The 267,584-nt window shown below is 49.8% G+C and overlaps 7 protein-coding genes across 24 annotated transcripts; 1 reads left to right on the top strand and 6 right to left on the bottom strand.

The window, feature by feature from the left end:
- Positions 1 to 33,752: 33,752 nt before the first annotated feature.
- ECM1 (extracellular matrix protein 1) lies at positions 33,753 to 50,859 on the bottom strand. The gene is made up of 7 exons (XM_073322583.1): positions 50,713 to 50,859; positions 42,177 to 42,260; positions 41,112 to 41,455; positions 39,941 to 40,354; positions 39,028 to 39,248; positions 36,695 to 36,782; positions 33,753 to 35,115 (listed from the first exon to the last, which is right to left on the bottom strand). The coding sequence occupies exons 1-7, from the start codon at positions 50,771 to 50,773 to the stop codon at positions 34,930 to 34,932; spliced, it is 1,398 nt and encodes a 465-aa protein (XP_073178684.1). The 5' UTR covers positions 50,774 to 50,859; the 3' UTR covers positions 33,753 to 34,929.
- Positions 50,860 to 63,772: 12,913 nt separating this feature from the next.
- TARS2 (threonyl-tRNA synthetase 2, mitochondrial) lies at positions 63,773 to 92,828 on the bottom strand. Of its 2 annotated transcripts, XM_073323260.1 has the most exons (20): positions 92,715 to 92,818; positions 92,381 to 92,491; positions 91,504 to 91,618; positions 90,212 to 90,398; positions 89,224 to 89,347; positions 85,265 to 85,386; positions 83,056 to 83,173; positions 81,747 to 81,811; positions 80,501 to 80,579; positions 79,754 to 79,900; positions 79,194 to 79,292; positions 76,941 to 77,107; positions 76,061 to 76,223; positions 75,761 to 75,898; positions 74,721 to 74,798; positions 73,514 to 73,614; positions 70,390 to 70,494; positions 69,790 to 69,862; positions 69,600 to 69,714; positions 63,773 to 64,478 (listed from the first exon to the last, which is right to left on the bottom strand). In XM_073323260.1, the coding sequence occupies exons 2-20, from the start codon at positions 92,387 to 92,389 to the stop codon at positions 64,330 to 64,332; spliced, it is 2,154 nt and encodes a 717-aa protein (XP_073179361.1). In that variant the 5' UTR covers positions 92,390 to 92,491; positions 92,715 to 92,818; the 3' UTR covers positions 63,773 to 64,329. The 2 variants fall into 2 exon arrangements, with proteins under 2 accessions (XP_073179361.1, XP_073179362.1); XM_073323261.1 differs by lacking the exons at positions 63,773 to 64,478; positions 69,600 to 69,714; positions 69,790 to 69,862; ... (1 more) ...; positions 73,514 to 73,614; positions 74,721 to 74,798 and adding an exon at positions 74,838 to 75,168 and having other exon boundaries at positions 92,715 to 92,828.
- A 12,047-nt stretch (positions 92,829 to 104,875) lies between these two features.
- On the bottom strand, positions 104,876 to 154,309 carry RPRD2 (regulation of nuclear pre-mRNA domain containing 2). Of its 3 annotated transcripts, XM_073323257.1 has the most exons (11): positions 153,623 to 154,308; positions 136,127 to 136,256; positions 120,543 to 120,643; positions 118,987 to 119,064; positions 117,540 to 117,592; positions 116,484 to 116,610; positions 114,666 to 114,841; positions 113,669 to 113,954; positions 112,993 to 113,253; positions 112,178 to 112,381; positions 104,876 to 111,236 (listed from the first exon to the last, which is right to left on the bottom strand). In XM_073323257.1, exons 1-11 carry the CDS (start codon positions 153,822 to 153,824, stop codon positions 108,514 to 108,516), a joined length of 4,341 nt encoding a protein of 1,446 aa, XP_073179358.1. In that variant the 5' UTR covers positions 153,825 to 154,308; the 3' UTR covers positions 104,876 to 108,513. The 3 variants fall into 3 exon arrangements, with proteins under 3 accessions (XP_073179358.1, XP_073179359.1, XP_073179360.1); XM_073323258.1 differs by lacking the exon at positions 112,178 to 112,381 and having other exon boundaries at positions 153,623 to 154,309; XM_073323259.1 differs by lacking the exon at positions 104,876 to 111,236 and having other exon boundaries at positions 112,235 to 112,419; positions 153,623 to 154,306.
- Positions 154,310 to 155,533: 1,224 nt separating this feature from the next.
- Positions 155,534 to 183,854, bottom strand: PRPF3 (pre-mRNA processing factor 3). 5 transcript variants are annotated; one of them, XM_073323406.1, is made up of 18 exons: positions 183,718 to 183,854; positions 183,016 to 183,193; positions 181,485 to 181,613; positions 179,348 to 179,530; positions 178,193 to 178,323; positions 173,929 to 174,075; positions 172,630 to 172,713; positions 172,281 to 172,501; positions 170,891 to 171,197; positions 169,554 to 169,720; positions 168,860 to 168,942; positions 167,720 to 167,863; positions 166,737 to 166,836; positions 165,454 to 165,567; positions 164,587 to 164,705; positions 163,783 to 163,866; positions 161,810 to 161,871; positions 155,534 to 158,701 (listed from the first exon to the last, which is right to left on the bottom strand). In XM_073323406.1, exons 4-18 carry the CDS (start codon positions 179,490 to 179,492, stop codon positions 158,555 to 158,557), a joined length of 2,055 nt encoding a protein of 684 aa, XP_073179507.1. In that variant the 5' UTR covers positions 179,493 to 179,530; positions 181,485 to 181,613; positions 183,016 to 183,193; positions 183,718 to 183,854; the 3' UTR covers positions 155,534 to 158,554. The 5 variants fall into 5 exon arrangements, with proteins under 5 accessions (XP_073179507.1, XP_073179509.1, XP_073179506.1 ...); XM_073323408.1 differs by having other exon boundaries at positions 181,485 to 181,596; XM_073323405.1 differs by lacking the exon at positions 183,016 to 183,193.
- A 2,748-nt stretch (positions 183,855 to 186,602) lies between these two features.
- MRPS21 (mitochondrial ribosomal protein S21) lies at positions 186,603 to 204,045 on the bottom strand. Of its 3 annotated transcripts, none has more exons than XM_073323011.1 (3): positions 204,025 to 204,045; positions 198,026 to 198,229; positions 186,603 to 187,039 (listed from the first exon to the last, which is right to left on the bottom strand). In XM_073323011.1, exons 2-3 carry the CDS (start codon positions 198,106 to 198,108, stop codon positions 186,859 to 186,861), a joined length of 264 nt encoding a protein of 87 aa, XP_073179112.1. In that variant the 5' UTR covers positions 198,109 to 198,229; positions 204,025 to 204,045; the 3' UTR covers positions 186,603 to 186,858. The 3 variants fall into 3 exon arrangements, with proteins under 3 accessions (XP_073179112.1, XP_073179110.1, XP_073179111.1); XM_073323009.1 differs by lacking the exon at positions 204,025 to 204,045 and adding an exon at positions 199,094 to 199,167; XM_073323010.1 differs by lacking the exon at positions 204,025 to 204,045 and adding an exon at positions 198,903 to 199,067.
- Positions 204,046 to 212,210: 8,165 nt separating this feature from the next.
- Positions 212,211 to 231,839, bottom strand: CIART (circadian associated repressor of transcription). 6 transcript variants are annotated; one of them, XM_073322660.1, is made up of 7 exons: positions 231,694 to 231,839; positions 225,898 to 226,074; positions 217,029 to 217,586; positions 216,113 to 216,188; positions 214,478 to 214,556; positions 213,509 to 213,632; positions 212,211 to 212,988 (listed from the first exon to the last, which is right to left on the bottom strand). In XM_073322660.1, the coding sequence occupies exons 3-7, from the start codon at positions 217,572 to 217,574 to the stop codon at positions 212,377 to 212,379; spliced, it is 1,437 nt and encodes a 478-aa protein (XP_073178761.1). In that variant the 5' UTR covers positions 217,575 to 217,586; positions 225,898 to 226,074; positions 231,694 to 231,839; the 3' UTR covers positions 212,211 to 212,376. The 6 variants fall into 6 exon arrangements, with proteins under 6 accessions (XP_073178761.1, XP_073178765.1, XP_073178763.1 ...); XM_073322664.1 differs by lacking the exon at positions 225,898 to 226,074; XM_073322662.1 differs by lacking the exon at positions 231,694 to 231,839 and having other exon boundaries at positions 225,898 to 226,479.
- Positions 231,840 to 242,035: 10,196 nt separating this feature from the next.
- On the top strand, positions 242,036 to 263,432 carry CA14 (carbonic anhydrase 14). 4 transcript variants are annotated; one of them, XR_012156112.1, is made up of 12 exons: positions 242,036 to 242,240; positions 247,597 to 247,617; positions 250,846 to 251,025; positions 251,990 to 252,132; positions 253,450 to 253,545; positions 256,855 to 256,921; positions 258,924 to 259,081; positions 259,477 to 259,603; positions 260,253 to 260,273; positions 260,792 to 260,876; positions 261,565 to 261,777; positions 263,315 to 263,432. XR_012156112.1 is itself a non-coding variant. In XM_073323204.1 (11 exons), exons 1-11 carry the CDS (start codon positions 242,183 to 242,185, stop codon positions 263,376 to 263,378), a joined length of 1,020 nt encoding a protein of 339 aa, XP_073179305.1. In that variant the 5' UTR covers positions 242,036 to 242,182; the 3' UTR covers positions 263,379 to 263,432. The 4 variants fall into 4 exon arrangements, 3 of the variants coding, with proteins under 3 accessions (XP_073179305.1, XP_073179304.1, XP_073179306.1); XM_073323204.1 differs by lacking the exon at positions 261,565 to 261,777; XM_073323203.1 differs by having other exon boundaries at positions 261,565 to 263,432.
- The last annotated feature ends 4,152 nt before the right edge of the window (positions 263,433 to 267,584 follow it).

Here is a 267,584-nt window from a genome sequence, read left to right as displayed (position 1 = left end):
CCTATTTTTGCCCAAGCTGGCACAGCGACTCAGCAGCAGCGATCGGAAGGGAACCCAGGTGTCCTGACTCTCAGGCCCCAGCACTAAGCGCTACAGGACCAGGACGCGCCAAGCTGCGTGGTTAGGGAGGCTGCCTGGCCTAGTGGATAGAGCACTGGACTGGGAGACCTGGGTTCTGTCCCTGGCTCTGTCGCTGGACTGCAGGGTGAGCGTGGGCAAGTCCCTCCCCCTCCTTGGTGCCTCAGTTTCCCCACCTCTAAGGCCAAGCTAATGGCACTGGCCCGCTTTGGAAGGCGCCTGGTGCTCTGTGGCTGAAAAGCGCCAGACAGGAGCTGGCCATTGTCAGTGTCAGAAAAGTGGCCATGGAGACCTGGAGTATGTGCCCAGCTCTGCTACAGCCCCTTCTTTGCGACCCTGGATTATTGACTCTCTCCGGGTTTCAGCTCCCCAGCTGCCAACCGGGGCTACAAGAGCCTTTGTCTGTCTTTGGTGCAGCGGCCCTGGGGAGACTCGGCCTGCCACCATCACACAAATAAACCTTACCACTCAAAAGCCCATTGGAGGCGACAAAATGGCCACAGGCAGGCGCCGCGGATCCCTGGGAGCCTCTTGCTAGAGCCCTTCATCCTCCATCACCCTCACTCCCTTTCCACCGATCTCCACAGCCCTAACATCAGACTGAGCAGGGCCCATGCAGTTCTGGGAAGTACCCAGCTCTCTTCTGGGTGCTGTAAAGCAACAACAGTATCTTGGGAAACCCTTGCTCAAATTAGCCCAAATGTGATGCACTGACCCTTGCCAGTGCCCCCACGAGGCACCCCTAAATTCAAGGCAATCCGAGCAACCGTGTGGATTTTAGAGCACTTAGACGAGTTGCTCTTTAAACAGAAAGCTGGTCTTACCCTGGCAGCACATGGCTAGGATAATTGGAGCGATAATAACTAGATCCCCAACTTGGGAGTGGCACAGGGAAATCCTGCTCTGGAGGGAAGGACCATAAACCCTGCCTCGAAATTGCGTTTTATGTCTCAAGCCAAGCCAGAGCCAGCCCCCAAACCCAGCCCTGGGGAGTGCCACCTGTGAGTCACACACACAGGTCCAGCTGCACCTGGCAGGCTCCCCTCCAAACACCAGCCCAGCCCATCCTGTGGGGCTTACAAGGTCATAACCCGAGTTACGAGGGCTGCAGCTCACAACCGAGAGGCTGGACCATGTGTATTTGCCAAGCAGAATTCCCCAGCTAGGGCTGAGCTAGAGTGTAAACCTGGACACTTGGCTGCTTTTGACTGAGTATGTGGAAGTGGATCAGCCTCGCAAAGGGACAAAATCCCTCAGCAGATCTGGGCTTCAGGACACAAACCAACCTCGAACAGGTGGGGGCTTGGAAAACCCTTCCTCTGCAGCAAGGGTCCGGCCTAATTATTATTAGCCGCCCTCTGGTGCTGGGCGCTGCACATCTGCATCGTGAGAGTGAGTGCCTAACCCGCAGTCTGAACAGGCCGGACAAAGGCGGGGGGAAGGAAGAGGATTAGCTCCATTCTACAGCTGAGGAACTGAGGTCCAGAGCGATTAAGGCCCAGATCCTCGGAGCTATTTAAGTCACCCAATGCCTCTTGATTTCACTGGGATGCCTTTGAAGATCTGGGCCTAAACGACTTGCCCAAGGTCATATCGGAAATCAGGGGCAGATCTGGGAGGAGAGCCCAGATCTCTGACTATGGCCCAGCTCAGTGTCTTAACAACCCACCCTGCTTTAGGGGCATCCTGCATCTCCCGCTAAAGTGCATCAGCTCCAGGACACGGCCAAGGACGGGATTCTGATTTTAGCGGGGCTGCCCCTGGCCCCCGGCCTGGCAATCCTCACAGATTACCTGCGTGTGAACAGGCTAGGGAAACAGCTTTCTCTGCTCCTGCTTCCTGTCCCAACTGCCACGTGGAAATCCGGGTTTGAGCCACAAGAGCAGAGAGAGAACGTGAAGCCAAAGGTGTCCAGATTGCAGATTGTCAGGGTTTGGCCTCCTGCTCAGATCTGCTCTAGGAATGACTTGAGGGCAGTTCTCTGGCCTGTGTCATACAAGGGGTTGGACTAGATGGTCTCCAGGGTCCCTTCTGGCCTTGGGATGGATGAATCATGCACCGCTGGCAAAGGCTCATTTTGACTCTTCTTCTGAGCAGACCCCAAGGAGGGAGAGTGGTGAGTCCCACCCCTCCAGCTCACCTTACATGCCCCTGGCTGTCTTTTTTGTGGGTGTGCTGCTCCTTCCCCTGGCCCCACACTTACCGGAGGCCTGAATCCGGCCCTCCTGCTGTGGGAGCCAGCAGGTATCAGCGGTCAGGAGCGCTCAAAGCACAGCTACAGGATTGGGCCCCACTGGCTTCAAGTTGCTCCTTAGCTGGGGGTGAACACAGAACTCAGGCTGCTTTCAAATTGCCAACCAGCAGAAATGTAGGTGCCATGGGGAGTTAGGCACCAGAGGGGGTGCACTGCTGCTTTGACAAGGTCAGTGGTGCCGAGGGGTGCCAGAAGCCCCGTATTATCAGGGAGAGCCTTTCTAGAAATAAAATACTGCCTGCCCCATACTAAAGCAGCCCAGAATGCCTTTGATCTCTGCAGCTCTTACCACTCTCCTTTGGCCGCTGAGCTCCTGGGGACAGGAGGGGCTAGGGCATGGCTGAACATGGACGCACACTACCCGGGACACGGCTGAATGGCACAGGAGGCATCAGCATTTGGGCCTCGTGCGTGTGCCCAGTGCTGGTGCCTGCAGTGGGATATGTGTGGGCAGAGCAGGCTCTCTGGGCTGCTCACCTGGGGAGGCAAAGGGGATCCTGGTGCTAAGAAAACTGCCCTGTAGTTCTCAAATATAATGCTGGCAGCCCGGGTAAGCATCCCTCTCTAGTACTCGAAATCCCATTCATGGTCTAGCCCTTCGTCTCTTGGGCCCAGATCCTCAGAGGTATTTAGGGGCCCAGCCGGAGGTCCTGGCCTCAGTTTCCCCATCCGTACAATGTGGGGAATGGCACTGCCCTGCCTCCTTTAAGTCCATTGAGGTCTATGAGGAGCTCAGCTACTCGGGTGACGGGAACCAGCTCAGGCCCAGAGCTAGACAGACGGAGTGTGTCAGGGAGCAGCTGGCCAAGAGCGGGTAAGAGCCAGCCAGACGTGGTGACAATTATGTCTGACAAGGCTTCAAATACCACAGGGAGACGGAGTCTCCCTCGCTCTCCCCAGTACGACTCGGTCTTTTGCCAGGCGGGTCACTGGCTGCCCTGTGGTTACGGATTTGGACGCCGCTGCTCTTGCTCTCCAGGGGGCTGGATCACGCCCAGGCCCCGAATAAGCCCTGTCAGGACTTACAGCCCCAGAACCCAGTGAACGCAACGCGTTCCGGCAGGTTCCTAGCGCAGGCGTTCTCCTCCGCGCTTGGGGCTTTCTCCGGTTGCAGCCTGGGAGGGCGTCCGAGACGCATGCCAGGAGGGTCTGATCCAAAACCCGTCGGGCTTCCATTGACTTCAGCGGTCAATGACTCCCTGCCAGCAGGAGGAGAAGGGGACAGGAGGAGGCTAAAAGCAGGCTGAATTTGGAAATATTTCCTCGCGGGCAGCTCTGTGCAGGGATGCGGTAAAGGTCGCATTGCTCCAGCCGCTTACAACGAGACCAGACAGTACTTTGCAGGGAACAAGCTTGCACTGGGCAGGGTCTGGCCTAGATGCAGTTGAGCAGGACCTGATCCCAGGATCCTAACCGAATACTACAAATAAACGGAACACACACATTTTATATACAGTGATACGCAGAGAACCCAGGTGTCCTGACTCCCAGGTCACCCTGATCTACCACCAGACTCCACTTCCTTTCAGTGCCAGGAATAGAACCCAGGAGTCCGGACTCCCACAGGCCCTATCCCCTCCGCTTCTTCTAACCCATTCCACTTCCTCTCAGCAACGGGACTAGAACCCAGGAATCCTGATTCCCGTGCCACCCCCTTGCTCTAACCACCAGACCATGCTGCCAGAGTTAACAATAGAAAAAAAACCCCGCATTTGGGGTCGAAAAGCCCTTCAGCCCTGGCACTACCGGGGTGCGGCTGGAGGCAGAATTGTTGTATTTCAGAGACGTGATCTGCATCCTCTGCAAGGAGGGAAATCCAAGCCCTCCGGCCCTGCAGCAAGTCTGCACACGTTCAGGGCGCTGCCTGAGACCAAAAGGGTCGATCTCCCAGCGGGGAGGGGAAGGAGCCTGGCCTCCTGTATCATACAGGCCACAGGTCTTCCCCCAAATGGCTCCTGTTTGAATGCGCTTCGTCTTGCAGGCCCAGCAAAACATTTCGTTTTGATTTTGGCCTTTTAAACTTTTTTTAAAAAATGTTTATTTAGATTTTAAAAAAACTCCCTGGCTTTAGTTTCTAAGCAAAAAATCACAACTTTTTGTCCGGGCGATGGTGAAACTGGAAGCTTTGACGTTACTGAAATGCTGCAGGGTTTTTCTTTATAAACAAACTTTGATTAAAACTGACACTCCCCCCCCCCCCCCAAAAAAAGTCTTGATTTTGATAAAAACGGCAGTTTCGGCTAAAAATAGGTTTCCAAGAAAAATTTCCCACCCCCTCTGCTGGAGACATTTAGCCTGGTCTTACCACTTCAACACAGTTCTACCAATGCCAATTTACTTAGTACAGGCAAGACCTGATGCAGCAGCTGGGAATCACCTCTGCTTTTAACGGGATGCTTCCCAGGGAAAACTCTTGTACTAGAAAACATATCATTACCTGAATAACTTATAAAACCTCAACACAGGATCAGGGCCACTCAGAATCATGCCCCTTGGGTCACATTTTATGGCATCGTGGCTGGTGTACAATGATTGCAATTCTTGTGAAATTTTTCTGAAAGCCCCAGCTCCCGGATTCCCGTGATTTTGGGAGAACATTGACTTTCCTTTGAAAAAGAAAAAGCAAGTTTCTAAGTCCTTGTGATTCTGGAAAAAAGCTTAAAAATGTGAACCCTAAACCCGGAAAGGAAATAAGAGAGCCTAAAACATGTATTTTTTTTAATCCCATGATTTTAAGTCAGTCTCGTGATTTTTGACTCCTGATTTTCAAAAGCTCAGGGCTGGCACCATTGCACCAGGGCCACGAGAGTGCATTCACGGCCAGGGCGTCCCCCCACTTGGCACTGCTGTCAATGACCTTCTCTTCGCAGGGCAGTGGCGAATGGGGTCCCTACAACACGGTTGTGTCTTTTTGCTCTTGTACACAATGATGAGGATAATGTGACGGAACCCCACGGCACGACAAGGGCCCTGTTTGCTGACTACACGTTGCGTGCCAAGCCTCGCTCCGCACGCACGCTGCTGCTCTGCCTGGTGCCTGGCACCTTTGGAGACATAAAACGTGGTGAGTGCTGTCAAGGGGTTCACAAGCTATTTAAAAGGATACCACCCTCTTCCAAGGCACTGCAACCATCGGGCTGGCAGTGTAAATAACCGCACAAGGTGCAGGGCACTGGGAAACCAGGCCCTTTGTCTCTCTCTCTCTCCTCTTCTCATAGCACCTAGTGCCACTTTCTTCTGCATCCCCCACTCCTGCTGGCACAAGAGCCTTCTCCTCTGAATGGCTGCTGCCTGTCTGTATCTTTCCCCAGCTCCGGCATCTCTGCATCTCTTTCCCAACCCCAGCTGTAACCCTCTCCCCCTGGCAGGGCCTCCTAATTTCTCCCCGTTTCTCCCTATAACCGAGTGGTTTTTTACTCCCAGGAAGCATTTGGGGAGGAGAATAAAGCCCTTGTGCCCGGGCTGTGCATGGGACTCCTCTCCCAAGCACTGTTTTAGAGAGGAGAGTAGACGGGTGAGGTCTGGGGCGGCCCTCTGATCTCTCCTCCCAGAGGCAGCATGGGCTAAGGGATGGGGAGTCTCTCGCACCAGTGGGTCCCCTAGCCCCAGGTAATTGCATGTCAAGTCAAAGCCACAAATCGTCCAGCAAATTCCCTTGCCAAAAATAGAACAGAGCAATTAAAAGCATTTGAAAAAGCTGGCTCAGGCTGCTCCCAGCCCCCTCCCTGCCCGCTGGGAGTCAGGGTCTCCGAAGGTTCGCTCCCCTTCTGTCTGTGCTGCCCCCTCTCCCCCTGGTTCTTGGCTCCGGGCCTGCAGTCTGGGGTTCCCCCTGGCCCCGGGGCTGCTACGGCTGTGGGCTGCAGGCAGCTGCTTGACCTGCCCAGACAGAGCCCCGGGCGTGAGCCCTCCACCCACTAGGGTGCGGCCGAGGGCTAAAAGGTGGGATACAGGCCAGTGGGGTGGGAGAGGTGCCCCTAGGCCAGGGACCCAGCGACTCCAGGAAGAAGAGCTCGTGGAGCCTTCGCCTTGTGACTCAGGGGTTGGGTCAGCGTCTGGTGTTCGTCAGTAGTTTGCATCTGTCTGGGCTCAGACTGCGGTGACCGTCTGGCACGACGTGGTTGGTGCTCGGTGCACAGGCGTTTGCATCTCCAGTGCTGCCACCCTTTTGGGATGGTCCCGGCAGGAAAGCCAAGGTGAATTCTCCTCTGCTGGGGCCCTGTCTGCCTCCATTGTGGATTTAAGTGGCCTTTGACAGCCGCATACACAGACCTAAAGGCAGCCTTCGATTTGGTCGTGAGAGCTGGCTGGGACTGGTTCAAGCTTTAGCTAATGACTCAGGGGCCCGGGTGCGTTGGGGAACTGACAAGTTTCATGCTCGATCCGGGGTGATGCAGGGATGTGTCCTGGCCGCAGCCCAGGTCCGTTGTGCAATGGATTGGCTCCTTGGACGACTCCTTGCAAATACCGAGATAACCGCTGGTTCGACCTCTTTTACCAGCCTGGATTATGCAGACGCTGGTGTCCTCTTTGCTCAGGACACAGGTGATCTCAAAGACGCTGCAGAGAGCTTCCAGCACAAGGCAGCTGACTTGGGGCTAAAGGTTTCTGGACGAAACCAAAAAAAACCCCAGCCCGTCGGTGCAAAAAGCATGATGCAGATATCCGTGCTTCCGGCCACACCACGGCAGCAGGGGATGTCCTCATCTCTCCAGGCAGGAAACTGTCCTCCAACGGGGCTGTCTGCCAAACATCCTAAGGGGAGTTTGTTTAGCAGCCTCAGCCACAGACCACCTGCCTAGGGTGTAGAGCCAAAAGAAGTTACCACTAGATACATGAGTAGGGCTTTGTCAAGCCTGCGTGTTTCAGAGCTGCTTCCATGGGTCTGCAACCTGGACCCTGCTTCAGCAAGACATCGGGAGGCTGGGGGCATTTCACATCCGCTGCCAGAGGTGACACTGAGCACGAGACGGGTTGATGATGTCAGGAATAGGGACGTACCACTGAGAACTGGCCTCAAAAGGCCGGAACTCATCACTGGCTGCTGTTGGCCGGATCTTTTGGGTCACGTTGCCCACCTCGGCTGCAGAGAGCTCACACGTCAAGCCGGACTTGAGGTCAGGAGGGGACGCTGCCTGGTCATGGACTGGCGGCGGTCCCGCGGTCAGCTGAGATTAACCTGACTGCAGCAGATTAGCAATAACCCTGTGGTGCTTTCAGACGCCTGGAATAAAGCCGGGCAGTGGGGTCATGATCACGCGGTGTAGCGGACCCTGGTGTTATAGCATATTGTGCTGGTGGCATATTGTGGTGCCCTGGGAGGACAGCTTGCCCTGCCCCTGCCTGGGGCTCTTCCTCTGTGGGCAGCGAGGCCTCCCTCCATCCCAAGTCCTGGGGCCCTGGGCCAGAAGTCCTGGGGGAGGGCTGTTCCCACCGGGATTCCCCAGTTTCACAGAGTTCTTTTAAGGAACACAAAGGATTTGGACACAAAGCAGGGTCTGCCACCCGTCTACCCTGGGCTGCTCTTAGCATGTCCTCTCTGTCATTAAGAAGTCCCATATGCTTTCCCATTCTGCGTACTGTCCGAGCCTGTCCCCCCAGCTGGCCCATTGCATAGATGTCATGGCAGCCGGTCCGGCTTCGTTCTTAACACCCCGTCCCGCTGTTGCCATCTGCTTTGCTAGAGCACTGTAGAGCTGCTCTCTGAGAAGGGCGCTAAATGGGATTCCAGGGGTTGCTTGGTCCTCTCTGGATTTGGGACTGGATCATGGCCGGTAGGGAGGAAGAAGAGAGTGAATATTTCATCCCTGATTTATGGATCCCTGCTTTGTCCCCCTCCACAGGTCAGGATGGACCCAGACACCCCTGAGCAGCCCTCTCCTCAGACTGGAGAGAGTGCTCAGCATCTGAAAGTCAAGCTGGCTTTGGGTAATCACACTAGCCAACTCTTTTCCCTTCCTGGGTTCCACGGCGTGTTACGGAGTGTGGGGAAGGGTCCCGTTACTGATGGGAAAACAAGCCCAGCACAATTTGGTGCTTTGGTCTAATGGGAACCTGCTGGTTGAGCCAGAGCCAGATGGAGACCTGAACGGTGGTGGTGGAACCCAAAGCCACAGGTCTGAATCCAGCCCAGGTGTAGGGCAAGTCTCTCCAGTTCTCACCTGATAGCTGATGGGCAGTGGTTTGACCAGGCTTGGTCCAAAGACTAGCTTCCACCAACTGGCAGGCTCAGCACAGACCAGGCCATGCAGCGAGAACGCCCAGGCCACCCACCTCGGCTTGAGGTTTGCTGCAACCAGATGTGACGGCAGGCATGCAAACCTGACCGCTGTTGGGGGGGGGCGGGGGGGAATCCCTCCTTAAGCTGATGCGTTAGCGGGACCCTTTCTCGAATGTGTTTGCTGTAGTCGACCTCACTCTTAGTGAGGAGCATTTGTATTTAGGGCTGGCACCTGTCCAGGTTTTCCCAGCATCGTCCCTTTTGTGAGGGAGTTGTCCTGGATGAAATGGGTCAGGTGTCCTGGTTTGTTGGTGCCTATTTGCATTAACGGTAGCACGAACAGAGATCGGGGCCCTGTTGTGCCAGGACAATTCCCGCTTTGAAAGGCTTGCAATCTAAACAGACAAAGACTGGGAGTGGAAACTGAGGTACGCGGAAGGGAAGTGACTTGGCACAGCTGGGAATAGAACCGAGGGCGCCTGATTCCCAGCGTGTTGTTCTAACCACTAAACAACTCTGCCTCTCTAGAGACTGTCCTGCTGCCCCCGAGTCGTTGGGTCCGACATGCAGCGAGAGGGCACCCCAGGGGTCCAGGGGACATGTGGAGAGGATGGAGGTAGCGCGCTTCTGATAAGCCAGACACTAGCCTCTCCGCAGCGTATAAATAACACTCCCTCAGCGAAGATGTGAGCACGATGGGGCTAAAATTAGCACTTTTCTGGCAGGGCTGGTTTCCTGCGCCCATCCAGAGGAAACAGAAAGCGAGTGAGTCACAGAGACCTGAGGGAAAAAAGGGGATTTTTTATTATTTGACAAAGTTTGAGCTTATCGCACTTTGATCTGGGGCCAGAGAATGTAGGATAAAAAAAGACAGAGACTCTTCAAAGGGCAGCTGGATTGTGCTACCCTGGTGGCCTCCCTGAGACCCCGAATATCAATCTCGCACTGAAGGGGCCGTTTCTCTGGGGAAGAGAAAACCCCAAGACCTCAGCCGAGTCCCCCAGCTACGGCTTGTCCTGGCGGTCCAGATCTATTCTTAACTAATCTGGCATCTGTAATGCGCCAACCCCCACAGAACCCAGCCCCCAGGGCTTGGTGCTCTAGGGACCCCGGGGACGTGGGACGAGGTCTCAGAGCATGTCCCTCCTGGGGCTTTTGCCGCACGGGAGGCCCAGGCAAAAATGCCTTGGCAGCTAGTGAGTGAGGGGCCTGACTGGCTCAGGAGACCAAGAGCAGGCCGCTTGGTTTGAATCCAGCACTGCTGGCTGTCAGCCGAGGCCAGGCCATTCAGAAATGACTCTGGGTGTCTCTGTATTATGGGTCCCTACAGGGGCCTGGCTCTCCGAGGGTGGTGGCTCCGCCCTTTCCAAAACTCAGGCCCTTTTAAAGGCATCTCAGATGAAGTCACTGCCCCCCCCTCCATCACCAATCCCCCCTTTTGACAATCTAAATGACAATATCCCCACCTGCAGGCTCCCCGGGACCTGGGGCTTGAGTGGCCATTCCCCAGTGGGAAGGTATCTACCTGGGGGCGAGGAGCTGGATTCACCATCGTTATTATCTAATACTATTTATTTGTATTGTAGCAGCACCCTAGTGTGCTAGGCGCTGTACATTTTATTGCTAGTAGGTGTATTACGGTAGCACCTGGGCACCTCAGTAATGAGAACCCCAATGTGTTAGGTGCTGTATATTTTTGTGGCTATTAGGTTTATTATGGTAGCACCTGGGCACCACAATCAGAGACCAGGACCCCAGTGTGTTAGGTGCTGTATATTTTTATGGCTATTAGGTGTATTATGGTAGCACCTGGGATCCAAAATCACAGACCAGGACTCCAGTGTGCTAAGGCGCTGGACTCCTGAGGAGAGAGACCAAGGGCTGAATGATCCAGGCCGACTGATCCACCTCCCTCATCCCATGGCAGGTGCACTGGGCGCGGGCCAGCGGGTGGGCAGCTGGCCCCGCCTGCCCTGTAGCTATTCCCTGGCTCACCAAAGGATCCAGGTTCCGGGGCTGACGACCCAGCACCTTTCACCAGCGCTAAATTCTCTGGAGCGTTTTAAAGAGGCCTCTGGGTTTCCTGCCTTTAAGGAAGCACCCCCCACTTTCCTCCTCCTCCCCCCACAGTCGAATAGTTGGGGTTAGCAGAGCAGGATCCTGGCAGCCAACTCCGGTCATTGAATTAGTGGTGGGATTAGGGGTAGGCCACAGAGTAACAGGGCGGCTGACCAACCTGCCCGCTGGCACTCGCATGCCTTTGCCAGCTCTGCGGCCAGGCTCCGGGGGTTGCACGTAATCAGTAGCACATGGAGAAGGGCTTGGGATTGCTGTGTTGAGTAAAACCCTCGAGCCACTGTGGTCTGGGCATGCAGGGAGCTGAGGTTAGCGGCTGCCTGGGGCTTATTTTTTTTCCTTTTTTCTCTTTTGGACTATTTCTCCCTGTGGCTCAGAGGGGAGAAAAGGCAGAAACATCCCAGCAATGGGAATTCTGTCTCTTGGGCTGATTAGCTAGTAGTAGCATCCCCAGCAACCCTCAGAAACCATCGAGGCCCCGGGGGGCTGGCTGCTGCAGAAACACAGCCCCTGTCTCTGTGAACTTGCCATCTAAAGAGACCAGGAAACTGAGGCACAGAGCAGGGAAGGAGTAGAACCAGTGGCAGATTAACCCCTGGGTCAAGGGGACCTGTGCCCAGGGGCCCTGGCCAATTGTGGGGCGATGGGAAAAAGGGGAGCCCCGACCCGCTCCGCCTGCCTGGCGCTCCTGCCGGGGAGCAGGGTTGGAGCGCTGGGTGGGCAGGGGAAGCACCTGACCCCACTCCTGGGCAGGAGCGCCGGGGAGGGGACGGGGGGGACTGCAGGCGGAAGAGGTGGGGAGGGGCCCCACTTGCTCTGGCCCAGCACCCCACAAAACTGTAATCTGCCTCTGAACCCAGGTCTTTTGACTCCCAGGCTAGCACTCCACCCACTAGGCCACGGCGCAGCAGCGGGAGCCACCTTGATTTGCACCCAGCCTGGTTGGTCAGCTGGTCTCTTCTATCTCCAGCGGCTTCCTGACCCTTCATCCCCCGAGGGAGGTCATACTGCTGCGGCACTGCATCCAGCACGGGCGGCTTGCGGGGGCGCGGACGGCCTGTGTTTGTGCAGGGCTGGGAACAGTGCGCCCTTGTGTGCCCACGGCAGCTTCATTCAGCAAGTGGCTTCCAGCCCCCGAAAGGGGCTCGGCCAAAATACACAGCCCGTGGGCTGGGGCCGGCGTTGGAGGTACGGTCCTGTGGACGTAGGGCTGGGCTGGACCGAGAAAAGTGGAGAGAAGGTTTCTGCTTCTCCTGCCCTCCCCTTCCACGCCAGGCTCCCAGGCAGGCACCAGGCGATGTGCTGGTGATGAATCCTTCCCCCCGGCCATGTGCACTGCAAGCTCTCCCTGTGGTCCACCGGTGGAGGAGACAGCTCTGTGCAAATTAGCCACCCACTGTCCCCTGAGCTAGCATGGGTTTGTCTCATAGACTTTAAGGTCAGAAGGGACCATCACGATCATCTAGTCTGACCGCTGCACACGGCAGGCCGCAGAGCCTCCCCCACCCACTCCTGTAACAGACCCCTGGCCTCCGGCTGAGTCACTGAAGTCCTCAAATCATGGCTTAAAGACTTCAAGTGACAGAGAATCCACTATTTATTCTAGTTTAAACCTGCACGTGACCTGTGCCCCACGCTGCAGAGGAAGGTGAAACCCCCCCAAGGTCTCTGCCAATCTGACCCAGGGGGAAATTCCTTCCCAACCCCACATCTGGCGATCAGTTAGACCCTGAGCATGTGGGCAAGCCCCAGCAGCCAGACACCTGGGAACGAATTCTCTGTAGCCGTGCCCAGCTAGTGTCCCCTCTCCAGCCGTTGGAGATCATTGCTGCTAGCAGTCGCAGATCAGCTACATGCCGTTGTAGGCCATCTCCTCAGACTATCCCCTCCGTAATCGCCCCCCAGCTCAGCGCGTCAGAAGCACCAGAGATGATCTTCGGGCCTCCGAATCCATTCAGCTATTAAACAGCCTTGTCGGGCGAGTTCATTGGGGGGGGCAGGGGGGGAAATCTGGAAACGTTTTGGTTTCGTTCAGTTTCCGAACACAGGGAAAAACGGTCGAAATGGCGGAATTTCCCACAAAATGGGAAAGCTGGTTCCAGCCCAACCCTATGCTGTGTCGGCCTCTGCCACCTGGGCTGGGCCTGGGCATCAGGCTTGTCATGGCACTGCGTGAGCGCAGGCAGGGGGGCAGCCAGGGCCTGATGCTAATCGCTAATAATTGGGGCGGGTTTATGCCAGGAAGGGCCCCCAGGAGTTTGCTGCAGGAGGCGTTTTCCTGACGCTGCTTTACTAACCTTCTGCTCACAAAGGCACCTTTGGCAAGTTGCAGCAGATCCAGTGAATTCCCTGCCCGGCCCCTTGACATTTCCACGGGAACGCAAATAGAGGGGAAGCCACGGCTGGAGAGACTCGGCGTTGGCTTGTTTCCTCCTCTCACAGCTGCCCTGCTGGATTTTAAAATTCATCACCTGAGATCAGGAGGAATGGGAACCCAGGAGTCCATATTCCACCTCCTCCCCGGCTCTAACCACTACACCCCACTCCCCCTCCCAGAGCTGTGACTCGAACCGAGTACCTGGGCCCCAGTCCCCTGCTCTAACCCGCTAGAAACTCTGCCTCTTAGAAACTGCTGACAGTTGCACGGGGCTGGATTCAGTGGAGTCACACTGGATTGGGGCCAGGCGTCACCAGCGGCGGGATCTTACCCACAGCCTGGGACATGCTTGGGGATGTAAGAGGCGTCCCAGAGGCAGCAGTGAGGCCTGGATGACCCCCCTGCCCCCGTCCCTCAGGGTTCTGCGTTCCAGTCCGAGTGGGCGGTGCTGATCTGGCGCCCCAGCACCAGACAACAGGGTCCCCTTATCGCGGGGAGACGTCCTTCCCGGCAGCTGTCGCTGGGTCAGCTCAAGGCTCAAATTAGCCCCCGGGAGATCGGAGCCCCTCTTTCCATCCGGCTCCTATCGGGCCTGGCGGCTTGTCCGTGTGATGTCTGAGGGCTCTGTCAGCGCCTGCAGGCTCTGGGCCTGATGTCCACCAGCTGCCTCTCCAGCTCGGGCATTGAGGGCTTGGGCACCCACCGGCTGCAACACAACTGAAGGGAACGGCTCAGAAGGCTAAACGTCAGGTTTGAAATACACTGGGCCTGATTCTCAGTCCCATGCTGGCCACTCCAGCCAGGCAAAGAGCCCAGAAAGTCGGGGGAACCAGCCCCTAGAATCCACCCCTCTGAACAGGGCCCCCCTTGCCTGGTGTGGAGCTGGCGAAAGGACCCTGCGCCCCGCCCCGGCATAGGAGGCAGACCAGGAGTGTGGCTGGAGTAGCACACACTGTGCTATGCATATTCTGTGCTCCCCAAGCCTTCATAGGGGGCAGCAGGGAGCAGAGTGTAAGCTAGAGCAGCCCCAAGACTCCCCCATACCTCCCCATAGACATACGCTGCTGCTCGCCTTCCTAGGCACTGCAATTCATTGACAGGCCCTGCTACCGAGCTTGCCAGTGAGGGGACCAATGTGAATCCATGGTAGGGGGGTGGTTTGAGCCGTGGATCCCCCGGGAAAGGAGCTGAGACCTTCCAAACTCATGTCACACAGGCCAACAAGAGCTAGAGAGGGCTCTGAGTCTGCACCAAATCTCTGAGCGCTGAGCCCTCTGGGGCGAGGCAGGCATCAAACTCCAGCTGGGATCTGCATCTGAAACTTATCCGCTGGGCCTGTTTCTCCAACAGACCAGAGGCAAACATCTTTGGGTCCTTCGAAGTTGAGCTCTGGATGCAGTGGTTTTCCTCTAGCCGCTCTCAGCTAGTGTCACTCAATATCCGCAGTAGTGTCGGTCCGAATGAATGGGATTGGAAAGTTCCCACCCCGCCTCCAGAAAATGACAAGTTTCCTCCAAAACGTATTTTTTTGGCAGGGAAATGCCCATTCTAATGAAACATGTTGATTTTCCCACCTCCAGAAATGGAGGAAAAGAAAATTCTCATTTCATTTCATCTTTCCACTTTGTGCTTCCACTTGCGTCACAGCGTCGACTTCAAACGACGGGTTTCTTTTGTGTTTGGAGTGAGAATGTCGCTTTGTTCCTCTTTTGTAAACTGACATTTAAGTGGAGTCACACCGGGAAAGTCGCTTCAGTTCTCGGTGCGTCAATTGTCCCCTCTGTAAAATGGGGATCGTGCTACTGTATGGGATCTGCGGAGAAGAAGCACTAGATAAGAGCTAGGGATCACACGTAGTAAAATAAAGCGTGGCAGAATTTGGTTTTTATTGTTTTATTATTTTCCACGGATAATCTTGATGTTTATTTTAAGCATTTTTTATCAGTTTAAATGTTCCCAGGTGCGGGATATTGTGGAGAGGTCAGACAATAATTATTTCATGTAGATATTGAGATTAAAGCTTTAGCAGCCAGCTGTTTTAGCAGAGCTGTGCTACATGTATTCTGTGCTCCCCACGCCCCATAGGGGGCAGCAGGGAACAGAGTGTAAATTAGAGCAGCCCCAAGGCTCCCCCACACCTGTGCTTTATGGTGCATTCATTACAACATGCGTTATACACATTAAGGCCAGACTCTAACGAGTTCTCAAACAGTATCTTTTTTTCTTACTTTGCCTATCTATAAATGTCAGTTATTAACAATGGATATAGTTTTTGTTGGTATATGGTGAATTTGATGTTAACTGATAAAAATCTCATCCTTCCAAGCCTGTTATAAATCAGACCCAAGCGAAAATTGCTCTTTCATTTCAAAATGTCAATTTGAAACAAATAATTTTTCATTTCAAATCCGTTTGACACTTCCTCCAGGAAAACGGCCATTTTTTTAGTCCAACACAATTTGGAGATTGTCTGTTTGGAAGCACTCGTGGGGAAAAAATGTCAAATTTTCCAACCAGCTCGAATTAGAACTATCGTTGCAGAATCTAGAGGCCCCAGCTGAGATCAGAGTCCCATTGCGCTGAGGGATGCTCAGACAGAGCAAGGACGTCCATACTGGAGTTGAAGGGGTAATTTCTAACTCAAGGAGACATACCCACACTAGCTCTGATTGAGCTGGTATGCTAAAAATAGAAGGGTAGCTGCAGCAATGCAAATGGCAGGAGGGGTAGCCGAGGATTAGCCCTGCTGAGACATGATGTATGTACTCAGGGCGGCTAGCCATGCGTGCTGTCAGCGTTGCACTCTATTTGTAGCATGCTAGTTCAAACAGAGTTAGTGGCAGATATGTCTCCTGGAGCTGGGAACGACACCTTCTAGCTTCAGCGTAGACATACCCTGAGAGACCGTCCCTGCTCCCCAAGAGCTTGCAATTAAAACTTGTTGGAAAATTGGATTTTGCATTCCATGGAAAATTTCGAGATTCAGAAAAAAAAGAAAAAAAAAACCCCAACAACCCAAAAACCCATTGTCGTCCATTGGGACAAAATGGCGAATTACTTTGTGAAATGAAATTCAGACAAGTTTGTTGGTGTGGGTCACTCGTTTCCATTTTGACCCTCTCTCTCTCGCTGTAAAAAATAAAGACACTTTCCAAACCAAAAAAGTTTCCAGGTCAAAAAATCAAAACCTTTTCCTGCCCAAATGTCAAAATGGGACATTTCAAGATTTTCTAAATGGTGTTCCCCGCCCTCAATTTTTTTTCTAAAGGAAATGTAGCCGAAATCTCTACAACTTCCCAACAACAATCCCTTTCCTCGAAACAGCATTCTCCAAAGGAAAACCATGTTGGCAAATCTTCGACACTCTGCTCGACTCACCACCTGATAGAGAACCCAGACAGGATGATCGCCCCCTTTCAGGATGGAAGAAATAAAGCCCAGAAAGCAGGAGTGATTTGCACAAGGTCACGCACTGAGCTGGTAGCAGGAACTGAACCCCCCCCTCTCCTGAGTGCCAGCCCAGTGCCTTATCCACAAGCCCATACTGTGATATAGCCCAGGGCTGAGGGCCTCGATATTTCATCTGTAACAATCCCATGAGCCTCCAGGTGCCTCCAAGCTTCTCCTGGCTATTGTATCATGGGCACTGAGCCAGACAGGTCTGGAGAAGGGATTGAGGGCAAGTGGCGTCAGGTGACTTGCCACCAGCCGTTCACTGCTGAGTCCCAGTGGCCCGGCCAAATGTTGACCATCCCAAGTCACCTGGCAGTGGGAAGGCCGGGGTCACTGGGGGGACACAACACAGGAAACCTCACCTCTGGCCCCTCGCTTATCTCAGCTTGTCTGATTCCATTGCAGCTTCAAATTTAGCTGGACACCGGGGCGCCTGGGGCTGACCAAGCCGGGTGGGGCTGGGCATTGCTGTGTCTGTCCCAGACCCCACCGGAGCCGCATCTCTGTGGCCTTTTTCAAATGTCTTCAATAAACACTAACAAAGATCCTGCCCTGGAGTCACCTCCCCGCGTGTTTCCAGAATTAGCACTGAGCGCCAGATGTAGCGATTAACAGTCAGGAAACAAGCCAGTCCCAAGGTGCATGGGCAGGGGTGGGGAGAGAACCCAGGAGTCCTGGCAGCCAGCCACATGCATCACTCTCCATTAGAGCTGCGGATATGTGCCGATGACATGCCCCTCCCTGAGCCGGGAATAGGACCCCGGAGTCCTGGCAGCCAGCACCTTCTTCTCAAACCACTAGACAACCTCTCTTCCCAGAGATGCGAATACAACCCAGGTGTCCTGACCCCAGCCCACTTGCGCTGACGATTAGACCGCACCCTTCTCCCAGAGCTGAGACTAGACCCCAGGACTCCGGGCTCCCGGCACGCCCGCTCTAGTTCCTCTGACGCCGCACGCATCGAGCTGGTGATCGCCAGCCAGCCTCATCCACAGGACAGACAGCGCGGAAGCGGCACCCTTTGCCGGCCCTTCTGCCCGGTGAAGCAAGGGGGCAATGCCGGAGGCTCAGAGAGAACAAGGAACGGCAAGGCCCTAGAGCAGGCTTGGCATAGCCCCCCCAACATAGGCAGCACCCAGGACGGGAACGGACATGGCCGTGATTAGGTGCCAGAACAACCCGTCATTAATCAGGGTGCTGAAGTCACCCCTCCGGATTGGGGGTCTCTCCAGACTCACTTCTCCTTCCTCCCCAGCCCGGCCCCCCTCGCCCCAGAACCTCTCCCCACCTTTAGCATACCCAGGCCCCTGGGTGGAGGAAATCCAGCCAGCCAAGCGGAGCAGGCTCACTGTGACTTCCCCGGCAAAGCTGGTGACTCTGTAATCATCATCTCGTGATCTGATCGCAGGCCAGTGACTCAGCCCCCGGCACGGACAGCCGCGGTCCTGGTGCTGGGAGGGAACGGAGGCGGGGGCGGGGGGTTGTCTCGTTAGGATCTGGAACCCTGGGGCAGCCGCCGCACAGGCCAGGATGCCAGGCACAGTGCCGGGAAGGGGACGCAGGGCAGCGAGGGTGGATCAGAACCTCAGCCGGTTAGAGAGTCGGGCTCGGATCAGGACCTCCCTGCAGCACAGCCTCCTCCGGCACGGCCGACTTTTCCCAGTCCCAGCACCAGCGCTGGAACCCCCCCGAGCATCCTTGCTCCCCAGGCCTTCCCCTGGGGTCTCCCACCCGAACGCCAATCAGGCCTTGCTCGGCAGAGCTCCCAGCTGGAGCTGGGAGGGCTGCAGGCCAAGAGCAGGCGCTGACCGAGTGGAGGACGAGGCAGAGAAGGGGGCGCTCTGCCAACAGCAACACAAAGAGCGGCGCCCCTCGGGCCTGGGTGGCCAGGGGTCAGACCTAGAGCGCCTTAGCTAATGCAGCAGCAGCCACGGGCCAGGTCGTGTCATAGGAAAGCTATGGGAAGCCAGCCGCCAAGCCCAGAGCGATGGCCGAGGGAGGAGGCTGGGCTGGCCAGCTGAGGGGTGCCAAGGGTGGGACGGAGCGGGGAGGGGGGGTTTGGAACGAGAGCCTCACTCCAGGTTCGGGACCTTTGTGGGTGGAGCAGCAGCCCGGGGATTGTCCCAGGGCTCTAATCACATGCGGGCGGGGGGGCTTTGGGGAGGGGGGGTTGCCAGGATTAGTGTGGGGGCAGGGAATCAGGAAGCCTGGAAAGGTCAGAGGCTCCTTGAGGGAGTTGCTTATGATTATTGAGATTATAGCACTGGCGAGAGGTCCTAACGCAGCCCCAGATCCCATTGGGCCAGCTGCGCACTCCAACCGACCCAGGGACCCCCCTCAGTGTGCCAGGTGGTGCACAGACCCCAGCCCCCCAGACCCTCTCCCCACTGTGCCAGGTGCTACACAGACCCCGGACTACCCCAGCCCTCCTCCCCCACATACACTGTGCCGGGAGCTGCACAGACCCCAGACCACCCCAGCTCCCCCCGCCCCACTGTGCCAGGCGCTGCAGAGACCCTGATCCAGCCCCACGTGCTGAGACTTCACGTACACATCGTGAGAGACAGGCCTGCCCCCAAGAATTCACAATCTAACTGGACAAAGGATCGTCACCCTCACTTTACAGATGGGGAACGGAGGCCCAGAGGGACCGTGTGACTCGCCCAAGGTCACATGGGGAGTCTGTGTCCAAGCCAGGAATGGAAGCCAGGCCCCACTCAAGCACCTTAACCTTAACCCTGCCCCTGCAGGGGCGGGACTGGAGTCACTACTCTCAGCTAGGCTCAGCTGTGTCCTAGTCCCCCCTCCAGGGGTCAGGATCTGGCAAACCAGCTAGACTAGAGACCGAGGGGAAATGCAGAGCGGGGGGGGCGGGCGAAGAAACACCTGACAGGTCCAACGAGGACCCCAACCTGCCCGAGCAACCTCTTGGGTCAGCAACACCGAGCGGCAAGTGACCCTGGAACACACAGCACAGGAAATGCGTTGACCTCTTAGCACCAGAGCGTGTTTGGGCTGTTCCATTACAGCACTGACCCTGTGTGTCTGTGTACATTGGGACTCCTGAGTTCTGTTCCCGGGGCTGGGGCCAGGACTCCTATGCTCTGTTACCGACCTGGCGGGAGTATGGCAGGGGTGGAGCAGAGCCCGGGGCGGTGGGAAGAATCTAGTGGCCAAAGCAGGTGCCAAGAATTCAGGCCTCTGGGGTTGTGTTCTCAGGTCTGGGCGGGAGCTGGGTTGCGTTCCTAGCTCTGGGCGGGAGCATTGCCAGCAGGAGATAGGAATCCCGGCTTCTATTCTCAGCTCTGCCACTGACCCATTGTCTAACTTCAGGCAAGTCACACTGTGCCTCAGTTTCCCTCTCTGTATGAGGAGGAGGATGGCGCTGTCCTGCAGGTGTGTGAAGAGCTTTGAGATTCTCAGATGAAAGGTGCCAGCACAGGCCAGGCTACGTGGGCTCGGGTGACTTGGACTGGAATTTACCTGAACGCATCTCCCTACGATGGATGAACTAAGCAGCCCACACCCCAGCCAATAAATCACGGGGGCTTTGCAGCCTCCCTCCCCGTCCATTTCTAATTGGAATCACTCAGTGTCCAGTTTCCCTCCTGGTGGCGGGGCCTGGGATCCGTTGTCTCTTGGCCCTGCCCTGCTGCTTCCGGACTGTCCAGGCAAAGCATTGGCAAGGAGACCTATCCGAGACCAACATGCTCTGAATCCCACATCTCGGTTACAGAGCCCCGAGATCTCAGTGCCGGGACCTTCTCAGGGGCCAACCTCCTGGGATGTAGAGACAGTGGGGGAACTCCAAGCAAACATCACCCCCCCTAGATCAAGGGGACAGTCAGCTTGGCACTGCTTATTTCAGAGACAGGGAGGGCTAGTGGTTAGAGCAGCAGGGAATTGGGATCCCTGGGAGGGGAGTTTGTATAGTGGCTAGAGCAGAGGACGGGGAGTCAGGACAGCTGACAGCTTGGGGAGAGGGGGGGTAAGTGATTAGAGCTGTGGGCTGGGAGTTGGGGCTCCTGGGTCTATCCTCAACTCTGACCCGGTCCAACTGGCCAATGAACACAGGACAAAACCACCCATTAACCTCACAGACCACGCCAGGAGCCAGTTTTAATCCTCTCACCTGGACATGGGATCCTCCTTTGCTTCCTGGCCTAGGGAATTATCCTGGAGCCGTTCCGCAGCCTGCACAATGCAGGAGCTCAGACTGAATGGCCTCAGTGGTCCCCATCACGGCAGCGGGCTGATCAGGGACACGCGACGGTGACTTATTGCGAGAACCTGTCACCCAAGCCAGATCCTGCAGCCTCCCAGCTCCGTGGCATTCAGGCTCTGAAAGAGGCCTGGGGTCCACTCCCAGGCCACAAGGACAAAGCCTTTTGCTGGTGTCTGTCCCTGTGGAAAACCCTCATGTTTCACAGGCAGCTCTGCTCTAGGAGCTTGAACGGTGCAGAGGGTGGGGGGGGGGGCAGGGCAGGACTCCTGGGTTCTGTCCCCAGCTCTGCTACTGACTCCCCGTGTGACCTCGGGCAAGTCGCTCTCGCCGCTCTGTGCCTCAGTTTACCCCAGCTGCAAAACAGCCATCTAAGGAAGGCGAAAAAACCAGGCTAAGTCCGATTGCTGTGCAAACTCCCCCCACCCCCTCACACACACCCTTCATGGATCCTCAGAGGGGCAGGGCAGCAGAGACTCAGGAGGGAGCAGACCCCATCCTGGGTGGCTTCCCAGAACTGGCTGAGGCGAAGGGGGTCAGGACCCGGGAAGAAAACTAGCAATGGGTCGGGGAGCAGCTGTTCCCAGGTGGGACCTAGCACAGGCTGGAGGAGGGACGAGGCAATAGAGGGGCGTTAGGGTCTGGCCACAGAGACACAGGGAACAAGAGCTGCTGCTTCGTTCCTATACAACCAACCCCAAACCCACCCCGCTCCTGGCTCTGCCTTCGATAAGGCCGGTGCAGGAAGCCCAGGGGGGGAGAACTCTGAAATCTACCAGGCAGATGTGCTGCTTTTCTCCCCATGATGGCGCAATCGCTGGGACATGGTCTCCTCGCAACAGGAGAAGAGCAACTAGCTCTTCGCTAGTGCCAGAGCGAAGGGAACAGGTGTGGAAAACACCAGCCACTTCGCTCTGGTCTCAAGGCTCCTTCAGTCAAAGCAGCTAAGGATGAACAAGCAAACGAGAGACTCATCTCAGGGCCACGTGTCCAGCAGGGGTGGTAACCTCATACCTGGCCCGTGGGAGCCTGGGGCTCTATTCCTGGCTCTGTCGATGAGCTTGGGTAAGTCACGTCCCCTCTAGGCACCTGAGTTTCACACCCAACCTTTGTCCATGTAGGTTGCAAACTCTTTGGCGCAAGGGCTGTTTAACACTCTGTGTTGGTACACCCCCGAGCACAATGGGGGCCCGGGTCTCAGCTGGGGCCTCTTCTTGCTTCTGGAAAGTCAGCAAGACCGAGGCCGTGGGGCAGGCAATCTAAACAGGAGCTTGCAATCTAAACAGACAAGAGTGACACAGGGTGGGACGGGAAACTGAGGCACAGAGCGGCAATGCGATTTGCCCTCTGTCACCCAGCACAGGCAAGGACAGAACCCAGGCTGGCTGGCAGTGATTTACCCACTAGACCACGCTGTTTCCGTATGCTAGGGGCGGGGCTGGCCTAAATTTGCTCCAGCCCATTTCCCTTCTCCGGGGGCCATCCAAACAGCACCTTCCTGTGAATTGACGCTGTTCTGCGTGGCGCAAAGAGCGGATGGGTTTGGAATTCCAGGTGCCCCCGGGATGGGGAGCGGGAGAATGGGAGGAGCGTCTCTGAATGCGATGCCCAAGGACGTGCCGCCCACGGAGTCCTGTCAGGGGCACGTGATATTATCCCCTTCAGAGAGCTTTTGAGTTCCCTCCGCTGATGCTGGTGAGGCTAACGGGGCCGGTGCCAAGGGGTTAGTTTGCTCCACAGACTCGCTGATGCGAACACGCTGATGGAAGAGGGCAGCTCAGACAGCGAGTTGTCAGCAGAGACTGCTCCCCTGCCAGGTGCCGATGGGGAACGGTGGGAACAGGCGGCTCCCAGGGCATTGGCACTGAGATGGGCAGCCTGGGCCTGATCTCAGAGAACCAGGAGGTGCCTCACTGCAGGGGCTGAGCAGCCTTTGCTCCCATGGAGGGCAGGCCAGGCTGAAAAAGCAGTTGCAGCACGATGCCCTGTATGAACCGAGTTTGCTGGGGCTCAGTCTGGTTCCTACCAGGCAAGCAACCGCAATCCTCTTTGCACGTGGCAGCCTCAACCAAGAGGCCCAGGATGGAAGTGTCCTACCCCCGCACCCCCCAGCCACTGGAACATTTTGCCAGGGGAGAGGGGGGAAGCTTGCTCTGCCATCACCCCTGCGGTACTGGCTCTGTAGATAAACAAAGGACATTGGTCTCCAGGGCTATTCCACCAGCCTGAAACTCCCTACTCACGCAAACTACATGCACCAGCCAATGGCAGGTTGGAAGGGCACCTGGGGGCTAGTAGACTGAGCCTGGGGCTGATAAGCAGGAGACGGAAGTCACAACCTTGGACAAATTCTTTTCCAGCTCTGTGCCTCAGTTTCCCCATCTGTTAAAACAAGGCTAATTAGTGTTTCTATGGCAGTAGCTCCCAGAGGTCCATGTCAGGGCCCCAGTGGGCCAGGTGCTGTACAAACATGTACAGTCAGGCCCAAGCCTAATGAGTTACAAGCTAAGAAGACCAGGGGCATCTGAGAGGTGGGAGCAGAGAGATACAAATCCTGGCCTGTGTTATATAGGCCATCAGGCCAGGGGATCCCAGCAGTCCTGGATACATCATCCCACCTCCAGAGCTGTGTGAAGTGGGGCAGGATTTTTCATCCCTATCCTGCACTAGCAATTAAGACCCATCTTTTCTGGGGTGGAGGAGAGGAAGAGTTTGCAGGATTATTGGGAGCTAATCCCGGGCTCAGTGAGTGAGATTAGCAGATGAGTTTACTGGGCAGATGGGGAAAGGCTCCAGGAACACAGCGATCGCACAGCTCTCCCGGACTTCCCCTGGGAGGCGTCGCAAAAACGAGGCAGCGGCAAATTCCACAGCAGGCTAATGACAATCTTCCTGTCCCTGTATTGGTCCCCCACGCTGAATACGCATCCCAGCACCCAGTGAGCTCAGCAAACCAGGACTCCAAAGTCCTGGGTTCAAGTCCCCATTCTACCACGGGCTCTGGGCTAGAATCTGGGCCTACATTCAAGGCACCGGACCAGCTTTCTTCCAGCTGAGACTCCAGGGCCAACCAGGTGAGACAGTGCGAATTCACAAGCAGAGCTGGAGCACTGAATTCAGGGGCCCTAACGCCCCGTGCCAATGAGCTCTCATTGCATGCAATAGGATGTGGGGGGGAGGAACAGCTTGTTTTTCTGTGGGGGGGTTTCCCCAGTGCCAGAAATGTTCATTTGGCCCTAATGTTAATTAGTCCAGTGCTCTAACCGCTGCACAGCGCTTCCTCATCTCTGGAGGAAGCAAGCAGGCCAGGCAGCATTCCCCAACATCTGCACCAGGACGGATGTGGAAATACCCCACAATGCACCTGAGCAGCAGGACCAGAGGGCATCAAGGGAGGCCGGGAGGATGTATTGCAGACATCCTTCCCCGCCACTCACACACACTCCTGCTGGGGATCCCTGGATCTAGGGGCTGCCTGTATCCCAGCCAGTCTCAGTGGATCAGAGGGATCTGTTCCCACAGCAGTAGCAATTCTCCCTTGGCAACAACGCTTGATGGGGGGGTTTTCAAGGGAACGAGATGCAGAAGGGATGAAGGCAGGAAAGGAGGATGAGGGAGGGAAGAAATGAGAGTAGAAGAGCCAGACAAAGGGGAGTGAGGGAAAAGGGGGGCTGTATACGCCATCATCTGCTGAGCGGGATCTTGGAGATGTCTTGCTGACAGCCAGCCTGACTCTGCTCCATGTCACCCCCCCCATGGGACAGGGGGGTCTCCGTTCCATAGAGTCGCTCTCCAGAGCGTTTGTACAGACCGGCTCCTTCATCCAGGGAGGGAGAGTGGGGTGGGCGCCCGGCCCTGACTGCCTTCACAGCCCACAGCAAAGTGACCGCAAGTGTCTCCCACACATCCCAGCACTGCCTTCCCCCGCTTCCAGCCCCGCTTTGTTCATTTGCCACACTCCCGTAACTGTACACCCCAGAGCTTAGCCAGCTCCCGGCCCTGGCAAGCAAGAGTTCCTGGCTCCAGGTGCCTCTGCTCCTTGCCATGTGAAAATACTTAAGCAAGTGAGCTGTGGCCGAGACAGCCTGGCGATTCTTGCGGGGAGCAGGGTGCTGTCATGGCTCCGGCTCCCAGCAGCACCCCCACACACTGTGACTCCACTCACCCCCAAAGGGGCTATGCCAGGGATTATTCTAGTCTTGAGAAGGATGGCAGGACTTTGGGGGGCGGGAGCACCCCATGATATAAGAGGCCTTGTCTGCATTCAAGGGCCAGTTTCTGGTGTAAAGAAACTGGAACCACTTGGAATCCCCTTCCCGCTGCATTCAACGTTCTTTATACCTTCTTGCTGTGCAGTGTTCCTGTGCGCTGTTAAACAGCTGCTGCCCTCACCCCAGAGGTGGCTGCATCCCAGTGTTGTAGACGGGATTCCTAGGTGTTGTCAGTAAACAGCTGCTGCATTTCCATGGTAGGTGAGCAATCCCTATGCAGCGTTGCCACGTGCTGTTCAACAGGTGACATGCCCCACCCCAGAGATGGCTGCATTTCAGTGCGGGTGAAGCACTCAGAGATGCTGTTAACAGTGAAGGCACGAATAAAGCATTTGGGCCCTGCTCATAGGGATGGGGGAGGGAGTCCCGTCCTGCTCAGCATTCAACTGCATCGTCATCGCATCAGCCAGCGCGCTCCCACTCGCAGCGTGAGACCATCCGTCCCCAGCGCACAGACAGGGCACGCTCCCCGTGGAGGGTTGCACGGCCTCAGGTGTGCATGAGTGGCGGGCTCCCAGGGCACACGAGCTGCAGGGTGTTTTGCCCTCCTGGGGCACACAGCTCGCACTTTCCCCGAGCAAGCCTGCATGCTCGTGGGGCCCAAAGGCTTCGCACTCATCGTGCACGCAGCTCGTGGGCCGGCACCGTGGGATTTCGCATGCGCCAGCCACGCGCCCGGGCTGCACAAAACCGCACGCTCACCAATGCACGCCAATCGCACCCTCGCTGCGGCCGGTGGCACAATCAGTGGTGCCCGGGGCTGCACGCTCATGGAGCGTACTGCTGGCATACCCACTGCGCTCGCAGGTCTCACACTCGCTGCGGGAGCCGGCACGCTAGTGCTGCACGAGGACTACTGCACAATCACTCTGCGTCACGATGCCCGTGTGTTTCTCAGCCTGGCTACCCCGGGCCACAGAGAGTCCCCTTGTTCTCCTTGCCCAAGGCCAACGCCCACCTGGCGCCTTTGACCTGCGCAAGGGAACGCCAGCCCTCGATGCCCTGGAAAGACTCCAGGGATCATGTCCAGGCTTCAAGTGCTGCTTTCCTTCCTGTGAGCTATAAATAAGGAGCTTACACCTCTGCCATGGTTCCCAGCAGCACGGCCGGTGCCAACAGGGTGGGGAAGGTGGCCAGCCAGCACCGGGCGAGTGGCAGGGGATCCCAGCCAGGTGTAAACATCCCTGCCTCCTGGAGCCCTCCTAGCTGCCTCCTCCACCCCACGGGGTGCTCTCAGGGCCCCGCCTGCTAAGCTTAACCCCTTAATGGCCAGGCCCCCACTCCGTCTCCTGCTGCTGCATTGCACAGAACCCCAATAGCACCTGGCACCCCCTCCCATAGGGTGCAACAGGCAGCATCAGGCAGCCCTGAAGGATGTGTGGGGCCCCTGTGCTCGTGCATCCTTGTGTACCTATGGCTAGGCACAGGCATGTGTGAGTGTGTGCCCCTTTGCACACATGGGTGCTTGTGCATACGCACGTCTGCAGCCGCCATGCGGTCAGCTCGGGGTCCATTCTGGGGTCCATTCAGCCACCAGCCTGTAGCAGCTGCTTCCGCCAAGCCAGGACCCTGTGAACGACAAGAACACGGGGCCGGCCATGAAGTGAACCAGCGGCTGAGCTCGCATGCACTCCCATCCATCCCCACTAGCCTCGGCGCAGCACCCTGAGTGAGGTTATTTCTTCCTCCATGTTTCTGGGCTGAGCTTCCCGCCCAGAGAGACCTCCGCGGAGCCAGGGCTAATCGGTTGCAGGCGCCCGACCCCGGCCAGGAGTGCAGTGTGGATCAAGCCTAGAAAACGCTTTGCTTTGGGGAAGCTCCAAGAAGCACAAATGTCACGTCCTTCCTGGCGGAATCGCTCCTAAACCCAGACGCTTCCCGGATCAGAGCCATCTGCCAAGGGGGGCCCTGGCTGTGGCTGTATTTCCAGGGACCCCCCCACAAGGGCTAGCAAAAAAAACAGGCACCTAAGGGGCAGGGTTAAGCTAAATTCAACGGGGCCATTTTTAACCTTTAAACTGTTTGGGGCACAGACTATCTAAAGCCAGCCGTGGTGCCCATCACCATGGTATCTGAACCACTCGCTGCTGTGTGGGCAGCATCAAGCATATTGGCAGCACTGCAGAACCGATAACAATCATTTGTAGCCGATTGTTTGGTGCAAATATTGGCCAATTCAACGTCGGTTTTATGTCAGCGTTTGGCCGACTCTAACTGGAAACTCAGCATGATTCTGCTGAAGACAGATGCAAACCTGGCCCAGGGTGTGAGCTACAGGGTGAGATTCTTCCCTGAGTAACACCAAGGCAAATCTGGAGTCACTCTAGTGATGACAATGGAGTGACTCTGGATTTATACTGGTGTAATAGGTTAGGATCAGACCTCAGATCCAGCAACACTGGTAAGGTGACTCCAGATTTACACTCGTGTAGTTCAGGATCCAGTTCTAACAGCAGCTGCAGTCAATGGAGTGATGTGACATTTACACCCGTGCAGGTGAGATCTGGATTTGCCCCTAACTCCACTGCAGCGAGTGGAGTGACTCCAAAGCTACACCAGGGTCACACCGGTCAAAACCAGGACCTAACTCAATTGCAGTCAGTGGGTTGACTCCAGATTTACACGGGCGTCCCGGAGATCAGGATCTGCCCCTTGCACCGGATTCACCCCCACCTCACTCAGGGCTGGCCCCATAAATCCTAACAGCGATTGTGACCACCTGAGACTCTCAGCTTTCCAAGCCCCAGAACTGATCGCGCTCCCGCTTCCAAATACGTGAGACCCGCACACATCAGCTCGCTGGCTGGGCGTGAAAGCGCCACGGCCGCAGGCAGCTCAGGTAGCCCGTGACCCCAGCCTGTCCCGGCTCCTGGCTCTCCAACTTCATTAACGTCAGCCTTAAACAAACAGGAGGAAGGCAGGAGATGCGTGCGCCCCAGAGCCCAGGAGAGCTTCACGGAGATTTCTGCAGGTCGCAGCTGGATCACAGGAGTTTGGGAATGGCAATTATTCATCGGCAGGCTCCGGGCTGTGTGGCATGCCAAAGCCAGTGTCTAATTATCCCCTTTCAGCGTGTGCAGCGCTCCACAGCTCAGGTGCAGCGGCATGCCGAGAACAAGCTCGCCAGCTCCTTTGGGCCCAGACACCACGGCAGCAATGGTCACTAGCCGGGGAGAAACCAAAAAGGACTCTTAATCCATCAGAGGCTGGAGAGAGAATCTGGCTCATCCTGCTCTAGTCACAGAAGGGAGGGAAACTGAGGCACAGAGCAAGGCTGTGGAGGTGGGAAAATAGAACCTGGGAGTCCTGGCACCCAATCCCCTGCTGTAACCACTGGGAAACGCTCCCTCCCAGAGCTGGGACTAGAACCCAGGAGTCCTGGCTCCCAGTCCCCTGGGTGGGAGCCACTGGAGAGACAGGCAGGGCCCTCTTGGAGGGGTGGTTAAAGCACAGCAGAAACCCTCTGCCTAATGCCTGTGGGTTCTTTCCGCTTCGGGGCTGGCCACGCCCAGGTGCTGAGCTCTCTTCTGCCAGCCTATCCGCGCCCAGAGAGCCCCAGAGAACGTCTGCCACCACTCCAAAGCAGCCCCTTTGCTCCGAGGCTAGGGTTACGCCCCGCAAGCCAGGGAGCATGGGCAGGTCGGGGGGGGGGGGAGTGTCCAGGGGGGCTGGCAGCGCTTGCTCCAGCCAATCCTGCCAACCGCTTCTCAGACAAGTGTTGAGTGAGCCCAGACGTGGGGGAGAGGTGCCAGGGAGCAGCTCTGTCCGAGGGTGAACTACAGACAGCTGCGAAACGGGGCTGCCCACGCAGATGGTGCTGGATGGAGACGCATGATGCCTGGGTCCTATTCCTGGCTTTCCCACTGACCCTGTGCCCAAGATTCCCCGCCTACCTCGGGCGTTTTGGTTTCCAAGTCCAAAAAAATCAAATCAGTTCAGGACAAATGAGAGCCAGGTTTTTCTTAATTTTCTGCCAATCAAAAGGTAAAAGAACATTGTTTCGGGTCAGGAGGGGAAACTGAGGCACAGAGCGGGGGAAGTGACTCAGCTGAGGTCCTGGAGCAGAGCCAGGAACAGAACCAGGGCTCCTGCCTCACAGGCCCAGGCCTGATCCACCAGATCATAGCTGCTTGCCTGGCTCCCCCTACACACAGCCCACATGCCCTCCACACCCTCCTGCCACTGTTCATCAGCTACTCACCCCCTTGCTGCTTCAGCCAGTCGCTGAGCGATCCCACCAGCCACTTGCCCCTCCTTTACATGGCCCGGCGTGGAACCAGCGATCTGGGGCTGGGAGGGCATCAGGAACCTGAGCGCCCTATAGGACTTACCAATGGCACCCCTCACTGCTTCCCCTGGCACAGGGCTGGCTTTGCTGCTGGAATCAGGGCCCAAGCCCTGGGGGGGACAGGTCTGGGGGGATGGAGAATGGAGCTGCTGGAAATGATCCCCCTTGGGAAAGCAGCTGTCAAATCAGTCCTGTCCCTTTAAATCTATTTCCCACGGCCAGGCCCCCCCAGAAGAGCCCCCAGGTGGGACCCAGCAGCAGCACCACTGGGGAGGAGCCTGAAACCCAGCAGTGCTAGGGGCTGTGATGAACCGGGATGGCCCGTGCACCAGGGGGTCTCACAGTCCAATGGGCCTGTCCACGTGACTCGCTGTCCTGGCAGACGAGGCTTGGCCACCTCGGGAAATAACCTGCACCAAATTAACGTCTGCAAGGGTCTGCAGCCAACTCTTGGGCTCCCCTTCCCGACAGTACAGAAGAGGTGCCCAACTGGACCCCTCGTTTGCCTGGCTGCTGCCTGATTGGATGAATCGCTGGCCCAGCTGGCCTGGCCAATGCCATACCAGAACATCTAGTCTTGTACATGACCAGCCAATAGGCCAACTAGTCCTTTACTCGCTACACCCAGCCCTCGAGTCCACCACTTGCCATCCAGGGCCATCTACTAGCCCATCCGTGCCCAGCCAACCATGCGTCACGCCCCCCGGCTCCTATAAAGACAACCGTAAGTGTTGCCCCTCGTCGCCTGGCCAGGACGCCCGCCGTTTCCACCAGGGCCATGAAGGGCTGGTGGAGGCAGGTGAGATGCTGACAGACACAAAGTTTAACATCTCTGCCCTCAGGGGGCCCGGGTCTGTTTCCACGGTGGAGCAGCAGCAGGTCCCCTAGCAGAGGGTTGGGGATTTTCCCATCATGCACCAGGGTGCTAGGACTACCCCAGGCTAACAGGCAGGCTGGAGCGAACCCCCCAGGACACCAGAGGTGAATCTTTTGAACAGGCTGGAGGCGAGGCCAGGCTGTGGAAGACGCCCTGCTGTGGCTCTGTCTGGGGTTTTACCCTGTGCTCAGCACTACGGTCTCTTCGTCCCCTTGAGCTCATAGCTCCCCTTGGGAGGCAGGTGTTATCAGGGCCGTGGGGAAACTGAGGTACGGGGCAGGGTTAAGGAACTTGAGCACAGTCACGCTAGCAAAGCTAGAAATAGAACCCACGCGTCCTGATTGCCCTGTCCCAAAGGCTGGCCCACACCTCCTGTTACCCCTGGCTGCGTAATCGCTGCCAGCTGAACCTGCCCACTGAGCACTGGATGTATTAGCCCAGGCCAAACCCCACCGCTGTAGCCAAGCATGACCCCTGAATGGATCTGTGGCACAGGGCGCTGCTTCCCCAGTATGTCCTGCCCCCTCGGCCAGCATCCTGCCCCTCGGCCAGGCCAGGATTGGATCATCTCCTGCAGTCCTTTCTCCGGGGCTTGGGCCCACGTCCCTGGCATGTGATTGCCACAGGGCCAGAGCGGCTGCTGAGTGCCCTTGGTGAAGGTGACACACAGCGGAGAAATCCCAGTACTGCCCCTCTCTTATCTGGTGCTGGTAAATACCAGGCTCCATCCCTCACTGATCTCTCAGCAAGTGGCTCCCTCCAATCCACCAGGGCCCGTGGGGAGCGCTGGGGGTAGTGAATAGTGGCAGGTGACTCAAACAGGGGCTCCCAGTCTCCCGCTTGGGGGTGCGGGGGGAGCTGCAGTCCAGAGCTGGGCAAACAAGCACCCCCCCCAGCATGAAGCGGAGCCGGCTTAGACCCAGCTTGGGTGGCAGGGCCCAAGTAACATTTCTGCTGGGAATTCACTCCACAGAACCTGCTGCCCAGCCGAGCCGCCAGCCCCAGGCCGCTGCTCCCTGGAGCTGGGCCAGCCAGGCCTCGCCCTGCTCCATCCGCGTGACCCACCCTGACCTGGGAGCAGCCAGACACCCCCTGCCCACAGCCCGCTGGGCTCCTCCACAAGGCCAGTAGCACCCAGGAGGCAGAGAGCTCTCAGGCTGAGCATGCGGCCCCCCCATGCCCCCCCAGCTCTGCCCGTTCCTGCCCCACCTGCCCTTGGCAGAGGAGTGACCGGGGCTGTGGGGCTGGAGCAGCCCGCGGAGGAGAAAACCTGGCACCCACTTTGTTCAAAGCAAACAGTCCCCGGCCCCCGGGCCGCACATGGGAGGTGGCAGAGGGGAGAGGCCAGCCAGCAGGCGGGCAGGCAGCCCAAGCAAACAGGCAGCCGCTGAGCCCTGGGTTTCCAATAACACGCATGGGCCTCCTCCCGAAGGCAGGGGTCACAGGGGAAAAGCAAAACCACCGGGCGCTCAAGGCCCTGTCCGTCGGGGAGGGACCAGACGCTCCCGAACAATGACCTCGGAGGGGGCCTGCAGAGCTCCCCACCTCCGCAGCGGGGGTCAGCGGCAGAAGAGACGCAGCTGTGTGTATGTCACACACACAGAGCTCATCTGGGGACTGGCAGCCCCCGCGTCTGGAGTGAGCAAAGCTCTCTCTGAACTGGGAGTGAACCCTGCTCAGCCACGCACACAACGCCAGCCAATCCCCAACCTCTGTGTGGGGCAGAGGTCCCCGCAGCTGGACTGTTGCTTCTTTGCATCTGGGGCGCTATGGGGAAGGACCGGTAGCACCAGGGGCACGTAGCAAGGAAGGGGGGGGGGGATCTAGTCCAGAAAAGGCTGGATCTAGAAAAGGAGAGCCCCGCACGGGATTCAGAATAAGGGTGCATGCGTACAGCCAGGGATCCAGAAACGGGCCGCGAGATCCAGGACGAGAGGTGCAGGGTTTCCAGAAAGGGAGTGCAGCCACGGTGCGGGAATCCAGAAAAGGACTGAGGGAATCTGGACAAGAGATTCATTCACCTCGGGGGGAGTCCAGAAAAGGGGAGCGTGCACGTGTCCACATGGACGCGTGTGCACAGGGGATCCAGACAAGGGCGCAGGGACGCACATCAGGAATCCAGCCAAAGAACCTGTGTGTGGGGAGATGGGCCTTTGTGAAAGTCCATGTCTCAGTTTCCCCATCTGTAATATGGGAATTATGATTAAAGTGGGTGGAATATTTGCAGACAGGACTTTTGGCTGACGGAAAATGTCATTGACAATATTAACCCCCGACCCTGCCCCTTTCCTTCCCCAGATCCCTAGTGTCTTATCTTCCACAGCCCTGGGGAGCAGGACAGAGGTTTGAACATCAAGCCAGGCGGGGGACCCTGGTGCCGCAGGCCCAGGGCAGAAGCGTGGGAGAGAATCCAGTCCTGAGCGAGGGGGGATGGAAGGACAGAGCTTGCCCCCGGCCCAGCTGGACCCAGGCGTCTCTCCACGATCTGTGCAAGGCGGGCTCAGCTGAGCAGCTGGTGTCTCGCAGGACGGCTCCGAGGTGGAGCTGGGCAGCTGGCTGGGCGAGCTCTGCAACGTGGAGCAGGGAACAGGGCAAGTGCTGAGCATGCCCCACACCAGGACACCACCCGGGAGTTCTCTTCTGCCCAGCTGCCCCGGGGTCCGTCCGCAGGGCAGCCTGGCTGCACATCACCCAGCTCCGCCAACCAGCCACACTCCAGCCCTTCAGTGTGCACATATCGGCCCCATGCACTGGGGAGCCAGGTCAAAGCAGATGCAGAGCCTCCCCTTTTGCCTCTGGCCTGTGTATAGCTTGTCCTCCAACGCTACCCCACAATTCCCTGCACCAGGGCATCCCACATGGTGCTCGAGGCAGCGCTGTCCAGTGGGTGGAGCACTAATCGGGGGCTCTAATCGCAGCTCTGCCACTGGGTGACCTGGGCAAGTCCCGTCCCTGCTCTCTCTTCCCTCCCACCCTTGGTCTGTTTAGACTGTCTCTGAGTCCGGGCAACACCCAGCACACCTGGGCCCTGCTCTCAACGGGCACCACCCTAATACAATCATCATCTCTCTATCCCTGCCCATAGTTACACCCTGCCCATCCCCAGCTCCGGCCACCCGCATCAGCTGGCAGCAGGAATTCCGGGGCTCGCGCTAAGGAAGACCACATCAAAGTCAGGGACAATGACACCCACAGCTGGGATGATGCAGAGAAACAGACCCAATCCCTCAAACTGAATGGGCACACACAGGACCCCACCATCCCAGCAGGGTGGAGAAAGGGGGCGCCTGGGGGCGCGATGTTTGCAAAGAGCCAAACATGGCGTCACGTTCCTTTAGAAGCCGAGCCCCATGGGCAGCCAACGCAGGATTAGAATGTGGGACCGCCCCACTCCGAGCCCCAGGTATCACCCACGTGGCTGGTTGCAGGCCCACAGCAGGGTGGGGGTGTCTCTCGTGTAGCAGATTCACCTATAAGGCCCCTGCCCCATTGTGCAAAACTACCTAGGAAAATTTCAAGGAGCAGACAGCTCAGGCAGGTCCAGGTGCGAGCCTTGCCCCTGCCATCAAGTACACGACAGGGGCTAGAGAAGAGCAGGAATCCCAAGGGTGGCTGGGAACAGACGGGAGAGAGTCCAGGTTGTTCATCAAAAAGGTTTATTAGGAATCTCCCTAGAGCCTTTGGCAGAGAAGAGCTGATACAGTCTCCGGGCTAAGGTACAAACACAGATTGCAAGTGCAAGGGGACACAACAGAGCCACCAGAAGCAGGAGATCAGGATCCCGCTGCCTTGCGTACCCCCAAAGCCAGCTCGGGCGCTAGCGGAGAATGCTGAACAGGGCCCCCCACTGCACAGAGTGGGGGGGTGAAGGGATCCCCCCAGTGCTGCAAATTGGATAAAGGGCAAAGGGACTCTCCCAGCTACGCTGGCCCTGGGGCAGAGGCCACAGGGCCAGCTGCCCACAGGAGAAGCAGGTCAGGTGTTTAGTCCCCTCTGTCGCTCCCCAACTCCCTGCTTCTCGCCCAGCTTGGTTTGCACAAAACCCCAACCCCAGGCTCTTCCAGGAGACCGACCGGCTGGTTCATGCTGAATCCACATAAACTGAAGCTCCCCTTGGGCGCCCTGCTTGGAATCAGCTCCCAGGACCCCAGAGCGCAGATTCCAGCCAGGGCTGGAGCCTGCTGCTTTGTATCATGCACCGAGAGAGCCGCCAGCCAGCCGCCCGGATGGCTGCATCTCGCCGCCCAAAAGCTCCAAGCCGGCCAGTAGGGGGCACTGGCTGTTAGGTGCAGCCAAACCCACCCACTCAGCTCCCATCTCAAACCCTCCTTGCTCTCCCGTTTCCATGAAGGAATCAACCCACGTTAAGTGCCTTTTGCATACGTGTTGCAGAAGAGAGGGCCACAGGTTGCAGCCGGGTGGAGGCGTGGCGGGGGGGTCAGGCAGGATACAGGGCTGGGGGGATGGGACGCAAGAACCTGGGCTCATCTGTTGCTGCCACCCCCAGGGATGGGGATTGGAGCACGGACAAGGAAGCTTCGGGCTGGCTGCCTCGAGATCAGAGAAACACAGCTGGAGCCAGGGCCCGGGGGATCGGCGTTAAAACGCAATCCAGAAGGGAGCCAAGCTCTGGCGGAATCCCTCCAGCATCTCGTCACCGAGACTGGGGCTCACATTCTTAGAGAGCGAAGGCCAGGACAGCAACGTCCAGCTGCCACCTAGCTCGGAATTGGAAACAGCTGGGGGGAGCATGGGGGAGAAGGGGGCTCAATGATACACGAGAGCGCGAGGGAGACAGTTCTGATTCTCTCTCCTTTTACGCCGCCGGACTCGGCTCACTGGGGACCTGCCCCGGGACCATGCTGGCCAGGAAGATGCTGTCCAGGTAGTTGGCATTGAAGCAGTAGGTTCTGTCCTCCTCCTCCTCCTGGGAGCAGCATTGATCCTTGTCCTTCCAGGAGTCCTTCTGGGTGGTGCACAGGGCGGCGATGGAACGGGCTTTCTGGGGAGAGCAGCGTGCAGAGGTGGTTAGAGCCGAGGCCTGGGACATGCGGCGAGTCAGTCACCCAAGGGCACGAGGGGTCAGGACTCCTGGGTTCTACTTCCAATGGCACCAGTGTCTCACTGCATGACCTTGAACAAGCCATCTCTCTTCTCTGTGCCTCAGTTTCCTGCCTCTGTACTATGGGGATAAACTCCGCCCACCCTCCCGTTATGGGCATGTCCTGAGCTCTGAAACACCAATCTCCCTGCACCCCCACACAAAGGGAGCATTCGCAGCACGTTACACCCCTTTCCCCACCCCACCCCGTCCCAAAATAACCCAAGCAGTGGTTCATCTTTGCACAGTAAAGCCCCCAGCTATTTAGTGCACAGGGCGGCTCCCCTCCAACCTCCCCCTTTCCCCAGCCAGCCAGAGCCCATTTTCAAACCCCTGTGACAGAGGAAACCAAAGCTCTGATCCCAGAAACTTGGGGGCCCGAGCGCTGTGCAGAAATGGGGGAGGCCTGGGTTTCACAGCCAGATGTTATGATCAGAAGAGAAGGTGCGGCTCCTGCCAAGCCCAGGCGAGTCCAAGGGAAAGTGGTACCACCCTGCTACGACCTTAACACCTGGATCTAGCGCGCGGGGGGGGGGGGCGGGGGGCCCGGCCAGGGGCACTGGCAGGAGGTACAGGCCACCGGGTTACATGAGGTCACCCAGATCTCCAGCTTCTCCTGCTTCACTGCAGCGATTCATGCACTGCCCCTGGGCTGCCAGATCTCTTGCGGGGGCCGGGGGAAGAAGGTGCTTTTTAAGCCAACCTGAACCAAACCAATGCCGGTCCAGACCCGGCTGCCCTCACTCCAGTGTAGGGGCAGAGTTTGGTTTAGCAGCAATGACATTGGCAGCCCTCGGGGTAACGAGCCACTGAGACAGGAGGGTTTCCCACCCAGAGCACAAACCACGCAAAGCCTTGGGGTCCGTCTACACCTAAACCGCTACAGCGGCGGCTCTGGATGCCGAGAGGCTGTAACTAACCCAGCTCCCGGAGAGGTGGTCGACCCGGCACCATCTGCACCAGGTTGAGGTCAGCCCAGCTCCGGCTGTCGTTGGGGTGGGTTTTCACACCCCACGAAGACGCCAACATGAGCAGCCCTCAGCTGGTCTGAGCTGTCCTTGACCTCGGTGGAGCTCTGACTTGCGACGAGACACGTCTCCCATTACGAACCCTGCTTCTAGCTGAGGTCCTTGCCTGGCTTCCAGCACCCAGGTATCTGAGCACCTCTGGGTATTTACCCTGCCAGTCCCGTCGGGAGGCAGGACCTCACCACTACCCGTACTGTAGAGATGAGGCTCAGAGAGTAAAGTGACATGCCCAAGGTCACGCAGGGAGTCTGGCAATGCAGGAATTGAACCCCGGGTCTTGGGAGTCACAGAGAAGCTGCACTGCCCACTGCACCATCCTCCTTCCTCTCTCCGCCCAGGGCAGCCATGCCAGAAGGCCTGGGATACATGGTTCCTCAGCCTTTTAATCACCACGTTGTGTGCCTACAGCAGGGTCTATTTGATACCCACAGCCCCCCCTCCCTTGCACTCACCTCTTTCTCTGCACACTGGGTCCTCTCCTCACCCTTTAGGCTGCAGCAAGGCTCTGTCATGTTCTGAATCAAGTCTGGGATTGGTTTCCTAGTAACAGGAAGAGAGTGGTTTTTACCCATGGCTGGAGCTCAAGGCTTGGGCTAATCAGCAGCCTGTTTGGCTAGTACTGGAATATACCCAGCATCATGCTTTAGAGGGCGCTGTGCTGCCAGGGGTGCCCCCTTTTGGTGGAGACATGAAACTAAGACCCTGATCTTTCGCAGTCACGGAGAATCCAGCTGGGATGCTGACCCCAGCACCGCATTTAAATTCTAACTCGCTGAATTATGTCCTGCCTCCCTAAATTCTCCAGGTGGAGTCAATCGGATGCTGCATTCTTATGCACTTCCTGTTGTAAACCGCAGCATCACGTTGCTGTGCGCTGTTAAACAGCTGCCGCCGTCCTCCCCAGAGGTCGCTGCATTTGGGCGGCGGGTGCGTGAACCCAGCATACACAGCCTGTAAAGCGCCTGGTTTGATTTCAGTGACGCTCCACAAGCTTCAATTTTAACCCTTCTGAAGATCTGGCCTGGAAAGTTTAAGTGATTTGCCTAAGGTCGCAGAGGGACGCCTGGGCAGAGACCAGAATAGATTCTCCATCACACTGCACTTGTCATGTACACCCCTGCCAAGCGAATGCAAAGTCGTTGTAACATGCTACCAAACCAGATCAGCATTTTACACTGGTGTAAATGCAACGGAGAGTCATGTCCCAGGTCTCTCGGCTCCCTGGCCTGGGCCTTGCTCACCAAATCACTGCTGTTCCATAGAGCCACCTGGCTTGGACAGGAAGTGGGATCTTCCTGGCCTGTTTCCTCATCAGAACGTTCAGTTGAGTCAATGGGGTCAAATTCCCACCTGGTGTAAATGGGCAGCGCTGACCTACATCAGCTGGAGGTCTGGCCCGTTCCTTGGACACGGGGCAAAGACCCTGCACCAGTGATAATCAGGTTCCTCCAGACGGGGCCAGGACAGACCCTGGGCTCTGTCCCTGCAGACAGCACTCCAGGCAAAACCCCACTGTCAGCAACTCCCCTCGCACGAGGAAAATCCCACCGTGAGGCTCGCACCAAAGCCTTGAGCATGCGGTGGGGAGCGTAGGGTGAGAGGTGCTGGATGGGAATCTACTCTGGCTAAATAGTGAATGCCTGGCCCGCTCGCCTGGAGCGAAGTTGGATTGAAAACGAGCCACCTGTAATTAGAGCAAACTGTGGCTGGAAAAAGAAAAGGAGGACTTGTGGCACCTTAGAGACTAACCAATTTATTTGAGCATGAGCTTTCGTGAGCTACAGCTCACTTCATCAGATGCATGCCGTAGAAACTGCAGCAGACTTTATATATACACAGAGAATATGAAACAATACCTCCTCCCACCCCACTGTCCTGCTGGTAATAGCTTATCTAAAGTGATCATCAGGTGGGCCATTTCCAGCACAAATCCAGGTTTTCTCACCCTCCACCCCCCCCCCCCCCAAATTCACTCTCCTGCTGGTGATAGCCCATCCAAAGTGACAACTCTTTACACAATGTGCATGATAATAAAGTTGGGCCATTTCCTGCACAAATCCAGGTTCTCTCACCCCCTCACCCCCCTCCCAAAAACCACACACACAAACTCACTCTCCTGCTGGTAATAGCTCATCCAAAGTGACCACTCTCCCTACAATGTGCATAATTAAGGTGGCCCATGGGGGCCCCCCTGCACTCCCACTGGCGATTTGCACCTCTCATCATAGCCAGAAGGTGGCGCTGCAGCCTCGCCAATCCAACTGTTAACCCAGGGATTAACCCTCTGCTTTCCCACCACCTGGATTAACTCTCCTGCCCAAGAGCCGGGACATGGGCAGGGCAGCTTGGATGATCTAATTCTCTCCGGGTTTGCCTCCTTCCCGGGCCCCTTTATCTTTCTATAGGCCACTGCCCTGCCGTGCTCGGGCATTACAGGTGGCAACAGTCACAGCAAGCCTACCTGACGGGTCTAGTGGGTTGAGCAGGGGGCTGGGAGCCAGGACTCCTGGGTTCTATTCCCAGTGCTAGGAGGGAGTGGGGTCTAGTGGGTCGAGCAGGGGACTGGGAGTCAGGACTCCTGGGTTCTGTTCCTGGCTCTCGGAAGGGAGTGTGGGGATTAGGAGTTCAGGACAACTCCTGGGTTCTCTGCTCTGCTGCTGGTTCCGTTTGTGAGCTTGGGCAAGTCTCTTGTTTTTCAGTGTCCCCCTTTTCCAGTGTGGGAAGCTAATTCCCCGGGAGGCTCAGTCAATGTCTGCGGGTCCCTGGCCGAGCAGGTCAGACTCACTGTTTGGTGAAGAGCTTCATTTCCCCGCACAGCATGTCCAGGAGCTCTGGGGTCACCTCTCCCAGGCTGACAGCCTGGATCTCCTTGTCGTAGGCCGGGTTTGGGGCCTGGCTGGAGAAACAGCTAAACCTGGCCTTGCCTTCAGTCTGTTTGCAGCACTCGTGGGGTGTGGTCTTCATGGACAGCTCCTGCTTGCAGAACAGAGCCAGGGCCTTCTCCCACTAGAGAGAGGAAGAGAAGCCATGTACAGAGGGAATGGGGCCACAATTCTGCTAGTACCAGAGGATGGGCTAAGGCTGCAGCGTGGGACACAGGACGCCTGGGTTCTAGTCCCAGCTCTGCCGCTGCCCTGATGGGTCAGTTTGGGCAAGTCACTTTGCCAGCCGGGGCTCGGATAATAACCCTGCCTATGTCTAGCCATAGGCTGAACTCTTTGGGGCAGGGACTGTCTCCATGGCTGGGCAGCACCGTGGGGCCCTGCGCTCAAGTCGGGGCCCTCCAGGTGCGACTGAAAGCTCCCGAATATTCCCGGTGCCTGGAAAGCTCCGGGGATCCCGTTTGTTTAGCGCCTGATCTGTACCCAGCACAGAGAGACAGCTGGGGAGGGGACACAGCCAGCCTGCCCCCCCCAGTCCTTCCTGCTGCTGCCAGAACAGAAATGAGCCAGGCAGAGCCCCCTCTGGCCGAGCCCTGGGCTTTACATGGAAATAGGGCCCGGGGGGAGGGACAGAACATAATGTAACAAACCCCATTGCCCCCCCGGGACAGAACACAGACCGACAGTGCCAGGGAGGCTGGGCCTGGGAAAACTCCCCCCGCCCCCCCCGGCCAATGGCCCCTTGGGATTGGCTCCTCCTGCCCCACTCCCTTGGGCTTGTCCCCCGCAGCCCCGTGCCGAGCCCCGCCGCCTCACCGCAAGGTGAGCACAGTTGACGTTCTCATTCTTGCAGCACTTCCTGAAGTCGCTCTCCATGCGGGTGGTGGTGCGGGCCTGGCGCTGGAGCCAGCTGTAGCCCGTGGTGGGGACGGCGCCGGGCACGTGGACGGGCCGGAACTTGCGCAGCCTGCAGATGTTCCTGATGTTGCTGGAGGTGGGCTCGCCGGGCGGGAAGGAGACCTCAGGCAGCCTGGGCCCCAGCCCAGCGCCGGGCTGGGCGGGCAGGCTCGGGGGGGGCGCGGCCCTGGCGTCGGTAGGCACGTAGCTGGGGTTCGGGGCCTCGCTGGCGAAGCACAGCTCCCGGTCGGCGCCCGCCCGCTTGCAGCAATGGTAGTGCTTGGTCTTCACGGCGAACTCGTGGTCGCAGAACTGCTCCAGGGCTTCCTTCCACTGTGGGAGAGAGGGAGGGAGGGAGTCAGTGGGACATCCCGGCGGGGGCCCAGAGCCCCTCCCATCCACCCCAGAAACAGTCCCGGCTCGGGGCAACCGCACTTGGCCCTCCAGCTGGCCAGCTTACCCTCCATCAGCAGCGGGCGGCTGCTGGGCTGAGTTTGCCGGGCCTCTGTTCGACTCACAGCCAACACAATCGGCCCCTGGCCGGCAGCCGCAGCCCAGAGGGCGAGGGCTGAATGGAACCTGGAGACGGCGCTCCCCTGGCATAGCGAGAGGGGTCCCCCGCCAGGGAATGCCGCAGTGCCCGTGCTGTGCCCGCCCTGGGGACCCAGGCCCGGCTCTCCAGGCCCTATCGCCAGCCCCGTGAGTAGCTGTAGGTCTCCCAGTTGGGGAGACCCATCCACTCGGGATGGCTGGGACCATTTTCTGAGCCATCCCGAAGCCTCTCCCCTGACAGCATCCTTCCTTGAGAGAGGGGCAGCGCGGCCTCGTGATTAGGGCATCAGGCCGGGACTTAGGAGAGCTGGGTTTAGTTGCTGACTCCGCCACTGACTCCGGCCATGTCACTCCCACCCCTGTGCCTCAGTTTCCCCTCCTGCCCTTTGTCTCTTTGGCCTGCGGGGCAGGGACCGTTTCTCCCAGGTGTATGGACGTACTGCCCCCCCCCCCACCTCCCCGTAGCTCAGCCGGGTGCTGCTGTAACACAGCGGCTCCGCGGGGCAGCTCGAGCCAAGAGCCTAGTGCAGGGACTCACCGCGCTCTCCATGCAGCTCAGACGCTCAGGCCGAGGGCAGCACCGCTCCCGGCTGGCCTCCAGGAGGTTGAGGGCATCACCTTGGCGCTTGAGGTGGGAGAACCCTGTCTGGGGCAGGTTCGTGGGCCCGTACGATGCCTTCTTCCTCCCCTCCAGGCAGATGTTGTCAATGTTGCTGGCACTGGGGCGGCCCGGTGGGAAGTCGTCCAGGTTGTGACCCCAGGGCTGGACCTGGCAGGAGGGGCCGTCGCCGCAGGTGGTGACATCAGGGCCTTCGGCTTTAGCATGCAGCACGTCCGCCCCAGCCCAAGGCGCTCCACGGACCAGGAAGGGGGCAATGGGCCCTAGGGCAGAGGGAGAGCAAGTTCACAAGCCTGCAATCAGGGCAAGGCCCCACCCGGTCCCCCCAGGGGTCTCGTCAGCCTGTCCCATTCCCGGTTCACGTTGGGAGGAAGCAAACACGAGGCTGCAGCTTTGCTCTCCCCAGCTAAACTAGGACGGGAGACCACCCTCCAGGAAGCGGTCGTCTGAGGCCACCCTGGGCTCCTGGCCAAATCCGTCAGCCTCCCTAAATCCCTGGCCGACAGCTGCTGAGCTCCACCCCAGAGGGGTGCACATCAGTGGGGGTGGCCGGGAGCTCAGGTGCGCTCTGTGGTGGGAGGTTGGTATGGCTCTGGCCCAGTCACATTGGGATGCTGCTCCCGGCTCAGGCCCCAAAGAAGCGTGCGCTCATCGCAGGCCTGGCTGGTGCTAGACGGAGCCAGGACTGGACCTAAACTGGATCCACTGCCCCTAATGAAGCAGGGGAGCGAGCCCACGGAGCAGGGAAGTGTGGCCAGATTCCAGCCCCTTTGGACAGAGCCAGGGCCCCAGGTTATCGGGATGCGGGGGGGAGCATTTGGCATGGCCTGGATGCTCTTCCCCCACTATCTCTCTCACCCGCAGGTTTGCACAGTGCTTGCTCCTTCCCCCTGGGATTCCTCAGCCAAGGCCGGTGTCACCCAGTGGAACCCGCCCCACAGGGCGGGAGGAGTTGGAAGGGCCAGCACCCTCCTCCTGACTCACTTTGCTCCAAGTCCAACAGCTCCGGGATCACTTCGCTCTGGTCCAGGTCCTCGGCTGTTGCGAAGGGCACCTCCTCTTGGCCATCTGGGAGAGGAACAACAAAGGATGCGGTGAGCAGCTGGACCCAGCGCCACCATGCTAGCCCCGAGCGGCCAAGGAGATCAGGTGTCTGGCTCAGAAACCACAAGATCTAACGGGGCGGGGGGTTCCCTTTCTTGGCAGTCTGGGGCCAGAGCCCTCAGGGGTCCTGCTCTGCAACTTTTCTTTGTGCCTCAAAAGCTAGAAGCTGAGTAAGAGTCACCCCTTGCTCTTATACAGCCTTTTCCTCAGTAGGGCCCAGAGCGCTTCACAGCCTTTACTGTATTTATCCTCACAATGGCCCCGCAAAGCAGGGCAGGGCTGTCACCCCCATTGTACAGCTGGGGAAACTGAGGTGCAGAGGCTAAGGTCACACAAGGGGTCTGTGGCAGAGTAAGGAACTGACCCGGGGTTTCCCACGTTCTAGCGAGTGCCCTGGGCCATACAAAAACACTAACTGAAATCCCCTGACTCCAGGAGCTCGGGCTTTGAGAAAATCTCCAGCTCTCGGAAGATGCCAGCCCTGCGACACTGAGGTCCCCTCATCAGCATTTTGCACCGAGGCCAGGAGGTGCCAGCCAAGTTGATTGTCCCTTTTGGCTGTAAAGCTTGACCACTGGGGTCATGTTTTCCTGCCTCTCTCCCAACCACCAGGGTTAGAAACTTTCTTATTAAAAAAAAAAAAAAAAAAGCAGAGACTCTCCCATAATCCCAGGACTCCAGGAATTGGGGCTTTATGGAAAACACCAACGATGGTGACATTTGCAATGAAACTGCCAGAACTGGCAACTAGGGTGACCAGACGTCCCCATATTAATGGGACCGTCCCCAATCATATTAGGGGCTTTATCTCAGATACACAACTATACACCCCCGCTGCCCAGAAACAAAGTGTCCCAATTTTTCACACTTGCTATCTGGTCACCCTACGGACAGGACCCGGGAGACCTCAGAGTGAGTGATGGTGTGACGCCAGCCTTCCCCCAACCCCAGCTCTGGGCCCATCCCCACTTAAATGCTGTTAATCCCCATTCCTGGAAAAGCGGCTGGTAATCAGCATAGTCAGACAGAGGATGAGGAGATAACCCAGCTATGGGAAACCTTAACCAGGTCTGCATTAGTCACAGGTTAATCCACCCGCTCACCCTGAGCAGCGAGCACAGGCTAGGATAGCAGGGGGCTGCGGGTAGGGACTGAGGACCAGCGGCAGGGCGGTGTGTGGGGAGCCCAGGGCGGGGACAGCAGGGGGCTGCGGGTCGGGATTGAGGGGCACCGGCAGAGCTGGGGGATAGGGGGAGCCCAGGGCAGGGACAGCAGGGGGCTGGGGGTCGGGATTGAGGGGCACCGGCAGAGCTGGGGGATGGGAGGAGCCCAGGGCTGGGCTAGCTGGGGCTGCAGGTCGGGATTGAGGGGCACCAGCAGGGGAAGGAGAAGCAAAGGGCAGGACTGCGCCGAGCGTACAGTCAGAAGTGACCATCCAGGCATCCCACCTGACTTCCCGTGTAACACAGGGCAGCACATTTCACCCTGCAACCCCTCGCCTGCGCCAGCGACTCCAGCTCAACTAAACATTTCCATCCCCAGGAGAGTAACCTGCCGTGCGCCGCAGGTGGAGAACAGGAGAGCCCGAGGGCACGCCAATGGCCCAGGCAGCACCCGAAAAACAGCAAAGTCAGCAGAAAATTCAATTTGGAAATGCTGTTGCAGTGCCTCATGGGATTTGCGGTCTGGGCGCTGAATGCCCTCTTCCTCCTCCGTGGGCCAGGTCCCCAGCCAGACTACCCCTTCCGTGGCCGGGGGTGGGGGACGACACGGGACTCCCAGGATGCATCATGGGTGGCTCAGTGTGGCTGCACTGTGGTGCATCCTGGGAGATGTAGTCCAGCTGGGAGTAGGCGATGGATGCACCAAAACTACAACTCCCATGAGGCACCAGGGCACCATTTTCAAATCAAAATTTTTGCAGCTTTGCACCAAAAAGTCGAGATTTTCTGTGGGGGAACAAGCCCATTTTCCAGCCAGCTCTAAGAGTCCACGAAAGCCAACAGCAAAACTCCTATCGACTGCAAAAGGAGCAGGGTCTGGCCCTAAATCCATGAGAGAATCCCTCCTGTGCAGCAGTTTTCAGTCCCCTGAAGCCTCAGCTACTAACCTCTGACAGAGGGAACTGGTTCTGATCCTGGGAGGCAAACCCCTTTGTTCCTCTACAGAGGCCTCCCTCACTCAACCGCTCACATATTTTCACTCAATTAATAACAGAGCAGAACTATAGCTAGTGGGAGCCAAAAGGCTGCTGGCCGCGTTGCCCAATGGGTAAATGGCCTAACAACCTAGAGAGCTGGGCTCTAGATTCCCGGCCCTGTCACGCACCTGCTGCGTGGGTGCATCAAACTGTAGGAACCCAGGGCTGGAAGAGACCTTGCGAAAGCGTCAAGTCCAACCCACTGCATTGAGGCAGGACTGAGATTTTAGTCAAGTCATGTGCTTGCTCTGTTCTGCCCCTCACCAGTCATTTACTTAGATTATAACTTATCACTCTGGGTCTGTGCAGCGCCCCGAGGGCCCTAATCTCTCTTGGGGCCTATAGGTGCTACTGTAATAACGGATCCAAGCATGCCCGTCTCTGCAAACAAACTGGTCCAACCTGCTTTGCCTTACTATCCCCGCCCTCCCCCTGGGGATCGCATGATGCTCTGCACTTAGACAGCGATTATCTCCCATTCCCTGAGCAAATATTACCTAACCCACCAGAAACAGTGAGTATCTTCCCGGTACATGGGTGGGGGAAACTGAAAGCTGGCACCTCACTAGAGCTGACTGGGGCTTTGGATGGATTCCTCCATGGCCATGCCCCTTCCCTAAGGGTGAAGTATCCTGCATGCACCCTGACTCCTGAGTCATCCCATTGAGCTCAGTGATGTAAGGAACCCGGTGAGATTCCTTGCATGAGTAAAGTTAAGCGTGGGCATAAGGGTTTGTACAATGACCTCCGTGTCAGCCGTGACTAGGGACTGAACCAGGCCCTGCCAGAGAGCTGCATGTTTTTAAATCCAAGATGGTGCAGAGATCAGAAAGCAATGAGAGCGTGTCAATATAGCAAACAGATACACTGATCCAAATCTAGACTTGCCTTTCTGCCAGATGCTTTAGTCAAATGCAAGTAACTGGGATCAATACAGGGGTAACTGGATGAAATTCTCTGGTGGGTGTTATCCAGGAGGTCATACTAGATGATCACAATGGTACCTTCTGGCCTTGGAATCTAGGAATTTTCTGAATTTAGGTCCAGTCTTGCAGGCTACACTGACACAAAACACTCACAGTCCAAGGGCACAGGACCAGAGCCTGAGATAACAGATACAAGAAAATCAGCAAGGCTGGCAGTTTTCAACCTTTTTTCATTTGCGGACCCCTAAAAAATGTCAAATGCAGGAGCAGCCCCCTTTGGAAAAGTTCAACATGGTCTGCAGGCCGCCAGGGGTCCTCGAAGGACAGACTGAAAACCACTGAACTAGGCAAAAAGAAAAGGAGGACTTGTGGCACCTGAGACTAACAAATTTATTTGAGCATAAGCTTTCATGAGCTACAGTTCACTTCATCGGAAAGTACCCGATGAAGTGGGCTGTAGCTCACAAAAGCTCATGCTCAAATAAATTTGTTAGTCTCTAAGGTGCCACAAGTCCTCCTGTTCTTTTTGCGAATACAGACGAACACGGCTGCTACTCTGAAACCTGAACTAGGCAAAAGACCCTGCCAGGATTTTTCCAAAAGCAAAAATGCCAAAAGGCCTGTTGTGTAAGAAATCATTACTGAATACAAAGCTTTGGGGTGTGTCATCGTTAGGGCCCCAAAGCCAAACCACAATTAACAAGATGGAATCTCCTATTGACACAAGAAGATATGGCAACCACTAATGGCAGATAAACATTTTAGAGACCGTCTGAACCGGAGACTGTGAACAGAGCTGAGCTATGCTGCGTGGAGGGGGGAGATTGACATGGGGGAGTCGGGGATATTCACAGCAGGTAGTGATGGGAAAAGCTTTGTGGTGAGAGCACTGGATGGGGACTCAGGAGACCTGGATTCTTGGCTCTGCCACCAGCTGTCCATGTGGCCGTGAGCGAGTCATGTGATTGCTGTATGCCTCAGTTTCTCCTTATTAGGAAGGAAGTGTGGCATAGCGGATAGAGCATTGGGCTAGGATTCAAGAGACCTACAATCTATCCTGGCTCTGCTACTGACCTACTGGGTGACCCTGGGCAAGCCACTTCCCCTCCCCGTGCCTCAGTTTCTACCCTGTAAGCTGGGGTGATGACACTGACCTCCTTTGTAAAGCACTTTGAGATCTGCTGATGAGAAATGTCATGTAAGAGCAAAGCATTAATATTATCACCTGTAAAATCGACAGAATAACCCTGGCTTTCTCCCACCCTTTGTCTAGGTAGACTGTGAGCCCAGCAGGGCAGGGACTGTCTCTGTGTGTGTCTGTGAAGCACCCGACACAAGGGGCCCTGAGCTCAGCTACTGTAACCTTGTTAGCGTAGTGACACATGCAGGATTGATTCTCTGTTCTAGTCTCCGGGGCTCAGTCCCATCCATTCTAAAATGACCCAAGCACTGGGGCTCCCGCAGCCGGAGACCTCTCTACTCGGAAGGGTCTCCTGCTACTCAGACTGAATTTTATCCTATTGCTTCCATTTCTTACCCACACACATGCTGAGATGCCCCCCAGATGCCCTCCGGCCAAGGCCCTCATGCAGGTAACCCGTCCCTTTGGAACCGCTCATGACCACGAGGTATGAGACTTTCCTGGGGGGAGGGGAGGGGGGAGGAATTAAACCCCACTTGCTGATTCCAAAGTAATGATTCTACCGAGGTGAACAGATGCCACAATGATGGGCACCAGACAAGAACCTAGAGAAATGGGTATGTATAGTGTACAGCTGCCTAAAGTATGCCTGGAAGCTATGGACTTAGTTACTAGTTGGTTTGGGGCAGAACACGGGCGACATGGGAACCACCATGCCAGTTCAGACCCATGGTGCATCCAGCCCTGGATCATGTCCCTGGCAGCGGCCAATAACAGCTACCACAATGCATAGGCCCAGCTGTGCCATGCTGCATACACAGAGCAGGGGGCTGCCTTCCTGACCCCAGCAGTGATCATTTTATACCCCGAAGCACAAGATTTTTTTTTTAGTTACCCATAGTTTAGCACTTCGGGATCTGTTGGGATTGACAGGGCACTCAACTATGGACTAGCAATTACCTCTCTTCTAACTGTTACTGTAGCCAGAGTCAGGACTCCTTGGTTCTATTCCCAGGTCTGTCACTGACTCGCTGCGTGACCCTGGGAGAGTCACTTCCCTACTCCGTGCCTCAGTTTCCCCATCTGTAACATGGGGGACAATGATCCTGACTTATTTATTTGTAGCACCTAAGCACGCCAGTCATGGACCCGGGCTTCATTATTATGTTAGGAGCTGTACACAGAACCACCTGGGGAACATTCAGTGCATGTTTCATAAGGCCCTGTCTCTTCCTGGGTACCTGTACAGCACCTAACGCATTGGGGCCTCCACACACCAATGATAGGAGAGCTAGCCAGGTTCCTTTGCCTTTGCCATGCCCTGCCTTTGGCTGTTGCTGGGCCGCCTTGATTTCCCTGTGCTCAGTTTGTCCAGCTGGGGGTTATTTGCACTTAGACTTTCGGGAGACTGCAACAAGCCAGCCCAGCCAGGAGAAATTTATTTAAGAAATTCCTGAGGTGGGATCAGGAAGCACGGGAAGGTTGTGGAGCTGCTACCTGAGATAAGGAGCGGAGAGATACTTAGCAGGTGATAATGCAAACCGCAGAATGAGAGGGGGGAACCCAGGCCCTGGGCTGGGGCGTTCAGGTCACAATTTCAATGACATGGGGGCCAGCCACGTGGGACTGTCCTTCAGTCAGGAGAGGGAGGGAGGGTGGGCTCAAGTCTTGGACTTAGGAAACCAGCATTCCATTCCCTGCTCTTACACAGACTCCCTGTCTGACCCTGGGCAAGTCACTTAGTTGCTCTGTGCCTCAGTTTCCCCACCTGTTCAATGGGGATAATAGCCCAGTGCTACCCCACAGGGGCACATGAGGATAAATCCATTAAAGACTGTGTTGTGCTCAGTGATGGGGCCAGATAAGTATCTAAGAGAGAGAGACCAGCGTGGCAAAAACAGGACTAGACGCCAAAGGCATGGAGTGGAATTTACAATAGCCCCTGAATGAGTTATGTGCCTAACTCCCCTTGACTATCAAAGGGAGTAGGGCACCAAAGCAGGGTACTTTCACAAATCTTACTAGGCTCCCACCTGCATCTTTAGGCACTTAAATAACTTTGTCAATCTCCAAGCGAGCCAAAGCACCTCAATAAACTGCTGTGTTTGCACAGGAGCTCGGCCAAACAGGGTCACAACAGGAGCAGCCAGGAAGCTGGCTGGCACGACCCGTCCCTGCCGGGGCGTTAAGCTTGTCAGCACCGGGGACTCTGGGTCACCAGCATAGCCCTTTTACCCCCCCTAAATGTCTCCTCGGGACACTTGCCTGTGAACCTCGGGTGAACCTGGCTCTTTTTCCTAGCTGCGTGCCAAGGGCTCGGCAGATCTCTTCAAACCCGCCAAAGGACAGGTTGGAAAAACCACTAAACTCTTATTTAGCCCGAGCAAACAGAGAACCCTTCTGCTTCTTACTCCGGGAGGGGATGCTGGCGGCGCGGCCCTTCCTGATCCCAGCCGGGGGGGTTCCTTGGAGACGTACCCGCGCCAGCTCTGATCCAACTGGTCTGCTAACCACAGAGCGTTGCCGTGGTGCCGGGGGGCTCGTGCCCCACGCGCCACCCCCTCTGAGACGCCTGGCACCTGCTGCCGCGGACATGCCCTCTTGTTAGCGTGGCGGCTCGCGGGTCTCCGGCTCAGCGCATTGCCTTAGCCTCTCCCACCCGCTCTGGGACCTGGACCCCTGCTCAGGAGCCCGCCGACCCTGCTCCAGATTCAAAACCTGCCCAGCTCCGGATACGGATTCCCAGGCCACTGGGATCACCAGAGAGCTGATAAAGCTTTGCTAGAAGATAGGAGTTGGTTAGCAGCAATGCGGGGCAGAATTTCCCTGGGCTTAACTTTTCAGGAGCAGCTCCTGGCGTCTGACTGGAGCTGCCAAAAAGTGGGGAGCGGCCGTGCAGCGTGCGTCTCAGAAAACCTGACCCATGGGGGGCGGGGAGGGTTGTCTCGTTTTGGGGGCCCCCAAATCTTGTCACTTTTGTTGCCCCCTCTGCCTCCAGACTTGCTAAAAGGGCATCCCAGGCCGAGGGGGCGTCTGCTGACCCCTCCGCACATCCTGGTCTGGTTGGAGACAAGGCTGTCCGTCTGGTGTTGCTAGGAACATGGAAAGGGGACCAGCCTCACCAGGACCCCCATGCTCCTGCCTGGCGTGGGGCTCCCGGCCTCCCCGTGGGCCCGCAGGGTTGGCTGCCCTGGAATAACAAGCACAAGATTCCTCTGCCTTGCTCTGCACCTGAGTTTCCAGGAAGGGGACCGAGAGGCTGGTGACTAACCACAGAGCAAGTGTCCCAGCAGGGCAAACTTCCCGTCCTACATGTGCCTGGCTCTGTCCTGGAGGGACCCCGTCGCCATGGAGCAGGGGGACGCTCATCCTCCAGGGCCCAGTCAGAGCTGGCATTTCTGCTGAGGGTTGGTTTAAACTGTCTCAGGAACTGGGCTGAGACCCACCAAATGGCAACAGACATTCAATCCCTACCAGCCTGGGCTGGATTCAAACAGGAGACCTCAGCGTAGAGCCTCCCCCGCAGCCAGGCATTCGCCCCCCCATCAGACTATTATCTCTAAAGGCACGGCCGGGACTGGCTGTTCCCTAGTTTTCTGCGCTACAGTCCCTTTCGGGAAGAGTCTGTCCTAGCCAAACGCAGGCAAAAGATTGGTAACTGGGAGACACCCCCCTTCCCCGAGTCAGCAGCTCGGGAACTAAACAAGTGGACAGGAAATTGGAAGCATATGGCGTGGCTGTTAGGAACTGGGGAGTGCGGGGGATCTCTCCCTAAAGCAGAGGCGGTTACCTTAGAGATCCCACATGCCTCCTTTGCAATATGGTTATTATATCTGCCACCTTGAGCCCCATTGTGCCCAGGCCTGAGAGCTCACAGTCTGTCTAAAGAAGACAGAAAGGCTGGCAGAGGGAAACAGGGGCTCTGTGATTTACCTGAGACGAGGACCAGAATCCATGTCTCCCCACTGCCGTGCTCTAGCCCCCCAACCATGCTTGGAGAACAACTCCAGAGCGGTGTGATCTGGTTCTTCACCCAGCCAGCACCATGATCCCCACAAGAAACAAATGGAGCCGGGCAGGGTGTGAATAAAACGGCACCGAGCCGTTCCCACGTGAACCCAGGGCAAGTCTCCTGCTCCCAGCACTCACCTTGCGGAGCCGCTCTGGCCAGGCACAGCAAAGGGACGAGCAGGAACATGGGAGGCCTCATCGCGAAGAGCCTGCAAGATCAAGGTGGCTCGGGACACGTCCCTCTCAGCGCTGGTGATTTTTGTGCCTGAGGTTTCCCCGTGGAGCCTTTAATATACTGTCAGGCCAAGAGAGTTGAGTGAAGCTGAGTCATGGGCTTGACGTCAGCAGCCACGCCCTGCAGTGTACACAGCTTCCTAAATCACTAAGAAAATATCCCAAAACAGAATGAGTTTTCCGCCCGAGATAATCTTACAAGGCAACAAGCAGCCAATCTTCCCATATGGAAAGAGCAGAAGCCTAAATGACTGACGCGCTTCATCTCCCATCTCTGCGTGTGTCATGCTTAGCTCATATGTGATCCCCACTATCAAACGTGTTCCAGCACACCGGCATGCAAACTCCATGGGTGTTTGTACCACACAGCCTTGCATAACTTAGCTTGGAAGGAGTTGGGGGTTTTTTGTTTGTTTTTTACGGTAAATGTCGGTAAAGATCGATTTTGCCGCACACAGACACACCCACGTTTCCATGGATAACGATCGATAGGCAACATAAGAAAACTGCGGTTTGCGAATGTACCTGTCAAAGCTCAGCGGTTTCCATTTTTGCATTAGGCTCCTTACAAAGGGGCCAGCGGATGAACGGTAGAGACAGGTACGATGGGTGGATTTAAGGGTATTGACTTGAACCGTTTTGCCGGGGGCTGCTGGCAAGCTCTGTGAACAGTTTATAAAGCTTCCACTTTTTGAAGCGCAACACCGACTGTCGCCCCCATAAATGTCCTGCAACTGTGAAAATTTAAAGTGATCAAAACCTAAAAGAAAAGGGTTAAAAATGAATCTTGAGAGTAGCTGTTGAAATTATTAAAAAAAAACACATTTGAATTCTGCCAAGCCTCATGATCCTCATTCCTGAGACAGCGTCACCCTTTCTGTGCATTACGATACCACCTGCCAGCCCCAGTGATGGCCCCAGGACCCCATGGTGCGAGGTGCTGGACAGACACAGAACAAAACGACAGTCCCATGACCCCAAAGAGTTTACAATCTTCAACTGAGGCCTCTTCATAGAGTGCATGGCCATTAGATCATCTGGTCTGACTCCTGCACAGCAGAAGCCAGAGAGCTCCCCCAACCCACCCTGTACTGAGCCCAGTCACTCATGTTTTATCCAAACATCCCTTCCACAAAGGCACCCAAGGGTGGATTGGAATTTATAGGAAGAGGCAGGGCCTTAGGAAAGAGGAGTTAAATGAGCCCCTTGGGTTTCTGCGTTTGTTCAGTGCCTGGCACAGTAGTGGGTCCTGGGCCATGACCAAGGCTCTGACGGGGCTACCACAAGACAAATAAAGACCATCATTCCCCATTATACTGGTGGGGAAACTGAGGCACAGAGCAGTGGCAGAGCTGGGAACAGAGCCCAGGACTCCTGAATCTCAGTCCAGTGCTCTAGTCCCAAGACTTTTCCAATCACTAACTGTCTGGGACACCTGGTGGGTGGGGGGCCTTTGCTCCGCCCCCCCATTTGAGAGGGCCCCCAAACCAAGTGGAGTTGTGACCTGGTAATCTCTGTCATGGAGGGGCAGCCGAGCCAAACCTAAGTGTGGCTGTGACCCTCCCCGTGCCAGGTCATAACAGCCAGAGCAGGGAGCCAGGCCCAGTTCCCCAGGACAAGAGCTGCTGCTGCAGGGTGAGTGTGGAGCAGGTTTGCCCTGCAACCCCCCCCCCCCCCGGCCTCCCTTCTTCTCTGTCTGCCTCCAGCTTCTCCGGTATCCTCTCTAAGTGCACAGCACGGGAATGCACGGCAGCAATCGGGTACTACAGTGCCTAGTGGATTTACAAAGTGCCCAACTCCCTTTTGATAGTCTAAGGGAGTTAGGCACCCAACTGAGGGGTGTTTGCAAATTCTGTGAGGTGTCTAAATACTTTAGTCCTCCTTTTGCCGTGATGACCGCTCTCTCTCTCAGATACTTATCTGGCCCCACTCACTGCAGTGTCAGAGCACTCAGTCTTTAATGGATTTAGCCTCACCACCCCCCGTGGGGCAGGGCTATTATCCCCATGGTTCGGGTGAGGAAACTGAGGCACGGAGCATCTAAAGGACTTGCTCAGGGTCACACATGGAGACTGTGGCAAAGCAGGGAATGACCTTCAGAGACCAGGGTTCCAAGGCTAGCACCCTAACCACTGCCCTCCCATCCCCATGCACCGGGTGCTGCGGTCCCAGCACCCTGACCAAAGTCAGTGGGAGCTAGCGGTGCTCAGCACCTCAGACAATCTGGCCCCTTTAACAGGTCTCAAACTAGCCTCTAATGTCATGGAAATCACGACCTGACTGCTCCAGGTCAGGGGCCAGATTCCCTCCTCTTCGTCTGCGGTTTGCATTATCACCTGCTAAATATCTCTGTATGCCTTATCTCAGGCAGCAGCCCCACAACCTTCCTGTGCTTCCTGCTCCCACCTCAGGAATTTCATAAATAAATTGATTCCGGCTGGACTGGCTCCTCGCAGTCTCCCGAAAGTCTAAATGCAAATAACCCCCAGCTGGATGAAGTGAGCGCAGAGAAATCAAGGCGGCCCAGCAATAGACAAAGGCTCCAGCATTGCTGGCCTGCAGGGCATGGCGAAGGGAAAGGAATCCGGCTGCCCCTCCCATGATTCACGTTGGGAGGCCCCAATGTGCCAGGAGCTGTACATCCACCCACGAAGAGACAGGGCCTTACGAAACACACACTGAACGGTCCCCGGGTCGTTCTGTGTCTGTAACAGTGGCTAGCACAATAATAGAGCTCTGGTCCATGACTGCAGCTGTTACACACAACGATCATCACCCTCCATGTTACAGGTGAGGAAGCTGAGGCACAGAACAGTGAAGAGACTCTTTCACAGTCACTCAGTAAGTTGGTGGCTGAGCCAGGAATAGAACCCAAGTCCCCAGTCCAAGCTCTAACCCCAAGCCTTTTCCCACCACTAACTCCTCAAAATATCCCAGACTCCTCTCTGTCAATTGCTTCTTCACACCAAGTACAGCTCAGCCTCGTTTATAATGGTTTCCCTGTTTAACAGTTGGGGGAAATTGAGACACAGAGCAGCTTGGTGACAGCAAGTAGGTGGCGGATCCAGAAGTTCAGACTTACGCTCTGTATTGCATTTTAAGGAAACCCCTGGAGTTGCCCCAGGTTCAAACCTCACCCCGCACCTATGCCCGGCTGAAGTTAGTCACAGCAGCTCTCTCACCTGAATCATGGCAGCATGATACAGTGGGCCCATTACCAGAATAGGAGCCAGGCATGCCCAGTTCTTCCTCTGCCTCCCTGCATGGGATCCAGGTGCCAGTCACTTCCCCAACTCCAGGCCTCAGTTTCCCCAGTTGCAAACCAGCGATGGTGAGGCTGACTCGCCAAACTAGACAGTTACTGTTGGGATTGTTTGCAATGCATGCAATTAAACTGATTGGCCAGCATTAATAGAATGATCATCCCTAGTTCTTACCTCAGGCTTTTCACCAGTAGATCTCAGAGCAGTTTACTCCTGTTTGCAATCAAACATAACCGGATTCTCCTTTACACTACTCTGGCAGTGCAAAGGGATCTGAAAGTGGGTATCACAGTCACACTTACTTTAATAATAATATCTAACTCTTACAACATCAGATCTCAAAGCACATTACAAAGGAGGTCAGTATCATTAGCCCCTGTGCACAGATGCGTAAACTGAGGCACACAGCAAGGAAGGGACTTGCCCAAGGTCACCGAGCAGGCCTTTGCCAGAGCTGAGAATAAAAACCAAATTGCTCTATCCTTTGGGCCGTGCTCCTGCTATAGGGATCTTTGAGATCCTTGGATGAAGGATGCTACAGGATTATTAACAGCATGTGGCGAGCGCTACAGAAAGGCCACTGTAATGCTATCCTCAGTGGTGGATAGCTCCTGTCTTTCCAAAGCAAACCTACAGCTGCCTGACAAAATGAAGTGCTCAGATGATGTGTGCTTGGTTCGAAGGTTTGTTCAGGCACGTCGGACCTGTCTGGGAGGAGAGCGAAATCTCACAGCTTGGAACTCAGCCAAGCACAGAGCAGCCACCGCAGGTTGGATTCTCGGTGCCTATCTCCTGCTGGAGTCGCGGATACCTGGGTAAAGAGGGCACAAAACGCGACCACAGGCAGAGGTGCTGGGATTTCACCCCCCACCCCTGTTCTCCGCACAGGCTGGTGGGAACGTTTGATGCGCACGCGGCACAGATGTGAATGACGCCTCCGGGAGCAGGGCAGCTGGAGTATCAGGACCTGGCAGAAGCAGCCGAAGTCTCTGGCTAGAAGATGACATAGGGGCTGATCCTGACAAACCTGAGAGCCCAGAGCGATCTTGCCTGCCTGCCCTAGCTTGTGGGACTGGGCCCGGAAAATCACGAGTGCAAGAGAGAGAAAACAAGAGACGAGGGGTGGCCCAGTGGTTACGGCACAGTTGGGACACAGAAGACTCTGCCACTCACCTGCTGGGTGACCTTAGACAAGTCACTTCCCCTCCTCCCACTTTGTCCGCCTGGCCTAATTAGATTGTGCCGGGTGCTGCACAGACAAGCCCTCACAATGGAGCCCTGAACTTAGCAAGCGCCTCTAGGTGCTCCTAAGAGCTTGTCTACACTTGACAGTTAATTCAGATTAAGGGAGGGTGTGAAATTAAAGCACAGTCATCAATCTGGATTAACCCACTGAGTGACCAAGCGCTAAAGCAGACAATCATAAAATGATGACCAATCACAACGAAATGCTTGCCTGGAAGGACCAAATGTTTCCAGTCATCACTATTCAGCTGCTTATTATCGGAGCCGATAAACCATACAGGATGTTTCCCTGTTACCATCACTGTGCACAGGGTAGAAAACCCAGACTCTGACATCAGTTACACCGGTGTAAATCCAGAGTCACTTGTGCCCCTGCACGCCGTGGCACACCCTTGGGCTGGGGGTTTACTCTGGCCCAGTGGAACCTGACTGATTTCAAAGGTTTTAAAATCTGAAGGGAGGAGTAAGGACACCCTCTGGGCTGGTCACTAACGTGCCCATGGGGGTTTATGCCGCCACATGTGATTTATTAGGTGTATTAGCATCGTGCCTCACAGCCGTGGTAGTTTGCCAATGGGAGGCCAATGGCCTAGAGGGCACAGACCATCCTCGCCCACCCCGGCACTGCAACCTTAACCCTGGCCCTGGGGGGTGGGGCAAGGCTGGCGAGTGACCCCACCCAGCACTCCCCTGGCAGCTCCCTGCTCCGGGAGTTGTGACCTGATGCCAGGGTCATGGCACCTCTCAGCTTTGGCCACTCCTCCACCACGACAGAGGGGGCAGCCGGGTCAAACCTGAGTGAACGGCCTCGAGGCCCGATGCACAGGGACGCGGCACCACCTGGCCCCGTGCACCAGGTTGCAACGTCTGGAGCAGGGAGCCAGGCCCAGCCCCGCTGGGTAGGTACCACCGCTGGCGGGAGAGCGTGGGGTTGGCTCACTCTGCAGCCCCATGCAAAAAGGTGCCGAACATACACCTATAGGCCACGAAGGGGGGCCCCACTGCCCCTCTACTCCCCTATTAGCTCCACCACTGCCTTGCATCTCAGACATGGGCCACACACGAGGCACTGTACAACCAGAACCAAAAGCCAGACAGCCCCTGCCCCACAGAGCAACACCCTGGCTCTGGCTTCCTCTCGCAAAGATCGGCTTGGAGTAGGTGGGGTTCTGTGGCTACACTTGGAGAAGGCTTCGCGGCTCCCGGGAGAGCAGCCCTATTCCATATGGCCCAGCCTTTCGCGCGGCTCAAACAGGGCCAGCCCCACTCATAGACTTTAAGGTCAGAAGGGACCATTATATTGTCTAGTCAGACCTCCTGCACAGCGCAGGCCACCGAATCTCACCCACCCACTCCTGTAACAAACCCCTGACCTATGTCTGAGCTACTGAAGTCCTCAACTCGTGGCTTAAAGACTTCAAGGTGCAGAGAATCCTCCAGCAAGTGACCCGTGCCCCACGCTGCAGAGGAAGGCGAAAACCCCCCAGGGCCTCTGCCAATCTACCCGGTGGAAAATTCCTGCCCGACCCCAAATATGGCAATCAGCTAAACCCTGCGCATGTGGGCAAGACTCACCAGCCAGACACCCAGGAAAGAATTCTCTGTAGTAACTCAGATCCCACCCCATCTAACATCTCATCACAGGCCATTGGGCATATTTACTGCTAATAGTCAAAGATCAATTAATTACCAAAATTAGGCTATCCCATCATACCACCCCCTCCATAAATTTATCAAGCTTAGTCTTGAAGCCAGGCCACTCCCCTCCTTAGATGAGCCAAACCTGAGCGGCGCAGCAACCCCAAGAGTGAATGCCACTCAGATTGGGGGCCCTTTCACACAGGGGGCTGAGGGCAAACTGCCTCCCCCAGGCAGCCCTGAATGCAGGAAATGTTGAGTGTCAACCAGAAGAGATTTTGGGGATCAAAGCAGGCCAGTCCTGCGGCCCCTGGAACCACTTGGAGGAATGCCCATAGCAGGACTTAACAGCTAGAGCCATTGGGCCTGGCTCTCAGGGCCCAGTTCTCCATCAGCCTGCACCTTGTGCAATCGGTACACCTGTGCAAAGCGCTCTCTTCCCCCCCCCCCCCCCCACTGGTGCGGGGGGATAGCAAGGTGCATGGCCCTCATGAGTCACCCATTATTTCTCCAACGGGGAGGGAAGTGGTTGACGACCATGGGAAAGTACCAGCTGGGTTTTATAATCCCATTTAACCTTCAGCCGTGAGCCAAACCGCCCCCTCAGCCTTCAAGGAGGCTACTACAGTAAAGGACAGCCCGCAGCTGGAAAAGCAGGGGGGGCGTCTCGGCTGAGTGCAGGGGGAAGGGCACAGGCTGCATTTCCAGCTCCGCCACTGGATTGGGGACCAATCACTTCCTCTTCTTTGTACCTCAGTTCCCCCCCCTCACCCCAATTCTGGAGAGTGGGATATCCAACCACTCCTACCAAGCATTCCTGACCCAAGCAGGGCCCTGTAAAGAGGGTCGGGTGTTTTCAGAGGAGGTGGAGATGGGAAATGATTGGGGCAGAGCAGCAGAGAGATTTGGCTCAGACCCAGGTAGCTCAGGGGAAAAGTTATTTTCCAAATGCTCTAGAATTACAATGCAACTGCCGGGAAGGAGATGGCAGGGCTGCGGTGCCGCTCTGCCAGCTCTCCCAGCTCATGCCTTCAGGGCAAACCGTCCAGCTGGGAAACAGTGGGAATGGAGGTTTCGCCCAGCCAGCAGCCTTGGCTCCAGAAATGTTTTCCCCTCTTTCATTCCTGCAGACAGAGTCAGCCCAGCCTGGATATGCAGCAATTGCCAGAGAGGCGACCCCAGGCGAGGAAACCCGGTTCAGTTAGGGGCTGGATAGTTCCAGGGATTAGGAATAAGGGCCGGGGGCTTCCAAGCCGGGCAAGCCCAGTTACCCCTGCTGAAACTAGTTGCTCTGGGAGGACGGGAGTGGTGAAGGCACGGGGCTGGAACCCAGGAGAGCTGGCCTCAGTTCCCAGCTCTGCCCCTGACTCACCGGAGCCAGTCACTTCCTCTCTCTGGGGCTTCCTGTCCCCGCTGTACCCCAGTGACAACACTTACCTCCAGCTGGCTGCATTTGTCAGAGGCCCCGTTGGGGTGTCCATCCGTCAATGACCCCCATGGCTCTAAGCAATATAGTGTGTGGGGGGGTGCGGGGAAGTGGTCCACTAGCCTTTTTGCTGTTCCCAGCCAGGCAGGGGCCTGGTGGGCACTAAGGGGGTGCGGAGACACCCTGCTTGGAAGTGGGCTGAGGCAAAGATACCATGGGGTGGGGGTGGGGAACAGGCAGTGCCGTTACAACAAATTTTTGGCACTTGCTGCCACGTACCCAGTGACCGTGCACAGCCGGGATCAGCTTCTCCCAGGGCAGCAGAAGCGAGCAAACGCTCAGGTCCTTAAAGGAGACAAGCTTAAACGCCATATCCTCCAAAGGAGATGCAGGTCAGCTCCGGGTTCTCCATGTTTACCCTCAACTAAACCGGCTGGCACAAACCAAGAGTGATGGACTGTGCCAATCACGGACAGCAGAATAGAGTCCGGTCTGGGTAAAGCAGTTTGCAAACAGGACAGCAAAGTGGCACGGGGATTCAGTGGTCTACGGGGGAAATGGGGGCGGGCACCAGTCCAGTGTGTGGCATCCACCCCTGCTGTCTGTACAGCCACCTCCTTTCTCCACCAGCTGGGCAGTGCTGTGACTTTGGCTGGGCACTAGGCGCCGGGTGTTCCAAGCTCACTGCCCCAGCTCTGTGCCCATCTGTAAGATGGGGTGGGGGGAAATAACAGATTCATCTCACCAGATGGGCAAAGCGGGCATGTCCACACTCTGCGCTGTACCCACTCCACGGAGAGAGGCTTGCCCAGGGAACACTTTTCACCAGGGCTAAGCACTGGGATGGCATGAGCAGCACCCCTACAGCTGAGAGAGCAAGTGCAAGAGGCTGGCGGTGGGCAAGGCTTGCGTGATGACTCCGCCATACACTCCCGGGCCAGTCTCGAATGGCTTTAACACACAACCCCCCTACCTGCCCCGGACCCGGACCTGGTCGCCACCCTCCCTCCACGGGCCTCCTGCCAGAATGCGTGCAGGAGAGACTGCTCCACTGGCCTCTCGGCTCCCTGCCAGGAAGAAGCAGAGTGTGTCATGAGCAACAGCAAACAATGGGAGACGTGTGGGGCTCGAAACAGGATAGTGAGAACGTCTCAGGTGTACCCCGCACTTTTCCACCCTACAGAGCAGGGCCCAATTCAACTGTCGCTGCAAGCCAGCCCAACTCCACCGCCTTCCTTCAAAGCATCGGCAGCGATTCCCATCTTTCCATCCTCCACGGAAATGCGGCCAGCTCCGGGGAGGGACGGACAACTGTTTTTCAGCCCATTGCAGTGCTACAAGGTGGCACAGGCAGTAAAGTGAGGGGGGAGAAAGGATGGGCCAGTTCTTAGAGCACTAGCCTAAAATGTGGGAGACCCATGTTTAATTCTCTGTTCTGGAACCAATTCCTTCTCCCTGTGTGTCTTTGGACAAGTCGCTTAGTCTCTCTGTGCCTCAGTTTCCCACCTTCCCTACAAGGATAACCGCCCTGCCCTGCCTGCCAGGGGGGTTGTGAGGATAAACACATCAGTGATGGGAGCCACATGCGTGGGCACTAGAAGGCGGGTGTTCCAAGCTCCCTGCCCCAGGCCACCTTGCTCAGTTTAAGTGGCAGCATAGAATTTGGCCTGACTCTCACTGAGACTAAGGCCCCTGAACACTGCCAGAGTGGTATAAATGAAAACCAGGCCTAGAAACTAGTTGCTGACCACTCCAGGTTATTAAAAATCCCCTGGCACTCTTCATAAATCGCCCAATTCAAATGCCGCTCCTGACACTCGGCCTCCCTCCATTTTCAATCTGGGTCCTTCGCTGTCAAAGCGGGGCGCAACGTTGCTGCGTGCCGTTAGACAGCTACCCTGTTCCGCCCTAGAGGTGGTTGCATCTCAGTTTTGGAAAGCGTCCTGGCACGTCCCGGATCACAAGCTCACCAGCACCACCGTTCGTGCTACCTGTCAAGTTTCCGAGCGGTATCGAGGTGCCAACCGCAGCACGTCAGTGTCTTGTGAAAGACAATTCACCTTGAGAAACTCTGTCAAGATGCACTCCATGCAGGGGAAAGATAAGCTCAAGTTGCTCGGAGGGCTTTCAATAGAGGTTTTGATTGAGTCAGGGCAGGCCTGGCAAGTGACTCAGAAACTTATCCGATGTTCGAAGCTTTACAAAGAAGCAATTGTACACCCCCATCTAGAACATGGCACCTCAGGAGGTAGGGATAGGTTTACAGGAAACTGGCAGCAACAATGGCCAGTGTGTTGTGAAGGAGACTCACTGAGGATTTTAGCTCTGGATTTTGAAAGAGATTGAATGGGTTTTTTGTGTCCCCCCCCCCCTTTTTTTCTTTTTTTTAAATCCAGTGTGTTGAAATATCTGTCAGGCCCTGTCGCAACAAACACATGCGGGGGGCCAACGCTACACTGCAGCCAGATGCCCTAGCTTGGTCTTTTAAAAAACAAAACCGCAGCTTCGCACTCTACAAGCAGGGTGGCCTGGTGGGGAGCATGGCCTTGCGGTGGGGAGCCTGGGACAAGAGGGGTTTCTCCAAGGCCAGGAGGGACCGTTGTGATTGTCTAGTCTGACCTCCTGCAGAACCCAGGCCAGAGACCTGCCCTAATTCCTGTTTGAACTAAGGCAGATCCTTTTCCAATCTCCATCGAGGCGCTGATGGAGAATCCACCACAACCCTTGGGAACTGGTTCCCAAGGTTAATTACCCTCATTTCCAGCCTGAACGTGCCTAGGATGCAGTTCCCCGTTCTGCCACGACCGCAGGCGTCCCTCTGGGCGCTTCACTTGCCCAATGGGGATAACAGAATGGCCGTGCCCCACGGCGTGGGGGCTGTGAGGATAAATCTCTTGCAGTTTGAGGTGCATGGATGGGCACCAGAACAGACCCCAACACTGATTCTGAGTAACTGTCGATGGATCCATGAGCGGCTTGTTCCTTGCAGGCGTTCACCCGCAGCTGCTGCTAGAACGGATGCAAAACCTGCAGACACAGCTCCACGGCGACAATGATCAATCAATACCCCCCCCAAGACACCTATGCCACGGTCCCACCCATGCCCATCACAAACTGTGTCCAGTTTTGGGCCCCACACTACAAGAAGGATGTGGATAAATTGGAGAGAGTCCAGCGAAGGGCAACAAAAACGATTAGGGGTCTGGAACACATGAGTTATGAGGAGAGGCTGAGGGAACTGGGCTTGTTTAGCCTGCAGAAGAGAAGAATGAGGGGGGATTTGATAGCTGCTTTCAACTACCTGAAAGGGGGTTCCAAAGAGGATGGCTCTGGACTGTTCTCAATGGTAGCAGATGACAGAACGAGGAGTAATGGTCTGAAGTTGCAGTGGGGGAGGTTTAGATTGGATATTAGGAAAAACTTTTTCACTAAGAGGGTGGTGAAACACTGGAATGCGTTACCTAGGGAGGTGGTAGAATCTCCTTCCTTAGAGGTTTTTAAGGTCAGGCTTGACAAAGCCCTGGCTGGGATGATTTAACTGGGAATTGGTCCTGCTTTGAGCAGGGGGTTGGACTAGATGACCTTCTGGGGTCCCTTCCAACCCTGATATTCTATGATTCTATGAACATGTGGTGTACCTCATCCAGTGCACGAAATGCCCCAACAGCAGCTATCGGGGTGAAACCAGACAATCACAGTGCTCTCAAATGAACTCACATGGAAAAACGATAAAGGACAAAAACACCCTATCACCGGTGGGTGAACAGTTGTCACAAAATGATCACCCTAAAATCCGACCTCTCAGTCCTCATCTTCAAAGGAAGCCCACACAACTCTTTCAAAAGACGAGCCTGGGAGCTTAAAAAGGTTATGCCTGAATAAATCTGTTAGTCTTTAAGGTGCCACCAGACTCCTCGTTGTCTTTGTGGATACAGACTAACACGGCTACCCCTCTGATACTTGACTCCAAAGGTTGTCTCTCCCACAAACAGGAGTTGGTCCAGTAAAGGATATTTCCCTCCTCCACCTTGTCTCCCCTGGCGCAGCAGGTTGGATATAACACCCCATGTTCCACCCCAGAACTAGCTGCATCAGTGGTTTGTGAAACGACTTAAAGATCCTGTTGGGATGGACGATGTGTTAGGATGATATTGATTTATATTATTGATATTGATTTATATATTATATCCCCAAGACCCTGGTGCCAGGTGCTGTACAAACACAACAAAGGGACAGTACCTGCCCCATGATTTCCTGAGAGGTTTCCCTTCCAAGTCCTGCCCCACCCTAACCCTGCTTAGTTCAAGAGGCCCATGTTGGCTTTTGGGAAGGCCCCATTGTTCACGAGCTCCCAGATCAGACATTATTTGGGGCGTGATTGAGCAAGGCACAGTCGCAATCGCTGAAGTGCACCATCAGCAGCCACAGACGGGGAAGGTCATCATCCTACCCCAGCAGCATTGTGCAACCATTGCTCACGCCCGTGAGCAGCTACTGAGGACAGTGGTGTAAGGAAGTATTCACCACCATGACTCAGAGTTGCACAATCCAGTTTTCCATGAGTGCAGGAGAGCTCGTTTCTCTCCCCACCCAGTAAATCCAAAGGCCCAGCTCGGCATGACCCCACATTCAAAAGGAGGGTGAGGCAGGGGGCACTGCCTACTGGTTAGCACAGAGACTGGGATTCTGTTCCCAACTTGCACAGGCTCCTGTGGTCTCATGAAATGGGCGCTGTGGGCGCAAAACGCAGCCATTTAACTCTGTGCCTCGGTTTCCCCATCTGTTATTGCTCAAGCCCCCGCTGCACTAGGTGCTGCCGACGTATCTTGTGACAGAGCCCCAGCTCTGAAGGGCTTGCACGTGGCAGGGAAAGTCAGGCAAAGAGAAGAGAAGCAACTTGCCCAGCCACCCAGCAGCAAAGCTGGGAAGAGAACCCAGGTGTCCTGCCTCCCAGTTCCATAGAGCACACGAATCGCCAGGCTGGAAGAGAACTGAGGCCCCCCGACTACCAAGCGTCCTGTCTTGGGACAGGGGCCAGCACCAGATGGGGCAGAGGCAGGGGACTCTGCTCCCCACAGCAATTCCATCCTGAGCCCATATAGTTCCAGCACCTCCCACTAGACAGCACAGCCTCCCAGGGTGAACAGGGATGCTGATACGGAGCTACCTCATGGGGACAATGGACTGTGCACGGGGCACTTGGAAATCCCCCGATGCAAAGCAGAGGCCTGCTGCACCTGCCCTCCCGGAACAGGGACCTCAGAGCTTCAGCTGCAGGGAGAGCCAGCCAGCAGCTGCTGCGCTCGCCCCCGTGGGGCACCGTTCACCAGCAGCTCAGCGGCGTGTCCAGGGTACAATCGGCGCCAGTAGCCACCACTAGAGACACACTGCCTTGACTTGATAACACATTTTAATCGGCCCAGGGGACCCGAGTCTGCGAGAGTGAGGCTGAGCGAGTGACTGGAGCCACCAGGCCGGGCCTGTACGTCCCAGGAACCATCTTCCTCCGGCCGGAGGCGGGCGGGCGGGGGGGGTCCAGCCCCTGCTACGCTACAGCATCAGCGTGCATTTCTTCTCCCCGTCTCGCTGGCGGGGGGGGGAGGGGTGCCTCTCAGTAGCCGCCAGCCCCTAAAGCGGCTCCTGCCCTTGGTCTGTGGAGTGGATGCAGCTCCGGTAGATCGCAGGAGTGTGTAGGGTTTGCACCGATGCCATAGGGCGACGGACATCTGGAGAGCAGCTGGCGTAGCCTCCCTGTGGCACCGAACCCGTGGCAAGGGCTAGGGCTAGTCACAGACGCCTGACACCCATTGGCAAGCCCAGCCCAATCCTACGGACCAGGCCACTGGCACCTGGCTTGTCTGCTCCATCACCGACTCGGACAGGCAGCCGCTCATCGCCGCCTGCTTCCCCCGGAGAGGCGAGCCCACGACACGCCCGGTGGGGACTGGCTCAGAACAGCTCCTCGGCGTTTCTGAGCCGGGCATCCCGCAGCTCCCGCAGCCTGAGCAGCACCTCCTGCAGGTCACGCTGCCCATGCTGCCTGGAGTCACGGGTGCGGACGTTGACGGTGCGGCTGGACAGCTCCTTCCTGCCAACCACTGCAAGAGAGACATGGCGAGGCTGACTACCCCTTCCTCCCCAGCCCAGCGCACCCCGTGGGAAACTCCCCTGCATGCAAGGCTCCATGCCAGACCCTACAGTGGGTGGCGAGGGGCATCAAGGCACCCAGTAAGGCCCTCAGAAGCATCAATCTCCCCCACAGGCAGAGATCAGGGGAGGGTAGGGACCCAGTCCCCCTGTGCGTTGCTGAAGGGGGACAGGCCACCAGGTCTGCTCTGGCTCTGTTCCAGTGCCCACCAGGAAGTGAAGCAAGAGGGCTCTGGTCATCAGTCCAGGCTACGCGATAGAACGGTGCCCAGGGAGAGCCGTGCTGCAGCCTGCCCATGAGAATAAGGAATGGGGGCGGGTGCATTCAAAGGCCATCAATTGTCTCCTGTTGCCCTCACCCCGGGTCAGCAGCTGTAGCGGAGAGGCCAAGACTGACCCCCGCCCTAGGGGGGGTCCCTGCAGGGCAGGGCTGAGGTATGTGGACAGGACAGCGTGGGTGGTGGTGGGGAGACAATTGCTGCACCCCATTGGTGGCCAGAGGATCCCAAGCAGCAGGGCTGTCATGGTAGCACTTTCGGGAGCTGGGAGCCAATCCAGCCCCGGGGGAAGCAGCTGCAGTTCCCAGGCAGGGCAATAGGAGGCATCCCACTCTCCCCAGGGCTGCAGCCAGGCAGATGCACATAAAGCCACTTCTCACGGTAGGCTGAGTGAGATGCAGCGAGGTCCTTGTTGCTTTGGCCGCTGCTAATCAGCCCGTGGCAAATGGAGGAAGCGGTGAGCTGAGCCAGCGTTACCTGGAGCTCATCTCCAGACCCAGAGCAGCCGAAGTGACAAGGGAGCCCGGTGCGTTATCTCCTCCCGCCAGGTTCTGCGGAAGGCTGCAGCTGCCGAGTTCAGTGTTCCCAGGAGAAGCCTGGATTTCCTGAACTCAAGTGCAACCCGAGCCCAGGCCCTGGCAGGATGAGGTGGGACACAGAGCTGTTTTGGTTTGTTTAGACAGCAAGAGGGATGCTGAGTTCTGAGGAAGAGTCACCCCCTGTCTCCTGACACAAATCCAGGGCTGGGAAAAGTCACCCCCATCCAACTGCACAAAGGGCTTTGAAATCCTAACTGAGCCCAGACACTGAGCTCAGCCTAACTTCCCCAAAACATCTGGCTAATGGAAGGGCTGAATCACAAGCTTTTGGGACAAGAAGAGCCTGGCTGATCCTGGTCCACCACCAAGCCAGCACGGGGCCTTTTCCCACAGAGCATTTGCAAGGGCTTTTGTAACATGGCCCAGGCCACGCTGCTTTCGTCCCTGCCCTCGGGACCCTGTTCCACTGGCGACTAGCAGCATCCAAGAGCTTGCTAGGCCCTTTGCAAACCGGGGAGAGACCGCTCTGCCCTGGACAGCTTCCAGGCCAAGCCATTTTCCATCTCCTTCAGCCTCTTCTGTGGTCCCTCTCCTCTACCCCCGAGGCAGATCCTCGGTGCTAGGAGAGCCATGCACAGTCCAGAGGCAGAATTAAGCTCCCCTTTGCTCCCCTGACTCTGGGGCCGGTTGCAGGGCTTGCTCAGCCTCCCTCCAGTTGCTAACACCCTGGGGGGGTCAAAGGTGGATGAGACCCCAGCCAGAGATCCACACAGTGCATCCTAGCCATGCCCCCTCTCTTCTTGCTGCCTGGTGAATCCTCCTGAGGGCGACTCTCCACAGGCTGCACCCCCTGGCTGTGCCGTGGCAAAGCTGCCCCAACCAGACAGCTTAGGCCTGAGGAGTTTCTACCTTTCAAGCATGAGCGGAGCTGGACAGAGTTAGCCGAGTCACTACCATGGGGACAGGGGAGGCAGAGCGGTCTATTTTTAATGGGACTGCGACAGTCACAAGCAGCGCAACCGACTGACTAATCAAAAGGTTCCCCATTTTTCTTGGTCCTTCGGGGCTGGGACTGTGCATCTGGGTCCATGCAGAGCAAAGGCCTGGATCTTAAACACCCCCCCGCCCCCCCGCAGATATCTGCAACCCAAGAACTACAGCCTTGATGGAGTGAAACTGACTGGAAACCAAAGGAAACCTGCCCTGTCAGCCTGTCTCGTCCCAGCTGAGTGAAGGGCAATGGGGAAACCAGCAGTATCGGGAGTGAACTAGATGGAGACGAAGATTTAAAAAGCCACCTGAGGGCTTTGGACACGCAGCTCCCATTGGTTGGGTGTTCAAACCCCTTAGACAGCTCAGACAACAACCACCTAAAGGTCCTTGGGGTTGGAGTCAAAGTGGCCTAGTGGAGAGAGCACAGGTCTTGGGGCAGCTCTACACTTAACACACTGCCCCAGCATAGCTGCGCGGCCGTAGCACTTCAGTGTAGACGCTCTAAGCAGACGGGACAGAGCTCTCCCGTCGGCGCAGCTCACCCATCTCCACGAGAGGCGGTGGCTGTGTTAACGGGAGAAGCTCCCCACTGACATAGGCTGTGTACATGGAGGGCTAAGTGGGATAACTATGTCGCTATGGAGGGTGGATTTTTCACACCCCTGAGCAATGTACTTATACCAATATAGGCCTGTAGTGCAGACCAGCCCTCAGGAGAACTGGGTTCCAGCCCAGCTCTGCCACTGGCCTGTTGGGTGAACTTGGGCAAATAACATCCCCACCCGTGCCTCAGTTTCCCCATCTGTAAAACAGGCTAATGATACAGACGCCCTTTGTAAAGCACGTTGCACGCTCTCCAGATTATAAAAGCTAGGGATTATCATTAACCGGACACCGGCTCTTAAAACTTCCCAACCTCAATCCCTCCAGACCCTCACTATCTGAATTCCCCTGCTATTCAGAGTTACAGCCCGGGATGGGGCAGTCAGGACTCCTGGGTTCTGTGTTCTATTCTCATCTCTGCCAAACTCACTATAGGAGACAAATAGGTTAGATGAGCAGGGTGCGGAGAGCTGGAACTGGGTTTCCTGCCAGTGGTTTGGCCAGCTACCGGCCACCCCAGCCTGTGCCAAGCAAAGCATGCCAGCATCCCATATTTCGCCACAACCACTTCCACACATGCTAGGAGAGAGCTCCGTGTGCCCGCAGAGAACTGGATGAGTTAACAGCAGCCGAGACTCTGACAGCCGATCACTCACAGCTGAGCAAGGAAACAGGCCCTGAGGTACTTTACAGTCACTGACCACTGAGGTCACAGTGGGTTTGGGGTTCCACTTCATCTCCCCTCCCCCATCTCTTACACTTTCCTCCCTCGGGATCTCACACTCGATGCAGGCGAGTAGCCAGAGCATAAGGCTGGAGGCCAGACACTGTTGCCTCATACCCCTGGTTCCCCTATCCTCCCTTCTGTGGTCTTGGGCAAGTCCTACCCACTCCCTGTAAGCGGCTATAGCCTCATCTTACAGGGCAGCAACGGTCTCATTCGTCTACGCAGCACATGAGTTAGAGCAGCCTCAGGGTCACGGCTTGTAGGCCCTACCGTAATACACCTAGTTCAAGGTCACTATTAGTCACTTCACCTGTGCCTGTTGGTGCCAGAGTAACAGACTGGGGCCGAAAGAGCGGAAAGGGGTCGGACGAGCAGGGAAGGGCTGGAGAATCCAGCCAGCAGGGGAAGGGCATAGACGTGTATTATAGATGTGAAGCATTCATTTAGAAATGGAAGTGATCGCACAGAGCTAACGAGGCGTGTTCCTGACACCCATGGGATGAGTGCTTCCCAAACCCGTCTCAGCACAGACTGGCCAAGAGGGTCCCGATATTTCCTCCGTATCCGGGTTCATTTTAACCTCAGCTTCTTAGGTTCCACACAATGGCAGGGAACAATAAGCCTTCAAGCGATTTACATGGGGAGAGTGGAAAGATCTGGGGTGGCAGCTGCCATGGCGACAGCAGATTTGGGAGGAAAGGCCTGTAACCAGGTGACACCGGAGAGCCAGGCACAATAACTGAGCCTAAACTAAGCAGCGTGTTCATTGGCTGAAGGCAGAGCCATTCTGGCCAGCTTCCCTAAGCACCGTGTGCCATTCCACACACTGCGAGCCCCAGTTTAGCAGGAACAGCTGGAATGGAAGGGTGGCCAACACATTGGGTTGGAATTCAGGAGAGCTGGGTTCAAATCCTGGCTCTGCCATAGACACTCAAACTCTCCAGGCCTCAGTTCCCGCCTTTATAAAAATGTGAAGAATAATCCTTCCTTTATCTAGTAAGGCCATGAGCTCTTTGGGGCAGGGACTGTCTCTGGCCCTATGTGCAGCGCCCAGCATGGTGGGATCTTGATCTGAGTTCGAGCAGCCTAAGGGTTGCTCTGAGTTGGGGCCTCGCCTGCACTACCATAATACACCTAGGCCAAGGTCTGCGGTAGATCCTATAACTCACTCCCCCTGTGCTAGTTGTTGCCTCTGTGGGACTAGGGGGAAGTTGGCTTAGTAGCCTTTGCTTCTGTCCCCACTCCCCAAGGGATGTTGGGGGGGCAAGGAAAGGACCCTCAGGGGCAGAGTACAGCCTGCCCCTTTCCCCACAGCTCCCTAGGAGGGCAGGGCCGTGCACCTACAGCCCTTACAGCCTGTGCGCCAGGCCCTCCCTCTGCTCTCCAGCGAGGTCGACGTACCCAGCCGGGGGAGACGCCACAGACGAGAGAACCCAGCTAGGAGCAGTGACTCCTCTGATGGGTTCGCCACGGGGCTGATGGGAGGGGAAGGATGAGTGCGCCGCGGCCCCAGTCTCAATCTCCTCCAGCCCAGATCCTGGATGCACGAGAGTGCATTCTGGGGGAGTGCGAGTGACAGATGTTGCCATGGAGATGGCTGCACCCCCACTCCACTGCCCATGAGTGAGGGGGAACCTGCGCACGAGAGCTCCTCCACCCCACGTCAAACAGGCGGCAGTGGGAGGAGCACCCTCTGGCCCAATGGTCCCAGTTCTGCTGTTAGTAGCAGTGCATTAGCAAGAGGGCTGATGAGGGACAGAAATCATCTCCTGTAACGAGCACCTGTTGCATCAGAGAACAGGTGTTCAGGGGAAGCGTGGTCTCGTTTTCCTACGCCCCAAGCACGGCTGTCTGGTTGTGGCCGAGCGTGCCTCCAGGGACAGGTGGGACGTGGTTATTTTGGGAAGCCCTGGCTCACACCCTTGCTCTTACCCAGCTGGAAGTTGTACTGAGCCAGCTGAGCCTTCCGGATTTTCCGGTTCAGCGTGGCACTCCAGTCGGCATCGACATCCGCCGTGAACCCTGCCTGGTGGAACGTCTCGCGGACCTGAGACACAGACAGACACGCGTCAGAGATCCCAGCCACGGACAGCGCAGGCCGGGCCTATCTCTCGCCACTCACCTCACGGGCATAAACCTCTGTGTCGGGTCCGACCGGGATCACCATGACTTGGAACGGGGACAGCCACAGAGGCCTGCAAAGCGAGGGAGAGGCTGAGTTCCCTTCGCTTCGTTACACAAGAGCCCTCTCCTCCCCATCCCCTGGCATTTCAGTGCTGGGCAATCCCGCTCACCCGAGATTTGTCCGTCTTCCGGGCCAATGCAGGATGGGTCACTAATGCACCGGCAGCCCCGGCCAGCTTGTCTGCAGGGACTAAGCCCAACTCCAGTGCATCTAAGCGCACAGGCCACGAATGCTTAAGCAACTTGCCTGATGTCACATGGAGGTGGGAGCAGAACCTAGGACTCCAGCCCCCTGCTCTGTGTACAAGACCATGCTGCATCCCAGAGGGCGAGCCCTGGGCATCTGGCTACCTGGCTTCTCTTCCTGACTCCTCACTGCAGTCTCTTAACAGTAAATGCCCACCCAGAACCACGCTTCCGCCGACTGCCCCCCAGCGGGTCTTCACTGGACAGTCGTAGCAGAAGGGGACACCTGGGAAAGAACCATAGGGCGAGGGATTCCCGATGCAGGGTTACGAGCTAGCACAACTGTCCTCACCACTTCCGGCTGTAGTTCTCAGCCAGGACGGCCAGCATCCTCTCCACGGAGCCCAGCACCGCCCGGTGGATCATCACCGGCCTCTCGGACGTGCTGCCATCTTTGCTGTGGGTGAAAAGGATCATGGGAAGCAGTCAACGGGCACTGAAGGTACAGAGCGATGAGCACACCCCTTCCCCATGCTCCTGTCCAAGGGTCTGACGTGACACACAAAAGGAGAGAAGGAAGTAAGAGTTCTGGGGCTGCCCCTGCCTGCAATGTGTTTACATTTGATGGAGATACCACTCGAAGTTGCTATAGCAACAAAGTGGCTCCAGAAGCAGATGGGGAACAGTAACCTCATAAGCCACTCCTGGGGTTGTTACAGGCACGGTTCCCGTTGACGTGAGCAGGAGCTGTGCCTGTAAACACTCCAAAGGGCATGGAAATGTGAGATCACCCGCCTGCCCACCGCAGAAATGCAGCCACCTCTCGGGCGAGACCGTTGCACCACAATTTGCCAAATATCGTTTTGTCCCTCATTCGAAAGAGGAAGTGAATTAATTTCCAGCTAATGTGAAACGAAGTTCTCAGGCAGGTCTAATGCGTCAGCTTTTCTGGGACGTGGCCAGAAGACCAGGGTTAACGCTTCAGCTCTTGCAAAATGTATCAGGTGCAGTCAGATCTTCAGTTAAGGGCTCACGGTTCCTGGGGTGGGATTCTCCTAAATTCCCAATGCTGGCTGAGCTCTGCTCCTGGGGCCATCAGCAGGAATTTTGTCACTAACATCAACAGGAGTAGGGTGAGGCCAACACTGAGTGCTTATGAAAACGCCATGGCCTGATTTCCCCTCTCTGCTAACTACCCCTGACGTGTTCCCCTCATCAGCTTGGAAGGGCCTGGAATTGCAGGAAGAGAAAACCGATATTTATAGGGTGCTTTTCACGACAAGGATCCCACAGCACCGTATCCACTTGGCTTTATATACCTACGGTGCACCATACAGGGATCGCTTCATGCACCACCGAAATGTGGTCATCTCTGGGGCGGGACACGACAGCTGTTGAACAGCGCATGGCAACAGAACGTTAAGATGGGAAACAAAGACAGAATGGGGACAAAACTAGCCAGGAATAAAGTGAAGCTGGAAATGAGAGGAAGGTTTCTGACCTTCAGAGGTGGGAGGGACTGGACCAGTCTCCCACAAGAGGCAGGGACAGGGGGGACAAAGGACCTAACTAGTTGGAAGCTAGAGCTTGACCTGTTCGTGAATGGGGTGATAGGAGGGGGTTGCCTGCGACAGCAGGGGACTGGATTTAATGACCCAGAAGGTGCCTTCCAGTCCTAGGTTTCTAAGAAGAACAAAACCAGATGAAAATGCAGAGGGGATTCAGAATGTATCTTCTATGGGCAAGATTTGGCCAGGACTAGGGTTGTATCATCCACTGGTGGTTATTAAAACTCTCAGGCTGGATGTACTGAAGGGGGCTCAGGGAGACTGGGAACCCAACAAATATCTTCTCATCTCCTTTAGGCTCATGGGAAATCCAAAGCTCATTGCGTGTTTTGCTAACATTACGGCCGGTATCTTGGCTGACACACCAGGGATTGAACTGGGACCTCTGGATGTTCAGAAAGCCTTTGACAGAGTCCCTCACCAAAGGCTCTGATGCAAAGTAAGTACCCATGAGAGAAGGGGGAAGGGTTCTCTCGTGGATCAGTAAATGGTTAAAAATTAGGAAACAAAGGGCAGGAATAAAGGGCCAGTTTTTACAGTGGAGAGAAGTAAATAGTGGGGTCCCCCAGGGATCTGTACTGGGACCAATCCTATTCAACATATTCATAAATGATCTGGAAGAAGGGGTAAACAGTGAGGTGGCAACGTTTGCAGACTATACAAAAGAACTTAAAATAGGCAAGTCCAAAGCAGACTGAAGATTTACAAAGGATCTCACAAACCTGGGCGACAAAATAGCAGATGAAATTCAAATGTTGATAAATGCAAAGTAATGCACATTGGGAAACATAATCCCAACGCTACATACAAACTGATGGTGTCTAAATTAACTGTCACCACTCAAGAAAGATCTTGGAGTCATTGTGGTTAGTTTTCGGAAAATATCCACTCCATGTGCAGCAGCAGTCAAGAAAGACTGAGAATGTTCATCTTAGAAAAGAGACGACTAAGGGGGGATATGATAGAGGTCTATAAAATCATGACTGGTGTGGAGAAAGTGAATAAGGAAGTGTTATTTACTCCTTCTCCTAACACAGGAACTAGGGGTCATCAAATAAAATTAACAGGCAGCAGGTTTAAAACAAACAAAAGGAAGTATTCCTTCACACAATGCACAATCAACCTGGGGAAGTCATGGCCAGGGGATGCTGTGAAGGCCAGAAGTATATAAGAACTAGATAAGTTCCTGGAGGCTAGGTCCACCAATGGCTATTAGCCAAGATGGTCACAGATGCAACCCTAGGCTCTGGGTGTCCCTAAACCTCTGAGTGCAGGAAGCTAGGACAGGATAACAGCAGATGGATCACTCAATAATTGCCCTGTTCTTTTCATTCCTTCTGAAGCACCTGGCACTGGCTGCTGTCAGAAGACAGGACACTGGGCTGGATGGACCATTGGTCTGACCCAGTATGGCCGTTCTTATGTTCTTAAAAGCATGAGCTGCTTGAGCTGACAAACCAAGGCACCCTAGACTCGCATCCTCTAGGGATCAGGCACCGAGGGGGAGCCGTAACACACCTTCCCCACTGGGCTACATCAAGACCCCAACCCCTTCAAACGCTACCCCACCCCACGATCTTAACTGGCTAGGATGTTGGGTTTAAGCGCTTGTCTACACAACACTTAGCTTGTGGCAAACTGGGAGTATAAATCTACCTTGGGCTAGTCCGCTGTGCGCTAAGCGTCCATGCAGCCCCACTACTGTGCACGACAAGTTTCCTACTGTGCTTTGACATGCCCTGCTTGGAAAGGCGGGTAGGTCAAAGCGCACTAAAACTTTTTAGTGCACGGCGGCACCATATACACGGACGGCTAGCGAGCAGCAGGCTAGCACCGGGTAGGTTTACACACCAGCATGCTGCACACGAACTGTTTGTATAGACAAGCATCCCATAGATCTTGCTATACCTGATGTACGTCAGGTCGAACCGCATGGGCATTTGGAAGTCCAGCTGAATGGTGGCACATTGATGGTATCGGCCCAGGGCGTCCTTGATCTGAATGTCGATCTGAAACAGCACGTGGACGTGGGTGAGTCACCCATTTCCCAACAGATTCAGAGTTTTGGTTCCTCAAGGAACCTTGCATAGTGGGGACAGCACTTTAAACAGAACCCTGTCTCCATGGCGATACAACTCCGCTTATCAGTGCGGGACAAAGGTCATTACACTTTATCCCCTCCATGCTATTTATGGCTATAGCCGCAGCAATGATCGGGGAGGGGGGGGAACGGACAGACTTTCCTGACCAGCAGGGATAAGCCTAGACAAAAACCCCGGGCTACAGTCTCAGCTCCAGCTGCCGATTAAGTCCCAGGAAACACCGATCACATGGCTGACCATTTGTTAGCACACCTGTACCCTGCGACACTAGACATTCGAGAGCCATGTTTGCAAAGATTCATGGGGCCCAATCCTGCAGCTCCTTGCACATTCCATAGATAACTACTCCCGTGAGTAGACCCAGCCCAAGGGCCCAATAGATTCCTGCACAGGTGAGTTACCCGGACAGCTCACAAGTTAATCACACCAATCGCATGAGTAAAGTTACTCACATGTGTCAGTATTTTGCAGTACCAAGCCCTTAGTCATCCCTGATTAAATCCCACACAATTTGCTGATCCTTTAAAACTTTGGGTGGGAGGGGATACGCATAAACAAGATAGGGTCCAATTCCAGGCCCTCCATTAGCTTCTACTAATTTGAGCTGTTTTGTAAATTAATCAAAATTAGAGCCAGTCTGTTTTAAGACACTCGTGCAGCTTCATAAAACAATTGTGCCGAGCTAGTCCCAGTGCTTTCCATCCCCAGATCTCTGTGCCTCATAACGGAGGGCAAGGATCACCAATGCTTTCGCTCAACCACAAGCGTTGGGGTTGATGCAGGAATCACTGGGCGAGTTCTCTGGCCTGTGCTAGGCAGGAAGTCAGACTAGAGAATCAAAATGGCCCCTCCTGCTCTTCACATCCAAATCATTACTCTCGTGCTGTAAGTGGGGAAATTGAGGCAGAAAGGAGGGACATAACTCGCCCAAGAAGGCAAAGCAAGTTGGTGACAGGCTCGGGACCCAGGAGTCCTGGCTCCAACCACGGACGGTGGATCGAACAATCACTAACCTTTGGCCCATAAAATGCTCCGTCGCCTGGACTGAGCTCCCAAGGCTGCCCAAAATCATTGAGGCTTTTCTCCAGTTGCTGGAAGACAAAGGCGTCAGATCAGTAGATGCCTTTTGCCCCAGGTCACTCCTGGATACATGGTCAGTGCCAGCTAGTCACAGGGTTGATTCAATATTGAAAGTCACAGCAGGAGACAAGAAGCCACCAGCATCTACCCTGCCAACCAGCTGTGACCGCCACATGAGCAGCATCTTCTGCACGGTAAGTGGACCCTGCCTCGGTGGATGATGCTGTAGCAGACGGGTCTATTCAATGCTGCTGCACTACGAGAGGTGGCATGCGGACCCAACCACAAGGGTCTGTGCCAGGCAACTCCCCCAAGTGCTGCTCTGTGCCACAGAAAATCACTCAGACCCAACCACATCAGCCACCACGGTGCATCAGCAACCTGGGGAGGGGAAGCAAACACCACGGGCAAAGCCATTTATTACAGCAGCGCTTATGGATTCCAACTGAAATCAGGGCCCCTGCTGCGCCGGGCATAGCACAGGCCCTGGCTGAGATATGGGCCCCGTCATGCCAGATGCCTAGCCAAGCCCAGGGCCCCCACCGTGCCAGGTGCGATGCTGACCCAGAGCAAGAGAGTCTCTATTTAGAATGCAAATAGCCCAGGCAGGCAAAGGAAGTGCTGTTATCCCCATTTTACAGACAAAGGGGAAACTGAGGCACACAGAGATGACATAACTTGCCCAAGGTCACAAGGGAAAGTCAGTCGCAGAGCTGGGAATTGAGCCCAGGTCTCCTGAACCCCAGTCCAGAGTCTTAACCACAAGACTGTCCTCCTGCTTAGCACTTAGTTCAGAGCGCCAGAATGCAGGCTGGAATTTCACCAGGACACTTGGGCTCTAAAACCCCGAGCAAGGGGTGGACAGCGATTGACCCCGCTCAGCATGGGACACCCATGTCTCAGGGTGTGGGAGGTGCACAGGGCAGTGCTAAACACATGCTGCGTTCACTGGAAAGGGGGTCGTGTTTCCCACCTGCTCAGCCTGCTCCCACATGTGAGCGTCCCCCATGAACCCTTCCGGGCGCGTGGAAAGGTAGAAGCGGAAGGAGAAGCCGAAGACAGAGTACACGGCCTGCAGGAAATCCAGGCATCCGCCGATCTCGCCTTCCAGCTGGGAAAGGAACACACCACACAAGGAGCTTGGCAGGACGGGACGGGACGGAGGGCAGCGCCCATCCCCAAGGAGATGGGAGCGTGTAGGGAAGGATGGTTTGATAATTATCGCCCGCCGCCCCCCCCCCCCCCCTTGGGGTACCTGGCTCCACACACTCACCTGGCCCAGGGTGCAGAAGATGTGAGCGTCGTCCTGCTGGAAACGCCGCACCCGGGTCAGGCCGGTCAGGGTCCCCGAGGACTCGTTCCGGTGCAGCACCCCGAAGTCGGCCAGGCGGAGGGGCAGCTCCCGCCAGGAGCGGGGCCGGTGAGCGAACATAAGGCTGGTGGGGCAGAATGACGGAAGGAGGGAAATCAGAGCCCGCCCCAGCCCCGCTGAGAAGTGCACTGAGGACTCTAACAGGGAAGGGAGCTGCTGAACTGCCCTCGATCCAGCCCCTGCAGCTGCTTCTCTGGCAGGAGAGCCAGGACCTCAGTGGGAAGAGGGTCCCTCCCGCCCAGCAGCCAGTCAGGGGCCTCAGAGGGGAGAGAGCTGCCAGGGATACACGGGACACCACCACTGGACACCTCCGTGACAGTCTGGATGAAGAGGCCAAGGCCTACACGTGCTATGGAGACAGAGCTGCTTGAGGGGTCCCTCCTGGTGCTGCCCACACTGAACAGGGGCTCTTGGGCATCAGTGTGACTCCAAAGTGGATCTCTGGTCTAGACCCCAGGGCTAGCAGGCTGCAGATTTATTTGAAATACATGTTTTTAAGAAGTATCACCACCTCCCACTCCCATCCGAATTGCGTTATGATTTTGTGCCTGAGATTTTAACCATAGGCAACTATTTTACAGTGCTAAGCAAAAACCCAGGACAATCCCCAGTCAGCCCCGCTCTACCCAGTAGACCCTACTCCCCTCCCCGAGTTGGGAATAGAACCCAGGAGTCCTGACTCCCAGCACCCCCCCGCTCTACCCACTAGACTCCACTCCCCTTCCAGAGCTGGGAACAGTCGAACAGCCAGCCTGCAGCAGACCTTGGGTGCCTCGCTCACCAGTGACCAGGGCAGTTCATTGGCTTGAGGGCGAAGGTCTCGTTCTCGACCGGGAAGCAGAACATGTGGTCACTGTAGTGCTGCCAGTGGCCAGACAGCTCCCACAGTTTGGCATTATAGACGTTAGGGGTGACCACCTCCGAGAACCCACGTTTCCGATACTCGCTCTGCAGTGGGGGCAGAAAACACAGACCTGAGACACACTGGGCCCTTTACAGTGAGAATGCTCCTTAGCAACGACACAGGGCTTCACATCTTCCAAGCACAGCCCTCACTCACAGCCCCATCCTCCTTTCCCGGGGGAAACTAAGGTAGAGAAGTAGAAATGACTTGTCTAAGAGTCACAGAGAATGATGGTGGGAGAAGTGGGATTACAATAAATGATTACTTACTTTGGTTCTTTGGGGTGTGTGTATGTATATAGAGAAAGAGAGAGAGCGCGAGCGAGCGAGAGAGAGAGACACACAGATAGACAGACATATAAATAGACAGACACACATTCCACCCTTGGTACACATATACCCAGTCCACTCCAGTTCAGATTTGTTCAGCCAGCAGTGTCTTTTGGGGGCTGTGCCTGGAGCCCAAATGTCCTCATGGTTCCAACTGAGGACATGGGGGGAACCTCAACCACTGCTTAGGTATCCTTTGCTAATACAGAATCCATCTGAAAGCAGACTCCGTAGTAGTGGGGAAGGATCGTGGAGTACATATGGACAACACATCTCCAAGTACCACAGTTACAGTAAGGTAAGAACTGTTGCAGCTTCAATTGCTTGTGTGCACACCCCTCCCCCCCCATTTTTGTTGACTCACAGTCAGCGTCCTAGATCACAGTAGTCCACCTACGCAATGGCTGTACGGCAGCCCGAGGAAAAAGCATCGATCTTGATTCTTGCCCTATGTTGTAATGCCAGATCAGCACAAGCACAGAAGCCCAGGTAGCTGCCCTACATATCTCCAGTCCAGGAACATTTCCCAAAGAAGCACCAGACATTTTTTGTGCTCCCGGAGAGCGAGCTGTTGCACTCACTGGATAATTCATAGCACAGCGGGATACAAGCAAAGATCCAGCTAGAAAGTCTCCATGCGGAAATGGCCTGACTTTCCACCCCGTCCCCATAAGCTACGAACAACCTCGAGGATACCCTAAAAGACTCGGTTCTGTGTATGCAGGAGAAGAGCGTCCTGGGAACATCTAGGGTGTAGGAGCTTAGCCTTACCTACAACGAGTCCCCCAGGAACTTGTGGCTTCTGCTCACAGCCCCAGTCCAATGGGCTAGATTGCACAGCCTCTTGGGAACAACGTGTCGCTCACACCAGGAGCTGGTGTGTCCTGTGAGGGGATGTCTATGCACCTGTCTGTATCCCACGGGTTCCCCACTGGGGAGCAGAGTTTGCTCATAGTTTTATTGGGAGCCATGTCCCCTGCTTTTTCTTTGTGGCTAGGTAGGGGAGGAGAGGAAGGGTGGCCCAGGGGTTAGGGCACCAGCCTTGGAAATGGGAAAACTGGGGTTCAATTCCTGCTCTGCCACCAACCCCCGGTGTGACCACAGACAAGGCATTTAGCCTCTCTGTGCCTCAGTTTCCCCATCTGTACAATGGAATAATAGCACTGCCCTGCCCCACAGGGATGGATGACGATAAATACATTAACTGGTCTACAGTGCTCAGACACTACAGCGCTGGTGCTAGCCACGGACCTACGACAGACAGGCCCGATGTTTTTTTCCAGCATGTTTTTTCCAGATGGGAGCAGGGTGTGGACACCCCCTAGGAAGCCTGTGCGACTGGGACCCAGAGACAGACGCCTCCAAGATAACGTATGAACCTACCTCACTGCGAACTGGAGACCCAACCTCACCCAGCTAGGTAGGGGCAGCCATGCTCCTGGCCTAGCACAGTTCCCTGACCCGTGTGGCTCGGGCCATGCACTCCTCCCTCTCCCCAAGGAAATCCATAGCAGAGCCAGGTTAAAACACCTCTGGTCGTGCTGATCAGGGAGCCAGTGCTGGAGCGTCACATACGACGACTGTGTTGGGACCTGGTGGTGTGAGTCTGCTCCCAGAGCCTGGGCTAATGGTCACAGCTGCACTGAGGTGTTTGGGACAGGAAGATCTACAGGACATCACAAGGCGAAGGAATCACAGCACCACAGAAATGCAGGGCTGGAAGGGACCTCGCAAAGTCACCACGTCCAACCCCTGCGCCGAGGCGTGACCAAGCGAACCCCGACGCGACGGCTGCCCGTACCTTGATGAAGTCTATCAGGGTGTTGTAGATGTGAGTTCCTCTAGGCAGGAAAAAGCAGCTTCCAGGACTCAGCTCATGGAAGAAAAACAATTCCTGCTCCTGGGGAGGAAATAAGAGAATGTCCCCTGGACGCCGCTCCGAGGAGACAGTGTCTACGCACGATGACCCCCTACATGGGGGCTGGACCCAGGGTCCTAAGGGCTAAGCCCGGCAGCTGGAAACAGCAGCAGGTTCAGAAGCCTCTTCTGGGACCCATACGATGGAGACAGAGACGCGGACTTTGTTAAGGCAGGAGAGACGTGGCACGGCAACGGAAGACAACGGCTTGCCCGTGCCCAAGCTCCGAAGAGAGCTGCCTCTTGCAGGGCACCTCTCCTACCCAAGGGGCCTCCAATCAGCAGGGCAGGTACTGATGGCTCCAGACCTTCGTCTCCAACGCTTCCATGCCCTTTATCCCTTCCTTGTTCAGAACTGGGGACAGTTAAGCCAGCGGGTTGGGCTGTACAGACACAGACGTTGCTGCAACGACCCTGCCTGTGGGTGATCACGCCGGCTCCTACCTTGCCAATCCTCCGGTGGTCCCGGCTAGCTGCCTCCTCCTGGAGCTGCTCCCACTCCTCCAGCCGTACGGGGCTGGGGAAGGAGATCCCGTACACCCGCTGCAGAGACTCCAGAGTGGGGTCTCCTTTCCAGAAGGCGGAGGAGCTCTGTTGAGAAGTGGAAAAGAGAGCTAACACCACAGGAAGGCGTTGAAGGAAGAGAGGGCTGAGCTCCACACTGGCTGGGACAGGGTAATCTGGGATCAACACACCGTTCTACTGCCTACCCCTCCAACAGAAAAGCAAAAGCTTATGCTTCTCTTGGAACAGCATGGTCCAGTGGTTAGGGCTGGGAGTCAGGACTCCTGGGTTAGGCGCTATGGTGATGGGCTTGGTATAAAACACCAGGTGCCAGAATCAGGAAGAGAACCTGAAACGGACTCACTGGGCGACCTTGGATAGCTACGTCCCCGCTCTGTGCCTCGATTTCCCCACCTGTAGAACAGGGATGGTACTTACTCCTTTTCTAAAGCACTTGAAGATCCTCTGACAAAACACAGCTAGTGTTCAGTGCAAAGCAAGATCATATCAGGCATTTCATATCAAAGGGCTCCACCCTCCTGCTGGGATTTTTACAGCTGGGGGAAAACAGAGGCACTGACTACCCTAAATTCATGCAGCTTGCCCAGGGGCAGAGTGATACCCCCAGCACACCACGCTCTCTCCCACTGGTGCCAGCAGCTGAGCTTGGCTGGGGTTAGCACTGACCTTCAGGATCTTCAGCGCTCGGATCTTCCCCGTGTGCCTGATGTGGGGACCTCGGCAAAGGTCGATTAACCCCCCGCACCTGGGGAAAGGAAAGGAGATAGGGGTTCAGAGCACAGACAGAGGTCTAGGGGTGGGGTGAGAAATGCTGGGCTGGAATGAGAGAGCAGAGGGGGAAGTCAGAGGACGCCCCAAGTGGTCAGAAGGGGCCGATGACCTAGTGTGTTAGCTCCACTTGTACAGCACCTAGCGCAACGGGGTCATGGTCCGTGACTTGGGCTCTTAGGCACTCCTACAATGCAACTGGCTCACATGAAAGGCACTCGTGCGTCACCCCCATGGGTGCAGGATCAGAACCTGGGCCAACGTCTGCGAGTGGATTCACACCTACCGCTCCCACCCAGCTGTGCAATCGGGCACGAGGGCAGGATTAGGCCCTTAGCACTTCGTGCCCGTTCTGTCACACTCCCTCCCATCATAGCACCCGGACCCACAGCCCAGCCCACAGAGGCGGGGCCCAAGCCCCCGCAACACTCTCACTTTCCAGCAGTGATGGTCCCCCCCGGCCCTGCCCCCTGCCTTTCACGGGAACGCCTGTAGCAGCCAGCGGTGAGTTTTTCCCAGCCACGCAGTGGGTACCAGGAAGTCACGGTGCCACCAGGTTGAGAGAGGCACATAGATCCGGGCCTGACCACAACTCAACTTCAGAGAAGCATCAGGGCGTGGCCGTGCTTAAAGAGGGTGGAGCTGCGAAGGGTCACAGATGCAGCAGGGGAAAAGTAAGTGTTCAATGGAGCTGGGGGGCCGAGGGGCACCCGACAAGCGCCATCTCCCCTTTTCGGGGGGGTTGGAAATTGGTTTGTTAAGTTATGTTGGACAATCACTGCTGGTGGCCAAGGACGGTAGGTGAACGTGACAAAACAATCCTGGCTAGCACCACGGTGGAAATACTGCTGCAGGGCAGCTCGTTCGAAACCCACCACCGGAAATCAGTGTAAAGAGTTCCGTGCACGAAAGCCTGACTGTGACCGTCGTGTAATCAGCGGGGACACAGCATGGCCAGTTGTGTGTATGAAGTAGGATTCAGACAGACACACACTTTTTCCTGACCACTGGGGCACGGCCTGGGGGACAGGGCACTTTCGCCCCAGGGCTGCGAGTCTGGAGGAACAGGGGTCACAGATCTCGCCCTGCCCACCACTCCTGGGTGCGCCGGGGCAGTTGCACGGACTGCGGGGCCCTTGCTCACCTGTACACGGTAGCAGCCAGTGACGTCACTTTCGCCTCAATCACCTGCAGCTTAAACTTGTTGTACTGGGGAAAGGAAAAGAGGAGAGTGTAGGGCCAGCGATCACGATACAGCCCACAGATAACTAGCAGCTCATCTACTCTGAGCCGTTGCTATTCATGTTTGTTATGACAGTGCCCAAGGGCCAAACAAGAATGGGGCCCTCTCGCACCAGGCACTGTACAGAGAGACTATCAGACAGCACCTGCCCCAAAATGCTTCCAATCTAAATGCCACTTACAGAAGCCCACAATTCTAGCATGCACATCCCTCCCACCATCTCCCCCCAGCAAGCTGCTGGGCCCATCAATGCAGCCAGCACGCTCCTGAGGACAGAGACTGACTCTTCACTCACTACGTGGTGTGCCAGGCAGGCATGCGGTGCTAGACATGGGAGTTAGAGGCAGGATGGCCCAGTGGTTAGAGTGCTAGCCTGGAACTCGGGATCACTTCCTCTGCCACAGACTCCCTGGGTGACCTCAGGCAAGTCACTTGTGGCCAGATTTTAAAGGTCTTTTTGGCTCCTAACTCCGGTTGATTTCAATGGCAGTTAAGTGCCCAAATACCGTTAAAAATCTAGGCCTTAGTCTCTGTGCCTCAGTTTCCCCTCCAGTAAAATGGGGATAGCATTGCCCTGGGTAGAGAAGATGGTGAGGTGCTCAGACACTGCAGTCCCAGACAGATTAGATATACAGATAACACCAGCTCTTGAAAGAGGGCGGGGCTGGCTGGATTGAGAAGGCTGGGGAAGATGACAGACGCACCCTAAGCTGAGTGGGTGCAGGCAGTAGAAAGGCAGGTTATTAGCCCCTGGCCAGCTCATAGGGCAGCTCTGGAAACCAAGCAAGCCTCCCTGTGTACCCCAGAGGCGAAAGACCTATCCCAGGGGACTAAGGACGGCACCTTCCTGACCAGGCATTCACCAGGGCTTTGTGGAAGTATGAATCATAGAATCTCAGGGTTGGAAGGGATCTCAGCAGATCATCTAGTCCAACCCCCTGCTCAAAGCAGGACCAATCCCCAATTTTTGCCCCAGATCCCTAAATGGCCCCCTCAAGGATTGTCTAGTTCCAAGTGATAGGAGGCTCCCATCACTTCTCACAGGGGCTGCTGGGACTCCTGCAGGACCTAGTCAGTGACATTATTTGCACAACTGTTTACTTGGCCCCAGGGTTCTGTGTTACTCCCACTTCTGCCCTGAAACTGATCCTGAGGCCCTGGAGGGAGGGGGTTTCTGAGAGCAATGAAATATACAAACACATCTGTCCACCTTAAATAGCTCCAGTAGGTCCTCTCGGGACACTTCCAGCCTCTCGAAGGGATGCTTCTCTTGGACGATGGACTTGCATGCCTCCTCCAAGGCTGGGAGCTCGCTACCCAGCACGGTTCTGCAGAGAGCACGAGACATTTTTAAAGCCCCGGTTACAGAAGAATTGAGCCGGGACTGCAGATCCCGGCAGGTGGCCAGCCTGAGCGAGCGTCCTTAGCAATGCGTCTTCACCCCCATGTTTGCACCCATTCCCCATGCATTGCCAAGTCAACACTAACTGCTGCAGGAAAGGACCCAGGGACAAAGCTTGGCAAAGGCCAGACATTGGCATAACGGCCGGGGGCTCCAGGGAAGCAGAGGCAGGTGCTGCAGATGCAGCCTTGTGGTGTGGAGCATTTCATGCTAGTTTATCCCAGAATGCCACCTAGTGGAAGGGAAAACAAACAAGCCCACGTGACAACTGCAACTCAGTGTCATAGAGTTTAAGGCCAGATGGGACCATTAGATCTAGGGATGTAAATATTGTTTAAAAAAAGTACCCGTTTAAACTATTTAAACGATATTGGTTAACCGTTTAATCGTTAACCAGTTCAGCCAGCAGAAGGGGGCGCAGCACCGTCTGAAACCGGAGAAGCCTGGTTGCACGCGCGTGGTGTGTGCGTGTGAGATCCCAGGAGCCAGGGCAGAGGCAGGGGAAGAGGGGGCAGGCGGGGGGGGGGGGCACATGCAGCAGGCTCTTCTGCCCGGTCTCACGCTTCCCACCCCACTTTGGTCTGCAGTGCCCAGTGCAATGAGCCCACTGTGGGCAGCAGCCGCTGCCGAGCGCAGGGAAGGCAGCAGGGATTTGGGGGCCCATCAGCAACTGGAGCAGACTCGACTAGGGCAGGAGCATCCCGGCTGCGGCTCCCCCCTGCCTGGCTGGGGATGTGCTGCCTGGCACGCGTCCCAGCAGCGACCACCACCACCACCTCCCCCAGGTACCTGCTGCCCAGAGCAGCAGCCGCTGGAGGTGGGGGCAGCCAGGCAGCACCTGATTTAGCCAATCTGTTTTAAACGTGAACTGCAATATATTAATGGTAAGACTAGTACTCGTCCGTTAACCGTTTAATACTTTCCATCTCTACTCAGATCACCTCGTCTGATCGGCCCGGCACCAGCCAGAGAACCCACCCGCACGCCCCTGAACCGAGCTCAAGCGTTTCAGTCCACAGGAGACTCAGCTGCGTCACAGGGAGAGAACAGAAGGGGCAGGTGCACCAGAGGCCCCTGCTACGGCAGGGAATGAATGAGGTGAGATCATGGGTGCTGACTTTTGGTTTTTGTCAGTGGGGGCCCCACATGGCCCTGCCCCCACTCCCCCAAGGCCCTGCCCCCACTCCCCCTCTCTCTGCTCCCCCCTCTTGGTGACTATCTAGCTCCTGCCCCCACTCCCTCACTCAAAGCAGCAGAGGAGGTTCCCCCTCCTCAGGGTAGGAAGGGTTGCCTAGTGGTTAAGGCACAGGCCCGGGGCTCAGGTGTTCTGGGTTTGATTCTCTGCTCTGCCACAGACTCCGTGCTTAGCCTCGGGAAAGTCACTTCACCTCTGGGTGCCCTAGATCCCACCTTCAAAATGGGGCTAATACTTCCCTGCCTCCTAGGCTAAATCCATTCATGGCTGTGTGGTGATAGGGGCAATGGAAGTATTCAAGTTTTGACATTCGCAGCATCCCCCGACAATGAGTTCCACAGATTGACTGTGTGTTGCATGAAGAAATACTTCCTTTTGTTTGTTTCCTATCAGCTCTAAGACACCTTAAAGTATATTTCCAGTAGATACAAATGTTATCACCTTTTTCCAATGGTAGTGTGCTTTCTTTTCCTATTAAGTTACTCAGTAATTAGAAATAAAGTCTTAAATATTGCTATCTATTTATACAGTGCATTTTATATTTCTCCAGCACAAACGAAAACACACTCCAGTTCAAGGTATTAAAGATGGAAAGATTAAAAACCAATTTAAAAATTGAACTTGCATTTACAAATGACTAAAATCCTGTTTTAGCTCTGGAAACAGTTCAGTTTTAAAATATAGAAATCCTGAGTATGTATCTACAGTGACCCAACTGGATGATTCTTAACTGTGTCTTAATGAAAATACAATATGACGCTATCCGGATGCCAACAGGCCTTCTGCTGGGATGCTCAGCTAGGCTTCCCCGGCCCCTCTTACCGGCCAGCCAGATACATGTCATAAAAGAAGCCACTTCCTGTGCTGGGCCCATGACACAGCAGGGCTCCGTAGACTCGCTCTGCTGCTGCTCCAAGGACGTGGGCGCTGGAGTGCCAGAAAACCTGGGGAGGAAAGAGACCTGGGGTCACGTGGAAGGCCTGCCGCACTCCTCATGGCTCCGGCCCATTGGGATCCCAGCTCCAGTGACGACTCAGAGCACTGGCTTAACGGAGACACCCTGCAGCCTCTCACATATGGGGTGCCTGCTTGTTCAGAGAGGGAGCCCACGTCCCTCGTTAGCTGTCTTTAGGGGGCCTGCCTGTTCCCAGGAGGCAGTGTTATCTAGTGGATAGAGCACTAGACTGCAGACTGAAGTCTCGTGGGCTCTATTCCCACCTCTACTGCTGTGTAATATTGGGAAAGTCACTTCAGTTGCTCTGTGCCTCGGCTTCCCCATCTGTAAAATTGGGAACAAGATACTGCTCACATTTGTAAAGCATTTTGAGAGCTAGGGACTATTATACTCATTATACACGCTGTTCCTTCTCCCTTTTGGCTAGCTTTAGCCACTATTTGCTTTTCCTCTCTGCCTAATTCCTTGCCCTTGTCCCTGGGCTGGCCGACTCCTGTCAACCAAAACTTGAGCGGCTAATTTTTCAGCCTTTTGCATCTGTGCTTTTGCCAGTGCAGTTTGTGCCAGTCAGATACCCAAGTGCAGGAGCCACTGGCTAGTCCAGCATCTCAATGACATGCATTGCAATTGCAGAGGATTAAGAGTGTAAGATGGTGGCCCACCTGAGCCACTGCTTCCCGCAGCTCCCACTGGTCGGGAACGGCAAACCGCAGCCACTGGGAGCTGCGAGCGGTCGAACCTGTGGACGCGGCAGGTAAACAAAGCGTCTCGCAGCCTGCCAGGAGCTTGCCCTGAACAAGCTGCAAACCAAGTTTGGGAACCACTATTTTAGAGCATAGTCAGGAGAGATGCTTTTGCAAAGGACAGTTAAAAAGAACACTGATTAAACCCCGCTTCCTTGGTGACCCCTACACTCCAGCAGGTGCATTAAAGCAGTAGTTCTCAACCAGGGGGACATGTACCCCTGGGGGTACGCAGAGGTCTTTCAGGGGCTACATCAACTCATCTTGATATTTGCCTAGTTTTACAACAGGCTACATAAAAAGCCCTAGCCAAGTCAGTACAAGCTAAAATGTCATACAATGACTTAAAGGAGGACTTGTGGCACCTTAGAGACTAACAAATTTATCTGAGCATAAGCTTTTGTGAGCTACAGCTCACTTCGTAAGTGAAGCTTATGAAAGCTGATGCTCAAATAAATTTGTGAGTCTCTAAGGTGCCACAAGTCCTCCTTTTCTTTTTGCAAATACAGACTAACACGGCTGCTACTCTGATACAATGACTTGTTTATACCACTCTATATATTATGCACTGACATGGAAGGGCAGTATTTATATTTCAATTGATTTTATTTTATAATTACATGATAATGATGAAAGTCAGCAATTTGTCAGTAACTGTGTGATGTGACACTTTTGTATTTTTCGGTCTGATTTTGGAAGCAAATAGTTTTTAGGTGAGGTGAAACTTGGGGGTACGCAAGACAAAGGAGATTCTTGAAAGGGGTACAGTAGGCTGGAAAGGTTGAGAACCATGGCACTAAAGGGACAGATTCTAGAAGCCTGGCTCCCTTTTCCTACCACCAGAGGGCTCCTTCCCCACAACTGAATGCCAACTTAGCTACTTTGTCACTAGATTTAGCGACTTTTTGGTTTCCCTAGTGAGAAAATAAGTGTCAAAGTGACCAGTGACAAATCGAGCAACTTTTACTGCCAATTACAGGGACATTCAGAGGAAGACGTCACCAACATGTATAGTCACCAGCAGCTCGACAGTGTTAATAAAATCCATTCCGTGCTCCTCTTAGTACGTTCTGCTGGACACCAAGTCAAATGTCATTACGTCTCAACTGAGTGTGTCCTCGGAAGAAATCGCATTCCAGGGCCGCTTGGGCTGAGACCACTATAATTGGCAGGCGAGGAAAAGAAGTTCGTGGAGGCTAATTCAATACGTCGCTAGGGCCAGGCGCCCTTTGGAGAGAGCAGCACATTAGCTGGGCTTGTTTTCACCCAAATATTCTTCCTCATCGCTCCGTAGTAGGTAGCACAGCCTGTGATGGAGGGTAAGATGGCTAATGAAGCGGGCAGGGCGGGCGAGGCAGGTTAGCCAGCGAGGAGAGCCGCACGGATGGAAGGTGGGGTGGGATGAGACAGGGCCATGTGTCCCAATGGGGCAGCGGGCACTGTGCCTCCAGGGAGGAAGCCCTTACTACAGGATCAAAGGTGGAGTTAGCTTGATTTTGACTCCCCTTTACTCCTTCCCCTGGCTTGGCCTGGGGTTAGCTACCCAGCTGTTCTCAGAAATTGAACTCTGAGAGCGGTGGGGGAAGGGGTCCGGCTAGTGGATTTTTGGTTTTAAATCTACTTCCTTGGCTCCCTGCAGTGCCGAGCTCAGCTCAGGCGAATGCCCTCCTCCCCCAGCTCTGAGTCCTCCCTTTCACTAACCTGTTGGCACAAATCCAGACTGGCAAGAAAGGCCGAGGCTGGGCTGAAATTCACCGACCTGGGCTGCAGTGTACAGAGCGCCCTTCCCAAAGAGCAGAGGGCCACTAGCTCACGTACAAACCTTAAGCCCTCTGCTGAATAGGCTTGGAGAGGGGCAGAGCATTTAATCAGGACCAGGTGAGGTTCTACCATTGCAGGCAGGCCCCCTTGAACGGGTGGAAATTGGACTCTCAATTAGACAAACAGCAAAGTCCATACGGCTGGGGTTTGTAAATCCTCCTCCACTTCCCCTCTGGATCAAAATGTTGTAATTAAAAACACAAAAAACCACAAACACCCAACGCACCCACCCCCAGTTGCGATATCGTGGCATAGGTTTATAAACGCAACACACATGATTAAAGGGGAAATATTCATTAGCCCCAAAGCAGAGGGTCCTTCCTACCAATCGGACACATTTGGCAGGTCATAACCCCAGCCGTGCTTAATTTGTGCAGGGGCTTGCCGGGACTAAGGGCAGCTGAGCCCTGGCACCTCTTTCATCACAAATTAAGTACTGGGCCATACCTAAACCTGCAAAATATCCTCACCCCACTGCAGCCCAGGTCAGCTTCCCCCTGCTCCCAGAGTTCAATTTCTGAGAACAGCTGGGTAGCTAACCCCAGGCCAAGCCAGGGGAAGGAGTAAAGGGGCGTCAAAATCAAGCTAACTCCACCTTTGATCCTGTAGTAAGGGCTTCCTCCCTGGAGGCACAGTGCCCGCTGCCCCATTGGGACACATGGCCCTGTCTCATCCCACCCCACCTTCCATCCGTGCGGCTCTCCTCGCTGGCTAACCTGCCTCGCCCGCCCTGCCCGCTTCATTAGCCCTCTTACCCTGCATCACAGGCTGTTCTACTTACTACAGAGCAGCGAGAAAGAACATTTGGGTGAAAACAAGCCCAGCTAATGTGCTGCTCTCTCCAAAGGGCACCTGGCTTTAGCGACATATTTAATTAGCCTCTGCGAACTTCTTTTCCTCACCGGCCACTTATAGTGATCTCAGCCCAAGCAGCCCTGCAATGCGATTTCTTCCGAGGACATGCTCGGTTGAGACGTAATGACATTGACTTGGTGTCCAACAGAACGTACTAAGAAGAGCACGGAATGGATTTTATTAACATTATTGAGCTGCTTGTGAATGATTTTGTGACTATACTCGCCTGGGCATGCGCGCGTGAGTGTGTATATTTAATTCTCTGTTGACTTCCCTGGAAATTTTGTTTAGTGACATTTTTGACTCTTTTGAGCTCTTAAACAGCTACATTTAGCGACTTTTCAAGGTCTGTCTGGTGACTTCCTGCTATGTCCCAAGGGGACAACACTGCGCCAGATATCACTCACCGCCTGCCCCTCTGGAGAATCAAAGCCCAAGAATTCCAAGGCGGCGTTGCTTTCTAGGGGGCGATCCAGGTCGTACAGAGCCCCGTTCACCCTGGCAGCCACCGCACCCTCAGCCAGGCCCCGACTGGGAAGGAGAGAGGTAACAGAACACACTTCAATATAGGACACGTGACCGGCCAGTCAGTAGCTCACGAAAGCTTATGCTCTAATAAATTTGTTAATCTCTAAGGTGCCACAAGTCCTCCTTTTCTTTTTAGTGCTGGGGAAAGGACCCTGGAGCCAGGTCTCCGGCCCAATTACAGCCCAGGGTGAATACGGCTAACTGCGCAGAGAGTTCTCCCCTGGCACCCCCTTCCCTGAGCTAGAGGGATCATGTCTCCAAGACCCATTCATACCTGGACCCTCTCTGCTTAGGCTGCCACCAAGAAGCCGGTTAGCACCAGCTCCAAGGACGGGCTCTGCAGCCTGGACACCCGCCAGCTACAGCAGGCAAACCCACTTCTAGTCGAGCCACTCCTCCTCAGCGAGGTGCTCTGCCCACGCCTAATGAGGGCTGCTGGGGCAAAGGCTCCACACTCACCCCAGCCGGGGGAAGGCCCCCCAGCTTATGGGCCACCACTCGTGCTGTGCCCCAGGCGGGCCATGGGCAGCAGCGCCTTTCACCTGGGCCCTCTGGTTTTAAAAGCACGAACCGCCTCTATAGCAGGAGCTCAAAGACCCAGCTCCGTTAGCCATCGTGTTGCAGGCTCCATGTGGGCCAGCCATCACTAGAGTGGGACAGAGCCACACGGAGCAGGTGAGAGTTACAGGAACAACGTTCGGGGTGTGGGGGGGGGTTCAAAGGAGGGAGTCAGGTGCCCAGAGCCCAGCTGAGCGTAGCCAAACCGGACCCCTAGGGGCGATGGACTCAATGCAAACCCAGGGATTTAAAGGGTTTTGAAAGCAGACAACTGTTCATAGGGAGAAAATGTGCAATGGCACCCAGTACCCGATTTGTGACGCCACGTGATACGGCGTGGTTCTTAGGGACTCTCCTTCCACCTGTTGGCCATCGGGCAGGGAGATCTGGATTGGCCCACCTGCCTTCTGCGCCCGGTCTGCACATCGCTCGTCGTAGGCAGCCTTTAGCTTCTCGTACAAACAGAGGCGCTCAGCGAGGTGGGGTAAGAGAGCGCCTGTCTGGAAAAGAGCCACAGAGGGACCGGAGGAAGTTCATAATGGGAGTGGAGTCTAGTGGATAGAGGCTGGGCATTGGAGTCAGGACTCCCGGATTCTCTCTTCCCAGCTCTGGCAAGGAAATGAGATAGAGGGGGTAGAGCTGGAGGGGACTGGGAGTCAGGACTCCTGGGCTCCTCTCCCAGCTCCTGTTGGAGGAACAATGTTTAGCGGTGAGAGCAGGGTGTGCACTGAATCACAGAACTGGAAAGGATCTCGAGAGGTCATCTGGTCCAGTCCCCTACACTCATGGCAGGACTAAATATAGTGCTTTGGGAGGGGGGTGAGACGGGACTGCAGGGCCGGGGCAGCCTGTACAGCTCCGAGCACCGTGGGCCCCCAGCTCTGCTGGAGCCTCTTGGTGCCCTTGAGATACCCACAGTCCCATAGGGGGCACCAGGCTTCTGCAATGCAGAGCACCCTCCCAAGGGGACAACACGCTCACGGTTCACTGGCCCAGGCAACCCCCCCGCGGCAAAAAGCAGCTACAAACACCCCAGCCAGCTCGGCCTAGCCCCATGGAGCTCCCTGGGGCGGGGTCACCTTCCCGGCCTGCCCCAGAGCCCAGTCCCCAGCGGGCCCTGCTAGCCCCCAAAGCCAGGCGCAGCGGAGAGAAACGGGCCCGGGCAGGGAGGTCGCACGCTGCAATGCGAAGCCGGACGGACCTTGCACCACCGGCGGCTCCAGCCGGGGCCCTTCCCGGCCAGGATCCTCCCCCAGGGCGAGAGGAGCCGCATGGCCCCCCGCGCGCTGCACGGCTGGGAGCTCGGCTCGGCTCGGCCCGGCCCGGCCCGACCCGCCTGGGCGTCCCCCCCCCGGCCGCCGCCGCCGGGCTTCCTGCAGCAATAACCCCACCCCCCTCGCCCCGGCCCAATCACTTCGCCCCGGGGCTTCCCGAGCGGGCCCTCCCGCGGCGGCGGCGGCAGCGGCAGCTCCCGGGGCGGAGATGCGCCCGCGCGCCGCGCAGGCCGCTTGCGTCTGCGCCCCGGCGCAACCCCCCCTCCCCCCCCGCGCGCGCCGCAAGCCGCGCCCGCCTCCCGCTGCCGCTCTCCCGCGCCCACTCACCCGGGGAAAGGCTCCGGGTCCCAGGACTCGAGTCACGCCCCAGCTGATGCGCTCTCCGCCTCACACCCGTGGTCCCAGGGTGCCCGGGGGGGAAGGGGGGGGGTTGCTTTGCAATCTAGAAAGGAGACAATAGGCATGTTCATATCCATGCACTGTGCTCGGACAACCCAGTCGCTGTTCCTGGCTCCCTCTGGCGTCCTAAGAAGGTAATAAGCACTAATCAATCCCTGTACTTCCTCGTATTTGCCCCCTTTAAAATAAAAAAACAAACGGTGAAAAGGGCACAACCAACATTAAAAAAAAAAAATACCACGTTGGAACATATATTTGGCCTAGCGTTGTTAGAACAAGAAAGATCAACCTGTGGAACTCCTTGCCAGAGGATGTTGTGAAGGCTAAGACACTAACAGGGTTCAAAAAAGAAATGGATAAATTTATGGAGGATAGGATCCATCAAGGGCTATTAGCCACGATGGGCAGGGACGGCGTCCCTAGCCTCTGTTTGCCAGAAGCTGGGAAAGGGCGACAGGGGATGGATCGCTTGATGATTCCCTGTTCTGTTCATTCCCTCTGGGGCACCTGGCACTGGCCACTGTCGGAAGACAGGACATTGGGCTAGATGGATCCTTGGTCTGACCCAATATGGCCGTTCTTATGAGATTAATTCAATAGAGGGGAAAGAGGAGAGGGAGAACCCCCTCCTTCCCAGTGTATTTATTCTTTAGAAGAAAAATCAGGGTTCAGAAACAGCCGTATGGAACACGCTACAACTGATTCTGCTACGCTCTACTTTAACACCTACTTAAAACTACAACAAAGCACAGAAAGATGCCAAGCCCCACACCATAGTGAATAACCAGACACAGAAATAAACCACCTCTCTCATTTTTCTTTAAGTAGCTCCCCTCTCAGCAGTTCTTGCGTCTTCAGTAGCTCTCTTGAGAAGACAGGACAGCACTTGTTGAGTCAGTTTCCTTGCTTGGTGGGTCTTCCACAGCAATGTAAGAGAAAGAAAAAATAAAAGGGAAAAGTGGTTATTAAATCACAAGAATGGGCAGGGAATATGGGGTAGGGGTTCCCTACCAGTACTGTCAACCCTAAGAATTCAAAAAATGTGACTGAGTTCCCCCTTTCCCCAAATCACACAATATTGTCTGATAGGAGTCATGGGATTTTCAAAAATAATATATTTGGGAATGCTTTTTATTCACCTTCAGGTTTTTGAATCTTTAGGAACCATGTTTTCAAGCGTTTCTCCACCACCATGGAGGCTAGATGCTTTTCTTTTTCTTTTCTTTTTTTTTTTTAATTCTTCTTCAAACCAAAGATGAGATTCTGACACAATCACATCCAGGGAGCTGTGACATTAAAAAAAGACACCAAATATCACAAAAAAAAAGAAAAGAAAAAAAGATAAAAATTATCAATTGGCAACACTGTAAGATCCTGGAAATTACTCATAACTATTCATTTGAAATCTAGCCAATCTAAAAGTAAGAGAGTTTCTTTAAGTTCCAAGGCTGAAATTTTCAATACTGCCAAAAGAGTTCATCCAACTGGGCACCCAAATCTTTCAGTTTTCTCCAAATTTCTCGTATAAGATTACATATCAAGTAACATCAAAAACTAACCAGGCATCTACATGGCTCTGTGGCATATTCAAGCTGACTGGCAATTTTTCCCACTGAAACTTTTTGCAACCAAAAAATGGCTTTTTGTGTGTGCGTGAAGCTTTCATTTTGTTCAAAGTTCTATGGTTTTTCAAGGGAAAAAATCAAGAGTCAGAACTCTCTTTGATTTTGAAAAATGACTGTTTTGGTTTACTAGTAAAAAAGTTCTACCCATAAAATATCATCAACAAAAAACAAGCCCCAAACCACACACACACAAAAAGCCCAAACAACCGCACGCACAATTTTTTTGGTTTGTTTCATTCAAAAAATGTTTGCGTAAAATATTTACCATTTCCCAAACAGCTCTATGGCATTACTAATAAAAGGATGAGTGAGCTTGAAGAAATTCCAGTAGCCAGTAAAAGCAAGGGGCGTTTTGGGGAGGTTTTAGCAGGGGCAGGTTCTAAGAATGAATAACATCTTCAATTCATTAACACTAGATCACCTGCTAGCCTGATCCTGCCATGAGCAACATATAGGTCTGCCCATTCTGAGCCATGGCGGGATCGGGGCCTACTTTTTATTATGTATAACTTAAAGCCTCTTTTTACTTTTGTGCAAATCTAATCAAGGCTCCAGCTGCCTCTGCCATAAATTACAAAAACAAAATCAAGTTAGACAGCTAGCCAGCAGAACACAAAAACTCTCTTCCCTCTGCAGAACTAACCTTCAGACTCCATTCTGTGCAGCAGCATGTGCAAATAGACACACCTTCCAGCATGGCCTGAAGATCAATGGACTAGGGCTATTTTGGGTCATAGATTAGGAGGTAGCATGTTCCATACCCCCTTAGACAGAACACGCTATTCCTAGCCCCTCCTCTTTTAAAGTATGGCGGATCCCCTGATTGCAGCTGTGGCAACAGGTCATCCGGAGCAGGTACTCTCCCAAGGCCCTGATTCAGCAAAGCACTTAAACGTGCTCAAAGTGAAGCAAGAACTTAAGTCCCATTGACTACAGAGTGCTTTCCTGCATTAGCGCCTCCAGGAGAAAGGTCCAAACCCCTTGGGGGCTATTTAGGTTAAAACCCAACCAGATTAGCAACATTTATTTCTAAAGATGATTTGGTGCGTCAGGCTCAAATTTCTACCTAAACTTTGTCGCACTTCAGTTAAAAGGTTCCAGTTACCAACGGCTAGTTAAGAGTTCATAGGTGTTGTCGACCTGTTACAGATGTGAGCAGTAGGCTTTATGGATGGTTTTAGGTACACCAGCAGAAGGGGCCAGCAATGGTTATAACCAAGCTACTGACCAGTTGGACTCAATAGCAAACTATAACAATTAACTATTTATTAAAATATCAGTAATTGATTAACCTTTTATAAACTATTCAGCAATTATAACATGAGACCAGCTATCCCTGGTCCTTATTTGTCCCTAGGCCTCTGAGCACTTCACAATCCTAACTTACTTCACGCCCGGGAAATGCTATGACCCCATTGTACAGAAGGGGAACTGAGGCCAAGATCTGCAAAGGTATTTAGGCTCCTAATTTCCAGGAGACTAAATACATTTGTGGATCTGGGTCAGAGACTTACAGGTAGGTCTACATAGCAAAAAAAAAAAAAAAAGTGAGTTCTTAACTCTGGTTAAAGTAGCAGTGAAGATACAGCAACCCTGCCTTTAATTCAGGTTAACCACTCAAGTTAAAGCCCAGAGAGCAGGTGGGATTGAACTCAAATTGCTGTGTCTTCAGTGCTTTTTTAACCCAAGCTGGCTAACCTGAGTTACAGCCATACCTGGCTTTGCAGAGTAGACACACCTAGAGTGACTTGCCCAAGGTCACATGGGAAGTTTGTGATAGACCAAGGAATTGAACCCTAGTCTCCCAAATCCTAAGCTAGTGCCCTAACTACTGGACTATCATTTCTCTCTGAGCAGCTGCACATGAAGGTGTGAATGCTACCTCTGCTTCCCCTCCCTCTTCCCCACTTTGCACCTTCTCGCTACTGCTAATGCAAGAGTCTTCTTCCTTGCAGCTCCTCCATCTCACCAACTCTCTATCGCACTTCAAATATCAGCTGAAACCATCTCTACCTCCCTCTCATCTTTGTTACACATATTCGAATGCCAACTTGCTGCACTGGAGGATCCAAAATTGTATTCAACATAAGGGCCCAGGACACCCCAGTGCCCCCATCTTAGCCCAAACATCAGCCACCGTGATGTCACAGATTAACAAGATCTTCTGGAAGCTCTATCATTCAGACTCTCTGCTTTAGACAAGTTATGACATGAGCGGTAAAGATTTCATACAAAAGCACAAAGTAGCCTGTACGTGGAAAAATATAAACTTTTGGCCAACTTTTACAAGCGGGAAGCTGAAGGAACACAACCCAAAACACCAACGTTTTCTTTTGTGTATGGACTTCCAAGAGAGAGAGATTGCGCTTTTAAGTAGATGACACAGTCTCCATGCAGCTGCAGTAACACTAAAGCATAACCTGGGTTATCCTAGCATCATGGAGAATATTGAACACATTTGGTTAACAAGGGGATTTTGGCATTTCACCAAATGTCAGGGGATGAGACCCTGCTTGTGATAAAAGGGTAGTGGATAAAGGAGGGGTGGAGAGCTGAAGTTGTATTTGACCTACAGGACTTTAAACCAACCCTGTGCTGCCTCCCTCCTCCCTTGTCTTGTCACATTTAGGCCCCCAAGCCTGCAACAATCAGATCCACTAAAGTGAATCCCCATGCTCATGTGGGCACACACTGGAGTCAACAGGGCTCTGTATAGGTGCAGAGCTCTGCATTAATGGATGCGATTGCAGGATTAGGGCCTATCAAACCAATCCTACACACATTTATGGGACTACTCACGCAAGTCAATTTACACGCAGGCTTAAAAGCGTTTGCAGGACCAAGACAAGCCTAAAAGGCCAAAAGACTCAAGCAAGAGCCCAACTTTATTCATTCATCCATAGGGCCCTACCAAATTCACAGTCCATTTTGGTCAATTTCATGATCATAGGATAAATTTCATGATTTCAGCTATTTAAATCTGAAACGTCAGGGTGTTGTAATTGTAAGGGTCCTGACCCAAAAAGGAGTTGTGGGTGGGGATGGGGTGGGGGGGTCTCAAGGTGATTGTAGAGGGGGTTGCCGTACTGCAATCCTGTGCTGCTGCTGGCGGCTGCTCTGCCTTCAGAGCTGGGCAGCTGGAAAGCGGTGGCTGCAGGCCTGGAGTCCATCTCTGAATGCCGAGTTACCACCAGCAGCAGGGCAGAAGGAAGGATGGCACGGCATGGTAATTGACCCTGACTTCTGCACTGCTGCCCACAGAGCTGGGCCAACAGTCAGCAGCTGCCGTTGTCTGGCCGCCCAGCTCTGTGGCCAGCAGCGCAGAAGTAAGGGTGGCCATACCATACCGTGCCATCCTTACTTCTTCCCTGCTGCTGGCGAGGCTCTGCCTTCAGAGCTGGGCTCCCAGCCTTCAGAGCTGGGCTCCCAGCCTGCAGCCGCTGCTCTCCGGACGCCCAGCTCTGAAGTCAGCACAGCAGGGAGGGTGGCCATACCACAACCCCCCTAAAATAACCTTGTGACCCCCCTGCAACTCCCTTTTGGGTCAGGACCCCCAATTTGAGAAAGGCTGGTCTCCCCCCTATGAAATCTGTATAACATAGGGTAAAAGCACACAAAAGACCAGATTTCACCTGTGGGGGAGGGTGGGAAGACACCAGATTTCACGGTCCAGGACGTAATTTTTCATGGCCATGAATTTGGTAGGGCCCTATTCATCCAGATTTAAACATGCATTCAGAAAGAGGAACAGCTACCCTTTGCTCCTGGCACTCTCTGATACATTTTAAAAATACGATACAAAACAGACTCTTCCCGCCCCCACCCCTCACCTCTTTGACCAATAATTAACATATACTCGTTGGCATCCCACAGCTCCCATTAACCTTGTGCTCATCACCATCCTGTGCTTATAGATTTAGGAGCCCAATGTTACTTCTTTCATTCGCACTCCTGACATTTTAAGAATTTTTTTTTAATTCCTTATTCCATGGAGCGGTTACCTTCTCTCCTGCTGAGTACAGTATAATTTTTGTTCTCAAAAGTGTATTTGGAATTAAGGGCTAAAGCCTTGACAGAGCAAAACATTTCAGTATGTGTGCACATCCCATTGGTTTCAAGGCATATGCTTAAGTGCTTTAGCAGAACTTAGGCCCTGCTTCAACAATCTGTTACACTGGAGTAAATCCAGCCATGCCATAGCAATTAGTGGAGTGACTCCATTACTCTTGGGAGCAGAATCCAGCTCTAAGTCTGAACCTACATTCTGCAACTGATTTTATTATTTGATATTTCACTGTGATAGCACCTAAGACGCTAGACACCATACAAACAACAGAACAAAAGAGGGGGTTTCATTGTTTGGGTCAGTTCACAGTCTTTGATTCACCTGTTTTGATACCATGCAACTTAAAAAAAAAAAATTAATTTAGGCATCTAAACTTCCATTGATTTCGGTGAGATTTAAGTGTTTAGGAACCTAATGTTTTGGAAAAGGACAGACATTGACAGTGTTAGAGACTGAAATTCGAGTACAGAGTGATCACCACAAAAAAGTTGGCCTGGGTGTTAATGGTAGATAAGTCAATGTGCACGTACAGTCAAAAAAGCTAACAAGCTGGTAGGATGTATAAGAAATGGGATGAATAATACAGAGCTATTATAATGTTATATATAAATCATGTGCTCTCATCCACATGCTGTGGCCACCCCATCTCACAAGGATACTGCAGAATTAGAGCGGGTTCAGAGAAGAGTAATGAGTATGACCCAAGGGTATGGAAAAGCTCTCCTATGAAGAGACTGAAAAGACGATGATTGTAACCTTGGAAAGGGAATGAATGAGAAGCAACAGATTAAAAGTATATAAATACTGAATGGTCTAGAGGAGATTGATTGTGTTCCCTGTCTCGTAACACAAGAGCAAGGGGACAGCCAAAGAAATTAAAAAATGAGAAATTCAAAGCTGATAAAAATGTTTTTTTTTCAGAAGGTGTAACTGGACTGCAGAATTCGCCTCCACAGGATGTCAATGAGGCCAAGAACTTAAGATTCAAACAGGGACTGGACATTTATACAGCTAGCAAGAACGTCCAGAATTATCGATGACAAGAGTTTTTGGAAGGGATATAAAAACTCATGTCTCACGGTTTAAACCAACCTAAGTCTTTAGAGATCAGGCTGAGACCTTCATGGGGCAGGGAGAAGGGAGGCAAGAGATTATCCTAGACAGGATACTGGACAAAACAGGCCTCAGGTCTGACCTAGTCTGGCACTTCTTAAGGGAGTGGTATGCTCCCACTATGAATGCCTCTCAGCCCTATCCCAGATGACTCTTCTTGAGGGCAGAGCAGAGTTCAATCTCCATGGCCTATTCTATCCTTAGTGGCTCTGCTAAAACTGCCAATTAAGTGTCAACAATGAAGAGTTGAGGTGTTTTTGGATGGGGGTGGGGAGTGTTTGGCAACGGAGACATTTGCTGGGGACCAGACACACAGCGATTCTGGTCACACAGGCAAACAGCCCACCATCAGATCATGCCATTTCCCAGTCACTAGTGACTGGAGTTGGTATTACTGTGATTGGATGGTAGCTTGTGTTTCAGCTAGACATCTTAATTCAGTGACTTCCCTTCTCCACACACCCACTTTGTCACCCACAGGAAAATGCAACTTGTTTCTTCTCTCGTACACCAAAGCTTCACAAAGGTGAGTTAGCACTTGGACAGACACTAAGCATTTCTTGCATTTTGTTCCCTCGCACTTGGCAGAAGTATTTGTTTAAAAAGAAAGAAAAAAACAGTCCCCCCGCAGGAATAACATTTTCTAGATTACCAAATCCCATGTAAAATTCACCTATTGCCTTGACAAGCGAGACAGATTGTTCCAGTGGCTACGGTATTGCACAGGGACTGAACAGAGGTGTTCATCTCCGGTTTAGTGTGTGATTTTAGGCAAGTCACTTCCCCGCTCTATGCCTCTTTCTCCTCCCATCCTTTGCCTTTCTTATTTAGTTTGTACAGCATCTAGCACACTGAGGCCTTGACCTAGATTAGAGTCTCTATGCATTATGGTAACACCACTACTAAGATACAGCCAGGGTCTATCACTTGATGCACCATGGTTGGTCAATCTGTTCCTCTAATGAGCCCAAACCTCAAGAACTATGGGCAGGATCTTTAGAAGCATCCAGCACTGGCCTAACTTTGCTCCCATTGACTTCAATGGGTCAGAGCCAGGTCAGGGGTGGGTGCTTTGAAGAAATCCCACCTTCAGTATTTTCCATTAAAAAACAACTCTCCTTGCTTATTCGTATTAGTGCTTTGGTGCCTGTTACCTGTTAAGTCAACAGCAGAAAGAAGGGAGCTGCCATTTAATTACCATGAGGCTGAAGATATAAATGTGGTGGAAGAGCATGCTCTGGGGCTAGATGAAGACGGGAATGAAAGACAACTATAACTAAAAGCTGTTTTATTCAGCTATGGGTGTTACAAGAGCTACTTATGCTGTGGAGAAACAAGAGGAGTTGCTTATTCTCCTCACTTTGATGGGAATGATAGCAGCCAAACAGAGGCACTATTGTTCCATACGTCAAGCCCTACCGGCGAGATGCTAACTACCCTAAAACTCCAATTAAAAGTAGGAGGGCCTCAACATCTTACAGGATCTTCTAACTTCAGGCCCACAAGCAAAAGGTTGCGAGTTGTTGGTTTATTATAGAAGTTACACATCATCTCTTTAAATCAAGATTGGATGCTTTTCCAAACAATCAGCTGTCGCTCAACCATAAGAGTACTTGGCCTGTGTGACACAGGAGTTCCAACTGGATGATCCTAGTGACCCTAGTTTCTGGCTTACAAAAAAAAAAACACCCACCCTATGATTCTATGAAGGGTATGAACCTTTGCAACTCCCCAGCAAGAGACTACGGAGGAGTGATAAGAATTGGCCACCCGCTGCAAGTGCTATTAGCTGCCAGATTGGAGGGCCAGGGTTGTCCCAGTTCTTGCCCAGAGAGCTTAATATATAAAGGTACTTGAACAGCTGATATCAGATAAACTTGGACCAAGAAACAAATCCAGTACAGCAGAGCAGGAAGGGGGAGGAGAGAGGCATCAAAGTGACCACCAGGCCCCATCAATGCTGCAAAATGCAATCATCTTGGGATGTGCTACTCCAGCAGGGTTGATTGAAATAGATTCATTTTGCACCTAGGCCAGTCTTTAAAAATGGGACTTTCGACACTTCTGAAAATTTTACCCAAGGTCTAAAGCTTCTATAATACAAGATGCTGCTCCCCTAGGCAAGCGAATGTTAGCTGTGCAAACTGGAGGGGAAAGAGAAATGAACGATTTAAGGCTAGGCGTCTAAGAGAATTAGGTGCCAAACATTAGTTTCTAATGCAATTTGGGCATCTAACTCCCTTGGGCTCCTTTGCAAATCCCAGCCTTAAACCCATGCTGTCACATTGGAAGCCCTGACACCAAAGTCCTGTCCCTGCTAGCACTTTTAAAATGTCTTAGAAGTTTACCACGGTTGAAGTGGGAAGTGTGATTTTAACTCAAATAGAAACCTCAGCCAAGCCTGGCCGGTGGGGGGGGGGGGGGGGGGAAGGAAGAGGGAGGGATGGCAGCACTTGAACAAACCACTGGTCAACATGACTGGCTTGTCAACTAGTAGCACAATGAAAACTAAACCAATTTAGGGCTTTAGTGGGTACAGGCCTTGGTACCCAAATGCAATCAGGTCTGCAAAGGTAAGACCCTGCTGAATTACAGTTTGCAAATGTTTGAATTATTTACTTTAAGATAAACCCAAATAAGCTAGTAATTCCTGCCAGCCTCTGTGGAGCAGAAACCAAGATTTTCAGGAGAGTCCCTGCCCATTTGGGGAGCGCAGCCTGGGCTGTTAACAATGGCTGACAGGGGAAAGGAGGGTTGAGGCAAAGAAGTGGCATTCTCCATACACTGTGGCAGCACAATGGCCGTTTCTCAAGGGGATGGCTTTGCATCAGTGGCTGGGCTTGGCACTGACTACCAGGTCTGGTTTCTTGTCCTATGGCCTCTGAACTGAAGGAGCAAATTACATGTCGCTGTACAGCAGCCTCTGTCGGCTGATTTCAAAGTGGCTCCATCAGCTTCCAAACTAAGCGCTGCACAACTCCACCTGAGCCAGGGGCCCCTTTGCTTTGGACATTAGGTTGCTAGAGTTTTGCCATTCAGGAAACTCCTAACCTCCAATAATTTAGCAGGAGGGATACACCACACCTGTGCCATGTTCCATCCCCAAAGCTCAGCTAGCTACACCACTAATTCTCAGCACATTCTTACAAGGGTGAGAGACAGGGCAGTCGCCTCCCTATCACATCATATCTTGGGACATGCCAAGGTCACCTCAAAAGGGCAAGCTCCCTCAATGTATTGCAGCTCAGCAGTCTACGCAGGAAGGGTGGGGGTTTTTCAAATCACTTAAACGCTTTTTAATCCCATCTGAACACAGCAAAGATACCAAGTGTCCAGCCCATGGGACAAATGCATTCCCAGCACAGCCTGGGGCTGCCCTTGTCTTCAATATGGTGGCTCAGTACATGGTCTTGACACACGAATGAAAGTAGAGAATTGTGCATGACCAGCAATCCCCAGGGGTTGCACTGATGTAAAGCGGGAGGAGGCTGGACGTACCTGCATCACGTTCAGCAAATTAAGAGAGCAGCTCTCAAGCTCCTGCCAAGTTGCTAAAACAGCCCCTAGGCTGGCATATGTTTGGATGCCCTGGCATAGGCTAAGCAGCACCTCACTGCATGAGCAGACTGAAATGCAGCTGAAAATAAAATCTCTATTTTGCAAGTCTGCAGTGGGGGGTGGCCGTGTCGGTGGAAAATGGCATTACTTCTGATGCTAACTTGCCAAGCTACGCATAAATAAGCTGAATGGAAGCCTGCAGAAGAAAATCTTTCAGAAGGTTTAAAAATGTAAGCAGTTAGTTGATTAAAATGGAATTAAACAAGGACGGGAGAATTTTGTAGCACTTCTACCCTGGGCTTCGTTATTGCCCGCAACACACAGCAGCCCACACTCAACCAAAATGCAAGGAACACCAACTGCAATTCAAGCAATTTTCAAATACCCTGCCCAGTTTTATCCATGCTGGGAAGTTCTTTTTACCCTGTGCACATTCAGAGTGCTGGGCTGAGCCTAAGGGATCATATCCCCTTGGAAGACTCTGACGCTGCATTAGCTTCTAGAATGTGAGAGCGCTTAATGTGAAAACAATCTGCATCCGACACACTCGACACATAGGCCTCCAGTTATAGATTCTACAGGTCTGCCTGCATCAGTGATAAGTAACAGTACAGAAGAGGAATGCAGCTCTGCTCTGAAAAGTAACTAAGTGGGCATATTTATGGAACAGGTCTGCCCACCCCCCATATTCAGCACTATGCATAATCTTAGTGACCTCGCAAAGCGCAAACAGCTTTTGGAGCGAGCTGCTGGATTCTTATTTATAAGCTCATGTAGCAACTGCAAGTGAGAAGTTAACAATTCAGGACAAGACTTTTCCACTTGTGCCCCCCCCCCCCCAGAATTTGGCCATTCATGGTTCTGACGCAGCAGTCCAGCAGAAACCAGCCTGACCTTCAGATCCAAGATGAAGTTTTCAGGGCTGCCCTTTAAAAGCTCCACATCCTTCACTTGAAAATGAGAAAGATCTTTTAAGTCACTGAAGTGCAATATGGAATCCTACCAAAGTCAGTTTGAGGTAGGTCAGAGTAGAGGGAAGATAAATAGAAAATATTTGCATGGCAGGACCCATCTGAAGAGCAGGGAGAGAGATTCAGGAACACCCACTGAGCTAGGGAGGAACCAAAGCCCCTCATGTTAGAGGAGGGTAGCAAGTGACCTGGTCTATATTAGTATATCCATAGGGTGACCTTTTCTGAAAACCTTGGAAAAGACTTTGTGAAATCCTCTCAAGATGAGAAATGGTATCAAAAGCAATGAGATGAAAAGGAGGGAGGGGAAATGGTCACTGTAGACGGACAAGGAGAGTAACTGCCCTTGGTTGGATGCTAAAGGGTGAGTGGATGCAACATCACAAAAAAATGACAAATTATACACTCACTAAGGCTGGCGGGTACAGAGTGCTGAGCAGGATCTGACATATTTTTAATCTGACCAAGTTTTGCACGACACCTGAGCTAACGAGAGGAACTTTTACAGTTCAGACACATAGGGGGATTTAAGTTGTTAAGAGTCTACTACTTTAGATATTGAAAAAGCTATAAATAGGCTTACTGAATTCAGCAGTATTCTGCCTCAGTCACAAAAACCTTGAAAGACTTCCACATGCAAGACCGCACTAAATACAATAACCAGCATGTTTCCAAAACTAGGGGTGAGTATTCATTAGATTCACAGACACTGGATTAGAAGGGGCCTCTTGGCTTATTTTTGTATCGATTCCTAGAGGTCCATAACTTCCACGTTTAATAGTGCCTTGCTCTTGAGACGTTTGATAACCTTCCCTGAAGAGTTATTCTACTATCTAAATGATCTTTACAAAATGACATGTGGACATAAGTTCAGCTACAAAAATTGTAGCTTGGAAAATAAAATAGGTTTTTCTATTCTAGAAACAATTTCAAATAAGAATTCCTTGTTTATGTACGACTTTGAAGCACCTAGGAGCCAAATTACTACTACATTCTACTATTGTACCAGAATGCAGAATTTAGCAGGCTCTTATTGTCCATAGTAAGTGAAATGCAAAAGGTAGCCAATTAGCATAAATGGCAAAAAGTAAATTCAATTTAAAATTCTTTCCATTTTGATAATCTAGGTTAGGCCAGCTAAAGCAATTTGTTAAAAATTAATGACCATGCACCTCTGAAGTTATTAAAAATGATACTCTTTAAATTGCTTCACATAATTGCATCTTGTGCTATGCAGATACAGACTGAAAGTGAGGTTCTAGCAGTAATCACGGAGACCAGCTTCTCTCAAGGCTGTGTAGCCAGCTATTTCTATCCCCCAGCCAACAAAAAAGGACAGGAAGCCAAGACAACCCTGAAAATCAACATCATCACCCTTCAAAATTACATGGCAGAACAGAAGAGTATGTACAGAGGCCAGAAACCAGTAAACTGGTGCAAAGATCTTACTCTTTTGAAAGGAAACCACACCAAGTAAAGTACACTTTATTAATATGCAATACAAAAATAAATGGGGGCAGGGGAAGTGTTGTCTCAGCCCACAGGTATTGGTAGAATATTCCATTTTCTGTATTTTGCTCTGCAAGTTAACAGTAATTTCAGATTTGCCTCCAAACACCGCCTCTCTGTAAAATTAAAAGAAACAGAACCATCTTCCAACAGTTTTAAATTTCTTTCAGTCTTCAAAATGGTCACGGAACCTGAGCTGCAGGCAGATTCTTCCTTGTGTGTGTTTGTGTTTTTTTTTTGTTTTTTTTTAAAGAGTTTAAAAAAAAAAAGGGTTAGGCCACACTAACCCTAAACTTGTAATTCAGCAAAGATGAAACAAAGCCTGGCTGTTGTTCTATACTGCAAAAAACTGATGTTCTCTCTTCAGCCCAATATTGTGGTCATTTTCACGGATCAGGCAATCTTACACCCCCTGTACACTTAAATAGAGGTTCCAGTTAAAAAAGAATATCAAAACATTAGAACTAGTTATTTTATTAAATGTATTAATACACATTTCAAAATGATCTGCAGTTTTATTGTCGCTTCCTCTAATGCACGTTGCTTTCTCCACACGGAACACTTGAGAATATAAATCCAACATATCCAATTAATCATAACAGGCACACAAAAAAAGCAGCCAGTATTTACAGCAGTTTTGAAACAACAGCACTGCAGCTTATTTTTGAATAATTAATTTCAGGATATGATCATTTATTCTGCACGTTTTTTAAAAAAATTACCATTATTCACATTATCTAAACAGGTTTCTCACACCTGAACAATGTTTTTACAGGTAAAGAGTCTCTAAATGTATTTAGATCACAAAGTCAGCCACAGCCGTAGACCGGCCTCTCTGATATACAACGCACACCATAGCATATCTGGAATTTTTCCAAAGAGGCAGGTATGCGTACTGTATATCTGAGGGGACCGTAGAAATCTAAATGGTGCATATTCGTAAATCTGGTGACAAGAACAGCTGTATTACACTAGCAGAAGTCTAGAACAGGGATACATTTTAAATGTTTATAACCTCTAGTAAAAGTTAATTCTACTGATTGCCGTTAAGCTGTACCAGTGCAATGTTTGGGTTGTCCTCTCTGTTTCTAGAACAGCTGGAGTGCACACTGAAGGCTGTCTGCAATTTGATTTTCTTCTTTATGAAGTTATGTCCTTCATGAGACACACTGTTTCATGCTTTATTTAAAAAATACATGTTTATTTCTTTTTCTTATAAGGTGAAATACAAAAGTTCAAGAACGGTGGGGAGTTTAAATCACAGACACAGGAAAAAACGCCTTCATGTCCAGAAATAAGTTGTGTGGTTTCTACATATGTACATGTGTCTTCAGTTACTGTAGACAGTTTGTTTAAAGTAACAAGCACAGAATAAAATGAAAAACCTCAAACAAAAAACATGGAGCTTTCACCATTAAAAGTTTTTTTTTTTTTACAATAAGTTTTTGTGTCTTTTTTTTTTTTTTTTAATCAGTCATTTTACTTTTCAAGTTACCCAAAAAGCCACCTCCAAGAGCAAGGAAGCTACTCGCCAGGCATGTCAGATGGCATGGAGAGCAGTTCTTAGATGGTGTCACCATCTGATTTTAATAATTCCTTACTTCGAAATCACCACTTTAAGCAAGAGCAGCAGAAACAATTCACATTCTTTTATTCTAGAGGGAATTTTTTTTTCTAGTCAATATTGGTTCCATTCTTACATCAGAACCTCCTGCGTTTTTTCAACCCCTGGGTTTCCTCCAAAAAAACATCCTTAAGCTATGACTTCTCTGAAACTGTCCCTTCAAGCCAGGATAGATATTAAAGCAATGGGATTGTGTAGTTTAGGTTACTGAAAGCTTCATTTAAAATGTTCCAGTAGAGCAAAGAAGTTGGGCTAAGCTATGCATCATTTCCAATATACATCAAAAGCTGTGAAATTTTTTCAGTTTTCGTGTTGGACATTAACATTAGATATTAAAATATATCCATGTCTTACAAGTCCTAAAATTTAAGAGCTGTATGGCTAGACTTTGGGCATACAAGAAAATGAATGCTAAGCTAAGCATTCTTCCATCTTGGGTTGTTTTGTAGGTGAGCACGTTTATTCTCACTAATAAGAAATATGATCAGACATTCTGAGTGCTGGTGTATAGGGAACTGAGTTATATCATCTTACTTCATATCATAGGATAAGCAAATTCTCACATCTTATTACGTAGTTTTCTTGCTTTATATCTTTACTGCCTTGTTTTTTCCTTCTGAACATTTTGCTTAACTTACACGAGCTACCCTCACAGTAGTACTTTGGTGTGTTATCCATTCAATAATCATATTGGAGGTTCACTGAAAGGAGCTGTGGTGTCCAAAGAGAACAGAACTCAGAAGGAACAGAAAAGGAATAAATACTGTTTAAATTTAACCCAAAAGTTTAAACACTCAGTGTTTGCATGAATTACACATGCAGTTACTTTTTCAGGAATTCTGTTTAACTGAAACAGTCCACACAACAAGGTGCACCATTCCATGATGCTGCCTAAATACAGCCCCCCTACAGACCAGCAGCAGCGACGTCTGCTGCTGACTGCAAAATGAAGTGGAACGCACGTTTTTGTTCTAAGATTAGAAAACAGAGAAGGTTTCTACGCATTGGCACTATAACATCATTCTTTCTGTAAACCCAGGCCAATTCAATAAAATACACCCATACAACCTTCCGATTCGCTTACTTGCGTATGCAAATATAATTATACATATTATATATATTAAATAAAACACACAGCCCAAGCACAAACAAATGCTCTGCCATTTTCTCGTTTTGTAGTTATTTTTATAGATATTTTCCCATACCTTTATCAAACACTAGTATGTTGTATTCTACTCACTTAAAAAAAAATCAAAGTAATTCCAACTCCACACAAAGTCCTCTATGCACATGGCAGCAGAAGTGAGTTTATGAAAATATGTGGGAAGAGAGTTTAGGTACTGTTTTCACATTGCTGCATGCAGTTTCTCTCTCATCTTACATGGAACTATGTGCTTCAAACAAAGCACACGGAAAGGTGTGATTACAAAAAGTGAAGAATACATGTAAGTCAACGATGCTCCCAGCAAAAAAGTAAATATCGTTTACTAGACCTGCCCTAGCTCTGTGATATAAGACAAGAAAGAAAAAATACGATGCAGCTTGTACATGCGAATGCAGGCGTGTTTCAAATATACATTGTATACATTAAATGTGTATGTGTAAGCAGATTTGAGTTTTACCGCTAGCTACCTCCCTGCATCCACTTATTTCAAATGCATTACTTGATTTATATTCAGCAAAATATAACCCTCTTAGCATGTTGAGGAAGGAAGCCAAGTTAGAGATAGGAAGTGCACATACTTTAGAGACTGTTTTCTGAAACCCAACTTGGGAGAAAAGTTCAAGACCCTCAGTGGCAAAGCTGTCAACTGTGAAAAGCAGAGGCTTTTTCCTTTTGCATTTTGAGAAAGGCAGAAAAAGCAAAGAGAAGGGCTGAAAAACTGACCATGTTAGTTGCCTACCCTCTCCCTATTCCTGTCAGCAAGATGGAAAACAGCAAGCAGCAAGATGTTCCAAGGCTTCATAGCAAGGGACCGACTAAGCAGATATCAGTGAAAAAAGTGACTGATTAACCTAACAAAAGGCACAAGGAAGGGTTAATATTTCTATTGCCACAGGGAAGGCTTTGAAAGCTTGGACCCTTTATCTTCCTTAATCAACAGTAGCAACAGAGTTCCTTCCCCCATCTCTATTTTTTGACATGGGTTCGGAGGACTCAAGAAGCAAAACAATTTGGTAATCAGCTAAAAATAACATCCCAACATCGCACATTCAATCATTTTTTACGACTAGAAGTTTTATTTCAACGGCAATACTCTTCGGAAAATTCTTATTTTTTGTTAAAACATTTTGCTAGATTTATGCCAACTGGGTGGCTTAAAAAAATAAACAACCAAAAAAAGTATCAGAACATATTTAATTTAGAAAAATGTTATGGGGCTCTTTAAGGAAAAACAAACGTGAAAGCGCTACTTCCACTGCTCTCTAGAATATCCAAAATACCTTCACTTACAGAGATGCATGTCTGTTTCAGTACCTGGGAGGAAAGAAAGGGCGTTTTGGTGCAAAGAATGGAGGGCCCCTTCCAAAAGGTGGCCGAGGCCTTTTTAAGCTCTGAAATGGTTCTCTGTTTATGAAAGGTTCCCTAGGCCTAAAGTCTGGTCGTGGGTTCCTAATCATCATTCCACTCCGGTTTACATTGTCTCTATGAGATGGGCCAATGGGAGGAACACTATGGGATGGCCCAAGCTGATCTCTCGAAAGGGAAGGTAGGCCTATGTTTTCTCGAACCCGACCAAGGGGTGGACCACTGTGGTCTCGCTGAGGTGGGGCCACATGGTCCCTTGGTCCTGAATGCACATTAAAATGCTCTTTTATAGTTCCTTGATGAATAGTACCATGATCCTTGGAAAACGTGACACCACCATGTTCCACGGTCAGGGGAGGGGCAGGAAATGGAATGCCACTGTGTTCCCCAGAAGGTGGTGGCGGGGTAGGGAATGGAACGCCACCATGTTCCACAGAGTGAGGTGGAGGGGGAGGAGTAGGAAATGGAACCCCGCTATGTTCCACAGAAGGAGGAGGAGGGGCAGCATGAGGCAATGAGAGTGGAGAGGATTTTTCTTTTGAAAAAGGATTAGTGTGATCCACTGATGACATGTGTGGAGGAACTGAGTGATCCCTAGGAAACAGGCTTCCATGATCCTTGGGCGGAGCAGATGGGGGCCCAGCAGGTGTACCAACTTGTTCCCTCTGAAAAGGAGTTCCATGCTCTATGGGAGGAGGTGGTATGTGACGCTCAAAGGCAGTGCTGAAATTATTTGTTCTGAAATTGTTTACACTCTCCTGAAATTGTGGCACGTGTTCTTTGTACTGTGTTTGAAAGCTGGCAATTCCACTGCCAGTACCCATGGTGGGCAGCTCAGTAGCACTTGAGGGCCCATTATCAAAAGCACTACCTGTATTACTTAGCTCAAACCAGCCTACTCTAGTTGCCTCTCGCCCGTGTCCTCTATTTCCTTTCCCAAGAACTCTGATAGATTCTACTGTCTGAATTGGTTCTCCTGACATTCCCCTATTGGATGCATTATGGTAACCCAGAGTTTCTATGGGGGCTCCTTTTTCTTCAGTGCTATCAGGCAAGTCTAAACAAGATGACGACACCCTAGTTTCTATACGATAGTGTTCCTCTTGCTGCTGCTGCTGCTCTCCTGTCGAAGTTCCAGCTTGGCTGAGACTAGACAGGCTAACCCCCTCATGTGAGCTACCTTTAGGAACCTGGCTAAAATGCTTTTCCTCAGAAGGCTTGCGAGATGCATTTTTAAGCATGTTCTTAAACTCAATTGTTGAAGTGGCAGAAATGGAAGAACCTAAAGATTTCTCCACACTGGATGTGGGTGGTCTACCAGCAGGATTTGAAAGAGTGTTTTGAGGAGAAAAGATTGATCTGTGAGGAAGTGAATGGGGAGAGTCTGGATACTGTTTCTGTGCCAGGCCAGAATGTATCACAGATTTTGATAAATTATTATGATTGGAGTCTGGTGTGAAAAACACATCATTCTTACTGGGTGAAGGGGAACCATCGGATCCAGAGTCATTTGCTCGTAGGCTGTAACTTCCATACATTCCAGAAGACGATGACAGCGGATCACAGCTCTCATTCTGATCAAGAATAGACCTCATAGACTGAGGAAAAGACGACTTCACACTAAACTCTTGTGCTCTTTGACCGTAACTAGAGAGAACTTGCTGATACTCTGCAGTGTCGGAAAGCTTACTAGCTTTCAAAATGGATTTTGAAGGCTTCTTCTCCAGGTTCATGATGGCAGATGGTGGTGGCCCAGAATATTCAAAGTCACGATAATCTTCATCTTCTTGAAAAGATGTGTCTGGGTAAAACTTCTCCTGAGGAGAATCCATTAAAGAAGAAGGTATTTCCATATCAGACGATTGCTTGTACATGCTGGCTGGAGAATCCCTGCCAAGACCGAAAGACCTATAGGCAGGCACAGAATTAGACAGTTCTTGGGAATATCCATCATCTCTGCTCTGAGGAGGGGACCTTGTGCTACTGGGAGTAGAAGATCCAGGGCTTATAATCTTTGATAATAAAGACATAGTGTCAACATTGCTTGATGTTGGTTTATCCATCATCTCATCTTGGGTTGGCGTTCCACTTCGTTCATCACGGACTGGCGTTCCATCCACATTGTCCATAGAGGTGCTAGTAGGACCACGCTGAAAGTCAGATGAATGGCTTTCTGATGTGATGTTGGACCCTAAACTGCTTAAAATTGGAATATTCAAGTTTAGACCACTGAAACCAGGGTTTCCCTTTAAAAAATTGTGTATCTTCATTTCCAGGCTTGGAGAGGTGGGTTCTGACTCCAGCTTTGTTTTTGAAATCTCAGAGGACTGACTCAATGGGGTTTCTGTTGGTAAAAGGGAAGGACTGGTAGGATGGGTACTGGCAAATCCAAGGGAATTTGTTGGTGGTTTAAAACTAGAACTTGAAAGCCCTGGGCTATGTCCAACAGGAGCCTTGTTAACCGAAGTTGAAGAAACCTCAGCAGTAGAAGAATTTGGAGAATAACCAATATTTTTGGACATAAAAGACTGAGTATTGGAAGGAACATTCCTCCCTTTCACGCAAGAAACAGTTGTATTGGCTGGTGATGCTGAAGTGCTCTGAGTTGCCGTTTCACTTGATTGAGCTGTATTTCCAGCAACGCTTTGAAGTAAGGATGACAAACCTGGAGAAAAAACAAACCAAAAAAACCATTTTAATTAGATATTTTAAGAGGCAGAGTAACCTACAACCATTTCAACAGAAAACTCGTGGTAAGCCATAATCATGATTGGTTTTGTAGGCAGAGAAGCTACAAACAAATTTTTGAAACTGACATCTGAGCCAACAAAATGGTTAGACTTTGCCATCTCTACATACTATTGAATACTAATTACTTTGCATTCCCATAGTGCTTTTGATCTCAAATTGTTTTACCAATATAAATTATAACACACATCTAAACCACAATCGGTATTATGTCCATGTTACAGCTAGTTAAGCAGAAATATGGAAGTGATGTTCTTAACCAAGATCATACGAGCAAGTAGCAGAGGGAACCCCCCTCCCAGAATCCTAGAGTCCTCCGCTTCACCGAACCCCATCCCAGAGCTAGGAATAGAATCTAAGTGGCACTCACTCATGGGTCCCCTGCTCTGCTACATTTTTTCCATGCACCATAAGATTTTAGCAAACACATGCAATATAATTACTTGGCTAACTGGAAAGTCAGGGTGAAGTCCAGCAATTAAACATATTAACACTATTTGCTTACTGTGCAACAACAACAACAAGATTTAGTCATAAAAGTTGCAACTAATAAAGCAAATATAAAATGTCCCAGGACGGTATCCAACACCATCAGATTTTAAAAAGGTTTTTAAAAGATTAAACACACAGGAAAACACTTCCCAAATCTGTTGCAAAATTGACTTGCCCATACCAAATACACTACCTTGCAAAATGTAACTTAAATTTGGAAAAAGTGTTACATAATATAAGCTAATTTCCTCACGGATAAACTCATTTCAGGAGCACACAGTGGGATGCTTTAGTATTGATGCTGCCATCCAAATACAGATGCTAACTATTTATACTGTGCAAAAGGAGTGAATTTTAAATACTTACCTTGCAATGCTGGTGCAGTCTGGGTCTGAGTTTTGGAGAGAACTGATAAAATGCTTTCAGGAGTTATTTCAACTTTGGAAAGAATATTTGCTAACGGATTTGGAGGACCAGATGGAGTCCCCACAATAGGAGTCTTCAGGCCACTAGTAAGAGTCGTGGGGCTCGTTGGGGTTCCTGGGGAAGGTCTTGATGCAGGACTGACCCCTGGGGTGAAAACATTTGCTGCTCAGAAACACAAAATGCTACTTTCCAAGAGCAATGAAAAAACAGTCAATAAATACACTGCTCATACATACTGCTTTGTTAAGGTAGGGTTTTCTGGCTAAAAATTTCAACAATTACTAATACCAGTAGAGTTGAAGTAAGGTGCTAGTGTAGGCAAGGCTCCTGAGGCAACCAGCATTTAACATGACACTGTTAATGTCAGCAGCTGTGGAAACCTTGTCTACAACTAGTATGGCCGCCTTCACTACTGCAGTGTTAAAAACAGTAGAAACCCTAGCACAGACACACCCTAAGATCACTATGGTGCATAGACGTGGGTAGCACCATGTCCTACTTTGAAACGCTACACTACAGATCGCCTTAAACCATTTAAAAGGAAGCATGTTTAAAACTGATTTTGAGAGTGTGTTTAGTTCCAATATGTCACAGCTCTCCTGAAGTACAGACTGAATTACAATTCAATGTTTTAGTTCTAAAATGTTACAGAAGCAAAAGAAGATCTGACCAACAAAGTTATTGCTTGTACAACGCAGAATTCTGTCTCTGCTGAACAGCACCACTCAGTCACAACCTGCAATTTAGACACCCACCTGTATTCTTCATAACAGAAGTTAAGCTGCTAAGAATGGAGCTGATCTTTGCTAGGTCAACGTTGGCAAGGTTTGGCAGACCAAGTGCCGGTGATGGAGGGACAGGCGCTGTGCTCACTGTCTTGGGAGTTGGAGGAGTCTGAGCAGGAGTTGTTACCGCTGGTGTAGCAACAACCACTGTGGAGGATGTTGCTTTTGGGACACTTTCAGTCTTTGCAGGTGCTGAAGAAGGAACAACCTGTTTCTCCTTCCTCTCCTCCACTAATTCAAATATAGAGAAAAAACATGGAATGTTCAATCTGCCTCACAGAATTCTTTTGGCCTAAGAGCTGCAGGCTTCTCAATGTGTTCCAGGTTTAAAAAATACTAATGTAAAGACTCAGAGGAAAAGCAATTGTTCATGCTCTTTACTGAACTGTTAGGGTGTGTAAGGACAGCCTCATGAAGAGAGCTTTTTTTATGCTTGTTTTTTAAGTTAGGAATATCTGGGTCTGAATTCCCTGGTTTTTGCTGGAGGACTGGCATAGTACCAGAGCTGCAGTATTCCCAGAACAAGGAAAGTTTCTCAACATCCTCTTGATTCTAAATGAGGTCTGGAAAAACTGTTTTGCCTAAAAAGTTTTGTGGATAGTATAAAACTATTAGCCCATTTTACTGCTACTTCCACAGAACATACCAATAATTTTAGAGGCATCATCTTCCACATCAGACAGTTCCATGTCCTCCACATCCCGATTATCTGCCACAGGTTCCGGAGATACAGACTTCTCGCTTTCCACTGCTGGAGACTGGATGTCATCCTCTTCCCCCATTCCCTGGAAAGGGGACTCAGAACCAGTTGGAGATGGAGCATCCATACTTGGAGAAGGGACAGGAGACTCTTCTGGATCAGGAAGAGTTGCTTTCAATTGATCTAATTTTTTCTTTAGATTGCTCACTCTATTGGCAAATGTTTTATAAGCCTAACACACACAAAAAAATGATATTTAGCTTAGTGTCCTTTGTAAAGAAGGAAAAATAACACACCTTTGAACCATTTCTATAGTATTAATAGCAGCATATTCAACTCCCCAATCATCTCTGCCCCTGCATTAAGTATTTCGCTTTTCAGTATGGCTTGTAGAGCAAAAACCTCAGAAGGGTTATTCACGTGACTACTTTTTCCATTTAGTTAATGCTTTTGTTGGAAGAATCTTTTCAAATCCATAAACTATCACATTTGATACAATGCTTCAAGAAATGAGGAAAACCTTCAGTACCCAAAGGTCACTCTCAGATCTAGATTACCAACAAAGGTGTTCAGCTTCTCGAAGTTAACTTTACACTCAGCATAACAAATGAATCTTTTCTTTTTTCACATGCAGAGAATTTGCAAAACATATGAGAAAAATGGTAGGTCAAATTATGAGCTCCTATCAATCTTAACAGCATCTAATTATCTTATTAGTTGACCTCCATCATCTCTGCTCTCCTTTTAAACAATCTGTGTTATAATCTCACACAATTTCTACTTCATTCATTAGTACACTGAGATTTTATCACTCATTTTTCTAGTAAAGAGTTTAACAAATGCAGATAAACCTCAATTATCAGTTTGAATTCTGCATTATGTCCTCTTATTAGTAATGCTGTACCAATAAGATATTTGCTATTGGGGAAAACTTTGCACTTACATTTGCTACCACCTTGACTTCCTTATATTGTGCTTCATAAAAGATACCAGCATTCTCAAGCACTTCAATTAGTGAGGGGCCATTTTTCACCTGCTTGTCTAAACCATTTACAAATTCTTCTAACTTTGAACTCGCTTCTTCAAATTCTTTGGAGAACTTTTTTCCTCCTGTTTTGTCTGAAAGAGATAATATTAATGACAAATTACATTATGCACATTACCTCCCCTGGAATACACAGAGCTCTTCTCTCACTCACTCACACACACTCACACAGAATAATTAATATTCAGTAAGTTGGTACGTGCACCTCATAGTTTTTAGCAGATAACTAGTGTAATAATTGGTAATTAAGTCATGTAAAGGCAAGGCAACTAGCAGTCTGTATTCTTTGGTTTTCAAGCCAATGATTAGTAATAACATCTAACGTGGATTTAAAAAAAAAACACAAAACAAAACCACATTCTACATGCATGTGGGGCCACTAGAGTTAGCCTTTTGAAATTCTACTCTTCCAATCATCTGGGGTCAGTAGTTTTGATCTGTTTAGAGGGGCAAGAAAACATTATTCAGTTTTCTTTCACCATTACATTGGTAGAACTATGTTTATGGGCTGCTACATTTTTATGACAATTTTGATAGGCTGCAGTAACTGGATACCAGCTACTTTTAAAGCAATTCAATTTTACAATGAAATTTCCTATTCATTTGGGCAATGAAACTAAATTTGTTTACTCCCTTGTAACGTTATTTCCAATCAAGTTTACACAGCTTCCTAAATCTTAAATTATTGTAGCTTTATTCAAGAACTAAGCAGCTAATTATTAAATCTGTAATGTTAAGTTATGGACTACTGAACACATTAAGAAATCCATGCATTCTGAAACACATACTCTGTACTGAGGAAAACCCTGTAACAAACAAATCCTGGCCATCTACAGTTTGTACTTTGTACTTGCTAGCAGCTGTTGTACATATAGGGACAGATTTACAAAGGTATTAGGTGTCTAAAGCTGCAGATGGGCATTTTTGAAAATCTCACTAGGTGCTTATCTGCAACTTTGGACATTTAAATAAATACCTTTGTAAATCTGGCCCATAACTCTTATCTCCATGCAGGTTATGTACTAAACTGATGAAGTGTTCCATCCCCTTCTCCTAGCCAGACTACAAAGGATGGCAGCCTACTTTGGGTATCTTCAGTTACTCCTTTAGCTCAAGCAGTAGAGATGTGCTTTTGGTGCTCAAGCTCCCAGGTTCAATCTCACAGTTTAAGTTACTACATCTTGAGGACAAGTGCTCTGAAGTTCTGTACTTCAGACCGTTAAGGGCACGATGTGCATTTTTAAGTTATTTGAAAAATAAAAACATTCAATACATGCATTGGACGAACTACATTTTTAATTAAAAACAACTGTAGAAGGATTACAAGATCTACTACACATGAAAACAGGATATTGGGAGACTATGTACATTAGGACGCAGTTGATGTGCTCATGACTGAAAACAGACACATTTCTGTCCTGTGACTTATGAAATACTAAAGTGACAGCTAAAAAATTTGCGGTATCAATACTGCTGTAATGTACTGGATCACTAAAGTAGAATACCACAGTACTGCATTTTTTAAATAAAAGGAGCTGATACCTCTGAAAATGGGTTAATTGTGCTTTGACATCACTTAGCATTCTACAATCTGAAATTCATTAGAGAATAAGCAGAAATCTAACCTGTGATGTAAAAGAGCCCATGAATTACTAAAACTACGGATACGTTTTTGTTTCCTTTGATAATATGACTGCCAGAATACACAACTTGTACCTTTTAAGCATTTAAGTGTTTCAGTGCTGCATACATCCACCCTCATGGTGGAAAGCTGCTTCTCTTTCAGTTCTATCTGGTCTTCTGAACGCTTATATAACAACAATTCATCAACAAGCGATTGTGGCTGAAAAACAAGAACAGCATCCTCATCACATTCTGCAGAAGAGAAGCCCTAACTTTGCAACGATAACATTATGGACCTGTTTTTAAGTAACAGAAATAAATATTCCATTGAAAAGCTGTCTCTGTATCAAAGCAGATGTTTTTTTACTATTCTGGAATAAACTAACTCAGAGAAACATATGGTTTAAATTCATAACAAATGGAAATGAAATGAACATGGGGGTGATCAGAACTCTATGTCTCGTAAACAGGAGAAAGATTTGCCGGCAGAGGTATGTCAGTTAGGAGTGTGGGGAAAAAAATTACACCGTCAACTGACAGAGCTGTACAATCAAAAGCCTTAGTGCAAATCCAGTTATACTGGCAAAAAATCCATTTGCCAGTGTAGCTAATTCCATTCATGGAACTGTTCTAAGCTATAGCAGCAAAATAACGTTTGCAGTATAAGCTGCATCTCCACTACAGGGGCTGCAAGTATAAATCTACCAGTAAATACTTAAGTGTATAGACAAGGCCCTAGTAAGTGTTCCTATATTTAAACATACATTAAAACAATAGGCAATCATATAATCAAACACATTGGCTACAAAAGCGACAGCAGTTCACTCCTCGCAAGAAGGCAAACTGCTTTCTTGCAGCAGATAACTCTAAATGGTGTGAAAGAATTAACTGCCTTTACTAACTACCTCCAATCCCTAGCTCTATTTCCATGCCCTGTTTTTAAATAGCACCAGCATACACGATGCTTTACAGAACAGGCTGCAGCTCTGCAGAGTTTGCAGCCTCAGGGCATTGTGGGCACTATACAATAATGAACAAATCAACTTCAACACAAGCCCCAGTGACTCTTGGCTATAAACAAACTAGTCATGTAACTACAGTCCAAGGACAGAGGTTAATGCAAAAGATGTTTTCACTGGTTAAACTTACTCTGAATTCAGCAACAATCTTCGACTTTAGAGCAACTTTTGGATTTGTGGATGCTGTTGGTACACAAACGTGTAAAGAAATTAAGATATCAATTACAAGGATTAAGTAGAACAAACACTCAATACTGCCTGCAATCAAAATTCAGAAGAGACTGTTCTCTTTCAAAAACCTTTTAAACACACTTCTATGCAAAACATACACAGGATGCCATTTCATTATATTTCCCCCTCCACACAGATGTCACTCAGAGTTCTATCTGCCTTTCAGACACGTTAGAAAGCAGAGCGCTATGATTCAGAAGCCAACAAGTTAGACTGTGGAGTTCCTGTATTATATATGCACTACATAAACAGTTACTGTGAAAGCCTTTTCCAGTTCTATTGTACATAAATGTTCTTGTAATGGTTCATTCACTAATCTTGAGTGCTAGTTTATAATTCTCTGAAGAGTTCCTGAACTCTAGACATAGAAAACTGACCCTCTGAGTTTAGTATTTCCTTGGGATGACAGATCACTTACTCCTTTACTTGAACTAACCAATCTCCCTCCTAAAGATTTCCCTGCCCTTACAATTATGTTCTAATATCTCACTTTGCGATTGAGAATCTGAGGAGAAAAAATATGGAATCACATTTCATGAGCTCTAAATCCATTTGTTATTAAAAAATAGCAAAGAAATGTGCAATAAGATGATTAAATAAGAAATGCTAACTCCCTTGTCCACTTTTGTTCTAGAAAATGATTTTCTATACATATTTTGTGGCCGAATTCTTTCTGGTAATCCAAGATTCCAACCCTCCTGCCCTCTTTTATTGTCCTCCTAGTCCCAATAGTCTTAGCATTCACACAGAGTGGCATGTATCAAGTTTTACATCTAATGTTCCATCATCTTGCTTTCTTGCCAACTCAAGGATTTTCCGTATTACAGTTATTGCAAGGTTAGAGACTGATATATTAGAAATGTGGTTCCAGCTAGCAAGCTGTACTCCTGATAGTTTTGAACGATGATTCATTAACTGCACTGCCTCACTGTAAGTATTCCATTTATCCTATAATCTAGTTTGCTGTTGAAGATGTATTCCTGAACTTGAAGGGAATGTCCACCATGTTTCACTGTTGCCAATGTACATGGTTATCATGTCTGTCTTCTCTTCATCTCTGAATATTCTAAAGCCAGTTTTCAAGAAGTTCCACCAGATCTTTTCTCTACTGTTCATAACTTTTGCTCTTTTAAAATTTTATTCACATTTCATTCCTTAAAAAGTGATTTTCTAGCAGCAACTCCTTGGTGTTTTACACATGTCAGTAAGGAACTTCACAAGCCTGGAAGACACAGGCTTGCTCATACTTTAGGCCAGGTACTTTGCCAGTTTTGCACTAGTCTTTCTTCTGTTCCTCAAGAAGGCATTTTTAATATTAGTTCAGGTAGTTCACATTGTTTCCTTACTTTGAGATTTCTTCCACGGCTTATTCGGTTGTTTGTTCAGATTTTCTTTCAGCTGCTTCTGTGTTTTGAAAGTGGTACCTGGAAAACATTTCATTTTTTGCAGTCTGGCATTATGGGATTCCTTTAAAGGTCTCTGGTTTTGGTGTCATATGGTTGCATGGTAAAAGATTAACAGAAATTTGTTTTAAAATCCACAAACCAACTTCCCTAGATGAGCTGTTGAATGCCCAAGACAAACTAAGTTTACTCAGGAATACAGCAACTTCTATGACAGACATTCTACTTTTAAAGCAAGTTTCTGTTCACCTTTAAAAGAACAGAGGATTCAGCAATCACAGAGATTGACACAATTTTCTCTTTAAACTTTTAGACAATGACTTATTTATGTCTGGCCCAAAAAAAGCAAATAGGAAAACACAACACATTTCAGGAGAAATAGTAAGGTATGTTGTTTGGTAGTTTAAATGAGCAATTACTTACCCGATGTCTATATTAAAAAAACATGCATCCAACTGAAAAGTTTCTTGCAAAACAGTGTAATAAGAAATATTTATTAAATCAACTTTAGAAGTGAGCTGAATTTTTTTTTAAATTACGAAAGCTGTATGAGATTCCAAATCATTAACAGAATACATAGATTTCACTTTTATAGATTTGTAATGTTCAACTGAAAGTCTTTTCATTCACCAAGAAGCAAGTACAGTGTTTTGTATTTCTCAAGTAACAATTACTGACCCACAATCACATAAAGCCACATCTAAACCAGCAACAGAAAAGCAGTTTTCACTGTCAATAACGTAATCAGGGAAAACAAAATCATGCACTCATCTCCTTCACACTCAGAAAGAACAGATTTTCCATTATTTAGTTTTAATGTGCATGTTGCTTTCAGTTAATATTTGGAATCTCGGGATTTTTTTAAAATATATTTACATGAGTGTCTGAGGACTTTTTAACTATTCCGTACTCTAGTTAGTGTTTCCATATTTTTTTTCAAATATGGTAGATGTTTTACTGATAACATTCAACCTTATTACTATAATCTACAGAGAGAAAATGGAAGAGATTATTTTTACTATTATTATTCCCAGATGGAATTTTAGTATCAACTGAAGTTTTAGATGTAAAGTCGGAATGTCCCAAAACCTCAAGGTAAAGGGGTAGAGCCAAGGACACAAATTCCATACAGTTAACAACTAGCTTCTGTGTAGGCATGATGCTCAGAACTCCTTTAGGATGAAGAGTCACCTTAAACATAATATACATTTTCTATCAACTAGTACAACTGCAATTTACACTATAGCTAAAAATTAAAGGATTTAGTATTGGCTTTATTTAAATGGAAGGATTGTCCAACAAATAATTATCACAAAGCTCATTCATATTAACCTACTAGCTTTCCTTTTTATTAATTCCTGAAAATGCAGAAAGAGCAATGAATGCATTTAAACAGTGATTAATGAATGTTTTATTTTATTGACTTCAAACTATTTAACGACTACAAGTACATACTAAATTAGCTTATATGTTAAGAAAGGCAAAAGATAAAGACTTACTTAAAGCTTCTTTTAGTGCCACAATGGTTTCTTCAGGGTATACATTTCTGTCTTCCCAGATTTTAAAGATTCTTTCTATAGATTTAGAAACTGATGGATCCCTGAAAAGAAGGGCATACAATATTAGTGTATTTTAACACTATAAATTTCCATTATTCTGCAATGGAAAACTATATGCTAGAAGTGTAATCCCAGTGCTAAAGAAAAGCGAATTTCTAAAAGATCTTTGAGATATGTCAGTCTGTCTGTAGGTAAGCCCCAATTCAACAAGATACCTAAGCACACAGGTAACTTTACACATGAGTAGTCCCATTTAAGTCAAAGGAGCTATTCTTATGCTTAAAATTATGCATGTGCTGAACTTGGGTTAGAGAGGTTAGCACACAGAAAACTAGCAATTCTATCCTGAACACGATAAGGTATTGTCCACATGGGAAAACTGCCTGATATAACTATTATGGAATAGTTCCCCATGAGGACACACTAATCTGGAATAAAAGTGACTTTTATAGAATAATGAATTACTCTGCTCACAAAATAGAGTAAAAATTCCAGAACAAAATCACTTTTAATCCAAAAATAGTGTCCACGTGGGACTTATTCCAGAATAGTTAAATTACGTCAGAATAGTAATTCTGGAATAGCTATACCAGTCAATTCCCTCCATGTAGGCACGGTCTGGTACCATTATTCTCTAGAGCAGTGCTACTCAAAGTGCTGGTCCGCGAGCCATCAGCTGCCAGTCTGTGTGCACATTGGAAAAAACAATTGCCGGTCCCCCACATCAGATAGCTTGAGAAGCACTGCTCTAGAGAACTTTAGTCTCAGATCACATATCCTCCTTTCTGTGCCCCTAAGAACCAGTCAGTTTTGGAGATTTTGCAGTTCCACCATCAGGAACACTGATGTAGGTGCGTAGACATTTTATCCACAATCTCACAAGATCAATTCTTTCTCAAGCCAATTGTCTTATCTTGGTAACTTGATTAAAGGGTAAATTGATAGGAAAGTGAAATAACCTACCTACCCACAAATAACTACTCTCAAAGTATACAGATACCACACCTGAGTTAAACTCACACAATTCTCACTATTTAAGTTGTCTCATGGTATCTCTTGTACATGTAGCACGATCAGATCAGTCTGGGCAAAAATACAGTCAAATGTAAAATTACTTTTTGATTCAATGTATTTTGTAATACACATTGTAAGAAAACCCTACGATGCAAACTGAAACAAACAAAAATAAAAGAATGTGAAATAGACAATTACAAGATTTTAGGGAGCCTTTAGTGTTCCTTAAAACTGACACCTTCCCATTTCTCATAAATGTAAAGGCCATCTTTTAAGATTCAGGTTCAAATTCTGTCAAAAGCATGCCAGGGGCACCTGTTACTTCAATAAAAGCCCCATTTAAGTATCCAAGGGCTGAAGTGGATACTTAATCCAGATCTTGAAAAATCTACTCCCTCACGGTAAGTGGAAACCTTTCCCAGCTGAGTACCACCAACTTCTGCAGAACAGCACTCTCTCTTTAAGTTTTGTGGCCCTTACAGTTGAAAAGACAACTTTCCAAATGTGAACAAAATATTAATCTAAATCAGCAGACAGACACCTCCAAGGCCTCCCCAAATTGCAAGCAGACTGACATTAACTGTTTCACAGAGGCTTTCCAAAACTCTGTGGGCCACAGTGAAATTGTCAAGTATTGGCTAAATTTCTTTCTGCTGCTGTTTGTGGGAGTTTAGAGAAGCTGCGTAAATATATGTAGGCACTGGACCTGTTAACTAGGGAGAAGGAACTAAAATACAGAGGCTGGTCAGGGACAGATTAACAAAGATTCACACCAACACACTTGCAAAAGCTAGAGGAGTTCTGGGGGGAAGCGGGAGAAGACCACAAGAAGAAATGCATCTTCTCTTTTCCAGCAGCAAGAGAGCTCGGAGGGGGAGGCGTCAAATTTCAGATACCTTATTAGTCAGAGGTCACAGAAATAATCTAAGCAGTCTCCTCTTTGGAGGGAGAGGGGATTGGCTTGGTTTTCCACCTGGGATGCTGGGGCCCTTCAGTTTAACCATCTGGCTATTGTATTTGGTAAATTTTTCTAGGAGACGGGCATGGATGGTTGAGATCAATGGGATAAATTTTAGTAGTAGTATTTCGAACACCCTGGGGGAGAAAAGGGACAGAAAAAATATAGGGAGGGAGTTAAAGAATAACTACTTCGGCAAAGAGAAAGATATAAAGGGGTGGTGGAGAAAGACAGAAAACAGACCCTTTAAATAACTGAAGAAAGGCTACACCAGTATGTATTATAAGATGGAAAGAGTAGAGTGAAGCTCGGAAGGGAACAAAGGGAACGCAAAAACAGGTAGAGTAAATTACATTTTTAGAAATGTACTATATAAACTAATATGTTACAATTAAATACAGCACACAAACACAGCACATAGCTGTTATGTTCCCTTCAATGACAGTAGAGATGGCTTGGAGGCCTAGGTATTTTTCTCTAAGGCTAGTAGGCTAAGTCTTTTGGCTAAAGTACTGAGTAATTTTTTTTAAGCCTTAAACTTAAAAGTTGCCCTCTCAGTGACCAAACTGAGATAGCAGGAAGGTGGTCAATGCTGACAGAATTTGCACTTTGAAGAAAAGCACCTGCGATTATCTTAATTTTATTGAATACCTGACTGAAAATATACAGGAGGCATTTTAATCAGGTTCTGAAAGACAAAAAGAAGAACTTCACTTTTTTCTCAGATTCATGAACAATGATTTCTTTAAATTATGTTCAGCTTTCTAGAGAATTCAGTTTTTAGCAGCGAGAACGCTTCAGACAAAACTTATGAGAGATGGCTTAATATATTGACTCTGCTTCTTCAACAATGACATTGTGACAGATTCCACATTGTTATCAAGAACTATCAGTTGACTCAATGTGATCTGGCTTAACCTGGCCAAGAATCCAATGTTAACATTTAACAAAAATAAAGTCACAGATTTGTCAAGGCCATAAGAAGTTTAGGAGGTCTGGGCCCTCCTCTGTGAGCACAGGAGGGACAAGAATTGGGAGCTTGAAGCCATGTGAAAGGAATAAATTGCTCTCACAAACAATACTGAGATTTATTTTCTGCAAATTCTCTACACCAGAGAGAAAAATAGGAATTAACTTTAAATGTTAATGGCTTCTCAAGATCCATCCTGAAGCTGTGGTGCGGGCTGGGACTAGACAGCACTCTCTAGGGCTATATACAGACAAACTTGAAACAACACACCCAGAAATAAAAATCCCTCCCCACCCGCCACAATTCCTTGAATCAATACAAAAATGCAGGGATAAACAAAGAGTTCCATAAACAACATGGGGAAAAGAAAAACAAGTAGTAGCACCTAGTCATCAGTCATTAGCCACTACAGGGAGTACTATTCCTTTCAAAGTAGCCTTAATTAAAGATCATGTACACAGGCTTCAATGACAAAACAGTAAGAAACCTCAAGTGGCAGCATACGAACCTAGGGCCTGCTCAGCACCTACGTAAAAGCAATTACCCTAGAGAATTTGAGAGATGAGAATAATAAACTGCCTAATTGGAAATACAAACTAATATCAAAGGAACCTTAGAGGCACTTCGCACCACAGCATCTCTCAAAGCTCACTGTAAGTCAGTTAAATCCTACACTCATTACAGAAGTCAACCCACCTCATATTTTAAGATACTCTGTCAGGCAAAACTCTGGCAAAAGGAGTAGCATGGGACACAGTCTATTCAACTGATAACTGGTATATCTAACTCAACAGGAGTAAAAGTTAACCTACCGCATCTGATGAAGTGAGCTGTAGCTCACGAAAGCTTATGCTCATATAAACTGGTTAGTCTCTAAGGTGTCACAAGTACTCCTTTTCTTTTTGCGAATACAGACTAACATGGCTGCTATTCTGAAACCTACCGCCCTTGGACATTGTAACTCAGGGTATTGTCTACACTACGAAATTAGGTCGAATTTATAGAAGTCGATTTTTAGGAAGCAATTTTATACAGTCGATTGTGTGTGTCCCACTAAGAGCATTAAGTCGGAGGAGTGCGTCCACAGTACCGTGGCTAGCGTAGACTTTCGCAACATTGCACTGTGGGTAGCTATCCCACAGTTCCTGCAGTCTCCACTGCCCATTAGAATTCTGGGCTGAGCTGATGGGGCAAAAACATTGTCACGGGTGGTTTTAGGTACATGTCGTCAGTCACCTCTCCCTCCATGAAAACAATGACAGACAATCGTTTTGCGCCTTTTTTCCGTGAAGATGCCATACTGCTGTCAGCAGACGGTGCAGTAAGACTGCTAACCGTCGTCATCCACTGCTTCCGCTGCAACTCTGCTCTCCTGCAGATGACATACCACGGCAAGCATGGAGCCCGCTCAGCTCACCACTGCTGTTGTGAACATTGTAAACACCTTGCGCATTATCCTGCAGTACGTGCAGAACCTGCAAAAGCAGACGAGGAGGCGATGACAGTGAGATGACGATAGCGATGAGGACATGGACACAGACTTCTCTCAAAGCACAGGTCCTGGCAATTTGGACATCATGGTGGTAATGGGGAAGCTTCCTGCCATGGAATGCAGATTCTGGGTCCAGGAAACAAGCACAGACTGGTGGGACCGCATAGTGTTGAGGGTCTGGGATGATTCCCGGTGGCTGCGAAACTTCTGCATGCGTAAGGGCACTTTTATGGAACTTTGTGACTTGCTTTCCCCTGCCCTGAAGGGTAAGAATACCAAGATGAGAGCAGCCCTCACAGTTGAGAAGCGAGTGGCAAGGGGTACTTTTCAATGGTGCTGCAAGCACTGATGGATCACAAGGGACGTTTCACCGACATCAATGTGGGATAGCCGGGAAGGGTGCATGACGCTCGCATCGTCAGGAACTCTGGTCTGTTTGAACAGCTGCAGGAAGGAACTTACTTCCCAGACCAGAAAATTACCGTTGGAGATGTTGAAATGCCTACAATTATCCTTGGGGATCCAGCCTACCCCTTAATGCCATGGCTCATGAAGCCATACACAGGCACCCTGGACAGTAGTAAGGAACAGTTCAGCTATAAGCTGAGCAAGTGCAGAATGGTGGTAGAATGTGCATTTGGATGTTTAAAAGCATGCTGGTGCAGTTTACTGACTAGGTTAGACCTCTGCAAAACCAATATTCTCATTGCTATTGCTGCTTGCTGTGTGCTTCACAATATCTGAGAGAGTAAGGGGGAGATGTTTATGGCGGGGTGGGAGGTGGAGGCAAATCGCCTGGCGACCGATTACGCACAGCCAGACACCAGGACAATTAGAAGAGCACAGCTGGGCGCCCTGAGCATCAGAGAAGCTTTGAAAACCAGTTTCATGACTGGCCAGGCTATGGTGTGACAGTTCTGTTTGTTTCTCCTTGATGAAAACCCGCCCCCTTGGTTGACTCACTTCCCTGTAAGCCAACCGACTTCCCCTCTTCAATCACTGCTTTCAGAGGCAATAAAGTCATTATTGTTTCAAAATCATGCATTCTTTATTAATTTATCACACAAATAGGGGGGAAACTTCCAAGGTAGCCTGGGAGGAGTGGGTGAGGAGGGAAGCACCGGGTGGGGTGGTGGATGAAGGGTGGAGGGAAGGACAAGGCCACACTACAGTTCAAAACTTACTGAATGCTAGCCTTCTGTTGCTTGGGCAATCCTCTGAGGTGGAGTGGCTGGGTGCCTGTAGCCTCTCCCCCCGCGTTCTTGGGCATCTGGGTGGAGGAGGATATGGAACTTGGGGAGGAGGGCAGGCAGTTATACAGGGGCTGCAGTGGCAGTCTATGCTCCTGCTGCCTTTCCTGCAGCTCCACCAGACACCTGAGCACGTCAGTTTGCTCCCCCATTAGGCTCAGCATTGCATCCTGCCTCCTCTCAGCATGCTCCTCCCTCCTCTCATCATGTTCATTTAACGCTTTCCTGGACTCTACCATTGTTTGCCTCCATGCATTCTGCTGTGCTCTTTCAGTGCAGGATGACTGCATGAGCTCTGAGAACATGTCATTGCGAGTGCATTTTTTTCACCTTCTAATCTGCGCTAGCCACTGGGACAGAGATGATAGGGGGAGCGTAGAAACATTTACAGCTGCGGGAGGAAAAAAGGGAAAGTAGTATTTAAAAAGATACATTTTAGAGAAGAAAGGGAAGACTATTTCACTCTAAATCAAGTGATTCACATTACATAGCACATGTGCTTCACCCCCCCATATCCCATCCACATGGCTAGTATCAGGGAAGATCCCTCTCAGCGAAACGCAAACAGCTCAGCATGAATGGGCCTCCCCACACCGCATGGCAAAGGCTTTTAGAGTACTTCCAAGAGAGCTTCATGGAGATATCCCTGGAGGGTTTCCGCTCCATCCCCAGACACGTTAACAGACTTTTCCAGTAGCTATGCTGGCCGCAAATAAACCCCAAGTCTTCAGGGCAAATTAATCATGAAACATGCTTACTTTTAAGCCCTGTATTATATTTACAAAGGTACACTCACCAGAGGTGCCTTCTCCGGCTTCATGGTCCGGCAGCCCGCCTTGGGAGGGTATTGGCTCCAGGGTGATGAACAGTTCCTGGCTGCCAGGGAGAAGGGATTCTCCGCTTGCCTGCTGTGCGCTATGCTCCTCCTCCTCATCCACAAAATCCTCATCCCTGTTGCGTGAGACTCCCCACTTGCAGGTGTCCACGGACAGTGGTGGAGTAGTGGTAGGGGGCCCCCCTAGAATTGCATGCAGCTCTTCATAGAAGCGGCATATATGGGGCTCTGACCCAGAGTGACCGTTTGCATCCTTTGTTTTTTGGTTGGCTTGCCTCAGCTCCTTAACTTTCACGCGGCACTGCTGTGTGTTCCTGTTGTAGCCTCTGTCCATCATGCCCTTGGAGATTTTGGCAAACAGATTGGCATTTCATCTTTTGGAACGGAGTTCTGCCTGCACGGATTCTTCTCCCCATACAGCGATCAGATCCAGTACCTCCCATTTGGTCCATGCTGGAGCTCTTTTGAGATTCTGTGACTCCATGGTCACCGTGTGCTGAATGATCAGCTTGCCACGCTGGTCAAACAGGAAATGAAATTCAAACGTTCCCGTGGCTTTTCCTGTCTACCTGGCCAGTGCATCTGAGTTGAGAGTGCTGTCCAGAGCAGTCACAATGGAGCACTCTGGGATAGCTCCCGGACGCCAACACCGTCGAACTGTGTCCATGCTACCACAAATTCGACCCAGCGAGGTCGATTTTAGTGCTAAACCCCTCACCAGGGAGGAGTACAGAAATTGATTTTAAGAGCCCTTTAAGTTGACAAAACAGGCTTGGTTGTGTGGACGGGTGCAGGGTTAAATCTACCTAACGCTCCTAAATTCAACCTAAACTCATAGTGTAGACCAGGGCTTAGTGATAGTGGGTAGTTTCTCAGGAAATGGGATGATGCATTTTCAATGTCTTTTGATGGGTATTAAACTGACAGGGAGAAGCTGGTTGGAAACAGACTCAGTTTGAGAAAGATAGTGCCGGTTTACATTTTAAGAGGTTATGATGGGATTATGCTGGGGGTCTTTGAAGTCTAAAGAAATCTTTGTAGAGTGATATGTTGAATCTCATCACTCATCAAACCTAGAAAGGCAAAAAATTGCATTCTTACAAATACAAGAGTTGGAGGAAAGGTCTGCAAGAGTATGTCAACACAGCAAAGAAAAACCTGTGGCTGGCCTGTGCCAGCAAACTCAGGCTTCGGCTCCAGCCTGAGCCAGAACTCTACACACCAGTAAAACAGCCCTACAGCTCAAATCAGCTGGCATAGGCCAGCCACAAGTTTTCCTTTGCTGTGTAGACATCCCCAAGGGTACATCTACATTGCAGTAAAAAAGACACAGCATGAAGTCTTAGAGCACACATCAACTGACTCAAGCCCACGGGACACAGCAGTGTAGACGTTCAGGCTCAGGCTGTATCCTGGACTGAGGCTCTCCCCCATTATAGGGTCTGAGAGCCCAGGCTCCAGCCCAAGAATCTACACTGCAATTTTTTGAGCAGCAACCTGAGTCCCACAAGTTTGAGTCAGCTGACTCAGGTCAGCTGCAGGTCTTTTACTGCAGTATAGACATACCCCAAGATAGGTAAATTAAGGAGCGGACAAACCAAGTTACCCTGACATACAGCACTGGGAGAGGATGGAAGTAGTGAAGAGTGAATTCATTTCCCTAATTTAGATACTGCCTTTATAGATGGTTTTATGGGTTTCCCCCCCATCTTTTATTAATATCCATATATGTTCTCCCTCATTTTCTTATGTAATTAAGTGTTTCTGCAAGTTCAATATTTTCCTTAATGTTGATGTATATGAATATTTTTGTTAGTTTCAACTTCCCCTTGTGGCCAGCTACATTCAACTATAAGAGAATGAGTAGCCCAACTATGATCTGTCCCCAAACTCACGCTGCGTTTAACCATTAGCCATCTGATAGTTTCCACTCTACCCGGAAGACACACAATATAGCTTATGGTGCTACTATTTTTATAACCACCCTCTTTAAGAACTACTTTGTTATGTGTAAATTCTGCAACTGACATGTCTGTTACAAGCAGGTCAAAAAGGTGCTACACTTAACTGAGTACAAGATGATTTGAAGGATAAATAGGGTTAAGCTGGCACCATCTGGCGAAGTGCCAATTTTAAATTTATGCTATGCTATCAATAAATACTACCTATATTACTAAAAGTGTTTAATACAGACATTTTATGATGCAGAAGTTAGACAGCATCTATTTTATTGCATTTTCATTTCTCTTTCATTCCTCTTCTACTATACAACATACGTTAAAGCTGTAAAATTTGACTTTTTGAAGTTAAACACTGCATTATTGAAATATGAAATTAGTTTACTATTTCTGATCATAGGAAACTAACATTCAGAGCCAACAGAGTTGTAGGAACAGCATAAATGAAAGGGACATTAATAAACTATGCCACTGCTACAATGATCAGAACCCCCTACAGGACACCTTTCAAGATCCATGGATCCTACACATGCCCCAATAACAACTATGTGGGTGTGACCAGACATTCATTACGCTCTCGAATGAACTCACACAGGAAGACGATAAAAGACAAAAACACTATCACTTTTCACAAAGCAACTACTCTATATCTGATCATCCTCATCCACAAAGGAAACTTGCACACTTCAAAAGGTTTCAGAGTAATAGCCGTGTTAGTCTGTATTCGCAAAAAGAAAAGGAGTACTTGTGGCACCTTAGAGACTAACCAATTTATTTGAGCATGAGCTTTCGTGAGCTACAGCTCACCTCATCGGATGCATGCCGTGGAAACTGCAGCAGACTTTATATATACACAGAGAATATGAAAAAATACCTCCTCCCACCCCATTGCCCAGCTGGACAATGGGGTGGGAGGAGGTATTTTTTCATATTCTCTGTGTATATATAAAGTCTGCTGCAGTTTCCACGGCATGCATCCGATGAGGTGAGCTGTAGCTCACGAAAGCTCATGCTCAAATAAATTGGTTAGTCTCTAAGGTGCCACAAGTACTCCTACACTTCAAAAGATGAGCCTGGGAGCTTAAATTCATTACTCTGTAACAATCTTTTTTCATCCTGACTGTGCGTGTTAATGGGCCTATGGGGTTTTAACAGGCCTCTACTTTGAATTGTCCCTTACAATGTGCTAACTTTTATGTTAAACAATCTGCTCCACCGTGTGTTTTCCTGTGACACTGGGAGTACCTTTCCCAGACCTGAAGAGTTCGGTGCAACTCGAAAGCTTGTCTCTCCCACCAACAGAAGCTGGTGCAGTAAAAGATATCACCTCACCCACCGTGTCCCAGTGAAGCTCTGCGTCTATAAAACTTGTGTCCTATTGGAAGGAAACATCATTTCTGACAATTCTATACTGCCACGAAGACAGGTACATCTGTCTGTTGAAAGTTTTACTCATTCAATTGCCTGGAGTGAATAACGTTTTTAACAGACGATTAAAATATAACTAATTATTATCATGGTATAGGTGGGAGAGTAAAGTTTGTGCCTGGGCTGGTAAATACGTACATTTTCATCATAAGAAAGAACCATAAATATTAAAATTACGTGCCCAAAAAAACATTGTTTATACAGAATTAAAGTAACCCACTGGTGCCTCATATCCTTCCAAAATATGGGAAGTTGGTAAACTTAACCCTCTAAAATCCAGAAAATATAAAGTTAAGGTACATACTAATCCTGCAACACAATCTTAACTGCCCCAGAGAGCAGGCAATAACCACTGGGAATGCTTCATTAAGTGATGAAAAGGTTATCCAATTACCAATGGAAGTGATGGATTCTCCATCTCTTGATGTCTTCAGATCAAGACTGGATAGCTTACTGGAAGATGCTTTCATCTATTACAAGCCATTAGGCTCAATACAGGAGTAACTAGATGAAATTCTCCAGCCTGTGTTACGCAGGAGGTCAGATTAGATCACATAATGGCTCCTTTTGGACTTTTTTTATCTATGAATATACAAAAAAACCCGCAGTATGAGGAAGGACTAAGAGAACATGCAATTATTTGTTTTCCACAGATTTGAATTCCAGCATTTATATGCACGCACTCCAGCTGCACCCACTTTATTAGGTGTAGCTGTACTGAACAGTGGGGGTTAGCTGAAGCAGTTTGGCAGAGCTGTGGCTGCAACATGGAGAGTTGCATGTTACCTTGAGAGAATAAGTGTGCCTCATTTCTGCACATAATTTTGTAGGCTGTGTCTTTAGCACTGCACAAGAGTGTCTTCTTGCCATGGGATTGTCACCAGTCTGGTGGCAGACATGACAGTGGTCTGCGTGGCTAAATGACGGACAAACGAAGGAGATGTCTCAGAAGGAATCCTTAAGGCAAGGGTGAAGGGGTAGTAACATTTAGTAAGTCTGAAGTGGAATAGGTTCAGCGTTTAAGTGCAGGCCCGATGCAGGGCCTCCTGTTTGCTATGCCTGACCTAACTCAAGATTTGTCTTAGCAAAGAGAAGCTGTAATACTGTCATAGAGTGCTCATTTGCTCTGTCTCCAAAGCATTAGGTAGCATCTGTGAGTGCAGAATGTTAGTACTCCTGTTACTGGGATTCTGGGACACTGCTCAGAGATGGCTTGAGTTAAGGTTTGGTCTACACCTATAACTTAGGTCGACCTAGCTACATTGTTCAGGGGTGTGAAAAAAATCGCACACACCCGAGACACATAATTAAGATGACTTAAGCTCTGGTATAGACACTGCTAGATTTACGGAAGAATTCTTCCATTGATCTAGCTACCACCTCTTGGGGGGTGGATTAACTAGAATCATGGAAAAACCCCTTCTGTAGCAAGTGTCTCCACTACGGCGCTGCTGCACCAGTGCAGCATCTGTACTGTAGACATACCCTAAATTAGGCTGCATTATAAGGGACGGAGAATACCTTAACTTTATACTTCCTGATTTTCAGAGGTTTAAATTTAGCCAATTTCCACATTCGGGAAGGACATGAGGCACCTTTTATATTTCCTTGGGTTTTGTTTTTTAATAATATCTCTGTTCCCGACCCCCTCCCCATGTACAACAGCCCACCTCTCCCCATCCACTGCCTCTGGCTCCTTGGTAACTATTACTCCATTGACAGAATGCACTGGCTGCCTGTCAGTCCCTTTATTGCCCCTGCATTGTCTCCCGTCTCTGTCTATCCAGCACTGCCTGGTTCTCCCTGCTTAGCCCTTCTCCTCACAGAGAGGCAGGTGTTAGCAAGGGACCCACAGGCCAAGGAGAGGAGATGCAGGAACAGTGTAGTGGCTAGCATGTAGTATGTGGGGACACTTTTTGAAGCGGGGGGAAGACAGAAAGAGATCTGGATGTGGGAATTTGTGAGGGACAAAGATGAAACCTCCCCAGCACAGCTCTGATTCCTTCTTTTTCACACATTCTTTCAAGTACTATTCCAACACACACAACTCCCCCCCGCACACACACACAATCCCTCATTGTTCTGATCTTCCATATTCCTTCCAAATTGTTCTGACTCCCCCCACCACTGCTCCAACATTCCCATCATCACAACTACAAGCTCTGATGACCTCCACACCCTGCTGCTCTGAACCCTCTCCCTCAAACACACAACTTTCAGCTCCCCAGCACCAGCTCCACCATCTTCCTTGTCACTCCATGCCCCTGTGTAAGCATGGAGGAGTTGCAGAAGGTGGTGTGGCTGTGAGGAGTAAGAGTATAATCTAGGGGCAGGAAAACGAAGATGCAGAGTCCTCATGCCAAATCTGGGACAAGGGTATCAAGCACAGGCTCGGCACATCCGTCTGCAGCACAGAAGCAACAGAGACATTTGAAGTGGCCCATTCATCTCAGTGAGTTGTCCTCAGATGACTGGGAACACCCCATGGAGGTGAGAATACAGCTTGAAACAATAGCTCAGAGAAGTGAGAATTATCCCATTCATCTCAGTGGATGTTCTTATCCCCTCTCCCTTGTACATGTAGTATCCAGGCTCTCACACAGGGGGCAGGAAGAGCGCTTAAGAGCTTGCCAAGAGAGGCAGGGCTCTGGATAAATTGACTCTCACATAAGGCAGGGTCCCCCAATCCCAGATCCACGCACAGGGAGGCAAGGACCCCCCTCCCCAGATCCCAGCTTACCTTGGGGCAGGGAGATAGGCTCAGACCTCCCCAGGAAGCAGGACCTTCCTGAGATCCTTACTCACGCAAATGGGGGGGCCTACCCTCCCGAGGGCTGGGGGTCCCTGCTGCCCCATCCCCCACTTTTGTTTGAGGCACATCCCTCTCCAGCCCCCTGCCACAGAGAGATAGGGCTTTGAATCTCCCACCAAGATTCAAACCAGCCTGGGGGGCAGGGTAGCTTCAAACGGGATGGGGAAAATGTGGGGCTGACAGTCCCCTGACTTCTGCAGTGACACACCCCCATGTTGCCCCTCTCTCAGCCCCCCCACTCCCATTTATCCTCCTCCCCTTGCCACAGCTCCAAATGTCCCATCTTCATCCCCTAGTTCCCCCCCATCCTCTCCTTGCACACACAATCCCCACACCCCTTGCACTGCTCTAACCCCCTGGTAGTCTACAACAGACTACCTGGAAACCCTTTTTCTTCAACAGTCCCCTAACCTTGCTAAACATACTCATTTCACTCTTTTAGGCATGTGCTGACCTGGGGTATCTAACTTAACCCTGAATAACTGTTTCAATATTTCTAAGGGATAGTGGGAGCCATGCACAAGCTGATATAAATCCTGAGCAACTGAGATCAGTTTGGAGGAGATTAGAGCCATAGTGTGCACCAAAGGTGTGCATGCACACAAAAAAAAATGTTTGAACGAGATGATTTTGTAAAATGCTATTTTGGGGGGTGGGGGTGGTATCTTGGAAACCCCTTGCTTGAATTACCTCAAAATTACCACTAACACTAACAAACACACTCCTGAGGCAGAACAAATTTAAAGACAATTCAAGTCAGCATATGGCTTTTAGAACATTTAGGACAGTCCGTCTAAGTAGAAAGCTATTGCTCTGCTATAATATTAAAAAAGTGGATTAAAAAACACATTCCCCAAAGTGAATGCACCACAAATATATCCTCAAAAGCTTTGTCATGTTTTTTAAACCGTAGCATTTGAGTTTGTAACATAACTGAAAGGCACTTTGGAGAAAAGATAGTCTTGTGGTTATGGCACAGAGGTCAATTTCTATTCTTGCCTCTACAACAGACATCTGGTATGATCTTGGCATTCAAGTCACTTAAGCTCACTTTACTTCTTTCCACATGTGTAAAAATGAGGACAGCATTTCTTTGCTTCTTCACAGAGATAGAGTATCATTAAATAAAACACTAATGAAAAGATGCAGTTAAAAGCAAGATGGAAACTCTCCAATAAAAGTTAAAACAACTCCCTGCCGCCTCTCTCTTTCTCTCACACAGCATTCCACACTAAATGGTTGCTTTGTCTCGGAGCAGATAAGCAGCCGGCTGTCAGAAACGGAGCTTTCAAACGGCGTATCTGCATTCCTACAGCGAGTTCAAAACAATGAGAAGAGTGGCTATTTGACTTAAGGGGATTATGGGACGTTTCCGGAGGCTGATCAGAGTGCAGTAATGTAACACCTTGTCCACACTGGCGCCGTGGCACTCCAGCAGAGGGCGCAGCAAACGTTATTCCACTCGCTGAGGCAGAGTATCAGCAGCGCTGTAGCCGCGGAGTCAGAGCGCTCTACGTGCCTTGCCAGTGTGGACAGGGAGTGAGCTAGTGTTCCTGGGGCTCCTTTATTGCGCTGTAACTCACAAGCGTAGCCAAGCCTTTAGTCTTGAGGAAAGAAGACCGGAGGCAGGAGACTGGGGGAGACACACACCACATGATAATAATTGTCAAATATGTTAAGAGCTGTTATGAAGAGGATAGTGATCAATTGTTCCCCATGTCCACTGATGGTAAGACAAGCAGCAATGCACTTCATCTCCAGCAAGGAAGATTTAGAAAAAATCTTTCCAACTGTAAGGATAGTTAAATACTGGAATAGGGAGGTTATGGATAGAGCCCTGCACGGATACAAAATTTGTATCCGCATCCAATCTGCAAAAATGGTCCATGGATATAAAGTGGATAACCACAGACTTGCAGGGATCTAGTTTTGGAATTGCCCGCACTGAAGGTTTTTCAGAACAGATTAAGCAAACATCTGTCACTGATGGTCTAGGTATCCATGATCCTGTTTCAACATGAGGGGATAGACTAGATTGACCTCTTGAGGTCCCTTCCAGGCCTACATTTCTATGAAAGACTTTTAAACCCTTAAGAACACTAAGTACAGCAGCATATATAAGTTAAGATAAAAAATGTGAAAATTAGGTGAAGAGCAGGATGAAAGCACAGAAATCAAGGAGACAGAAGGCAAAATAAGAGAAAGTGTTGTAATTAATGACTTTAGCAAAACAAATCCTCTCAGTCTTCCTTCACAACATTTTTAGTTTTTTTTTTGAAAGCACGGTCTTTGAAACAGAGAAGGAAGCATAAAAAAGTAACCTTGACAGACAAATCAAAGCCCTCAAATTATACCTTATTTACATAGTGCATACAGAATATTAGGTGCTTTACAGATAATTTCTTCATGTTTCACTTCACCATGTTTCCAGTCAGACACTTCATATCATTAAAAAAAGTTTCATACAGTTTAAGAACTTCCATAAAGCCTAATATACACTCCCTTCTATTCCCATCCCACATCAAGATCCTCAATTGGCATAGCTGTGTTTATGTCCCCTCCAGCAGATGATTTTTTTAATCAATAAAAACAATGTTCTAATGCAAGAGATTCTGTTTTTTGCAAAATGTGAATGCACCGATGTGTGCATTAATAATCTTAAAAAATGGGACAATTTATTGAGTAAATAAGAAAACACCTTTGAAATATTTCTAACACTTCTATATAGCTTGATCTGTTAGGGCAATCACAAGTAAATTCACATTTTTCAGCTATTAATCCACAAACAAACAAAACATATCACTTACTTAACTAATGCAGCTGCTTCAGGAAGCACTTCTGCAAATGTATCCCGAAATACAATTGCGTTTTTTCTTTTACAGTTCTGTATGACATCATTGGCCAGGTAAAATAGATTCAATCGATGAGGAAAAGCAGCTAAAGACAAAATAAAAAAAATTCAGTTTTACTGCAAAGCAAAGAGTACCATTAGCATTTCTGATGAAGTGCTATAAATGTGTGATGATTTTTTTCAGCAGTATTTCTATTAATGGTACAACGGTAACAAGACAGGACTAGGAGTTAAAACAGGGGACTGGGAGTCAGGATACCCAAATTCTATGCATCGCTCTGACAAAGATTTGCTGTGTGATTTTGGGAATCACTTCACTGCCTCCATTTCCCTCATCTGAAAATTAGGTACAATACTAATTTAGCTCAGGTATGTTGTGAAACTTCATTTTGGGAACTGGTTCAAAATCCTTGCATGAAAGGTGCAACTAAGTGAAAGCATTCTCCCTACAAGTACAAAGTCTCTAGTCTAAAGTTGGCTATATACGGAACCTAAATAAACAGCGAAGGGTCACTGACTTCTTCTAACTTTTGTAATTTTTACTCAGATCATGGGACCATATGACCAAAAGACTACTGATATCAAAGGGTGGTAAAAGGTCAAAATAAATACTATATGGTGATCTTAGATGGAGAAAAGGCCAATTTGGCCCAGAAAATCTGCATAGTATGCAGCCTTTACAGTTTTTGAAGAAGCACTGTAGTTTGCAGTGTTTTTGGCTGCCCTGTTATGAAAAATATTTTACAGAAATTTCATTAAGTAATTAAGAAGCCTGCTATATCTAAAAAATAATCACTCATATAGGGTCTCTTTGGCTGGGCAGCTAGCCTATAGCCACACTGAGTGCAGTGACTGGAACAACAATATTACCAAAGAAAGTAACAAATAATTGACAGATTTTAACCTGAAGAGTAATTGGATTACACTGGCATGTGGGAAGCAGTTACTAAATAGGAGCATTGTCGATTTGGAAAGCTTGTTTATCTGAAAGTTTTGCACCCAAAATAGCTACAAACACCACCTACAATTAGTTAATAGTTAACAAAATTTAGTTTTTCCTCATTTTTCAATTTGCTCACTTTGTGCTTAAGAGTGCTTCGTGTATAATCAGTTTACTTGCTTTCCCTTGTATAGCAGGTTCTCCCTTGAAGAAAAGATCCTTATAACCAACAACAGAAAGCAGTGAAAAGTCATAAAAATATTAAAGGATTTTTTCAGTTATCAGTATATATTTGAAGAGGGCTTTAACAGATATGGGATTTTAAAATGGAATTTTTGAATTGATTCAAGCTGACACACTACAGTACCAATTATTAGTACAGAGAAGTATAACCTAATCTAATTTTGAGCTTTATACTGCAGCCCATCACCACAGAATGTGAGAACGTACCACATATTTAACGCCAGAGTTATTGCGTGAGATCCACATTTACCATCATCTACCGCCCTAACCCCACTCACTTTTTCAACCTCTTTCTTTCCCAGAGGCTTCCAGAATCTCCCCACCTTCCTTTCCCATTCACTCCCTTTGCAAAAGTCACACAACAAAGCACTTCTCTGGTTGTGGAGGGATGGATATGGCACCCTCTGGAAACTATTTATACTGCACCTTCATTCAACTCAGGGTAGTTACAATGAAGTGAGCTGTAGCTCAAGAAAGCTTATGCTCAAATAAATTTGTTAGTCTCTAAGGTGCCACAAGTACAGTACTCCTTTTCTTTTTGTGGATACAGACTAACACAGCTGCTACTCTGAAACCTAGCAAAGACAAGCTCAGCCTTATCAAAGAAGTAAAGTGTACTGCTTCCCTGCTCCTCCTCACAAAGAGCAAGCTGATAAGACCCAAGCAGGCCAGTCCTCTGCTGCTTTCCTTCTGTGTGCCTAGTCCATTTACTACCTCCTCACTTTCCTCCCTCTTCCCCAAAGAATATATACGCATTGCTGCTTGTGCACGAAGCACTTTCCCAGCAACAGAACTGCAGTGATACACAGGCCTCGATCCTGCTGCTCCTCTTGGGCCATGGGAAGAGCATGGTGTTGAGACAGAACAGGTGTAAATCTTCTGCTACTTATGAAAAGTTGATGAAAGGCAAAATGACTGTGCCTTTACTGTATCTATATAAAGCTCTTTCCCTACAGTCCGGCCAAGCAATACAGTTCCAACTAGGTCTGCCCTAATTTCACTATGCTCCTACCAGCACCACTGAGGGAAGGACCGTTCATCAGAGCAGTAGCACAGGTGCTACCCTCTCCTGCAGGAAAAACAAACATTTTCCAGAGGGAAGTGGCATATACCCCATTAAAAGCCACTGAACCACCACGACAGCAGTCTCAAGAAACCTTTCCTCACATTGTTGATGCTTTTCCAACAAGGTATCATATATAACGGCACTCTGTTAACATGCAAACAGAATGTTGTGTTTTTTTAAATTCCACAGTTGTAAACTTCTTTCAGACTATTGTTCTGAGCATGATTTTTCATATAACCATAACTCCACTAAACCCATTTTAGCAAAATTACTGCTATTGCAAATGTGAACTAAATTCAGGAGGCACATCAAAAGAGCTGCATAATGACACTTCTACAATGCATTTCTTTAGCAGAGGCAGAACGGTTCATATAGTGTTCAGTTAAAACATTTCTATCATCATAACGGGGAAAGGTATGAGAAGGAAAAAGGTTGCCCATAATTTTGTAACTTCAGTTATAAAGCATATGCAAAGAGGCCTATCCTGTATTGTGCTTTAACCAAAGAAGAGCCCTAGATTTCTCACATCAACACTTAGATATTATGGTTATTAGCAATACAGAAAATACTAAGATAAATCTCCTGATACATGAAATGTCTCTTCTGCCCCGCACTCCCCTGGCTGTTGTGTTGTTCCCTGCTGTGTCACTCTTTTTGGGCTATGCAAGAAGTGCTAGATGCAGCTTATTTTATTTTGCTGCACTGCAACTGGCCTGAACAAGTCATGACCCAGTAGCTAAATATTTTAACTTTCAAAAGTAAGAGTGTTAGGAGAAATATATAGATTTTCATTTGATGGCATTGTTCGAGGAGATATAACTCACTGTTTACTGCATTGCTCTCATTCCATACCATGTAAACAGTCAAATAATAACAAAAGAAGTTTATGGGAAGCAGCTCAGGACACCTCCTGCTTGAACAGATGACCAAAGAGTCTCCCTTGGAGCCATGTCATCTATTTTCTGATTTTGCTAGCTGTAACAGCAGAACCTCAGAATTACAAATACCTCAGCAATGGAGGCTGTTCGTCACTCTGAAATGTTCGTAATTCTGAACATTGTTGTTTTCAAAAGTTTACAACTGAACATTGACTTAATACAGCTTTGAAACTTTACTATGCAGAAGAAAAATACTGTTTCCCTTTATTTTTAGTAGACTATGTTTAACACAGTATTGTACTGTATTTGCTTTTTTGTGTGTCTCTGCTGCTGCCTGATTGCGTATTTCCGGTTCCAAATGAGGTGTGTGGTTGACTGATCAGTTCGTAACTCGGATGTTCATAACTCGGAGGTTCTACTGTACCTCTAATCTACCTATGGTGAATTCAGAGGTATTCACTTACAGTGTCTCTTTAACATGTTGGACAACATGATCTAGACCAGGCAACAGGCCTCTATGGATATGACTACTCTGTAATAGAAATACTTGCCACTTGCCCATGTCAGCTGGCTTGGGCTCCAGGACTATAAAATTGTTGTGTAGATGCTCAGGCTGGAGCCTGAGCTCTTGTACGCCATGAGGGGGAAGGATCCCTGAGACTGAACATCTCCACCTCAATTTTACAACCCCGCAGCCCAAGTCAGCTGACATGAGTCAGCTGTGGCTGTTAAACTGCAGTGTAGATATACCCTATAGAGCCTAGGGCCTTGTCTACATGGGGAAGTTTTATCAGTCAACACTATACTGGCATAACCACCCCTCCCCCCCCCCCCCCACACACAAGGACACGTTTATTCAGGCAAAAGTCTGGCCTTTTTCATTTTAGATTACACTCCTTCCCAAACAAGCACCTAAATGAAAATGGCACTCTTGTACTAGAAAAAATTATGCATCCGATGAAGTGAGCTGTAGCTCACGAAAGCTTATGCTCAAATAAATTTGTTACTCTAAGGTGCCACAAGTACTCCTTTTCTTTTTAGAGAGAATATGTTGCAGCCAGTTGAGAAATGCAATCACGCACATGTTACAAATTTAAACATGCAGTGGCCAAGTTTCTTATATATTTGCTGCCTCTCATTTATTGAAACACCACTGGCCACACCCTATATTTCTCCCAAGGAATGAAGTTAAGGATGCTTAATGCAAACACTTGTGGGATGTCACTGAACCTCTGGAAAAGAGATGTAGTCAAATGAAACAATTACCTCTCTGCTTGCCTGCATGGAAATATCTAGAGAGGGGATCTACCTATTGCTATCAAGGGATATGCTGTGTTTGGTGACAAGATGATGGCGTCAGTGAAGGGAAAATATAGTGAGAAGTCTTATGATTTGTCAAAATGAGCTCCTCCCCCGGTTAAAGACAGTTTGTACAAAGTCAGAAAAAAACTCAATTAATTTCACAAGTCTGTGTCTGATGACTGGCAAGCTGCAGCACATGGCAACATCACAGTTGCTCTACTAGAATCAGAGTGTAAGGTGAGAAGGGACCACCAGATCATCCAGACTTCCTGAATATCACTTGCCACTGACCACCACCCGACCACCCCCACATACCAAGCCAAGACCTAGAATTAGACCAAAACAGAACTGCCCTTAGGAGACTAAGCTATTGTGTGCCACAGGCTGAGAGCAAAAGGGACTGAGGTGAACCAATGCCCGAGGACCCTGCAATGGCAGGAGTTGATTAATAGAGATATAGACAGATGATCTTGAAGAATGATGTGTGCCCCATGATGCACAGGACAAGGAAAAAACCCAAGGTCACTGCCAATCTGAGTTGAGGGAAAATTCCTTTCCAACCTTGGTTTAGAAGAGTAAGTTATAGGTGCGCAAAGTGTTAGCTATAATCTCTAACATCCTATTATGGCATGGGCCCTGACTAACTAGCAGACTATGTCTCTTCCTATGAGCCCCAGTATGATAAACTGGGGTATGCTGGTGTTAAATTATGAACTCAATCATGTGTTGTAACCACCGTTTTTTTTCCAGGGGCGACACTGTATTGCAACCTCCACTTTGGATTAGTGCATCCATTTTGTAGTAGGGGTTTGATATTTAGTTGAATTACTACGTGAGAGAAGCACAGAGCAAACTAGGGTCAACAGCTCTCATCCGTCCACTACTAGCCTGTTCACAAAAACAGTCAAGTCTCTACACAGAAGTCTAGTCTGGGGAAGGGGCTGGAGTTCTTGAGCCTGGGCACATTCCCTAGAGGAGTCAGAAACTATATTTAAGGGCTAATGGTCTGTGAGGACAGACCATCCATGACCTCATGCCAGACGGCCAGGGAAAGGAGAGGGAAGTCAGGAAGGTCTCCCTAGCCCAGCAGTTCTCAAACTGTGGGTCACGACCCCATAGTGGATCGTGACCCCATTTTAATGGAGTTGCCAGGGCTGGTGTTAGACTTGCTGGGGCCGAAACCTGAACCCCACTAGCCGGGGCTGAAGCCCAAGGGCTTCGGCTTCAGCCCCAGGCGGTGGGTCTCAGGCTTTGGCTTCAGCCTCGGGCAGTGGCCTGAAGCTCTGGGGCTTCAGTTTGATTCAGGCAGGCTCAGGCTCCGCCCCCTCTCCTGGAGTCGTGTAGTAATTTTTGTTGTCAGGAGGAGGTCACAGTGCAATGAAGTCTGAGAACCCCTGAGCTTATGGACACTGAACCCAGAACTCGCAGGAGGGTGAGATGAGACACAAGAGGCCACATTCAGGACTGTGATATTTTCCAAAGATCTGCACCTCTCCAGTGCTGTTTAACACTAAAGTACCTGTGACTAAAAAATTCCTTTGCTAAGCCTGTATTCCTTGCTTGCCTGCCACACGGTTGCTGAAGGGATTAATTTAGAAGATCAGAGCACCCACAGTAACAGGAAACTCTAAAGGATCATATACAAGTAACTGGGGGACCAAGAGGGATGGGGGTCTAAGGAGGCCAGATTGTAGAGTCCCACTGCACAAGAAGGGTGTCAGACATGGGGACTGCACCTGGAAGTGTGCCTGAGAGACCCAGAGCTAGGAACAGTGACCAGTTATCACCCAGAGCCAGAAGGCTTAAAAGCTCATGGTATCCAGCAACTGAGTCGAATCAGAACAGACTGATGTCCATCCACAGAGGAGGAACTGGGTCAGGCTGTGACACACCAACGGCTGAGGAGCTTACGTGACTAGATTTGAATTTTGGAGGACCAAAGGCAGGTGTTTTCCTGAGAGAGGATGGTCTTGGACTCTGGAATTTTTGCCTCTTACCAGTCTACCAAAACTCAAAGCCAGGACTTCTCCTTGAGGAGAGGGAAGGGGTAGTTTTTTCTTTATCATCAGTTCTGGTAGTGACCTATTCCTATTATATTAGCTGTTGTAGGCAGTAGTTGAACCTATGCTTTTAATCCACTCTGTGAATGTGCCCATGCCATACAATGGGCACACTTACAAATCCCAACATAACCACTAATTCTTACAGTGGTCAAGTCTACAATTTCATCTCTATACCTTTTGTCTTCAGAAGCAAAAATTAAAAATAAAGTTATGACAACATGTTTTCAGCACTTAGCCATAAATTATCAAATGAAAAAAAGCTATGGGACGAGTTAGTCAAAGCTAGTTTAACGCTGTTGGCACTACCTGTGGTGAACTTATTTTAAAGGGGTGTGTGTGTGTGAGATCACTAGTCGCAAAGAATTTGCATCAAGTGCGGGAATGTGTGCAATGATTACTTATTAATGTGTTTTCTGAAGCATTAAGTCACGTCTGCTTCAAGACACTGACTATACATAGTCATTTAGGAAGACATCCACTGGAGAGCTAACTTCAAGACCTGAACATTTTACTAGACTCTAACAGGCCAGTGCCCAGTAGATAAAAAAAATTACACCTCCCAACTCAAGCTGTGTCCAAGAAGTCCCAAAGTAGTGATCTAAGCTGCTATTGCCCACTCAGCTCTAGTCTTTTGTATTAGCTTTGGCTAGCAGATGACAGGGGGAGTGCTATGTTCAGTACACAATCAGGAGAAAGTCTCTTCTTCCCATTCCTGTCATTTTTGGCTGTTGAGGATGAGGGAGAGAAAAGACAAGGGTGAATGTGTGTGTTGGGGGACAAGATGCGTGCGCACAAATGCAGCTTCTTTGCCCTCTCTTTCTCTATCCTGTTCTACATAGTTTTTCTGATGCTTTTCCTCTCCATTTGTGAGCTGTGTCAGTGAAGTGAAATGGATTATAATCTTGTAAATTTCCCTATGCTGCTCCTCTTACAGAAGCCACAGACACTGGCCTTTTGCTTCTGATGCTTCTGCAATCTCTTAGGAGAGGGAAAAGGCTCTTTATTCTTCATTCCCAGCCCCTCCCAAATAGCAGTAGAGGTTCATATAAGACTCTCTTCTACTGCAACACATTGCAAATCCCCAAGTATAAGACCAGAAGCAGCCTTTCTAATGGGATGGTGAGGTTAGATAAATTTATCTTCCTCCTTCTCCAAGAGCAACCCAGCAGCAAAAGAATACAGCCCACCGTCTCTACTACTCCTGCCCACAGGAGGGTCCCAGCAGGAGTAGCAAAGTGAAATTTACAAGGCTCACTTTACAGTTCCCAGAGGGAAGTCTTTTCACTCATTACTGAATAGCAGAAAAGTATGTTTTTCAAGTATTTATGGACAATTATTGTTGCTATTATTTAACGCAGAGATTTCTTGCCATTTTCATTATGCTGTGTTAACTGTGGTTAACAGTTATGAAACAGGACACTCAAGTAGTTTAGGCCCCAAATTTATGTTTAATAGAAAACCCAATATGAAAAAAGTTAAGATTTGTTATTTAATAATAAAAACAATTCTTAGCTCTTTAGTGCTTTTCATCCATATATCTTAACATGTTTTTACAACGATCAGTATCTTTCTCTTCATTTTACAGGTGAGGAAACTGAGGCAGAGAGGAAATGACTTGCACAAGGTCATTCAACAGGCCAGTGGCAGATCTGGGAATAGTGTTCCATCCACCAGGCCACTGCCTCCCACAAAAGATATTCTGAATTTAAACCTTCCTCTACAGTGCCGTAAAAAACAGCAGAATTGGGCTTAAAACATGACTGATATCTAAGATGAGTCAATTACAAAAAAAATTTAAAACAAGCAGCCAAAATTGTGAAGAGCAGGTCAAACTTTAAAATTCAGTTGTATTAATCTACTAGACAACTATTCTGCCAAATTAAGAGGGTTTACCATAATGCTATTAAAAATTCTGTACAACTTTGTTAAATCCATCCATTGTCACTGGAAGCATTTTTGTCACAGTTGTATTGTCTACATAGACTGCCAGAAATCTTCCATACAATATCAAAAAGTCAGACCTCAAGAAAATTATAATAATTTAAGGATTTATTTTAAATAATTTGTTTTGGTATTGTCAGGGCCCCTGTTATAAATATAAAGGGAAGGGTAAACACCTTTAAAATCCCTCCTGGCCAGAGGAAAAACCCTTTCACCTGTAAAGGGTTAAGAAGCTAGGATAACCTCGCTGGTACCTGACCACAGTGACCAATGAGGAGACAAGATACTTTCAAAGCTGGAGGGGGGGAGAAACAAAGGGTCTGGGTCTGGCTGTGTGATGCTTTTACAGGGGACAGAACAGGAATGGAGTCTTAGAACTTAGTAAGTAATCTAGCTAGGTATCCGTTAGATTCTGTCTGTTTAAATGGCTGAGAAAATAAGCTGTGCTGTATGGAATGGATATTCCTGTTTTTGTGTCTTTTTGTTACTTACGGTTTTGCCTAGAGGGATTCTCTATGTTTTGAATCTAATTACCCGGTAAGGTTTTTACCATCCTGATTTTACAGAGGTGATTCTTTTTTAATTTTTCTTCTATTAAAATTCTTCTTTTAAGAAACTGAATGCTTTTTTCATCGTTCTTAAGATCCAAGGGTTTGGGTCTGTGGTCAACGATGCAAATTGGTGAGGATTTTTATCGAACCTTCCCCAGAAAAAAGGGGTAAGATTTGGGAGGATTTTGGGGGGAAAGACATTTCCAAACGAACTCTTTCCTAATAATAAAAATACTGGTGTTAGACGTTTGGTGGTGGCAGCGAAAGTCCAAGGGCAAAGGCTAAAATAGTTTGTATCTTAGGGAAGTTTTAACCTAAACTGGTAAAAGTAAGCTTAGGAGGTTTTCATGCAGGTCCCCACATCTGTACCCTAGCGTTCAGAGTGGGGAAGGAACCTTGACAGCCCCTTTAAATCAAGTTTTAGGCTTCTTTAAATCAACCATCCTATAGATTTCTTCAAGTGGCAAATAAAGTCAGTTAGTTCTAACAGCTAAATTCAATTAATTATGCCACAATCCAGCACTTGAAACCTCACAGCAGTTTTCATGATGTTGAACTTTAACACATGCACCAAGGCAGAAATAAGATTTATTTTTTTCAGTTAGGGTCAATTGGTTCTTCTAACCCTTCCAAATTACAAACTACAAAAAAAGTATGTTCAAATAAATCAGAGTTGATAAGGCTATATCTTTAGTTATACACAAGTCTTAATATGCAGCGTTTTAGTGATTAAAAACTACATCAAAATAAGAACACATGCTGCACACTGGTTTTATGAAACAGTCATATGCAAAAAGAGAAGCAAATTTCAATCATACCATTGTGTTATGCAACTGGTAAGCGGGGAATACATACAGTTAACATACTGGGAGGTACCTGAATAAATTCTTATTATACATCAATGAATGAAGAGACCTTTTATTCAATCATGATGTCTCAAAAAATTGTAAAGGAGACATCAGTGCTTCTCATGAAACAGTAAACTGTATTATTGATCTCACACTGCCTATGGCCAAATGTTTTTCAAATTCTTCTTCAATTGCACCTCCTGTACTTTTTTTTTTTTAAAGTGATGTTATATTGCTTGATGGACTAACATGTCTCAAGTTAATAAATGCATGGTTTACTGACCTGAAAAGCAGTTATATTTAAGTTGTGACTAAATACTAAGCACATTGAATAAATTAGATACTCCTGTCAGAAAGTCTTTTATAATATAAAGAAAAGGAGTACTTGTGGCACCTTAGAGACTAACCAATTTATTTGAGCATAAGCTTTCGTGAGCTACAGCTCACTTCATCGGATGCATGAAGTGAGCTGTAGCTCACGAAAGCTTATGCTCAAATAAATTGGTTAGTCTCTAAGGTGCCACAAGTACTCCTTTTCTTTTTGCGAATACAAACTAACACGGCTGCTACTCTGAAACCTTTTATAACATAGATTCACAGTAGTAAGTTTTGGAGAAAAAGTGATTCACAGCATTAAATACCTTATACTTCTATAAAGCAAATATTGTCTGTTTTATTGAAACTTTCGGTTTTCACATAAGCAAGCAGTCATTGTCCTTATGATTTTATTACTAGAACAGAAAACTGGTGAAGAGGTGATTCAATCATGTGCTGACAGATATCTAAATGTCAGCGCTAATTTTGTATTAAAAGAGGAATGGTTCCATTCAAATAGCATCACATCTTTTGTATAAGAATTAGATAGTACCTTATCTGTTAAGAGACTTAAAGTAGAGAAATGTAGAGGGAAAAAAAATCTGCCAGGATTTTATAACACATACATACTATATGATATAAACAGAGGAAGAAAACTTTGGAATTAAAGAAAATAATTCAAATATCAAAACAAAAATCAATAAATGTTCTGTTTCAAGCAGTATCCAGAGAATGGTAGAAACAATTAGATGAGAACCTAGCCAAGGGTGTAAGACTGATTATATGATGGTGGGTGTAAGTGGGGAGATTTCTTCCTGACCACAGTTTCCAACCTGAAGCATGAAAATCAATGATCTTTTTAAAAGTGCTGCTAATGTCACTACAGATGATATTCTAATTCATAGAAAAATTTCTAATTCTCTTATTCATATATTTAATGAATTTGTAAACCATAAAAAATACTGTATAAGGCAAGTATCATTTCAGAAATACCACCTATAACACTGATCAATTTAATTTTTGTACAATGCTTCCTTTAACAGTGTCACCCTACTAAGAGATGTAAACACCAGTTCAATATAAATACAAGCAGTAGAGGCCTGCAGTGGGACTGGGATTTGCTGTCTTAATTGCAGGATAACTATTCAACAAAAAAATGCAGGAGCGAATGGGAATTGTGAGGTGGGATTAAAAAATTGTCCCAGACAGGGCTCTAACAAGAAGAACCCCATTTATTCAATCTAACTGGGACTCAGGCCAGCAGCCAGCTCCCCTCCCTCCCCCGCCCCACTCCCACCTGCCAGTGGCCCCTGCCGATTAACTCCTCCCCTTCCCTCCCAGCGCCTCCTGAACACTACAGAACAGCTGTTTTGCAGCATGCAGGAGGTACTAGGGGGGAGGGCGCAGAGGGGGACAGGGTGCACTCAGGGTAGGAAGCGGAAAGAGGTGGGGCGGGGGTGGACCAGGGAGGGGAAGAGGCGGGGAGGGAGTGGGGCCTTGGTGGAAGGGGTAGAGTGGAGGTGGGGCCTGGGACTGAGCAGAGGTTGAGCACCCCCCTGGGAAAATTAGAAGCCGCATCTGTGACTCAGGCCAGATCGGATAACCAAAAATTCGGATAACCCAGAGAATGGGAAAGTGCGAGGCTGCAATGCCATCTAGAGGGCACAGGAGAGATCACCCTCTTTCGGACCTGTGTGCGCTGGTTGTTTGGTTAATAAGGAGAACTAGTTAAAGGAGGGTCGGACAACTGGATTCTACTGTACCTTCATTTTAATCTTATAAAAACTCTATTAAGAATTCTGAGATAAATCCACACTGTTATCTTATTAATTCTACCTTTTGCAAGAGGCTCTCCGAAAATAATAGCTATTAGATATTTTTACAGGCTTTTAGAGTAAAAATACATTTAAGAGCTGCAGAAAATAAAAGCAAATCAAATTTTCTTAATTACTACCAGCTATTATTTGTATTATCATGGACCATTCCTATTCATGGACCAGAACTCCTTTGTGCTAGGTGTTGTAAAAATGGAACAAAAAGACAGTCCATGCCCCAAACTGCTCACAACCTAAGGGCAGGTCTACACTACGGGGTTAAGTCGACCTAAGTTATGCAATTCCAGCTATGTGAATAACATAGCTGAAGTCGACGTAGCTTAGGTCAACTTACTGTGGTGTCCACACCGCACTGGGTCGACAGGAGAGTTTCTTTAATCTTCTCATTCTGGTGGAGTATCGGAGTTGATGGGAGCGTGCTCTGTGGTCGATTTAGCGGGTCTAGTGAAGACCCGCTAAATCGACCCCCAGTGGATCGATCACCGCATCAATCCTTGGTAAGTGTAGACATACCCTAAGTATGAGGCAACAAACAATAGGTGGATGCAGAGACAGGTAAGAGAGTACGAGGAAACAATGAGACATAAATTGGCTCAGCATGATATGCAGTGGACTCAGTACAACAGCCAGCTAACTATTGTCAAGTTTTTGTAGGGATGATAGAAAAGGAGAGTTTTTAAAGTGGAATCTGAAGGAGAATAATTAGTTTTGTGGTGTTTATGGGGAGTTCCTCTCAAGCATGAGGGGCAGCATGGAAGAAAGCATGAAGGTATCTGAAAATGTATCAAGTGGGTGATGGAAGCTGCATCATTAGGGCCTTAGAAATTCATGGACCATTTTGGTCAATTTCGTGGTCATAAGATTTAAAAAATAATACATTTCAGATACTTAAATCTGAAGTTTAACGGTATTGTAACCGTTGGGGACCTGACCCAAAATGGGGTAAGTGCAAGGGGGTGTGTGTCACAAAGCTATTGTGGGGGTGGTAGTGATACCACCACCCTTACATCTGTGCTGCTGCTTTCAGAGCTCGGCAGCTGGTGGGCAGCTGCTGGCTGGGTGCCCAGCTCTGAAGGCAGTACCACCGCCAACAGCAGCACAGAAGTAAGGGTGGCAGTAACGTAAGAATGGCCACACTGGGTCAGATCAAAGGTCCATTTAGCCTAGTATCCTGACAGTGACCAGTGCCAGGTGCTTCAAAGGGAATGAACAGAACAGGTAATCATCAATACCATAGCATGCCACCCTCACTTCTATGCTGTTGCTGGTGGTGGTGCTGCCTTCAGAGCTGGGCTCCCAGCCAGCAGCCACTGTTCTCCAGCTGCTCAACTCGGTGAAATCTGGTCTCCCCTACAATAGCCAGTTTTCACAGTTCATGACGTATTTTTCATGTCCAATTTGGTAGGGCCCTATGCATCCTGGGCTGATGGAAGGCAGGAAATCAATGTCTCGATGGTGCATAAGTAAGAATATGATTTAGTCGCAGAGGTCATGGAAGTCACGGATTCTGTGACTTTACTGCATTTTCATGACTTCTTCGGCTTCAGCTACCAGTGACAGGAGATGTGCGCCCCAGCCCCTGTAGTGCGGCTCAGGCTGTCAGTCCCCACACAGTGGGGCTTCAGCTGTCATTCCTTCCCTCCCCCCACACTCCCAGTTATTTTTAGTACAAGTCACAGACAGGTCACAGGCTACCATTAATTTTTGTTTATTGCCTGCAACCTGTCCATGGCTTACTAAAAATAACCATGACAAAATCTTAACTTAAGCTTAAGAGATAATAGGTAGGGATAGGCCATGAAGCTCCTTCAAAGTGAAAGTAAAAAGCTTGTTTGATGTGATAGAGAAGGGGGAGCCAGAGGAGGGATGCAAAGAGAGGGATGACATAGTCTAAGAAAATGATCTTTGTGACAACATTCTGAACAGATATGAGTGGGGCAAAACTGCATTTGTCGAGGACAGAGAGAAGGATGTTGCAGTAATCAAGATGCAAGAGGACAGCCTGGACAAGAGTTTTAGAAGTGAATGAACAAGAAAGGCCCTATGTGGAAAATTAAATATAGCCTAAATGGGAGGATTTAGAGAGAGATCTGAGTCAAAGATGATGCCCAGGTTAGAGGCCTGAATGACAAGCAGGATGGTGGTGTTGTCCACAGTGAATGGGACTGGAGTTAACAGGGAGGTTTATGGGGGAGGGGATTAAGAGCTCTGTTTTATCCATGTTGAGACGGAGCTGATGGCTAGACATTCACAAGTAGATGTCAGAAAGACCGAGATTTTAGTTTGGATAGAAGACAGGTCTGGAGTAGAGAGGTAGATCTGTGAGTCCTTAGCAGAGAAACGGTAGCTGAATTTTCTTTGCAGGTGAGATTACCCAGAGGTAAGGTATAGAGGAAGAAGGGGCTCAAGGACAGAGATCTGTGGAAACTACACAGAAATGTGCGGGTGATGAAGAGGATGATGCAAAGGACACATTGAAGGAGCAATTAGAGAGCAGAACCAGGAGAGGATACGGTCATGGAAGCCATGACAGGACAGGATATAAAGAAGAGCATGATCAATGGTGTCAAAGGCAGATGACAGATTGAGGATGAGGATGGAGTACTGGTTCTGAGCTTTAGAAAAGGTCATTAGAGGTTTTGACAAAAGCAGTTTCTTAAGAGTTAATATTTTGATTCTTACATGGTACCATTAAAAAAGACAACTTAACTACTTGTCACACTACCAAAACAAAAGAAAATTATGAACTACTCTATTTTGCTCTGCCCAGCAATCCCAGCCCTAGAAGACTCACTTCTCACTATGATATACATTTGAGTTCACATATCTGAAAATAAAGTTTAATTACAACCTTTGACAATAATAAACAGTATAACATTTTAGTAAGTCAGACAACTGTACTGTTGAAAATTTAAACAATGAAGTGTTTTTTATGCTGATTAAAAGGCAAAGAAAATAGTTTAATTTTATATTTGAACCCTCATGCTAGCTGAGTTGCAAATGCCCACTCCCACAAAATATCCCCTTTACTTGCAGACTGCTCCAAAACCTTAATTTTCATTGACCTTTGTTGCAAGATACATCTCAGTTTATTCCAAATGACAAGCAAGTCTTGCTTTTGAGACTTTCAGACTGCTAGGAAGAATTGATGTATGATTTTAAAATGCAAAAGTTATGCTAACTGAAGCAGTGTGTAATAGTTACTCGCCATAATCTCTGCATCTAGATAAATATCTGCAATTCAAGCCCTAATAACTGTACCTCACAAGTATCAAAATTCATAACAATTTACAATCTATTCTGCCAATTAATTCACAGCATTCCTCAGCCTGCTCAGATTAGAATAAGTGATGCAAGTGAAGGACATAGTTCCTGAATGAGGAATCAATCCTGTTTTCCTTCTGTAGAGAGCTCTCAAATACAATCAAAGTAAACAGGGAAAAAAGAAAAGGAGTACTTGTGGCACCTTAGAGACTAACCAATTTATTTGAGCATAAGCTTTCGTGAGCTACAGCTCACTTCTAATCAACCCTTAAAATGGAGAATGAACTATTTCAAACATTTTTAAGCATAACATAAAAAGTTATAATGCCACTTTAATGTTACCTCCTTACGCCTGCAAAACTTGCTTTAGCTCATACTGAGACAGTACGAGATTTGAATGTTTTAAGGACATATGAAAGAGCAATTCCAGCAAAGATGATCAAACCATGTTTAGACTAGTGAAAAAGATTAATCTCTCCACTGTCAAGTCCACAATACAACTACGGCCAGTGCTCTCTAGATTTGATTTTAATATCCAATACTCTTTCTCCTACCCACATCTAAAGAGACTTCTATTTTGGGAGTGGGGGAAGAAGCCTGTGGCTAGCCCCCAAAAATGAGAGCTGATGTTCCGGGAGGTTAATTTACATCCTTATTTTTTTCTTGGAATTGTATACTAAAATCTTTCAGATGCAAGTATTAATAAGTACAGACCCGAGACTCTGGAGAGGACTCCTTAGTTACTGGTTAACATTGTAAGGAACATACACAGCAATGATAATGCCATATGATAAAACTGAGAGATTAGAATGGCTTGCCTAGAAGTTACATGCTCCAAAAATTTCTTCTCTGGATAATTATGCCTCAGAGATCTTTAACTTCAATAAGTTTACTAAAGCAGGAAGAAGACTAGCTATCAATTATTAAATATACGTTTGAAACCTGTGGTACAAGAAGGTAGTTGTTTCCCCTTCATCCTCTCAATACACTCCCTCTCTCCCTACCCCAAACATTCTGTTGCCTCCCACTACAGTTTTTGGACTTTTGTGAAGTTGTGTTAGAACGTCTATTACTGTAAAGGTTATACACTCACATCCACTTCAAACTGAACATTTCCGCTTGTGAATCAAATACCAAACATACAAGAATTCTAAGCAACGCAACAGATTTCCCAGACTTGTCCTGAACTATAAACGAAGATCTCAACCAATTTAGAAATTCACAGTAAATCATGGGTTCCCAAATGATCACTATAAATTCATACGCAAGATCTTTTAAATTCTGAAACAGATCTATTTTAAAGAGGTACAATGTTAGAGGCACCATGCATTTCTATTATTTCTTATTAACACCACAAATCATCAATCAATAAATGAAAGAAATGGCATTTTTCAAGCTAAGAAAACCAACGCATTTTGCAAACATCTCTGATTGTACCAGGTATATACAGACCGATAGTTCTGTTTATAGACTCCAAAGTATTTAAAACACAATAAAGGAACCATCTGGGTAGGAGTGGGGGTGGCTTAAATAACTAGGGGAAGCCACTGAGAACCTGATGCATAGTGAGGGAATATAAACAAGATGCAGATTAATGAGTCTGTAGGGTGGGAATCACAGGGTAAGTGACACAGGAACAAAGATATGTCAATAACTGCGGGGGGGGGGGGAAGGAGGAGAGATTCATATCAGGAGATATGTCTGGATTAACAGGGTTTGGAAAATGGGGAGAAGGGACTAGACATGGAAGGCAAGTGAAAGGAAGAAAGGGATTATTTCCCCAGAGTCCCTCACAGCCCCTAATGCCTCCATCCTAACCTCACTCTCCCAATTCAGAGTTCGAATCTTGACCTCCTGCATAACACAGACCAGAGAACTTCCCCAAAATAATTCTCAGAGCATGCTTTTTAGGAAAACACCCAATCTCGATTTAAAAACGGCTAGCAAGGGAGAATCCATCATGAGCCTGGCGAACCTGTTTCAATGGTTGGATGGGGAGTCATTACATTTGCCTCCTCCCCCCCTCCAATGAAAAATTATGGGGTTGTGGTGCCTACTTTCCTAGATGCCCCGCCCCCCACATCTCCCTCCTGGTGCCCTCTTCGTTCACCCAGGGGCAGATAATGAGGCCGCGGTTCCTTTTTCTCAAGAGCCCCCCCCCCCAATCTCCACCTCCCGCCATGGTCCCCCCCCCCCCCGCACTCACATCTCCTCAGCCACTTCATCCAGTGATACACGATGGTGCTGTGGTGCCTCTTGTTCTCCAGGCACCACGACGACAGGCCCTGGATGGACTCCATGGTGTTGGTGACCGACTGGAACTTCCTGTCCAGCGATGCCTCCAGGGCCCCCGCCGAGGAGGACGACGACGAGGAGGCCTTGCTGCTGCCTCCGCCGCCGGCCGCCATCTTCCTCCCCTGGTCGCACAAGCAGCAGCGCCGCTACCCTCCGCCGCGGCCGGGAAGCGCGTGCACCGCTCAGCCGCCCTCCCCTCCCCCCTCGCCCGGGGGGGGAGCGTGCCTCCTGTGCGCGCGCCCGGGCAGAGATGGGCTGGGCTGGCCGCCGCACGGGTATGCTATATTTAACCGGGGCCGCTTCCAAAGAAGGATGCATGTAACGATGCACCCCTTTTGCGCCTTTGTGCTAGGGCTTCGCAGTCCGGCTACGGTCGTGCAACGCGGGAATGCGAGCAGGGCACCCGCGCAGCCCCTGCGTGCTGGGGTTTCCCAATCGCCCCAGGGTGCACACCGCAATGAGCCTCTGCCCTGGGCGCTGGGGTCCCTACGCCGCCTCCATGCCGCGACGTTCAGCCCTAGCCTCCAGCCCCCTTCGCCGGCACGCAATCCCCGCGCGCAACCCGCCCGACGCCGCGCGCGCGAGGGTCTCGGCCCCCACCCCGCAACCGCATGCAATGCAACAGCGAGCAAAGCAAACACGCCCCCCCCTCCAGCAAATGGAGCGGCTCTATCCCCGCCCCCTAGAGCGGGCACAACGCCCAGAGGTGAAACCCCCTCACGCTGAACTGGGCCCGGCCTGTCCGGGGCCGGAGGCGCGACAGGCCGCTACACGCCTCCTCTCTGGGGCACCCAGGGGTCGCTCTGCCACAGCCCACCGCCCGGCCTCTCTCACGGGCACGCGCCCCCCCCCAGTCCCGAGACCCACGGGCCGGGCCGGGCCGGGCGCGCACTCGCGCGAAACGGTGGGAGCGTCGCGCGGCCGCCACTGGTCGCGGGAGCGCGCGACTCACGCTCCCTCCCGGGGTACGCGCCGCAACCCCGCCCCCCTCGCTCCCTGCGGGGCTTTTAACGGACCCCTTCCCCTGAAGGGCCCCTCCTGTGCTCGTTGAGCCGCTAACCGGTTAGGCAGCTGCCAGGGGCTGGTTATTCTCCATCCCCAACACAGCTCGGAGCCCGCCCATCGGCCGCCATTTTGTACTAGGTTTCTCAAAGTTAGCCTCAGAACCACAGCCACCTAGTACGCATGCGCCAACCCTCTCGGGACGCTGCCAACTACGCACGCGCCGAGCGCCTCCAGGCGCAAGATGTTCACGACGCACGCGCCACACAGTGGTGGCGCACATGCCAAACTTCTCGTCAGCGTCGCGGAGCATACTGGGCATGCGCAAACGTGACCGCGCAAACACCCCATCCCTCTCAATCGATTGTGCGCAAGCCTGAGGAAATCACGTTCCTGCGCATGCGGGCCGCTCTCTCTAAAACAAGCGCCGGGCGTGCGCCGTGAAGCGAGGCACTCTTTCCTATCACTGCGCATGTGCGAAGTGTAGGGGGCTAGACCTGAGGCGGGAAGGGAGCGCGAATGATTGACCGAGGCCTTCCCCCGCCCCTGGGGAAAGGGTCAACGGTGTCTCCCCCCCCCACCTTGACCATGCTCCCAGCATCCTTTGTGCTCCTCCCCCCCACCTTGCCCATGCTCCCAGCATCCTTTGTGCTCCTCCCCCCCACCCACATGCCTGATGCTGCCAACAGTTGTTACACTTCTTTCCCCGCACCTGCCATTAACCACACGCCTGGCATCCTTTGCATTTCCTTGCACCATGGCCACGGTCCCAGCATCCATGGTGCTTTCCTCCCCTCTTCATGTTTTTTCTCCCAGCAGCCTTTACAGATGGCCACAGGCCCAAGTTGTGGAAGAACGCTTATGCTCTCTGTTTCTCCCCACCACCTTTTTGGCCTGCAAACCTAGCACCCTCCCCTCTTCTGCCCAAGAGAGCAGCATCAAAAACACAACTAGCCCAGCTCATTCAGCACAGGCACCATTTTGCAAAGGCACCCCACATCAATGGTAGAACCTGCAGCAGGTGGTTTGTAGAAGAGAGCAACAGGCTGTTTTACTGAGCAGAGCCTGCCACAGAAGAGATTTAAAAAAAAAAAGGATAAACGTAGAGAAACAAATTACCACTTTTAAAGGAGTAATTACCTAAACTTGTAAAAAAAAGTTTTTTTAAATCAAGCTCTTACAAGAGATAAACCCTCTCAATTGCTTCTTTACAGTACATTTTAAAACAAACCAACAATTAACAGACAATACCAATTTACAACCAAAGTAACAAAGCCTTACCTGAAGGAGAAAAGTATTCTAATACTGTATTGTCCTCAGCCAAAATAAGAAAAACCAAGCAGCACAAATAGTTAATTAAATATTAAGATTTTGTTATTAAATTAAGATGGCTCAAGAAACAATATCTGGTTTTTAAAAAATGTGAATAAGATTGTCTCTTTACAATGAAGAGGCATATTTTAAAGCTCTCTGTAACAAGATGTGGTACTTCACACCAGCTTCTGCAGAAGGCAGGCTGATGGAAGAGAAGTGGTTCCTGAGCTTTAGCTCACAGGGGGGAAGATGATTTTCGGGAAGTTACAGGAAGCTGTCTCTTTACCACCAGCCATCCTAGTTCCCATCATACAATATTTTGCTCCTGTGGTAGACACATCATAAGCTCGTGTCTTGGATCCAGTTCCTCATATAATTGAGCAAAACCAGTTTATTCTGAGACTTGTCAGTACACAATTAAAGAAAATCTAGAATTAGATGTTAATACAATCTTGAGTCTTTCCTACATTCAGGACACAATATACAAAGTCCCTTTCATTGTTTAGAATGAGTTACAGCAGGAAGTAGTGTCAACATCAGAGCATAAATAGTTGAGAGTATAAACCGAAGCACTGTTGTGCCAAAGAGACAAAAATGACTAATCCTACTAGAAACCTGAAGCGCAACTATGCAGGCCATCCTGATTAGCAACAAACTATTATGGCATTTCTACCCCAGCCCCCAGACACTAGGTGAGCTACTTATTCCTCCCTTGAAGTCCTATTTCTGAGAATGTATTCAAAAGTTTGACTCCAGCTACGGAATGAAGCAATAGGACCAGATTAAAACAGAGATCCTGCATTCACAGAAACACTGTGCTTAATTCTCCATTGTCCTGCACTTTGCACAGTCATTCCCAGCACTATGAAATGAGTGTAAAAGGCTACCACACTGATCTGATAGCATTTGACCTCCACTTTGCACTGATGTAGTTGTCTGCACAAGATGAAAGGACAGGATCAGATCTAGTGTTCCAACCTTGACAGATATTCTATATTTCCCGTTATGCATCAACCTGTTAACCTAATTAGGGATGAATGAAAACAAAAATGTGCTTATGGGAACCCTTTCCCACTTCATTAAAAAAAAAAAGACACTGGACAGCTGCTATTTACTTTTCATCTCTGCAGCAGCTGGGATAAGCATCCAACTGAAATAAATGGGATGACACCAAGACATTTCCATGAATTTAAAAGCAGGTTCAAAGCTTGTCATACAGTGAAGGAAGTTACCTGCACGAAATACAAGACAAGCCAGCTCTGGCTGTAGAAGCTCATGCTAATGGTAATTGAAGAAACCCACTCACCAACGTATTTTCCTTCTAAGGACCAATCTAACAGACAGTAACTGCCTCAGTAAGCACAGTACAACGTGCACTACAGCTAAAAGTGTTGAGCATATTTACTGCTGCAATTTACAATGCTGCACAGGATATTACAAGAATTCCACTTTTCCCTAAATATTAAAGTTCAAGCTTCACGATGCTGCCTCTTCATTCTTGTCTGCTCCTCTCTCCAAACATCAGCCCTCAACTGCTGCTACTCACACCAGCTTCACAACAAAACAATCTGACCCTTCCTCCACTTTGCTTCTTATGCATGGAATATTCTCCCTGAACTCATCTGTAGGGCCAGTCCATTTTCCTCATCAAGTACTTCAAGATCCGCCAATTAATGATGGCTAGCTGAGCTGGCATCTTTTGTTTATAATTAGAGAACTGCAAGAGTCTATAAAAACATGTATTTGGTTGTATCCCTCTCCCCATAAGCTCTCTTACTTCTCTTAGATTTTACAGTTGAGAGCAAGGACCATCTTCCCTCCATGTTTGTTGCAGAGTGGGCCCTTGATTTTAAGGCTGTCAAACAATCCTTCCAAATATACCCAGGCTATGGTATAAGACTGATGCAAGAGTCAAGTACAGAAGAACATGGTTTGCAGTGAGTAACAGCAGGCTAATTGAAACTCCCATGTAAAGAAACACATCTTTGACTTTCTTTTAAAAAAGTTTATTATGTAAATATAGGATGTGGGCTAAGTCCCCATCTCCTACTCTGCTTTACAAATTCCAATGCTCCATACTGCATCCTCAGACCATTTGGGGCTGCTCCCAGACTGCCTCCCTGCCCACCAAAGGAGCAAGCTTTGATTGTGTGCACCATATAGTTTGTCCAATGTCAGACTTCATCTATGGAACAGCTGACAAAGCAAGGAGGTGTTTGTACCTCCACTTGAGACAGCCGTATGTGAAAGACTAAAGAGACTACTGAAAACAATTTTCTCTGTCCCTCCCACCTCCTCAAAACTAAATTCTCTGGCGGATACCACTTTCCAGTGGTTTTGCACCACAATTTCCAAGAGTTGGGTTTATCTAGAAAACAGTGTAGCTGTGATTGTTTTTTTAAAAATATTTCTTTAATCATATGCAACGTACTGTGGGGATTTGAGGGGAGGAAGGGAGTTCTGTCCAAGTTTTCAGCCAGGTATTGTTCTCAAATTAACAATGGGAACGCTGGGGGCAGCAGCACCCTCAGTCTGTGGATTCCAACACGGACTCGCTCAGAGCCAGGTCCCAGTAGTGCTCAGCTCCATGTTTTTTAAAATGCTCCCGTGCCATGTTTTCAGTGGGGCACTGCTTAAATTTCATTTCACCAAAGCTGCGATCCTTCGCTGTACCCTGAAATAAGACAGAGAGTAGGAGTTTTCTGATGCGTCTTGCTAACAGGAAAAACAACCAAGCAAATGCAACCACAATTACAAGAGGAATCAAGAATAAACCTCTTTTTCAATTCTAAAGTAATTTCTCAGGTTTCTAAACAAATGTTCAGAGAGGAACTATGATTTGTATAATTAAATTAGTGCTATTTTTATTTGTGCAGAGGTGAAAGGTTGTAGAGAAACATGCTTAAATAATGGCAATTTCCACTGTCATTTAGTAATGTTTTCTTTTAAATGAACTGCCAGGAAAAGACTTTCCTTTGATACAGTCCGCAACAAACTGAAGTGTTTAAGAGCACTTCAGTGGCTTTAATTGAAGTTACATGTTTTATTCCAGTCTGTGTCTATCTTTGTCTGGCATAGCCAGTGTCTTTTATCATGCCATACAGGATAATCTCCAAAGACTGTGGAGATGCCAATATTTTTATATAGCATCTCAAAGGATGTGATCATGAAAACTGAAGGGTGCGGGCCCCAACCTCAAGTCACTTGGAACACAAGGGAGCTATATAGCCACAGTACTTCGGGCCAGGACACCTTTTGAAAGCTGCCAACTTGGTTCCTGTCACTAGTTAGCCATAGAAAGCATTGACTGCTTTCTCCTCCACAAGGGCTGAGTATGCTACCTCCCTCCACCAGAGTAAGAGTCTGAAACCCAGCTCTCCTGCATTGCAAAAAGCAGGCAATAAGTTAGTCCTGGAAGCTTCCTTTGAACAGTGATTAGATATTTGAATGGGATCATGCATCCTCTGCATTTCCCAGCATTATACCCTTCCAAATGCAAAAATACTTCTGTGTGGACTAGACAGAGAGTCACCACACTGTTTTCTCCATCTGAATGAGGTTTAAAAAGATAAACCACGCACATTTCATAAAAACATAAGAATGGCCATACTGGGTCAGACCAAAAGTCCATCCAGCCCAGTATCCTGTCTACCAACAATGGCTAATGCCAGATGCCCCAGAGGAAGTGAACCTAACAGGTACTGATCAAGTGATCTCTCTCCTGCCATCCATCTCCACCCTCTGACAAAGGCTAGGGACACCATTCCTTACTCATCCCGGCTAATAGCCATTAATGGACTTAACCTCCATGAATTTATCCAGTTCTCTTTTAAACCCTGTTATAGTCCTAGCCTTCACAACCTCCTCAGACAAGGAGTTCCACAGGTTGACTGTGCGCTGAGTGAAGAAGAACTTCCTTTTATTTGTTTTTAACCTGCTGCCCATTAATTTCATTTGGTGGCCCCTAGTTCTTGTATTATGGGAACAAGTAAATAACTTCTCCTTATTCACTTTCTCTACACTCTACACTTTCTCTAATCTCTTTCATGATTTTATATACCTCTATCATATCCCTCCTTAGTCTCCTCTTTTCCAAGCTGAAAAGTCCTAACTTCTTTAATCTCTCCTCATATGGGACCTGTTCCAAACCCCTAATCATTTTAGTTGCCCTTTTCTAATGCCAGTATATCTTTTTTGAGATGAGGGGACCACATCTGTACATAGTACTCAAGATGTGGGCATACCATGGATTTATATAAGGGCGATAAGATATTCTTTATCCCTTTTTTAATGATTCCTAACATCCCGTTTGCATTTTTGACTTCCGCTGCACACTGTGTGGACGTCTTCAGGGAACTATCCACGATGACTCCAAGATCTTTTTCCTGATTAGTTGTAGCTAAATTAGCCCCCATCATATTGTATGTATAGTTGGGGTTATTTTTTTTCCAATGTGCATTACTTTACACTTATCCACATTAAATTTCATTTGCCATTTTGTTGCCCAATCACTTAGTTTTGTGAGACCTTTCTGAAGTTCTTCACAGTCTGCTTTGGTCTTGACTATCTTGAGCAGTTTAGTATCATCTGCAAACTTTGCCACCTCACTGTTTACCTGTTTCTCCAGATCATTTATGAATAAGCTGGACAGGATGGTCCTAGGATTGACCCTTGGGGAATACCACTAGTTACCCCTCTCCATTCTGAAAATTTACCATTTACTCCTACCCTTTGTTCCCTGTCTTTTAACCAGTTCTCAATCCATGAAAGGATCTTCCCTCTTATCCCATGACAACTTAATTTATGTAGGAGCCTTTGGCGAGGGACTTTGTCAAAGGCTTTCTGGAAATCGAAGTACACTATGTCCACTGGATCCCCCTTGTCCACATGTTTGTTGACCCCCTCAAAGAACTCTAATAGATTAGTAAAACACGATCTCCCTTTACAGAAACCATGTTGACTTTTGCGCAACAATTTATGTTCTTCTATGTGTCTTACAATTTTATTCTTTACTACAGTTTCAACTAATTTGCCTGGCACTGACATTAGACTTATCAGTCTGTAATTGCCAGCATCACCTCTAGAGCCCTTCTTAAATATTGGCGTTACATTAGCTATCTTCCAGTCATTGGGTACAGTAGCTGATTTAAAGACAGGTTACAAACCATAGTTAATAGTTCCGCAATTTCACATTTGAGTTCTTTCAGAACTCTTGGGTGAATGCCATCTGGTCCTGGTGACTTTTTACTGTTAAGTTTCTCAATTAATTCCAAAACCTCCTCTAGTGATGCTTCAATCTGTGACAATTCCTCAGATTTGTCACCTACAAAAGATAGCTCAGGTTTGGGAATCTCCCTAATATCCTCAGCTGTGAGGACTGAAGCAAAGAATTCATTTAGTTTCTCCGCTATGACTTTATCGTCTTTAAGTGCTCCTTTTGTATCTCGATCATCCATGGGCCCCACTGGTTGTTTAGCAGGCTTTCTGCTTCTGATATACTTAAACATTTTGTTATTACCTTTTGAGTTTTTGGCTAACTGTTCTTCATATTGAAACCCATAGCCAAGCTACTTCAATCAAAACAAAAATCAAGTGCCATCAAGTTGGTAGTGAAATGCTTTATGCATAGCGATTTGCAAACAGAAGTGTGCAGCAAGTAACAAGGCTTTATAGCTTGCACACATGTTTTAATATCAGCAGTAATGAAAAGCCAAGTGACCCAGAAATTAAGCACTAGAGCCTAAGGCCCAAAATGCTCCTTTAAATCAAGATCCTAACTTACCTCCCAAACCAGAGAGCATTTGTTTGTCTTTTTAACAGACTCCTCATCAGATTCATCATCATCTTTAGAAAAAAAAAGCAGATTTTAGACCTACAGCCAATAAGGAATTCCAGGCAGTCACTAAGAAAGCACCAGCATTAAAAATACAAGTCTTCCCCACCCCAAATCTCTAAGCCAGGGTCCCCAACGCAGCGCCAGCAGGCGCAATGGCGCCCACTGGGGCAGTTGTGTGCACCCGCAGGACACCGCGCCACCAAAGTGGCGCCGCCAAGCGCAGCCGCCGGAGAACCGCCCACCAAAATGCCACCGAGAAGCATTACCGTTTCTGGGCAGCATTTCGGCGGCAACGCTTCTTTCCGCTGCCGCTTCTCGGCGGCATTTCGGCAGCAGGGTGTCTGGCGCCCGCCAGTCTTCAGGGACTAGGAATGTGCTATTCCCACAGAAAGGTTGGGGACCACTGCTCTAAGCAGTGGCAGTCCTGACCATGCTTCTATTCTCATTCCACTCAAATAACTTCTCCCACCTAAATCCAAACTACATTTCTGCATTTAGACTAAGACTTTTACATTTCCCTCATTTTGGGCATGCACACAAATGTTTGCTGATTTCCCTTCACCTTTTCTAATTGTGTTTAGGGGGGAGTCCTCCATAGCTATTAATAGTTATGTTATACCTGACTTCATAATCTGACATTTTAAGCACAAAATCGAATTCAAATACCGTGGAAGATCTAACTTACTTGCACAGAAGGTTCAGCAGTGAGTACATCCCTCTATCACATTTTTATTCCCATTTCAGGCTCCATCATGTGCCTAGAGCAGTGATACTCAGATCTCTGGTTCAGGAGCCAAATTAGCAACCAACATTACCTAAGAGAGCCACAGTAGTAGCTGACTAGAGTACTATGTACTCGTATTTAAACAGTATGACAGGGAAATAAGTTTTTATATATATAAATTATTCCCAGAGCAAATATAATAACTAACTTAATTGATAACTTAACTGGTTAATAACACAGTAAAAGCATCCTGATTGGTTAATAATTAAATCACTGTTTTAATATCATGTGCTGCAAAGAGCCGCAGGACACATATTAAAGAGCCACTTGTGGCTCCTGATCTTCAGTCTGAGTATCACTGGCCCAGAGCAACAGTTACAGCCACTGACTGGTCTCTCACATTACACAATTACGAAATATCTATTACAGTAGTACTCCGGGGTCATCCAGTCAGGATCAGCTCCCCATATTGGGCTGAGCACGCATAAAGCACATATGAAGGCACAGGGCTTGCCCTGGAGAATTGACCCATTTAAGAAAACTGTTGGCCGATGGCATTACACAGACACCACATTTATAGCGAAGTTGTTCCCAGCACTATGTGTGTATCAGTATTATCCAGGGTTATGTGATTTGGGCTCTGGGCTCCCACTTCCTGTCTCAGGGATACATACCTGTACTGGGTTCTAGAGGACCACCCAGAGTGCCTCACAGAATTATAACATACACCTCAGAGTGCCTCACAGAATTATGGCATACACCTCCCTGGGAGTACTCACCTCCCCAGTCTGCCAGGACTGGATGTCATTCAGCAGTACACACACTATCCCATACTGGAGTCTGTTTTTTTCAAACCTCGAGTCTTGCAAACGCAAAGCCAGCTCAAGCTTTATTGTGCATTAGAAAACATACAGCTGAATATGAGAGGCAGTCTGGAAAACTGGTGTAAACAATAGCAAGGAGCATAAGCCATCACTGAAGTTCTTGGCTTTTTATCATCTAAATCACAGTCCCAGTATTGGTTTGCTTTAGTAGCATTACAGAGATCTTCAAATGTACAACTCAAACGATCAGATCTATTATGTTCTGCAGAAGGATTTGCATAGTAATGGCTTCTCTTCCAGGTTGCAACAAAATGACCCTATTGCCATTTCCTAGTCACATTTCATACAGATCCATGTGGGTCTATGCTTACCATCTCCCTTTGTGTTTGATGTCTGCTCGTCCCACTTGATTCGATGGAGCATAAGACGTTTGAATTTCTTCTGTGCTTTTGGGCCTGGAGAGAGAGAGAGGATGATAGTAATTTTCACTCAGTTCTTGCTCACCGACAACTTCAATTTAAGAGTCCTAAGAGTCACATTCTGCCTCCAAAAAGCAGTGAAAGCTAATGACACCTGAAACCATGGAGGAAAAACTAAACACTCAAACACACACACAGTTCCAGCTAAAAGCCATGGGTGAAGAGAATACTGTAGATCAATGACAAAGGAGTACAGTCTCTAACTTAAGCACAGGGCTTGGAGACAGGAACTCTCAGTGGCCTTTGGCAAGTCACTTCACCTCTGTGCCATCTGTTTCCCTTGCTGTAAAATGGGGATAGTATCTCACAAAATGTGCTGAGAGAATGTTTGTAAAGCACCATGAAAGTTGGAAGCATTGTAGCACTCACCCAGGGCTGGCAGAGTCTTTCCTGAGAAGCTGCCACTGTCAACGCATTGTGACTTCAAATCTAGCAGATTTAATAATGCTTAAATATATAAGCTACAGTTTAAATATTTAGAGGATTATTTAAAATACTTAAGTAGCTAACATACTTGACTACACAAGGGCTGGTGCGGAGTAAAGCTAAGAAGAATATTAAGTATAGCAGCTTAATATCTTCCTTTACTTCCATAATTCCCAGTAATTGGCAATTTAAATATTTGGGTATCTTGGTTAGAAACAAACTTTTGAACGTCTAATGTTCTAACCAGAAAGTGCACCCCCCGAGCCTTACCTCCTTCTACTACCACCACATTGACGTCTTTGTGTAAAACCACCACTCCTGTTAAGTACAGCTGCCCAGCATTTGCTTCAATTTTGAATTTTTTTGCTGGGTTGCCCAGATTTCTGACTCTGAGGATAGAAAAGCAAAGGTTTATCTATTCGAAAAAGGAACTACAGAACTACGAACAATGGACAACAGAGAAAGAGGGTTCCTTCACTCTCCTCCAATTCCATCCAGTACTTACTCTCACTTCAATCTCTCCAGTACTGTCGGGGTATAAGAAAAACCCTATGTTCAACAGGGTTTTATTCAGTGTGGAGCAGGGACTGTATCTACCTTTTTACAGCTCCTAACACAATACATTATTACATATATTACATTATAATAGAAGCTTTCATCTGACTTTTGAATGGTGTTTTATCAGATGTCAGGACTCCTGGGTCCTATTGCCAGCTTTGCTTGTGACACTGGACATTCAATATCCCAGTGTCTCAGGTTCAGTGTCATTAGGTTTAAAATTCATAAAGTGCTTTGTGATCCTTGGATGGAAAGCGCTACAGAAGCACTGAAGTATTAAAGAGACTTTCTACATTCACTCATCCTGCATGAGCATTCAGGGTGAAGAATGGAGTTATCTTTCCATTTATTTACTTTTGAGAAAGTGTTTCTCTCTCTACCATAAAATAATTTGAACAGCCTTCAGTGTTTCTAATGGAGTTCAGGGAGCCAGAGGACAATAGCCTTGCATTAAAGGAACACTCCATATTAGCACACATTTATAGACAGGTGTTTGTCATCTGTATTTATAAAAAGTCACATGGGAAAAACATCTATTGAGTCAAAGCACCTCTAAGGTCTGTGGGAGAAGGCACTCACCTGTACACAGATATATGCACTCCCTGTGAAATATCTTCTTTAAGTTTTTTAACCTTCTTTGCTTTTCTCTGTTCCGCTGTTAGTTTTCGTGCAGCATTTGCCTCTTCATGAGCTCTGGGTGGGAGGAAAGAGACAACAGGTAAGCAGAAATGCAGCTTGTTGGAGGTCTGTTCAGAAAACTGGAAGGGGAGTGAGCCTTGTAGACCCAAAGTTAGGAACACTGAACCAGACTCTGCCCAGACCCGGCTGGCTTAGAAGCACGTGAGTGGGTCCAACCCGCTAGATCACAAGAGACTGGTTTCCATCCAGAGGGAAACTGGACCAGGTTGTAACAAGTATGAACAGTGGTACTGCAAGCTTCCTGCAACATCACCCTCCAATTTGCCTTCAATGCCTCTAGTGATGAGGGATCAATCCATTTAGACCTTAGCCTCTGCTGAAAGAGAGCAATTAATGCCAGCTGTAATGGTGGAAATTTGTGGTGTGAACTGGATCAGCACCCACCAACTAATTTTAAATAGGTCACTAAAGCATCATCAGATGGTACAAACTTTCCGTCAGTACTGCTAGAGGATGCACCTGATCTAGTGGTGATGATGCATAAAGCCCTGTATCATTACCACTGCCTGAAAAAATCCAGCCATCTGGTTATTTGTAGTTTGAGACTACACATATGAACTTTTAATTCAGGTACTTTGCTTTAGATTAATTTCTTGAAGAGCCTACTCAGTTCATCTTTATTACAGTGAAACCTTTGCATTTCCCAGATGACTTCCCTTGAGGATGAATGTGTACACACACCACCTAACACTACTGTGGTAATGCTGCTGTCTGGAACAGTCAACTGCTTAGTATTAAACCTGAAAGTGCTCAGTGTAAGTGACTGAATGTAGTGAGCTCAGGAGGACCATGTCTCAAAGTCATTACTACACAAGCAGTTGTTGGAGGGTCTGTGAAGCGAGTCGGTCTCAGTCCAGTTCCCAGCAGATAGCTGTAAAGCCACCACTGCAATTGGGCCTCTTGTTGACAGCTTCAGGACAAGGGTCCAAGAACGGATGGGTCATGAACACTCAACTCTTCTAGCTCTCAGAGGAGAGCCTTTCAAGACAAAGCTGAAATAGGTTGTAGGGTCATCATCTGAGTAAAATTTGTAATTCTTTCTTCCTTTGCTGCATCTGTTCTGTGCTTCAGTAGAGGACTTTAGTCTCTAGGGCTGTCAGCACACCACCACCACCAAATCTACTTTAAAATAAAGCTCTCTTGTTTTAGGACATGCAACCTACTTCTGTCTCTTTGCCATCTGTGCTCTAACGTGAGCTTCCACTTTTGTCGGGTCCTGAACAGCTTCTGTCCCCAGTACTCGCATCAGGTTAGAAATTCTTACTGCAAGGGAAATAGAGAGAGGAACATTGTAAAGGGACCTATCAAGTACCAACTTGTCGTAATTTGTGTCAAAACTCAAAAGGCATCTGTTACTTCCTATAAGTATAGGAGTGGAGATGCAGCAAGAGCTTAAAAATGAGAAGATCTTCAGCATAGATGTTTTACTTTAAATAAAACCGAGTGCAAAGATTGTAAGAGTGAAACAACATTGGGGAAACCATCTGAAAGAAAGGTACAAGTTAATTTCTAGGTGAGACCAGATCTCCTCTCTAAGGCTTGCTTCAAAAGGCTCCCCAACATTATTTAAAAACAGCCTTCCGTAGCATCTTTTGTCAGGCTCAGAACGCTTTACAGAATTACTAGCTATGAACAGACATCACTTGCCTCTGAAATGGAGGTATTTCCAGGTGCAGTGTGGCAACTGCCTGACAAGACACAGCAACAATGCATGAAATTTAGTAAAGGTGGTTCCTCCGTATGAACATTCCATGTAGTGTGTTCATTCATTGTGCCTCATTCTGCCTCTGTGCAACCCTAATGAAGTCAGTAGGGCTGGATGGGGTGTAAGTCACCCCAGAATGCTGCCCTATGCACATGGGGCTTGAAGCAGGAATTACTGAGTGAAATTCTATGGCCTGTGTTATGCCGGTCACACCAGATGATCATAACAGCCCTTTTTGGACTTAATTCTATTAATATAGATGCACGAATGTAAATTCATGAACAGAGTAGATCTATACGATTTCTCACACACAGCTCCTTTGTCTGCTGCAATTTACCAAAACAGTGGTTTTACCTAGCCAATGTGTCACCATTTGGAGGCAGTGCCTGTTTTAATGCAGCATTTTACGTACAGCCTGTTCTCCACAAGGTAGTCACCCACCTTTTGGTTCAGGAGGCGGCATTAGGCCCAGCCTGACTTTCTCCTGCAGTTCCTTCTGTGCTTCTCTCCGCGTCTGGCGTCGTAACTTCTTCTGCTCTTTTTTAGTCAGATAAACGCCCAGAGTCACTGGTGTGTCACTGTCCACTAGGAAGGCAAATCAAAGAACAGTCACTTTACATTTACCAGTTCCCCAAGGGCAGGACCAAATACTGTTTACAATCATTACTGGGGAAAGGGAAGGGAAATAGCTGCAGTCTAGGAGTTATAACCAATTCCTGACGCTTAAGGCTAAGGCAGCCAAACACCACCATTTTTGTCCTCCAGTCTGCTTGTAACCTACAAAACCCCTCTTTCTGAGCATGTACATATGCCTCTCAGCTATCCCATATTAGATCATGGTTTCTCTCTGCTACTATCTGTGATCCTTGAGTTACTCCAGATTGTTTATATCAATGCTGAACCAGAAAACAGAGGTTACAATGCTGTTTATGTTAAACAGATTAACCACTAATCCTCTAAACCTTTCTTTACTATCCTACGTCCCTTGTCTAGGTCTGCGTTACCATGTGGATCACAGGAGGAATTTGGGGTACATCGACACTGCAACTAAACACCTGTGACTGGTCGGCATCAGATGAGTTGGGCTCACGGGGCTCGGGCTGTTTAATTGTGGCACACACGTTTAGGCGTGGGCCCAGCCTACACCCCAAACGTCTATACAGCAATTAGACAGCCCTGCAGCCCAAGCCTGACTCAGCTGACAAAAGTGTTTAGTTGCTGTGTAGACACCCATAATGTCCAAGTAGCAGTAGCCATCCCCTCTAATACCTGGGAATCTACCAGTTTCCAATGTCTAGTTGGTTACTATGCTTTTCAATGTGATCTCCTCCACTCTTTTTTAGACTCACCTTCCTAGTCTTAGCTGTCTTGCTACCCTAGCAGAGCTCTACATTCTATCTTAGCATGATTTCTTTCATGAGGAGAAATGAAGTCAGTGGTATTACAAACGGGGAGGGTCTTAGTCTGGTTCAGAGCTCATGCTGCCAGTGGTTTGGAGCACTTGACGGGTCTTGCTACAAAACCACCTATGTTAATCAAGACTACAAAGAGGCCTTGAACTAGACTGCTACATGATAGTACCTGGTGGGCTTAGCTGTGCTGGGTGTTCCACAAGGTTTGTGATCCCAAAGTAGTCGTCTCTTTTAGAGTAGACTCCAGCTGTACTAAAGAGGAGAGAATTTGTGTATCACTATCAAGTCATCTTAGGGCTTGGTTCCCGCACTTTCTTCTATGTTCCACAAGCCACAGCATTTGGCGAACAAAGCAATTTCTTCCCCCCGCCCCCCAACCTCCACAGTGCTAACTATTAAACTTACGCAAGTTGCTGACAGGTACTCTAAAGCCAAGTACTCCTTTTCTTTTTGCGAATACAGACTAACACGGCTGTTACTCTGAAATCTAACAAACTGCTGTATCAATTGCACACAGGAATTGTTTCCTCAGTCACTGGAATAAACCAGCTCTGGAATGGAATACAGCAGCTGTTTGGCACCACACCGCACACTGGAGCAGGGAGCGAACACAAAATACAACTGAACCTCCCACAGGGTATTCAGGGGGGCAGAATGCAGTTCCCCAAGCGGATGCACTTGCTTCTGTAAAAGATGCAGCAAAGGCTTAGGGCCTGATTTTCAGAAGCGCTGGGCACTTCAGCTACCAGCAGTTCCTAACAAATTTCAATGGAACCAGGGGTTGGGTCAGCAATTCTCAAAAGCCAGGCCATTAGTTTCTTCTCTACAATAAAATTATCAAAGCCAAGCAGGTAATAGCTTACAGGTCAAAGCCATTAGGGATGATATACGAATCCCACCACTCTATCTCAGGGATCTCCCCTTCTTTCAGCTCCTTCTTGGGAGTAATAAGAGCTAGTTTGGTAGAGGTGTGGATCCCAGTCTTTCTGGCAGCTTGAGAGATCTCGGCCTGCAACTTTTCTAGTTGAGCCTGAGGACAAGAGGAGAGAGATGGGACAAGCAGGTCACTTACATGGGCACATGCAGAAACAGTGCAGCCTTTAAAAAGCAAAGCACACGGGGTATATTATTTTACAAGCTGATCAGAGCACGTCACAGAGGAAGCAGAGAATGGAGCCTGGGACTAGTGGGTGGTTTTGTAGAGGTTTGTGGGTGTTACACCTGCCCCATGCAAGGATTACTACACAACCCTAACGAACGATTGTTCTCCTAGTTGATACTTTAAAACTGGGCTGGGAAACGTACTGGGAAATGTCTTAGCAATAATACTACCTAGCTCTTATATAGCACTTTTCATCTGTAGATCTCAAAGGGCTTCACTATTTCTTTGGGGAATCTCCTCCATGGTGTAACAGACCTCAGTATCAGAAAGGGTCTTCCCAATATCCAGCCTAAATCAGCTCTTCATTCCAAGAGTCCTCGTTATACCTCACAACTGCAGTAAATAGTTACTGCTACATAAACCTATGTCAGGGATCAGCAACCTTTGGCATGCGGCCTGCCAGGGTAAGCTCCCTGGAGGGCCGGGCTGGTTTGTTTACCTGCCGTGTCCGCAGGTTCGGCCGATCGTGGCTCCCACTGGCTGCGGTTCACCGTTCCAGGCCAATGGGGCTGCAGGAAGTGGCGCAGGCTTCCCGCAGCCCCCATTGACCTGTGGCGGCGAGCCGTAATCGCCTGAACCTGCGGTTGCGGCAGGTAAACAAACCGGCCCGGCCGGCCTTGGGGCTTACCCTGGCGGGCCATGTGCCAAAGGTTGCCGATCCCTGATCTATATTTTTGCGCATGGTTAAAATTTAGGCAAGTTCTCTCCCTTTAAGTTCTTCCAGCCCCCAAATCATTTGCTTCTATTGAAAGTAGGTCAGAAAGTGTATTTTTCCCATAGAAAATTTCAGCTTTTCATAAAAGTGTTGTCAACAAAAAGACAAAAATGTATGCAGAAAGACACTTTCCACAAAAACTGAAAACCAATTTTCCATTGAAAAACAGTTTTGATGGAAAATTTTCAACCATCTGTAGTGGAATTCTTTCTTGTCTTGAAGCCTCCATCGTTCTCGAATGGGACACAAGAGTTCAGTTCCCATGCCACTCTCTGCTTCTAGTGCTGTTCATTAAGACCAGCACTCAGGAATCTAGACAATACCTTTGTTCGTAACCTCTGTGCAATTTTTTCAAATTTGCCTTTGTCATGGAACTTAAAGGTGCGTTTCTGACGTTGGGATGAGGCTATGGAGACCCGAGGGTCAAAGTAAGTGTTGGATTCCATGTCTTCAGAAGGTTTCTCTTTGAGCTGCTGTTTAAACTGCTCCCTCTTCACAGCCCTGATGTTCGCTTTTAGGGTTGGCATACGGTGAGTCAGTTCAATCTCTTTACCAGTTGCATCAACAGTTCGGCCTTGTTCGTCCAGGATCAATGGGGTAGGCTTTGTCTGGTCCTTTAGCTCTACTTTCCTGATGCAAGAAACATTTTGTTAAAATGCAGTCATGTAGCATTAAACTCAGAGGAAATATAGAGGGTACTGTGACCACCACCAAATAGGTCTTGGTGGTTTTCTCTAAGCCTTTTTAGTCAATATCATATATAGGAAACAGATGTGAAGCTATTTTAGTGCAACAGTAATCAAAAAGTAGATGCCAGTATTATGATCCATAGAGCCTAGAGCAACTTCGACTATTATAAGTTTTAACGAAGCATCAGCACCAAGGTTTCCACATTCTGATCACTCAGAACATCAATAATCTAAATGCTTCCTTCTTCTTGATACTTCGGGGAACAGAGGTGAGTTTCACACCATGAATGATATGGGTGTGCTTACACTAGGGGCCCAATTTGCATTTACATCAAGATCTCCTTACACTTCTTTGGCAGCGTAAAGGGGGTCCTAAAGTGGGTGTAAATGTTATACAATTAAAATGTTGTGCTGCCAGAATGGCATTGTGTCAGCCCTGAGGCATAGCACCCGGTAAGATTTCCCACTGTTGCTATCATTTGTTTAGCTACATTGATGCAAGCACCACTACAGTTAAGGTGATGGAGAGTGATCTTGCATTCTAACCATTGTGCAATCTAGACTGAGCAGGTCCAGATCACCTGGCGGTTAGATAACCAGGGGCTTATCTACCCTATCTTCCCACCGCTGCAACTACTGATACTGAACCCACACTGGCAGTGGTGAAAAATTTTAGAAAACCCTTTATGTAGACAAGGCCACAAGGACTTGATGTAGTTTAGACTACTCTTAGTTGACCCTGAAATGGACTAAACATTCAAAGGACAACTACAGTGTTACAGTAGGAGGTGGACAACAGCAGACAGACAACATCCAGAAGGGCAATGCCTGTCAAGCATCACTCTCTGGTGCGTCTATCATTGACACAGAGCCGCCAATTATCCAGTTTATGAATCCAAGTCAATACACAAATTTTGGTGGAAAGGCAATGATGAAGGCTGACAGTATGCACGCCTAGCATTTGTCTTGTTCCCATAGGAAGTTACTAGGGTTACAGTGTACTTGGCAAGTTGATTGTACTCACGGAGGTGCAATTCCCATTGCATGCAGGTTGGCCAACCCCACCATGTTGGCATTGCCAATGAGCCCAGGTTTCAAGGCCAGCTGAGCCTGGATTCGGGCTTGCAGCTCAGCAGCTTTCCTGGCTTTCTCAATAGCATCATTCATAAACGTGGCTGCCTGTGAAGGCTGGATGGTATTGCCGATGGGGAGACGTTCTGGCTGGGATGAAGAGGGAGTTTTTGGCTGTGGAGAGAAATACACTGTTAGATACGTGTCAGAACAATCACACAAGTCACTGTTTGAGGAGAAAGACAGTGCATCCATTTGAATCCTGTGGCAAAGGATCTCCCCTTTTGCTTTCCAGGCTGTACCTGGGGTGCAGGAGGACTGATGAAACTCAGTTGCTTTTTCCTCTCCTCAATCTGACGTGTTGCTGCCTCCATCATCTGTTTGATCTGCAGAAATAAAAGTTGGAAAGTTAGGTTTCTTCCTCCTCTTCGTAAGAAGGGCTAAAGCATTCTTCAGAGGCTCTTCACATAGCGGCAAATGAGTGCAAACCCAGCTACCAACCGGGACAATTCTAACCAACAACCTCTAATTTAGCAGCAGCAACCCTGGGTAGTCAGTGCCCACTGCCATGACCTGTTCCTTCCTATTCAGCTCACCCTACAGAAAAGGAGCCTTGTTTCCTTGTTTCATTTGTGAAGAGGGTCTTCCCCTCTCTTTCTCACTGTTCTCTTGGCTGAATTCAAGTGTGACCAAGTGTTTTGTTTGTTCCAAAAAAAGTGAAAGGACTTGCAAAATGATTTCCTGACCTGTTCTTAATCAATTCAGTCTGCTCACTGGCACCGCAAACTGTAAGAACTGAATTTCCCTTTCCTGGTGGAAATCACTGTTTCAAGATGATATACAGGAGACTCATTAATTCTAGAACACCTCCTCCACTAAATTCAGTGACATTAATCCTTTAAGATTAAGCCATTTACTGGTAAATTACTTCATGTGTCTGAACTGTTTAGTCAGTTTAATTTAGACTAAGAGCTTTAGTCCAAGCACGTTTTCTGAATCTGCCAAACTCCATGTACATTTATGGTACTGTGTAACTAAAAAAATAATGAAATGTGCCAGATCATACAGATGGTATTCAGCTAATGAACTGTTTATACTACATAACTGCAAGTGAACACATTTCAGTGCAAGTCAACACTTCTTCAAACAAATGAAGGATACTGCATATCAAATGTATTTTCTCCACTTATTCGCAGTATAGTTTAGTTGTATTCATTAACATTTCACAGTATTTTTGCAAATGTAGATTCTGTGTGAGTAGCAAGTTTTAGCAACACAAGGCATCAACATTGCACTCTCTCTGCCACTCAGTTTTCCAGAAATGACAAAGAGGACCATTAGGCTTGTGAATTAGGAACTTCTATTGAAATTGGCCAATACTAGCAGCAAACTCTGAAAAGGACACAGTGGAAAGCACTTGCCATTAGTTTTCAAAAGAAGGACGCTAGACCCTGACATTCAAATTTCTAATCATGATATGAAGTATAAGATAAGAAAAGTTTCAGCTATTCCCTCACACTGAAACTAAATATTAAGATGTTAAGATCCAAGATCTCAGTTTCTTGGGAAGTGGCAGAGGAGAGCAGCCTGAGAAGACAAACCTGTAGCTTGGTCAGCATTCCAGGACTCTCTGAAGGTGGTCCTGGGATAACCTCCGGCTCCTCCTCTACCTCCTCAAAACGTGGAATACGCCGCTTCTTAACACCGGAAGACTCCTTGGAGATCTCAGTCTCATCACCAAACACATCCTAACAGAATGGGAACAAGACGAGATAGCTTATGATCAATGATATAACAAAGCTACTTGAGGCTACTGATGAAGACAAGCAACCAGCACTTGAGTCCAGCAATTTAGAATTCGGAAAACATTTTGGTCAAGCAGTCACAGCAAGGGGCTTCAATCCAGAACTCCTACGTTGGATTCTCAGCCCTGCCATTTACCCACTGTGGGATGAGGCACAAATTCAATCTGTCTCATTTTCTCACCTGTACAATGGTAAGTGAGATCCATCTAAATGGGTGGTGGTGATATGTAGGTTAACTAATGTTTGCAAAGCACCCAGATCCTTGTGTGAAAGGCACTACCATCTTTTTGCATGATGTAAAGAGTTCCTAGGTCCATCATTCTTCCCAGTAAGCCTGTGTGTTCTCTCACACACCTATCCACGGACAAAGGTCTGATCTACACACAAACTGAACTGATTTAACTAAATTGGTTTCTAAATCTCAAACTGATTTAAGAGTCACTACAAAAAGTAATTTTCCCTCTGCTCATACTCGCACCTTGTCAACTATTTGAAATGGGCAACCCTGATTGCACTGGCCTTGTTAGCACTACAAAAGTAATTTTCCCTCCCTTGGTATTCACCCCTTCTTGTCAACTGTTGAGAACAGGCCACTTCCACCTTGATTGAATTGGCTCCTTAGCATTGACCCGCCACTTGGTAAGGCAACTCCCATCTTTTCATGTGCTAGGATATATATTCTGCTTACTATCAGAGAGGTAGCCATGTTAGTCTGGATCTGTAAAAGCAGCGAAGAGTCCTGTAGCACCTTATAGACTAACAGATATATTGGAGCATAAGCTTTCATGGGTGAATACCCACTTCTTCAGATGCTCCAATACGTCTGTTAGTCTATAAGGTGCCAGAGGACTCTTTGCTGATTCTGCTTACTGTATTTTTCACTCCATGCATCTATGAAGTGGGTTTTAGCCCACGAAATCTTATGCGCAACTAAATGTGTTAGTCTCTAAGGTGCCACAAGGACTCCTCATTGTTTTTGCTTACACAGACTAACACAGCTACCACTCTGAAACCTGATTTAAGAGAGTGTCTACAAGGAGATTGCACTGATTTAGTTAAATACGTGCCATTTGTGTGAGTAAACAAGCCCTTAATCTACCATACAACAGGCATACTGCATTATAAGTGAATGTTATTTGAAAAGAAGATATACACACCGGTTGTAAGCGTTAGTTGAAATCCCCTCTTCACTATTATGGTTCATATTCTACAAGGACACTTCCTCAGCCAGACACAGGTACTTCTTGGAATACCTACAAGTTCAAGAGAAAGGACTTGCCCATAGTATAAAGTGTGTAGACCATTACGTTTTAGTTCCTGAAACTTCCCAAGCAGTGATCTACCCCATGAAATGGTAGAAGGGAGAGAGGAGAAAGAGAGGGCCAGACAGAATGCTGAAAGACAGCTAACATGGGTAGTATCTAATGTTTTTATCATCCCTCTGTCCACCACTACAATTCTAATTCTGTGAGCATATGTAAAAGCAGAGCTAATATTTTCAAGGAAAAAGCCAGAAAGGAAAAGTTACCCTAGTTATACCACCTTGGGCTGCAATCCAGCAGACCTCCTGCTAAGCAGGGTCGGGGAGATCAGTGTCTGGATGTGACACTTCTAAGGAAGTTAACTTCAGGAAGAGCAGCTGGTGATTCAGTAGATGACACTTTTCCTTAAAAAGAAAAGGAGTACTTGTGGCACCTTAGAGACTAACAAATTTATTTGAGCATAAGCTTTCGTGAGCTACAGCTTACTTCATCGGATGCATTCAGTGGAATGACTCTTTTCCTTGAGTCAGAGGCCCACCACAGTGTGTTTGGGCATGCTCTGCTATTGGGAGGGCTGAATTTCAGATTAGATACAAAACTGAGGGCTTGGAACACTTTTGGTCATTCAAGATCCCAGAGCACTTTTCACTAGAGATGGGGCAATAGCCCCAGTGACCAGTCCAAATCCCAGCTTGGGTATCTAACCTACCTCCGTAAGATTCCCCATAGAGTTTCAACAGAGTGTAACGGTCTTCCCTTCCTGTCCTATAACGTTGTACGGTGTTGCCATTTGATGCTAAGTAGCTTCCACATCATGCGAGAATGGGCATTCCGGGTGACTAAAGCACTGTCTTATAAATGATTTGTAACTGTGAAAAGCTTTGGGATCCATTTGCATCAGAAGTGCTACAGAAGTATAAAATAATCATCACTTGTAAAGTGCAGACTGCAATCCATCTGCCAAAGGATTTATCTGCAGAACCATCTGCTTTAAAATGACATGTCAAGTGGCTGCATGGCATAGTTCAGATATTCCAGTTTCTTCTGTCTCCCCAATATACCAGAGGTAAGAGACTTGAGATCTGGCTGGGACAAAATATGATGGCTTACTGCCTTTCAATCTGAGGACAGTTTGGTGGCTTATGTGAAATGAATTAGTCAATTTCAGTCTAACTCCTAATTAAATGTGCCCACAGCACAAAGTTGACACCACATTACACTAGCTGGCTCCCTTCTTGATAGTCTCAGTAGAGGTGCCAATGACTGAGAGCACATCGACACTTAAGGCACTGCACCGCTTTAATGAAAACGCTCTACACCGACAGGAGAGTGCTCTCCTGTCAGCATAGTTAAGCCACCTCCCTGAGAGGAGATAGCTATGTTGGTGGGAGAAGCTCTCCTTCCGACATAGCACTGTCCACCAGGGGGTTAGGTTGGCATAACTACGTTGCTTGGGGTGTGGATTTTTCACACCCCAGAACAAAAATTATATCAATATAGGTCTGTAGTGTAGACCAGACCTGAGCTATGGAAGATTGAACTTCGCCCCTCTCTCCCCTGGGAGGGGTGGGGCTCACTCCAGATCAGACTAAGGCACATTGGCAGGGATGATTGCACTGCTGCCACCTAGGCTGTACCTATTCTGGGGATAAAGACCTCTTCTTTGTGCATGACTGTTTAATCAGTGAATGTAACTGGAACCTGGAAGAGGAAAGGTAAGTAGACCCTTCTCTAGCACATTTTAAAGCCTCAGCCAGGCAGAGGAGAAAAGTAACAGTTTCAGACAGAAAATATTGAGAAGGGTAGGTAGTCCCTCTCCTCCTACAAAGCACTTTCCCACAGACACCTGGAAAGGCACAGCTGAGAGCCCTGTAAGGGAATATACTAGGTAACTGACGAATCAGGAACTGATACAATGCAAAACTTCAAAAAGAGAAATATAAAATGCCATAAAATAGGAACCTCAGGAAAAAAGTGAAAGGAAACTTACTTTAAGACCAGGGAACAGCTTGTCGAGTAGCCATTTTTAAACTCTGTATGCAAATGATGACAAAAATTGTAATTCCAGGGTCAAAAGCAAAATCTTCAAGATAGTGAGAAGTAAAAGACAGCTGCGGATGCATGAGACTTTCCACCATCCCAGTCAAATGTTAGATGGGAAAACCACCAGAACACTAGAAAATCCTTGCTGTATTTCAGGACCTTGAACTTTGGTGGGGAAATGAGGTTGCCAGAAGGTGCATATTGTGGGTTCCAGATGAGCTTCAGTGCATGAACAGAAAGTGAAAATCCACAAGGTAACCCACCAACATTCATTCACTGACAATTGTGAAATCATCAGTTTAGATTTTACGATGACACGTCTGAGCAAGGAAGAGCAATGGAAAGTTACTACAAGCTGTGCCCGACTAACCCAGACTCCTAACCTCTAGTTAATGAAGACTCAACAGTATGGCAAAAATTCAAGTGGGGGATAAAGGTGTATGAAAAACAGCACAGAGCCACAAATCCTGCTATTTAAGCTGTTCTGTTTCATTAAACCACTAGGGGATTGTTAAAGAAACCAGATGCTCAGGCTTCCAAGCCAGGAAAAGTATTTTGGTCCCTCATGGCACCTCAGAAGAGAGTAAAAAGAACTGAAATGTAAAGGCTCACACACTTCATTGTAGAGAAGGGTCTTTTCTCTTGAACTTTAAGCATTATAAGATGTGCCTTTCTGGAAGAGGAGAATGTGGTAAAGTAACAGCACTACATTCATGGCCTTTATCGAACAATATAACAGTCAGTCCTTAGCTTACCTTCAATTCTCTCTTTCGGTTCCGGTCACTGTTGGATTTTGAGTGCCTGGAGCTTCGTCCCTCCTCTACAGCTTCAAAGAGCTTGTCGACAAACCGCAGAGTGGAATCATCAAGAAAGGGCTTCAGATGGTCTGGCAAGGAAGAGAAATTTATGCGACTAGACAGTGAACATTTTTGGAGACAGGAATACGTGGATAAAAATTATAGTTCAGCCTGTAAATTCACAGGCTGCCATTCCTCCTGAAATCTAGAATACATGACCTATGGGTTTTGAGATTCCATGCAAGTCTCTTTTTAAGGTAGTCTCTAACACTGACTACAGCAAATGTCTTCAGTTTCTTTAACAATGGAGCCTTTCAGCTGCATTTCCTGTCTTGTCAGTTTCTGTAACACCCTTTAAGTGTTTTGGAAGCATCTTAAGACAATGCCATCTTCTGCCATGAGGAAAAGGGGAGTACAAGAAAATCTGTCCAAAGTAAGCTTCTATTACTACATACAGCCTGTGAAGTAAGTCTGAAAATATTAAGTACATAAAAATTGGCTCTGAGCTAAGAATTAGCAAGGACATTCTCAGCTCAAAAGGGATTTCACACATCCATGAAAAGGGGGTCCATCTAATGGAAACACTGTCACAACCTTAATTAGTGATGAAGAAACAATTTGCCACATACAGTTCAGCACCACTAGTCACGTGAAGAAGTGCCCAAGAATAAGGAAGATAAATTCAAATCTGACTTAAAGACCATTTCAAATGCAGTGCAGATCTTCCAGTTTCATTTGAAAAGCTCACAGCTACTCACAGGAACAAATACTCTCATTTATTTAAGATACAAATTCAAAAGCCTCACTTGGTTGCCTTCTAGACCAAGACAAAGTGCCTATATTGTTAGTTTCATTTTCCTGAGTGATGCTTCTATTCCTTTCCCAGCTTTGCTACTGTTTAGCTCGAAGGCATGGTACGATACAGTTTATATGAAATACTTCGCAGAAAAATGGATTGTATTGCTAAACAGAAATCCTGAGAGATTCAACAGGTTGTCACTTTTAGCACCTATTTCATACACCTCCCTCTCTTTTTGTCAAGGATCTTTACTACTCCAAAATACACAGCAATGGATGTGTTGTGAGTGTCATAATGAAAAGCCGAGGACATACCGGCTGCTTTCTTTTTGTCCATTCCCTTCCCAACACAGTTCAATGCTGCAGTGACCACAGTGGGTTCTGAAAAACCCAGGACCCGCTTCACTGTCTTCTCGATCCATGGCTTCAGCTCATCCAATTCCCGTTTAGAGAGTGACATCTTCACTGGTAGGCTGACTTCAATTATTTGAATTTTACCTATAAGAAAAACAAAGAGTGGAAAAAGCATCTCTTAGAAGAGAGACTGGAGCAGCCAAATCACCATTATATTGATGGCCATTATATTTTTCTTTTTTTAGTGTGAATTTAGAGCTGGAAGGTACAAAGCATTTTTTTTAATGTATTTCTTCCTAGAGACCCAACCAATGTTGGGATGCCATTGTTCTAAGTGCTGTATAAGACAAGAAATAGTCCCTGCCCTCAAGACCTTACAATCTAACTAGACAAGACAAAGGAAGTATTAGATCCTTATTAGAGATAATCTCTGTGTGTTAGTTCCCTAAGCGACTTTCTCAAAGTTACACAGGAAATCGATGGCAGAGCCAGGAACGGAATCGAGATCTCCTGACTCCTAGTCCAGTGCCACGATAACAAGGCCAACCTTGCTCTTGTGACAGGTTTCAGAGTAACAGCCATGTTAGTCTGTATTCGCAAAAAGAAAAGGAGTACTTGTGGCACCTTAGAGACTAACCAATTTATTTGAGCATAAGCTTTCGTGAGCTACAGCTGTAGCTCACGAAAGCTTATGCTCAAATAAATTGGTTAGTCTCTAAAGTGCCACAAGTACTCCTTTTCTTCCTCTTGTTGAGGCTCTTGGAGACTATGCAGTGTTGGGCTGTGGATGGGCCCAGGATACTAGAGAGACAAGGTGAGAGAGGAACTGTCGTATTTATCCACAGGGCAGGTAACAGGTACCAGCAACACAGTTTCCAACTCCTACAGACTTACAGCCTCATAAATGCCCCCAGGACAGAGGGGGGGAGTTCTGTCTTTGTGGCCCATTCAATCTTTGGCTTGTGCTAATAAGGGAGCCAATTAGTGACAATCAGGGTGGTAGATTTGTGATGTGAACCCTTGTCCATTAGTCACTAGACTGAGACCTATCCAAACTTATTTCACATACACCACTCGCACTCAATACATTAGAATAGTTTTTACAATATTTTGAGAGGGGAACAAGTCCATTTTCAGCAATGTGGATGAAATACATTTTTGATAAACACTGAAAATTCTAATATACACTAGTTAGTGCTTAGTACCTTCACTTGAAGATCTCAAATCATGTTACAGACATTAAGCCTCACAACATCTACACAAGGTAAGCACGTGCAGCCTTCTAAACTAGAGGAAATTAAGGGTGACTTGGCTAAGCTCACACAAAAAGGGACATCTTCCAGGTCTCCTGACTCACAACCTCACTATAGATTCAGACTTTAAGGCCAGAAGGGACCATCATGATCAACTAGTGTGACCTCATGCACATTGCAGGCAGCAGAACTTCACCCACCCACTCCTGCAAAAAGCCCCACAACCTCTGGCTGAGTTACTTAAGTCCTCAACTCTTGATTTAAAGACTTCAAGTTAGAGAAAATCCTCCATATACTCTAGCTCTAGCATTCTATAGCTACATTTCAGTTATAGCTGCTTGTTGAGTAAGGCACATTTCGGATGATGACTGTTAAATGTTAACATTTGATACTCATGATCATTAGTTCAGCTAGGTTAAGAGCCATTATTACATTTCACAAAAAACATGTTGCCATATTAGTATCCTCATTTCTATATTGTAAAAACAGGCTAATATGGCTATAAGAATGAGTTACGCCTTGGTAGATTTTACCTTCATTTATGTAATTCAATAAGACCTAATAGAATACTCAACCTCAGGCAGGTTAGCATGATATTTCAGTATCTGAAGAGCGAATAGTATACATGAGCATTCTCATTATGTACTACCTACAGAATGAGAACACTATCTTTCAGCCATGTAAGTATTCTATATACAGTTAAACCTTGCATATAAGGCCAAATGTGTGCATTAAAATGTCTAAGAAAGTTGCCAGCCAAAATATAATAGACGATTTCTACCAGGTGGTCCAATAGTGAAACTGCACAACACATGTATCTCTCATTAAGGTTTACACACACTAACCTTCTTCACTATGTTATTCCTCAGTAAATGGATAATCTGGAATTGATGTTCTCACAAAGCTGTTGTCAAGCAACTGTGGCTCCTTCAGATAAGCGACATATTTAGCTTCATTCTGTAAAACACGTATGCCTAAAATTAAGTAAAAGTTCTAATTATAATTAGTTTCCAAAGCTACAGTGATATGTACAATGCCTCCTTTCAATTGAAACCCTCTTGCTCACAGCATTGCCCCAATAAGACAACTACTTTAAAGGTCTGAGCACTGCCTACGTTAAGGCTAGAAATCTAGATACCTTGAATCAGACAAATTTAGCTGTAACAGGATAAGAGTTCGCATACATCCGTGGAAAATTTTACCAAATTCTGCAAATGAAAATTGTGTACACAGGAAGATTGGGTTGTGCCCCCACCTCCTTCCCAATTACTTCTTTCTGAGAAGCAACCTAGCACAAATGTAGCATGTTTATGGGCAGACAATTCTAATCTTATTATAAAACTCATTTGCTCTAGCAAAGATTAAAACCCTCATGGATACCTTTTTTTGTTGCTGCTGCTGTTCCCTTTTATTTGTTTTAATAAAAATGTTTATTTATCCAGAATGGAAATAAATGTGCCAATTCCCTCCCCACCATTACGTGTGTACCTTTGAATAATCAGCAAAGGAGGCAGTGTAGTCTAGTGGTTAGAGGCGAAATGGGAGGCAGGAGTCCTGAGTATTATGCATGGTTAACAGTGTGTTGTGTGAACAAGAACTTCCTTATATTTTACATCTGCTGCCTCTCAGTTTTACTGGATGATCCCTTGATCTTGTGTACTCAAAGTACTATTATCCCCCTAAAAAGTCACTGGTGTTACATGAAGTATCCAGAAGACCCAAGTTTAGAAACAAACCTAATACACACCATTAAAGAGAATGCTTTTTGCTTATGATGCATAGAGAACAGGAGACATAAAGGGAAAAAATTCCTCTTGACAAAACCATCACTGTGGCAGATTAATGGTATTGCCCCTCCAAGTCAAACTCTTTAAAAAGAAAAAAAAAGTCACTCCATGTCTCACTTCTAGGTGAGATGTTAGAGAAAAATAACTGCGCTTAAATAGCACATTCTCTCCAAAGCACCGCACTGATTTTTGTCACCATACTCCTGTGAGACAAGTAATACTAATTTTCTAAATGACACAGAAGAGTTCAGTGACTTGTCTCAAGTCAAACAGTAAATCAGTAGCAAAGCTGAGATCAGAACCTAGGAGCCCACCACACAGTTGCCTGCCCTAGTACCCAACTCACACACTTCTTGTGCGAAAAAGGTGCAAACACTAAAAAATAGGAGTATGCAACAGAAATAAAGAGTGCAAATCTATGAGTGCTCCCTGATCTGGGCCAAAATGATAAAGGCAGCATTTCTAGAGGAGTTTGAGATTGTTAGTTTTGAGGTAGATGCACAAAAATCAAGTCTGCTCAGAGACTCTGGAGATTCCCAGAATCATTCACTGAGATGTTTTAACTTAAAACGTTGGGCTAATAACTCACTTGTGCTTTATCAGTTTCATTCAGAACCACAGAGCGAAAAGGGTACATGGTGATGAGACACGGGTACCAGTGACAGGTCCAAGACAGCACACACAGCTGAGTACCACACACCCAGGGCACCAGAGCGTGTGTTGCTCACCCTCCTGCTCAAGGGAGTCCTTTAGGGCAGGGAAGATGTCTGGGGTATAACAGATAGTAGAAAAGAAGAGGAAGTGCACAGATTGAGGAGGAAGGTCCCTGTCAAAGCCTCAGAAGTATGAGGGGCCGGCTGTGGGCTCCCCCCTTCCCCAGCGCATGGGGATAGCCGGCCAGTAAATGGGGGTCCCTATCACAGCCTCACGGAGGCTGCCTCAGGAGTATGAGGAACAGGCTAAGGGCTTCCGCATTCCCCAGAGCCTGGGGGGGGGCAGCTGGGGGGCTCCCCCCTTCCCCAAGGCCGCGGGGGGCGGCAGGCCAGTAAATGGGGGCCCCTATCACCGCCTGAGGCGTATGAGGGGCAGACTAAGGGCTCCCCCCTTCCCCAGGGGGGCTGGCTGGGGGGAGCTCCCCTCCCTTGGTCAGCGCCTCGCGCGCACACATGAGGCCTACGCCGGCCTAGCTCAGGCCTCGAGCCCCGGATCCCGCGCCCCCAGCCCAGGCTCCGCGGCCTGCCCATCCCCAGCTCCCGCGCGCCGCGCCGCGCCTCGCCTCGCCTCGCCTCACCTCAGCGCCGCCCGGCCCGGCCCGGCCCGGCTCCAGCCCGAAACTTCCGCTCCCCGCCGCGGCGGCCTAGAGAAGACTCGCTGCGACTGACGGAGACGGAACGTTAGGGCGGAAGCGGAAACGGCCCGCGTGAAGCCGCGTCGCAGGGGGCGGGGAAATTAGGCACCAGCACGTGACGCAGGAGCCCAGCGCCTCAATGGGGGGGGTGGTCACGTGACGGAGGAGCGGCACCCTGAGGCCTTTTCACGTGACGGAGAAGAGGCCAACGCGTCTGGGTCGGGTCGGGTCGGGTCACGTCACGTGACCGGGGGGGGGGGAGAGAGAGAAAAGCCCAGCACCTCCCCGTTCCACGCGAGGGGCTGCTGCAGGGCGAGTGGAAAGGGAGATTTGGGGCCTGGGACAAGTGATCCAGGGCGGCTGGGGTCCTGGCCCCACCACCTACAGAGGGCAGGGACTCTAGAGGGGCTGGGGTCATGGCCCCGCCACCCACAGGGGCCTATTTCAGGAGCTGGAGGGCAGGGGATCCAGAGGGGCTGGGGTCATGGCCCCGCCACCCACAGGGGCCAATTTCAGGAGCTGGAGGGCAGGGGATCCAGAGGGGCTGGGGTCATGGCCCTGCCACCCACAAGGGCCTATTTCAGGAGCTGGAGGGCAGGGGATCCAGAGGGCTCAGGTGCTGGTACCCAGCTTTTGCAAGGGCTAAGGTGAATAGCAAAGTGGGGTTGGGGTGAGTTCCTGGTCCCCAGCTGACCCGAGGCCCAGGAGGAGCATAGGAGAGAGGGCCAACGGCTTGGCAGAAGCCTGCCCTCATAGCACCCATGATATATGGGCAATGGTAAAATCATGCCAACGTGTGTCATGCTGTCAAATTACCTTCTTGTTCCTCCCATGGTCTTGGCCATGCCGGTCTGCAAGCAGCAGCAGCTGAGTATATCATTGCACCATGCCAGAAAGCCAATACAATGCACTGTACAGCTGACACCTGCAGTTACCACATTGCAACGCTATGGCAGAGTTTCATTATGGTGGCTCATGAGGTCACCCAGGCATGTCATGGCTTGATGCCATCACATCTGGGTGAACTCCATTCATATAATTTTTAGAACCATTCATCTGCCTAAATCTAGCATTTAATGGAGAGTATGGTGCTAAGGAAAAAAACACGAGACAGGCAGCCAATCCTTGTTCTACCAAGACCTCGCATGCAGTGATGCTTGTTGTAATTCACTGTAGAACTTGAGCTGACCCCAGCATGAGTAATGCAAGCATGTCAACAGGGAATTGCTTCACAAAGAAGATAGCCAGCTTTTGAACTATCATCATAAATTTCCTATCTTAGCCCAGCTGGTCTTTGGAGGTTTCCCATCCCAGTACTAATCCTGTGACATACACCCTAATTTGTGAGAACAGAGTTTTGAAACAGAATAGCCGCAGGTATCCCTAATATCATAATCAGAGGCATCCAGTAACCAGTCTGCTGCGCAACGCAATATCAGTGGCAGGATATTACAAGATCCACTTCCAAGTATACCCAATGATAAGGCAAATAGCTTCAGGAGATAAATGCTTCCACCTTATTTGTTCCCGAATCATTTATTATTAGGAGCATCTCCTCATGCTCTGTTCTAAGTGCTGAAGGACTTCTCTTTTCTGTCCACTTGGTTACTTGAGTCTGTGGAAATAATCAACCCTCTAACATTATTATACCAGCAAAAGTTTATAGTGTACACCCATCCAAACTCACCCCTTTTATAAAGGTTCTCACACTGCTCTCCACAAAGGACTTGCTAGTCACAAGGGATTGACGTCTCATTTCTAGCTGTCTAGATATTAAAAGATATCTAAAAATACACTAAATACTTTCCATACTGAAAGAGGTTGAGGACCTCTTAGATGGGATCTTAGAAACAAACCTTTTGTTTTTCCCCCCCCCAAGTGCTAAATTTTATTTTATTTTTCCATTGGGGGCAGCCAGTATTATGTAGTCCAACTATACAAATCACTTTTGTGGACTCTGGCACACAACAAAGGGTATTACAAGACACTACATGTGTGTAAGATTGTCAGAAAAAGTATAATTATGTGAAAAACAGGATTGATCATATTCAGGAAAACATTTACAGAAGCAGGGAAAGGAGGGTCTGAAAATTATATCTGCAAGCTTAACTTTGACATTTCCTGACATGATTGCTTAAGAGGAACCTTAAAAAAACTGGAGAAAATTAAATGGATACTCCATTAAAAAAAAATAAGTTAAAACACTACAGAAGCAGCTGTACTCTCCCAGGACTCTGAGGACTTGTTTTATTTTATACTCTTATTTTGTCAGTGTAAAGAAGCCCGGAAGTGGGTGGAAATATGTTTACATTCATTTTAAGGCCCCTTTTCACTACCAGAGTTGAATAATGGGACCACAGTATAAATGAGGATAAGGCTCTGAACCTCTACTGTCTTAAAAATAATCTGCAAATGATGTATACGAATTCCATAATCCACACCCTTTACTGCCAACCAACGGAGAGTAAAATAAAGGGAGGGAGAATGAAAATACTTGCAGCAGCATCTTTATTCTGGAATAAATCAGACCTAACTCAGGTTTTTCCCTGTTTTCACAAGCACTGCCAAGTAGGAGATTATAATTAGAGCCCGGCACGGATACAAAATTTGAATCCCCATCCACCCGGGATCTGCAAAAATGGTCCACGGATATCTGCATTCACGGATGCGGATCTCTGCGGATATCGGCAGATTTGCAGGGCTCTAATTATAATGAGCAGCAAGCACTATTTAAAGGAATTGTTCATAAAAGGGAAAGCCAATTCTAAACTCTGAATTAATATAGTTTCCTTATGTTTGTGTCACCCAAGAATAGCAGGACAACATGCTAAAATGGTCACTTTATTAACAGATAGAAAGACAACATGGCAACTGCTCAGAAACAGAGATTCTATGGTATGATGTCCTTCAGTCCTGCCCTGGTGAAGAAGGGAGATCAGTCTCCATGACCCATTCAGTCATTGGCCTCTTGGCTGAAACTAGCCATGAGGCGATCAGATCTGACAGCAGTATGTTTTGGGTTTTTTTTTTTTTTTTAAAACAGAAGTCACTGGGCTGTTTCCCCAGCTATTGTAATTCTTTGACCTAACAGCCTAGCCAGGGGTCCTGTCGATTCTTCCTCATTAGAAATGCAATCTTCCTGGCCATCTCTGTGTTATAAATCCGCCGGCACATCTCGTAGGTCTCCCGCTGCCTCTTGCGGCATGGTTTCTCATAGTACCGGCGCCGCTTGGCATCCTCAATGATCCCATCCACTGTCAGAATTCTGAGGAAATTAATGAAGTGTCATATTTTGCATTTCCCGAGGGCCTTACAGTTGAGCATAATAAAGAGCTTTACATACATTCGTTAAGTCTAAAGCACAGTGAAGTCAGTTGTCCACACAGTAAATCAGAGGAATAGAATCTAGAAGTCCTATCTCTCAGCCCCCTGCTCTCACCATCAATCCACACTCCCTCCCAGTCAATGGCACCAACAGGTGACTTCAGCACAATTGGCATAATTTATTAAGCAGCAAAAATAATGAACCCTCTCAACTGCCTCCCATGACAAATGCTATCCCGTTTTGCAGATTCAAATTTGTCCACAAAACTGTTTATTTCTAGAAATTAACATCAGAAATGTCAAATAAAAAAAGGGGGTGATTTCAGCTAGAGAAATGGGCCCCACGCAATTTTCAAATCTTCTGTATTAATCAGTATTTCCTGGGCTTCATTTTGGGGTCTGTGTCGTACATTGTGCCTATGAGCACATTGAGAACTGTAAGGAGGAAAATAAAATCCCTTTAAAACTTTGTTATTAAACTATCTGGTAGCTGTAATAAAAAATCATGGAATAATGGGACTATGGCAGCTACCTCCACTGTTAGATTTTATAGTCTCTCTCCTCTTTAGGCTGCAGGCTCATACATGTGCTATTCAGCAGAGGGCAGTAGTGCAGAGAGATTAGAGAAGGCCACATATAGTCTGAACCAGACATTGCTGCAGGCAATAGGAAGACTCCCATTGAGTTGGATCAGGCCTCCCCAGGGCATCCCCACAGAGATGAGGAACCTTTTATCCACAACATGACACATTCTGTAAGAGAACAGACTCTGCTACACAAAAGGCCTTCTCAATAAGGCTGGCTTACATACATTTCACTGAACGCAACACGTCTGTTTCAGCTGCATTCCTGTGCTAAGTTATTCACGGAAATGGTCTCAACAGCATTACTGCTGGCAAGCTATCCATTATAAGCAGGCAGGACGGTGTCCTTCCCCATTCTGTAACTGAGCAGGTGAGCCTTACCCTACAGTAGTTTTCCTTGCGATGTCAACTCTCGGTCCCCTTCTCTCACAATAGGACTCCTACCAGAGTTCAGGTAGTGGCTCTCAACCATTTCCCATGCATTTTAACAGAATAAGAGTTAAGAACTTGTAGCTAAAAGGTTCCTGACTGCCAGAAGTGAAACACAGACAAATTGCTAAGGAGGAGTACAAAAGAATAGCACAAGCATGTAGGAACAAAATCAGGCCAGGTCTACACTACAAACTTCTATCGGTTTCAGTAATGCTGCACAGGGATGTGAAAAATTCACACCCCTGAACAACATAGTTATAACCACCTAACCCCCTGTGTAGAGCGCAGAAGAGCTTCTCCCACTGACGCAGCAACTGCCTCTCAGGGCATAGTAGCTATATCCGGCCTAATGGCTTCTTCACTAAAGCACTACAGCAGCACAGCTGCATCAGTGAAGACAAGCCCTCAGAAAGGCTAAGGCACAAAATGAGTTACCCCTAGCAAGGAACACAAAAAGCAATAAGAGGGTCTTTAAATACATCAGTAGCAAGAGAAAGATGAAGGAAAGCGTAGGTTCTCTATGTAGCAGGGAAGAAGAGCTAATAACTGATGACATCAAGAAACCTGAGGTATTTAATGCCTATTTTGCGTCGCTAAAAAGGAGAATGGTGACTGGATACTCAACATAATATTAACAATAAGGGGGAAAGAAAGCAAGTCAAAACAGGAAAGATCACATTAAAGAATATTTAGATAAGTTAGAAGTATTAAAGTCAGCAGGACCTAACGAAATTCATCCTAGGGTACCTAAGAAACTAGGTGAAGCAATGAAGTGAGCTGTAGCTCACGAAAGTTTATGCTCAAATAAATTTGTTAGTCTATAAGGTGCCACATGTCCTCCTTTTAATCTTGGAACTGTTTGCAATTGTCTCTGAGAACACATGGGGGAGGGGTGAAGTCCCAGAAGACTACAGAACGGGAAACATAGTGTCTTTAAAAAGGGGAACAAAGAAGACCTGGGGAATTATAGACCAATCAGCCAGACTTCGATACCTGGAAAGATACTGGATCAAATTATTAAACAACCAATCTGTGGGCACCTGAAGGATAGCAACGTTATAAGGAATAGCCAGCATGAATTTGCCAAGCACAAATCATGTCAAACCTTCTTAATTTCCTTCTTTGTCAGGGTTACTGGCCTAGTAGCTATGGGAGAAGCAGATGATGTGATATATCTTGATTTTAGTAAGGCTTTTGATAGTCCCACATGACATTCTCATAAGCAAACTAAGGACATGTGGTAGATGAAATTACTATAAGGTGGGTGCACAATAGGTTGAAAGACCACACTCAAAGAATACTTAATGGTTCGCTGTCAAACTGGGAAGGCATATCCAGTGTGGTACCACGAGGGTCAATCCTGGGGCAGGAACTATTCAATATTTTCATTAATGACTTAGATAATGAAGTACAGTGTATGCTTGTAAAATTTGCAGATGACACCAAGCTGGGAGGGGTTGCAGGCACTTTGGAGGACAGGATTAGAATTCAAAAAGACCTTGACAATTTGGAGAATTGGTCTGAATTCAACAAGATGAAATTCAATAAAGACAAGTGCAAAGTACTTCATTTAGGAAGGAAAAATCAAATGCACAGCTAGAAAATGGGGAATAATTGGCTGGGTGGTAAAGTAGTGCTTAGTGAATCACATACTGAATGAGAGTCAACAATGTGATGAAGTTGCAAAAAAGGCTAATATCATTAACAGGAGTGTCATATGTAAAAGACATGGGAGGTACTTGTCCTGCTCCACTCGGCACTGGTGAGGCCTCAGCTGGAGTCCTGTGTCTAGTTCCGAGTGCCAGACTTTAGGAAAGATGTGGCAAATTGGAGAGAGTCCAGAGGAGAGCAACAAAAATGATAAAAGGTTTAGAAAACCTGATCTACGAGGAAAGGTTAAAAAAAGGGGACATGTTTAGTCTTGAGAAAAGACGAATGACGAGGACCTGATGATCATCTTCAAATATGCTAAGACCTGTTATAAAGAGGACCGTGATCAGTTGTTCTCCATGCCCACTGAAGGTGGGACAACAAGTAATAGGCTTAATCTACAGCAAAGGATATTGAGGTTAGATACTCAGAAATACTCCTTTTTAAGTATAAGGATAGTTAAGCTCTGGAATAGGCTTCCAAAGGAGGTTGTGGAATCCCATCATTGGAGGTTTTTAAGAACAGGTTGGACAAACCTGTCAGGGATGGTCTAGATTTACCGGGTTCTGTCTCAGCGCAGGGGGCTGGACTTGATGACTTCTCAAGGTCCCTTCCAGCCCTTCGTTTCCATGAAATACCCTACCAACAAGAGGAAAGCGTTATTTCATGCATTCTCCCCTTGCCTGCTAGTCAGAGGAAAACTCCTAACCACAGATTGCACTTGAAGGACTATAGTGGGTTTTCTGATATGCCATGTCAGACTACAGGCACGTTTAACGGCCTCAGATGAGGAGCAGGGTGATTTAGTGGTTGCCGAAAGGGCTTGATGCAAACGCTGAGTTACTGACTTCATTGAATAACCTTTAACAAGACCCTTGGATCTCAGCCAGTCCAGCTGCTAAACTGTGTAAATACAGCTGCTGCATAAGAATTCAATTCACATAAAATTGCCTGAGATCCATTTTGCCTGTGGCTTAGGACACTAACAATAACTGGAGCATAGGAGTGTATCTCCTCCTTCAGGCACTAGAGGAATTTACCTGTCACAGCTGCCAGTCAAAGACAGGCTTAGATCTTGTCACATCAGATTCTGCAGCTTTTCCAAAGTAAGATCAGAAATAGCTGCTTCCTCTGCTTTATCCTGCACACATTGGACATTGAGAGGAATTTTACAGAGAAGGGAAACAGAAGCAGAGAGATCAGGGAAGTGACTTGCCCCAGGTCACAGAATGAATCGGGCAGAGCCAAGATCATAATCCAGACCTTCTAGCTCCCATACCTGTGCAAAACCATCCTTCCTCCGCTGCCAGAGTAATCACAGAACAACAGAAGAAAGAAAAGGACCTACTAAGCCACTCAGTCCATCTCTACACTGAGGTCCAACCACTTGTGGTTTGTGACGTCCAGTTTTACAATATGCTGAGCAAGGAGGCTTCTACCACTTCCCAAAGGAGATGAATCCATAGCCTAATATATCACACTACTGGGAAGTTTTCCTTGACATTCAGCCAGGCATTTCCCTTTTTTAATTTCAAACCATTACCTCTAGTTATTCCACCCTACTTAACTCCTCTCCTTCCTGGGTTGTTACATCTTTCAACTTACACATCATTCCCCTTTTAGCCAAATTACACTTAAGATCACCTACACTACAAACGTGAAACTTTTTTTCTTGCTTATGTGGACAGAAAAAGACATGTATAGGAACCATGTTTTAGCCTAAGTATCTTAAAGAGCTGAAACATGGTTTCCCAACATGTATATAACAACATGTTCTCATCTATGCGGACAAGAATAAATCCTGTTCTAACACTTAGACATGGCTATTTTTAAAGCAGAGACAGGGCCTTAATCTTTCCTCTGAAATTGATCCCTCCACCTGCCTGATCATTTTTTGTTGCTCTTTATTCTTTCTTGAAGAAAATCAGAATGCACAATAGGGGGATTTCACCACTATGTGGAGAAAACTGCTGTTTAGCTGTCCTTTCACATAAAGTACTTGATGTGTCTACTTGTGAATTTCTTATCAGCAAAGAACAGGTTAAGGGCTAATTCAGACAGAGCTTATATAGATTTAGCAACATGCTGTAGTGATGCTTGACCTGCCCAGTAATACAGCCCTGATCAAACCTGTTACAGATTTTAAAGGAATACTGTCAATTACAGTAGTTTAGGCCAGCAATTTCTTATAAAGAAAAGGTTTTACAAACCTGATTATTAACAATGGAGTTTTAATTATATTATTAAAAAAACAACCACCAATGAAAACTGGTTTTTGTTGAGATTTAAAAATTTCCTTTCGGTGTTGGAAACTCAAACACTGCAGCATCTCTGACAGGGCATGTGAATCAGAAAATGAAACTAACCAGAAAAACGCGAAATTGATTGGTTAGTTTTCATTGCCCAAACAAAATGAAGTGCCAAATAAAAAAAACCCATCAGTAAATAAATGACAGATACGTTAGATTTTAAAACAACATTACTCTTGAGGTAATAGTGTAAAGTACTGCTGGCATCACAAAGAAATTTGCTTTTTAAAAAAATATTTTTTAATCTGACAGTTTCCCTTTAACAAAGTTCACATTTGAATAGAAGCCTTTTTAGAGCATAAGCATTCACATGGCAATGCACGCAGCCTGTATGTCAGCAGATAACGAGTGTAAGATAAATAGTCTTCAATGGACTGGAAAACCCACCCACAAGCATCCAGCATCCAATAAGATACAGCTCAGTTGTTTCTAGTTCCCCTCCTTGTCCCAAAAGGGCAGCCAATCTGAAGGCAGCAAGTTTTCCTGCATCAAGCACTTGTTATGTCACATCGCGCGCTTAGCGAGTCCCACGGGCAAGAGCTGAGAGAGACACATGTTCAGCTCACCAGCTGCACAGGCATTTTAAAACCGTGTTGCCCTTGGTACGGTTCTGAGCAAACACTTATGGTGGAACTGCCGTCCAATCTATATTTAAACCAACAACTATGATCCGCAAATCTGCTGGGCGCAGAAACAAGAGAAGAAATACAAAGCCACACATTCTGTAGTCTGCTGTTAAAAAGGGATGCAGTCAAGGATCTGAGGGCCAGAAGCTGACCTGCAAATACGTTTGTTAAATGAGCTAATCAGTGCTGAATGGTTCCGACTGCAGCTGGGAATTAGGTCCCCTCTAGCCACGATCAGCCAGCTCCAACCCAGTTACGACCTGGCATGCACTGTGCTGCAATAGCATAGCAATCAAAGAAGCCGGTGCAGCATGGAGCCAGCCTCGAGAACACCATGTATACACGGGTTTAAAGTACAGGGCATAGCTTTGCAAAGCTTGTTACGTAAAGGGATCCTTTGGATACAGAAGTAAGTGACTTTGCAGAGCCATACCGTATTCCAAAACACCACTTCCTTGATTCTAGTGTAATCCAGCTCCGCACTTCAGCAAAGTTCTCAGTTTCACATCACCTTGGAGTGGTAGCTAGATAGAACATCAGGACTATGGGGGAACATAAGAATGGCCATACTGGGTCAGACCAAAAGTCCATCCAGCCCAGTATCCTGTCTGCCGACAGTGGCCAGTGCCAGGTGCCCCAGAGGAAGTGAACCTAACGGGTAATGATCAAGTGATCTCTCTCCTGCCATCCATCTCCACCCTCTGACAAACAGAGGCTAGGGACACCATTCCTTACCCATACTGGCTAATAGCCATTAATGGACTTAACCTCCATGAATTTATCCAGTTCTCTTTAAAAGAGACTTTACAGGCTTTAATATTTAGGAACATAACCCTATAATTAATAACCTTTTACATTTTTACAGCACTTTTCAAATCCAAAAGCACATCACAAACTACATGTGTATAGCACCACTGAAAGGCAGCCAGCTCTGGGGTGAATGGGGCTGGGTGAATGGGGCTGACCAACAGATATATGGGGTGAATGGGGCTGACCAACAGATATATGGCACACTACAGAACAGGGCATAGCAAGGGAGAATAAAGGTTATACTGTTCCTTTGAAATAAAAGCAGCTGTTTTTTCTAAACTTCTTTATGATGATGAAGCCCCAGGTAAATGAAGTATTTGCCTTACACAGCAGAAAAGAGGTTTTATGCTGAACAAAACCCCAGGTCCAAAGTCCAATCTTTTCCAAAGACAGTCTCATTATTGGACAGGGGGGGAACACCACAAACAGAGGACCCTAACACCACGCAAACACACACATAACAATGTGCAAGAAATCACAATTTTAGTTGTCACTCCTGCCCTTAAAACGCTAGCCCAGGAGATCAAAGTACTTAACAGCCCTTAAAACGCTAGCCCAGGAGATCAAAGTACTTAACAGAAGCTGAAGCCTGTTGCCAGTGTTTGAATCAATGTCACAATGAGATTGAGAGCTAACAAAGAAAACATATTGCCCTTCTGGATTTTTAGTACTGAAGCCAGCAGAGGTCAGTATGATCACAAGACTGAAGAATTTCAGAGTAGCAGCCGTGTTAGTCTGTATCTGCAAAAAGAAAAGGAGTACTCGTGGCACCTTAGAGACTAACAAATTTATCTGAGCATAAGCTACAGCTCACTTCATCGGATGCATGCAGTGGAAAATACAGTGGGGAGATTTTATATACACAGAGAACATGAAACAATGGGTGTTACCATACACACTGTAAGGAGAGTGATCAGGTAAGGTGAACTATTACCAGCAGGAGAGGGGAAAAAAAACACCTTTTGTAGTGATAATCAAGGTGGGCCATTCCCAGCAGTTGACAAGACCGTGTGAGGAACAGTGGGGTGGGGGGAGATGATAAATATGGGGAAATAGTTTTACTTTGTGTAATGACACATCCACACCCAGTCTTTATTCAAGCCTAATGTAATGGTGTCCAGTTTGCAAATTAATTCCAATTCAGCAGTCTCTCATTGGAGTCTGTTTCTGAAGTTTTTTTGTTGAAGAATTGCAACTTTTAGGTCTGTAATCAAGTGACCAGAGAGATTGAAGTGTTCTCCAACTGGTTTTTGGATAACACGTTCTTCTCTCCTGTGAATGAAGATACAAACCCACATGCTAGTAAAGCAAATAAAATCCCAAAGCAAGGTGATGTTGAAATATATGTGCTGGGCTTATGGGACATCAGTGATCTAGGCTTTTTCTACACTACACAGCTTTTAGCAATACAGCCATGTTGCTAAAAGTCGGGCAGTGTAAACGCTGTTTGTCAGCACTTTTGTGGATAAAATACTTCCACCCCCTACAAGCGGGATTCGCGTTGTGAACAGGAGAGTGCTCCTGCCGACAACGAGCCATTTACACTGTCACTTGCTGTGGCAAAACTTTTGTCTTTCGGAGGGTGGGGGGGGGAGGGTTTAAGCACCTGTGTATGACAAAAGTTTTGTCGTTCAATTGGCAGTGTAGACAAAGCCTTAGACAAGCTTCGCTATATTTGTGGCTCACTAACTCAACTGCAGTAGAAGATACAATGCCCATACTCCCAAGAGCCCATGTCCCATTATTCTAGAGCAGTCTATATATCCATATGCCTGCAATGAGGGACCCGCAAATACACAAACATGGACTCAGTGGAATCCCCAGAGGCAGAGTGGTGCAGCGGTTAGTGCAGATCACTGGGCATCAGATCTTCATAATACTCTCAGCTCTGCCACTGACTCTCTGACACACCACGAGCAAGTCACTTCACCCCTTGCCCCCACCTGTTTCCCCATCTGTAAAATGGGGATACACCACTCATCTCATGGGACAAGGGAAAGAACTGTAGGGCTTAGTTAATGTTAGTGCCTCAGATGCAAGGTGCTAGAGAAAGACAAAGTATTATTATTCTACAGCATGTTACATTTGCAGACACTGGTTAATCTACAGAAGGGATGTACAGTATTTACATTTTGCAGATGGAGAAACGTACATCTTGACTCACAAGCAGTGAGAAAGTCCTTGTCAAAGCCAGAAATCAATCACAGAACCCTGGCTCCTATGTTCAGGCCCATTATTTATTGAGCTCTGACAATATACTTGGCAATGCACAAATACAGAAAAATTCCCTAGCAGCTTACACTGTAAATCACATACACCAGGCTATGCCTCCTCCGATGGATGGAGATCTACATACCCATACTATAGAGCACTGCCCAATGAATTCACATTAACCTGGAAAAATCAAATGATGACCAGAGAAGAATAAGGGAAAGGCAGTGAAAAAGACATTAAATTCTAAACATGGTCCAGCCATGAGGCTTGACAATTTATCTTGAAATGAGAAAGCCTGGCATAAATTAATATTTCTTTCCCCAAGACAGAGTTCCCCACCGAACTAAGACCTCATCCAGATCTGTTGAGCATTATCCTTAATGCTTTCCACTGTTCCAAACAAAGGCATGCTAGACCTCATGGCAAGACAAATGTCCCTTCACAGTATTATTCGGAAGAAGAAAGCAAGTGTCACAGGCCAATATAAAGACATTGCCCAATGATCAAATGAGATAAAAGACTTCAGCATTTTAGTTTGTTGTTTCTGAGGAACAAGTAAAGGGTTAATAACACAGCAAGAAGTTTACTATCCCTACACAGTGGACACTTTCGTTTCTACCACAGACACTGCAAGCTGAAAGTCTTGTCTTGAATTCAGTCAGTGGCAGTTTGGGGTGCACAAGGAATGCAGGACCAAGCTGTAAGCCATCACGCAAGTTATATCATTTTAATTTGCATGACAGCAATTTCCTCAAGAATTAAAGTTCAGCTGAATTTCCACACTCCATTTCTCTCTGTTCTAAACTAAGCCTCCCACCTCTGTGCAATCCTTCACAGACATGAACTACAATAACATTTTATCCTTCTCTGATGCTTTCCATCTTAGGATCTCAAAGCTTCCCAACACATCTGCAAGGTGGTATTATCCTCATTTTCCGGGTGGGAAGCTGAGGTGCAGAGAGAAGTGATTTTACCCAGGGCAGACAGGACAGGTTTATCCAGATGATATATCAGCAGCAGGTTGGGAAAATGAAGCCATGTTTCTAGTCCACAAAATCATCCTTCTTTCATACGATATGGAAAAGGCTTAGTGGGCCATCTAGTACAATGTTTCTCAATCTTTTTGATATCAGGGACCAGCTTGCTGCCTTCCTAAACTGTGTCAGGGAGATCTCAGGGACTTGTCGTTAAAAAACACTGATCTAGTACACCCCAGTGCCACTGCAGGATTACTCCCTCCAGCCCAGTTTTTAGTGGATTGTCCCTCCTGAAATCCTATAGAATCCTATAGAATGTCACAGTCCAAAATCTTGATATTAGCAAATACTTCCTAGTATTCAGCCCATGTTTTCCTTAAATTGTCACCCCAATTTTCTAGTTATAACCCTTTTGTGCTGCTCTAAACTAGTTCTTCCACTCATTGGCATCTACACCTTTTAAATACATGCACATTTATTTTGTGACACCCCCCCCCCATGATCAATGTGAAATATTCATCCTTTCACAGGCTTACTGGCTTTAATCTATGCTAAATGTTACCTTTTCCCCTTGAAATGTAATGTAATACAGATTTAAATTTAGTGATTTTAATTAATACAGTATTGGGACTCTCATTTTCATGTGACAAAATGAAAATGTTAAGTGAAGCTGAGAGACTATGGTTGCCTTGTGCATTTCACATACCTGATGAACCCAGGTTTACTGAACTCCATTTCACTGACTCTCCAGGATTAATGAGTTCTTCCCTTTGCTTGGGAGGTCTGCCATGCCCAGAGCCAGCCAGCTTGTTTCAGAGGCTGCTCTCACAGCACAATAAAGACTAGACAGAACAGCCTAACTGGATCATAGCCCTGTAAAGCTACTTCACTGCAGTTTAAAGTCAGGGGACAGAAAATGCACTTACCAGCACTTGTTAAAGGCCCCTTGTGATTTTTCTGTGTTCTCAAGCCTCACCATCCAATTCGGTCACAGTCATTCAACTGACAGAAGCAAGAATAAAATCCAGACTCCTGACCCCCCCTCCCAGGCCACTGCTCTAACCACTAGACCACATACGATTAAAACTATTACTACCTGTTAGAAATCTCCCTTCCCCTAGCAGGGGTCGAGCATATGATTTGCTCAAGTGTTTCTTTGCTCTAACAGTATGCAAAGAAATATAAATCACACTTATCTGAATGGACATAACCAATCACAGACAAACCTAACAATATTTGCCACAAACAAATACAGAGGACTCACTTTGCTCATCAGTAAAATGCAGCTACTTCTGGAGTGGAGTCTGACAGCTGTTAACATTTACCTGCTTAGTGTCCTGTAAGCAGCATCCACATTCCCATTCTGGACCATCACCGTTCTGGCAATAAATTTCAGGTGATGTGACATTTTGGGTGTAGCTGTTCCTGAAGAAGCTTAAATCACAGAGCTAGAGACCTCTATACTGTGTTTTTGGCTGCTACACAGATAACCTGCTCTTCGGGGAGGCCACTGAAGTGAAGTCTGAGATCTACAGGGAAAAGAAGCCACAAAACTTAAGCATAAGTAACAGATTTCTAAACAGACATTTCTTGTTCCTTTTCCAATTGATGTGTATGGTGCCGAGCAATCGATTTGTTTCTATCCTAAGGTCCTTTCCTTTAGTAAATTTTAACCAGATCGCTTTTGACCCTATTAACAGCAAATTGTCACACACCAGCAGAATTCTTGAAAATACTACTAGATGTGCCCAGATTTCCTCTGGTCAGGCCTTGCTTGTCCTGTCCCACGCTGATCACATTTTAAATTACTACTCCTTTGAAGACAAGCTTTAAAAAATAACAATTGTAAAGTATGTAGGGGATTTTGGGGAGGGGGGAGGGGCTACTTTGAGCATTTGCTCTCCAACGACAAGTTTGTGAAAACGTTTGCCAAAATCTCACATGTATGAAGTACTGTTAATTAATCGCACAAGGTGCATCTCAGCAACACCCTCTCATTAAGGGATCCTGCCACCCCCAATGGCGGGGGGGGGAGGTGCCGTCCCACACCCCTCCTCGGACTGGGGGGCGGGTGCCATGCCCCCACCCCCTCATAGCTGGGAAGGGGAACCGTCCCCCCACCCCTCCTCTGCAGCCCCTCCCCGGGCTGGGGGGTGCCGTCCCCCTATCCCCCTCCGGGGCGGGGGTCCCCCTTCGCCCCACCCGTTCGCTGGGGACGGGCCGATCCCAGCCTGCCCAGGAGAGGCCCGGCCACGACCCCGGACGCGGCCGCCTCGGCGCCGGGCCCAGCTTCCACGCGAGCCCGGGGATCCCGAGCGGCCTCCGGCCGCAGCACCCGAACCGCGCCCCGGTCGCCGCCCGCACGGGGGGCCCCGCCCCCGGGAGACACTCACCCCCCCCCGAGCGCCCCGCGCGCCGGCCAGCCACAGATACCGGAACCGGAACCGGAACGTAGCACCGCGCCCCCCCGCCTGGGAAACCATGGCAACCAAGCCCGCCCACTGTGGTGCCGGGGGAGGTGTCGGGAGGACCGGGCAGGGGGATGTTGGGGTGCAGGGCAGGGGGGAGGTGTTGGGGTTTAGGGCAGGGGGATATTGGGGTGGAGGGCAGGGCGAGGTGTTGGGAGGACAGGGCAGGGGGAGGTGTTGGGGTTCAGGGCAGAGGGATGTTGGGGCGCAGGGCAGGGGGAGGTGATAGGGTTCAGGGCAGGGGGATGTTGGGATGGAGGGCAGGGAGAGGTTTTGGGGCTCAGGGCAGGGGGAAGTGTTGGGGCGCAGGGCAGGGGGCAGTGTTGGGGCGCAGGGCAGGGGGAGGTTTTGGGGCTCAGGGCAGGGGGAGGTGTTGGGGTGCAGGGCAGGGGGAGGTTTTGGGGCTCAGGGCAGGGGGAGGTGTTGGGGTGCAGGGCAGGGAGAGGTGTTGGGAGGACAGGGCAGGGGGCAGTGTTGGGGTTCAGGGCAGGGGGATGTTGGGGTGCAGGGCAGGGGGAGGTGTTGGGGCACAGTGCAGGGGAATGTGTTGGGAGGACAGGGCAGAGGGAGGCAGTTCCCATATTTTCAGAGCAGACCTCTCCTCCATTTATTCTCCCAGGAAACCTTGTGGATTTCATGGGTGTGTAGGATCAGGTTTGGGGTGGGATCTTGGGAAAACTCATTGTGTTGCGCATGAGCAATGTTTCACGGAGATTTAAGAGAAAGCCCAAAATGTGTTGGTTTAAATCAAACCCTTATTATGAGAAAGTCAGGCAACCAGCTATGTTTCAGTGCCAAGGTTATAATGCCATAAATAAAATAAATTAGCTAGAAGTGTCACAGAGATGGATACAGGACAAAAAGAGAAATAGATAGATTAGATGATGTGACATGGGGATGAGTGTGCTAGGCAGAGACAAACAGAAAGGTAGGTGATTAATAGATTATATTCTGAATTGTTCCTACACTGTCCGACATTCCTTAGGGCAATGGTTCTCAACCAGGGGTACATGTACCCTGCAGCTATGCAGAGGTCTCCCAAGGGGTACATCAGCTCATTGAGATATTTGCCTAGTTTTACAACAGGCTACATAAAAAGCACTACCGAAGTCAGTACAAACGAAAATTTCATACAGATAAAATGAGAAAGTAAGCAATTTTTCAGTAATAGTGAGCTGTAACACTTTTGTATTTTTATAACTGATTTTGTAAGCAAGTAGTTTTTAAGTGTGATGAAACTTGGGGTACACAAGACAAATCAGACTCCTGAAAGGGGTACAGTAGTCTGGAAAGGTTGAGAACCACTAGCTTAGGGCACAATGTTCCACCATCCCTGTCTATCCTGCTGTTTTACAGAATGGCTACTTTATTGTTTTTCTATAACTTAATTTTTGTTATGAGGCTAGATTGATCCATTGTTCAGCTCCACAACCTGGAAGACCAGTGTACTACTTTTCATCTGGTCAATACCCTTTGACTTGTCTGACTTGGGTGGCTCTACAAGGAGTTAAAACTCCCACTGGCATAGCTCTCAGGGTCACTGGAACACACAACCCTTTGCACTATGTCAAGGAGCAGTCCCTAGGGAAGGATAAATTAGAGTTCAAGAAAATGGAACAAAGCTTATTTATAAGGAACAAGCTCTTTCCTACCAGATGTTTAATTTGTAGTACAAAATCAAACAGTACAGTACTCTAATGTACGATCCTTTGCTGATATAGAAGTGTGTTTAGTAATAAGGGATAAAGGACATTTGGCACTGAATGAATGCATGCTTTGGAACACAGGAGAGGTGTTCACACTATTAGGAAGTGTTTGTGGTTAGGAAAGGGGACTGGAACCAGGATTTCTGAGTTCTGTAACAGTTCATGGCAACTGCACCTGTATTCCCCTCTGTGATCCAGCAAAGGCACCCGCTCCAGGCTCCTCAGCTGTCATCTCTCTTGGGTAAAGACCCACATCTCTCTCCCTTCTGACCAGGGTTTTCCCAGGCTGTATAGTTCCTTTTCTATGCTGTAAATTCCCCAGCAAGTGAGACTGCCTAAGCAGGCCTACTATGCTTTCTCCTCAGGAGCTATAAACAGTGCAGCTGCCCACAGGTATAAGCTGTTACCGCACAGCCCTTTTTAAGCAAGCGCATTTATTCTTTAAGGTGAAAGCATTACAGAGAAAACATATTAGAACAATAAAGTAACCTACGCATGCTAAGAAGCTTACCAGAGATCACCCCCTACTCCAGTAGGGGCTGTGGCCAGTGATCAGTTCTTCAAACCCCACCAAGGGGTTACAAGTTCATAACAGCTGTTAGCATAGAACAAGCATGCCCACGAATGGTTCGTTCTTTCCTTTTTTTTTCAGTTAGGGCCTTTGAGCTTGTCGTTTTATAACAGCTGATCATTGGACAAAGGTCCCCTCCTCCAGGCAGAGCTTCAAAGGGCTGATTTCTTGCATAGGCAGAGAAGGTACATGTGCATACACCACCCCCTAAAGATTTCCTGGGAAACCCTCTTACCTTTGTTTGCCCCAAAAGTTCATACTTGTCTGGCATATTATTTCAAATCTTCCTTTAAAACTCATAATATTGCTCAGGGTTTAGAGTGGTCACATCTCCCCCCTACAGAAGTTACAATCCACAATACGACATAAACTTTGCATGGTCACATTATCTGCCACTGTCTGTTCATCAAACTCATGCCACCAAACCATTACTTATGAGATGTCGAGCAGGGAGCAAGCTAACCAGTGTTTTATAAACTGGGGGAGGGCTAGCAGAAGCACTAGGCCATCACTGAGGCTAATGTTTGTCATACATACTCTCTGGGCTCCTCTGTCAGTTCATGCTGAGTTTGGTCAATATCACATTAACATATTTGGAAAGTCATTGTTCTATGGAGCTGCACTGGAGCAAAATGTCCTTCCTAAGGGACAAGTGTCAAAATTGACAGGGACCTGCAGAAAAACGAGTGTTGGCTATATGTTCTAGATAGACTCCACCACCCCCACAGGAACTGGACTCCTCTGTTTATCCATGGAACAAGTACAGCATGCTGGGCAAGTTACCCATATACTATCTCACCAGTGGGTGTCACCTACACCCTGGAAGTCCCATTGCTAATGGAGAGAAAGGAGTTCACTCCTTGGTCTTATTGAGCATATTCTGCAAGAGCTATTCCAGTCAATTTCCCGGTGTAGACAAGCCCTTACATGTTTTCAGCGTAACCACAATAAAGGATGTCACTGTTTCTCTCCCACACCTGCCCGCAATCAGCATGGTTTTCACAGACTTCAACCTGCCTCCCTAGCCTCATCAAATGCCTGGGAGAAAATATGAGCTTTGTAGCATGCCAAGGAGGTTAACAAGGCCACGATCTGATGGACTGAGGCAAAGAGAGAGTTGCCTTCGCAGAAATTACTCTGCCAGTAGCCCCTTTCCAGTTTAAACCAAGGAGAATTCAACTCAGGCACCACCACCAATCACAACAGCAATTGGATCACACAAGGAGAGAGGCAGCCCGTCATGTAGTGAAGTCCTAAATCATTTGGGGCTCTGTTCTCCAATCCCACCTCATTACAAGTGTTGGGTGAACCTCAGGAAGGTTCCTAGTTTGGGTTGGTTCAGATCAACACCCTGTTCTCTGGCTGATCCAAAACCTTGTGTCAGCAAAATCGGGCTGGAAATCTCATGATGTCAAGCTCACTCATGAGATTTCTGGAATCAGAAGGGACCAGGGATACCATGAAAACAGACTTTCTTGCCCATATGCTGGTGCTTCAGTGTTTCATCATGGCCCAGCTCACACCCGGCTTCAGCAATGAGCAATAATAAGGTATGGATTAATCACACATTTCAGGACCTTCCAATAGTATTCATTCAAAAAGCAAGGCCTTCAATGGGCTTTAGATCAGACTCTATTTGAAGGCCCCAATATTCCCAGCTGCTCCACGCAGAGAAATCACTGAGACCATGTGGAGCCCCATGGTTGTGCACGAATGCAGGGGTTTGCCAGCACGGAGTGGCTTCCAGGATCAGGGCCTTAGCTATTAAAACTTAAGTGAACTTTAAACATGCATCTGTTCATTGCTGAGTGGGTGAGAAAGGGAAAAGAGCAGGCTGCGGAGGGCAAAGTTTTTTGTCATGGCTCCTGCTGGCTCTCAGATTCATGCTGAGTCTGATCAATATCACATTAATGCTATGGCGGTTTTTCAATTACAAACCCATTGTTATGGGAGTTTACAAGTGGGGTGTATAAATTCAATAACATTTGACACAGAAGTTCTCTCAGGGGTGAATATTACCAGGGGTGATTGTTTTTAAACATTATCTGAAGAGGGATGATGGTGGGAATCAGCACGTGATCTGAGATCAGGGGTGGAAGCCAGGATTCTGGAGCTCTAATCTTGGCTCTACCATTGACTTGCTCTGTGACCTAGGCCAAGTCACTTTATTTCCCTCTGTCTCAGTTTCCCCCCAGTGTGTAAGACGGAGAAGGTAACATTTCCCAGTCTGGCAGTAGAGGTAGTTAGGATTAAATTTGGTCATGCTTGCAAAGTACTCCAGAAAGGCAGCATACTACATATTATTATTACCAGGTCAACAATCTATGGACTAAGATGGGTTTGCACAACACACACATTAGAAGGGCTTCCTATGAGGCATTCCACTCTATTGGGTTAAAATCCACATTTAAAAAAACGCCTCCATCCAGATTTGCTCAGCAGACTGGAAGAGCTCAGTAGGGGGCTTTTGAGTGAAAAATCGGTGCTTTACAACCTTCCATAAATGGTCTTTTGGGTTTGGGGCTTTTTAAAAAACTCCCATTAAAAGGACAGAGTCTCATTTCTCTGTCATCACTTACCTTTAAATTCTAGCTACGAAAGCGATCTTGTGGGGCTCCTCCATTTCTTCCTTCTCCATCTTGTCTCATAGTAGCTCAGTTCACAAGCCAAAAGATATTTTTCTAGTTGGCCAGGCAGCTCTTCGAATTGAACCTGGGGGGGGGGGGGGGGTCTGAATTGGTAGCCGGGCGTCTTTCTGTCTCTCACCTCATCAGCAGTAATAAAGATCCTTCAGTTGGAACTTAGCTGAGGAGACGCCAGGCAGAATGGATTCCAGCTCGCTTGCCAGGAGCTGTGGCGGCTGTCGCAGAGCCACCGGGGTGAAGCGCTTTTTCAGGCCGGTCCTGGTGGCGGAAGTGACTCAGAAACTCACAGGGAACAGTTGGGGAGTCGGAGGGGCCAGTTTTACAACATTACTTGTCAGAGAAGACCCACATTTTTATGAGGGTGGGTGTGAATTTGAGGTGACGGCTGCACAGCCCTGGAGACCCAGATCCTCTGTGTATCAGCAGAACAAGGTGAGACTCCCACTGTGAGCTGATCAGCGTGTCTCAATCCTGACCAGAAGGCCAAAGAGAGCTGTATCCATAGCCCATTGATGCCTTGACCATTCTGCTGAGATGATCAGTGAGGGGCCAGTTCCCACCAATGTCATAGAACCTTGCCCACATGCAGGGCTGGATTTAGGGGCAGGCGACTGCCTGGGGTGCCGGGCTTTGGGGGGCTCTGGGCACAGTTTTTGTTGTTAGCGACAAAAGGGAAAATAAAATGTTGGAAGTAACATGTTTCCGGTATTGATGGTAGTACATTTCAGTTCTTCTTAACATTAAAAAGTTTCTAAAAGCTTAGTGGAAATGAATTTTTTTTTTTGCTTATATATGGGGGCACAAATAAATACACATTTACAGATCCTCGTGTGCAAATGTATCATCTTATATGACAGGACTAAATCATGCATGCAAAGTCATGAAATGGGCTACAAATGCAATAAAAAATAAGGTATTCAAAAGTTTAACAAATGGGGGGGGAAGCACCATTTGGCCTTGCCCGCATGTGCCACCCACCCTAAGAACCTGTGCTCACTCTCACGCACACACGCTCATCCCATGGCCACATACACATACCAACCGCACTTGCTTGTTTGCAAGCACGTTCCCCCTCATTGTGATCCTAGACTCTGGTGGAGGTCATCTGTAGGATTTGAAGTCCCCCATGAGGCTAATTGGACCAGACAGCTGTAAACATTTGGTGGTCTCCGCTCCAGGGTACTAGTGGGACTCTGACCCTGTCATCTCTGCATCCCATTTAGCCCAGGGCGCCCTGACAGGGCCGCTAAGCCATGCAGTAGTATTCCTTAAGAGCAGCGAGCTTGATGTTCCTTGAAGGATAGCATCCCCCTGCTGGGTCTCCATGGAAACAGCCATTCAGTCTAATTCCTGCCTCCTCTTTTCCCTTGCTCCACTGAGCATTTGTCTTCAATAATTCACATCAGCAGCCCCCAAGCCCAGCGGGGGGATTGGGAAAAGAGCCCCACACAGCCTAGCCAGTGCATAAATCATTTCTCGACAAGGAAAACTACTCTATTTTCCACTTCGGACTTTAAAAGCCTTTTTTAAAAAGCACCAGTCCAAGAGGGCTGTCAGTTTCAATTCCTCTTCCCACAAGCTTACCTGCCCATGGGCTTAATTTAACCCTTTGGGGACTGGGGCCATACAGACATGTCCCTCTTAAGAAGTCTGTCATCAAGGAATTGCTTGCCTTTTCAGGGGGAATGTTTTCTTGTGCAGCTTGCTCAGGGGGTGCTGAGCACTTGCAACTCTCATTGATTTCACTGAGACGTGGGGATGCTTGGTCCAGGATCAGATCAATGGCATCTTCTTCATTTCTGGAGGAGCGGTAGCTCAGCAAAGGCAGCCCTGGCTCCATCACACGCCTCCTGTCCCTACTAGAGCCCCCAGGTGCTTCGTGGAGGTTGGTGGCCTCGGAGACTGGTGAGGCCACACTGACACGAGGGTGTGTACAGACTTGGCATCCGGCACTAGGAAAGTGTCATGCCCTGTCAAGGCTCCAGGCAGGGTGCTTTGTCTAGCCAGCCTCCAGTGAGCTCCCTAAAGCTGTGGGCAAATTCAGTCCGCTGACAGTGTCCTACCGGCTCACCCTGTCCCCCTGATCTTCACTTTTAGAACAGCACCTGGGCATCTCAAGACAGGCTTAATCACAAGCCAAGGGAAGGAGAAAAAGCCTGAGAGTAGGGAGCAAGTGGCCTTCTATACAATCACATGTAGGTCTTGCTATGACCAGCTGCTCCATGCCAACAAGTCTCTGAGGCCATGTGCAGCCCCCTGGCTCTGCATGAGCACCGGGATTTGCCAGCACAGAGCAGCTTGCAGGAGTGGATGTGTATTATTTAAGAACTCTTTGTCCAACACTCGAACTCAGGCGCCGAACCTTGGAAACATCCAGGTCACTTGTGATTTAAAAACTACTTTGCCCCACCCTTTGGCGCTGCCCAGTTCCAACAGGGAATCATGAGTGGCACAAATCATATAGGCAAGAGCTTCCTTGGACAATTACTGGCTCTGAACCAAGCAGTTTGGATCGTTCATATCATCAGCCAAATGTCTGGGCGTTAATCTAAACCTTGGTTCACCCATCATTGCCCAAGACAAAAGGGCCAAATTCTACCATGACTTACCCCCCACTCCCATGACCAAAATCAAGGTGAAGATCTCATCTTGATTTCGGTCACGGGAGTGGGGGAAGGGGGGTAAGTCATGGTGGAATTTGGCCAGGCTGTGCAACTCACTCAACAAGTCAGCTATCACCTGATGTAGAGCGGACAAGCCACAGGACAGAACCACAGCAGGACCACCGTGGTAGGGGCCAGTAAAGGTCTTGGAGTCCTTTGAACAGAAGAAATTCTGGGCCTTTGACAGCTGCTTATTGCTTGGGACCCTTCACAGCTGTTTCAAGGCAAATGAACTGGCCTGAGGTGAGAAGGCCGAGGCGCATATGGGGTCGTCTTGCCTAAAACCGCAGCTTGTACGGAGAATAAAATCCTGCCTAATAGCAGAGAGCTCATGACACATGCTGGGGGGAGGAGGGGGAGGGGTGGTGGCGGCACAGACATGGCCATGCCAGTGATTGGCATTGGACATGACCAGATCTGATTCCAAGGTCACACTTCAAATGAATTGTTTTTTTGGGGGGGTTGGACTGGATGACCTCCTGAGGTCCCTTCCAACCCTGATATTCTATGATTCTTCCTTCCACCCCCCCTGCGCTGATGAGAGGCTGATGAGAAGAGGAAAGGGATTGCAACATTCTGTCGCTGAGGGGAGCGGGGGACTGACTGGCCTTTCCCTCCAGTTGCCGAGTTTAAAACTAGCTTTAGTTGAAAGGCGTTACTGTCTGATTGCTGGCCGGAGGCTTGGCTGGAACTAGTTGATGGACAGGGGTCAGTGTCAGAGAAACCGTCACGACACTTGGCACTGATTGGCCAGCTCAGCAAAAAGCCCACAGGCTGAGTTGGCTCCGAGACTGACCTAGCTACACATTTTGAATGTGCCCAACCCCACAGAGTCATGATGGCACCTCTTTCCTACCTCCCATTGCTGTCCTTCCCGGGCACGGCTGCAGCACGTTGGCACAGGAAGCTTGCCATGCAAACCTTAGTCATTCTGTAGCTGAAAAGTGGATTTCAGTCTTCAGGGTTCTTGAGGCCTTTAGTACAGAGGTCGCATAGATGGGTACCTTTCATTGGCACTTAGTTTATAATACATACAGTGCCAAAGAAACGGAGCCAACTCTTGAGCGGGGGCCAGCAACTAAGACAGAGCATGGGCAGGTGGGAAATTTGGGCCAAGGGCTCCAAGACAAACCCCCTACACTGATGAAAAGAGGGAGGCTGGGAAGTGAATGCAGAGCAGACAGGATGGTGATGTCTTAAGGTCTCATCCAAAAGACCCATAAAGAGTAAACTGCATGGCACTCTTCTGATCTATTTGGGAAGGGCAGAATGGACCCTGCTGGGATTTGAATGGTTCTGGGGTCTTATATTTCAGCTCAGAGGTTTGGAACACTCAGCTTTCCCTCTCTGTTTCTGGCATTGCTGCTGTTTTGAAGGTGCTGCAAACCCCAAATGTCAGTTTCCCCTTGTTCTTTACACTCCCCCGTGACATAAAACAGCAGCTGCCTGATAAATAATGCCAAGCCCTGGCTAAACTTCTGAGCTTGGCTTCTCTGGAGGTAATAAAGAAGCCGGAGCTTTGATCTGTGCTCTGGCTAGCTATACGCTTAGCTCTGCAAGTCGGGGCACACGCCAAGGCCCAGCCATTGACAGGGTGTCTAAAGCACAACCTCTCAGCTGAATCCGGTTCTCCCACATTGCACAAAGCATGCCGCCGTGCAAGGAACCAGTTGTGCAGCGGTGGCACGGATGCGTCAGAGCAGATCCTTTCCCAGCTGCAAGGACGCCACGTAAAACCACGTGCCTGCCTAGGTTTAATACCCAAGCACAAATAATGGAAGGAGATTGCAGAGGAGACCAACAGCTGATCCTGCTGGAGCCCTCACCGTCACCTCTTTATGCTTCTGAGGCAGCTGGCCAAACAAGGATGGGGGCAAAGTCTCCTCTGGGCAGCTTGCGCCTTCTCCCCTCCTTCCCGGGAGTGACAGCTGAGCACTGAGGCTGCAGTGAGGCTCCCTTCCCAGGGGCGCTGCTACCTCTGCAGATCGGGTGCAGAGACAACCCCCAAGTGTTACAGGGGAGCTTGTGAGATTTGTGGGTTTGTCCATGTTTTGTGGGAGTGGCTTGTTTTCCCTTCTCTCATTATCACGTTTAAATGATCAGCTCCTCTTTGGGGCAAGGCCTCTCTGTTGTTTCTATAGTGCCAAGCTCAGTGGGGTCCTGGGCCATGACTGGGGCACCTAGGTGCTACCGTAATACCCCTAATAGCACTGAAACATGCAGCACCTTGCACAATGGCTGCCTGCTTTAGGACTGGGGTGACCAGCCACAACTGCAGGGCAAAGGCTGAATGGTGCCTGTTTATCCAGAAGGCTCATTCGCAGAGCTGGCTGAAGTTTCATTCCAAATGCTTTTTTGCCCCCCAGCGTCGTTGCGGGAATGGACGCTTCCATCATCCATGGGGGGTTCTGTACTGGGCTTTTTTTGGAAAACTGACAGTAGAAAAAAAATTGGGTTGGGATTGAATAAAAGCTTTCCAACTTGTTATTAGCGAGAATAACCGCCTGCTTCACATGGACAGGTTACTTTCTTCTTAGGTGGCTTCTCCATTCCTGGAGGTTTGCAACCATGGTAGCCCATTCTGCAGGATCCTCTGCTCATCTCTTGGTGGATGAATAGGCCTTTAGGTCCACCCAGGATACCACATCGGCCGTCCAACGCCGTTTTCTGCCTCCTGTTCTGCCATCAGCTTTTCCTTCCAGTGCCCAATAACATGCATCGTCCACCCACCCTCTTAAAATGGGCCCCGTCATGCACATTGAATCTTTCTTTTCCATAAAATCTCCGACTACTGGTTACTGAGTTCCAATCCACTCCAATAGTTTTTCGCTGGACAGTTTATTCCAAAAAGATGTAAAGGGAAATTTTATCAAGGCTTAGTTGAGATTTTCAGACCCTAGTCCTGTATTGGCAACATACATCAGAAGGCAGCCAACTGATCAGCACATAGAATATGAGGGTTGGAAGGGACCTCAGGAGGTCATCTAGTCCAACCCCTGGCTCAAAGCAGGACCAATCCCCAGTTTTTGCCCCAGATCCCTAAATGGCCCCCTCAAGGATTGAACTCACAAGCCTGGGTTTAGCAGGCCAATGCTCAAACCGCTGAGCTACCCCTCCCCTCACAGGCCATTGCTTAAATAAGAATGGTAGGCATTTCACAGTGTATTAAAGCCAACTTTAAAAGGTTTAATCTTTAACTATCTTAAAAAAACAACGTCAAAAAACAAGCAGCACATTGTCATGCTGTGTAGCACGTGAGAAATTCACATTGCACCATGTTCTTCAAGCACAGTGCAGGTAGCTTTGAGCCTTCACATCGCCTCTTAAAATCAGACTGCTTTAAGGGTTACATGCAGCCTGCAGTATATTCTGCCTAGCGTGGACAGGTGTTTTGGGTTAGCAAGCACAGATGCCTTTCAAAACACAAGGCGGCTTTTTGCCTTGACAATAGAAGGAGCTTTCTGGAGCCCAAGACCCAAGTAATCAGGAACATTGGTTAGCAAATACATCTCTACCCACATATAACGCGACCCAATATAACACGAATTTGGATAGAACCCAGGAAAGCAGCGCTCTGGGGGGCGAGGCAGCGTGCGCTGGTGGATCAGTGCGTCTGGCTCAGACACGCTACTCTCAGCGGTGTGTTAAGGGTGCCAGGCCAGGGCCGAGGGGTTGAATAAGGGGCAGAGGGTCTCGGGGGGGCGGTCAGGGGACAGGGTGGGTTGGATGGTTCAGAGGTTCTGGGGGGTGGGGCGGTCAAGGGAAGGGGGTATTGGATAGAGCGTGGGAGTCCCAGGGGGCCTGTTAGGGGGCGAGGGTGTGGATAGGGGTCGGGGCAGCCAGGGGACAGGGAGCAGGGGGGTTGGGGGTGATTAGGGATGGGGGTGCATCTCTGGAGGGGGCAGTCAGGGGACAAGGAGCAAGGGGGCTTAAATGGGGGTAGGGTCTTGGGAGGGGGGGGTCTCTGGAGAGGGTAGTCGGGGGTTCTGAGGTGTCAGTCAGGGGGCAGGAAGTGACTATTAATAATGGAAATGCTCGAGGCCAAAGCAAGTTCAATATAACACGGTTTCACCTATAAAGCGCTATTTTTTGGCTCCCGAGGTCCGCGTTATATCAGGGCAGAGGTGTAATTGAGAATCTTTCATTTATTCGGGCTGAACTGGTTTAGGATTTCAATGCAACAGCAAATGCTGTTCTTACCCACTCCACTGCCCATTGCTGGGATCCCATTCTATTACGTGACCCAGGCTGGGTTAGTACTGAAGTGGGAGACATAGAAAATTCAAGATGCCGGAGGACACATTCGCAATTCAGTTACATACTTACATTGTAAGTCCCCTGAGGCAGGGACTGTCTTTTTGTCCTGTGTTTGTACAGCACCTAGCACAAATAATGAAATGGGGCTCTCACCTCCAACAGCGTCCTGAGCCGGTGCTGCAGCTTGGGGATGGGAGGCGCTGCGGCTGCAGTCGGTTTCTTGGGTGACAAGACAAACAGAATCTGACCCCTTGTCATCACTGAAGATCCCATGCCAATTGTTGCAAGAGTTCCGGCATCCAACCCAAATACCCATCCTCACCTGCCTCAATCCCCTTGTCATTTCTTGCGTTGTTTTTCCACTTCCTGCCCTGGAGCAGATGTAGCAGTGTTGCTGCCTGCTAACAGCAGCCACACGTTCCACTCCAGAGCTAGGTGCATTTTGGTAGCTGGTGAGGAGAGCCTTCAAGAGTCTGCCTGATGTCATGGGATCCATCAGAACAAAAGGCACCATTACAACATAAGGTGTTAAGGCAAAGGCTTTGTTCAACCATCCATGTGAATTGTGTGGGTCTGGTTTAGAAATGTGCAAGGAGGGTGTGTAATGTCAGGGAACGTGAGCCAACGATGCACAGCCACTCCTGTCTTATACAAGAGCGGCCCATTCTCCTGGGAGATGTTGTTAATAATATACCTAGGCATGCTACACCTTTAGCAGTTTGCATTTACTGTCTCTCCCCTCAGCCTTCCAGAGATGTGCCAGGTGCTGTATCATCTAGTTAGATATGTATTGGTGAGAGAGATGCTACAAGCTGCGGGACAGGTCTCAGATTACTCTGCAGTCAGCAGTACCTAGTAGCTAGGTTAACAGTGTTGTAGACAAGTATTATTCTTGTTTTACAGATGGAGAAACTGAGTCACAAAGATAGTGGACTTGTCTCACAGCCATGGGTGTGAGAATTGAAATTAGAACCCAGGAATTCTGGGCTCTCAGTCCTATGCCCAAAATATACATGACAATTTATCTACCTCCCAGGGGAGGTTGTGAGTCTTAGTTCACATTGACCTGAAAAGCTCTAGAGAAGCACAAAGCATTAGTGCTACATGACTGACAAGGGGATTAATGGAGGGGCGGGCAGGGGAAATGTATTTCCACCGTACAGCATTTATCAAAAAAGATCACATTCGTCTGGAAACTGCTCTGATTTAAACCTTTTAATAACATTAATTATTTTCCTCCTGGACGTATGCCAGACTTTTACACAGGCGTGAAATGTTTTACTTAAAAAAACAAACAAACAAAAAAAGGCAGAAATAAAAAAAGAAATAAAATTCACACATTTTGGGAAGTGCCTCGAGCCGAGCATCAAGAGGAATACACGGGTCCTTTCCTAGCCAGCAGTTCTGACTCCCGATTCCCAGTCCAAGCAGCTGCTGGCTTGGGTTCCTTGCTGGAGGTGGGCAAGTGAGGCAAAGATCTGGAGTGGCTGCTTGGATGCTGGCTAAGCACGTAGCTCCCTGCTGCCATGGCCCCGGGAAGACTCTGGCATCTCGGCGGGTCTCCCATACCTGGAGGTTGCTTGGGGTGGCAGTAGGCAGGCGAGCTCTTGTCGGGAGTGACGGACGTGGAGCGGAAGAAGGGTGCAGGGGCCATCAGGTTGTTGTGGAGGAAGAGAATGACCCCGCACGCGTTTGGTCCGAGCAGGGCCTGGCTGAAAGCAGCATTCAAGTGCCCTATGTTCGCCAGCCCCAGGGGCGGGTTGCAGATGGGCGAGGTGTGCATCCAGGTTAAGTTCATGGCAGACCAGTCGGCCAGAAAGCAGGCCTGCTCCCTCCACACCGCACTGGCTTTGCCATTAGCTGCGGCCGGGTCCGTGAGGTGCACCTTCTCCACGGCGGGCCTTTGGGCGGAGTCTTCGCTGGGCACCGCGGGCTTTCCTTCATGGCTGTCCACTGCTGAAGGCTTGGGATGGGACTGCTGGAGGAGAGGGGAGAGAGGGGGGCACCTTAGGCTGGGACAGCGTCGACTTTCAAGAGCCTCGGCTGCTACAGCCAATATGGCCGACCTGCCAGAGCTCCCAGCAAGGCTGACAGATGTGTCAAGAGCAGGCGAGGAGGAACCCACAGCTCCCATGGGGAGATCACAGACAGACCTCTCAGCAACACGTGGCCCTCACTGACACCAGGCAAGCCCCTACAGGACCCACGTCACCCATGTCCTAAGTGCGGCATGTACCACAGAAGTTGCTCCCCACTAGCCAGCATCCTGCCTGCCACAGACCCAGCTCCGTCTCCATTCTGCTGGACTAAAGCTTTTACATGCTGCAGTTCTACTAGTAATTCCACCTCCCTTCCAAGGGACAGCTACCTCCACCCTGCCAAACAGCACATCGCTCGGACAAGGACAGGCCTAGAGGAGCCTCATCCGTGGGCCTTTAATCCATATACAGATGGAAGAGATTGGATAGTCCTGTTACCCAGCAAGGAAGTGCCCTTACCTTAGCTAGCTTGCATGCATGCTCTGCTGGTTTGGAATCAGGACAGGAGCTGTTCAAGGCGACATGAGGGAACCAAACTTTCAGCATCATTTCTACCTGCAGCAGGGTGCCCAAGTATCGCTCCCTGCAAGATGAGAAAAGAAACAGGAGGTTCCTCTCAAGCCAGGAGAGATCATTGTGCATCGTTTTACCCTGCTGAGCCCAGAGGGATCGGTCACAGCCTGGCGCCTCGCACGGGTATCACACAAGTAACATGAGACAGAAGAGATAGTCAGGCTCCCGCAGCAAGGAGACTGCCCTGTTATTCCGTATGGCTGCCTCTCTTTCAGAGAGAGAGAGAGAAAGAGGCCTCCAAAACAGGCCAAGTTCCCCCAACAAAAAGATGGGCCTCAACTTTTAAGATCTGGGCTTTGAATTTCAAGTTACAGAATAGCAGAAACTCAGTACTTTGATGCTCCCCTCCCCTTTGCCCAAAAGGAACGTCTCCCTCCCTCCCCAGAGCTTCCCTCTGCAACAGGATTAGAGATTTCAGCGAAGCAAAGGGACAAGGGTAGCAAGTAATTTGTGGCTTCAACGTGCACCAGGACTTGGCTCGATTTGAAGCCCAGGGGCATTTCCTAGGCTGCGTACGGCGGGGCAATCCAGCACTACCAGTCATAGGTGATTGCTGCCAGTGGGGGAATCAAACGCCAGGAGTTGCAGAGTGATATGAATCCAGCTGTTTCTCTACTGATGCCCAAGGCAGACCTCAGCCCCGGGGGTGTTTAACCTGGGGAGCCTGTGAGTCGAACTGTAAGCGAGCTGGGGTACCGACACTCTCAATGCAGCAGCCCAGGAGTTCAGTGGGAAGTTTGCTGATTCTGGAAACACTGGACAGAGTCTGTGCACTGTCTGGCTCCCCCTCCTGCAGCCAGTCGCACACCAACCTCTGCTGAGGTGTTATAATGATTTCGTGGAGGAGATGCTTACCCCATTTCTGGCTTTTGCAGGACTCCAACTATCCTCTGAATCCTGTCCATGGCCACACTCCGCTGGAAGCTGCTTAAACCTGGTGGGGGGGAGAAACACACCAAGGCCCAGCTATTAGTTTACAGACAAACCGAGCCAACTTTATTGTGCTAGGGAGCCTGGAGAGAAAGCAGTGGCTTGGGAAGCCAGCGCCAGGCTGATTCAGCCTCCACACTGTTCAGACTGATTACCCAGGGGAGATTATGGAGAGATCACGCCAATTACATGCAACATGGACAGACGCAAGAACCTAGCCCTCAGATTAGCTGGAGGAAAAGGCCAGCACAATGCGGGGAGGAGGGAGGGTTGAGGGGGGGTTTGAGACACTCATGTCTTTGCCCTCCCACTGCAGATACAGTGAATTGCAGCCTCTGCTCCTTGCAGCGGGGGCTGTCGTACTAGGAGAAATCACCCCCGTAATGCAGCCAGCATGGGAAAGGCTTGTATGCTGGAGAAGCAGGTGCCCCCGGGGCTCTATTAGCACCATGTGATGACTTTCTGAAGGGCAGGTATCACGCCTCACCAGCTGCCTTCTTGCACGTTATTCCGAGCCATAATCATTTCTTCACAGCCAAGAGCGGGCGTGACACAAGCAGGCAGCGAGACACGTGTCTGGCTGATGGAAACTTGCACGCACAGAGACACGTGTAAACAGCACGCTGAGAGAGAAAGGAGAGCAGGCTCACAGGGCCGACGGGGCGCGTCAATGAAAGACTTCTCTTTCATATTTCCAACAGCGTGTTATCAGGGCAGGAAAGCAGCGCTACAAAGAGCAAGCAGCTCCCTGGGAATTTCTCAGCTCACGCTGCGATCAATACAGCTCACAATGGCCTTCTTTACTAGGCAATTTAGCACAGTCAACCAAGGGGCAGAAATTAAGATCAGGGCTCAAGAGAGAGCTATAAACAGAAAGAAGGAATTTAGGGAAGAATATCTTGTAAGGGGAATAAGCTAGTGCCAAATGACTACACATTAGACCACATCTGGCACTACAATTTTTTTCAGGAGCAGAGGAATGAGGGGAAAACAAAGAACGTTGGGTACCTAACACACAAGTCTCTTAAGTACCGAGCAATGGTAAAGCACCCTTATCTAGTATCCTAGAACGTACAGGATCTCAGAGCTGTGACACCCACTAGATCCTCAAATCCCTTCCCATTCCAGGGCAGGGCAACCTCCTGCTAGCAGATTAATCAGATTAATACGTAAACACAACAAGTGATTGAGCCATAGGGCCAACATGATGAAATAGCAGCCCCACGCTAGGAAAAAGAAGTCAGAGGGATTGTGCCAGATCCTCAGCACAGATCTGCTGACTTCAGCGGAGTGACATTGATTTATACCAGCCGGGGATCTGGCCCATTTTCTCAACGGCATTCAGGCTGAAAGATCCTGACTACTTACGTAGCGCTTTACAAGCATCAATGAAGGGCCAGATTCTGAATGCCATTCCAGCAAAAGGCCCGGAGATGGCCACTGGCCTCTGATTTAGGAATCAGAAGGGGGAGAGAGGGGAAATAATTCCCTGCAGTTTAATAGCCACGTGGCGGCGTCAGACCCCTCTGGTGAGGGACAAGCATGAGGAACGGCATTTACCTCGCTCATAGCGACCTTTCTTCAGCCCATTCAGAAGCTCCGTGAGAGGCCTGATGAAGCCTTGGAGTTCCCGGCACTGCAGAGAAGGAGCACAAAAAGTGAGCCAGCCCGTCTGGGACAATCCCCCTTCTGGGCTTCCTCCAACCCATCCGCACAAGCCTCTCCCCAGCGCATCCCTAGGGCTGGTTTTGCATCTAATGCAGGACCCCTGTGCAGCTTTGCTGGGCAGCAAGGTGTGAATACAACGAGGTGGGCTCTAAAGCACTCGCTTTAATCCCCAGTAATCCACTTATTTCATGACCCTCCCCAGACTGTAAGCTTCTGGGAGCAGAGAGAGTCTTTGTTCTGGGTCTGCACAGCACCTAGCACCACAGGGCCCTGGTCCACGACTGGGGCTCCTACACATTGCTGCAGTATGAATACTTAACGCCACTAATCCTGAAGGGCTCATGGTGCTAATGCAAGTGACCCCAAGAATTCCAATTCCCATCCCTTCACCATTACGACGAAGCTGACCACTCGTTTTCCTTCCCCATGCTAGTCCTTCCCCACTGCCCTCAATTTTTTTCAGTCCATAGGGTGCCCAGCTCACATCTCAGTCTGCACTGGCCACAGCACATGGGAAACTGAGGCACGATCACCCTGACACTAATAACGCAGACGGCTAGATGTCCAGCAGGCTCACACCATGTATTCCACCCACCAGCTTCAGCGTCTACAGGGCCTTGGCTATTTGGTGGGATCAAAGGTGCAAAGAGGGCGAGGCTTTGCCAATGGCATTGGTGCATCAAGCCGGCAGGTGAGGAATCCCAGCCTGGATCAGGCCTCCTGTCCCATTTGATCGCACACTTCACCCCTTCCCAAGTAACTCCCTCCCTGCTGACACCCGCTTCCCTGGATATTCTCATAGACTCACCTTCTGGGCAAATAACCGGTCGCCGTCGGTCAAGGGCAACGTCGGAGCTTCCCTCATCTCCGTTTCCCCATTCCTTTGCCTTTTCATCCCGTGGGCAGCGGGCTTTTCAGCATACTCGGGGTATTCCCTCTCCCCTGCAGGATGGATCAGACGCTTCCGTCCGCTCTCCACCCTCTTCTGGCTCAGAGTCCTCCCGGCCAGGCTGCCATCCCCATCCATCAAACAAGCGTAGGCCGAGGGGTATCTGCCTTCCAACGCCCTGGGAAACCGGCCGCACTGACTCGAAGGCCGTTGCCTAGCAGAGCTCTGCAAAGTGGGTTTCACTGTCCTGCGTTTGCAGTCCCGGCCCGGCAGGCTGGGGCTAGTCCATGCCGACTTGGGAGAAAAGAGAATCCTTTCCCCTCCGGAGTGGGTGTCCTTCTCCACCTCGCTCTCGCTGTCCGACAGGAAAACGCCGAAGTCGTAACACTTGTCCTCTTCGTCGCTGGCAGCACTGTCGACCGAATACAGAGACTCGCAGGACGACATGCTGTTGGGGGACTCCATGACTGCGGGAACCTGTCATGGACCAAAAACGGGCAAACAAATGAAGACGCTGCCAGTAACAGCAACAAAGGATGCCTTAGAGATCCTACCGTTTGCCTCCCGGGCATCCCCAGACCCAAGAGCCCAGGGTCTCTTAGCACGGCTGCTGACCCGCGTTTATAAAAGGAGGCTTTAGAATAATTTCTTCGAGGACAGCTAAAAATCAAGGCCTCCTCTGGTTTACTGGGGGGAGGTGGCTGAACACAAAGGGGTAAAGACAACGGGAGCCAAATGGACCCTGTGCAGTTGCAGTTCCTGGATAGAGCTTGCCAGCAGAAGCTGTTCCAGATGCGACCAATCTGTTCCCATCAGCGGCTGCACTGCGACAAGGCACCCATTGGGTTTCATTGTCAGGGGCAGCTGAAGGGTCCACAGAGCAGCCCTGCAGCGGGTGGGTGCACAAGTCAGCTCCCAGACACTTGATGGGAGCGGGAGGAGGAGTGACAAGCATGGGGCCCGAACTAGTGAGTGGGGGAGGGTGTAAAGTTTACAACGACAGGCTTCCCTTGCCGCCATCGGTGGCATTACTCCATGCAGAAGCATTACAGGATACGGACAACAAAATATCCTAGCAACCTCATTGCCACGGACACAGGGAGTTTCAAAATCAGTTGGGAAAAAGCTACGTTTCCTGCCTGGTTTTACAGCACAGTCTGCTAAATATTAAGAAGGGGAAAACACAATTCTTATGTGTATTAAGGCAGCACTAGGAACCCTACTCAGGGATCAGGACCTTCCCCACTGGGGAAGGGAGAGGGGTTGCTTCCACTTGGACAAAGAGAAACATATAACTTGGCGTTTCATTTTCTGGCTCACATGTACAGGTGCTGCAAGGTTTGGTTTGCAAACACAGCAGGGGAAAGGTTTCAAACAAAACAAAAACTGGCATTAAATACACACACACACACAAATCCATGGGGACATTCTGATCAGTCTTAGTTTCTTAGTAAGATCTCTTTTCTGCAGAACCTAAATTGACCCGTTAAACCACTTCTGTGGTGCATCGAGAAAATGTTTATGCAGCGAAAATGTTAGCAACCTCAGGGTACAAAAGTGACCACTAACAACGTAATACTAGAGTGGTATTAGTCCGTGTCCTTTCGATTTGGACTGGTATAAAATGAACAGCTCATAAGTCAATATACTAAATACAAGTGCTCACCAGACAGGAAACAAGTGAATTAAAAAAAATCAGAGAATGTTGGAGCTGTGCAATGCAAGAGTTTGACCCGGCAGGTAAAATAAGCAGAGGACAAACTACACATCTAAACGATAGAAGGTTTCTCCAATACATTAAGAGATAAGAGCAGGGTGTGCCCGTCTGATTAGAAAGGGACTGTCTGGCTGACTCAATGCAGTCAGCACCTACAGCCTCTGTAACAGAGCACTGGTCCCAGCTACTGGGTGACATCGGATCATAAACTTAGGGAAGGCAGGGCTCCAGCCTTCCCACCTTCCCATCACTGCAGGCAGACAAAAAATCTGTAACCCCTTCCTCCATGGCGAGGCAGACAAAGATGAGAAGCTTCTACGCTTTATTCTCCTGCTCTGTTTTAGACAGATGCCAACTGCCAACTCACAGCAGCTACCCCGCTGCCAGCCAAACGGCTGGCGAGAAATCCACAAGCCCCAAATGAGAAATGTGGCCTTTCACCCGTAAATTGGCCAACAGAGAGTAGCAGGCAGGGAGAAATCCTGGAGAGGCTGTTCTAAGGGCATGCTTCACAGAGCCAATGTCACAAAACAGACACAAGCGGCTTCCACCCCCAAAGATCCCAAACCACACACAAGATGCGCAGCATCGCTAAGTTCTCTGCCATCCTGCACCCACTTCCTAGGAGCAGAAGGGATCAACACACTCACCACCCCCACCTGCCTTTCCACACATGGCACGCCCTGCGCACACACACACAGGTGGGATTTTTGGTATACACAGGTCTTGTTGTTTTTTAGGTCTAGCCCAACGCACCGACACAGGTAGCCCTCCGGGACTCGATAAACGGACGTGTCTGAACACGCCTGGGTGTTTCCTGGCTTTCCTACAGAACGTGCCCTTCTCCCTCTACCCCATGTCTCTTCCCAAAGTAGTCACCCCCTGGTGCCACGCGCCAGCCCTGGCAGCACCCCTGCTTCGAGGAAACCAGTTACGCTGGTGCTACAAGACCCAGCAGCCCCTTCCAGTCCCTTTGCTAAAGAAACCAACCTGTTATACTTGGAACTCAGTAGGAGATCTCCTTCCTCCCCAGCAAACGTCCTTCCACTAAACCCGCCCAGGGTCACCACCCTGAGAACCTGAGTCGTTCCTCCTTCCCTTCACCCAGTACAGGATCCGGAGCCTAGCCAGCACCTTGCCTGCAACGCAGCCAGCCGCCACCGCACGTTGCTGACCTAGATTAAACACGCATCCGCGCCTCGACACCAAGAGTCGTGCTGTCTGGATGGCTGCTGCAATCAGGGACAGGGCTGTCCCCATTCCATGCGACACAATGAGCCATGCACACTGGTCGAATTCTCTCACACAGCCCCGGCCTCCCCTTCGGAAAGCAGGCACACTCTCTCCCTGGCCCTTCCCTCTCCAACACCCCCCCCCCCGCATGCCCCTCCTGCCATTCACGCACTAACCCCAGCGCACACACTATTCACATGTCACACACGCAAGTCACTGCCATTCACACCCTGCCCCTCCATGCCATTCATACACACGCAGCCCTCGCATCCCTGATGCGGAGCCCCCTGCATGCACACCCTCCATATCCCCCCTCCCTTCCACTCAGGTCACCACCGTTCAGACACGGGGCAGATTAATCCCTTCCCTACCCCGTTGCGCTAAACCCCTTGCATGCTCCCAGGGGTCAGGTTTCCTCCCGGGATTGGTGAGGAGCCACAATGCTGGCCCTCGGGATCTGGACCGGACTCCTCTGTGCCCGGGGACAATGCTGGGATCCAGACACTCTACAGAAAAGCACGGGGGCCGGGGGGGAGAAGGAGGTGTCTGGATCCTCACATTCTGGTAGGAAAAGAGAATCCTCCCGGGGGGGTGCACACACGGGGGAGACGACGGACCGATCCTCCAAAGGGCGCAGGGTCCCTTCCCCTGATCCTGGCTGGGGGGACGGAGGGGAGGGGTCCGGGTCCAGCGGGTTCCAGGCTGGGTGGAGAAAGACCCTGGACTCAATCCCTGATGCTGGCAGGTCACAGGCCAGGGCTGGGGGGGCGCGATCCCTTATGCCAGTAGGTCACGGGCTGGGGGAGGGGCCCTGGATCCGATCCCTGACGCCAACAGGTCACAGGCTGAGGGGGTGGAGGGAGGAGCCCGATCCCTGATGCCAACGGGTCCCAGGCTGGAGGGAGCGGAGGGGGGAGCCTGATCCCCGATGCCGGCGGGCCCCAGGCTGGAGGGGGCGGAGGGAGGAGCCCGATCCCCGATGCCGGCGGGCCCCAGGCTGGAGGGGGCGGAGGGAGGAGCCCGATCCCCGATGCCGGCGGGCCCCAGGCTGGAGGGGGCGGAGGGAGGAGCCCGATCCCCGATGCCGGCGGGCCCCAGGCTGGAGGGGGCGGAGGGGGGGGGCTCCCGATCCCCGAAGCCGGCGGGCCCCAGGCTGGAGGGGGCGGAGGGGGGGGGGCTCCCGATCCCCGAAGCCGGCGGGCCCCAGGCTGGAGGGGGCGGAGGGGGGGGGGCTCCCGATCCCCGAAGCCGGCGGGCCCCAGGCTGGAGGGGGCGGAGAGGGGGGACTCCCGATCCCCGAAGCCGGCGGGCCCCAGGCTGGAGGGGGCGGAGAGGGGGGGCTCCCGATCCCCGAAGCCGGCGGGCCCCAGGCTGGAGGGGGCGGAGAGGGGGGGCTCCCGATCCCCGATGCCGGCGAGTCCCAGGCTGGAGGGGGCGGAGAGGGAGGGCCCCGATCCCCGATGCCGGCGGGTCCCAGGCTGGAGGGGGCGGAGAGGGGGGGCTCCCGATCCCCGATGCCGGCGAGTCCCAGGCTGGAGGGGGCGGAGAGGGGGGGCTCCCGATCCCCGATGCCGGCGAGTCCCAGGCTGGAGGGGGCGGAGAGGGGGGGCTCCCGATCCCCGATGCCGGCGGGTCCCAGGCTGGAGGGGGCGGAGAGGGGGGGCTCCCGATCCCCGATGCCGGCGGGTCCCAGGCTGGAGGGGGCGGAGAGGGGGGGCTCCCGATCCCCGATGCCGGCGAGTCCCAGGCTGGAGGGGGCGGAGAGGGGGGGCTCCCGATCCCCGATGCCGGCGAGTCCCAGGCTGGAGGGGGCGGAGAGGGAGGGCCCCGATCCCCGATGCCGGCGGGTCCCAGGCTGGAGGGGGCGGAGAGGGAGGGCCCCGATCCCCGATGCCGGAGGGTCCCAGGCTGGAGGGGGCGGAGAGGGAGGGCCCCGATCCCCGATGCCGGCGGGTCCCAGGCTGGAGGGGGCGGAGAGGGAGGGCCCCGATCCCCGATGCCGGCGGGTCCCAGGCTGGAGGGGGCGGAGAGGGAGGGCCCCGATCCCCGAGGGTCCCAGGCTCGGGCGGGGGAAGGGGGGCCCGATCCCCGACGCCGGCGGGTCCCAGGCTCGGGCGGGGGAAGGGGGGCCCGATCCCCGACGCCGGCGGGTCCCAGGCTCGGGCGGGGGAAGGGGGGCCCGATCCCCGACGCCGGCGGGTCCCAGGCTCGGGCGGGGGAAGGGGGGCCCGATCCCCGACGCCGGCGGGTCCCAGGCTCGGGCGGGGGAAGGGGGGCCCGATCCCCGACGCCGGCGGGTCCCAGGCTCGGGCGGGGGAAGGGGGGCCCGATCCCCGACGCCGGCGGGTCCCAGGCTCGGGCGGGGGAAGGGGGGCCCGATCCCCGACGCCGGCGGGTCCCAGGCTCGGGCGGGGGAAGGGGGGCCCGATCCCCGACGCCGGCGGGTCCCAGGCTCGGGCGGGGGAAGGGGGGCCCCGATCCCCGATGCCGGCGGGTCCCAGGCTCGGGCGGGGGAAGGGGGTCCCGATGCCGGCGGGTCCCAGGCTGGAGGGGGCGGAGAGGGAGGGCCCCGATGCCGGCGGGTCCCAGGCTGGAGGGGGCGGGGGAAGGGGGGCCCCGATCCCCGACGCGTCCCAGGCTCGGGCGGGGGAAGGGGGTCCCGATGCCCGCGGGTCCCAGGCTCGGGCGGGAGAGAAGGGGGCCCCGATCCCCGAGGGTCCCAGGCTGGTGTCCGCCCCGCAGTCCGGCTCCCAACTCCCTGCCCGGCCCCCTGGATCCCTGGGAACCTCCAGCTCCTCACCTGATCCCGTTCCCCACTCCGCTCCCTCTGGTCTGTCCCAGGGCGGCTCCGGCTCCGCTCCACACCCAGCCAGTCCCCGTCCCCGTCCGCGTCCCCGTCCCCAGCCTGGCGCCCGGTCCCCGCCCCCGGCTCAGTGCGGGCGCCACGCGGCCACGTGCGGCCCGGCACGTGCCTCCCTCCGGGCCCCGCCCGCCCCGCTCCCATTGGCTCCCCGAGCCCACCCCCGGGGCGCGGGCCACCGCCCTACAGCCACGCCCCCTGCCCCTCATTGGGGCTCGGCGGCTCCCCTGCAGCCCAATGCCGGGGCAGCGCTGAACCGATTGGCCGGGAGGGTGGGGCTCGAGGCCACGCCCCTACATGTGGCTGCGGGAGCTGGACGCAGGGGCCCGGGGGCGGGGCAATGGAGAAGGACACGCCCCCTTGTGTCAGCCTGCCGCATCGAAGGGGGCTGGGAAGGAGGGGGGGAAATGTGATGGGGGTTTCCGTAGAGGGCAATGGGGCAGAGATAGGGGACCCATAGAGGACAGTGGGGTAGAGGAGGACCCGGTGAAGGCAGAGGAGGAGTCCATAGGGGCTTGGGGGGAAGAGAAAGGGCAGGCCTGGAGGTCCACAGGGGGTTAGGGGGCAGAGGAGGTGGGGGAGGGGCTCAGAAGAGGAAGCAGCTGGAGGACATAGAGCGGGGCTGGAAGGACTGGGGAAACGCGGGGGGGGGGGGGCGCTGCAATCCCCAGCAGGGATAGGAGTGGCTTATGGCTGGGGAAACACAGTCAGTGGAGAGGCCAGGGGACACTGCAGGGAAGCAAGAGAAATGGGATGGGAGAAGTTGGTGGGTAGGCACAGGTGGGAGGGAGATGGGGAGGGGGTATGGCAGGGTATATACACAGCACAAGGGGCTGCTAAGGGGATAGCAGCAGGGACAGGGAGCATGAGGGGAAGGAGGCAGGTGGATGCGGGAAGAGAAGGGTAGAAAGGAAGAGAGCAAAAGAGATGGGGGAGGAGAGGGGTGGGAGCTGTGGAGAGGAACTGGGAGCTGGTTGCGGTGTTTAGATGCTGCTTGTAATTATTAGAACTGGGAGCACAGGCTGTTGGGAGTCTGAAAGGACAGGAAACAGGAAGGGGGGGGGGAGTTGAGGAGGTGGAGTGAGAGCTACCCAGGGTGCAGCAGCAGCTTGGTAAAGAGGTTTCCACTTCAAAAATAAAGTCCTGTTGAAGTTCGTTAGTACCTTGCCTGGTTGCTACAACACTGGTGAAGGCTTAACTTGCCCTGCAGCTGCCTCAGCCCCGTTCCCTGGGCCCGAGCCAGACACAGGGACCTATTTGCCTCAAAAGATGACGCTTCCCAAAGCCTCTTTGGTCTGATGGTTTTTTTAAATAAAAAATTATTCCTCTTGTACTTCTGCTGAGGTTGCGTGGGAAAGGTGGGTGCTGGCCAGGAGCCCAGCTCTGTCCCACTCGCAGCTCCAGCTCCACGAGGGGCTGGGCGCTGCAGACGCTATTGTCCTGGTAATGGGTCAGTAGGAATAAAGGGCACACAGCACTGCAATGGCTGGAGCCCTTAGTGCCCCAAAGCAGCAGTTTGTCTCTCTACATCAAAGCCCTTAAGCGCATGCTTTAGTCCCCTTGACTTCAGAGGACAGTTAAAGTTAACATACGTGCTTAAATGCTTTGCTGAATTAAGGCCTTAATGAGCATAACAAACCTTACTGTTGCATGCATGCTCATGACCTCCAGTGTCATGCCACTGTGACTGCATGCAGGGGCATATGGCCAACTTGTTTATGGCCCTGGGATGTGGCAAAAGCATCAGCAAAGTGGCTTTTGTTTTAAAGTGCTGTTATATGCTGTGGGGTGGCTGAGGTCTATTATTCTATGTTCCCTGCTGCTGACATCAGTATCAGTGGTGCACATAATGTAAAGGTGCTCTGTGATCTGTCACTGCCGATCTGTTCCGTCTGTACAGGCTGGGATATTCAGCACTTACTAAGCTGGCCTAAATGTCTATACCATGCTGTAGGGAATGATCCTGCATTGGAAGGGAGATAGTGCGTCCAGTTCCAACAGGCCTGTTCCCTCTCTGGGGTGAATTCCTGTTCGTGTTACCATCCAGTAATTTGTAATCAATTACTCCGTCCTCACTTTCCAGAGGGAGAAACTGAGCCAAAGAGTCAGGAAGTGACTTGCATCTCACCTCACAGTGAGCCAGTGGCAGATCTGGGAATAGAACCCAGGTGTCCTGCTTCTAGTCTCATTGCTCTAAAAACCAGACCTCACTTTCCTCCAGAGCTGGGAAGTAGAAGATGCCTGATGCTGTTAGGCCCTGATCCTGAGTGGATCCCTTGGCTGTTGCTGTATTATGAATGATTAATAATAAGCAGAATCCTGAAGTCCTGCACCTCAGTCAGTTTACAGTCCCTTAGTGACCAATGTAACAGCTCTCCAGCACTCAACCATAATTGGAAGGGGGAATTCATTTGTGTTTTGTAACTATCTTTAATTAAAGAACAATTCTAATAGGAAAATGGCTGTTTTTTCTCTCTGCACTGCGGATGGAAGTCCTTGTTTGATATTTATAAACTGAAATACATGCCTAAGTACAGTGCTGGGAAATCTGAACATTCTGGGCCTAAGTAGATTTCTTGGGCCAGATTCACTCTAGGGTGAATCTACTCACTTCTGTGGATTTACACCATGGATGAATTTGATGCTTTGATTAGTATGCATGCAGCCTCTTTGGAATAAGATTTATTCTCTGATTATTATTCTCTGTAAGTGTTTCAAACAGTCTACTATGTTTATCCAATGCAGACAAGAGTGTCAGCCTTGTTTAGGTCCTCAACAGAGATTTGCTTATGGAAACCAAAAAAAAAAGCGTGAGAAAGATATATGCTACAAAACTGAACATGAACAGAGATGTCGCTGTGATTTATTCAATGAGAGCTTGGTTCATTCCATGCTTCCCGGCCAGTGATGGCAGCCTTGTGCATTAGAGCCCAGCACTGAACCTGACTGCAAACAAAAAGTGGTATTGACCAGCCTACCTTTCCGGTCCAAAATGAGTGAAATGCAAACAGGAAACCACCTCATCAGTGCCGAAAACAAGCCGGATTTTCTTTCACCACTCTCTTAAGAATCTAAGATGGAGTCAGTAATAACACAGGCAAGGGTCTGATTCTGCTCCCCAGGGCACAGGTGTACATGAAGAACTTCATCCACTCCTATGTATATTACATCAGAGGAAAGCCAGTATGAATGAGGTTAAAATCTGAAACATTCACAATTTTTCTGTTACCTCGACAGCACCCCCGAAAACAAAACTGATTAAAATTAAAAGAAAAATAACAAATTAGAAAAGCTTTTCCATCTGTCTGATTTGATTTCTCTCTCACCCCCTCACCATATGAATCTGTCCATCCATCCATCCACATTCACACCCTTCTGTCTATCTATTAATCCATCGCCATACATACCCATCTATCTATCTAGATATCTTTCATACTGTGCCTATCACTGTGGTATCTGGTGCTGCTTATGTCTTTCTCCTGAGCATCTTGTAGGGCTGTGCAGAATCTAGCTGAGTTGACAAGTTTCAGAGTAACAGCCGTATTAGTCTGTATTCGCAAAAAGAAAAGGAGTACTTGTGGCACCTTAGAGACTAACCAATTTATTTGAGCATAAGCTTTCGTGAGCTACAGCTCACTTCATTGGATGCATACTGTGGAAAGTGTAGAAGAACTTTTTATACACATAAAGCATGAAAAAATACCTCCTCCCACTGGTTTATGAATGTTATAATTCTTGACATCTGATTTGTGTCCATTTATTCTTTTACGCAGAGACGGTCCAGTTTGACCAGTGTACATGGCAGAGGGGCATTGCTGGCACATGATGGCATATATCACATTGGTGGATGTGCAGGTGAACGAGCCTCTGGTAGTGTGGCTGATGTGATTAGGCCCTGTGATGGTGTCCCCTGAATAGATATGTGGGCACAGTTGGCAACGGGCTTTGTTGCAAGGATAGGTTCCTGGGATAGTGGTTCTTTGTGTGGTATGTGGTTGCTGGTGAGTATTTGCTTCAGGTTGGGGGGCTGTCTGTAGGCAAGGACTGGCCTGTCAAATCAGATGTCAAGAATTATAACTTTCATAAACCAGTCAGAGAACACTTCAATCTCTCTGGTCACTCGATTACAGACATGAAAGTTGCTATATTACAACAAAAAAACTTCAAATCCAGACTCCAGCGAGAAACTGTTGAATTGGAATTCATTTGCAAATTGGATACAATTAACTTAGGCTTGAATAGAGACTGGGAGTGGCTAAGTCATTATGCAAGGTAACCTATTTCCCCTTGTTTTTTCCTACCCCCCTCCTCCTCAGACGTTCTTGTTAAACCCTGGATTTGTGCTGGAAATGGCCCACCTGATGATCACTTTAGATAAGCTATTACCAGCAGGAGTGTGGGGTGGGGGGAGGTATTTTTTCATGCTTTATGTGTATAAAAAGATCTTCTACACTTTCCACAGTGTGCATCCGATGCAGTGAGCTGTAGCTCACGAAAGCTTATGCTCAGATAAGTTGGTTAGTCTCTAAGGTGCCACAAGTCCTCCTTTTCTTTTAGCTGAGTTGAATGTCTCAATTTCTTTTTACTGGGCAAACTCAGCCTCCTCTCTGGGTGTCCAGCCCATTCCTTCTCAGTGGAACCGCAATTCTCTGGCGGCCTCCATGTTCAATATCCACTGGCAGTGCTGTGACTGCTCGTGGTCTGATGTCACCAATGCTCCATCCATGTCCAGAAAGCTGAAGAGAATGAAACCCCGGCCAATGACTTCTGCAGCTTGTGGCGTTACCGGAGGAGCAGGGTACAGCTTGTTCATTAGAGGGGAACTAACCCTGTGTTTTTTCTTATAACAGGGACTCTTGAGCACAAAACAGATTGCAGGCAAAATCTTAAACAGTGTCTCTGTGGAGCCATTTCCAAGCCTTGGACTTGAAATGTCTAACACAGGCCTGCAGCGAGGCTAGCTGCTATCAAGAGCAAGAGACAAGGTATCTCCTTGCAAACCATTTTCTGTTTATCGCAGATGAGACAAAGAACTGAGTTGATGGTCATAGACTATCAGGGTTGGAAAGGACCTCAGGAGGTCATCTAGTCTAACCCCCTGCTCAAAGCAGGTCCAATCCCCAATTTTTGCCCCAGATCCCTAAATGGCCTCCTCAAGGATTGAGCTCACAAGCCTGGGTTTAATCAGGCCAATGCTCAAACCACTGAGCTATCCCTCCCCCCAGTAGTCATTTGGCCATTAAAGAGTCTGACACCCTTTTAGCAAAGGAAAGGGTGTTCCCCTTGAGTACCCCCTGGTTAAGTCTCCCTGTGGATTCCGTCTGAGGGTATGGGGCTTTTCTTTACTTCCCAGCCCAAACTGTTGTGTAGCATGCTGTGCATTGGTAAAGTGGCGGTCTCTTTCCAAGGCCTGTGAGCGTGAGGGATCGTCCTTCAGGCCAGTCCTTGCTTACAGACAGCCCCCCAACCTGAAGCAAATACTCACCAGCAACCATACGCCACACAACAAAACCACTAACCCAGGAACCAAACCCTGCAACAAACCTTGGTGCCAACTCTGTCCACATAGCTATTCAAGGGACACCATCCACATCAGCCACACCACCAGGGACTTGTCCACCTGCACATCTACCAATGTGATATATGCCATCATGTGCCAGCAATGCCCCTCTGCCATGTACATTAGCCAAACTGGACAGTCTCTACTCAAAAGAATAAATGGACACAAATCTGACATCAGGAATTATAACATTCAAAAACCAGTAGGAGAACACTTCAACCTCTCTGGCCACTCAATAACAGACTTAAAAGTGGCAATTCTTCAACAAAAAAACTTCAAAAACAGACTCCAGCGAGAAACTGCCTAACTGGAATGAATTTGCAAACTAGACACCATCCCATTAGGCTTGAATAAAGACTGGGAGTGGGTGGGTCATTACAAAAACTAATTTCCCCCTACTGTTACTCACACCTTCTTGTCAACTGTTCGAAATGGGCCACCCTCATTACCACTACAATAGTGATTTTTCCTCCCTTGGTATCCTACTGTTAATTGAATTGTCTCGTTAGTACTAACCCCCCACTTGGTAAGGCAAGTCCCATTTTTTCATGTACTGTGTGTATATATACACACACACACCTGCTACTGTATTTTCCACTCCATGCATCTGATGAAGTGGGTTTTAGCCCACGAAAGCTTAGGCCCAAATCAATGTGTTAGTCTCTAAGGTGCCACAAGGACTCCTCGTGGTTTTTGCGGATACAGACTAACACGGCTGCCTCTCTGAAACCTGTCACCAAATAAATAATGTTGCCATTGCAGTTTTTGGTCAGCAAAGGGTTAACTAGACCACACCCAAGGAGACGTACGAATAGTTATAGAAGGGCACACTCTAAACAGGAAGAATTCCAGAGCGGGTATGTGGTCAGAGCAAGGGACTGGCTGTCAGGACTCCTGGATTCTATTCCCGGCAATGGAAGAGAGTGTAGACTACTGGTTAGAACAGGGGGAACTGTGAGTCAGGACTCCTGGGCCTTAGGCCTGGCTCTGCCCATGAACAGCTATATGACCTTGATAAAGTCTCATCAAGTCTTTGTGCCTCAGTTTCCCCACCCTATAAATTGAGTATATAATCAATGACCCCAAAGGAGTGAGGCAGGCTGGGAAGACAGGTTGATGCCTGCACAGCAACATGCCTGGCCAATGTGCTATATAAGTGCTGAGTATTATGAAACAGATCCACGTCAAAGCTGGCCGCATGAGAACTGGAGCAGTTCATAACACAGATGCTTCCTCTTGGGTCAGTGCAGTAGTTGCTTCTTGGCTTTAGCCCTCCCCTGCATTCCTGGGCAGAGGAACAAAGTTAGCGCAGCCCCATTGTTTGTAACGAAGGGAGCTGACTCTGCCCTAGGCACCACCAAGAATACTCCGCCTCTGACGCAGACAGGCCGGCTCCAGAGTGGGAAGAGGGTTCTGAGCCCCAGCAGCACACGGATGCCAGGAAAATCTGCACCAAGTGAGCAGTGCTGGGAACGTGCGCCGATCCCTCCTCGAGTCTGTTACATAAGGGGCAGTTGCGAGTTTAATCAAAAAATCTGAGAAGAGGACATAGCGTTCTCCCAGCTCTGTTGTCTCGGCCCCTCCCCAGCTGCTGGGAATAAGGTGGTTTAGTCAGCAGAGGCGTAAATACATAAACACAGAGCCAGGTTGGTGGCTGCTAGCCAACTGGGGGAAGAGCACGCCTGGCTAGGCTGCTGCGTCAGGAGAGCTGGCTCCTTTATGAGTGGGTGGCTTGCAGGGGCTGGGAACAGGACGCGGAGCCTGGGTGTCTCTTGGGGGCTGCTGGTTCTGATCCAGCCCAAGGCTTTGAGTCCCTGTTTGTCCTGCACCGCCCTGGAAGAATATTCAGGAAGCAACCTGGGTTCTTCCCCCCGAAAAATCCTGTCACTGATGCGATCAGTAGTGATCGGTAATTCAGTGGTCAGTCCCATCCAGCCCTCTGCTGGGGAACAGCCCCTGCCACCTCTCCACATGCATCTGATCTCTGCTGGAGAACACCCCCCACCCCCAGACATTTCTGCTGCCCTACCACAGGGTTGGGGTCCTTGCTGCCCTGTGTCACAGCCCCCTACTTCTGGCTGCGGGGGGTGGGGGAGGAATAAGTGGGAAGGAGAGGCAGAAAATAACTGGAGGGCTGCCCCAACCCAACTTCTAAAGTGTGGGGGTCACGGTAAGAGGGTTTGTAGCCCCCACCCTCCCAGAAGTGCCTGTCCTTTGCTTTCTTTTAGGCTCTCAGAGCCCTTTATGAACAGCAGCGAAACCTCTCAACAGTGGGTACTGTTCTCTGCTTTTACAAACTGGGGAAACCGAGGCACCGAGCCTTGCTAGGCTGATCCTGCACTTTTCACCCACCTAACTCCCATGGCACTAAATGAGGAGAGCAAGGGCTGCAGGACTTAGCAGCTTACTCAGGTCCCATGGAACCCAGGAGTCCTGACTCAGCCCTGTGTGTTAGTTACTAAAGGCCTGATTTTGCAGGCTCTCTCTGGCTGAGGTTCTTTTCTGGCCCCCTCACTGTAGTATTGGAGCACTTCACAATCGTTAAGGTATATCCTCACCACAGCCTGCGGGGCAGGGCAGGGCTATTATCCCCATTGTCCACGTGGGGAAAACTGAGGCATAGGGAGGCTAAGGGATTTGCCCAGGGTCACCCAGCCAGCCTGTGGCAGAGCAGGGACTTGAAACCAGGTCTCTCAACTTCTGCGCTGGTGCTCTGAGCACTGCACCAGCCCACGAGCACTGGCTGCTCCACTTCACTTCAGCTGACGTTTGGGGAGCTGAGCATCCCTCCTCAGGCCTGAATGATGGCTCCGCTAACCTGACCAGAGTTTCATGGAGTTTGCTGCAGATAAGTGTGGGGGTGTCTGTGCCCCAAGCCCCCAACAGTTAGTGGCGCCCCTCATCAGAGGTCCAATTGATGGTCAGATGAGCTTTGCTAGAGCAAAGGAAATTGCAGGGAAAAATCCCTTTCTTTTCCAGACACCGCAGGCGCCCGGGATCCCAATTCCCTCTCACCGGACGCCTTCCTTTACACCGAGCAGATCAGACTGGGAGGATTTTACACTTGCTTTGCACCCTCTGCACAGACCCCAGCCGAGTTAGACAAAGACCCCTGCCAGGAAAGGAATCAAAAGCAAACTGCCCCAGAAGGGATGAAAGGGTCAGATGCTTCTCCCAGCTGCCAGCCTGTCCCTAAGGATTCCTTCCCGGTTACCTCTCCATGCAGGGCTTGGGTGCCTCTTTCCCAACCCCTGAGTGGGGAAGCCGCTCCCCAGAGTCAGCGCTCCGCTCCGCTCCCACTTCCTGCAGCGCTTTCGGTGAGAAAACTCCAGGCAAGCTCAGGCCTGATGGGCTGAGGTGGCGATTGTCCCAGGGAGAAGGGCAGGAATCCCAGCAAAAAAGGGGGTGGGGGGAAGTGTCTAATGCCTGGGTGTTTTTTTTTTAAAGCAAACACTGACCAGATTTGTTCAAAGAAGACCTTTGCGGGAGGGGGAGGCAATGACAAGGCGCTCACATGGGCTGGCATGCGGCAGGGCTGTCAGCAGACAGCGTGAGTAACCAGAGAGCAAGCCTTGAATGGGCCCTCTCCCCCGCCCGATGGGCTGCGGGGCCCAATGGAGAAGCCTCCTCCAGCGGCGTGTGATTGGCAGATGGAGCGGCGTGCTCTCTCCCCCAGCCAGCCCAGCCTGCTGGTTACATAACAGAGAGCGAGAGCGCGAGCGTGGGTGCGCACGTGCACGCTTGGGCTCGCTCCCCGGCAGGTCTGAGCCACGCACATAGACTCCTAGGCTTTACGGCCAGAAGGCACCATCGTGATCATCTAGTCTGACCTCCTGTGCATGGCAGGCCGCAGAGCCTCCCCCACCCACTCCTGTAACAGACCCCTGGCCTCTGGCTGAGTCGCTGACGTCCTCAAATCACAGTTTAAAGACTTCAAGTGACAGAGAATCCACTGTGTTTAGCTCAGCCTGGGGCCTGCCCCCTCGCCCCTGCTGCAGTCGATCCTCACTGCCTGCGCGTCTCTGACGTCACCCCATGGGCGCTGGTGGGGGGTGGAGGGGTTCCCGGCTGCTGCAGGAGCAAGGGGCCAGGTCAAAGGCTGGGCGAGCCTGAGGGTGCCCCTGTCTGCCTAGGGGCCCTGGGTTTGGAAGGGGGAAGGTGGGAGCAAATCACGGCAGATCTGACAGATCCTGGATTAACTCGGCATTAGTGTGATAAGGGGATGTTCTGGGGACCGCCGTCCTTTATTCATGAAGGATCCGTGCTGTTATTCATTGTTATTCGTTGCATTATTATTATTTCCTTATGTGTCTGCTTAGCACTGACGGTGCTAAGGGCACAATAAACCCAGCTAAGGAAAAGGGCCCAATGCTCAGGGCTTGTCTACACTGGCACTTTCCAGCTCTGCAACTTTCGCAGGCAGGGGTGTGAAAAAACACCCCCCCCTGAGCCCTGCAAGTTTCAGTGCTGCAACGCGCCAGTGTAAACAGTGCACCAGTGCCGGGAGCTACGCCCCTTGTGGAGTTGCTCTGCCATGACTACACAAGCCACAGTGACAACGAGTCCTAAGACCTCGTTACACGCTGCACCCGCCCCTGCTCCCCACCCTGGATGCGGGGTGTGGCTGGGGCTCTCTCCACTGTTCTCTGCCTCCCAGGGGGCATAGGGAGTGGAGTGGAAATTAGAGCAGCCCTGAAGCTGCTCTAACTTGCTGAACTGCTAAACACAGGGAGCTTGCGAAGGAGGCATGACGGCGTCCCATACCAGGATCAGAGTCACTGGGAATCAGGGCCAATGCCGGGCAAGGGGCAGAGGCGGAGCTGCCTGGGCTTGAGTTCAAACTTAAAAAGATATTCAGAGCTGTGGAGAAAATGTGTAGAAACAAAGCCAAGGACAAAATAATAATAAGAGTCTCACCTTTTATGAAGTATCTTTCTAAAGGCTCCCAAAGCCCTGGACAGTCTGTATATACAGTCGTGCTGCTGCACGCTAGGGGTGACCGAAATGCAGCTGTCTCTGGGGTGGAACCCAGGCAGTTGTTCAACCTCTCAGAGCAATGTCCCACAACAGTTTAGGACAGGAAGTGAAGAATCCTGCATCTGATTGAAGGTGAAAAGGCAGTAGGAACTGCCCTACTGGAGCAGACCCTTGGTCCATTAAGCCCAACACCTTGGCTTTGACAGTGGTCAGTACTTGATACTTCCTTGTTATGTGTATTACCAGAGCACCTAGGAGCCCCAGTTATGGACCAGAACCCCATGTGCTAGGCGCTGCACATACATAGAGCAAAAAGATAGTGTCTGCCCCCAAAGAGCAAAGAATCCCACTCCCTCCAGCCATGGCATGCCACGAGGAGAGAAGACTCCTTCCTGACCCCTGTAGGCCCTGAAGCATGGCATTGACTTACCCACAGCATCTCCCTGGAGGCCCCCATCCCAGACACAAAGCAGTAGTGTCCCCATCCCTTGACTGGAAGCTGTGGGACTCCCATGAGGGTTGCACGTGGGGACTAGATGACTGGGGAGAGAGTGGGCAGGAGACAACATGGTCTAGTGGCTAGGACGCTGGACTTGGAGCTGGGAAACCTGGGTTCTGCTACTAAACCACTGGGGGACCTTGGGCAAATCACTTCTCCTCTGCCTCTCCTCCTTTGTCTATTTCAATTGTGCGCTCTCTGGAGGCAGGGGCAGTGTGGGGGCTGTGATCAGCGCACTGGGGCCCCAGCCCCAGGTGGAGCCTCTGGTAGCTTTCGTGAATAGGAACAAGTCGGAGAGGAGGCTTTTGCCTCCCGGATGTCCAGCTCACACCCAAAGTCCTGTCGATAGCAGCGGGTTGGTGATATGTCTGGAATGAGTTTAGTAGGTCTCGACCCAGTTCTTAACGACACCACCACAATTAGCTCTAATTGGCAGCCTCAGAAAAGAGGCCAATGAGACAGAGCTCTCCTCCTCACCCCTGGAGGGCATCTCTCCAGAGGCGGGTTGAGTCCCATTGGGAAGGGACAGCGGATAGGGGAGTCTTGCCTAGCTGCAGCTTCACCAGTACCCGCTGGCTGGCTAAGCTGTCAGGCGCTGGGGATCTTTCTCCAGCGCTAACTTCACAGGGGCGGAAACCAAATTACAAATCAGCATCTCTGAACCGGCAGGAGACTGCGGCTGGGGCTAGTGAAAGTGCTACCTCTGCAGCAGGGAGGAGGGAACGCTCAGAGCACGAGCCAGGCTGCGGGGAATCTAGGTTTACAGTCGGGCATGTTATGACGTCGATTCAGGGCGGACAGGTGAGTGAATCCCAGACGCTGAGGGAGGTGATGGCCCACTTTGTGCACGTGTGTTGTAACACCTCCTCTTTGCGTCAGCGGATCTCAAAGTGCTTTACAAAGGAGGTCAGCATCATCATCCCCATTTTACAGATGGGGAAACTGAGGCAGAGGAAGCGACTTGCCCAAGATCACCCAGCAGGCTAGTGTCAGAGCTGGGAATAGAACCCAAGTGCTCTGAGGCCCAGTCCAGTGCTCTAAACACTAGGTCCCATTACTACCTGAAGTAGTGCTAACAGGTTAGACCCACCCAGTGGGGGCTGGTAGGAAGTGGGAAGGAGGGCCCCTCCCCCAATAGGGAACATACAGCTTTCCATTATTTCCAGAGAAGGGATTTGTCACGACTCAAAACGCAAAGCAGGGTTGAGCCTGGCCAGTGCTAGCGGAAGATGGCCTATTCATGCTCTTATAATTATTGTGCTGGCCCTTCAAAGCCCTGACTGAGACTGTTTCTGCCAGGCGCCGCACAGACATGGAGTGAGAGACAGGCCCTGCCCCAAAGTGCTTCCAGCCTGAACAGACAGGACAGGCAAAGAGTGGGAGGAGGAAACTGGAACATGGAGCGGAAGTGACGTGCCCAAGTCACTCAGCAGGTCAGTGGCAGAGCTGGAGTTGATTCAGAGATTCCAAGGCCAGAAGGGACCATTGGGTCATCTAGTCTAACCCCCGCATCATCCCCTCATCCCCCTGTAGAACACAGGCCAGAGAATTGCTCCAAAAGAATCCCTAGAGCAGATCTTGTAGAAAAACATCCAGCCTTGATTTAAAATTGGCCCGTGATGGAGAATCCGCCAGGACCCTTGGGAAACTGTTCCAGTGGTCAAATATCCTGATTGTTAAAAATGTATATCGCATTTCCCATCTGAATTTGTCTGGCTTCAGCTTCCGGCCATTGGCTCACGTCAGACCTTTCTCTGTTAGATTGAAAAGCCCATCATTAAATATCTGTTCCTCATGTAGATTCTTCTAGACTGTGATCAACTCGCCCCTTAACTGTCTCTTTGTTAAGCTCAATAGATCGAGCTCTTTGAATCTCTCACGTAAGGCAGGATTTCTAATGCTTTAATCATTCTCATGGCTCTTCTCTGACCCCACTCCAACTGATCAACATCCTCCTTGAACTGTGGGTACCAGAACTGGACACAGGATCCCAGCAGCGGTCGCACCAGCGCTGGATACGGAGGTAAACTAACCTCTCTGCTCCTACTCCCGATTCCCCTGTTTACACAGCCCAGGATCGCATTCGCTCTTTTCGCCACAGTGTCTCACCAGGAGCTCATGTTCAGCTGATTATCCCCCACAACCCCTAAATCCTTTTCAGAGTCCCTACTTCCCAGGACAGAGTCCCCCAGCCTCTAAGCGTGGTCTGCATTCTTTGTTCCTAGATGCACACGTTTACATGTAGCCGAATTAAAATGCACAGTGTTTCCTTACACCCAGTTTACCAAGCAATCCCGATCGCTCCGAATCAATGACCTGTCGTATCCTCTTTGTTATTCGCCGCTCCCCCAATTTTGGTGTCACTTGCAAACTTTATAAGGGAGGATTTTATGTTTTCTTCTACGTCAATAATGAAAAGGTGAAGTAGCGGAGGGCCAAGAACCGGTCCCTGGGGGACCCCACTAGACACACACCCATTCAGTGGCAATTTCGCATTTACAGGCAGTACCCAGGTGGCCTGTTGTATGACTAATCATGCTTTATGGCACCTCTAGCCCCTTCCAAATGGAGATCTCAGTGCACTTTGCAAGCAACTGAGCAGGGCAGTGGGTATTATCCCCCCTTCTGCAGTAGAGGCAACTGGGGATCAGCACCTGCCCTGCAGGGAAGCTGAGCAGATCACAGTTCTGTTGATCTTGGAAGTGCAGGCCAGCACTGCCTCATCCACACGGTGCCCATGCCCGAACTTCCAGGCCCACTCTTCTACCTTCTTCACCTGTAGTTTGACCACAAGACCATACTTCCCCCCTTTATAAACCATGGAAAGGAATTTGGTCCCTGTTGTGTTTAGACTCCAAATCCCATTTCTCCCCCTACACCCCAGGACATCTTTTATTGTTACTATGTCCAGTCTGCTGACCAACAGGGGGCAGTATAACCCAATTTAAATCAAATTGCGGCTGTGGCAATCAACATGGGATTAGGAAAGTTCCTTCCCGAAGACACAGTTGTGAGGAGAGCCGGGGTAACTAATTGGCTATTTTACATATCATTTAAAAATGGCTCCCCGTGATTTTGTAGCCATCGTGCCGATTATCCACCACGGCTACCCACGTGTTCTTTTCTACTCTATTATTTTTATTTTATTTCATAAAACCCTGAAGGGCAGCTGCTCCTTAGCACTGATTGAAACGTCTGATCTTCTTTTCTAGATGGAGAGTGTCTCCTATGTGTTGGAATGAAACTTGCGGAGGTGAGTCCATGTAGAGGTGAATGGAAGGGGAGACAGGTTCTTGGAAAGGAAGCATGGTCCAGTGGTTAGAGCACTAGGCTTGGCTGTGGGAGTTGGAGATGGACCTTGGGCAAGTCTCTGGGGATCCATCTACACAGCAATTGGGCGGTGTAATTCCCAGCTTGGGTAGACGGATGTGCGTCTGCTCTGCTGGACCTACCAAGACAGCAGTGTGGCTCGGGCAGCTGCTTGGGCTAGCTGCTGGAATACATCCCCAGGGAGCTGGCCAGGGTTGTACGTGGCCCATGCTGCCGTGGCAACCCTGCTATTTTTAGGCACGTATCCATCTACCTGTGCTGGGAATTATACCTCCCATGCAGGGTCTCTCTGGGGCTTTGTTGCCTGTCTGTACACTGGGGATAACAGCCCTGCCCTGCCTCCCAGCGGGGCTGTGAGGATAAATGCATTATGAGGAGTTCAGCTGGGGCCCAAATAAGTGTCTAAAAAAAGACCAATGGGGCGGGAAGTGGAGTCATGTGACGGCCAGTGGGAGGGGAAGTGGGGGTCCTGTGATGGCCAGTGGGAAGGCTCACCCCATCAGGGTGCCTTCCTGTGACTGATCACAGCAGTCCATTCAAGTTATGCCTCAGTTTCCCCTACATCCCCTCTAGGCCGAGTTGCCCACCTTCTCCACCACGGATCAGACCAACGGTCATCCCCATCCCTGGCCCTCGCAGAGTCTAATTCAAGCCCTTCCAGGCATAATTACTGCAGTTTCGACCTTCAGGAAGCCAATTCTCCAACCCTGCAGAAATAAGGCAGATTAGGATGGAGCAGTCCTCTAGGGCTCATCTCCAGGCTTCCCGACCCGAGAGTCCATAATCCCTCTTCTCCCGCTCCGGTGCCCCTATTCCAAGGTCTCCATGCCTCTGGCAATTCTCCGGGATTCTTGCTGCTCTTCTCCTGCCGTTTGCAAATTAATTCTAATTCAGCAGTCTCTCGTTGGAGTCTGTTTTTGAAGTTTTTTTGTTGAAGAATTGCCACTTTTTGGTCTGTAATCAAGTGACCAGAGAGATTGAAGTGTTCTCCGACTGGTTTTTGAATGTTATAATTCTTGACATCTGATTTGTGTCCAGTTTGACCAATGTACATGCAGAGGGGCATTGCTGGCACATGATGGCATAGATCACATTGGTGGATGTGCAGGTGAACGAGCCTCTGATAGTGTGGCTGATGTTATTAGGCCCTGTGATGGTGTCCCCTGAATAGATATGTGGGCACAGTTGGCAATGGGCTTTGTTACAAGGACAGGTTCCTGGGTTAGTGGTTCTGTTGTGTGGTATGTGGTTGCTGGTGAGTATTTGCTTCAGTTTGGGGGGCTGTCTGTAGGCAAGGACTGGCCTGTCTCCCAAGATCTTTGAGAGTGACGGGTCATCCTTCAGGATAGGTTGTAGATCCTTGATGATGTGCTGGAGGGGTTTTAGTTGAGGGCTGAAGGTGACAGCTAGTGGCGTTCTGTTATTTTCTTTGTTGGGCCTGTCCTGTAGTAGGTGACTTCTGGCTCTGTCAATCTGTTTCTTCACTTCTGCAGGCAGATATTGTAGTTGTAAGAATGCTTGATAGAGATCTTGTAGATGTTTGTCTCTGTCTGAGGAGTTGGAGCAAATGCGGTTGTATCGTAGAGCTTGGCTGTAGACAATGGATCGTGTGGTGTGGTCTGGATGAAATATGGTCCATGTTATGGAAAGGTCTGAGAGCCCTATGTCTATTGTATCCACCTGTCCACCCTCCTGAGCGCCAGTCACCGCGGCGCTAAGGGGCTGGATTGCTGTGTCCTCACAGTCCTGCGCTAAATCCTCCGGAGGCCTGCATGCACCCAGCCCAGTTTTACCTGGTGAACTCGTTACTGGTCTGCTTAGCAAGGCAGCACTCCCCCTGCTGCCCCGCGAGTGTGGCCCCATGGCTCCACAGGGAGCCGCACAGGACATCTTAAACCAAACTGGCTCCAAGAGCAATGTGCTCCAATGCACCAGCGTTATGCAGGAGCATGACGCCCTCGCTTCTGTCCTCTTGAAACAGCCCGAGAAAATATCAGCTACCCCGCTGATTCTGCAGGCTGGAGTTTCTGTGAGCTGCAGCCATGCCGAGAGCTCAGGAGGAAGGGAACAGGAGCATAAAGCATGGCAGTAATACTATCACGAGCTGTGTCCTTTGCTTTGAGTCCAGGGACATCGTCTTGATTCCCCGGAGCATGGGTTTTAGTTACTAAAATAGCCTCACCTTATCTGGAAGCTACAGTTACCCCTTGCTGTAATAGCAATTGGCAAAGGGGAATTCACTGAGACTCCCTGCAGTCCTAGTATTGTGAGTGGACCCATTCAGCAGATTAGTCCGCTGAGGCACAGAAAAGTGAAGCTATCATGGGGTTACCCTGGGAAGAGAACCCAGGAGTCCTGGCTCCCAGTTTCCTTCTTTGACCCCTGACAGCAGCTAGTGAGAGGTGGGTCCTGATCCAGCAGGAAATGGGAGTGAGCCCAATAAACCATTGTCGGTGAGCCACGGAACAGACACCAGACAATTTTGACTTTCTGTCACTCACGGGCTGAATTGATTTCAGTGAACAAGCTCCATCTCCCATTCCCAATCCCTCAAGCCAGCCCGCTCCTTCCTTTATCTTGACTTGCAGCGCCCCCTGCTGGTCTGTCTGGGCAGAGGCTGGGGCTAGAACCCACACTTCTGTGCGCGTGCCTTTTATTTTTTTTAGCATGAATCCACGGGGTGGGGGGGGAAACCAGAGTCAGAAGTGAAAGGCTGGGCCCCTGCCTTGGCCCCCTGACCTACTGCTCAGTAACAGGCCATGTTCCAGGGCATCGGTGGCTGGGCTCCCTTCTGGTTTCCTCTCCTGTCCCCTCTTCCTCACTGCAGAGCTGAGTCTGGAAGGAGAACTCAAAATTTGCTGCCCAAAGGATTAATTAATGCAGAGTTAAGGCAGCCCCTTGCTGCTCTGTATCCTTCTAGCATGCCGAGTTCATCTATACTCAAACCTCTGAAAACCAAGAAATTCAGAAGTAAGGTTCACCCCACCCCACATCCTTAACTCTGCCCCTCTTTGAGCAATGTCACAATCCACCCTCCCCCACCGCTATCACAGCACCCTACCCTTCCAGATGATATTGAGCCCCACAGGAGTGTGCAGCTTCCCACACAGACACTCCAAACTGCTCAGGCTGAGCACAGCATCTGAAGTGCCTCGATTAAAACAACTAGAATTTTGTCCTAGTCTAACTTTGGTCATTCCACCTGCCCACTTGAAACTCCCCTCAGGCAGCTTCCTATAGATAATCTTTGCCTCCTGAGCTGTTGCATCCTGTTGCTGTGTATAGTTAAACTATAACACTCCACCCCAGAGGCGGCTGCATCTCCATGATGGCTAAACAATCTGTCTGTTTGGTGCTTTATATGGCCATGCATTGAGTGGACTCACCGCTGGTGTGCCCTCTTGTGGCTGGGCATCGCATGGCAGGCTCTCCTCACCTAGCACCCCAACACCACCAGCCAGACCAGGCCGGTGGCGTTCTGCCTCTTCTTGTGACTCTGCCCTCCAGCCCGGTCTCTCTAAAGTCTCACCCCTTGCAGGGTACAAACAGTGTCCCACACAACTCCAGTTATCAACCCTGCACCTTCTGCCCCGCCTTGGCTCCTCTGAAGTCCCACCCTTCTCTCAGAGCAGTGGGTTCCCCACGTAAAACGCCAAACAAAACAAACCAACCTCCGTCCATCCAGGCTTGAGCACTGGGTCCTGCTGGGTTCTCCCCGGCTCTCTGCCCCAGTCACAGGATAACAGCTCTGGAGCCTGGGCCCTTTCCCAGGGCCTGTCTTCTCTCATCCAGCTACCCTATTGTCCCTTTCCCAGAGTGAGGGAACCCTAATGCTCCCGGAGTCCTGGCTCCTTCCTCTGTAGCTTTCACTCCCTTCCATCCTGAAGAAGGCCCAGCTGCCTGCGATAACAAATCCAGCCTTACCACACACCCTCCCGGGACAGCCAGGTGGGCTAACTGAGCTTGAAGACTCTTGTTAACCCTTTGTTTACATAGGTGGGGCTTATGCCCCATCACTGTAAGAGCTGAGCACATCACTGTCTTTATAAAGCCATTAGCCACTTGGGAGGCAGGGCAGGGCTGCTATCCCCATTGCACAGATGGGGAAACTGAGGCACAACACGTCTCTGTGACTTGCTCCAGGTCATCCAGGGAGAATGCAGCAGACCAAGGCTTTGGACCTGGGTTTTCCAAGTCCCTAAACTAGCATCCTAATCACTGCCCTAGCTTTACTTTCTAGAGAGGAGCACATTTTTGTCTCTATGTGACCACTGATACTAGTACATTGGGTGCTGTAGAATGGACAACTGGGCCTGTTGGCTGTGTTGGCTACAGGATGCCCTGTAAAGATCCTTGCTATCTGGGATCTTTTACACGGGAGCCACGTGTATCCCAACCCTGCCTGTGCCCTTCCTGCCTTGATAAATCTGCTGCTGAATTCTTGGGGTGTGTTGTTTTGTTTTGTTTTTAATCCAGCTGAAAGAAAATGAATTTGCAAAGTGATTTGGCTGGCCTGGGCTCTGAGCCTGGCCAGATTCCTCGTGTGAAGTCCCACAACACAAACATTGTTGGGACAAAGTATTTAAGGAGCTAAGAACATCATCCAGGGCTGGACTGGAGCTGCATCCGGGAGCCACCTTAAAAATTGCTCGCCCCTGTCGCGCTGCCTGAATGGCAATCGTGAGTGGCATGAGGTCTGTGTTCTGAAGTCAAGTGGAAAGTGGAGAATATCCCATTGGTCACCAGACTTCAGAGCTGCCGGGGCAGCAGTCTGTGCCTTTCCCCTCCAGCTGAGGAACAGGAGGGTGGGATACTCTCTGGGGCATATTTATCCCCCCAAAAATCAACTTTTTTCCTTCCCTGCCAAATCACCTGCCACAACTCTGTGCTTTAGAAGATGCTTCTCACTTTAATCCTCCTGCAGGGTTTTTCCCACGCCCTGGCTGCAAATCATGGTAAGTTGCATTGCTTATAAAGACATGGATTTCGGGCTCAACTCAGCCTTCCCACAGTTCTGGGTGCTACTGGCTGGCTCTGGGTGCTACTGCGGACGGTGTGTGTGTCGGGGTGGGGGGGGAGGGTTGGCTGGATTTTTTTTTTTGGAACCCCCAAAGAGTGCAGCACTCTGTTCCTTTCTTGTGTCCACAATGGAGCTACTGTTCCAACTCCCATGGGCCACTCAGCCGTTTCTTTTGTCTGCTTTAGAAACCAATTCCCTACACAAATGGCACACCAAATGCTTTGTGATGCTTTCCAGCTGGTCTCAGCCTTGAGCAAACTCTGCTTACGAGTACCCCGCAGAATTTCTGCACAGAGCCTGGATTACTAGTTATTCCCTCCAGGCCTGATCCTGCATCGTCAACATCAGGGGGTGGCAAGATCGAGCCCTCAGGTGCCTGCTCCAAAGACATTACACTGGGATCAGGGGTGCTGGAGCAATTTTTATAGTGGGGGTTCTGAGAGCCATTGAACCCAACTGTAAACTCTGGATATAATGGAAACCCCTGCAAGCCAGGGGGTGCAACAACACCCCTAGTTCCAGCACCTGTGCTGGGATCTGACTGAGTTGTGTGCTAAATTGAAGTGAGTATACTTCAGAGCAGAGGTTAAAGCCTAGAAGGTGTTGAGAGAAAGTGTTCAACAAGCAGGCTAATCGTTGGCATGCCAAAGCTCTCTTTAAAGGCAGAATGTGAGGCCTCCCCCTTAATCCTAATGCATTTCACAGGGGCATTTCTTCCGAGGTTATTTACTGTGGATTTCTTCACTTACTGTCGACCGCTCTGAATCTCCTTCAATATTTGTGCCTGACTCCCACTGATTTACATCAATCTCCACTGATTGTGCTTTAAAAATATAATCCAGACTCGGTGAGCTGTAAAATGCCACCAAAAATGTAAATATCGGCAACGTGTTTATTTATACACCCCAGGGCCTTTTAGGGAATTGCAGTCCCTTATTCCAGAAGACATAACCCCATCACGATAAGAGCTGAGCATCCTGGACTCAGCACTTTCCAGGATTGGGGCCGGGGGTCGATACCAGGTCCTAAATGTCATGGGGGATGCTGCGTGGGCTTGGGTGACTGAAGTTCTGCATGATCAATAGGATATTCATTGTAATTAATATGCATCCCAGGCTGTGACCCTTTTTGGTATCAGTGAGATTGAGTGTGTACTGTATGTGTAATTCACCTGGATTTATGGGCTTTTGGGGGCTGCTCTTTGACGCTTGAAATGGTGGAGTTGTGTGAATCCAAAATCGCTGTGATATGGTCATTTCCTGGGCTCCGCAATTCACCTTTCAATCTGCAATGTGGATTATTCATTTATTTAGCAAAGCGGGACGTAAAGAACAGTCACATCGGACCCTGTGCAGCTGTCCTGACTCAGGGAAAGCTCAGTGGGCTGCATAAAGATTTTAAGATATTATTTTAAAAAATAAGGCCGTTGGGGGTATCAATGCTGAAATCTCTTTGTATCTCAATGGATTTGGATCTTGAGGATTTTTTGCTGCTGGGTGGAGCTAACCCTGTGGTTATATCATGGAGAGTAGACGTGATATGTCGGGTAGATGAATTCTATTCTTTAATTAACAGTGATCAGTAGCTAAAACGGTGCCAGGACAGATGCAGCAAGTGGGTAGAATAGTAGACTTTATGAAAACAGGTAATAAGGACAGCTGGACAGAAAATGTTTGGGATTTTTCCATGGAAAATTTTGACTTCTCGTTGAAAAATTTCACCTGAAAATTGGCCCAAAAGGGGTGGGGGGTGGGGAGAAAAAAAAAACCAATGGGTTTTGGCCAAATATTTTCAGTTTTACAAAGAAAAATAAAATAATGTCAAGGGCAAGCAGACACAATCTGCAATCATTTTCATTTTCTCAAACTCCAATTTTCAGCCAGACCTTTAAATAAACCTGATTTTAGCATGAAAAGTAACTCGCCAAGTCCCAGAGGACGGGACTGTTCCCAGAGACTGTGTCCTGTGACTCTCTGTTTTTCATTTGCACAGTTCCCACTGGAATCTTTTCATCAAGAGCTTGATCCAAAACTTGTGGCAAGCCAATGGAAAGATTTCCATTGATTTCCATGGGCTTTGGATCAGGCCGCAAATCAGTCTCGTTAGCCCAAGCCTGGGATCAGACTAGGAATCCCTTTCCCTCATGACTTGACTTTTCAGTCTCAAACAAGTGTTGGGAGCGTTGGGTTTGTGCAATGAAACGCTCCTGAGAGGTCTGTAGCAAAACAGTAATAAGGCAAATAAATGTCACATATCCAGCCACATAGGGCCTGATCCTGCTCTCACTAACATTACAGGCAAAACCCCTAACAGAGCAGAGATGTATCATTTGTTTCATTTGACTGCTTTAAAACTTAGGCCAGATTCTGCTCTAAATTACCCCCGTTTAAATCTGGAGTTGCTCCACCATCTTCAATAGCATTACTCTGGATTTACACCCATGTAAACAGGAGCAGAATTTAACCCATCATGAACAAAAGGAGACGCAACAAGCAAAAGTAATAGCCTTGCGAAGCATTCCCACCTCTAGTCCCAGAGCCAGGCTCTGCAAACAAGCTGTTCTAATATCTGAGCACTTCTTGAGACACATATGAACGTCAACACTGTACCGTCACGTCTGGACCTGAACGGGCTGCAACACGCTAAGTTCTGCAAACAAATGTCCTCTCATCAGCTCACAAGCTAGTACCAGGCCAGCCGGCGGCCCTCTGATTTGAACCAAATGCTCCCTTACCCCTCAAGCGAGCCCACTGAAATCAGCCAGGCTGCTTGGGGAGTAAGGCAGTAGGCAACGTTTGGCAAGGTGGGAGAAGGAGAGGTGATTGTACTGCTTTACGCCGCATTGGTGAGACCGATGCTGGAACGCTACGTCCAGTTCTGGGGTCCGCATTTTAGAAAGGATGTTGAGACACTGGAGCAGGGGCAGAGAAGAGCCAAACAAACTAAAATTCGAGGGCTGGAAAGAAATGGCTGACAGCGAGAGACTTCAGCAGCTCAATCTGTTGAGTGTACCAGAAAGAAAAGCAAGAGGTGACTTGATTATGGTGTATAAGTACTTTCACGGGGAGAAAACCTTAATGTAGCAGAGAAACGCAGCCCAAGAACCTATGGCTGGAAGCTGAAGTCAGACCAATTCAAATTCAAAGCAGGGAAGACTTATTTTTTACCAGAGAGGGGGATTAACCAGTAGGACAAACCGCCCGGGGAAGTGGTGGATTCTCCAGGTCTTGAGGTATTCATAGCACAACTGGGGGCCTCTCTGAAAGACGCTTGAGTCAAACACAAGCTATTGGGCTCAATACAGGGGAACTGGGAGGAGTTCTCGGGCCTGGCTTACACAGGAGGTCAGACCAGGTGATCTAACGTGCCCTTCTGCCTTCACAGTCTCTGACTCTGATCCTTATAATTTACGTGGGTACTGCTGGGTGAGGCCTCTGTCTGGGAGGTGAAGATTCACCCCAATGAGAAGACACGCGTGTGGTTTGACTGGGCGGCAAACGGGCCCAGCCATCCCTAGTTAGCATTAAGAGAGGATTAGGAATTGTATCGGCCCCATAAAGTCCACTCTTCTGTTTCCAACAGCGGCCAGTACAAGCAGCTTCCTGGAAAGGTACAGAGCCCCCAAAGGGGTCAATTACACACTACCAGGCACTGGGGGAAGTTTCTTCCGAGTCCTGGGAAGAGAGCATAGGCTACAGACGCTGAGCCTGGTTCTCCACTGCCCTGTCCCTCGTGCTGGCCTTTGCACCAGTGCAAAGTCCTGAATTAGAATTAGCAGCTGGGTGCTGCTGGCACAGACAGCCCCAAGGTGCAGGGCAGGCAGAGAATGGGTCCCTTTGAATCTTTGGCCCTGGGACGGAAAAGCACAAAGGAGCCCATGGTTCTCTCTGTTCCCAAATGTCTCTTTAAAATGTGTTTGCCAAGCTGGGGGGTTAATTTTAGCTCGGGTCAGGGAGGCCTCGGTGGAGCTCAAGTCTCTGCCACGGGGACCAGCTGTTTTAACAGAGAGCCACTAATCTCGCCCAGCCCCTGGCTCAGCCTTGTCTTCAGTTTCTCCTTTTCTGCCCATGTCCTTTTCATTTGGGCACAAGAGTTTTAGGGGTAGTGGTAGAAAGGGCAACAAAAATGATTAGGGGACTGGAACACATGAATTATGAGGAGAGGTTGAGGGAACTGGGATTGTTTAGTCTGCAGAAAAGAAGAATGAGGGGGGATTTGATAGCTGCTTTCAACTACCTGAGAGGTAGTTCCAGAGAGGATGGTTCTAGACTATTCTCAGTGGTGGAAGAGGACAGGACAAGGAGTAATGGTCTCAAGTTGCAGTGGGGGAGGTTCAGGTTGGATATTAGGAAAAACTTTTTCACTAGGAGGGTGGTAAAACACTGGAATGCGTTGCCTAGGGAGGTGGTGGAATCTCCTTCCTTAGAAGTTTTTAAGGTCAGGCTTGACAAAGCCCTGGCTGGGATGATTTAGTCGGGGATCGGTCCTGCTTTGAGCAGGGGGTTGGACTAGATGACCTCCTGAGGTCCCTTCCAACCCTGATATTCTATGATTCTATGATTCTATGAAAGCAGCTCAGAGATAGGACTGAAGGCAAGTGCAAGCCCCAGGTGAGTGCATCTTACGAGAGCCTGCTCTGTGACCACGCCCCAAAGGACAGGACTCAATTATAGCCCTGGCTAGGAAAGGTTGGGGTTTTTTGCTCATGCTTTTAGCTCCAGAGGTGCCCCGTTCAATCCCCAGCGAGTTGGCCAAAAAGAGCAGCTGTCACAGCAGCAGGGCTGACCATGCTAGCCAGGATTTGACTGTTTGCTCTTCCTGCACCGGGAGCAGGGTGACCTCTTCCCTGCCTGCTGTTAGAGAAGCAGTTAAGCAAGGCTGGGAACTTCAAAGAGAAAAGGAGAACAAAACCTGGGCAACAATAGGGTCTGGTCCATCGCCCCATTGAAAGCCACTCTCTTTTGACTTCAGTGGACGTTGGCGTAACACGTTTGCTCCCAAAGCTCTTTGGGGGAATCATTTCCCCACATGGAAAGACAGCCATTTCTGGGGTGGAACTTGGCAGCTCTTTAACAGCCGCAAGAAATCTCTTTCAGAAGAGGGAGTGAAGGAGGATACCGCCTCTGATTGAGACTGCAAGAGTGGCAGGATGTAAGGGCAAGGGGTTGGATTTGTCCTGGACCCTGGGGGAAATACTCGGAGGTCTTTAAGGCTTACAGGTGGGAGGGGATATTGAGGCAAACTAAGTGTTAGTTATGCTGACTAAGTGCTTTTGTTTGCTTGCTTTGCAGGTTCCCACTGGACATATAAAGGTAAGGTTGGAAGAGGATTTTATTCTGGGCTTTCTCCCATTCAGTTCCTCTTCTCCCAGGTCCCGGTTCCCTTCTGCTAGCTCAGCAGGGCAGGATGCAATGCCTTCCTGCCAACACCGTGCCCACGCTGGCTAGCAGGTGGCAATGGACAGTGATCGAAGTTGCCCCTCCTCCTATTGGGGGTTGAGTTCACTATTTGTGCAGCATCTGGCACAGAGCTGTGGGTCTCCCCACAGACGCTGCCTGCTCGTGAGATGCCCAGACCAAGGAGGCATGGCCATTTAGGGGGCGCTGCAGAGCGGCTCTTGGCCTGTCCCTGGTCCTTTCCAGCCAAGGAGCTTCAAGTGCTTTGCAAAGCCTCAGTGATTAAACCCAGCACCCCATGCAGGGGGGACACATTACTCCCCTTTCACAGGGGGAAAGGGTATGACTTTGTGGTAGACCCAGGAGTAGAACCCAGAGCTCCCTGCTCCCATCCTCCTTCTCTAATCACTATACACCACTCTCTTCCAGAGCTCAGACTAGAACTCAGGAGTCCTGGCTCACTGTCTTGTGCTCTAACCAATAGACCCCACTCCCCTTCCACAGCTGAGAAAAGAACTCAGGAGTCCTGGCTCCTAGACTGTGCTCTAACCAAGAGGCCTCATCATTTCGCAGACCCAGGAACAGAACTCAGCAGACTGATTCCTACTGGCCTCTGTGGGTGTTACTCGTATCCTGCGGAGGGAGAACTGACCTCCTGGGTTCTGTGCCCAGTTCTGAGAGGACAACGTAGTCTAGTGGTTAGAGCAGGTGGCTGGGAGTTAGGATTCCTTGGTTTTCTTCTCACCTATGGGCAGGAGAGGGTTGGGGCAGGGAGGCCTGGGGCTTCAGGACTCCGGGGTTCTGTTCCCAGCTCTGGGAGGACAATGTTGTCTAGTGGTTAGAGACGGTGCACAGTGACTCAGAACTCCTGGGCTCTATCCCAGGCTTTAGAAAGGCGCATGGCCTGGTAGTTACAGCAGGGGAGTGATTCATTTCCTCCACAGCAGAGCAGGTCTCCAGGCGGCCTGACTGCCAGTCCCCTGCTCTAACCACTAGACCACATTGTCCAAACCCCAGTCCTTACCCAGTGCTTTAGCCCTTGCCCCCTGGCTTTGCGGGAGTGTTGGGCCTCCTGGATTCTCCCCCAGCTAGTTCCCATGCTAGAATGGCCCCATTGTGTTCCCGGGGCCCTTATGTAACAATGCTAGACCCACCATCCAGATTGCCAGCTAACCGCCTGCAAGCCTAGCAAATCCAATTAGCACAGAGCCAGCACCAACTAAAAGCGCAGCCCAGCGCCAGCCAAGCATGGCTGATCCCATTGCACAGGGTCAGACGTAATCCTCACCTAAGCTCGGCCCCTGAAAGCACAGCATTGTGCCAGGACCTGGAAAGGGCAGCAGCAGGAACTCGTTTGAACCCGCGCTCGGGGGCCTGCCTGTTACCGGGGTGGCGGGTGGGCAGGGAGTGGACTTCGGCTGAGCAGGCAAGCCCATTTGCCCCAGCAGACCCAAGCCACATATGAGACGCCTGTGTGTTTTTTACGTGGCAGGCATGGATGTCGGGCGCCCTAGGCCCAGAGGCTTCTGGGAGCAACTAGCAGCAGCCAGACAGGGCACCAGGAAGGCCTGTATTTTGTGGGTATATCTGATTTGGAGGTTCTTTGTTTTCTGGGTAACTTCAGGTCCAGGGTCAGTGGAAGAACAATTGCGCAGTGGCAGGAAAAGCAAACAGCTTTATCTGTGCTTCCCCGGTTGGAAAATGTTTCCAGCAAACCAATTACCATAGCATAGATTGCATTCAGATGCAAATAACTGCGGGGCTCTGGCCTCCCTTCCCAAGCTGGGTCCCTCATACAAAAGCCTCCTCATTCGGACAGCGCTGGAGAAAACCTGATTTGCCTTGTAGTGGTCTTGGCGAGGCAGAGTCGCCTTTAAAAGCGGCATAATTAGGCTGGTTCCAGTCCTGCCAGATAGGGACACTCACAGGAAAAGTGAAACAGGCAGAGCCTAGAAAGTGACGTGCGTTATTATAACCACCTATTCACAGTTATTCTGATTTTCGGCATTTTCCTGAACAGAAAGAGAACCTCTAACCAGGGCTCTCGCGTCCAGCTCCTCAAAGGTCTTTAGGCACCTAATTCCCCTTGTAGATAGCTGAGTCCAGGTGACTTTGCCACGCAGACCAGAATCTGTAAGTGCTCAGCATCCTTAAGGAGCCCAGATTTTCCTAAGCCACCAGGGTGCTTATCAGCTGTTGAGGTCTTTGAAAACCCAGCTGTGCATGTCACGGGGGAAGCTGAAAGCTCCTGGAGATCCGTCTCCAATGGAGGGTGCTGAGCGGTTCTGAAATTCTGATCCTGAGCTCCTAGGAAAATCTGGCCCATCCGGAAAAATGCAGCCATACACAGCAGATTATTGTGACTGATGCAGCCACTAGAAATGGTCTTGGTGCCAAAGCAAAGAGCTTCACGTCTAAATCCAAACTGCCTATAGAAACCCTGGCTAGAGCTTTTCTCCACTGAGGGTTTTATCTGTTTCCTGTCTGAGTGCCTGCCAAGCATTTATAGATTGATCCTCATTGCCCCCCCACCCCTTCGGAAAGCATCATTCTCCCCAGTTTATGCTCTGTAGCAGCCAGGACTGAATCCACGTTGCCTGCGTCCCAGCGTCTAGCCGCAAGGCCAGCCTCTCTCCTGACTTAGGAATGGTCCTTGCACGAGCGAAGTGAGGCATAGCTGTAAAAAGCTTGGCGCTACGCAGGGGAGATTGCGCGATCCAGTGGTTACGGCAGGAAAATGGGAGCCAGGACTCCTGGCTTCAATTCCCAGCTTGGGGGGTGGGGGCGGAGGGAACTGGTGATTAGAGTAGGGGACTGGGAGTCACGACTGCTGGGGTGTACAACTTACTGCTGCTGCGTGACCCAAGGGGCAAGTCACGTCCCCTCGTTCTTCCCCCAGGGAACAGGGATTGTCCCTTCCAGCTGCAGCTCCTGGAGGGCTTTGAGATCCCCAGCAGGGAAGTGCTGCTGAAACACTGAGTGTTGTCACGGCCACAGCTGCGTATGGCACGTCGTACCGAGGGTGGGGGGGCGTAAAATTGCTCTGCTGGGGCCAGAACTGGCCCACGAACAAATCCAGCTGGAAGAGACACCTGCCCGCCCCCTCCCCAAGGGGCTTGACCCCCCTGCACTCTCTGTTTTCAGGCCCCCACGGCCAGGTGCACTGGTCAGATGACCACCTGGACTGCGGGGGGCAGGCGCAGTCCCCCATTGATATCCAGACCAAGTCCGTGAGGCACAACCCGGCCCTGCCACCTATTGAGCCCCAGGGATACCGGAGCCCTGGGGACGGGGCCTTCACCCTCCTCAACAACGGGCACACAGGTGAGGCTGCAGTCGGGGTGGGGCGGGCGTTACCCCAGGAACGGAGGGGCATCCCTAGGTGGGCTGGGACCCTCCTATTTCTCCCTAGGAGCCTCGAGAGCACTGTCCGTGCCTTCTCTGGGCCCTTCCACACAATCTCACCCCTCTGAGCAACAGGCTCCTCCTCTGTACCCCCGGGCCTGCCCCGCACCCTCCCCTCGCTGGCCTTTTCCACCCCCCTCCCCACTGCTGGCATGAGAGCCCCCTCCTCTGCCGCTCCCCTGCTGCAGGAGCCTCTCCGTATCCCCCTCTCGGCAGCTACTCATCCAGTTAAACCTCACTAGGAAATGCAGGCAACACCTGGTTCTGGAGAACAGCTTGAAAACCTGACCCGAGTGCTCCCAGGGACCAGAAGGCAGGAAAAGACCCTGCCCCTGATTCTTCGGGTCACATCCCCTGCTGTTGTGGGGCCGGCTTCGAGATTCTGAGGCAAGGACTTGCCCTGTTTGAACGCTGGGGGTTGGTGATGCGGGATGCCGGGGGGGGGCTTCTCCTTACCAAGGATATCATAGAATATCAGGGTTGGAAGGGACCTCAGGAGGTCATCTAGTCCAACCCCCTGCTCAAAGCAGGACCAATCCCCAATTTTTGGCCCAGATCCCTAAATGGCCCCCTTGAGGATTGAACTCACAGCCTTGGGTTTAGCAGGCCAATGCTCAAACCACTGAGCTATCCCTCCCCCCCCCTGCACCTTCTGGCTCCTTGCCCAGATCCCAAAGGTCTGCACGGGTGATAGGGACGCCTTTCCCTGCACCACACCCTCTAGCGTTCCCAGTGGGAGGGAGACGGCCCAACACGGCCTCCTCTCTGCTCCCCACCCGGCTGGAGCCTCCCAGTGGGCATAGGCAGCAAGGCCCCTGGGATGCACGGGGGTTGGGAGACTCCGTGCCGTGCACTAACACCCCCTCGGCGTCTGTCCCCGCAGTGGAGGTGTCCCTGCCCCCGTCCATGTTCCTCCGGGGGCTTCCGCAGACCTATGCGGCCGTCCAGCTGCACTTCCACTGGGGCAGCCGGGGGCAGGCCGGCGGGTCGGAGCATCAGGTGAATGGGGAGACTTTCCCTGCCGAGGTGAGTGTGCTCCTGCCCCAGGGTTGGGGGGGCAGAGGGCAGTTATCTCACTGCCCTGGGAACCGCCAGCACCTTATCCTCTCCCGTCTTAGGCAGACCAGCCGGGCAATTGGGGCCAAAGCTACCCTGGGTGCAGCTCCACTGAAATCTATGGGGTTTCCAGGGTGCATCCTCCCCCCCTCTCCCCAGGCCACGAGACCTCCCCTAAAGCCAAAGGGTTTTAATTGGGGAGGGAGGAGGAACCAGTTACTCCCTCCATGCTGGCACCATCTGGTGGATAATCCCCACCCCACCGGGCCTCCAGCTGGAGCTGCGGCATGTGAGACCATACTTGGAAATGCCGCGCTGGGGCTGGGGGATTAGAGGGGCCGGTAGGGGTGGGGGGATTAGGAGGAGAAGAAAGGTCCTGTTCTGCCCCCTGGGAGCCACCGGCGCTCAGCACTAAACTGCGTAACGCTTGTGGGAGAGAGTCTGACGCAACATGAGTCTGAACCCAGCCTCCGGCCTCCGATACAATTAGCCCTGGTGGGGCTGGTACAGTGCATTTGCCCCTTTTCCCCCTACGCTCCTCTCCCTGGGAGGGTTTGCATCTCAGGTGCAGTCCATGCTTATGTGGGGACCAGGCCAGCAGGAGTCTCAGCAGTCAATGCAGCCGCCCGGGCGGGGTGGGGGGGGGGTCAGTCCTGGGCTGGGGCCCCAAGGTCACCGATTCAGATCCAGCCCCATCACCGAGAACAGTGCTGCTAGGGCCCCAATCCTGCAGCTGATCCTCACCCAAATGGGTTCTGAGTCCCAGGAAGAGAAAGGGTGAGCAATGCCTTTCGGGCTCAGGGGCTGGTTGATCGATGATGGATCCTGCTGCGGAAGGTGTGGATGCTTGGCCCCTCTCGGGATCAGGCCCGTTGGGGCTGGCAGGTTTGCAGAGAGCTGTGTGGGCCGGAGAGAAGTGGGATTGGGAGTGAAAGGGCGGCTGTGGGAAAAGGGAAGGGGGAGGCTGCCCAGCAGGCTAGGCCTGAAAGGGTGGGCTGTGAAACCAAGTAGCTATTCCCTGCTGGCCCTGACTTGCCAAAGGGCAGCCTTCCCGTGGGCCGAACATTGAGGAGCCCTGGTTGTATTCCCAGATCTGCCACTGACACCCCTCCCCTGCCCCGTCCCCCAGGACGACCTTAGGCAAGTCACTTCCCTTCCCTGCGCCTCTGTCCCCCGCCCTCCCCACATGAGCGGATGGTGCGTGGGTACGTTCACTAATGGCTGTGAGAGGGAAGGGGGGTCCAGAGAGACTGCGCCTTTAAGAGATTGCCCGCGCTCTCCCCGCAGCTACACATTGTGCATTACAACTCAGAGAGCTACGCCAACGTCAGCGAGGCCAAGCAGCGGGTGGATGGCCTGGCCGTGCTGGGCATCCTCATCGAGGTGAGCTCCCTGCCGCTGGGGTTAACCCAGGCTCCCTGCCCTTGACCCGCCGAGGCGGGGCAGCCCTGATGAATCCTACAATGCAGCCAGCCTTGGGGGCGGGGGAGCCTCTGAGCAGACCCCTCTGCTTGCCAGGAATTGCAGTTCCCTGCTGGGTCAAGAGAAAGTGCTAAGTGGAACAAAGGAATCACCAGGCTGATTCAGACCCAAGGTCCAGCTAGCCCAGTATCCTGGCTCCCACGGCGGCCAGCACCTGCTGCTTCAGAGGAAGGTGTAAGAAATCCCCTAGTGGCCACTTATGGGATAACCCACCCCCATAAAGGTCTCATCCTCTCTCTAATCGTTAGCCACTGGCTCAAGCCCTGAAGCCTGAGGTTCTCTCTCCCTTCTGAACTTGCATTAGCTATTCTAACTCTGGGTATTCTTGTTCTCCAGATAAACGTCCAATTCCTTTCTGAATCCTGCCCTCAATGCCTTCATGTGGCAATGAGTTCCACAGGCTAATCACCTGTTGTGTGAGAGTATTTCATTGGCTCAGTTTTGGGACCGATGGTGATACCTGACGAAGGTTCAGCCTTGGCCTCATGCTGGCTCTCTGCATGCGGGTGAATTTCACCCCAGGAGAAAGCCCAGCGACCCACTTCCCAGCACGCCCCAAGGAAGCGCAGGGACTGGGAGCTCAGATATCATCAAGAGGGCCGTACAAGTACCTGGATGGATGGCCAGACAGCTAGGAGATGCGCTGATCCCCTCTACGGCATCCATAAGTCTATTGGAACCCCAAGATTTCCAAGGCCAAAGCCCCCTGATTCAGGGGGAAAGACCTTACCTTGAGAACTGCCAGCCCATCCCTAGCATATCCTTGATCCATGTCTTCTCATAGACTCATAGACTTTAAGGTCAGAAGGGACCACTATGATCTTCTAGTCTGACCTCCTGCACAACACAGGCCACAGAATCTCACCCACCCACTCCTGTAACAAACCCCTGACCTATGTCTGAGCTACTGAGTCCTCAACTCATGGTTTAAAGACTTCAAGGTGCAGAGAATCCTCCAGCAAGTGACCCCTGCCCCACGCTGCAGAGGAAGGCGAAAAACCCCCAGGGCCTCTGCCAATCTGCTCTGGAGGAAAATTCCTTCCCGACCCCAAATATGGTGATCAGCTAAACCCTGTGCATGTAGGCAAGACTCAGCAGCCAGACACCCAGGAAAGAATTCTCTGTAGTAACTCAGATCCCACCCTATCTAGTGTCCCATCACAGGCCATTGGGCATATTTACCGCTAATAGTCAAAGATCAATTAATTGCCAAAATTAGGCTATCCCATCATACCATCTCCTCCATAAACTTATCAAGCTTAGTCTTAGCCAGATATGTCTTTTGCCTCCACTGCTCCCCTTGGGATGCTGTTCCAGAACTTCACTTCTCTTCATGGTTAGAAACCTTCATCTAATTTCAAGTCTAAACTTCCTGATGGTCAGTTTATCTCCATTTGTTCTTGTGTCCACATTGGTACTGAGCTTAAATCATTCCTCTCCCTCTCTGGTATTTATCCCTCTGATATATTTATAGAGAGCAGTCACATCTCCCCTCAACCTTCTTTTGGTTAGGCTAAACAAGCGAAACTCCTTGAGTCTCCTTTCGTAAGACAGGTTTTCCATTCCCTGGGTCATCCTAGTAGCCCTTCTCTGTACCTGTTCCAATTTGAATTCATCCTTCTTAAACATGGGAGACCAGAACTGCACACAATATTCCAGATGAGGTCTCACCTGTGACTTGTATAATGGTACTAACACCTCCTTATCTCTACTGGAAATACCTCGCCTGATGCATCCCAAGACCACATGAGCTTTTTTCACAGCCTGCTGCTTCCTTTCTCACTTTATCCCTACATGTTCTGACCTCAATAAGGTAGCTTTCCTTGCTGATCCCTCTCATCTTTCACTCCTTGTAGGCTTTCTGCTTTTTCTTAATCACCTCTCTAAGATGCTTGCTCATCCAGCTTGGTCTACGACTCCTGCCTATGAGTCTTCCCCCCTTTCTTGGGATGCAGGCTTCTGATAGTTTCTGCAACCTTGACTTGAAGTAATTCCAGGCCTCCTCCGCCTTTAGATCCACAAGTTCTTCAGTCCAATCCACTTCCCTAACTAATTTCCTTAATTTTTTAAAGTTAGCCCTTTTGAAATCAAAAACCCTAGTCACAGATCTATTTTTGTTTATCCTTCCATTTAGTTTGAACTGAATTAGCTCATGATTGCTCGAACCAAGGTTGTCCCCTTCAACCATTTCTTCTATGAGGTCCTCACTACTCACCAAAACCAAATCTAAAATGTCATCCCCTCTTGTCGGTTCAGCAACTCCTTGGTGAAGGAATCCATCAGCTATCACATCCAGGAAAATCTGAGCCCTATTATTATTACTAGCACTCGTCCTCCAGTCTGTATCTCGGAAGTTAAAGTCGCCGATGATCACACAGTTCCCATTAGTATTTACTTCATTAAAAACATTACAGAGGGCTCTATCCACATCCACATCGGATCCCGGCGGCCTATAGCTCACCCCAAGCACTATCCCAGGGGAGGCTCCAGTAGCTTTCTTCCCCAATATGATTTTTGCCCAAACAGACTCTGTCTTATCCATTCCATCACTTCTTATTTCTTTACTGTCTACCTGATCATTGATATACAGTGCTAGTCCACCACCTTTGCCTTTATTTCTGTCTTTCCAAAACAGCACATACCCTTCAATACCCATACTCCAGTCACGACTACTATTCCACCACGTTTCTGTTATCCCAGCCAGGGACCCTTCCTGCTCCATCTCTGATGGGCCAGTTGTTGCCTGAATGAGGGTAAAGCTTGGGCAGGGGACAGCTGAGCTTTCTCAGGGGCCGGTCCCCTGGAGACTATGGACCATCACCGACTTCCCCAGCCCCTGCTCCAAGTGCAAGGTGCGCTCCTCCAACTTGACGTAATGTAGGCACCCAGCAGCCAGCGTTGGTCATTTAAAAAAGCAGCCTTACCAAAACAAACCATTCCACCGCACATACACTTCTTCCCCTGGACCGAGCGTGTGAGAGAAAGAACCCCATGGGACAGATGTGAGTCTTGCAGCTCAGTGCAGGACTGGAAGGTGCTCGGTGACTGCCGTGACGAGGGGGTTCTAAGACCCCAAATAGAACAGAACGGGGCAGGCCCTCACTCAACCAGCCATATAACTGGGCCATCCAGCCTTGGCGTCTAGTGTGAGCTTCCCTCCAAGGGCTCAGCATTAACCTGAAGCCTCTTGTTCTCCATATTCTCCTTTAGGTCGGCAACGTGGCCAACCCTGCCTATGACAACATCCTCGATCGGCTGAAGAACATCCAGCATCCAGGTGAGGCCATCTGTTCCCATGCGGGGTGTGGGGCCTGACTGTGGTAAGTGGAGAGGAATTGTTTGGAGCAGGGGGGTGATGTCAGGGTAGATGTCAGGACACATTTCCTAGCAGTGAGAGTCATTAGATCCTGGCACAGACTCCTAGATTTTATGACCAGAAGAGCCCATTAGGCAATCCAGGTTGATTTCCTGTATCACACAGGCCAGAGAATCTCCCCCGTTATCCCTGATATTGGGCTAAACACACTTCTGGTCTGCTCCAAAGGGGCATTTAGGCTTGAGCTGCAGACATCAAGAGATGGAGAATTCCCGCTTCCCTGGGCAATTTGTTCCAACGCACTAATAAAGACTTGTGCCTTATTTCGGCTTTGAATTTGTCCGGTGTCGGTTTCCAGCCAAGGAAGCCTTTTTCTGCTAGATTAAAGAGACCTCTGGTGCCCGGTATTTTCTCCCCACGAAGATACCTGTAAGTCATAATAATTCACCTCTCCAGCTTGTTTTTGACAAGTGGATAGCCTCCCCTGGGACAGGGCATGAGATCCGTGGCTAGGTTCAGATGAGAGCTGGGTGCCCAACTCCTCTAGGTGCCTTTGATAATGCCAGCCCAAGTCTTTCAGCTAGACCGGACAGAGCCCCAGAGCCTAGACTGTGTCAAAGGGTAACTAACTTCCAGCATGCCCCCTCGCAGGTGGGCAGGGCATAGCAGAGTCATTTCCTCTGGTGTCCCCGGCTGACAGCACCCCAGCCCTGCAGTGGCCACCATCTCCTGACTCGGCCCTCTGGCCAGGTCATACATGGTCCCAGCCTTTCCAGGGTGAACTGAGTCCCATACAGATAGTCCAGCTGCTGTGTGTTGGGTCTTCAGACTTAACAGTCCTTTGCCTACACAGTCCTTTGTGTCCCCTTCCTGCCAGGGCCTCCATGCCTCCTCCCTTGGAAACCCACACCCTCCCTCTCCACCCGGTTCCAGCCCAGGGACCCTGTAATAAACAGCTATGGTGCGCCTGCTCAGACTCTTGGCTTCTTCCCTGGCCTACATCCTAGCCCAGCCTGCCTCTTGGCCTTTCCGCCAGCCCCTCTCTGGGCACGCCCCTCCGCAGACCCCAAAAGGACAATGCAGCAGTCACGGGAAACGAAGCGCACTGGCAGTCCCATGCCAGGCCTACCTGCCCATGGTGCAAGTAGCTCCAGGTCTTCTTTCAAGGGGCTAAAGCAAGAGGCGCTGCTCCAGTCCGCCATTCCTGGGCTGGGCTTTTCCTCTTCCACCCCCCTCCCTCCAGGCTTGACACCTCGCCCAGGTGTAACAGGTGAGGCTGACTGAGCTCACAGCCACTCATTAACCCTTTCCCAGCCAGCATGGAGGTCTGTATATCCCCGTCGCCATCGGGAACAATCCAGCAAGCCTACGCAGAATGTTCTCCGCACTGAAACGTGGCTGCTGCTTTAACCAGCCGCCCGGCTCTAAGGGTAATACCCTGAGCCTAGGAGTGGGTCTAGACCCAGCGCTGGGCTACTGCTGTCGAGAAGGAGCTGCGGCTGAAAGCAGCACCTGCAATTGGGTGGGATTTAACGCCCCTTCTTATTTGCTCTTCACACTGGGTGGGCTTCTGATCACGGGAGGCAGGGCGAGCAGCGGGATCAGCATCAAAAACCACACGATGTTCTAGGCACCCACTCAGGCAGCAGACCTAACCCTTTGGGACGTCGGTGTCCAGGAGAAGAGACCCCACCCTCCCTGTGCCTCGTGTGGCCATTGGCACCTGTGCCAAGTGCAGGCAGGGGGTGGGAAGGGCAGAGAATGAAACTTCAAATTTTGGCCTCCCCCAACCGGCTGAAACGTGCGTGAGAGCAACTGCAAACAGGTGCCAATCACCCAGGGCCCATTTGTGTCCAGACCCAAGGGGCTCCCTGCCTCACCTCGGCTCCTCTGCAAAAGGTCGGACTGGCTTGGCAGAAGCAAATTTGTGTCCCTAATACTGTCCCCTCCGGCCCCCCTGCAGGGCAGAAAATCTCCATCCCGCCCTTCGACATTCATGAGCTGCTTCCCGGGCAGCTGGGCCACTATTTCCGCTATAACGGCTCCTTGACCACGCCGCCCTGTTCCCAGAATGTGCTCTGGACCATCTTCCGCCAGCGGGCGCGGATTTCTGCCTCCCAGGTACTCGCTGTTGTTTGGGCAGGATGCCCAGGAGGCTAAGCATTCAGATTGCCCCAGTGCCATGAGTCACATACAACTGGGGAGGGGGGGAGGCGGCAGGGGGCAGGAGGGACACTCCAGGGTCTAGGGCTAAAGGGGTTGGGATTTTCTCTTCATTGAGCTGTGGAGAGTGTGAAAGGTGGTCCCAGGGCTCTTCATCTCCTCGCCATGCTGTGTATAAGGGGCAATCCAGGACTTGGGGGGACATCTCACCATGCTATGTGGGGGAATACCCCAGGCCTTGGGGTCATCTCCTTCCCATGCGTGTGGGGAGCCAACCCAGGACTTGGGGGTCTCTTCCTCATGCTGTGTATGTGTGGGGGCAGGCATCTGCTCACCGCTCCATTCTCTTCCAGCTGGAGAGGCTGCAGCGGGGGCTATACTCCACCGAAGTTGCAAACTCTTTGCCTGTGCCTCTGGTGGACAATTACCGAGCCCCTCAGCTGCTGAACCAGAGGGTGGTATTCTCCTCCTTCCCCGTGGGTGAGTGCATCAGGCCCCGACTGCACGGGTGGGGTGGCTGCAGGGCCTGGTGAGGGGAGAACGAGGCCCCCCTTAGATTCCAGCTGGTCTGGGGGATCTGACTCCTGTTTCTCTCCACAGGATGTCACCCTCTCATTAACACTTCGGCTGCCACCCACCCCCACAGACCCCAGCCCAATTGCAGCAATCAGTTTATGGAGCGATGCCCCAAGCTATATCCAGGTAGAATCCAGCCCCAAACACCCGGGGCTCTAACCCCACAACCCAATAGCTGGTGGTAGCATCAGGGCTTCTATCTTCCTGGCTGGAGTCGTTCAACTAGACTATGCCACACTGGAGAACACGCTAATGAACTGGCCGTGTGGCACTGCTGCCCTCTGCTGGAGGGAATTAGAACTGCTCACCTGTGTGTCATGAGCCCTGTACTGCACACAGTGAATGGGGACTCTCCCATATAGTGGGGCTAGGCTTTTGGATCATGAGGGTCTGAGTTCTAGCCCCATTGTCACCATGCTCCGGCAGCAAAACAACAACTGGAAGGTGCCAGGAGGCCACCTGTTTGGCACAATCTATCACAGGGCCTGAGCCTGGCCTGGGCCCACATGGGGCGTTAGAGATCATCAACATTTACCTGTCTCTTCTCTTGCAGGTCCCTCAGCCTACTCTGCAGGTATGGCCCTCTCTGTTATGCCTAGTGTGGCTGGGAGGGGCCCATGGGGTCATGTTCATGGCAGACGCACAGAGACTTTGAATAACATGCAAGAACCCCAAAACAGGGAGAGAGAAAACAGGCTGCTCCTTAGGCACGATGCCCCCCTCGCCCCGCCCCGCCCACACTTTAAGCTGGCTCTGTCCAGACTGACTCTGATTGCTACTGCCAGCAGGAGCAGGAATGCCCCCCTCCCCATACACACCCCCATGCTCCTCTTTCTTAAAGGGATAGCATGCAATTCCAACAGTCCTCAGCAGAGCACATCTGGCACTCATCTGCAACGGGGAACAGTGACTCTCAGGTTGGCAAAAGCCTGGGGACCTAGGAAAGAGCAGCGAGGAGCCACTGGAGTATGCTGTCACCAGGAATGACTGGGCCCACCCTCCCGGGTCACCCCATCCCACAATCGCACTCTCACCTTAGAGCTCCCCCTCCTCGAGTTCAGCCCTGACCCTCCATTTTCCTTCCTTGGGCAGGTGAAATCGTTGCCATCGTCTTTGGGACCCTCTTCGGCTGCCTCAGCATCTTTCTCACCATCCACTTTGTGGTGAAGAGAATACGGTGAGTGGAGCGGGGGTGGACGCCAGGGGCCTGAGCCCAGTTATAGCCCTGTACCTGACTGTGCTGTCTCAGCCCCCCTGCCCCACATGGTGTGGTGGGGGTCAGGCTGTGTGGAGAGGAGGGGGCTGGAGCTGCCAAAGGGCAGAGACCCTTAAAACACCTGTAGCTTCCAGATCCCAGCCAGGCTCCAGCAGCCTCTGTCAGCAGAGCAGGGCAGTGCCGGGCAAAGACCCCAGGCCAGAGCCCCAGCTGGTGTAAATGGGTGTCACTCCATCGAAGCCAACAGGGACAGATCCCCAGCTGGTGCAAATCAGCTGTAGCTCCCCTGGAGCCAATGAAATGATGCTGATTTACACCAGTGGGATGTATGGCACCCCACGTTCCCAGGCTGTGCAGACAGCCCACAACCCAGATTCCCTGAATTAAGGTCGTTCCCCCGGCCCAGCTCCCCCGTTGTTAACCAGAGCTGATCGCAGCGAGGGCGCGGCCTAGGTGACCAGCTGCAAGAACAGGGTAGCTGCGGGAGGAGCAGGTACACGGTCCCCGGGAAATTGGGGTCACTATGGGGGGAGTAGGTGCACAGCCCCTGTAGGATTTGGGGTTGCTGTAGGGGTGGAACGGGCACACAGCCCCTGTAGGATTTGGGGGTTACCTTACCATTTCTGCTGGTGTCTCCATCCTGAGCCAGGATGAAGAGGATCCGGGAGCAAAAGGACGTCGTGTTCAAATCCTCTTCCAGACGTGCAGTGTCAGGCAACAGCCACCGCCCCTGAATCCCGTGCCTTGCCCCTACTCCCCTGCCTCAGCCCCCGTGGGGCAGTGACTCGGACACCTCAGGGGCCGGCGAGCCTGGAGACGGGCCAGGCAGACTAGCTGTAGGAGTAACGCCCATGCAGCCCCAGTAGGTTCCCCTTTGGGGGTTACCTCCCCCCAGCCTGGGGAGGGCACACGGAGCCACCTCCCCCCAGGCCCTGGGGCCAATCCCGCCTGAGGCTGGGAGTGACTCACAGCTGTTCCCATCAGCTAGCTGCTGGGTGGCATCTGTGAGACAAGTCAGTGGGTCTCAGCCCAGTCCCCAGTCAAACACATGCCCCCGTCACAGAAACCCACCAGCAGGGCCGGTACTAACTGGACCCCTTGCCAGTAGCCCAGGGGTCTTGCATACTAACCCTCCCCGTAGTGTACCTCTGCGTCAAGGCCAAGGCCCATGAGCAGGGCAGTGGGGGCCAGGGGAGGGGAAGTTTGCTGTGCTGCTTGCCTGGGCTGTTCCTGCTCTGAGGTTAAACTGGGTGTCAACTGTACACCTCTTGCCTGCAGTGAAACCCCCAGCGTAGTTTGGCAAATCAGCAGAAGAGTGTGAGGACATGGTGCATGACACGCTGCCACTCTCCCTGAGGCTGCCGTGTTGCCATGCAGAGCGGGTGTGGTGCATGGCACAAGGACACTGGCTTCCCTGACACTGCAGCTCACGGATCTAAGCTCCCCAGGCCGAGGGGACCCTCCCCTCTGGTCGCTGTCTTCCACGAAGGCCTGGTTGCCTTTCCGCAGTGTTGAGGCAGGCTAGACAGCTCCATGCTGCAAGAGCGAATCCAGCAGCCCTGGCCCTGAGCCACTCCCATCCACGTCCCTGCCTTCGGGCTGTCAATGCACAGGGGAGAGGTAGCATCTCTGGGGCTTTGCAGGCTGCTAGGGAACGCAGCAGTTCGGGGAAGGCAGGGTTGTTCTCCAGATGCTGGTCTGGACACAATGGTTCTAACTGGAAATAAAATGCCTTCTCAGGCCTACCACTGAAGAGCCCCAATTCGCTTTGCTCTGCTGGGATTCAGGGCCAGCTCCTCAGTGAGACGAGCATAGCTCCGCTGCGCCCAGTTCTCCACCGCTGCACACCGCAGTGTGAACTCAGGCCCCGATCCTCAAATTGAGGGTCCTAAATTCTACTGAGTTCAAAGGCCGTTAGGAGCCTAACTCCCTTTAAGGACCTCGGCCAGGAAAACAAGGTCACACAGGGCCAGTGGGAGAACCAGGAATTAAACCCAGGTCTCCTAGGCTATCTCCCTAACCCCTGGACCATCCTTCCTGGAGGCAGCTGTCCCTAAACAGCCATTTGGAAGGTGCCCGCATTCCTAGGAGTTGGATGCAAGCATCTCTGAGCATCAGGGCTTGTCTACCCATGAAAGTTAATCTGGAACGAGGGTGGGTGTGAATTGAAAGCAGATTAACTATTCCCGGTTAACTCCGTGTGGGGATGCCTTTAAACCAGAATAAGAGTGCCTTATTCTGAATTGGCTTAATCCAAAATGGATTCTGTTCTGGAATTACTCCCCCCATAGACAAGCCCTGGCAGAGACCTGAACTGGAATATTTTGCCAGATTTTATTTTATCCTTTTACAAAGAAATTTGGCAGCAATGTTTGCAGCCCCTGTTGTTCTTCATGCAGGCCCAGAATTAACCTGTTTCCCCTCCGGCAGGGAAGAGATTCATCAAAGGCAAATGGATCCTGAACAAAATGCTCCGGTATGAAAACCCTTGTTAAAAAATAAAAGCAAGTGACCGTGTTCCTTGAAATTCCAGCACCATCTTCTCTGAGAAAAGGATCTGGAACAGTGTGCGCAGTTCTGGTCTCCCACGTTTAAGAAAGATGAATTCAAACTGGAATGGGTGGTGAGAAGGGCGAATAGGATGATCCGAGGAATGGAAAACCTACCTTAGGAGAGGAGTAGCTGCAGCTGGTTAGAACAGAATTCAGGGAAATAGAGCCAGGACTCCTGGGTTCTAGCTATCAGATTGCTGGTTAGACGAGAGTGTCAGGACTCATGGGTTCTATTCATGGCTCCTCCATGGTCTTGCTTTGTGAACCTAGCCAAGTCGATCCAGCTGTTGCTATCAGAGCTTCCCCCTCTCTAAGAAAAGGGTTAAAACTAACCCACATCCCAGTTTTCATCCCTTAAAGCTGCAAGGTGCTTAGAGATCCTCGGGGAGGGAGGAGGAATTACTCCCTTTTCAGCATACGGAGAAGTCTCTCCTCTCCCTGCCCCGGCCTCCCAGCCGCTCCACAGCCAGGCCTGCCTATTTACCTATTGTCCCTACCTATTTACCCAGGGCCTTTGATCAGGGGGTCCCTGCAGCCCCCCCTCCCCACTCTCCAGCCCCCTCTGAGCCATTCTTTGCTGTGCAGCTGGGATTAGCATCCAGAGCCGGGTTGGGGCGGTTGGAGCCTCAAGCCAGCCTGAACCAGGGGCTGATCTAATCCCCTGAAGAGAAAAGCTCCCGGGGAACCAGGATTTGGTATCCAAACATGAGGCTGAGGGGAGGGGGTGGAGGGATAAAGCAGGGTGCTCATTTTGTGCACATAGGGAGGAGGGGGGCTGCAGGAGGGTGGATCCCTTAAAGGGCCAGTTCCCCAGTGGCAGAACCCCCTCCCCCCCATCCCACACACTCGTCCTGGGGAACATCGCTCAGCAGCCTTTCGTCCCAGCCTGGCATCACTAGATCAAACTGCAACAGCTCGGCGCCTGCCACTGACCAGAGCGACAGAGCGGGGCTTGCTTGGCCCAGCGGGGGCAGAGGGGGAGTTGGAAGATTGCTGCATGGTCGCACAGCCTACAAGGGAATTACAAAAAAAAAAAGGCACGTTGCAATCAACAAAGCAATGGAAACACCAGCCAGGTGGCAACCCTAGGTGATGGGCTCTCACCAGGCCCCCACAGGCCCAATTTGCCAACCTCCTCCACTTCCTGGCGAATCCATTTCAGAGGCCAGCGCACCTCCTGGTGGCCGGCAAGATTGAAATCAAAAGCCCATCCCTGCACCAGCCTGGAGCTTAACACTGGCCTGGGTTTTGGGTTGTGCGTTGTCCTAGCACAGACATAGTTCAACTTCGCCATGCCAGCCTCTCTGCTGCTGCTCTGTGGATAACTGGGGATGGCAGAGGTGGGCACCAGCGCCCCAGCTGATTTTGAACCAAATAGGTTGCCAGGATTGAGAGAGATGGCGGGAGAAACAGGAGCTTGGACTCTTCTCAAGGTAGGAGCAACCTGGAAACCAGGACTCCTGGGTTCTCTTCCCTCCTCTGTCACTGACTCACCGTGGGGCTTTAAGGCAAGCCTCTTTGCTTCTCTGTTCCTCAGTTTCCCCATCTCATAGAATATCAGGGTTGGAAGGGACCTCAGAAGGTCATCTAGTCCAACCCCCTGCTCAAAGCAGGACCAATCCCCGACTAAATCATCCCAGCCAGGGCTTTGTCAAGCCTGACCTTAAAAACTTCTAAGGAAGGAGATTCCACCACCTCCCTAGGTAACACATTCCAGTGTTTCACCACCCTCCTAGTGAAAAAGTTTTTCCTAATATCCAACCTAAATCTCCCCCACTGCAGCTTGAGACCATTACTCCTTGTCCTGTCCTCTTCTACCACTGAGAACAGTCTAGAGCCATCCTCTTTGGAACCCCCTTTCAGGTAGTTGAAAGCACCTATCAAATCCCCCCTCATTCTTCTCTTCTGAAGACTAAACATCCCTAGTTCCCTCAGCCTCTCCTTATAAGTCATGTGTTCTAGTCCCCTAATCATTTTTGTTGCCCTCCGCTGGACTCCTTCCAATTTTTCCACATCCTTCTTGTAGTGTGGGGCCCAAAACTGGACACAGTACTCCAGGTGAGGCCTCACCAATGTCGAATAGAGGGGAACGATCACGTCCCTCTATCTGCTGGCAACGCCTCTACTTATACATCCCAAAATGCCATTGGCCTTCTTGGCAACAAGGGCACACTGTTGACTCATATCCAGCTTCTCGTCCACTGTAACCCCTAGGTCCTTCTCTGCAGGACTGCTGCCGAGCCATTCGGTCCCTAGTCTGTAGCAGTGCATGGGATTCTTCCGTCCTAAGTACAGGACTCTGCACTTGTCCTTGTTGAATGTCATCAGATTTCTTTTGGCCCAATCCTCCAATTTGTCTAGGTCCCTCTGTATCCTATCCCTACCCTCCAGCTCTTCCCAGTTTAGTGTCATCTGCAAACTTGCTGAGGGTGCAATCCATGCCATCCTCCAGATCATTTATGAAGATATTGAAAAAAAACGGCCCCAGGACCGACCCCTGGGGCACTCCACTTGATACCAGCTGCCAACTAGACATGGAGCCATTGATCACTACCCATTGAGCCCGACAATCTAGCCAGTTTTCTATCCACCTTATAGTCCATTCATCCAGCCCATACTTCTTTAACTTGCTGGCAAGAATACTGTGGGAGACTGTATCAAAAGCTTTGCTAAAGTCAAGGAACAACATGTCCACTGCTTTCCCTTCATCCACAGAGCCAGTTATCTTGTCATAGAAAGCAATTAGATTAGTCAGGCATGACTTGCCCTTGGTGAATCCATGCTGACTGTTCCTGATCACTTTCCTCTCCTCTAAGTGCTCCAGAATTGATTCCTTGAGGACCTGCTCCATGATTTTTCCAGGGACTGAGGTGAGGCTGACTGGCCTGTAATTCCCAGGATCCTCCTCCTTCCCTTTTTTAAAGATGGGCACTACATTAGCCTTTTTCCAGTCATCTGGGACCTCCCCCGATCGCCATGAGTTTTCAAAGATAATGGCCAATGGCTCTGCAATCACAGCCGCCAACTCCTTTAGCACTCTCGGATGCAACGCATCCGGCCCCATGGACTTGTGCTCGTCCAGCTTTTCTAAATAGTCCCAAACCACTTCTTTCTCCACAGAGGGCTGGTCACCTCCTCCCCCATGCTGTGCTGCCCAGTGCAGTAGTCTGGGAGCTGACCTTGTTCGTGAAGACAGAGGCAAAAAAAGCATTGAGTACATTAGCTTTTTCCACATCCTCTGTCACTAGGTTGCCTCCCTCATTCAGTAAGGGGCCCACACTTTCCTTGACTTTCTTCTTGTTGCTAACATACCTGAAGAAACCCTTCTTGTTACTCTTAACATCTCTTGCTAGCTGCAACTCCAGGTGTGATTTGGCCTTCCTGATTTCACTCCTGCAAGCCCGAGCAATATTTTTATACTCATCCCTGGTCATTTGTCCAATCTTCCACTTCTTGTAAGCTTCTTTTTTGTATTTAAGAGCAGCAAGGATTTCACTGTTAAGCCAATCTGGTTGTCTGCCATATTTACTATTCTTTCTACACATCAGGATGGTTTGTCCCTGTAACCTCAATAAGGATTCTTTAAAATACAGCCAGCTCTCCTGGACTCCTTTCCCCCTCATGTTATTCTCCCAGGGGATCTTGCCCATCAGTTCCCTGAAGGAGTCAAAGTCTGCTTTTCTGAAGTCTAGGGTCTGTATTCTGCTGCTCTCCTTTCTTCCTGTTAAAGAGAAGGATTGCTCTTCCCACACAGGCTGGGGAGATAGAGATTCACATGAAAGGTGCCTTAGAAATCCAGAGTATTATGAAGGAGGCTGGGGAGACAGCAGCCTTAAAGCTAAAACAAAATAGAGCTGTGGCTTTTGTTCACACTGGGACCTTCAGGTGCAGCCTGGACTCACCCCACAGCCCTGGGGAGGGAGGTTTTTGGGTACAGCTGAGCTGTCAGGGTGCCGACCTACAGAGCTCACCCTAGAACCCACAGTCCCTATTTCTCAGAGGGGTCGCTCGCTGAGCTGCTAGGACCCAGCTAAGCCAGTGAAACAGGGTTAGACGTAGAGCAGGCTGGAGACGTGTTAACAAAGCATATTGCAGGGGGACATGCCAGGATGGGCAG

This window comes from Lepidochelys kempii, chromosome 24 (assembly GCF_965140265.1).
Source record: "Lepidochelys kempii isolate rLepKem1 chromosome 24, rLepKem1.hap2, whole genome shotgun sequence".
NCBI lineage: Eukaryota > Metazoa > Chordata > Testudines > Cheloniidae > Lepidochelys > Lepidochelys kempii.
This window is presented reverse-complemented; position numbering and strand designations above follow the sequence as displayed.

What these genes read in the sequence shown, in the direction of transcription:
- ECM1 (XM_073322583.1), bottom strand. Translation starts at nt 50,773, where the DNA reads ATGAGGCCTCCCATGTTCCTGCTCGTCCCTTTGCTGTGCCTGGCCAGA. An exon ending in GCTGTTGGACTTGGAGCAAA is followed by an intron (nt 41,456 to 42,176) that starts GTGAGTCAGGAG and finishes CCTCTGCCCTAG; the next exon opens with GGCCCATTGCCCCCTTCCTG. An exon ending in TCAACTGTGCTCACCTTGCG is followed by an intron (nt 39,249 to 39,940) that starts GTGAGGCGGCGG and finishes TCCTCTCTCTAG; the next exon opens with TGGGAGAAGGCCCTGGCTCT.
- TARS2 (XM_073323260.1), bottom strand. An exon ending in ATTCTCCAGAGGGGCAGGCG is followed by an intron (nt 85,387 to 89,223) that starts GTGAGTGATATC and finishes TTTCCTCCCCAG; the next exon opens with GTTTTCTGGCACTCCAGCGC. An exon ending in TGTGGGAGCAGGCTGAGCAG is followed by an intron (nt 74,799 to 75,760) that starts GTGGGAAACACG and finishes TTTGTCTTCCAG; the next exon opens with CAACTGGAGAAAAGCCTCAA.
- RPRD2 (XM_073323257.1), bottom strand. Translation starts at nt 153,824, where the DNA reads ATGGCGGCCGGCGGCGGAGGCAGCAGCAAGGCCTCCTCGTCGTCGTCC. An exon ending in AACACTTAAATGCTTAAAAG is followed by an intron (nt 114,842 to 116,483) that starts GTACAAGTTGTG and finishes TATCTCTTTCAG; the next exon opens with ACAAAACAGGAGGAAAAAAG. An exon ending in GACTGCACCAGCATTGCAAG is followed by an intron (nt 111,237 to 112,177) that starts GTAAGTATTTAA and finishes TTTTTTCTCCAG; the next exon opens with GTTTGTCATCCTTACTTCAA.
- PRPF3 (XM_073323406.1), bottom strand. Translation starts at nt 179,492, where the DNA reads ATGTCACTCTCTAAACGGGAATTGGATGAGCTGAAGCCATGGATCGAG. An exon ending in ATCCCTAATGGCTTTGACCT is followed by an intron (nt 168,943 to 169,553) that starts GTAAGCTATTAC and finishes TCTCCTCTTTAG; the next exon opens with TACAGCTGGAGTCTACTCTA. An exon ending in AATGCTCTCTGGTTTGGGAG is followed by an intron (nt 158,702 to 161,809) that starts GTAAGTTAGGAT and finishes GTCTTATTTCAG; the next exon opens with GGTACAGCGAAGGATCGCAG.
- MRPS21 (XM_073323011.1), bottom strand. Translation starts at nt 198,108, where the DNA reads ATGTCACATCACCTGAAATTTATTGCCAGAACGGTGATGGTCCAGAAT. An exon ending in GCTTACAGGACACTAAGCAG is followed by an intron (nt 187,040 to 198,025) that starts GTAAATGTTAAC and finishes TAATTTCCTCAG; the next exon opens with AATTCTGACAGTGGATGGGA.
- CIART (XM_073322660.1), bottom strand. Translation starts at nt 217,574, where the DNA reads ATGGAGTCCCCCAACAGCATGTCGTCCTGCGAGTCTCTGTATTCGGTC. An exon ending in GAAAGGTCGCTATGAGCGAG is followed by an intron (nt 214,557 to 216,112) that starts GTAAATGCCGTT and finishes CCCCCCCACCAG; the next exon opens with GTTTAAGCAGCTTCCAGCGG. An exon ending in CTGCAAAAGCCAGAAATGGG is followed by an intron (nt 213,633 to 214,477) that starts GTAAGCATCTCC and finishes CTCATCTTGCAG; the next exon opens with GGAGCGATACTTGGGCACCC.
- CA14 (XM_073323203.1), top strand. Translation starts at nt 242,183, where the DNA reads ATGCTTCTCACTTTAATCCTCCTGCAGGGTTTTTCCCACGCCCTGGCT. An exon ending in CCTCAACAACGGGCACACAG is followed by an intron (nt 251,026 to 251,989) that starts GTGAGGCTGCAG and finishes CTGTCCCCGCAG; the next exon opens with TGGAGGTGTCCCTGCCCCCG. An exon ending in CGCGGATTTCTGCCTCCCAG is followed by an intron (nt 259,082 to 259,476) that starts GTACTCGCTGTT and finishes ATTCTCTTCCAG; the next exon opens with CTGGAGAGGCTGCAGCGGGG.